The sequence below is a fragment of the Lates calcarifer genome, linkage group LG21, assembly GCF_001640805.2.
Source record: "Lates calcarifer isolate ASB-BC8 linkage group LG21, TLL_Latcal_v3, whole genome shotgun sequence".
In the NCBI taxonomy this organism is placed as follows: Eukaryota; Metazoa; Chordata; class Actinopteri; family Centropomidae; genus Lates; species Lates calcarifer.
This window is the reverse complement of record NC_066853.1, coordinates 23,617,467-23,903,337: the sequence shown is the minus strand read 5'-3', so window position 1 is coordinate 23,903,337 and position 285,871 is coordinate 23,617,467. Positions and strand designations below refer to the sequence as shown.

The following is a 285,871-nucleotide window of genomic DNA, read 5'->3' as shown; positions in this document are numbered from 1 at the left end:
ATTGCCAGCATATCCTTGACATGTCATGGCTGAAACAAAAACACAGTAGCCCAGTTTTTTCAGAAACACTCACAGGGTTCTGTAATAATCAACTTATCACTTTTTCATGATAAGATTTACGCCTACCAGCCTAAAGTTACTTTAAGATGTACATACAAGACATAAATACAGCGCAGGAATGTTGTTTGCTATTATGGTTGATTCCTCAGTTGCAAAGGCTGGACAACCGGAAGAAACACTACATCGAATATTTACTGACTTTTGTCATTATGATACTTACTGAAACATTGTAAACTTTTCTGTATTGCAGATTGAGAAATGTCACAACCAGCCAATCTCTGTGTGATACTTTCAGACCATAATGTCCAGAAACGTCATTACCATCTGGGATCCCTGGAACAGTTGAAGAACTTCATTCACTTGTTCAAGATACGTTTAGGATTTCTGTTTGCATTACAAGGATGTTGATTTTGGTAATGACTTTTTTTTCCCTAACTTCGACAACAGACATCACTGATAAGGATACTATCAAGGTTGTGTATATCCAGGAACCCCCTACAGTAACTTTGACCCTAACAGATGTAGATAGCGCCCTCTCGAGCATGACTGATGGTTCTCTTCACCTTTCTGATGATGTTGGCTCATCTGTGTCCTCTCAGGACACATTGCCTGTTGATACCTGCACACCTAGCCAAAGGGTTGGCCCTTGGACTTTGCAATCCCCCGGTTCTCTTCCAGTACAGAGATTCTGCTTCAGTCGGGCAATGAAAACTTCAGTTGTTCCAGTGCTCTTTTTGGTACCAAAGACCTCATCATTAGCAGAGGTCATTTTTGAGTACAAATAAGTCAAGTAGCAGAGGCTCTGGTCAAAAAACATCCCTGCCTCAAAGAACCAGGATCTTTCAATGGATGTTATGGATGGATCCAGCGACTCAAATATAAAATGAACAACTTCAGAGCTAAACTTCGAGGTATTGGCTACCCAGAAATTGTGGTGAACTCACTCAAGAGGAAACCAGCACATGAGCATTCTCCTGCTAAAAATGTTAAAAAACCTAAAAAGGCTGAAGGAAATTACCTATCTCCTCACCCTCAAGGTGAAACCAAATGTCCGTTTGAGAGTGGACTTCTTACAGGTGAAGTGACGAAAAGGGATAATTCACAGGTGGTTGCTGAGAAAATGGCCAAAACATTCTCTCTTTGTAGGCAAGAAATAAATTAAAACCAGGATATTGACTCATAGTCAACTGACTCTATTATTTTATGATTTCCCTATTTTCAGGCAGCCATTGGTTATACTGTCAGTATTTAATTAAAATCACTTTGAAGTTACTTAAACATGATGCAAATATTTAATCAATCACAGTAAATATTTAGTCCACAAATTTCCGTTATCCTTTACTCAACATCCTTATATATGGATATACAGAAATGCCTTTAGCTTTGGGCTCTTATCCTAGCATCCATGCTTGATAATGTCCTGGATTAACCTCATGTTGAGCAGTTGAGCAATATTTTATTAATTCAGGCCAATTAGGTTCTTATGTGTATTTATGCAACCTATGTAAGCCATTTGAGTAATAGGGTGTGTGTGTCAGTGAGGGTTAAAATAATGTAAATAATGGCTCAATTAATCACCTGAATTCATCAAGAGTGACAGTGTAAAAATCCATCCAACTCATTATCTCTGAGACGCTAATCTATCTTTTCATTTGTTTTACAAGGACACAAAAGAGTTTGAGGCAGGCCTTGACAGGCAAGTAATGAAAATCGCCATCGTTGGTGACCAGTCGTCCCCAAGAGCTGACCACAAGACAGCAAACATCGTGATTGAGGGAACCAAAATCCTGGAGGGAGAGGATATCCCAAGGTGCTGTGCATTGCTGATGGGCATAATATATGCCCTGAATCTGAGCTATCCCAAGGAGCTTAAATGTATTTTTGAAGTATTTCAGAAGCTGTTCCTTGAACTTGATGGACTAAAAACCAGTGCCAAAGTAACAAGTCTCAAGAACAGTATTTTCTGAAGACTCTGCTTGTTTTAGGACACTATCAGATTACAGAAAGGAGAACATGAGACAAAATGTGAGACAGTTTCTCTGTTAATTTGCTTTGGATATGGTATATGTGAACCTCACAGAGGGCACAGGGCAAGATACAGAAAATGCTGTTTTTGTGTTTTGGAAATAAATATTTTGGGTTTACTCAGGTGATTACATATGCAGATTGGGCATAGCAACCTCAGGAAAGTTCCATTGCACTTTACTTGGCTTTTATCTACATAGACACTCATATTTTAAGAATTGCGTTTGTTGCATTTAGATGTGTTCCTAAATCTGTTGTACTACCCTTAAAACTGGCTCGGTCTTTTATATCATGTCAGCATTTAAACCTTAAAGAGGTGTACCAATGAATGAGCAAGCATTGACTGTTTGCTGCAAGAACACTGTAAATTTGGTCTAAAAGGTCTCTACTATATTGTGTAAAAAAGGGCATTGAGAAGTTGACAATTGAAAGTTAATATCTAAATGGCACCCGTTACTGTAGTTTTAGAAGATGTTTACAAATGTTTTACAAAATGATTTTAAAACTGGAGTTAACGTTTTGCAGATTTTACACACTGTGGTTTTGTAGTTATAAAGGCCTATAACTTTGCACTGATAGCATAATTGATTTGTTGCGATGGCATAGCTTACTACTTAATTAACCAAGGCAATATGGCCTGTCCCACAAATTCTATGTTTATTTAGAATTTGTGGGACAATTTAAATTAGTATATTTTTTGTTTGTTTTTTTTTTCAAGATTTAAATATCATATGTTCAGTGGACAACTGCAGTTCAAAATAAAAACCTACTGAGGAAATTAAATGTTTTTTAATGGTTATCAACTTAAAAACTTGAGCTCATAATAATTATAATTAAGTACATAATACTTTAAAAAACCCTTTCCAATAATTTGAAAGAAGTAGTTGGATCAACTAAATTCTAATGAGTAATCAATTTAAAAACTTGTGTTTACTCTAACAATTTTTTAGTAAGTCATACTTAAAAATAACTGTAATTGTAGAAGGAAAGCTCATTCCCCTAACTCAAAGTAGTTTGATGGATGAAGATAATTTTATTAAAAATTGTCATGACAAGATGGATGGAAACTGTTGCCTTAATTTTCTTTGTTGAGCCTAGACATTTATTTTTAGAGTGTGGGATCTGATGTAAAGACAGGTTTAAAGAAAAAAAAAAAAAACAGCATTCCATTCACATTACTCTCACTACCAAAATTTTCCTGGCACCAACAGTTAGTTGCTCAATATTTCTTTGTAAAGACAATCACTGACTTCACTCACCCTGTGTCATGTGGTTATATTTTACCTTTGAATCTAAAACAGGCCCACATTGCTATACCAGCTCCTTCACTTGAGTTTCAAAAATGTCAAGGGATTAAAGTTAACTATCTTTGTTTTAGTCATGCTGCTAGCATGGCAATGTAGTTCTGTGGTTGTGTCAGTCACCTGGTCCACCACTGTAGTCCACACTGCACATACGTTTATGCTTCTGCATAAATACCTGCAAAACTAATGACATTCCCATAAACCTCAGTTGTTCTTTGTATTTAGTGCTAGTTAGCAAGGGTTACTATCACAACACACTAAACAAAGATTTACACAGTAAATATCACCATATTATCATTGTCATTGTGAGCATGCAAGCTCTAAGTGCCACTGTGCCTGAGTACAGCCTCACAGAGCTGCTAGCATTGCTGTAGGTGTTTCCGTAGGTGAAACTGCTTAAGAAGCCTCTAATACACCAGCTAAAAACATCTTTGTGATTCTTTCAGTGCATGCTTTCCTTTTCATAGATTTTTCCACCATTTGCATCACTCCTTGGGATAACTAAAAACTCTTGCTACCTCCTTTGGCCTTTAAAATCATTCACTGCTTGATCCCTTTGTCCATTCTTGTGTCCTGTGGAAATACCCAAACCACCATTTCCACCATGATGCCATTCTACATGTGAGTCTAGTCCCAGTCCTCTCTTCATGAGTCTTCATCAACACGCTGGACCCCCTCAGTCCACACTGTGCTGTCCCTCTCCTGATCTCCAGTTGTGTCTTGAATCAGTTCTACAGCAGCACAGCACAGCAGTGCATGTATGCTCACTTCCATTTGTTAAATTAACATAAGGGTCTTCAAGTATTCAAGTACAGAGGCCGTCCTGGACATCTTTAGCAAGGTATGTCAGTTTTCCCCGGAGTAGGCATCCGTATTGTTTCAGCACTTCATTCAGATTGGTTTCGTTGAAACAGTGCTGTACTGCAGAATCTGACGATGTCACTGTGTCATTCTGTAAGGGCCCAAAAGTAGAAATAAATGAAATATTCACAAGACAAGAGGCTTTGACAGATATGTAGTGTCAGATTCTTCATGATTTCTCAATGTATATACATGAATATGTCAATTAGCCCTTAGTAAGAGCGGCACAGTTTATCCACAATTTATTCATTTTCTAATAATTTTCATGTGCATGTGTATCACCTGTATAAGAAGCCTTCTGACAATGACCAGATGATTTTTGATGTTGAGCTCCAGTCTCCTCAAAAGTTGAGTCTGACATTCCACTGTGGTCTTCTTACTCACCCCTTGCACTCCTTCTTGAAAAACCTGGAGGGCCCCAATTACCTCTGCACACTTGTGCTGTAGCTGGTCAAACACAGAGACAAAATGTCACAATGTTGCATGTATATAAATTTCTCATATTTGATGTGGCAGTACAAGTCTGGGTCAGTTATTCCATTAACTAAGACTATGATTTTGCCAGCGATCTGTATGTGAGTTAAATGCCCACCTCAGCATGCTAATATGCCCACAATGATAATACTAGCATTCTGATATTTAGCAGGTATTACAATCACTGTATTAGTTTAGTATGTTAACACATGAACACCTTTTTCAGCACTCAACACTAAGTACAGCTGAGTATGATGTAAATGTGATTAGTTTTTGATATTTGGTCACAAACTGAAGTAGTGGGAAAAAATCATTTTTTGATGAGTTGATAGTGGTAGATGAAAAGTGAGGAGATAGAAAATTTTTGTAGTTCATCCTCTGAGGGTCAATCTTCCTCATCTCAACTCATCATAGCGCTACAGGAAAAGCCAGGTTTTCTAAAGTCTGCAGGATACATTGTCTGAGCACTATAGATTATAGACTATAGACCAAGTTTTGTGCCAAACTATCAAACAGATGTTGGCATACATATATGTCACAACATAAGTGAAAATGACTTACAGGTGGCGTTAAAGAGGAAACCACAGGATCAACAAAGCCATCACAATGTATCCTGGGACCTGGGATATCAGTTCTAAATTCTAAGGAGATCCACTGAATAGCTGTCGAAATATATCTCTCTGGACTACAAATATCAACCTCACAGTGGTAATTAGAATTTATCCCCTGGGGACCATGAATGTCTGTGCAAAGTTTTATAGCAATCCATGTGACTGACAGACCAACATTACCATCCCTTCAGCCATGTTGCTGGTGTGGCTAAAATATGAACCATACAGGATCAAAATCATGAAAAGTGAATTGTTTGGAGCGTGAGTCACCACGAATTATTGAGATTTTCAAAGCACTGATTTCACAATCTATTTAAGGCACTTTCTGTTTCTCATGTCCTATTGCTATTGCAACACAACACCTCCACACACCACCTGCCAGTTTACGTTCTGCTGTGGTGACATTAATCTAGGATATTTATTTCTGCAGTTCTAGGGAATTCCATTCACTGAGCACTATGCGCTTCCCTCATCAACATAAACTGGGATAAGATCCCATCTCCCATGACCCTGACAACAGCAAAATCATGCTGCCATTCAATATATGATATGACTGAAGAGGTGTTTTTACATACCATTCCCATTCAGAGGTATAAATATCAGTATGTTAACATTGTTACTGGAATCATATTAGCATGCTGATCTTAACATTTAGTTAATGCTGCTATGCCTAATGGTGAGTTTACAAAGAAATTATTTCAACTGCATGTTCAGCTGTCTGCACAGGATGCATAACAGCTCACTTTTCCCACAGTGCAAAACATATTTTACATTCCAAGTCATTTTATGAGTATTGGACTCTACGCACTTCCAAAATTCAGGTGGCCTACTGTGTAGACACACATATGGGGCACAGCGAGCTTCTAACATGCTGCTCACACTACGTCTTCAATGTGGACAGTTTAAGGACAACTTCTGCTGCTGCTCTTAGCATGTGGCTTTGGACTCTTTGTCTTGGACTTTGTGTAAAATCTTAGTCAAGAAACCTCATGCACATGCCGTGGAACAGTCACAACAACACAGTTGTCAGACAGGAGAGGTGACATATTTTGGCACATTGAGTTGGCAAATGAAGAAAGCAGATAGTGTATAACTTCCCTGGAAGTCTGTGGATGTTGTCAAAACTTTTCTTGCCCTGTTTTTCTCACGCTACTCTATGAATTTTATACAATATACTGCATAAAATCTGTATACTTCTGTCAGTCTTTGAACACTGAGAAATCTATATTTCCGACTTTCAAAATTTGATATTTTTCTCCTTCATGTGTGAAAGTGTATTTCTGTAGCAAATAGATTGCTGCTTGTTTCTCTGCACTGATGTGCAGTGTTTTTAATAGTAGAAGAGAGGTGATATGTTTTGCCAATCAGCACAGTATACTGTATTATTACACTATAAAATGAGTTTTTGAACAAGTGCACCCTCTCATTGTACAGTTTTCTGCATTCATACATGTTTTCAGTTTTTGCAATTGACTGATTGTCTTTATGAATGACAAACAAATGGAAGATGGGTGTACATTTTTTGGTGCATGTCAAGTACTACTTACAGCTTTATTTTCCCAGTCTTTTTTGAGTACCCCAATACATGGCAGCTGTACAGGAGATGGCAGCCAGTCTGAACCATTACAATGAGCCTGATAACATGAAATGGTTCATTTTAAAATAATCAAGTTAAATCAAGTTCAAGCACAGTTATGACAGACTTAGCATTCTTTTCATGTGTTTACATCTCAAAACAGTGAGTATTTATCAGGAAAGCTACTGGGACATCATGCATTTAACAGTCATTCCACAATTTTTAAAAATCAATATTAATGCTTAACTCATTTCCTCACCATGTTTTTCTTCAGTGTCTCAAGCTTTGTCTCCATACTTTTTCTGGCGTGATCCTTGCACCAAAAGTCAATAGGTTTGCCCTGCACTTCAGGTAGATGGGAGGAAATCACTCCTATCAGCAGCAGCAGCAGGAGCCCTAGTGGAGCGCACAGCGGAGGTGACTGACGAGTTGCCATCAAACTACTTAATGCAGTAGCAGACAGAATTATACCCTCCTGCATTTGTATCTTTATATCCCCATCTGCTTTTTATTGTAATGGGTTCTGTCTGCTATTAAACGGAGTTGATGGCATGTATCCAGCATGCCTGTCGGTTGACTCTTTATCTTGCCAAAATCCCACCCACAAGTTTTGCCCTGACAAGTTCTACAAACACTTCAAACACGATCCATTCATATTACTATCACTATACCCACTTATACCTTCATTCGTACTGAATTTTATCTGCTGGAACTGAATGAATGAAGTGATGAATGAAGTTTTTCAGGAAAAGAACACGCTGTTCATAGTTTGTCTTTTTCTGAATAATAATGTGTCACTCTCTAGTTCTAATGAAGAGTGTGGAATCACCTAATTGACTCACGCATTATATAAAAGCTATAGTCCTAATAGTGACATCATTTGTAACATTGTGTTTGATATAAAAGTGGCATGTTTACACCCCTGTAAGTATGTATAAACTATAGTGACACCAGATCTCGCCCTTTGTGAATAAGAGTTGTAATACAGGGTTCAGACTTACTGCTAGAAGCCATAATCTGTTCCTGGGTTCATGGTATCCCTCAGCTGAGGTCTTTCAACCTACCTCCTTCTTCCATTCATCTTAATAGAAATTCCTGAATCACAGGTCCCAGTTGTGCTACTCTTTTAAATAGTTACGTGATAAACTAGTTTAATAAACTGGTGTGTCAGGAGTGATGTGTGGTTGCGTGAAACCATGACAGTCACTGGAAGCTTTCAGAGCAAGTAGCTTTAAATTTGATTTAGCCTGAAGTTAATGTTTGACTCTGGATCCTCAGTGCAAATAAGACAACAGAGGCACCGCATAGACCCAGACAACAGTCACCCAATAATGACATGATGATACAGACATGCAGGACTCACAGTCCTGATGGTTACAATAATTTACTATAGTTCACATCTGTTAGTTATCAGTCCATCTATCTGTTGACGTTAAGTGGCAGACACTTACTGTATGTGAATCTGTTGGTTCCTATAGCATTAGGAAAGAAATGGGGTGTGTTGATAATAACAACATGGATGTAACAGTACTTCTGCTACTACTACTGCTGCTCATATGTTCCAGCTCTTGTATAATGTGTACACAACCATGTTGAACAACAAACTGATGACACTGGCTTTTCTGCAAACAAAGTTCATTCCTCACCACAATTTTCTTTTTCTTTTTTTTCTTTTTCTTTTTTTGAGATTAGAGGAGTCATGATGCATGTTTTAATTACTGGTACAACTGAGAAATTATTAAGTTACTACAGTTTCATTTATATAGCCCAAATCTGCAAATTAATGTCAAAGGGATTCATTTTTGTCCACTAGGGGGCAGCTGAACGAGGTGAAAAGACAATACTGACATATTATCACCTTATAAAGTTGTTAAAGTGAATATGTTAGCAAACAGTTGCTTAACTGCAACAACAGTATTCATTTGGAGCTGTGTTTCTGTCCACTTGATGAATGTAAGTCCAATAATCACTCTCATTTTTGCTCTGTTGTGGATACTGTATAAGAATTATACAATTATAAGAATTACAAGAAATTAAAGGAATCTGCCTCAAGCAGTTTTATCAGGCAAATGGAAATGTTAGTGTCTCCAACAGCCTAATGTTTAGGGAATAAACCAGGTTGACATTAAAAGCTCCATAAAGTTGGGGGGAAATGCAGTCAGATGCTCAGTATCCGTGGCTTTGTCACTATGAGTGACCTTTTACTTTACATAGTATCATTTACACAGAAATATGGACTTGGGAGTTATTTGGAAATATCTGCCTCTGCCACCTACCAGTATCAAGTAAATATTATGACAGGCAGCAGTGCATGCAACTACCCCACCACCCTACCATCACTGAAGAGCAATTAAAGTTTCTACAATCATGGGAAAAATTCTACAAATATTCTTTAAAGTTGATTGTTCATAAACTTTGATTCTACAGAGCAATTTTTTTCTCTTTATTACAAAATCAAGAAGAAGCCATGCCAAACTTCAGTAGCATCATGTTGCACAACACTGAAATTATATATTTGCTGTTCTCAGGAATTCCCATGAGAAAGCCAGAGAGGAGTCACACTGTGTAAGAAGAAGCCTGTGCATGTCTTAATTCCTGCTAACTGTTAACTTGATTTGTTTTTTTTGTACCTGATCACAAAATGCGTCACTTAAAACCATGTTTTCCTTTTTTTCCCATAATCTAGCCAGTAAGTACAACTTTTTTCTAACCATTCATAATCTTTGCAAGCCGTCATTACACTAACTTCAGATGTGCCGTTTACATCATAAACAAGGCCGGGACCGCAATAAGCCATCTCCTCACCAGTGGTGAATTACAAAGAGTTGTGACACATAGCTTTGACATTCACATCATGTAGCCCTGAAGGTGGACCACTCCTTAATCCTCCACAAGGGAGGCACAGCCCAACATGAGAGCAGAGCATCAGGACCAGAAGGAGAAAATGTGTGTGTCCAAGTGTATGCGTGTGTGTGTGTGTGTGTGTGTTACACTTTACTGTGTGGCTCGTGCTTATGGCATTAATGAGCTCTTTGTTAGCATCTAGATGTGTGTGTGTGTGTGCACAAGGGTTCTTTGCAGCACATTATCTTGCAGTTGTGTGTCTCTACGGGAAGAGCCATTACCATGGTAACCCCAAGCAATGAGTACCTTGTAAAAAGGCTGGGCTTCTTTCTCTCTCTCTCTCTCTCTCTTTTATCTGCATTCAGGCCATTCTGCTTATTTCACACACAATAGTCAGCTGGGAAACAGAGAGGATGGCACAACATGAGGATTTCTTAATGTCTGTTCAACAGCATGCTTTACATCCTGCAGTCTGCCAATGTCCTTTTGGTCTGTTAGAGAAGACTGAGCCTTGTCATTTTTGCCGCTGTGGGATATCTCTCCCCATTAGAACATCTTTGTGATTTTCTAGCAGAGGGATGTCTTGACAATAAGATGTTGCCCCTGCGGCTCTTTTCTGGGAGAATGGATTGTTGATGCTGCTTCTACACTGAATGAGGCCTCGCTTATTGAAGATTATAGCAGAACATACACAGTCAGGTATTATTGCCAGGGCAGGAATAAACAGAAATGTGACTTTTTTTCATGTCACTTGGACTTTAGACCTGGATGAAACATTTCTAACGGAACATGTAGGTAAAGATATTTATTTTCTTAAACTTGTTAACAGTAGAGGAAATGAGACAGTCAAAGGTATGGCATGTGACAAAATTATTTAATTCTCAGTAATGGCAATGGAGACCTTCTGTCCCCCAGTAAGGCAGGAAGATGAGGGAAAAGACATAGACTGTTTTCTGCCAGTCTCCTGCTGTCCGGCTTGTAACCAGGAATACAACGTTGCCCTGATCCTGCCGTGCTCTCACATCATGTGTGGTCACTGCATAGCAGCTGGAGAGAGGACAAGCTCTGATCAGTCTCTTCTCCGCTCTGTCGGCCTATCTGTCTGCTCTGTGCTGTGCCCCTGCTGTCGACATCCTGTGGAGCTGCCGTGCTGGACGTGGTCATCTGCCACTTCCTGTCTGCCAAAGCATCCCACACTGAGTCCTGTGCATGTCAGCAGGGAGAGAGGCACCAAGAAGGGAGCATCCGAGGATCACCATCAGCATGTGCAGGTGAGAAATACAAACTTAACCAAAGTATCTGCACACTGCATCCAATATTGCAATACTAGATTGTGGATGTTTGTATCACGGTTTTGGTATCAGTTTCATAATTATTACATCCCTGCTACTGGAAATTTTTTTAGTATTTGATACTATGGTAAGGCACTATGTACATGTACATGTAAGTCTTATTGTACAAATGAAAGTGCAGGTACTTTTATCTTCATTTTAATGAAATACATTTTTATGCTATGTGACTAGTGTCCTTTGGTTTTGCGTTTAAAACTAATTGCTTGTATATTTAATTTCATTCCATCACTGTCACTGTATTTATAGGGGGATACATCCTGCAGGGCTGCAGCTAAAGAGAGAGCACAGAGCTGTTTACAGGGTGAGTATGTATGTATCATTAGCTCCAGCCAGTTTCTAGGAATAAACTATGTGATCCTCGCTGTCATCAGGGGAACCCTCAGTTTTGCATACACTCTCCCCATCTGACCCAGGCTCTGATGCAGCCATTTCCCCAATAACACCAGTAGATGGCGTTGTAGACCTGCGAGAGGAGGAGATGGAGCAGTCTGTCTTTGGTGAGGACTCATACTTGATGCTTTTAATTGCCAAACAAAATACATTTAATATAAATTTATGTGTAACCTAAAGAAGATGAATGATATTTTTGGTTACACAAACATTCTCTTACATTCAGTTCTGGTCTATCTTAGGACTGAGTTTTGCTCTGGATCCCTCCAGTGTACCTCCATCCCTCCATCTTTCTAACAGCTCCCTCACTGTCACCTACCAAGGCCGTCCTACCCTATCTCTAGACAACAAGGTCAGACGGTCAACAATGACGTCTGACCCCGGGGTCCTGTTGGCTCTTCCGCAGGTCTGCGCTGATGTTGTCATTACACAGGGACAGTATTACTGGGAGGTGGACGTCTGCAACAGCTACATGTACAGGATCGGTAAGAACTCTCTTCAGTTTGTGTTCATTGGTTTGATGCCAGTGGGCTTATTGCTTCCAGAAACTCTCAACATTAGTCAGCAAGACTCTGCTTGTTTAATCCCACACTCACATGAAGACACACACTAGTAAACACACACATGCACACGTCATCAGACAACTTCATAGTTCACACAGTGCCGCCAAGTGGTTACACCACCAACACACCAGAGATCACTGGTTAAGCAACACTGAAGTAGTGATTTCCATTCTTAGCGTTTTGTTGAATTACTGGAACAATTTGCTCAAATATCTGCAACTTGTCTTCAAACATTAGTATGGCATGACTAGCAAAACAAAGAATTTCCACTTCATGTTTCTGAAAAGAAAACTACACCACTCATGCTCAGGCATTAAAGTCCTCCAAAAAATCTCTGATACCTGCACACTGTCTGGGGTAGTTTCCAATAAATGGAATGATTTCTCATGTGGAAATCTCCACCCAAATTACATTTAGAGATATTAGACATGAACAGATGAACATGAAAAAATGCAAGTGTTGGTGTTAGCTGATTGGTAATTGAATCATACCTCAGGTCTTTACTTATAGACTGAGCTGTATATTAAATAACATTGCTTGAAAACTTTTCAGTACACCATACTAAACTTATTGATATGTTTTAGTGTTGCCTTCTAGCACTTAAGACCATCATGACCTGGATGGCTGAGAACCTACACAGACATACACCATACTATTGAGAATAATACAGCTCATAAAAAAACTCTTTATTATTTTATTCTATGAATCAATTTAAAAAAAACATTTTTTAAGCATATTGATATGTCTCAATGTAGCCTATACATTATTTGTTATATGTTACAAATGAAACTAAAATCTACTATGGTATTCGCAGGCTACTGTTATAGGTCATTGAGAAATTCAATCACTGCTATTTGCTAAGCACAAATTAGTCATGAATCACAGACACTGTTTTGTGGTCTGCTCAGGATATTTGTGTGCAGTGATGTACTCTTTAATTGACAAATTCATATTGCTTGAGCTAGCATTATCATATACAGTACATGCTCTACAATCGTGCCTCTGAATTGTCTGATTTATCCTGTGGCACAAAATGATAATCCTCATCATCAGCTGCCTCAGACATGTCTTCATTTTCAGAGTTAGTGTCAACAAACATTGCTGCTAAACCATTGCACAGTGCCACAGTGCATATGAAACTCTGTCTCTCTCAGGTGTGGTCTCTTTGGATGGTTGTGCTGGTTGGTGGCTGGAGAGGCAGGGCTTGTCTTTTTGTGCAGTGTATGATGGGAGCTGTGAGCCGCTCTGCACTGTCCCGCCCCAGATAAAAAGCCTCGGGGTTTTTCTCAACATTGGAGGGGGTTCTCTGAGCTTCCACAACCCTCTGACCCAGGAGCACCTAGCCACACTGCCTACCTGCTTTGGCACTGCTGGAGTCCTCCCAGCTCTGGGCTTGGGGCAGGGCCGGCTGAGGCTGCGCTGCAGCCTGCCTCCTCCTCCCCACGTCTTCCTTAGCAAGGATTCAACCTACAAAGAGCCTCGCGGGGCTGGAGGTCGGTGGCACAGAGAGATTCGCTTCCAGTCTGTGAGGAAAGTGATACAGAAGTTTGAGGAGCTGGCTGTGTCGGACTCAGACTCGGGCCTGGTGTCCAGTTTTGGATCGTCCTGCTCCACCTTAGCGTCCCTTCCAGATCTAGGGATTCCTGGGATGTTTCCCTCTGGGCACACAGGACAGGAAACAGGAGCTGAATAAGAAGAACTTCTGAAACTCCCTTTTCAATAGGAGCATTAAAAACACACCCACAGCTCCTCTGAGTGGTTTGATCTCTAGTTGTCATTTGAAAGGCTAATTTTTCATCTTGAAGGACTTTTGGTTGCCTCTTTCCACTCTCTGCGTGACCCCGGACCTGCAATTGACTCTCTCCGCAGGACACAGGCCTTTCTCTCAACCAAACAACCCCCGCTGGTTTGGGCTTGGGCCAGAAAGAGCCTTCTGTAATGTGAAGTGTGAGGAAATGGTGGGCTTTTAGCAGCGGGACTCCTTGATTTGTCTCTGTGTGACGGTTGTCAGACAGTAGGGGTCCTGCAGTAGAGGCGTGCACGTTCCTGTATGTGTGTATGTGGCTGCAAGCACTGCCTTGAACGTGTGCATTTGCTCAGTCACTCTTACATTCCGGCGTGTGTGAGCAAGAGGGAACAATGTACAAGCAGCAGGGGGTGAGATGACGAGGTGTGAGTACAGTGACGCCAGCGGTGTTGACACTGAGCAGCAAGGACAGGTGGTAACATACGTTTATCCCGCGGCCTGCCTTCGATAGGACAGTAGGGCTGCCCTTTTCTGACCCTTTGAAAACCACAGGACTCCCAGAGACTTCAAAAGAACAACAGAGAGTGGGAGAACAGAGAGGGAGTAAGAGAAAACAGCACGCATGAATTAAAGACAGCAGGTGATGAACTGGTAAAAAAAAAAGAAAAAAGAAATGAGCTGAGAGCGGGATTCCCAGCAGCTTTCATCACAAGAAGCCCTGAATAGATCAACTGGCTCAGGACCATCTGAGAATAAGTTTTAAGGTAGAACTGAGTTGCAGAAGTCAACACATTAGAGGTGGTGACATTACAGCACAGTGATAAAGAAGCATTATTTGTCTTGGCACATGAAATAATGATGGCACTGTTATCAGTCAACCACGTCATTTTATTGGTGAGATGTTGATTTTAAAGTGGATACTAACTAAGACCTTCTTGTGTCTCTTCATTCGCTTTTAGCTCCACACACCCATGTTTTTGCAAGTTCAGATTCAATTTGCTAAATTCTGGCAAAGAAACTAGTGAGAACATAAACTTCTCCTAATTTTCTCCTCAATCCTCAGGGCTCCAAGCCTCATTTGTTGAACCACTGGTGCCGAGGACTATTTCTACTTGGCACTGTTCACATCCATTCTGCCTGGGACCACTTGACTTATGATTAAATAATGTAGAGCGTATTGAAGAAATCCCTCCTGTCCTCTCCAGTCTTTTCACTGCCTATGTTTGCCTCTTTGGAAGATGCAGTCTTAAAGCATTTCGTCAGACCACCCAAACTGTAAATCTCACTGTAAGGAGGAATAACATCCTTGCAATTAAAACAAGCATCAATCAGAGGTAGCACCACAGACGCGCTGCTGAGGACGACGGGCAGTGGACTTGTGCTTATTTTTCCCATTTCATACATGCACGAAATCAGTTAAGCAGACTCGGTAACAACCGATGAGTCAAAGAGAAGCTTGTCAGACTGTCGCCTCTCGGAACACTCATCAGGATGACTGTGTGTTGATGTTTAACGGTCGGGGTATTTACCGCGCAAGTAAAAAATGCGTGTGCCGTGACCGCTTTTGGCGCAGATTTCTCTGCAGATCCATCGGCGTTTACGAACAAAGTGTGTGGAAGCAATTTGACTCTTGTAAACAGAAATGAGAGCGGCGCGATGCAGATTTCAAAGGGCAGAAAAGGGAGGGGGCGGGCGGTCTGACAGGAAGGATGGATAAGACTTGAAACGCGTTGTGCCATGTGTGCGTATTTGGCAGCGTCTATATCTGGCTTTCTGAGCATGAACTTTACGACAAGATTCAGTGGTTGAATGTTACTAAGTAGAATTACTCAAGTACTGTACTTAAATACAATTTCTAGGCTACTTGGGTATTTCCATTTTATGTTTCTTCATGATATTTATTCATATCACGTGTTCTCCTGTTTAATGTGTTTATTCAACTTTAGCTTGTTTTTGTTCCTTTATTTCAGTCTTTTAAATCCTGTTTATATGCGCTTTTATATTCTCTCATCAGTCTTATCTGGTCTCAGTGTCCTTTATGTCTGATGGAAAGCACTTTGAATTACCTTGTTGTTGAAATGTGCTCTACAAATAAACTTGCCTTGCCTTTAAACTTTTACCCACAAAGGGAGATTTTGTATTTTGTACTCCACTACATTTATTTGACTGCTAGACTGACTAGTTACTTTGGAAATTCATATTTAATTGAATAATTCCTCCACTACTTCTTAGAAAGAAATGTTGCACTCTTTGCTCTTCTACATATTTTTGCTGGGTATAGTTGTAGTAGTAGGAGTTGAGTGATGCATCAGTATTAACAATGCAACAACATACAATACAGTAACACTGAGTACTTTTGATACTTTGAGTACAATTGGCTGATAAAACGTGTGTAATTTTACTTCAGTTTCAAGAAACTACTTCTATACTTTTTTCCTCACTGTGAGTATATATAATATGATGTATTGTTACAGATCAAACCATCCAACCATATATAATTTGGCTAAATGTACCTATTGATCCATAAATACTTACGCTTATAATACCTATTAAGTGGCCCCTTTTATTGTACTGTTGTAAAGGTAGCCTACTTTTAGCAAAGTAGTAAAAATTCTGACCTAAGACTGAAATGATCATTTCTTGTCAGTCAATCACATGTTGCTTCACTTTGTCTCTGAGGCTATTCGCCGGTGGCAGATGATGCCTGAAAGATGGAGGCCTCACCCTATGACCACACAGGTCCTCTCCCCGAGGTGTCAAAATAAACCCAACAGCTCCACGGCCCCCACAACAACCACAGCCAGTACATTTGGAGATAGCTTCTGCTCGCTAAATGCCTGCTGTAATTATTGTCACACACTCTCCAGCATGGCTCCCCATTCGGAAATAGTGATGGTGAGGAGGGAAGAGGTCCGCTTTTCTCTCCAAAAGTTTCGACTGCGTCTGCAAATTGATCCCGTTTGTATGAATAAACATCAACTCTGCAAGACTTCTTCCATTTGCATACTGAGTGAGGAAAGGCCCATTCGCCTTTTTCCGTTGCCGCCAGCGGCACGAAATTAGCTTTACAACTGAGCGGGCCGCCTCTTATTACCATCATTATCAACATCAGCATAACAGTGCCTGGAAACTCCATCATGCGCCTCCTGTTTTGTTGCTCTGTCATGTGCCATGTAGGGGCAACTCGGGCAGCGTTTTTACGGCTTGTTCTGAGGTACATCCTGCGTTTAACTGATATGCAGTGATGCTGTTAGATAAAGAGAACGGCTCCTGTGGTGGAAAACCATCGACGTGCAGTTTAGTTCGCTTCTCATGATCTGATTATTTTTGGCGTTAAAGATAATTTTCCAACATCTCTAATGAGTGACCTCCTTTAGATGTCTGCATATGATAGAATAAGCCACCTGAATGCGCACATGAGTTCGGAATGCAACGGGAAATGCACAATTACAGCTTGCCTGGATCATGGCAAATCTAAACATGAGTCAGAATAAATGGGTCTTTAAGATGCATTTCTAGTAGATTAATATAGAATGGAGGGAAGGTCACAAACACCTACTCTAAACAAAAGTTTTTCTATGAGCCATATGAGCCTTTTCTATGTGCCATAAATCCTTTTCATGGCACCAAGATGTATTGACTGTGATCTACTGTCCTGTACTAACAGAATAATGCAGGTTGTCTGTCTTTTTTGTTCCTTTTTAATTTTTAACTAATCACATGGCAATTTAAGCCAAGGGAAGCAAAGGGTAAAACATGTCAGGCTTGTTAGTGCAGCAAGCTTCCATGTGATGAGGAACAGGTGGTGTGTGTGTGTGTGTGACCGAAAAGGGAGAGAGGCACATCTGCCAGGCTATCATAGCTTACTGGCTGAATATTCACACCTCCCAGCCCGACCGGCAAACAGGATGCGGTCCCCTGTGAGTGAGTGTGTGCGCTGCGTAGTCAGACAGACAGATTTGGGGGGGTGGGGGGTGATACTGTTAAACAGCCCGCATTTATGACCTGCAAACCGGGGCGTCTGACAGACAAGAGCAAATACACAGCGGAGAAGTATGGATGTGTGTATCCATCCAGATGCACCATTATGCCATTAAGGGTGATTTACAGCCAATACCCTCCCCCTACACACATACGTGCACGCACTCACTCTCTCTCTCTCTCACACACACACAGAGTATGCGTGAGAGTAAATTGATAATGTCCTTGATGATGTCACATTTGGATCTGTAAAAATCTGTTGCTGCTTGTTTCTCCCATGCCAGCAGTGTTTCATATCGGGTTATTGCGCTCTCCTCGGAGAGATTCCTGGACTGTGGAGCGATATTATATAAAAAAGGAAAATTGTGTCTGCTTATAATTAAGTCCTGATCGGAATCGTACTCTTGCTCAGAGTCATAAAGCGCCGTCCACGGTTAGCCTAATCGATTTTATTGGGCCGTAATGTTTCGTGGGGCATTAAGATGACTTGTGGCTCCATGGATCTGAGGCCAAGATGCGCTCATATGCATCAAAATGATTTCATCGGTTAAACTCACTGCAAACTCTCTCACAGTCTTCAACTAGTTATATTCAATACTGTATCAATAAAATATGTCCGATAATATGTAAATAATCTGCTTATCGTTACAATGTAGTTTCATCTGTGACTGAAAGATAAGATCTGCATGCCTGTGTGCTGTGTTCCACACGTTGTTCCTTTATGAAATCCTGCGATTAGATGTTGTTTGTTCATCAGCAAAAAATAAACTGCATAACACAACAACTTAAAACAGTTTTTTCAAATCTGTAAGAAACACTCTTGAATTCGGCATGGGCTTCCACATTTAACAACTGTATATTAATATTGTTTCCCCTGGCAGTCCCAGAGTCAGCTTTCCCAAAAATAGCATAACTTGGAGCAGTGTTAGCTGAAAGGACCATTGAATGAGGGTTTGGATGCCGGTTAAAATGATGGCGTAAGATGCAGGAAGGATCTTGTATCACATTTTATTTTTTCAGAAACTGTCTTGTAATGAAATAAGAGTTTGGAGCTCTCCCAGAGAGTCGGTTTCTAAATATGCGCTGGACGCTTGCAATACACAAAACGTTGCGTCATTATCCCAGTGGGGCTATAAGTGTACTGGGTTTTGTTAGCTCCAATAGACAATTTACCATCCAGTCTGCCTAATGAATTACCGTGTGCAGCGCAGAAGAAAAGCGTCGCTTATCACCCTATGATGAAGTGCAAACAGGCCATCATGGTCTCCGATTGCTGGAGGGGGGAGAAGCGCGTGAAGCCCCACACCCGGATGGAAGTGGCTCCCACAGGCCACATAATGTGACACATGCATAAAAACAACACCTTGCTCTCGCACCTCGACGCGCACTTTTGGCACAAAACCGACAAGATTCGGCACATTTCACTTGATGATCTGGTATAAAACGCAGAGTTTAGGGTTATCGGTGGCCTCTCTGTGGACTGAGCAGAGACGTTTAAATGTAAAAATGAAAATGAAGAAGGCTACAGAATTGCTCCTGTCCCCGTGTGGTTCTTAAAGTGGGGTCTGGAGACTTTAATGGGAACACACAGCAAAATGAGGAACATTTTATTGTCACTGTAAATGTACTGTTTTGAGCATGTGACAACCCTTGGTTGGTGTTAAAGGATAACATGTACAGTAAGGGAGACAGCATTATTATCATCATTACAGATTATTACTGTTAAAATCCTCAATCAATCACTCCTTTATTCCAAACATTTCAGCCATATAATAACCCCAACCTTTCCTGAACTCTCTGAAATAAATCACCCATGAGCACCACTACAGTAATGTAAACTTGAACTGCAGAACGTTTGTCCTGGCCCCCAAGGGACCCCTGTGAGGAACTGGACTGTTGCTCAACCCACTCTGTTTTGTTTGATGGGAACATTTCCCAGATCTAAATAGGCCCTAATAAATTTCACTTGTTGTTGATGTTGTGAAGCACCACAATGGCCACAGTGAGCTTTAAAAGATTTGAAGTTAAATAGCATTTGGCACCTGCATCCATGCAAGAGGGTCTACAAACCTAACTAAGTCATAATAGATGGGATTTTAAGTAGACTTGTCTAGGTAGGCTTTTAGACAAGCCAAGAGAAACAGTTTGAGGTCTAAAAGAGGACAGGGGTTTGCAGAAGGCCAGGACAAATTGAAACGGGTTGCTTTGAGGTATTCCAGCTATTTTCATTTGTTTCTGTTAAGTCACTTAGGTCTCAGCTCCAAACACACTTGGAAAAATAGACGGTGCAGCCAGCCACAGCAGCAGACACTCACACATTCCTTACTATACATGATCTGGAGATTCACACTCTCCATAGGATCTCAGATATAGTTCTTCACTGACTGAAGTGTGGCACCCACTGTGCTGAGCAGATTTTATGACTGCTGTAGACTGTGACAAACAATCGATCTAACAAATAAATAAAGGGACATAGAGGGATAGAGGAGCAACAGAGGGACTGATAAACACTACAAGCACAATAATAATAATAATAATAATAATAATAATAAATAGTAGTAGTAGTGGTTAGGTCCCAATGAAACAACTTTCATGGTAAATGCAATATGCCATAACCTATACATACCATGTACACAACCTGTACTATATCAATAATGTTGAATCAATAATAAGAGGGGAATATTTTAGTAGGAAGCCATATTTTTTTAGGACAAATTCACATTAACAACATGAATACTGAAAGTTTGGGGGATTCCCTTCATGCTATAACCATTACTAAGAATATGTGTTTATCTTCAGTTTGTTCCGAGAATTTATTTTGGTATCAACAGTTCGAATCAGACTCAGGTTCGTTTCCATATCTTAAGGGTTAGTAAATTGATAGGGGCGTCGATTTCCCTTTCCATACCCCCCCCCCGCCCCATACCCCCCTCCCCATCCCTCCCATCACCCCCCGCCCCCCCCTCTCGGCCGGTGGCTGCCTCAAGCTGTCAGGGAAGCAGGCTATAAAACAGAAAGGGACGGGACTCTGAGAAGGCTGTTGGTACTGAGGAAAGACATACGGTACAGTTGGCTACGTCCTGTCTTCGGAAAACCTCTGCCTGACTGAAACTCGGATGATTTAAAGCAGGGGACTTTCTAACAAATGACAAAGGACACTTGGATATAAGGAAGAAACTTATTTCTTTTGGTTAGGGTGAATAATAAGTCGCTCTGAGTCGACAGTGGCTCCCTAAAATACTCGCAATCGGAGGATTGAGGGAAATATTTCGAGGAGAGACGGAAAGAGAGGGAGGTTTGGGATGCTGGTTCCCCGCGCGCTCCGCTCCTTGCTGTGCGTCCTGAGCTGCGCGTGGCTGCACACCGGAGCGGCCTCGCGGCTCAAGTCTCCCGCTCTGCCTATCCAGTCAGAGAGAGAGCCGCTGCCCTTCAAAGGTTTGTCAGGTAAGAAACCCAACTCATTTATTTGATAAATATTATAACTTTGTTTCCTAACTTTCAAACGTTTTGTGTCAGACTTTTCACACAGTACAACTGTGTGGGTTAGCTCGTGAAACGAACACAAAACCGTAGTAAATCTCCGTTCAAAATGCGTAATTTTTGAGGGGACCAGTCCCGGGCATGTTGAGTCGGTGTGACTGTAGAGTGACTGCATATTTCTAATGGATAAATAGAAGCCAGACGTCAATTCGGCTAGCATCCAATGCAGCAAGCAGCATCAATTTCCCCAATAATTTTAAGCGTTAAACTAGTTAGCTCTCCTTGTTTTTGACCCAACACACACAAAGGGAGGCAGTAATGAGCACTAGCACTTTGAGAGTCCAGATTTTGTTTAAATGAATGCTTTTTAAAATCTTACAATAATGCCGAATTGCAGCGAGCACACTATTACTATAACCTGTTCCAATATAAGGAAGCGGTAGTCATTTATTTGCTTAAAAAGAAGAAAACCTACAACTGCCTTCATGATGTTTGGGATTTTGTGTTGGATGCGCGTGCGGGGCCAGGTTATGAACTCCGTCTACGAGTTCAACCCCTTGTAAGCTGCACGCGACACTGAAATAGCTCAATGGTCGAGTGGCTAACTTTTTAAAGTAGGCTATGCATACACAGGCTACCATTTAGCCAAAAGTTGAGCTAAATAAACGAACTAACCCCTAACTCCCACTGAAATAGCATTATACCCAATTCTCGTGAATTTCCATGAATCCTTGAAATGTCCCTCAATGCCTGGGGTTGCTCATGTGTAAACTAGCGGCAAACATCTGAGTCATAACCGCAGTGAATGCCATTTGATTCATGTGTGAAAACCCCTTCGTACAAAGCTCATTGCGGTTTTTATAAGGTAACTGCTCTGGAGCTGAAAACTGTGGGAACTCCACGTTAACCACCGCCTCAACGTGTAATTCAATGTTGGAAACTGTAATCAATCGACTTTCCATTACAAGCATTGGCTCCTCCGAAATGATTTATTTCAGCAGAGACAGAAGTGGCAGGCAAAGCGAGCGGCTCACAGTTTGGCTCCCTTTAACCGGACTGGACTGTTTAAAGTGTGTAGTCACTTTAATGAAAGAATAATGTGAACCAGGTTGGTAGCTGTGAGCAAGGCAAGCCATCAGCTCCAGTGTAGTTGGCGAGGGGTAACATCACGTTTGGTGCATTGTGTGTGTGTGTGTGTGCACTGTTCACTCAGACAAGGGCTCTCACCACACACACTACTTACAAGCAATTATCCTAACCAAAAAAACACTATAATATTCCTGTAGTAACTCAGCGTGACTAACGCTCAATTATGATTGTAGTATAGTTATAATAACACTAAAAGCTATTTTTATATCCTTTAACATCAATATACAATGCAATCCCTATATATTACAACAGTGCTGTGTTTTTTATAGTTACGACTCTGCTCTAGTACAGTGGATTTGAAGTGAAACAATGACTATAATTCACTGACTTTGAGTTTTGAGTGTGTTTGCATCAACATTAGGAAAGGAGCCCTTTTTATCTTTGTGTTAACTTTGTGTTTAGTAGTTGTTTCATTTCAGATCTGTCATGCTAAAGTAGATAAAACAACACTGTCCTACTCTATATGGTATCCACTGTGATAGTCCTTTGGATATATGTATAGTGTATTTTAGGCAGAGTTTATTGTAAAATTGATGCTCCTCAAAGAATTGCTTACCTCCTGTTTTCTTACTTTATTAAATGACCTCTGAAAATCTCTTTAACAAGGTCTGGCCTACATTGTGTGTATTTCTGGGAATCTCTGATAATCTTTCAGTGGAAAATTGAATGTCTCCCATGCTTGCTCATGGATCATTTAGATGAGACAGGATGCAAGGTTGAGTCCCAAAACTCATGAGGCATCCAGGGAGTTTCAGTCGCCTCCAACATGTCTGGGCAGTGAACTATGCAGGATTTATTTGTTGAAAATATGAAAAGTGGTACAATGGTCCAGTCTGCATAGTTTGTCATTCTGTAGTCTGACACTTAATAAAAGCAGGGGAGTTGCACTTTTTCTTGCTTTCTAAATATCAGTCAACTCATAACTTAAAATGCCTCAACTGAATTCTTCTTTGCTCCCCGTAATTAATTCTAGCATAATTTAAAAGGACAGACCTCATATGTAATCATGTAATTTCACTTAGTTTCTAATCAAGACCGCCTCTGGTTTGGAAAGAGCCAGAAAATTGTGATGATGACAACCCGATGTTTGACCCTGAAGATAACTACGTATACTCAGCAGTATTTGTGTTACAGGATGCTCATTTGGAGGAAGATTCTATTCCCTGGAGGACACATGGCACCCAGACCTTGGGGAGCCCTTTGGTGTCATGCACTGTGTCCAGTGCCACTGCGAACCTGTAAGTTTTGTTTTAATCTGTCTCTTTACATTTGTTTACACTTTGTGACACATTCCAGGTTACTTTCTTGAATGATTCATCTATTTCTCTTATCTTGTGTAGCAAAAGAGTCGTCGCGGTAAAGTGTTTGGGAAGGTTAACTGTAAGAACATCAAGCAGGACTGTCCAGACCCAAACTGTGATGATCCAATCCTTCTGCCAGGGCACTGCTGTAAAACCTGCCCTAAAGGTATTCATCCACTGACCCGCACTCATCCCCTGCTGCTCTGGGGTTTTTCACATTGAAATGTTTTTTTTTCTAAAACATGAACCAAATGTTAGCTGTCCACTAGGAATGAGAAAAGCACAGCAAACACAGTTTAAATCATTATAAAATCCCTAATGGGAAAAAACATTCTCTCCTCCTTTGCCACAGCGATGGCCTTTTTCCCTGTAGTTTTGTTTATTCTGCGTTTGAATCACACCTCTCTCTTTCCTCTTCTTCTCCCCCCTCTGCCTACATTTTCTCTGTTGCACTCACAGTTCTGTAGTTTTTTCCCCCCTTTTCCCGGGTCAACTAGTTAGTCTTCAGAACAGCTGCTGGATACACTAAACAGGTCAATTGATTTCCTGTTCAGCTGCATCAAACAGACATTTTCTCTAACCAGCCACAACTGAATGTACCACCCATCTACTCAGCCCCATTCACACATTGCCACTTACCTAGTCTACACACTGGTGCCTACACAATTGTAGCTTATTAGAGAATTAGAGCTCCCCTGCACATGCTCACATACTTGCACAGGGTGGGTCTTCATGCTGCACTGTTATTCAGCAGATTGGGTGTTTTTTTATGCCATGTGTGTCTGGTAATGGAATGGAAAATAAAGGTAAAGCGCTGTGGGGACAACACTGTGCTGTGTGTAGATTTGTGTCAAGAATTGGACAGGCCCATGGCTGTGTGTGTTGTGGTCAAGTTTTAAGGAAAAGGTTGAGTGTGTTTGTCTTACCTTTGGCACCAGAGCAGCTGGTATGTTTGTGTAAGTGATGGAAAATGGTGTGTGTGTTTGTGTGTTTATATGTGTGTGTAATGACTGGTGCACCTGAGGATACAGAATTGCGAAGTGGGGAGAAGTGAGAGTGACACTGCCCAGAAGCCCTTCAGCGTGCCCAGTGGAGCAGAGGAGTGAGAGTGAGAGCGGAATGATGAGATTTGAGATGTGTGGGTGGTGTGTGTGTGTGTGTGTGTGCGTGTGTGTGTGTGTTTGTGAATCAGACACAGAGAAAGAAAGCAGACATTCCAGCTGAGCTCCTCAGAAAACAAGGTTGGGGAAATAAAGTTTGGGTGACTAAGATGCAACATGTGGTGTGTGAAAAGCAATGAGGTCCACACATTACATCACGATGTAATGGCAGTTTGTGTAGAACAGGGGGTCATTGTTGGGATCGCACGCCAGTGTCAGTCCCAATTCTCCTTAAGCTCTTTAGCTGCAAAAGACTACCCCAGTTAGCTACCCCTGGTTGAGAAAGAGTTTGTGAAAGAGAAATAAGGGCTTTGCTTTCACCATTGGCTTGAAACTGGTGTCTGACATCCTCTAAATCATTCCTTGTCCCCACATGTCACTCCTCATCCATACTCAAAACATAGTCGATGCTTTGGTCTCATTTGTGCCCCAGATTTTGGAGAGGATTGTAGCAGAACATGTTTTGAAATGTTTGAGTTCACATGGTTTATCTTGCCAGATACTGAAACAGTTTCAAAGGCAGACTTAATTAGAAATGAGAATACCATTAGCGGTTGTAGTGCTCCTTCCAGAAAGTGGAAAACCAATAAAACATTTTCACATTTGTACAAAATCAGATTAAATTTGAATTGATTTAGGTGAGTATTCAAAAGACAACAAAGCAAAAAGCATATAGGCTATATAAAATCTATAGAGCTGTATATATAGTCACATTTCTTTTCTAGTCATTTCAGAGCAACCTATGGGTGTTGAGCAGGTATCTTATCTTCTTTAACTATTTACCTTTCCCTCTGCAGGTGATGATGACAAGAAGCAGACAGACTCTGTACTGGAGAACTTTGAGTATTTCCACGAGAAGGGCAAAGAGAAGGAGGATGACCTCCACAAATCTTACAATGACAGATCTTACCTGAGCTCTGAGGACGTTGGCCCCGGGGAGAGCCGCACTGGTGAGCAGAGACACTTAGAGACAGATAGACAGACCACCAATATACTCCCTGATAGACATCAAGACAGTGTATCAAGGAGTAACATTACACTGACAAAAACCACTGAAATTTTATTGGGCCTAACTAGAACTGCAAGAATAACTATTAAAATATGAATCTGGACTTTGCACATGCTTATTATGGTTAAAGAAAATATTTCAATAATATCTAACCCTGACTTCTCTCTCCTACAGACTTTGTAGCAGTGTTGACAGGGGGGACAGACTCATTGAGCTCCAGTGGTGTTGCCAGAGCTCGCTTCTCTCTGACCAGAACCAGCCTGGCCTTCTCAATCACATACCAGAGGTAAAATACACAGTTAGAGCTGAAAATGTCCAGTCCCTTGAATTTTTTGTACCTTTGGGAAGCAAATTTAAAAGATAGTATAATTTGATGAAAAGTTGCGAAATGGAGTTGAAGAAAAATTTATGCGAGTTATGAATTTTGCATATGAAAATACTGCAGATATTCACCATATACATTAAATCTGTCTGTTTTTCTCCTCTTTGCAGAATGGGCCGTCCCAGTAAAATAGTCTTCCTGGATTCAGATGGAACCACTGCTTTTGAGTACAGGGTCCCCAAGGGACAATCAGATATGGTAAGACGTCACATAAATAGAAAACAATCTCTAATGATCTCTTCCTTCCGTTAGTGTTTTCTTTGTTATGTGTGCATGTGTGTCTGTGGATTTCCTAAGAGAGAGAGAAATTAAGTTCTGGTATGATAAATGGTTTCACTGCATGACTTTTTGCTCAAACTCTGGCTTCTTCTCTCATAACTCACCCTGCAATAATAAATGAAAACACACTCACACACACACAGTGACACTTCCTTTTCTTTTTGCTTCATTGCCTCTTTGTAAACATCATAAACTCTGTCTGATTGCAGTAAACAACACTCACTCACTCCTTCACTCTCTCACTCACTCACCATCTCATTTGAGATTTACAAGACTGAATTTAATAAAAGGCCCATATTATCCTGATAGATCAGTAAGCTGATATGTTGGTGTAACAGTAGTACCCATGCATGCATGTCCACATCCTCCCTGAGGTCTGACTTGATCACTACACATCATTTCCTGCCAAAATACACACATCTCCTCATTCTGTTTCAGACCCCAACTCTCTTCGGTGAGGCAGGAGCCCCCTAAATACAGGTCCCAGAAACTGGCCTATTATTATTTTTAGATAAATGTCAGTGTCAAGCAACAGTGGACCTTAGAGAAAACACTCCAGCACAAAAAAGAAGGGGGTGGGGGGTTTGAGAGAGGTAGCTGGAGCAAAACTTTTGGAAAGAGAGAATTTTTCACACGTTACATCACTGCTTAGCAGGGGGACAGAGAGTATCGCTAATTAAAATGGAGATTACCCCTGAACTCTGAGTTATGAGGTGCCGGCACACTGCCACATTTCTTCCCTCTACTCTCAAGAAGAAGTAGTGGTTTTATGTTGAAGGTTTGCAGCCTGGGGCTAAGTGTACAGTCACACGAGTTGATGTATTTAGCAGATGTGCATGTGTTGTCTGTGTCTGTTTAGATGTGTGTTTGTCTGTTTGCCTAAATGCTATGATTTATGAGCAAGGGAAATAGAAAATTGGTTTTGTGATTTTGGCCCAAGTATGGGGATTGATGTCCAGGTACAATTCTGTCTTCACTTCACAATACTGCAGCTTCACCTGTGTGTGTTTTTGTGTGTGTTTGTAGATCTGCGGAGTATGGAAGAACCTGGCGAAGCCTCTTATGCGACAGCTGCAGTCTGAGCAGATGCGCATCCGCGTGACCACAGCAGCAAGCAGACGGGAAGAAGTGGAGGGGAAGATCATCAAACACAGAGCTCTGTTTGCTGGTGTGTGTGTGCAGGTTATAGCATACTCATGGTTCATCTTTTTTTATAATCCTCTAGACATGTGTATGTCTTTGTCTTTGTGTTGCAGTACACTATAAACTCAGTATTTACAAATCAGTGGATTTGTATACATTCTCAAGTAATCTTAAAAAGCCTTGCATGGATTAATGTTGGCGTAATAATGGCTTTGTTTACAGAGAACAATTTGTGTAGAAGTCCTGTACTGAATGTAGATACTCAATATGGTAATGTGCATGTGTCTTATGTACAGAGACATTTAGTTCAACGTTGACATCTGAGGAAGAGAATTCAGGCATGGGAGGCATTGCCATGTTGACACTGAGTGATACAGAGAACAACCTTCACTTCATCCTCATTCTGCAAGGCCTCATCAAACACAAGGACAAAGGTGAGTGGGGAGAGAGAGAGAAGGGAGGGTGGGTTTGGGGGAGGAAAAGACAGAGTAGGAAGAGACAAAAGCTAAAGTAAAAGTGTTTGGGTATGGCGACACTGGGATGGAGAGAAACTGTGGGTTTGACTGAAAGACACAATGAGAGATCAAAGGGTTGGGATAGAAGATTATCAGTCAAAATTTAGATTTACCACCCCTCTCCACCAGCTGTCAGAGTTCCCCTGAACAAACACAAGGAATTTCCATTTCTCCTGTAAAACTGCAGGCTGAGAAAGAGTGTAGCTCATCAGTTAGTCACCCCTGGAAAAATAAACATTGAGAGTCATCTTTTGGGATCATTTCAGTCCCTCCATTTCTACGAATTACACCTTCAGTCTATAAAGGGGTGATATTATTAACAGACATTAATGAGAAAACTGTCTCCCTCTCTCTCCAGAGCCTGTTTTGGTGCCTATCCGGGTTCAGCTTGTCTACCGCCAACACATCCTGAGAGAGATTAGAGCTAATGTCACCTCTCATGTGAGTAATAACAAAGACTTACCAGGATCTACACTTGGATCAACATGAGCTTTTCAAGACTGATGCCAAAAAAATATTTTCACATTTGAAAATTCTTCAACAGTAAAAATGATCAAAAAATTAAATAAACAGAAATATTCAGTTTGTCCTGCAAGTATTGTGTTTTGGAAAATCTTTGATCAACATGTAAAGTACGTGGGAAGTTTTAGGGAAAAGTATTATCTGGGAGGAGGAGGAGGAGGAGCAGTGACTGGAGGAGGAGCAGTGTTGTGTCGGTTAGGAACATATGACACAGCAACACACTCACACTCGTGGTTGTCCCCCCCACCCCCAACCCCCAACCCCCACCTCCCTCCACTTGGAGACGGATGTGGTTTGGTCACCACATCCTAGCGCTGTTGTCGCCGCCGCTCTGATCACAGCTAACTACCCTGAGACATGACAAGAAAAATGGATGGCAGAGAAGAATGAGGGGAAAACAGGGAGAGAGAAAGTGTGCGAGAGGAGCTTTTGCAGGAGACAGATGTGAGCGAGGGATGAGAGACGCAGAGGAAAGAGGGGAGAGAGGGAGGTAGAGAGGATGGACTGCGTACACACTCCTCACACATGTCAGTGGTTAGTGGTCTGTGGGCTGAGATGGATGGAGGGAGGAAGGAGGGAGGAGGAGTAGTGATGAAAGGCGGGTCTGTTTTTAATTCTGCCAGGAATTGCGTGAAGGGCTGATGCACCTCTTTCAAGCCTAGCGGTGAGAGAGACCGTCCGTGAAAAATATGTGAAAAGTTTGAGCTCAGCAACATGACCTCTGCAAGTGTCCTCGAGCTAGACACTGAAACCAAACTCGCTGACTCATTTTAAGTCTAGTTGAGTAACAGAGGCATATAAACAACATAGCACACATAATTTTTTGCAGAAAATGATGCGACTCTAAATACACACACAGACAAGCAAACACATTTGATTTTTTGAATGTGTGAAATCCTTTTTTTTTTACTGGACCAGTAATCCTTACAGTGTTACTGCTCAGCCTGATTTACACAAGACCCTAGTATATCCATCTGCACCTTACTTTTCTCTCATTATTCTATCCATTCATTTTCCCAAATAAGTCACCCTCTTTCTGTCCAGCCCCCTCTCTGTTCCCACTCTGTTTTGGCTCCTCACTGTGTGGATTTATGGTACATGTATATTTATACTGAACTGAGGCCCTGAGGTCATAAAAGTAACATTTCTTCAACACGCTCGTACATCTGTCCTATTAATCCAACATTTCTCAATAGCCTGACCAATTCCCCCTTCTTGCCAGAGTCCAGTCTGCCTGCTTGAAATTAAACCTTACTCAATATGAAGCGTGTTAAGGCAATGCAAGCCATATTTTTTCCCAGGGTTGAAGCGTACACTTGTGAGTGGGGTGATTTAAAATCTGTGATTTTATGTAACAGAACTGTTTGTGTCCTTAATGGTTTCTGACTTTGTGATGCTGAATTAATCTTACCATGAGGAGATTTGACTGTCCTGGGATCTGTTTTGCTCACGGTGCTCAGTTAATCTTTGTTTAGTATAAATTGATGCGACAAGTTCATTTTAGTTGGAAACAAATCAGTAGTCTGTCTTTCGTCTAAATAAGTTGGGGTTTGGTTGCTCTGGTAACATGTCAGTGTTGCACCAACATCATGTCAACAAGATCTTAATGGTATAATGTGACATTTTCATTTCTGGGACTGAAAAGGCATCTGTTTACACTGGAAGATGGTTTTATATTTACCCACTTGATGACCCACATGTAACATCTAACTATTTCAATCTGTGCAGGATCCAGATTTTGCAGAGGTGCTGACAGACCTGAACAGCCGTGAACTGTTCTGGTTATCTCGTGGTCAGCTGGAGATTGCTGTAGCGACCGAGGATCAGGATCCCCGACAAATCTCTGGTTTCATCACTGGCAGGAAATCTTGTGACAGTAAGTGTCCCTGCTAACAAGCACCTTTACACAGGTGAAATAAAAGCTTATTTTCCTCCATGTTTCTTCTCTGAGCACTATTCCAGCATTCATACTCAGCACTGTAGATGCAACAAACACGTAGGTTCCTAAGAATGTGTTTTGTGTTGCAGTTGGTTTGTGCTCATCCATCTGTGGCTGTTTTTGTCATTCTCCTCTATAAATACTTCTTTTTCTTTCTGTCTCCATCCTTTCAAGTCTTATCGCTGGGGGAAAACCATGTTTATAGACCTTCTGTTTGACTTGGTGGCCCACCAAGACTGTGTATGCATGTTCATGTCTGTGTGTTTGTGTGTGTGTGTGTGTGCGCGCACGTGTTTGTGTGTGTGAGACAGACAGAAAGAGAGACAGAGGTTTTAGGAATGTTGTGGACAGCCCAATTGCCTGAAACCGTAAAAGCATGCACACATGGTCTTTTCATGACATGCATACTTGAACATGAACATCGAACATCAAGGTGTCCAGCACTTTGAAACACTCAAAAGCGTTTTTGTTGTCCAACACATGCAAAGACATGCATACAAACAGACATAAACATGCATAAAGATGCTATTTTGTAAAACTTTTACACACACACTCTTTCACACACTGGTGCTGCCAAGGTCACAGTCTGCTGGACCTGACTCTCCATGCTGGTGTTCCAGTGCTGTGATTAACAGCTTGACGTTATGTGTGAAGAATTCAAACCCAACACACTCCTTTCCCTCTCTCCCTCTCCTCCTTCTCTTGCCCCGTTCTCCCCGTTTTCAGTATCTCCATTCACGTCTATCCAGTCCTCCGCTGTCCACTTTGTGTATCTTTGGCGTCGTTCCCCTTCTCTGGCTTTTTTCTGTCTCCATGTCATTTCATCTCTGTTATTCATTCCCTCCTGTCCTTTCAGCTCAGTCTTTTTAAGCCTACTGCATTCAACATCGGTTACCTCATCCAAAGGCTCAACCTTGGGTGGATTTGTGTGTGTGTGTGCCAGACACTGCTTCAACATGTATTTTTTTGGCTCAAGGTCTCAAAATTACATGAGCCTCCTGATTAGTGGTTCAATTGAATCTGTCCCCTCAATGACTCTTTCTCAATGAAGGGATGACATTATGCGTACATGGCTTCAGTGTGTGTGTGTGTGTGGCTGCAGAATGAGGGAATGCAATTTACCCTGTCTTTCCCCTCCTTCAACCAACCAGCAAATTTTAACATGACAGCAATCGTTGCCTCATCTCGCATGCTGTCAGACTCTACTATAGTTTAAGGGAGGGAAACTCTGAGGGGAAAAGTGATGGCTTTTAGATAAGTGATGTGAGCAGGAATGTGCTCTGAATTAGATTTTTGATGATAATCTGTCTTTGTCTGGTTCAGCTATTCAGAGTGTGATGTCCAGTGGTGATGCATTGACACCAGGGAAGACAGGAGGAGTGGGATCTGCCATCTTCAACCTCCATGACAATGGCACTCTAGACTACCAGGTAAGGTTTTGGAGTTTGTTGTTTTATGAATCTTTATTGACATTTTATAATTACAGTATATTCCATCTCTACGGTTGATTGTGGTAAAACACAAGGCTATCTGTTGCTGTTGACAGTGTTGACATACCACAGTATCACAGTGAATTTCAAACATCCAGCTGAAGTAACAATTAGGAAAGTACATTTTTAAGTGAAAGGGGCTTTAACCATTTGTGCCTCATCTCCTTCCCCCAGGTACAGGTTGCAGGTGTCACCAGTGACGTGGTTGGTCTCACTATTGAGCTGAAGCCAAGGAGGCGTAACAAGCGCTCAGTGCTGTACGACCTGATGCCGGAGTACAGCAAGACAACAGGCAAGGCGGTGGGCAGCTGGAGTCGTCTGGAAGCCCGACACATCCACATGCTGCTGCAGAATGAGCTGTTCATCAACGTGGCCACGGCGCACAGCCAGGAGGGAGAGCTGAGGGGGCAGATAAAGGCTCTGCTCTACAGCGGCCTGGAGGCACCCAGACACGGTAAGGATTGATTGAAGCAGGGTGTGGTAGAAGGACATGGAATTCAAGAAACACATGAAATTGTTTTATAAATTTGTTGTACACCACCAAGTCCTGGATCCACTCTAACTTGTACTACTCTTCCTCCTCAAGAGTTGCCCACCCTTCTGGCTGGTCACTTTGTGTCTCCACCAGTAAGAACTGGTGCTTCTGGCCATGCCTGGGTGTCAGTGGACAAACAGTGTCACCTGCATTATGAGATTGTTGTTGCGGGCCTCAGCAAGGCTGACGACCTCACTGTGAACGCCCACCTCCACGGACTGGCTGAAATTGGAGAGATAGACGACAGCACCACCACACACAAGAGGCTGCTGACCGGCTTCTATGGATCACAGGTAAATCAGTGTAAACATAGACACAAATGAAAGCAGCCACATGCACAAATGTACACAAATACATAAAATGCATCATATGGAAACATCCTCAAATCCTTCTCTCCTCTCCTCTTCTCTCCTCCAGGCTCAGGGAGTATTAAAGGACATCAGTGTTGAATTACTGCAACACCTGGACCAGGGAACAGCCTTCATCCAAGTCAGCACTAAGCTCAACCCCCGAGGAGAAATACGAGGAAGGGTATGTAAAGAAAAGTCAAAAAAACAAGTTTGATTTAGTGTGTTTATCCACTTATATTTACTATGTACTGTTATTACACCGATATATCTTTTTCTTTGCAAGTTTTAGTTATTTATTTGAATGGTTCAGATTTTTTAGAATATACATTACATCATGTGAGGCACTTTCCCTTGTAACACAGAATGGGCAGGGTTAGTGACCTGGGATCTAAGAGTTCAGAGAAGGATAATAGTCTCCTGTGATGGTTCAGAGGTTTTAGAGGCCCTGATCCTAATGTGAACAAATTCTCAGGGGGGAGAATAGTGACATATTTTGTCATGAAAAGTATTTGAAAGTAGGCACAAAATGATGAATATGAGTCGTTTCAATGGAATCTGAAACCAATATCTACAGAATGTTCATGGCAATGAAATTGGGAAACCATGACATAACCATTTTACTACTACAGCTCAGCAGCAGACACAGTGACTGATATACTATTACAAGACAACCATTTTACAACCGTAACACAAAAAACTAAGCAGTGTAGTCAGACTAGCGGGTTAGTGATGAGGTCTTTTTTTTTTCAAAACTATTATAAATTGGTTGATAAATTATAATAGAGGTAACACACTTTTTATCTCCTCTCTTCTTCTCATGCCCTGTTAGCAATATCAGCGGGCAAAGTGATCACTTCATGTGAAAAATAAGAAGAGTGGATAAACAGAACAGGTGATTAGATTAAAGAAAAAAGAAGAGAAGTAGTAGTAGAGTCCTTGGGGCCTCCTTTAACCAGTGTTTATGTGTGTGTGTGTGTGTGTGTGTGATTGCTCACTTAGCGCTCACAAACACACTTTCACTGGCAGGTGCTGTCTGCCTGGAGAGACTTTGTGGAGAAGTACAGTTTTATTGGGGTTCAGAGATGCACACAAACACAGACCACAGTTGCTCACAAACCTATTTGCAGCTCTGCAGGTGTAACGCTTGATGAGTTCTTTGTTCAGCAGGGTCCAGCTGTTTTAATGGCAAACAGGTCTGACACATAAACAGCCATCTGCTTGGGAGCACAGAAATGCTTCATTTCGGAACAGTTAACAAGTCAGCTTGACACCTGCCTGCAGTCAGGTGTGGCCAACAAATCTCTAATGTCCCAACCTCCATGTCTCTTTTTCCCTTTCTCTGCCCCTCTTTCATCTTTCTCCCTTTTATCTCAATTCATTTCACTCACCCCTACATCTATGTCCTTTGTTCTCTCCTTTTATTTGTCTTTAAATTTTCCCCACCTCCATCTATCCCTTTGCTTTTCCAACACATTCCCTCTCTCCAGGTCCATGTGCCAAACAACTGTGAGTCTGGGACCAGAGGGGAGGTGGAGGAGGCTGAGTTTGACGACCTTTTTGTGAAGGACCCAGAGGAGCTGAAGAAAGACCCTCATACCTGCTTCTTTGAGAACCAGCACCACGCTCACGGCTCCCGCTGGACGCCCAGCTACGACAAGTGCTTCTCTTGCAGCTGCCAGGTAAAGACAACAAACACAAGAACAGCGCTGAAATTAGCTGTTTGATGGTTAAATCTGAAAGGATGTTTTTGCACTAAAATAACATGGTAGCACTCACCGGGAAGTGCATGGAAGGACTGAATATTGAATTCACTGTCATTTCTCTGCATTTCTTATGTAGAAGCGAACAGTGATCTGTGATCCAGTCATCTGTCCGGTGTTGACCTGCTCCAGAACCATCCAGCCTGAGGACAAGTGCTGCCCCATCTGTGATGGTGAGATAATCAGAGATTTGAGTTCTACACAAAATATATCAGAGCATGCAGTATCCTGTTTTATAGTGGATATGCTGATTTGAGTCCTTGGTTTCTGTGGACATTTTATCCTTTTGGGTGAAGTCCCAAAGTGCTCTCCACAGAAATCATAAAGTTGAAAACTAATTCTGTTTTATGTCTCCATTTCCTTTTTCCTGTACAGAGAGGAAGGAGCCCAAGGACATGAAAGCTCCAGAGAGAGTGGATGAACATCCTGAAGGTATACACCATCTCTCCTGTCTCTGACTTGGCTCCTCTCTTCGTCTTGTTTTTTTTTTCCTTTTCTTTTATTGTGTCTTTTTATGTGCTTATTTCATTGAATTTGCCCACAGTTAAAAGTTCACTCTGAATCATTCGGGCGTTTTCTTGCTGACTGTCCTCAGTAACCTTTTTTTCCTTGTATTCTTCTCTCTCAGGTTGTTACTTTGAGGGAGACCAAAAGATGCATGCCCCAGGAACCACATGGCATCCCTTTGTACCTCCCTTTGGCTACATCAAATGTGCTGTCTGCACATGCAAGGTAAATATACATCAATAAACCCACTCACATCTGGCTGGATTTACTTTCCAAAAAGCCCTTAATGGATCATTTATGTTGTATTAGACTCCAAAGAAACTAAGACATAAATACATTTCTCATCAGTTCTTTCTTGGGAAATGTTCAGACTTTTCAGCTGTTTGTTTGGAAAAAAGCAATAAGTCAGCTTCATCTTGTGTGCAAAAGAACTGCTGCTAATGCTGCATTTTCTTCATAGGGATCTACAGGGGAGGTGCACTGTGAGAAGGTGACGTGTCCAGTGCTGACCTGCAGTCATCCTGTGAGACGTAATCCGTCTGACTGCTGTAAAGAGTGTCCGGAAGAGGACAGGACACCTGCAGGCCTGGAGCATGGCGACATGATGCAAGCAGATGGCCCGAGGCACTGCAAATTTGGCAAGCACTATTACCAGAACAGTGACAACTGGCATCCCTGGGTACCACTGGTGGGGGAGATGAAGTGCATCAACTGCTGGTGTGATGTAAGTATTGTCATCATGTCAGAGGTTAATATTGTTTCTTTGATGGAATTTGTTAAAATTAATTTCAGTAAAGTTGTTGGTCATCAAAATCACTTGACCACAGCTCAGTAAAAACTGATCAGTTCACTTCAGACGACTATAAATTCTACTATAAAAATCAAGATGACCTAATAAAAGCTCTCTGATAATGACACCAGCACTCTATGTGTGAAAATGTGTTGTACAAGATTTAAAGCTGCTCTGTTTTTCCATGAAAATAGAATGAAATGAGAATGTGCAAGGTGTCAGTTTTACTGACAAAACCACAGGGAACATCAATAATTCATTAATATGAATATGAAAAAACTAAATTAATTTTCTTCTTCACAGTTAGGCAGTTTGTGATTGAACAAAACTATAGACTCAACTTCCTCACATTCTGTCATTGCTGTCATGGTGTAGGAAACTGATCTCACACTACGATATGTGTTCCTGTTGTACCCCAAAGTGCCTCTTTCATCTACATGTGCAGATGAAAGTGCATGTATTTGCACAGCACGCTCCATGCTACTGCATTTGGCCTCTTGTCACCAACCCTCCATCTTCCTGTCTTATTCTCCACAGTTTGGTGTGACTAAGTGTCAGAGGAAGCAATGTCCAATACTGACCTGCTCCAACATCACCCGCAGAGAGGGCTCATGCTGTCCTGAATGTGTTGGTGAGTGATGAACACACACACACACACACACACACACACACACAACAGCAGCAGGGATTGAACTGTCACCTGATAACAAAGACAGTGACCTTCATTTGTTCATATATAATCATTTTAACAAACACTTGGCTAAAACACTGCCTTTAACTGGATAGTTTTCCAGTCAATTCTATTTTAGTTTTCTCTACATCCAGACATGCAACAGTTCCTAATTGAAGCTAACAACTGGCATGATGTTAGTATCAAACCTCAGGATGTAGCAATCAAACATAACACAAACATCTTACTTCTTTAATAGATTTTTCTGTTTCCCGTAGATTCCAAAGAGGAAGACGATCTGCTGATGAAAGTTCCAGACAAAAGACGAACCTTTAGACACTGATCTGTGGGACTTACACACAAAAATCACCCAGACCTATTTTTACCCATAAAGCCCTCTCCTCTCAGATGGACTTAAACCCAGAGCCATACTGGGTCCTCCCACCTGCCCTCCCCCCTCCCTCCTCACCTCACACCCACCCTGTTATCAGCTTCAGGATTGTAATGAGAGAAGAGAAGAGCAGAAACGGAGGAATAATAAAATGAAAATGACTCATTAAGTGAAGGGATGAAGCTATGAAGAGGACCAACCAGACTTTATAAACCTATTGCCTTCTGCTTCCTGCCTTCCATTTTTTGCTGGAATTTCTATCCTTTTTTTTGCTCAGTTTTTCAAAGCAGCTCAACAGGACAAAAGGTGTAGATGTAGATATAAAACACACAGCTGGTCAGTGGGATTCTTTTGCGGTCGGCGTTGAAAGACGTCCAGCTGGATTTTAAATGGTAAACGTTGGTAAGACTGCTCGAGTTGTATTTCACCGACAGGGCTTCTTTTTGAAGTACAGCCATAGCTACTGCAGCTCTCACCACTCTCACTGGACATAGTGAGGAAATTGTTGCTTAATTCTGTATGTATGAATGCATGTGATTGTGTGTATGTGTGTGTGTTTTTTAACCAGTACGGAAACAGCAATAAAGAAACACAATAAACTTGGGTGGGAGAAGGTAGCGTTCAGAAATTGTAAAAAAAAAAAAAGTAACAAAAAAAAAAAAAACCCAAAACACAGAATGAAAACTTCTTTTCTTCAGTCAGTCTACAACTTTGATTTTATTGGGAGAGAAGTTTGGAACCATCTCGGCCAGTTTCACCTCCTCTTGATCTCATCGCTTCCCTGCTTTGATCGTCCCTGTTTCTGTTTCAAATTAAGTAATATTTTTATGAAGTTTCTATCATTGTTGTACATGAATATGAGGCTGGTTTGTATTTTGTATTTATTGAATGGTGTGGAGACAAAATAAAAAAGATGTTTGTTGGTAAGAGAGGGGGATGCCTGTGGGTTTGTTTTGGACGCCATTGCTAACCAGCTTCCCCCTAATAATCCCTCCCTCGTTCCCTTTTTGCAGTTATATCTTCCTTTTTCATCTCCAGTCCTTCGGATTTCAGTTTTTCCACTTTGTTGCTTTCTTGCTCTCTCTTTCCCTCTCTGTTTCTCTTTCCTCAGTTTTTCACATGTGGAGCTGTGATTATAGGGGGATGACAAGCCAGATTGACCCGTCTTAATCCTTTGCTTTTGTTTGCTTCTCCATCCATCTATCCCTGCTTCTTCACACCCTTTATCGATTGTCTTCATCTTCTTCTGCACTCTCCTTTTATCTGTGATTTTCTCCTCTGTCACTTTCTTTCCTCATTATATCCTTTCTCCTCTGATTTCACTTTCTCATTTAATTTCCTGTTGTCCTTTCCCCATTTCTTCTCTTTACACAGTATTTTCCTTTTCTTCCTTTCTTCTCCTTTCTTTCTGTTCCTCTCCTTTTTTGTCTCCCTTCGTTTCCTTTCCTGACCCTCCTTTTTCTTTCTACCCTTTCCTTTCCTTTGCTATTATTTTTCTTTCCTCTCACTCTTTCCTTGCCTGCTTTCCTCCTCAGACAGTCACCACATGTGCTCTGCAATGTTTTGTCCCTTACATACTTCTCACACACACACACACACACACACACACACACACACACACACACACGCAGAGTGCAGACAGACTGAAGAATAAACACATATTCACAGATGTACACATGTACAAACTCCTGAATCAGGAACACACACACTGCCAAAGGGCAAGCAGAATTCTTTCCAATACACACAAAGGCACACACTCACATGCACGCAAAAACACACACATATAGATCAGCTACTGCACTCTACTGGCCTAAACAAGGTATTACACCAGATGGTGCCTACTACAAACCAAGCTGAGTGACGGCGCCTCCATCAGCACCTGCCTACGTCACTCAGGCACACAGCAGAGTGTGTGAGTATAAGTGTGTGTGCCTACACACTGAAGACATGTTGGAAAGTCATCATCACTGCAGCAGGGAGAGGTGTAGGGGGGTTGTCAGAGCCGGATGGTGGAGGTCAAAGGTTAAGTATCTTGAGCTATGATCTGTGGCAGCCTGTGAAGAAGCATGAGGTATGTACCAGCCTGAGCCCTGCACCTGTACATGTGTTTGCCTGCCTGTGTATGTGTGTGTGTGTGTATGTGTGTGTTCAAGACCAGCAACAGTACTAAATACAGATACCTATAAAGGAATGATGGATACCATACAACTAACACCAATTATCCAAACAGCCCAAAACAATTTTCCACTTAACTAATAACTTCACTCTGAACATTTGAGCCATGATTTTTGTTTTTCTTTTCATTGTGGTGTGTAAACAAAATAGTGATTTTTTTAACATACCAGAGATGCCAAAAATATCTCAATATATCCCGAAGGTCTGTTGAAAAGAACAGGCTGCTCCTTCCATGACTTCATCTTCATCTCTCACTGACACCTCTTCAGATATTTGTTTAGTCTGTGATATGAAACATTTGACCAGCACTATGATGAGTTACTCAGCTTATTTATTACTGCAATTAAATTTAAATCAGAGCCACATGTGATGAAGTGGACTTTGGTCTTTTTTCTTCTTTGTGGTTAAAGAAAAACACCACAATGTTTTATTTAACATGGATGTTCTGTTGGTGTGTTTTTCTTTCATTCTCATTTTGTTTTTTACTCTTTGTCCTAAATCTTCTCATTTATTTAAGTATTTATTTATTTATTGCAGCAGGACCCAAGAAAGTATTTCATAATTCACTCACAAACATCACAAAACGTATTTATTCATTCATGTTGCTGCCTACAGATGACTGAATATACATTTGAAATGTTTTATTTCAACAGTCTGTACCTTGAAACATGAGTAACAAAGTGACATGATGTGTAATATTTTACTTGCTTTTCATAATTCTGCTATGTCAGGTAGCTTTGAACTCAGTCCCAACTGAGATCTCAGGACCTGGTGCATATGTATTTTTGCTATAAAACCTTGAGTGTGTATGACTCCTGTACAAGTTGGACAGGTCAATTAAATTTCATCTACCTGGATCACACAAAGCTCTGCCTGAAGCAACAGCCATTTATTTTCTTTAGTTCAGCTTGGCTGGCCACACTTTAAGTCTCTCTGAGCTGATCTGCTGACACACCAAGAAAGGCACAGCACCGACACCTGCTAGCACACACACACGCTTGTTTCTCTGTAATTGTGAGGATTCATTAATATAGTGAACTCCTGAGACCTTGACCCTAACCATGGAGTAGTGCGGACCAGCCAAATGCCCTCACAATGTAGAAATGTCCTTACTACGGTGGTGTGAAACGCACACACAGTTGTAAACAGTGTATGTGTGTAATTTATTTGATGTTAAATGTCATCCCATGTTGCACTGCATTTCTTACATTTCTCATTGTGTAGTAAACTTGAGGTTTTTAGTTCTGAAATATTAAACATTTTACACGCCAAACATCAACATGCTTGCGGTGTCCTTGTGAGCCTGTTAGCATGCTGAGATTAGCATTTGGTTCTAAGCACATCTGGGCCTAAGTACAGCCTCATAGTGATGCTAGGATTATACAGGACATTTTTTTTATTCAGTTTTCAGTAAGTGTTCTGAAAGCTACTGTTCCACTGATTTTGTGCACATTCCCATCATCATGTATTTAAAAGATTTTTGTGTTATAATTCTAGATGCATTTTTTTCCATTTGGCTGTAGCATTATTACTGTGATGTGATTAAAAATTAGACTGATATCTGCAGGAGAATTTAAATTAGGACAGTGAGTAAAATTAATCAAAAGTTGTAAGACTTTCATTCACAGATCATAATATAAGAATACTAATTTTTTATGATTTGGTGATCTGACCTGATCTCACTTAAAGCCTTCACCTCAGACATGTCCTTTAGATCACTGTTAGTAGGCTGTGCTCATACATGAAATCAAGACAATCTACATTTATTGGATCTAATGTAATAGACATTTCTTCATAATGTGACATGATATATTTTCACATGAGAAACTTTGAAGTCTTGAATAGAAGAAAAAACTCTTGATTTGTTTGTCGACATAACATGATTAGACAGGTTCAAAGTTATGGATATTGATGATATCAGATGCAAGGGCTTTGCTAAATGTGTAGTTTAGTGAATTACATTACGGTTCATTAAAAGGAAAACTGGTGTGACTGAAAGCAGAAAAACAGGCAAAGTAAGAATAATGCATGGCCTGTGATGAGAGTACTCCATCAGAGGTGAGAGGAGGTTTGAGAAGAAGCTAACTTGAAGTAAAAACTGAAATAATGAAATGAGATGAAGAGGATGAGGAGAGAGGGTTTGTTGTTTTGTTGTGTTGTATCTTTAGTTATCCTTTACACTGGTGAGAAAAACAGGAGAATAAACGCTGTGAATGTGTGTATGTGTGTATGTGCATGTGTGAGACCGAGAAAGAGCAATAGTGGTTCCTGACAAATACATCTCAGCACCTCCTGTTTGTGTTTTTTCTTTGTTATATACCAAAGCACCTTCAATAACACGTCAGCAAAACCAAACTCAGCATGCTTTATACTGAGGACAAGAGAGAGTGTACTGTAATACATCACACAGGGGCACACACACATACACACACACAGAAACACACCTCCACATTTGTTACCTATTGACAGTAAAGCTATAGTGTGAAAACAGGTGTTACGATCATCAGGTCTCATCTGTCACACACACACACACACACACACACACACACACACACACACACAGTATTTTGCATGATGTGATTACACTTTAGCTGATAGACTATTTTGACCACTGATTGATAATTATTGACATGATTACATACTATACATACATTTAAGTCAGTTCATTATTTAGTGGGGATATATTCATCCTACTGTATTACTGATAAACATATTTTAACCCCATATTTATTCTTCTTTTTTTTTATTTGGATACCCAGTAACTGTTACCAGGGCAACAATTACTGTTCCTTGGGTCCATAGAAAACAATTACTACAATAATTTCATGTTATTATAGAACTAAAAATAAGTGAAGTTCATACATTCATATACACATTACATTCATATGCATATCCATATGTACAATAAAAGTACATATCTTTACACATAAAATAGGTGATAGATAATAAAAAACAAACTACAGGTTTCTAATATTATCAACAGTACTACCACATACACTGCGCTCAAATGTCCGATCTCCACTAGAATTGAAAGGGCTGTGGGTTTTAATCACATTTGGCTGCACTGCATAAGTTTGTAGTGACTGAACCACTGGCAGCACAGTGGGATTGCAGAGGTTACATTTTGAAATTCTTAGTTAGGAACCAAAAAATCTACCATACAAAAACATTTAAACTATTTTGTAAATTATTACTGGAGAGAGAGAGAGAGAGAGAGAGAGAGAGAGAAAGAGAGAGAAGCCTCATCAATATTTTATCACTGCTGCCCTCTGCTGTGAAAAGCTGAACTGACATTTGAAATCACTGGATTAAAATGAGGATTTACAATGTTTAACTGACCATATATACACATGAGCCCTGAATAGCATCATAAAATGGTTCTTTAAGCTTGTTGCAGAAGCAGCATCCTTTATGGCTCCATAAAGAGCCCTTACAGAAAACTTCTCAGATTGTTCAAACAGCTTCACTGCAGCTGAAATTGTTTCCACTGAATCTCCACACAGTTGACATGCTCCACTGGTGCAGTTGCAGAGTAAATGCCTTGCTAAAGGACACTATGGCAGCAACTGTTAAAAGGAAAAAAACAAAATTTTCCTCCCAGTGCACATTGTTTCAGCCTGGTCAGCTGTCTAATTTTCAGGCTCCTCAGGTATACACATACATATACATACAGGTCTGGGTGCGTCTGGGAGCAGATAAAGAAAAAGCTGCACAAACCCACTGTTTATCATCAAAAGGATTTTTGACTGTAATTTCATTGGAAATTCACCTTTTTGTTAAGCTTGTGCCTGGAGCAACGAAACACCCCCAGGGCTTAAGGATGGAAGTAAAGCACTTGATGCATGGCCAAATATTATATTAGAAAAAAATAATAATAAGGTGAAACACTTTACTTTCCTCCATTACAGAGGAGGAAAGTTTGCTTTTGACTTTCTACCTTTGAAAAACCTCTGAGTATGAGTTTACCTGAAGAGGTCACTTCATGCTCACTTCTATTAACTCTACTCAGCGTCAGCAGATTTTCTTTGACATTTGGGATTTTACAAGGTTATGTCTCTTTGCTATATTAATGTCATACTGACATTAAGGTTCTTTTGAATTGACTTTTGAAAAGATGGACTAGCAATGCCAATAAATTGAGGACAAAGCAAATTTATTTGAGTAGCATCTCTCAACAAGGAAATTTGCTGTGCTTACATATGACACAAATAAACACCGAGATATACAATATACTGTGTAAAAGAAACAAAAGTCATAATAAATAAACACATGTAAAAAGGATTTCAAAATAGCAGAATAAAATTGAAAATAGAATGAATAATATAGATAATATATAATAATTAAATGGGTGAATACAACTTAAAGTGAAGGTAATAACAGTCCAAGATGGAGGAACTCATGCTCACCATACAAGAGCCAGTGTTACCAACTTGTGCTTGTCGAGGTTCAATACCAGTATGGATAGCTCTTCCTTTATAATATGTTACCACTGTAACTTCAAAACATTGGTAACCACCACACTATTTAAACTGAGCCTCATGGGAAACTTGTAAGTCTATGATGTGTGTATGATTTGTTTTTATTATCAATTTTATTGCTATTGATATACACTGTATATGATCTATTCATTGTTTAATGTTAGTATGATGACCATACACCTAAACCTTTCAGTGCTTTATAAACCTACAGATTTTAAAATCACTTGTTTGACACACAGAAAGCCAGTGTAAAGATCTGAAAACTAGAGTAATGCAGTCCACTCTGTTTGTTTAGAACCTGAGAAACAGCTTTCTAAATAAACTACAGCTGTCTGGAACACATGATTACAGTGGTCAAACCTACTAAGTGTGAGTATCAAGTCCTGCTGAGATGTGTGTGTTTTAATTCTTAACATCTTCTTAAAAAATGTTTTATATTTACGGGTGAGCACACTAATTTGCTTTCTTGACAAGCATTAGACGAATACCACTCTCATGTCTGTACGGTGCATATGAAGCTACCACCAGCAGCCAGCTGGGCACAAAGACTAAAAGCAAGGAGAAGGAGCTAGTCTGCATCTATAACAAAGGTAACAGAACCTGCCTACCTAGAGTCTTGTCATAAGGCAACCTAAAAGATCATATAGGTCGTTTGTCACTACCTCAACCATGGTAGTGTTCCATCTGCAGGCGTACTGGTTGACATGCGGTTAGTTTGTTTTCAGTATTATTTTTACTGTATTTTACAGTATCACAGCTTGGGGGAAAGAAAACAGTTCTTTCCATCATTTCTTTTCATTTTTGGAATTGCATTTTGGGAAAACAAAGAACACGTTTACCCATATTTTTGAGTGGACAGAGTTTTTCACCCATCTTCATCCTGCAGATTAAAAGGTGAGAGCCGTTTTATTTTGCTTGTTAGCATCTATAGGCAAAATACATCACATCTCCAATAAACTCGAGAGATTTCAACATTAAACAAGCGCAAGATCTCCCTCTGACTTATTAACTAATTCATACAGTTATTATATGCTATTATTTAGCTAATGTTGTTTTAAGTGAATGCAAAGCGCATTATAGTTGAATTAAGTTCTGATTCATTTTTGAGATCAGAGTTTGAACTGACACAAGACACTGCAGGCAGACACACAGCATGCACAACCTCAGGGAGTACTTTGTCAGCTAATGTTAGCCACTTTGGAGAAAGATCTGCAAAGTTGCTACATGGGAAAAATCTTTTCCCTGTGCCTAAAACTGTTGGTGATACTGGAATAGTAAGAGGTATACTGTCACAGTGTCAGTTTTAACGTGACACTGTAGAGTGGAGTTGACCTCTATTAGATTAGATTAGATAGATAGATAGATAGATAGATAGATAGATAGATAGATAGATAGATAGATAGATAGATAGATGACTTTATTCAGCCAGGTGAGATACAATAAGATACAGCAGCAAGAATAAGAATACAATTAAAAAAAAAAAACATATCAAAAATAAGAATGAAATATATACAAGAATTGCTTATTTGTGCCAAGAATATGTCTCTGTGCTATGTTTATGTCTATCTCTATGTTTTTGTCCTTGTCAGTGTATATGTTTATGTTTTTGTCTTTGTACGTTTATGTTCATATCTATGTTGCTGCGCACACTGTCTATGTTTAAGTCAACTTTTAACTGTACTAGCTATTTACTTGGCATTGGGTGCTAATGTTAGCATGTTTATATATTAAAAACAAGTTGCCTCCCTAAAGTGAGAGAGATTCATCTGTCTTGTAATACAATAATTACACTTACCCTAGAAATGTAGAAATTGCACATTCCTAATATGATGAAGGAGGAGGAAGGAAGGAGTAAAAAACCTATATCAACAGAATAAGTAGTTAATAAAAAATAATATGAATTTCAGTGGTCTAGATTGCCTGGGACTACAGCGACAGGGACTGAGCTGGTTTTTTGTTGAGTAGTGCAGTGGATGTGGTGACAAAAGAAAGCACACATCTGTTGTTTTTGCACCTACTAGTTCTATAACATCTACCTGAAGTAGGAACTAGAAGTTCATACTCATGGTGCAAAATATGCATTGGGTCCTTCAGAATCCTGCAGGCCTGCCTCACTACCACTGATTCAGAAGTGCTCAGAAGGGATAGATATTCTTTTTTCCATGTCACCTTCGCTGTGATTTTGAGCATGCTTGAGACTTTTGCGTTTAGCTGAACTGTGAGGGTACAATACCACAATGCCAGGCCATACTTAATAATACTTCCCAGCACAGCACTGTAAAATGTCAACATGACCTCAGAAGTTACTACTACTCTACTACTAAGTGGTTGGTAAATCAAGTCATCTTTTAATTATTGAATAAACAATACCATGTGGATTTGTCTGAATAATTTTAAATGTCAGGTACTCACTCTTTTTGTTCACATGAAATGAACTCCATTAAACTCCGGCAGTGTAATACATGTATCTGTGTGTTTTTTTTGTGTCCATGTGAAAGGATTTTTTTTTTTTTTTTTTTTTTTGTGCAGCTTGTTTTGTCTTCTCTATTTTCCGGTTGCTGCTATAGTCTGGTGTTGACCTGGAGGATAACTGCAGACAGCTAGGTGTTGCCTCCACAGCACATCATTACGTTACCACCCACTTGACCTTCAGAGGGAGGGACATGCAGGAGCTTCAAGCCAGACTGTGCAGACTGCAGACCAACCAGTACAGGTCACTAGCATTGAGATGAGGAAGACCAAGAAAAAAAAAAAAAAAGCCCTGCAATGGCTACCTGAGACATTGTCTGCCCTTCCAGACACAAAGGTCAGACTTCAGGACAAAGAAATGTCGATCTCACCACCCTGCACCACCACCAGCCCTGCCAGATGCAGAGGCCAATTGTCACTGGTAAAAAGATGAGTTGCTGTGATACCTGTGTTAGGCCAAGTTGCTCTCATCACACCACCTTGGCCTTTTTGGCCTCTTTCCTCCTCATCCACAGCGACAGCTTCAGTCTCAGGATCCTCTTTGACTGGCTGTTCAGGAACAATCTGAGGACCAGGATGAAAAACAGGAGGGTCAACAAAAACAGGCCCAGCAAAAACAGCATCCTGTCATCCCAAGCCATCAGCATTTATATGTAAGCATTGTAGCCTTTACATGCAATATCAAATAATGTAAGTAAGTATATTTTATGCTAAAAATGTACCAAATTTACCTCATATTAGATTATCCCTGCTCATTCATTAATATGTAAACAGCTTTTTAGTACAGTAGCTGGTTGAAATGGAGCTGATTTAAAGTACTTTTAAATGTTGGGTAGTCTAATCTCTTGGAACTCATCATAATTTAAAAACGGATCATATATACAAAATATATACTTATATACTACTTTGTTAAAATAGTTGTACTGTATTTAAACCCTAAATCTGCAGAGTAACAGTCAAAAAGCTACTGAGCTATCTACATGCTATCAGCTATCCACACAGAACAGGCCCAGGAGTGTTTACATCTGCACGTGCTAACGTTCTGACATCAGCTCCTAAAAGTTCCACCGTCTCCATGGTGCACAAGAAAAATGTTTTTTTTTTTTCATTATTCCAAAAATGGCACAGTCGCCATTTTTTAAACCAAATCATCAACGAAAAATGTGGAAAATTTGATCCCATTAAACCAATATAACAATGTTTTCAAAACATTACACCGCTTTTAACACATTCCCACGTGTTCCCTCGAAAATCTGTATAATCCTACCATCCAAAATTCATTTTACACCGAGAGGACATCAACTGCGTATTTGTTCCCAACAAAATAGTGTTTTTCACAGTTTGAACAAAATATCTAGATTTAAATTAAAATGAAAAGCATGTTACATTAATTCAATGCAATGTTTGTACTGGAAAAACATTTTTAGGATCTCAGGAAGACAAATTAATAAACAGTCAATGAAAACGCAACACCTTGAAGTTCTGAAAATATTTTACCAAATGGCTTCTGAAAAAACAAAAAACAAAACATGATCTTGCTTTGAAAACTACAGGGAGACAACGTTTTTACACAGTAGGGTAACACCGAATTAATTCTCATACACTGTTCAATTTTTTTAAATTACAGGTGATGCGTTTTCATTGACTGTAAGTGTACATTTATAAATAAATAAAAAAAATGAGTCTTACGGTCCAGCAGGTACTTCTTTTTCATTTTTCCATTGAAGTTAATCCTCTGTGTTTTTCTTCAGTCGCTGTTCAGCTTCCGGCAAACAGCAGAAGATCAACTTGTGTCACATCCAGGTGCAAATGATCATTTAACATTGTTGACCAGCTCTTATATATTCTACCTTACCTGGGTTGACGTCACCTTTCTGTTTCCATGACTTTTACTGACGCACGTCCAGGCGTGTGCGTGAGAGATAATGTGAACGTAATAAATGATAACACGTCCCTGGATTTCTGTTATCCCTCTGTAGACAAGATTAAACTTCTGGCACAACATCTACCTTCCACACCTGGGGCTGATGATTATCCGAAGATGTTCACTGTAAAAAGCCTTTCAGTGGTACTGTCCATGAGTATATTTATTCCAATTTTTTTTCAAGTTATCTATAAATGAAAAGTGTGAATATTTTCGCAACTTACTATTTTCTATCATAAAATTTTGTTGGACTGCTATAGCTGATTGATTTCACAAAACTCAGTTTAACAGGGTGTATTAGAAGTAAAATGACAAGACTCGTCCACTTAGCAATAGAAGAACGGGCCGTTAAGTTTAACTCTCGCCTGTTCCAGCGACATGGAAGACCTTGTTCGCGGTCTGTCGGACACTTGGAGTTTCCCAGAGTTACCAGCAGGAGGCAGTGTGGCGCGCTGCTTCACTCATGGACCATCTTGGTGAGCGGGCTCCACTTCCTCAGTCCGCTGAGCAAGGCCGCGCTGAGAGGAAAAAAAACTTTGCTGCCTGTTTCATGACTTCTCCTGTTTCTTCAGGAATGTAATCTGTTTACAGGTTCTCTTTTTGAAACCTGCTACAGAAATGTATTTGTTGAACAGAAGAGGTCAGAGAATGGAGCCTTGGTGCACGCCAAACGTTTGTTCATTCGGTTGTGTAATTAGCATTTGACACAACGTAGCCAAGAGTTTAGGCCTGTGGCAGAGAGTTCCACCCAGTTTTCCAGTCTGTCTAATAATATGTTGTGGTCAACCATGTCATATGCAGCACTGAGATCCAACAAAACAACCTGAGTTTTACCACTGTCTGCCTTTAAATGGAGTCAAATGTCAAAATCATGACAGAAAATCTTTGTAGTAGTTGTCTTGGGCCAAGAATGTGTTCAGGTGTAGATTTTAAGACAGGGGACAATTAACATTTCGTAATAAATAAGTGGCTACAAGTTAAAATGTCGAGGTCCCCTAAATATGAGACAACAAAACTGAACCATGATCGGTCTTGGTACTGGCTGCAACAGGAAACTTGGCAGGATACATGACTTGACATGAGATCAATAAAGTCCAGTTTTCAGAACTCAGTCTCCAAATGCACATCTATACCAATGCGACCTGGTCCAGCCATTACTTGTAATGCCGTCCTGAATCCAAGGGAAAAGCTAAAGGTTTAGCATCTAACTCAAGGACACTTGTGAAAGACAGCAGACATTTGGAGGGCAAGGGGATCAAACTTCAGGCTTTCCGCTCACAGGTAATTGGTTGCTTGTTTCTTCTCTCAGGTTGTGAGATTTATGCACTCCACGTCCTCTGATGTTTCTGTGGTTACATCAGCCGGCCTGTCAGAGGGACCCATCCAGGTTTTTCTTCCATCTAGACCATCAAAGATGAAAGTACGTTTCAGGCATCCTTATTTTTCTTTTGTGGTAGAAGTTTCTTCAACTGGCATTAAAGGTCATCTCTCGTGAATGTTTGTACAGTTGTTGGGTTTTTCTTTGATCTGAACAGCTCAGTTCTCATTGTGACACCAGCAAAAACCTCAGGCGTAGTTGATCTTAATTGCTAGAGGTTAATGAGAAACATATCCCATTACCTAAATTCAGTCAAATTCCTGCCTGTACATATGTTCATACATGCAAATGTTGCTGCGCATAGAATGTAGAGTATCTCAGTGAATATCTTTGGACAATAGATGAACCTTTCATCTTCCATTCATTTACATGTGCACTGATTGAGTGCTGTGTTATCATTTGTTATTTCATGACATATTATCTTATGTCACATCTTGTACTGTCATGCTACTGTACACTATGCCATGTACCTTATGTTAAGTCACATAATATAATGTATTATGTGATATTGTGTGTTAGGACCTGTTAGGGTATGCTCATGTTGTGTCATATTGTGCCAGTTGGTTGCCCAATTCCCCCCACTTCAAGCAGGCTTTAGCTAGAAACAGTGCTTTTTGACAAGTGCAGAGAAATATATGCAGCCAAGGGACTGGATTTACAGATCGGTAGATCAACTCTCTCCATTTACTGTGTGCAGGAAGCAGAACTGCTCACATAAGTGCGACAGACTGAGGCAAATGGTGTTCACTTCTCTCAAATCCATGTGTTAATCTGCAGGTGGCTCCAGGCCAGGGCTGCAGTGGAAGGTAAATATATTTCTACACACCTTGTGAGGCTGATTTCTGTATATATCATAATAAGTAGCTCCAAATTGGTATAAATGATGTGAAAGTTTAACATTCCCTTTCTAAATTCTCAGTCAACTCCTAACCTGAACTACTGTAATGTTACTGTACAGCTGAAAATTTCACTTCACTTTCACTATCACCACAAATCACTTGGGGAAGACGGATGTTTATGAGTAACAAGAGCGGTTATTGAACATGATGTTGCTACCTCCCAGCATGTTTCTTCTGCCAGCTGGATATGGCATCATTCATCATTTCCTGCAGGGTTTATTGCTGCTTGTAACTTTGCTGCGCCCTCATCAGTGACAGCAGGGCCAGATATGGTAATGTCAGACTATCATTACTCCTACCACCTCTATTACTGACATGGCTATTATCTGCAGCCTGAGCACAGAGGTTGAGAAGGCCAGAGGATGGACAGTTAGGGCCGTCTTTGCCATCATCTCACCAACCCACTGCTGTCATCAGCTGAGACAGAAGGAAGGGAAACTTCATGGCAAGAATGGCAAACAGAAGGAGATTAGAGATGCATCTGCTTTTACACTGTCCTAAATGTTTCCTTATCTGTCTCCCAAAATGTCCTCTGACAAAATTATGTGTTTTTAGCAGTAAAAAGCTATTTCTACTCTGAGAAAAGCCATTGATTTGATCCTGTTTCTGACAAAATCTATACTATGTGCACAAACACATTGAATTATGGTTTCTGACCTTAAGAGTGGTCTGCTTACAAAAATGAACACTGGAAATATCTTCCTATTGTTTTAGTGTAATTTACTAAACAGAGTGTAATTCTTCATTATGGCCCACTAAAGCCACCAAAGCTCTTTAGCCGTTGCTAGCTTACACCTGAATCTGTGACTGAACTGTTAGCAGTCAAATCACAATGAGGGTGATATAGGTGCAGGTTTCGACAAGAATGAAAAATGTATAGAATAAAAATAATGATATCCCTGGCTTTTTACTGTCTATGATGAGTCCAACAGTGTTATTTAAATGCAATGCTAAATCAGTTGAGTATTCCTTTAATTGTGAAATATCAGACTAATTCGTGAACATTCCTTTGCTAGTCTAAAGTTTAAATTAGCTGCTGATATACTTGTATATAGTATCTAATTGATGCTTTAGCTGTATTGAAAAAAAAAAATCTGATGAACTTTTTTGGCTTTGAATGATAAATGCTGTTTTCATCTCTGAAAATAACATTTGCTAACACTCCACACTGCAGCAGATAAGAGTGAGTTTGTTTTGCCTCACCTGTTCTGCATAGAAGAACAGTAAGTTTTTCCAATCATTACATAGCCAACATTAGCGTAGCAACAACTTTTTACTTACAAGTCTAGAAGAAATGTTCCGATTCACTGAAGTAGCTCTGCTCAGAGGGTGTATTTTAACCTCCTGTATTGTAAATGCAGTGATGGCAGAAGCTCTTGGCAAATTACCATCACCACCACCCAGTTCTGGCAGATTTTTTAAAACTGCTAATCTTAGGCTATGTACCATGGTCCACTAACTAGCTTTTGCTGGATTTTTCAACCACATCTCACAGTCTCCATCAGCAGATGGTGTGTGCTCATTTGGTGGAGATTTAAAAAAAAGCTAAGAAAAAGCCAGTAAATGGACCTCAAGTTAACATTTTTTGTCAAACTGCTATTTTTACTTACTGTAGTATTTCAAGTTTGAAGAGTGAACTTTCCAGCTCAAAGCAAAATTATTCCATGGCAACATGTGTGACAGTAGACAACATTTGACATAATTGATTTTTCAGTTAAATGAAAGAAATGGTTTCCCAGAAAAATATGTTCACATTTCTCACAGACGTTTCCTCTGTAGTGACTTTAGGTAAACCAAGTGAACTTGAGTTAGAACCCTAACTACTGTTTTCCTCAAAAACAAAAACAGACAGGGCACCTGTGGACACAGCATTGCAGCTGTGGTGAAAGAGCTCTCCGAGTGCAGAGCTGCTGTTTCCCCATCAATGCTGTGCCCCCTTTTTTTAAGAATTGTATCAAGGCATTATTCTCCGTATTCACTGTTGCAAGCAGCTTCCCCTCATGGCTTTTTTATTTTAGTTCTGATGTGTGCTGCTTTGTTTGATTAATGTAGACATTGTTTTGTTTGTAACACACTCTTGTCTGAACTCCTTTGCAAAAAAGGGGTCTGTGACCTTAGTGAATTAAAGGTTAAATAAGAAATAAAAAAAAGAAACAGACTCCATTCATATCTACAGCTCATTTACTCTGATTCAGCAAAATTCAGAAAACCATAAAAGGCTCTTCACAAACAAATAAACAGATCTCCTACAGTCTAATGAGAGCAATAACACATCCACACTTGAACACACAGTAAGCATCATTAAATGCCTTAAATGCAGCCTGTTGCTGCTGCATTATCCTTACTGTTGTGCTGCGTAACCCTGAGCCATGTTTATCATGTACAGTATGTAAGGTGTTTCAAGTGCAGCATTAGGCCAAAGAGAGCTGTGCAGTGACATTTCCCAAGACACATATTCATTTCCAGCTACTGTAATACCCTATAGCAGACCACTTACAATTCAAGCTGTTCAATTCCAAATATCCAGAAGTGTTGCACTCTATTATTGTGGAGGGGCTCTGTCACTTCCATTGAGCTTATCGAACTGTGCAGACAGAGGAAATTATGCCATATCTCCCTCTGGCAGAGGAGAAAAGTGGGAAAGAGCTTAAATTATTTTCAACTTTTCTATACTTATTATCAATGCAGAATTGCATGGATACAGTTAACAGTTAAAATGCGGAGACGGCAGCGAGCCGATTTTGGTGTTGTGAGAGATGGACGACAGACCAAACAGTTATTTTGGTGTTAGAATGTGGCTAAGTAAATCATAGACATTGGCAGCATGTAGATTGTTTTTAGTTTGATATGCATTCCATTTCTTTCAGTCTTACTGTGAGACCCAGTGCTACTGTCTCTTTCGAAATTGCATCAGAGCTCTAAATGCAAATGAGCCTGGAAACTGTAAATGCATACATGGCAAGCTGAATATAGCCAGGTGAGCCAGAGACAAAGAGATTCTCAAGCAGACTCAGGTGCTGCAGATGAGACATGAGCTGTTGAGAGAAGCACGACAGGGAAGCTTCCTGCCATTTTTCTAACCCTTTAACCTTATATACCCCAGTCTGGGATATTCAGGCTCTAATTTGTGCTTTTTGCAATGCAGCGTTTTCACAGACTTTTAAAGTGCACGGATGAATCTGCTTTGGGGTCGCGGCAGTTAGCTCGCTGATCCATGTGCTAATTGAGTGAGCCTGCAGAGGGGCAATATAGGGGTGTCGCAAATTACTTTATTGACTTTGTTACGCTCTCGGCTTCATGTCTGAAGAATGGTTGTGGAAGGAGAGTGTAGTATCACTATTCAAAAGGTCCAGAAACAATTAGTGCCTCAGCTTCACTTGCTTATTGGTTGGAAATTCAACAGCCTGGTTAATGAAACACAGCCTATGATTACTAGGCTGATTTGGCACATCTGTGTGATGGCCACACTAGAGGAGTACATACTGACTACTCTTGTTCTACGACTAGTAGTTATATGCATTCCATTCCAGTTTACTACGATAACTGTGACAGATGTACCACTTGAAATTCTTCAAGATTTTTCAAACAATGGGTCCCTAATTTGGGACACATGTAGACAAAAGCAGGCTTCTCATTTCAAGCCAGCAACTGCTGACTATGCAGCTGAAATGACAAATGTCACTGGAAGATTTTATTAGCTGTTTTTCGCCAGCTAATCAAGCTTTTGTTAGCTCCAGTTGGTCAAAAATGTCATCTTTGGCTGACTTTCTATTGCCTCCCACTGACTCATTTAAAAGGAGATCATTTAAAAGGGTCTTAAGTATGCACCTGATGCTAAAAGACTAAGGCTAAAGCTACATATCCTATGAAAAAAGTCAGTATTTTCACTTGCTAATGAGTCATTCAGCAGACATGGAGCAGCATTGCTCATGTACTGCAGTTAGCCTTAGTATTATGGTGAATTAGCCCTTCAGTGCAGTATTAATTAAATGTAATTGTGTGAGTGTGTGTTTGTGTGTAGTTAGATTTATTCTTAAATGTTTCTATTTTCAAACTATGCTCCACCTATATAGTATTGGTTGGAATGTGAAGATCGAGTAAAGACCAGGACAGAGCTGCTAATGTTAGCACACAGTTCTGAACCAATATTTTTCTACTGTAACCTGTCAACCTACATAATAACAGATAGTTCATGAAATTCTCCTTGCCTTTGGAAATTACACTAGGTGTGGCTAGTAAGCTAGTTTAACCCTTAACCCTGAACGTACATGTCTATACAACTAATTTGCAACATTTAATATGTTTGAGACTGGATTACATAATCAATGAATATATGTGTGAGAACATGTTAATTTGTGAATTTAACAAATTGTTAAACAAATGTTTTTATGATTACGCTGTGGCCACAACATACATGGGAAAGCAGTTTAGCTGTGTATGAATGTGATTTCATAGTTGGCTAGTTAGCCAAAAATATTTTCCCACAAAAGCTAAAATAATGAGCCCTCCTCTAATGTTTTGTTCTGTAAAGAAACCCACGCTGGCTGACAGTATGAATAATAGTGTAGGTTGTTGTCTGAGGATTTCTACAAACCAGTCTTGTTTGTAATTATGCTAATGTGTTTAAATTAATGTCGTAATTATTCATGCCAAAATGCAATATGAAGGACATTTAACTCTTCACATCATCAACCAGTGCAGAGATGCTCAGACTAAAAAAAAGACTAATCTCATCCTGTTCTAGAAAACCTAATGTATTCTTAATTGCAGTGTAACTAAAAATTGTGAATGCTGTGAAATTTATTGGCAAAATAAAAAGTCAGCCTCCTACATTTTGAGTTTTCTCTCTTTGTGGGAAAAGGAGAAGCAGGCCCAGGCTGCAGTGAATCATTTGAGTGTTATATCCCCTTTAGGCCACCGTCCCATTCTTTTTTTCCCCACTTTCGAAAAGCTTTGCTGAGGTGTTACTTTTGACCAGACTGCCTATAGCAGAGCGTTACATTTTGAAATAGAAAACCACTGTAGTATGCTGATTTTAAAATAGGTACTAATAATCTTTTTGATGTCCCCATTTACTGTAGATATGTCTCAAACCAAAACAATTTAAATAAGGGCTTAAAAATAGAAAAGCAGACTTTATTCAGCAGGAGAGGAAAAGAACAATTCTTCTCATAAACAACCTCCCAGAAAGGTCTATTGATCCAGAATCAGGTACTTTGGGCATTCTAATGTGACAGAATCCCGTTAATAGGCCCAAAGGTTCTTTATAACACCATGCACAAACACTTCAACACTGACCTCCTGTGCTGCTGTAGTGAACTATTTAAGCATGCATGAAATTGCTCCAAACAAAACGCTCGCACAGGGCTGTCTAAATCACAACGTATAAAGGGTTTATAAGTTTTAAATAATTGCTTTTGAATGCTTTATATATCAGTTATAAGCTGTTAAGAAGACCAGTCTTTGGGTTGCCATGTTGTGAAAAAGCAGATGTTTATCCTATAAATGTTGGTACTCAGGAGTGCCCTGGTAGACCAAAGGGCTAAGGCTTGTACTATAAACATCCTCTATTAAATTTTGGCCACAGAACTTTGTTGTATGTCACAGCTCTCCTCTCATTTTCTGTCTATTTCTGTACTGTCTGTCATCTATCAGATGAAGGCAAAAATACCACCAAAAAACAGAAAAAAGCTGAATCAAGTCAGTAATTATTGATATGTTCTTAATAAACTCATTTGGTCCAAGTAAGTGGTAAAACTGAAAAATGAAATAAAAAGTGCAGCACATTCTCAGTGTGAAGAAAGTTCTACAGTCTGAGACTGAGATCAGATCAAAAGGTGTGTTATACTGCCCATCATCATAAATTCAGCATCCTCAGTGTAGAGCATGGTGGTTGGCCACATGTTGTTGTGTGGATACTTTTCTGCACGCTTTGGAGGTCTCATGAGGGAAATGAATAAAATGAATGCAGCAAACTACAGAGAAATCCTGCCACTGGGGGCAATGACCCCAAATTTAAAACCAAAGCCACAGAGGAATGGCTTCCAAAGAGTCTTAATGTCCTGACGTGGCCAGGTCTGAATGTTCATTGATGGTCCCCATGCAGCCTGACAGCTCGAGCACAGAAGAATGGAGAGAAAAGAGCAAAGTCCAGATGTGCCAAGCTGATAGAGACCTAATCACACAGACCCAAAGGCTGTAACTGCTGTCAAAGGTGCATCTACTAAATACTAGAGACTTGGAGCGTGTTAATGCATATGCTAATTTGTATTTTTTTAATTGTAATGAATTTACACCACTTTGTAGAAATCAGTTTTCTATCTGACATTAAAGAGTAACTTTTCTGTTGATTGGTGTCACAAACACCACATTAAATCTACTTTGATTCAGAAAATCAAACATCAAACTTCAGGGGAGGTGAATACCTTTTATAGATACTATAACTGACAGCCTATAATGCATCAGTAATGAATTTAATGAAGTATAAAGGGAGTCATTAGTTTCAACTTATAAACCTTAGATAAAGGGTGTGCCATTTATGTCTCAGTCTGATAAACCATAGTAAAACACTGATCAAATCCATGCAGTGTAAGATCTTAAAGCCTGATTCTTTTTGTCAAATGTGAAAATTGTCGGCGGTGTTATGAGATTGAATAAAAACAGCTGTCATTTCCCTCCAGCTCCAAGCGTCGAACGCGTTAACCTGCTAAACTGAAACTGTCCACATCTACAGAATAAACCACACTCCTTATTCAACTTTTCTGGTCACGACAGAGTGAGAATTGAAGGCTAAAAACGATCGATTATATATTTTATCAATTTTACTCTTTATGGTAACCCCTTATTTAAAAAACCCTCTAGATGTGAGGAAATGTCAGCTGCGCACCTGACGCGCAGATGAAACAGATGCTCTTTCTCGTCGATGTCGGCATCTAAACTGAATTCACAAAAGCCTCCCACAGGTAGCCTCCTCTCTCTCCCATTCCCTGCGTCGCCTGCCTCCCCCATCAGTGCGCACTCCACTCCACTCTACTCCACTCTCCCTCCACCGCATCCCAGTCTGCCCAGTCCGCTCCAGGCGGTAGGATCCCGCTTCAGCTTTGCACATCTGGAGCAGCGACGGGGAACCGGGAGATGAGACGGGATACTAGCGGCGTTTGCAGCGACAGCTCCCGCATTGCAACACAGGATGCTGAGTACCGGCTGTTGAATGTCTGAGGAGCATCTCTCGTCTCTTTTCATTGTTTTATTTGTTTATTTTTTTATCAAGGCCAGCAGTGAATAGACAGATAAACACACTGGTCGTGCACGGTAGTCGCATCCACTGGTGTCATTTTTTAAAAAAAATTTCTCTTAACAGGATCACAGAGAGGGTGTGTGATTTTTTTTTTCCTCTCTTTTTTTTTTTTTTTTTTTTTTTTTTTTTTGGAAAATAAATGCGTCTTGGAAGTTGGGCTGTTGCAACCAATAGGATTCCTATCCAGCCTGGCACCAGTGGCAGCCTGAAACACCAGAATCCGGACTGGACTACTTGTCCGCAAACAGAAATCTTTGCAGCGGCAGCAGCAGTCAAGTTCTTGAGGAGGATAAACTGTTGCCTCGAATCAAACTTTGTCTTTGAACTTGCGGGATTTTGACCTGTCCGACGCGCCGTCCCGGTCCCCCCTCCTCCGCCCTCAGCGCCAGGAGGGTGAGAGATGGAGAACCGTAGGTGACTTACCGCCGCTTCAGGAAGTCTACTAGGGGGGATTTACTGGACGTACTGGGGACACCCAGGGGCCCCCGGCAGGATGGTGAGTAGGCTGCGCGCTGCGCGTCCGCATGCCCGATTAGTGTGTTTGGTGAGATAGCGGCAGCATCAACTGCTTCACGTCGCCTCTCAGTCAACTTACTCACCTCCACCGCGCACCCATCCACGCACGCACGCACGCACGCACATATTCAAAGAGACCCGATTTTAGCGCGGTGGTCACGGCTGTTTTCCTTGTCACAAGACAGATACCATATCTGCACATCTGCTGCGGGCTCTCAAATCACAAGACAGCCTCTTTGAGTGGCTCCGCGCTTCACACTCATTATCTGTGTTTTAATTTGAGAGTGATCATGTGCCTTATTCTTTCAGGAAATGGAAAAACTCCTCTAATTGCAGGAGACTTCCGTCTTCAGTCATGCCTCCACACACACACACACACACACACACACACACACAGAGGCAACACTCTCAAACACACCAAACACACTATGGTAGTACACTGCTGAATTGGCCGGAGGATGACCAGCCTCCTTTGGAGTAAAAGGCAAAGCGCTTATTTACTGCTTATTTAACACATAGTGTTGTATGGCTACATGAGGACCATGACTGTGCCTAGACTGTGCCACTAGGGGGCCCAGATCAACCGTGTTGCATGGCCTCCTAGACTTAACCCTGTGTTGGGTGAGAGAAATATCCCAGTATGGCTCACTTACTACAGGATTCATCCATCTGGATCGTTCAGAGTGTTCCATGAGTAGACTTCAGAAATTACCATTTTGCTTTTTTTAGTTTTCCCTCATTTCGCCTCATCCACTTCTTGAATTCTTGGCTCCCTGTGTTTCCCACAGTGGGTGTCTCAGTGAACTCATGCGGACTTGCACACGTCCCATGTGGTGTGAGAATAGTGGCAGCAAGTGAGTCAGTTGTGTCCCTTGCCTCAACAGGTGTTACAGTTCGGCTGGTTTGTACCTCGGCTAAACTTCCCCTCTGTCATTTCTTGTTTTACATCCATCCATCCTTCCCATTGTTGTGAGCTCAATATCTCAGGAATGTCCTGAGGGAATTTCTACAAATTTGGCACAAACATTCACTTGGGCTCAGGGATGACTATCACTGTCACTGTTACCTCACAAAACATGTTTTTTTTGTCCATAACTCAGGAATTCATACACTAATTATGAAAAAAAAATCACATAAATGGTCAGTTTCACTGTGACGTCATAATACTCAGCAAAAATGCTTTTTACTCATTATTATTCAACGCCATAACTTGAGAATGGAAAGGGGGATCGTGACAGTATTTACAGCAAATTAACTGTTTGGTGAACCCATACAACCACAAGATGGTAATTCTAGTGCTTGTTGTTTTATAGGACCAGGATGGTGTCATGTATGGTTCATCCAATCCCCATAAAACTTTTTCCTAAAAAAACTAAATGATCCATGTATGGATATGATATGTTTTATGTTATGTGCCATTTTAAATTTGAATGAAACATAATTTCTGAACAGAAATGTTTTTGCTAACAAGATACTGCTTTTGTTGCAGCCACAGTAAAGCTACAGTACACTGAAAACTACATCCATATTGAATGTATGTTTTTTTTTCCACAGGTGAAACGTTAAGATGTTTTGTTTATTTATTCTTTTTTATGATGGTGTGAGTAGCTGCTGGTGTTTGTGGTGTGATGACATTACAGACAGGAAACTGACAGTGTAACAGTGTAATTTTTCAAAAGCTAGCAATTCTGGTAAATAACATTTATTCTTTAAGAAATGTTACTGCTACTTACTAGAGTAAGCTGGGTAGATGATAGATTTTTCCTGCCTGCATATTTAATGATTTTAGCAATTTTTGACTAACAAAGGGACAAAGCTTGTCTTTTCTGTAAGAACTTAATATCTGGCCTTTATGTAAATTGGCCCCTAAATATGATTGAAGAGATCAACTCGCTTTCATTCTGTTTTCCTGTTCAGTTTAAAAAAGCTATATCAGAACTGTTTGATGATATTCAGCAATAAAAGCAAGACTTTCCGGTGTACAGGAACTTTTCTAATGCATTAATATGCGGATTTATGTAGGAAGGTGTATAAAGATGGAACCTATAGGAAGGATAATGTCTGTCATCTTGTCTTGTTTATCAGGAAATGAATGAGTTTCATTTGTATATTACGAATGCATTATTTTTCTGCAGTATGCTCCATGGAGGCCCTCTGCACTTCACTTTAAAGCTACTACATTTACTTATCTCCACTCTTGGGCTCTTTAGACACATTCCATTAATGCTGTAGTTGACATTTAAGTGTGAAACAATTATGTGTAGCAACTGAGCGGGCGAAGAGCTGCAGGTTTCCAGGCCAGAGGGGTTTTTCAAGCACGAATCAGTCCTATGTATCCACGAGACTAATAGAGTTGTCTATCACAGAATAAACACAAAGTTTATCATTGGACATGCTGCCCAAGGCATGAGATAGATTTTTCTTTAAAGTTCACCACTCGAGGGACAGTATCAGACTTGTTGAGACAGTAGCAGAGGACAGTTTGAGGCAGGGGTGGAGGCAGGTGGTGGGGTGGGGTGGGGTGGAGCACTGGATTGCCTCAGTATTTAATATTGATCCTTGGATCTTGCCTCCACCTTGCCAGCCTGAGAGAGTGAGCCAGGATGAGTTTCCAGATGGAGTGTTGGAAGATGTGAAGTGAGAAGGAGATCAAATCAGCAGTTTTGGTTTCGAATCTTGCTCAAATGAAACTACTTTTGTGGAAACGCAGTTTTAATGAAGTTAATCCTTTTCAGTCTGTGGGTGGAGCTTTGGAAATTTGAGCTTAATTGAGAGCTCAGTCAGCCAAGGAGGTTTATGTGTGTGCATGTCAGTGCATTCATGAATGCGTGCATTTGTGTGTACGTGTGTGTTGTGAAATGCTACCAACATTCTAGTTCAATTGCTAGATAATTATTTACTTTGATTGTTTGTACACTCACTGGGGCAAACTTAGATAGGTTGTAATGTTGAGCAAATTACAGTTTTTCTGTTGATGGTGCACTGATGGTATAGTAATGAGATACTAAGCAGAGAGATACTAAGAGACAGATTATGGCTCCTGGCATTTTATATACAGGATGTGGTTGAGTACACATATCATGAGATAACAGCATGGATGAAATTCATGTAAAAAAAATGTGTTGGAAATGGTTTTGAACTAATATCGGAAAGATATCTGTGTCTGTATTTCACAAAATGTAGCAGAAGACTTTCTTTTTGTTTCTGTAATTACCAGTGTCTATTCAAGACCACCTAAAAAAACAACAACAACAACAACAAAAAAGCAACCTCTAAGCACTTGTGCAGTGGGAACACAATTATGCCAAATCCAGAGTACATGATATAAGTAACAAATGTGAGGCATTAGTGATGAAAAGGAGTCATGAGTATGACAATTGCTCATTTATCTCTATGTAGTCTGTAAGTGTAGTAGACAACCCACATGCTATACACCACACTAACTTGCAAGTTAGGAAATTATAAAAAATAGTTTAATGATAATAGGATAGCAGACCTGTTATTTGAATGGTATACTTCTCTCAGTTATTCATTTATACATAAAAAAAAAAAACTATGTTGAAATGTGTATTGCTAATAAATAAAATGTGTTGTTGTCAGTGTTTTAAGTTTTTAAGTAATGCACATCTCCACAGTTCTTGAAAATATGTTGAATTTTCATCACAGTCTATCTTTGGTGTGACATCACAGACTTAAAAAAATTTCAATCTACATTTCCTGGAAGTGCCAGAGGGTATAATCCATCCATCCATTCATTATCTATACCATATATCTTGTTCTTAAGGTTTGTGGGGGGCTGGAGCCAATACCAGCTGACACTGGGCAAGAGGTTGTGTACACCCTGGGTATTTAGCCAGTCCATCACGCAGCAGAGGGTATAATATTTTTGATATTCAATGAAGTGAATAGATAACATTTAAAGCAGCATTCCTTTCTTTCCTTTTTTTTCTCTGCCACATCACATATTACTATCATATACGAGGTGCAATCAAATAGTTTCCTAGACTATGCCTATAACAAGCAAAAACTGTACCTGCCACCGTCCCCTTCAAGGTAGTCATCTTGTGCAGTGATACACAACTTCCAGTGCTCCTACCCTGCTTGGAACGCTCCCTGGAAGTCCTGTTCTGAAAGCATGTCAAGCACCATCTGCTACTCACACTCGACCCCACTGCAACAACATAGCAAACCTTTAGCTTGTTCAAAACTGCAATGAAAATGCAATAAAAACTTGTGCATTTTCTATTCAGTATGAGCAGGTGCATTGTTCAGTTCAGAATTCACTTCAGTTCAGTCAGGAACAATTCAGGACATTTGCACCAAACATCAATCCTCAGATGCCTCAGAATGGTGGTGGTGGCTAATGTCGCAGAAAAGGACGAGCATGATCTTTGTTGTGCTCAACTAGTTCACACCAGGAACAGTCTTAGAACTTTTTGATCTCACCTCATAAAGTAATACTGGCAAACATGTTAAGAAATAATTACCTAGGCTTCCAGCAGACACAGAGAAATATTAGCATTCCATTAGAATTGATCATCATGTTTATTTGAAATGTAAGTCCAATATATTATTATTCAATATTAAATATCTTTTTATTTTAACTTTATGGTTTTGGGGTGGTAATTCATCACTACTTATCAGTCAAACACTGTCAGTCTGTCACTAACACTCAATTTAACCCAAGACCACATCAAGATTGAACAAAATTGCAGGTGAAATTGAGACATGACCACTAAATTGTAGACTGTAGACCAGACAGTCCAGGCAGTCTTATCAGCATTACATTGCCAAAACAAATAAGTAAGGTATCTGTTCAGTGTAAGAGATCCAGACAGATCTTAACCACATCCAGACAGAGTGTCCGCAATCTGGCCAGAGAGGAAGGACACCACAAGAAGTCCTTGTAGGTAAATGGAGAAAGGGTGATGTTGTCACAGCGTAAAAAAAGGAAAGTTAAAATGTGATAAATATCTAAATAGCAGACTAGTTTAATTTATCCCTTTATACTTAACCCTCAGCCAAGGTGAGCAGCAGTAATAAACAAAGAACAATCAGAGTAGTTGGCTGCACAAAATGTGATGTCATAAACTGAAGGACAGGATGAGCAGGCTCATATTGATATTGCCATTTATTCTTGTGTTGCTTCTCAATGAGCTTCATATTTTAAAATCATATTGCTGAATTTGGAAAATCAGGTATTTGCTTGTCATTGATATCTTATATGAGGCTAAATGAATTGATCTAGGCAGTGGTCAGATTTAAAGCTTTAAAACTGCTTCAGTCAATATTTTGTATTGACAATGGTCAAATGACTGTGTGTAAGGTGAAAGGAGTCACTCATAGTCATGAACTCACATAGAATTGTGACTCTGCAATTCCCCTTAGCTCTGTGAAGGATTTCTTCTAGCCCATTGTTCTGGTTTTATGGCCCACAATGTTACTGTTTGGTTAGATTTTAAGCCACTGCAGGCAGCTATAGACCCACAGGACTCTACCTGTCCAGGGCTAAACGGCAGTCAAAGTTAGCAACTAGCAAGTGAACATAGTGGAGCATTTAGCAGGTAAAGAGCCAGTAATTTCCCCCAGGAGTTGGCAGAGACCAAAACAGAGTTAACAGGAGAGCGACATAAACGCAACTTCAAATGAATGTTAATGTTGCTGTGTGTCTGCTGGATATGTAAATACATAAAAACAACTTTTTAAGATGCTAATATGAAAATATTGTGTTTATAGATTGTCGTATCAACACCAAGTCAAGCAAAACAATCAGTGAAAGCAGGTTTAAAGATATTGTTTCTCTGTTTGTTTTGGTGTGAAAATTTCCCACACATTTTTACAGGTACATTTTCTCTGTGGTTCAAAAAAATCACAGTAAAAGAGAAAGCAATACAGACCATCAAAACATAACATGTTAGAAATTTTAATCTGCTCAAAAATACAAATTTTGCTGCCTCAAGTGCCTCCAGCATATGCTGATTAAGTCCATCCTTGTTACTGTTGTCGGTATCACACCATTGATACCGGGACAAAGTATGTAAGTATTCCCACCTAATATTGGCATTTTAATTCCAAACACATAGAAATACAGATGCCAGCCCACATCAGTGCTACTGTAGCAAAATCAAACCAGAATGAAGAAAGCAGACAGAAAGACTAAGAGACAGACAGACAAGGACAGAGTTATGGTAACATTCCTTAGTACCAGAATCTGTTTCCCGTCACCTTAGGCATTCTCAGACCCGTGGCTTCTCATCACCAGCACCTCAGACCCATCCATTTTTTAAAAATGACTATTTGATGGCAGGCACAATTGCCCATGGCAGTGGCTCCTTTCTTTTTCCTTTTCCTCCAACTCAGCTCTGAGACAGTGGGTGGAAATAAGAAAGAGAATGAGAGGCAGAGGAAAAGAGAGGAGTGAGACTTGGTAAAAAAAGAAATGGCTGGAGCAGCCACATTTTACAGAGCATGTTTAATTTTTAAACACTACTCACTCCTGAAGCACCTAGATTTCAGCTGAACCTGCTCACTATGAATGTTTTAATTAAGAATATTTAAGTCCATAGCGTGATGTTGGAAGTGATGGTGGCAGGTTGTTTTTGTGTCTACTCCATCAACCCCAGCCTGTAAGTAAGTTAGGGACTTCTCAGGTGCAACAGTCATTACTCAGATGGGGTTTGAGGGGCAAGTGCAAGAATTTATGGGTAAAACAAAGCTGCCAGCATATAAATGACTTTCTTGTAAACACCACTGTAGGTGCTGCAGAGAAATGAAGCTTTTCTGTCTGGAGAGAGAAACCTTTAAGCAGAGCATTTGCAGGTAGATGTGCACACAATATAGATCATACACACACGTCAGTCATACCTGAGCACACTGGGAGTCAGCTTCTCTGCTGAACTGATTCATTCCTGCATATGCATACACACATACTTTCTGATAGATCAGAGAATCTTTATTTCTTGTAATTGAATCGTCTCAGGGCTTTTAATCCCAGCAGAGACCAGTCAGCACATACACCCAAGGTCACTGTCAGATGCACACACACACACACACACACACACACACACACACACACACACACACACACACACACACACAAGCTCAAAATACAATGAATACATGCTACACACAGTCTACACGAGGCACTTTCACATGCTCAGTAGTCACCCAGTACTGCACACCCACTGAAACAGGTGCTGAGAATGACAAGACATATTCTGTTGGTGGAAAGTCAAAGCAGATTGAAGTCTTTGTTCCAGTCTTTGTCTTTGCAAATGATTTAGACCCAGATTTTGCTGACACACATTTTCGACTGTTTAACTGATTAAATGGCTTAAGTAGATTTACTCCAAAAACAAACAGAAATGCTGTGGAGAGAGAGGACATCCTGCTACATACAGTGAAACCACAGGGCTTATATTCCAGTTTTGGATGCCAACGACATTTGAGAAGAGAGGAGGAGAAAGTTTAGTGCAGTTTCTTTAATTCTGCATTTTGCTGATTGGAAATTGTGCCAAAATTTAGGACTGAAGAGCAAACATGGTCAGATTAGAGGTGTGACTGTAGAACAGTGCACAAATGATTTCAGACATTTTGAAAAGCTCATGAAATTATGGTTCAACCAAACTTTTAAAATGTCATATCTGCTGTTACCCTACGTGTTAACTAGAAGTTGAACAGAGGAAGTGCTGTTTTGCACTGAATATGTTTTTTTGTTCATCTGTTTTTTTGTTCATCTATTGTACTGTCAGCTATGGAGCTCTAGGGCATTTCAAGCTTTTTAGATCAAAGGCTGAAATGCCTGGAAGAGACCCCACCAGTAATTTGTCTTAATAGACATATTATCATTTGTACATAGCCCTTACAGTGGCCATTATTTAGCATTTTGCAATACTAACAAGGGAGTTTCTGTGTATTTTTGTTGAATGAATGAAAGCGTGTCATGAAAATTGACAATTACATAAAAATAACAACTTTCCTAGAAGCAAAAATTTAATTCATGTTCATAATACTGTTGAAAAAAGTGAAAATGCACTGAGTCATGTAGACTGTAAGACCAGCCATTTAGCAGTTCATGTTTGCCATGTATTCATGGATGCAAACACATCTGTTGTTCGATTACCTTGATGCTAAAGAAAACTTTAAAATGTGATGATTATCTGACAGTTCTGGAGTTTAAGGAGCATTGTTATTGTATGATTTCTGAGCAGATGTTTATTTGTGATGGACATTCCTTAATAACCTCTGAACTAATTGTCAAGGGTTCTTGTTGATGTACACAACACTAAAATGTTTTTACTGACCAAAGACTGACAAAAATAATGAAGGATAAAGTTGTCCTGATCCCTCAACATTCTCATGGACAGTCCAAATTAACATTAGTATACTGTCAAGTGTTTGATGAGATTTTATGAGACACTGTTTAGCATTATTTCACTCAGCTTGACGATCCAGTCACTCCTGAGCATAATGCAATGCAATACAGTTACCTGTCACCGCCATCCCACTGATGTACAGTCGAGGGCAGTAAAGCATCCAGAAATGTAACAGTGCACCAATACAATGCAGCAAGTTACTAGCTAACAAACACGGATGTAAATAATACACATTCAAATTACTCTGCAAATATTTTATGATGACGTAAATATATTCAAAACCTTTGTTAGACCTCAAAGTTACCACACAAAACATTTTGAGAAGAAAAACTACATGTAAACAAAACAGTGTTTGTCTACACAAAACTTCCGCAGGGCAGCTTTAATGATTGTGACACTTCATTCACAGAACAAAAGACAAAAAGTTTTCAGCCATCTGAGGTTCCATGACTCTGCAGTACAGATGCCACTTGCAAAGAAAAGACACAGGTGAACCCACTTAATGTAATTGGCATTGCACCATGGCAAGACAATCAGATATTGGACAAGCTGATCAAGAAGGCCAGCTCTGTCCTGGGGTGCCCCCTCAACCCGGTGAAAGTGGTGGAAGAGAGGAGGACAGCGAGTTCCACCCCATGCAGGACAGTCTGACAGTACAGAGCAGCTCCTTCAGCAATAGGCTGCTACACCCAAAGTGTGTGAAGGAGAGGTATCGCAGGTCCTTCCTTCCTGCTGCTGTCAGACTCTACAACCAGCACTGCTCCTAGTACACCACATACTCACATGGACCATTTCACTAGGTTCTGGACTTTAATTAATTCATTCTAATCCAAAACAGCTGCTATCAGTCATTCACTGTGTGCAATACCATTTTCAAAATGTGCAATATCTGTATTTAGTTCAATCTGTCTCTATGTATAAAGTCCTGTGTATATTGCTCCTTTGTTCATATCTTTATTACACTGTCCTGTTTATACTGTTCTTATGTTTATATTTTTTAGAATATTATCTTTCTTATACCTTGTCTTTTACTTGTATTTATGCCTTTTTTTTCTATCTTTTCAATCTCTGATGCTCCTGCAACAATGTAAACTGCCCCTGTTGTGGGACTAATACAGGATTATCTATATATAGTACAGGATGATCTTATTGACATAACGACAAATCAAATATCAAATCTAGTTCTCATGGAAAACTCATCACATGTAGGGAATTACAATATACAGTTAATAAATAGGATAGTTCCCTTATTGCAACACAAACAGAAGAATAGAACTATGAACAGTATACATGAGTGCTTCCTGTGATAAATCTGGAGAAATGCCAGCTTCAGGTCAGATTCAAACCCTCTTGAGCCAGCAGCTAATGTTAGTTCAGTCTCCAGCAGTTATAGCCTGTGTGCTGTTGATTATAATTTAATGTAAACATGGCTGAACTGAATGACACACTTGACACAACTATTTCAAGTGAAGGTGTCACACACCCTGTGTCAATGAGGTGCAATAACAAAGCCTGTCTTGTAACAATTGTTGCCAGAAAGAAGTGTGTTTACAGTTAACATGAAGGCCTCAGCCAGCATTCAACATCTTCAACTGGACTCTAATATTCTCTGCCTTAACCGTTGTCTACTATAGAGGATCAGTAGAACATATAATATTACAGTATAATAAATTCCAATGCCAATCATCACATCATGGACAGTGACTATTGGCCTAGAGCTAACAGATAATAACTACGGCCTGACACAAGTCACATCAGCTGCTTATGGCACTTCCATCAAAATGTATTTCTCACTGAGGACATTATTGTAGACAGATAGTGTCTCCTTCATGTTTCTGCTGATGAAGATTCTTCATCATCCAAACTATGTCCAAAACTGTCCAATACAATGCAATGTCTCAGAGCTTTTCTATGAGAAGATACTGCATGGCAGAATGGCCTCATGGAGGTGTGTTTATCATCTCAAACTAACCAGTGCTGCAAAACAGTATACATTGCATTTAAATAGGCTACCTCTCCTCTGGATGTGTCTTTGTACATTTCCTGCAAAGCTTGTGACAGGAGGGTAAAAAGCACCCAGGGGGATTTTTGCAGGATGATTTATTCACTGCAGACCAGCAGATAGAAACACCACTTATTTACATTTTGTTTTAAAAGTGGGCTTGGCAGCTGTGTAGAACTACTGCTAATGACAAATGGAATAAAGTGATAAATAAACAAATCTTCAGACCTAAACAACCACATAGATTGCTTGTCCCTACCCCCATGCCAGCAGCAGGCACGCGGGACCTTCATGGTCATGGTAACATTAATAAACACATGATTAAGCTTGTGAAAGAGTCACCGTTTGTTTAGGTTTAGACACAAAAACAACTTGGTTAGGTTTAGGAAAAGGAAAAATGGTTTGTGTTAAAATAAATACTTCCCTAAGGTGGAGGAAGGCTTATACAGTTGGTGGGAGTTAAGCAAAAAATTGGAGATTACACAGAGGTCTGTGGGCAGCACGGTGGTGCAGTGGTTAGCACTGTCGCCTCACAGCAAGAAGGTTCTGGGTTTGAGCCTGGTGCTTTTCTGTGTGGAGTTTGCATGTTCTCCCTGTGTATGTGTGGGTTCTCTCTGGGTACTCCAGCTTCCTCCCACAGACCAAAGACAAGACATGTTAGGTTAACTGGTGACTCTAAATTGCCTGTAGGTGTGAATGTGAGTGTGAATGGTTGTTTGTCTGTATATGTTGGTCCTGTGATGGACTGGTGATCCATACAGGGTGTACCCCGCCTCTCACCCAATGACAGCAGGGATAGGCTCCTTAATGGATAAGTAGTATAGATAATGGATGAATGGATGGATGGACAGAGGTCTGCACAAGCCCTTGTGTATACCTTCTGATGACCATATTTATGTTGTGCTCACATTGTTGCGGATATGCAAAATATATTATTTATTTATTGATTGATTGATTTATGTTTTTTTTTTTTTTAATTATTTAGGTGGGGGATCATATAAGTAAACATTGTTACTTATAGATAATTACAGATGTGTTTATGTATGTAGGGCTTTGTTCCTCATATGACAGAGTGAAAACTGAAGTCACATAGGGAATGTTATGGTGTGTGCAGTGATGGCTGACCTCAGTCCCACCACTGAAATACAACATCAAACAGAAAATATACACTTCAAGCTGTGCTCTGTACTGTAGATTCACCTAGTGTGTGTGTGTGTGTGTGTGTGTTTGTCCTCAGGCTATTGTGCATGACTGGCAGAACAAGACAGGGCCTAATTGACAATGCATATCATATATTACTGCAGATGGACAACTACTAGCACTGTGTTGTGCTGTCTGTGTGTGTACTTGTATTAACCATGTTGTGAAGACAAAAATGTGTTCACAGTTACTCACCTCCCATTCCAGATAACAAAGGTGTTGCCCACCTGAATTTTAGGGTTCATGTTAGATTATGGTTGAGGTTAAAGGATAGGTTTGGTAGTTTTTTCAAGTCTATTCCTTTGATTGCTGTAGTCATTTCACTTCTTGCTGAGTGTGAAGAGATTCTTTCCCTGTTGATACACAGTAACAAATGGGCAGCAAATCTCACAAGCTGCATTTTGTGTGTAAAGACTGTGACCAAGAACTCTTTCAATACACAGATAGCATTTGAGTGTTATATTTAGATTTAGCCTATTCTTTAAAATCAGTGGAGACTTAAAATATTGTAAGTTTAAGCATAGAGCTGTTTTTTTTTTTTTGCATCAGATCTCATGTGAAGCATCAAAACTTCAAAAAATTTGCGCAGTGTTTGCTGGGCTTCAGGGTTGGGTTACAGTTAGCCATAGTGAGGGTTGGTCTCCAGAGAATGTAGACATGTAGAGGCAGATATGATGATAAAAGGAGGAAACAGAGACACAGATGACATTGTTTTATCTTTAAGCAGTCTGCAATTGATTCTCAAGGTTCTTGGAAAGACAGTGGGACTCATTCATCTATTCATCATACTATCAGAGTTGTTACACAGCCAAACTCTATATTTACCAACTCAGTCTTCGTTGGAGACAAACAGAGATACATATCTGTTTAGAACATCTCTCTGTGCATTTCAAAGAATTTGAATATTTGCAGTGCACATGGACGACTACTGGATTTACACAGTGATAAAGACCACCCCCTTTGTGACTAAATATACATCATTCAGCCTTAACATTAAAGCCAGTTACCAATTTTAATGTTGTGGCTGAATGTTGTATATATACAGCATATACTTATATATACACAGTATATAATGATAATATCTATCTAGATAGAATAATATATAGATTATCTGCCTGATGTGACCTTAGGATCATCTCCACAATAAATTTGGTTCTCTTCCACAACACCTTGATGAATGAGGGTCCCAGTGTGCTTAGATGAATACCAAGTTTTGATGAGATTGAGTCAGTCAGTGTAATCTTAATGGATTATGTGGGCAATTAGGTTTAATGTTCATCCTCATTTAGAGGATTTATTACTACATTTGATGTTCAGCTGAAGACCAAAATTGTTTAAAAGCTGTCCAGGGTTCTTTTTTTTTTTTTTTTTTTTTTGATCTCATTGGACTGTAAATCTGTCTCCAACTGAGCACTTCTATCTACAATCTCCTGTGGGTATGTTGTCCAAAAGGCTCGGGTTTTTAGAACAGACTGACATCTCAGACAGGAGGATAGGTGTTCTGATTCTATCAGAAACATGTTCCTATTTACTGAATTGGATTATGACATTGTTTTAAGAAATTCACCTGCATTGGGAATATTGTATAAGGCTCTCACTATATTGCATACTTTTTGGACTGAGTCAGACACTCTGCCTTTTAATATCACTTCATGAGTCATAGTACAGCAGTATTTTACCAGGTGGAGCTGGGAGTCCTGCAGAGGGAGTTGGACTTGTGATAAGCTATATATAACAGGTCCAAAATATAATATTAAAATATTATAAAAATAGTACTGATTCTGGTCTTAGATTTGAACAGTTTGTATCGCTGAATGAGCCAAGACATCCTAGAGCTAACTGCTGCTCTGCTGCAGTTCTTCAGAACTTCCAGATGGTCAGTGTCTGAATTATTAATTTTCTCCAGTATGGCGAAAGTTCTGTGGTTCCCATGAGTCCTGTCACACAAAAAAGTCTTAAAAATAACTTCATGAAAAGTCATATATAGTACTCTTTTGTTGGATATCTTCTAAATGGACAAATTTGATGATAAAATTAGTACTTACCACCTCTTCCTGAAAATAACACCTTAAATTGAACCATTTTAATAAAGCCCCTTTCACTCAAGAGTATGGTGGCCGTATGGTAACAAAATGGCATCAACTACTGGATTGACTGGTCTGTCAAGTGAAGAGGTTCATTGCCTATATTTAGATATTGTATTTAGTTGTTAGTTTTTAAAACTATAGGTAATAGCGGACATATCCTCTCCCTTCCTCCCTTTCATCCTCTTGGTCTTCCATATATAAGCTGTCAACGTAAAAACGCAAAAGGCATTCGGTTTATCCGTTCTAGGCTACTATAGGAACATGGCAGCCTCTGTGGAAGAGGACCCTATGTAGATAAAAATGGCTCATTCTAAGTGAAGGAAGATGCAATGATTAATAGTTTTAGGTGATTATAAACTATTATACAACAACAAGTAGTTCCAACCAAGCAATCTGATTGGTCAACAAGACATTTAGAATGTGCTCAAATCAGCATGACAGCATGCCTTACTCATCACTAAAAATATTACTCCACCATATACATTTTACTTTGTTGGTAATAGTTGTACAATTGCAGTATTACACTTTCCAGTATATGTCTATAAATGTTAAACACTGATCCTTAAAGAAAAACTGCATATATGCTGTAATTTACAGCTACAGTTAGGATTACCTGCTGCATAGACAAACTGCTGCATAGAGAAAACAGTAAAAGCAACAGGCCTCTACTGCATGAAATCTCCATTATCATGAAATTCCCATGTTTTGATAGTGTTCTGAGTGGCTTGCCAACAAAGGAGTGAGTAGGGACCACTAAAGACCGAGTGATCTGCCCACAACTGCTCAGTTTAAATGATTTCAGTGGATGTAATGTAATCTCATGTAATAACTAAATTTTAATATACAGTGACTTTTAGTTGCACAGTCTCTAATTCCCTTTGCTCTTCCTAAAATAAAACTGATAACACTTTACAACATGGTACAAAAAGCTTTGTGTTGTTACAAAGGAAAAAGTAAGGAATGGTACAGGAATGACTGGATAGCTGAGGAGTTGTTAATAAGTAGTTCCATCACTCTGACGCCAGGGCTACGGACTAGATTATTATGAGCCACTATTATGAGGCACTATCATGGTTTTTCATCACCTCGCGTTCCACCTCAATCAGCTCTTGAATCCACCCCTGAGAAAACCTTTTATTCTTTTATTTCAGCTTCCACACAAACCGAACCCTGGGCACACAAACACACTTACACACACACACACACTGACACAGACATGTGTACAGTGCACACACGAAAATGGACATACAAAATATGTACATGCAGGTACAAGATATGCAAGCTTTTGGCTGCTCTAATCCATAATTGATGATAAGGCTGTTAATGTATAATGTGTACATTCCCTGGGTTAGATCTATGTTCAAGATGCCTGGACTAAGACTATTCTTCATCTGGGTTCACCCTGAAGCCTCAGGCTGCTCAGGATACACATTTCTCAGTCAAACTTCACAGGTTCTAATCTCACTGCACTGCTTCTTGTATCCACAAGTTAACAGCTCCCATGGTATTTGTAGGATTTTGTTTTGTTTTGTTTTGTTTTTTAAAATCCATAAATTATAAATATAAATATATCTTTGTTTATAGAGAAATGGGATGATCCTGGCAAAAATGGTGCTGTCCACGTGTAGCTGTAAGCCAACAGATTCTGGGTGCCTCAGTCAGATCTATGGGGCAGCAGTGTGCATTGCTGCGTTCCATAGGCAGTCAAAACTATTATATATATGCAAAAGTATATATACTTTGTGTGTGTGTGTGTGTGTGTGTGTGTGTGGATCAGTGTTCTGAGACTTGAGAAGAAAATCAACCTGAAACAATAAAAGTGTGGGGGACAAAAATAAGATTTTGACACACCACCACTCCTCCTAATTTGATTTTGCAGGACAACATCAAAGGTTCATAAAGACTGTTATTGCTTCCTGCAATGATTTAATTTGTCCTTGGCCAAAGACACTGGCTTTGGGTGCTGTTTCCATCCATATAGTTAGCAGCAGAGGTATGTATGTATATATATGTGACAGCAATAAAAATGGCATAAACTGACTGTGTGCGCAGCAGATCTCTTGGCTGTTTCAAAAGTTACAGCAGACAGGTTTCTGTGTGAAGAGTCAGTGTCTGAGGGCCAAAGGATGTGTGTGTTTGTCTTTATCTACTGTATCTGGGGTATCTGTGCATATTCAACAAAAGAGGTCAGTGTTGCGGTGTTGCACAAGCAGATTTACTGCTGTATGAATAAGACCGATTGTTAGAATCACAGAGCGGCTCTGCCTCGTACACTGAAATGATCTGTTTGTCTGACATTATTTTCAACAGCTTTGTGAACGTTACACTATCAAAAACCACACATAGCTCCAGGATATTTGTGAGTTCTCAACATGGAGCAAGGAGGGGGAGGAGGAAGCCTCAGAGAACGTATTTGATTTAACTGTGGACATGCATATTAAACCACACAGACAGAAAAATGAAAGTGCTGAGGCTGAAACAAACAACATCACATGCTTTAGCAGAGAGTAGCCTTGCATGAGACAAACACAGAGTACACATACACTTACACAACATGCAAATGCATATACACACTCAGAAAAACCAAGAATAAACAAATTAAGTGGTGGTGGGGGGATTTAAAGTCAGGAAAGGTCATACAAAGACTGAGGATCTAATAATAATCCTTTAAGGAAAATATCACTGGTTTAAGGAAAGAGATCATGTTTCTGTGTGTGCAGGTTTACTCAAGGATAACACACAAGCAAAAGAAATATGAAGAACACCGTCTAGAAAAAAAGATAAAAAAATAAAATAAAATAAAACTTGCTAAAAGCAGTAGCATTCTTAACTGTGAGACATGTGGTCAGAGTTACAAGAAAGCCTTTTTAATTGATTTACCACACATCAGCCACTCGTGAGGAACACAGGAACAACGCCCTGGGGGAAAAATAGTACTCAGAAAAAAGTTTGACCTTTTTGGAGGTTGGTGAACTTACACAATTGGGTAATGTGTAATTTTGTCATTATTTGTTTTCTACTTCCCACAATTAAAAGAGATTATTATGTTTCTTGTTATATTCAAGATACAACTTTCTTTGTTGTGTTGGATCCAGTTTTTTCTTTGCCCAAACTAATTGCCCCTCATAACATTACAAAATCAGACATTTCTTCTGTAACTAGTGAAATAACAACTTTCTCTGGCAGATTTGATCAGCTGCAGCTAGCTAGTTTGGCTTTAGCTCCATGAGGTGGATGTAAATGTCTCAAGCTGACTTTTAAATGTCGCCAGCCGACTTGTTGTAAAATGAGGATCCTGTAAAAGAACAAGCTGACACTAGGCAGAATACTATACACAGCTCAGTCATATACTAGATTTTGACCCAGTCTTCTTGTGTTGATGCATGGGTCCCCCCCATCAACCCAATTTCTAAACACCTGTAGTGCACTGAATGGACAATATGAGGGTAGGGGTGGGAGGGCTTAAACATTGGTTTTCTGAAGTGCAGAAGTGCATGTGTGAAGACCGGTTTGACTGGAAATGCAAATGAGCTGCGTTCTCTCTGCATACAGTACCTACATCATCAGTGACAGTACAATAGTAGTCAGTACAGTACAGTGCAGCTGTTTAATGTGCATGTATGTAACAACACACTTAGTCAATCACGTTTGTTGGTTAAAGGTAGTGTATGGGAGAATTTATAGCACTTAATGTTTATTAACCCCAGCTCTCTCTGTTGCCCGTAACAGTCTGTAAAGATCTCAGGTTGAGTTTTCAAGATGCTCGCTCCCAAGTGCCTTGCCACAACAAAACTCTCTCTTCTGCATCGCTACAGCACCAGCATTGTATTATTGTTAGCTTGGTAATGGAGTACAACATAAACTCCACACAAAAACAAAAATGAAAAAACTCAGTTGGGCCAAACAGGAAATGGAGCAGCATAAGGCAGGGCATTTGATTCAAAGAGCAACCTTCATTCAGCTCTGAAGATCAAAACCGACCAATTACCTGTGTAATGTCTGTGTAACCTGGTTAATTAACTGTGTGTAAATACACTTTATATAAATGTGGGAAAAGTAAAGCTAGCAGTGGTGGAAGAAGTATTTGGAGCCTTTACTTACAGTGGCAAGAGAAAGTATGTCAACCTATTGGAATGACCTGGTGTTCTGCATTAACTGGTCATAAAATGTCATCTGATCTTCATCTAAGTCACAAGTACAGACAAACACAATGTCCTTAAGTAAGTGGTAAAAACCTTATTTGGGAGCAATAACCTCAAACAAGAGCTTGTGGTAACTACAGATCAGACCTGCACACTGCTGCAGCTCAGCCATATTCTTAAGATGTCTGGTGTGAGTGGCTCTCTTGTGGTCATTCTACAACATCTCCCTCAGTTAAGGTCTGGGCTCTGACAAGAGGTGGATCTTCTTTGTTTGGAGTCATTTCTGTCGCAGATTCACTTTGATGTTTGAGGTCATTGTCCTGCTGCATCATCCAGCTTCTACTGAGCTTCAGCTGATGGACAGAGGTCTCAGCTGTTTGATAGAGCACATTTCTGGTTTATAAGATATATATTTATGTAGATATATATTTATTTATATTTAATTTTAATTTATTTTAATTAAACTTAACTAAACCTGACTGAAACACTTCTGGCACCTAGATGAAGATCATTAGGCTCAAAAAACACCAAGGTATGCTGCAGTTTTCAGGCCCAGACCTTTTCTGGAAAATTCCCTCCATGATGTGAGCTACAGAAAAATAACTTGTGTATAGCATATTCATGTGTATACATATGTATATATAATTTTAAATGTATTTGTCTTCTTGAGAGATGATTGAAAAGAATAAATAAATACTGTTTGTTGAAACAAGCAGCTTTTGCAAAAGCTGAAATTTTTAATGAATTAAAATGTTCTAATATTCTTATTATAATCCTATGAATTTATAACCTAATTATAAACCTATGATAAATCTAGTGCCATTAAAATGATTATATACATATGATTTCAGACATTTGTTGTAGATGATTTAAATAACATTATGGTGACAGTTTAGGTAAAAAAATTTTAAAAAAAGAAAAAGAAAGAAAAAAGAAACTATAGGATAAACAGAAAGTAAAAAAAAAAAAAGCCAGCAGAGTAAAAAAAAAAAAAAAAAAAAAAAGACCTGCTGGAGGATGTCAGCTAGATTGTCTACAGAAATCAAAAGAGGATTAGAAATAGTGAACTGTGGTGGGCTTTTCATCCAGCCAGACTGATCCATCCTGTCAACACACACCATGTGAGGAGGAGTCTCTAATCTGGCCCAGAGCAGGACGGTCACAGCTGAGCGGCTCCTGGCGCAAGAGGTGCTGGCCCACCTGACTCTACCAGACACACACACACACACACACACACACACACACACACACACACACAGATGTAGAGGTGAACAGCTTTTAGCACTGTCACTGCTCTGGCCTCTCCCACACATTGACCTCCATTCTCTAATTACCATTCCAGGAATGTGCCAATTCTGTTGTGCAACATGTTTCATCACTTAGTGTTTGAATTAGCTAATAGTTTATTGACTATGGAATGCTGACTGTCCCATATCATATTATGGTAAGTTTCCTTTGAATAAGTGGCTCTGAATAAGAATTTACCATTTGAAAAACTTTGACTGGAGACACACAGATATTAGATCTACAGACACGTGATCTGTTGGTGTCTTTTGTGCGCAGACAAACACACAGATAAACAGCTTATAAAAGACAAATTATCATCAATCTGTGCTCCCAGTGCTTTGTTGTTAGCTGTCTAATTTGCCATTCTGTAGGTGTGTTTACCCCTGGTGGCCCTATCTGTCACACTTGGAGGCCTCCAGCAAACAAGCTGTCAGGCAGTCAAACAAAAGCCATCAGCTTTTGTATTAAGGTTGCTGATTGATTGCATTATCCTTAATATGGATGTGACAAACTGCTTTTGTGCATCAAATAGAAGAGAGAGAGTGAAAACAAAGGAATATGTTCTAGTACTTGATGTCAAGTACTTTTCCATCTTTTCCCATTTGAGTTGTCATAATATGATGATTATTTTTACTATTATTTTACACCATCATACTTTAACAGCTCAAACACTGTAAGGGATTACATCTATGTGAAAAAAGCTCTCACACACTAATGAGGTAAAGACTGAAGGTCAGAGTGTAAGTTCTAACTACTGCTTAATGACTAATTTAGCACTGGTTTCACATTTGGTCTCAAATGAATAAACTGAATTTGTTTGTTTGAACTTCTTCAAAATTTCATCTTGCTGACATAGTCCTGATTTTGTTATTTGTCTCTGACTTCCAGTGTGCACCATGTGATTTAAATCCAATTGTAACATGTTCAGGATGAGGGTCAGTACCTTCAAAGTTGAGGACACAAAAGAGTCAAAACTGTAGTCAGGTGCCAGTCAGATTCTGATGTAAGCCATGGGGGTTGTCATTTTGTATTTAAAATGCTAAAAGAAGTTAATTCGACTGCTTCGAGGCTGTGCTCTCCAAAGTTACTGTGTTTTTTGTACAAAGATAAAATTCCACACAAAAGATTGTAATTTGGGATAAAATTAATTTCTCCAACTTAGTTGTTGGGCTCATATTAGCTTCACATAAACATCTGAATGTACTTTTGTGTGCAACAAGGACTGTGGAGTTTGTCCTGCAAGTACATCAGAAATCCTGTATGGACAGGATGAATGATTACACCAAGCAAAACCTGTCCCAAAGTTGTGAACTTGTCCTTTAATATGACACTGACATACCAATATTTACACTTCAAGAGTGTACATATAATAACCACTAGTTGTTATAATAGTCTCTTCCTCCCATACTGGCCCTCATATAACACCTACACTGTAAGAAAGTGGGGACAAAATCCACAGCCCACATTCTACATTTTACAAAAATACTTCCCAAAATGTTGCTGTAGTTAATATGAAACTTCAGCATTCTGAGTGAATAGAATTGGGTCATTATACTCATCCTGGCTATTGTGAATAGCATCTCAGCAAGGAAACACTGTCTGGTGAAACACAAAGAGTGAATTTTATACTAATAAGTACGGATGCACCGATACGGATACCAGTATCGGGTATCGGGTCCGATAACCTGTTCCTGTACTCGTACTTGTACTCGTAAAAGTGTTCCGATACCACAGCCCGATACCACTTTATGGCAGCGTGACGTTCTCTTGGGCGGTCAGGTGCTAAGTGAGAGGACAGAGGAGCAATGTCGGCGGTGTGGAGGTATTTCAAAGTGGATGATGGTGACTAAAGTAAAGCGGACTGCAAATTATGCTCTGCAAAGCTGTCAAGAAGAGGGACGAAAGCAAGTACTTTCAACACAAGCAATCTGATAAAACATCTAAAAAAACCAACACGACGCTGAGTTCAAAGCGTTTGCTAATAATGACAAACAGCAACAACCAACTTTGCAGCAAACTCTGGAGAAGAGGGAGAAGATGTTAAGACACAACCCGTACGCAGTGAGAATAAGCACAGGCACAGACCCAGTACATTGCTCTTGATGACCAGCCATTGTCAGTTGTTGATAATATGGGATTTAGACGTCTTCTCAGTGTACTGGAGCCGAGGTATGAGATCCCTAGCTGACACCACATCACTGACACAGTGTTGCCAAAGCTACACGACTTTGTGAAGAGGCACATCCGCAGCCTGTTGCAAGACATTTCGGCCCTCAGCTTCACCACTGATATTTGGACGAGCAGCGTTAGCCCGGTGTCCCTCATCAGTTTAACTGCACAACAGATTGAGGATTTTACTCCGCGAAGAGTCGTCCTGCATGGAAAACAGTTTAGGGGTTCGCACACCAGCCAAGCCATCGCAGGTGTGTTTGTTGACATGCTTCAGACATGGGGGATCCCTAAAAGTTCTGTTCATGTTGTGCTACGTGATAATGCGAAAAACATGATCAAAGCCATGAGTGATGCTGGACTCCTGAGCCTGCTGTGTGTCACACACACCCTCCAGCTGGCTGTTAATGAGAGGCTTTTAGCACAGAGGAGTGTGGCTGAAATAGTTGGACATTTTAAACATTCTGCCTTAGCCTACTCCTGCCTTGAAGATATGCTAAAATGTCAATAACAGTTCTTAAACAGTACTTCTATTTGAGTAAAATGTGTGGCAGTGCCATATATAATGGAATGTTCAAATGTCAGTCACAGCAATTTCTTACAGCCAGAGAATCAAACAATATCTGATGAAAATAAAACACGTTTTCAAGTAAATGTATGAAGTGTAATGGCATTAATAAGTACTCGTATTGGTGCTCAGTATCGGCAAGTACTCAGATCCAAGTATCAGTATCGTATTGGTTTGAAAAAAAGTGGTATCGGAGCATCCCTACTAATAAGACTAAATGATACAGCTTTTGATACAGCTAACTCAGACTGCTGAGGCCTAACATTAGTTTCAGTCACACAGCAAGGATAGGAATTCTCTCCCATAACTTTGACAGTTAAAAAACATTGACCAAATCAATGCAGCACAATCAGAGGTATGGTCTTCTTTGTTCCACACATTCATCTTCCTTGTCATAACCTGGAGCCTATATTACCTACAAGGTATCTCAAATGCAGACAATATTGTAGTTGAGGCTACGAGGCTGTGGCACTCAGCCTGAAGATGATGGATTAGCCTTGGGTTGCTTGTGTTTCTCCAAGGTTTTGCTAGTGAAAATTTTTGACAGTGAAGTCAACATCAAATCCAATGTCAGCTGGGATTGGCTCCAGCCCCCCCGCAAGCCTTAAGTAGAAGCGGTATAGATAATGGATGGAACTTTGGGTTGTGACTGAAAATTTTTATTTGCGGATACAAGTGGCTTTTCTTTTGCAAGATGCCTGGGCAGATCTCAGGGGCAGGCTGCGGAATTGAGATATGAGCAGATTTGCTGAACAGACTGGCACCAGCTGAAGTGGTTTGGGCATCTGATCAGGATACCTCCTGGCCATATTTTTGCGGAAGTATTCTGGGCATGGTCAAATAGGGGGTGACACCAGAGCAGACCCAGAATACTCAGGAAACATTATTTACCACAGCTAGCCTGGGAATGCCTCAGGACACCAATAGAAGCTGGGGGATGTGGTTGAGAAGAAGGATTCCCGTAAAAAATAAACAAATTTAGTCTGCTGCCAACATGACCCGGATCCAGACAAGTTGTGGTAAATGGATGGATGTGTTGATCCACGGTGTTTCTGCTCATCATGTATCTCCAGTCATTTTCCACTGTGAGGAAACAGAGCTATCACGAGTTTCAAGAATGTGAATCCTTGCATAACCTTGAAAAGAACACTTCAACAAGATGTGGGGTTAAACTACAAAGGCTGTCACTTTCAAACAAGATTCACACAAAGCAGAGGTGTTCTAATGATTGACCAACTCTGTCCAAAACACACTCTCTCTCACACACACAGTCTGTTTAAATGGAAAATATCTTTGTGGGCTCAAGTGTGTTTTTTTGTAGAATTCCATCTCAGGTTGAACTCCCTGCTGACAGCTATGAATAGGTTTCCTGTATTTGTTTCACATCACTGCAAAAGAAAATCAAACACTTCAGTTTCTCAGTATCAGACTTTCTGAGGATGAACTAAATCAAGCAAATTTTTGACCTCAGGAAAAGATATCCTTTGCCTGGGGCCAACAACAAATAATATTCTGAGAACAGTTAACATGCGATTATCTGAAAGTTTGAGAAGTTCAGCCCATACAGAGAAGTGCAGCCGCAGCCTCTTGCCTACTGTTCAACTGGTGGATGTATCTCAGTGTTGTTTGACTTGTAGTTCAATGCATTATCTTTCAAATGCCATTTGGTTTGATTGGTACATCATGTTATCTCAGAGTGACAGCAACATATTTACTCAGTTATTAATAAAAGTAAAAAGTAAAGTAATACAGTAGGCTACTATTTAGTGTTACAGTGTACCTTGTAACAACCTACGGCTTGTAACTTCAGCAGCTCCCAAAGTGTGGACCACCAGCCGTCTTAAAGGTACCTTGTGTGGTTTTTGTCCACTAGTAGGGCTATGCACTGGTTTTATGAGTGTTTGATGGTTTTGTTTGTATTCTGGTGTCATATGGTGACACAGTAGAAGGTTCTTGCTGTTTATTTCACAAAAAGTAGACTCCCGTTGCGCCAACAAAGGCAAAGAAAAAGAAGGCTGCTAGGTAACTGATATTGATATTGATATTTGAGTGTTTGAAAAATATGATAATGATCAGACCATCTAAAATGATTTTTCATTTACATAAACATACTATGAAGCTAAACAAATGTCTTTCTTCATTAATTGTGATGGCAATATTTACTGAGTGGGGCATTTAAAAGTTGGAAGATAAACTTTTTAGTGCTCTTTGGCTGCCTAACTATGCATTTTCCATTTTAATGTATTGCCTTTCTTTAAAAATAATAGTAGGGGCCTAGAAAAGGCTGGGTCAGCCTAAGTGGGTTTCATTAAAATTAACCAATATTAATATTTAGTGATTTTATGGGAACTTTTTTTATTAAAGCAAAATTGCAGCAATAGTGTTCTATACATTGTCATTATTCAAGATTCAAGATTCAAAAAACTTTATTTATCCAGAGGGAAATTGCTGTGCACCAGTTGCAATACAGAGGTGGAAAAGCAATGCAGTGTGAAGAGAGAGTAAGAATAAAGCTATTATAAGGAATATATAGTAATAAAGCTAATAAAATAAGGCTAACATAAAATAAATAAACAAGTAGCTAAATGCAACAAATGCCACAAAGATTACAGTAATGTAGGTATATACAATATACAACAATACGAACTGTAATTTAGTAGCATAGTTGGAATAAAATAAGTACAAGAACAAGAAGTAAAGTGATAAAGTGAAATGGCATATAAAGTGATAAGTGGCATTATGGCCTCAGGACACAGTGTCTCCACTGTCCCTCTCACGACCAGAGGTAGATGAATTAAACAGTATATATGGGAACAATAAAACAATAATTCACACATTAACCCTTTAAATGATTCGTTCTAATGAAGAAGGCTGTAAGTATCATCAGCATTTAGTGGTGGAGTGTAAGTGAAGGATCAATCCACCTGGACTCCACCAATTTTGTATTAATAGCTATATTGGCTTATGTTACCTATGACCTATATGCCTAAATTGTCAAAACAAGAGATACAATCCCAGAATGAATGTTGTTCATGAATAGCCTTAAACAACCCAGACAAAGTAGTTCCTTCTGATCTGATTGACACATGGACTGGATGGGAGGGTCGATTCCACTTGAAACCACTGAAGTCCCGCCTCACAGTGTGTATCTTGCTGGGGACATGAGGCTATAAAATGAAGGAACTTACTGTAACTGGGACGCACTCTGTAGTTGGAGTTCTCTTTGTGAACTCCCATACAGAAACTAAAGTCAGTCCAATGCTTTAATCACTGCTCACACCGAGAGATATCGCGGTCGGTTTCCTCTCACTTCCAAGCTGAAAACATTTCACCAAGTCGCCGGGTAGAGACAGAGCAGAGCCATGGCAGGGGACGGGTCAGACCAGCGGGCGTTGCAGTATGAACAAACTCTGGTAAGTTTGACTTGTTGCCTGTCTGAACTTTGTCCATTGACCTCCCAGTACGTGTAGTCCTCCTGCATGGAGAGGGAAGCCAGACTCCACTGTCAAAACTGTCAACTTAACGCTGCCTGGTTTGCAGGCTAAACGCACAGATCTGGTACTAGCTAACAGCACACTGTGTGAGCGAATGACGGTCAAAAGTTATAATTTGACCGAAATAAACGCGTGTGGGTGTAATATGCATATGCCGAATGAACCAGTGTGTCTCTGTGATTCGGAAAAATCTACTGTTGTGTTTATTGTCGATAACCAAGTGAAGTATAAGTTGTCAGATTTCAAACGAAGTCCGACCTCCTGTATACTCACGTGAAAGTGGCGAGGTTTGTGGTGTTAAAGCAGCGGTGTATGCCTTTAAGCGACTTAAGTCCATAATTGCCCGTTTTGTATACTTGTGAGGCGACATAAGACGCTAAAGACATGCTTATTAATTGTCCACAGGTTAAATGTCTTTAGCTAGCAGCTTTACGACAGCACAGGTAGTAACAGAGCTTACTGTCCTAACATCTGGATTTGGCTTTCCCGAAGCAGGTAGTCCTCCTCTGTGGCTCGATTTTGTCCGAACGCCAATGTAAATTAAATTAATGCGCTTTAAGAAAGCCGTGCATATGATATTAAAAAATGACATTATATCTCTTTTGAATTTAAATTCGGCATACAAATGATATAATTAAGGATTTATTTATTTACCAAATATTAACTTAACAACCGCCGTCTTGGTTCAGCCCCCATGGTGGGTTGAAGGGAGCAGTGTGAGGGTTTTATAAGATGAAGTGCTGCTTGGTGCTTTATAGATTAGCCGAATTTACAACAGCCTCTTGATGATATGTAAAAGCCCTGGAGTAATGTTTTGGAATATGTGTATTTTGTCAATAAACAAATTTGTCACAGATTACAGATTTTTGAATGGGATTTTGCATAAAATCTGTCCACCCGTAACTCTGATTTGGCAAGTATTCCAAGCTGTCTGCTGTTATAAATAAAATGCCTGTTACATGCAAGAGGGTGATGATATCTTTCCACAAACAGTACAGCAGTCATAAATAAGTGGGCTGTATTGATATTAGCAACCAACATCCAACAACAGTGCTGGGAAAAGCTGCTGTACACTCATGGTGTGCATGCATGATGTGCTGTGAGATGAGATGTAACACAGCTGACAGTTGTGCGAGTGTCCAGTGCTATGCCATCTAACCCCTGTACAGAGATCCTGAGTGTGAACAGCGAATTTGAGGTTAGACTTCATAAGTTACCGCGCCTCATAACCATTATCGAAGGTCATTTCCCTTTTAGCCAAGATAACAAGCAGGTAGTTGCTTGGATTCATGGGTGGTCTGACAAAGCTTAGAGGACTGATCAGCTGGGTAAATAGTTTGATATTAGACCTACTTTATACAGCAGGGGGCTCTCAAACATTTTCATGTCACATGCTCAGATACTGATCAAGGCCCGTGGACACCCACTATCCAATTTTGTCATCCTAAGGACTGATTTAAATGAGTATTGGGCAATGAACCATATAGCTTGGGAGATAAATGTTGAGCAGTGTAGAGGGATAAACAAATGTTGTGTTGCTGTAGTTGGTTGAAGTATTTAAAGTATTTACACTATTCATCATTTAGCTCCTCTTGAAGGAGAGGCTGAGGTCCCTAGATCCCACTTTGAGGGGGACTGATTTGCAGCATGCCCCTCAGAATGATTCTGGGTGGGGTTTGTCCTGAGGATCCCTGTACTATGTGTGTCACTGGTTGAACTTTTCCTTACAAAACTTCTGTCAGGCCTAAAGAATCTGCTATTTGAAGAGAGTAGTTTTATAGGCCGACTGGACCCATTCAGTGACAGCGAGGCTTTAAATTAAGAAGAGCCACAACTGTAACACTTCTTTGGGCCTCTGTTTCCTTTTCTTGAAAAAGTTTCTTTGTAAAGAACCCCCCCCCCCCCCGCTTCTCTGTGTGCTGTTAATCTGTGTGTGTGTTTGTGTGAGAGATTACACAATGTACGACCCGCTGATTCAGCGCTGGACGCTCTGTCACCCTGGCGGGGTCTCGTGCTCGGCCCTCCGGCTCTCTGAGAAGAACATGCAAGCAGCTCTCTCTGCAAAACAATCCATCCACTCCTCCTTCTCTGTTAATCTCAGTTCTCCCTGTTGAGCTTGGATGATTGTTACATGAACAAAATTGTGAGAGCATCTAAATAGAATCAAATAAAAATAGCTACAGTGTGAGAATAACCTCTTTTAACACAAATGAGTTCTCTCTCTGCCCCCCATCTCCTCACCGTGGGTTGTAGTAACATGGTGTCTTTGTGTGATATTGGCAGTCATGGTGGTTGTGTGGGTTTGTTGTGGGCAGTGGATGCTCAAAGAGGCCAGTGTAGTTTGGCTCTGAGAGAGGGTGAAAGGCTGGCTGTACAGAAATGTTGGTAGAGCGAGGGAGAAGGAGCACTTGCAAAATAAAACCAGCCTCAACATATTGTTAGTTAACAACGAGCGATGCATCAATTTAAGTCTGATTGTAGCTGATTTCTTTTAGAAATTAAAGTCATATCTGCTGTTCGTGTAGGATGTGATGGAGACAGTTTTTTTCAACTAATTATGTAAAATTACATAATATATACATATTCAGTGGTAGTCTACACAAATGTTTTTTTTTTTTTTTTTATCATTTTTCGCCAGGATTTTTGTCCATGATCATTGTAATACTGTTTCAGCAGCTTGTTTGAGCTTAAAAGATCAAAGAGTGAACAAATTTCATAATGAGAATCTCCCAGCTTTGAAACAAGTCAATTACAGAGCAAACAGCAGCTATAATCTAAACATATTAGCATTAGTAACAACCAGTGTCAACGACAACCTGTGTATTTCGGCAATAACCACGAGTTAAAAGGAACTGTTAAGATCTTAAAACCCCCTTGCCATTATAAGATTGCTGCAAACTACAGTCCCTTGCAGATCATTTATCTATCAGCCATTAGTTACATGCTGCTGTGTTGATAATAAATAAATTACAAATGTTGAGGAAACTTTTCAAAAAGTTGAAATTCAGTGAAATTTTTTCTGAGCAGCAGAAAAGTGGCAATAACAGGTAGCAGTTTCAGTGATAATTTTACTTGTAGGTGCAGGTACATTTTCACAACATGTCATTAAATAATAAATGGACTGTTTTGTTATCAAAGGTAAAGGTTTATTAGGTGTTGCACAGTGGTGTCAGTTGTGATCCAATCACAAGTGAGAGGTTAAAATTTATGACATATTATGTGCAATGGCAGGAGCAATAAAAGCAATACTGTATGTCAATATTGATCCAGTTTAATTGATAACTGTGTGCACATAATGAAAGTTTATAAAACACAATTAAGAGCATATGTTTGAGTCCTGTGTTGCGTAAACTCTCATATGATGTTTGTTATTGCTTTGTCCCAGTCTGAATCTGCACCAGGAAGTTGCCTTGATTCTGTGGGAAGAGAGACTTGTACCCCAGTCAGCTTTTGTGAATCTCATATTCAAGTTCTTCAAGTGTTGTTGGCTCATTGAAGATTAATTAGCTTGTTTGATGTAGCGGTTAGAGACATACAGTACCTGACTCTGGTTAAACAGTGTTGAAAGTCTTTTGTTTGATCCATAACTCCTTGTCCAGATTTTGTAATAATTAACTGCGTAATCACAATGATCCCAAATATGGGATCTAAATGACATGTGAGGCTCTTAAAGGGGCATGCCAGCCACCATTTTGCAAATTCAGATCAGTTTATTTGTCATAGGAGAGTACCGCTATGAAAACTGGACCAGACTGAAAAAAACAAAAAACAAAAACAACAATAACAACAACAAAAAAACAAAACAAAACCAAAAACCATATTTCTTGTTTAGAGGATAGGTCAACAAAATCTCATAAAATCAAGTAAAATGCCCATCATAGGTCCTAGGTGACATATTCAAATGGATTATTTTATCCAACTTACAGTTCAAAACCTAAAGATATTAAATATCCCTGTCATTAAAGACTAAGAAAACCATCTGAGAAGCTGGAGGCAGTGATTTATTTGGGATTTAAATTTTGGGCTGATCAACTACTCAACTACTTACTTTTCAGTTCTCTATTGGCGTTTGAGCCATATTAGCCCTTAAAAGACGCTGGTGAATTGATCCTTTGAATCTCCAGACTTTATGGAAGTCCAATACTCAGTGCTTTGGCTTGTTATTTGTGTTTTTTGTATGTAAAGCTATAGTCATACAAGCTGGGCTAACCTGATTAGCATGATTTAGCTAAATGCAACAATAACATAGTGACAAAGCTTCTTGGGTGGAGCACACACCCTCAAAAAAAATAAAAAAAATGAAGATGAAGGCTATATTTAGACACTATTAGAGAAGTATTACACATATCCAAACAGAAGAAGTGGCATACCAAACCAATCATATAGTTACACTCCTACACTTCATTCAGGAAATCTAGGCAGCAGGTGAGCAATACTGATAGTTGAGGCCATGATAGCCAGTGTACCTGAAAAACTAGTTTCACAATACACACATGTGGAATTATAGACTCCAACATCAGAACAGGTCTACTGATAAGTCTCTGAGATTGTGCAGCATTTTGCAAAATGTACAATGTACAGTATGTATGGATTTCTGTTGCAGTCCAAGACATTGTTCTGTCACTCCATCCTATCTGTGTTATTACACTTGTGATGTCTCACTAATTCACTTGATTTGTTGTGTTTTATCCTCTTTATCACATCTGTGTTGGACAGTGGCCATTTGAATGTGCTGGGTGATCGTGTGTTTGTGTGTGTAAGGTGGCATAGTCTGTCATGAGGCTTATGATCAACTATCCTAGAGCACGTGAAGGTGTGCCAGCATTGCTTGTGTCCCCCCCCTGTATGTGTGTTGAGTATCAGCAGCTTAGATAAGAATTACATGAGACCAGCAAACACTGAGTCAGAGGATAACCAGTGATTTTAATGTGTTGGTAGTATTCCTCTCTGTCAGTCAGTGGCTATAAGCAGTGTTACAACTGTTTATGACAGGTCTGTTCACTTTAACTTGTAGCTGTACTGGCTATTTCATGTGACAGGAAGCTATGGTCAGGTTTGTCAGCAGGACTTCTGGTTTATAATTGGGAATGTGTTAATACTTAAATAATGACTGTAGATGTTTTGAGCAAAGCAACAGGGAAGTGAAACTGCCTGTAAGAGAAGTTTGGAAATGTAATAATTGGCGAGTGCATGTTTCCCCCTTGTGTTTGTGCTGGTGTGTGTATGTTGTAGCTATCTGTCTTGCTGTGACACAGGGTAATTTGTAACCCTGTGTTATTTGCCTTGCTGCGGTAATTAGGCTTTATGTAGCTGTGGCCGTGTCCGTTTGATGTCTGCTCTCTTGCAGCCACAGTGGAAATTTCTCTTTTCTTAAGCTCTCCACTCCTCTATTTCACTATCACTTCATCACACCTTGTGGGTGAAGTCTTTTTTTTTTAACTTTTGCAAGACAGGTCAACAACTCCTTGACCCCTGTTTTTAGTGTGTGGAGAAAAGGGTATTTGCATAAGATTTGTTCAGAGTGAAGCTGTGAATAGGCTGGCTCTCGCTGTAGATAAGTATCAAAAGCCTCCAACGGTTTTTCTCTCTCTGTTACAAAAGATCAGTGTTTGCTTTTTTCTTTTTTCCTCACCAAAATGAACTATCCACCTCTATTTACTTTCTACACAAACAGCCATGATGGATTTCCTCAGGCTGGACTCGTGGTGTTGAAGGATCAAACACAAACATTTGCACAAAAGCAAAAGAATTAAGCCTCTTAATAAGGAACTGTTTGTAATAACTGTGAATTTGGCAAACACTCCACAAGACGGAGGACATGTTGACTTGTGTCTGTAGGTAAAACCAAAGGTGGAATGTGTTTGTGTGACTATGTTTGTTCTTAAATGCATTGATCACACAGGCTGGGTTGCGTTGATGATTAATGACTTAGAGATGGAGGGAGGGAATGAGAGAATAAGCTCGATGGCTCAATAGGTTAATGCACGAGCGAGTTTCAACTGTTGAGGTGTGTCTCTTAGTAGCTATTAGTACCATGCAATTATTTCTTCTTCCTCTTGTGTCCTTAATAAATATGGATTAGAGAATAGATGGAAAATAGAGATCTAAGGCAAGTTGATGTTGGTTCAGTGATAACTCCCAATAATTCTCATTGTTAGATTTAAGTAGAAAGAACACTCAACACAGTAGAGTTAGTGTTAACCATTTACTAAAGCATTTACTAAAACCAGCTTTCAATTACTATTTTTGAGATAGGTAATCCTAGGGCTGCAGCTTGGGCTTTTCATATTAGTCTGTCAGTATTGATCCACACAATTGAAAAAGATCAATATCAAGGAAAAAAAAAACATGGAAGATAGAAAGGATGGATGGAAAAATGAATTATCCAAAACTTGAGAAATGCTAGTCTGTCAGTACCAATCAATAGAGAATGAGGTTGCTCACATCAGACTGTGTTAATAGTGTTTTTCTTGTTTGTCGTTTTCTCAAGAGAGGAGAGATGAAGCTGAAATATTTGCGTGGCTTAATAATTTCAGACCCAAGAGAACAGGAGGAGAGGCCAGTGAAAAGTGGGCTCCTGGAAAAGCTGGAATGGTTGGCAAATTCACTCTTATTGCGTGGATTTTGATGTGGGACAGAACAAACAGTCATTGTGCGACCCTGGCAGAGCTGTGTTGTGACGGTGCAGTGAGACAAAAGAGCCAGACAGGACAGAAAAGTAATGAGTGACGATAAAGAAATGGTTTGTTCATTAATAATACAGCTGACCACATTTAGGTAAGTCACAATATTGGTAGGATAAGAAGTGGAGGAAAGATCGGATATTTATTATCACAGTAAAACTGTCATTTACTTGTTTTACACCAATTTAACATTTTTGTGTTTTATTTCCCCTGAAAATACAGAGTGTGGTGACTAAATAAGAGTCAGTCCTAGTAAAAACATACATTTCTCACTTATCATTTTAAGCAAGAAGAACTGTTTTTTTTAAATTTGTTTCAGACTTTTTACTTCTAAAAAGGCTGTGTCTTTAGAAAGTTAAGTTCTGAAAGAATACCTATTCTCTCACATGTTTTGAGCCTGGGTGATGAATCTGATATCTATTGATTCCCCCCCCAAACACACACACACAAATTAATATTACGATTAACGTTAAAGGAAAAACAGCAGCTCCACTCAGGTTTGAGACAGCGAACCTATTTGCTGTTTAGCTAATAGCTAATGTTACCTGGCTAACATTAGCTCAATTCACTGGTGACAAAAACACATCACGACGTAACAAGCATTAAGATAAACTTCAGCGTTAGTATAACAGAATTAGCACTTGCTACGTTAAGTAACTGACAGTAACATTAGTTGATTTTACTTGGAGCTCAGCAAATAGAGCTGGATGGTTGTCACGGAGATGGGAGCCCAAAACAGGTGATGGACCCGAATTAACTTAATTATGCAGGGCTGTAATGGGTGAGCCAAGCCCTCATTCATAGTGACAGGCTTAGCATTTTGGAATAACTGGAAAGATGCAGCTCCCCCTTTCAGTATAAATCAATACAGGGCTATATGTGGGCAAGCTACACAGCTTTTTTTAAGTCACTCATGAGGATACTACAGATTATCCACATTCATGATTATCCAGATGATGGAAATTCACTACGATCAACTTATTGTGAGTGTTTTTTATCACATTGGGTGATAAAATTGTACATTGTCTCATTCTTAATTGTAATATTCATATTATTTTACTATAAATGGCATCAACAGAAAGACCAGTTCCAATGCAGCAGACACTCGTCTTGCCTTCTACTTTACTAGCTATGTATTCAAAACTATGTGGGCACACACATTAATTCATGATTCCTCAGTCAAACTCCAAACTGTCAGTCAGTGTTTAGACACAGACACAGCTGAATTTCAGATTCTGCCAGAAAATTGCACCTAGACATTTCTTCGATTTTGAAACAAGGGAAATCACATATGCTCTTAAAAACTGGCCCTTGGAAAGTAAACTGCAGGCAGAATCTCAAAGAGATAGAAAAAAGAAAGTTCCAGTAAAATCTTGTTTTCACAAGCATGTCTCATCCATTAACATAAGCATGTGACTCCAGGGAACAAGTGTTTACTGTTACCACCCACATCAACATTTAAATTCTGTCTTTTTGTTTTGCCATATCACATTTTGAACAATCATTGAAAAGCGACCGGTCTACTACTGTAAAGTATCCTTACCTTTATCATACATATGGACAGAGGCAATAATAAGCTTCTCTTCCATTTTGCAAAGGAAAGGAACAATTGTAGGAACCAAGTCAATAGAAGGTAACAGATGTTGTTCATGTCTGCCCTTGGAGAGACTACCTACTCTATATCACCACTTTGTAAGGCTGAACCCTGCTCAGCTGCTTCTTCTGATCACCGAAATCAGTACCAGTTTCCACAAGTGATGGGAGGACATGTTTTCAAAGTCACTTTTATTGTTTCAGTTCTAACTACTACAGATGCAACAAGCTGTTAGTTGATACTAATATTCTCATTTGAGTGACCTGTAGTATTACTGTTGGATCACAGTGATTAAGCTCAGTGAGCAGCAGGGGGTGATTTGCAGACTCCTTTTGCCACTCTGTTGGGAAGATGTATCAGTATCAGTGTTTATTTACAAAAAAATCAAGGCAATAGTCGTATGAAACACAAAAGGAAGTAGTTAAGTTTAAATTTTTTGTGAAATATTTTAAAGCGTACAATATCAAATCTAAAGAAATTGCTGGTGATTAATAATGGAAGGTGTGACAACCAGTTTCACGAAACAGAATTTATACTTTGTATTTCAAACTCATTGAGCACCAAGATTTCTGAAACCAGACCCACAGCTTTGACTGTGTTGCTGAGGTCTCTCTCTGTCAGCTGTTACTCTGCTCATCTTTGAGCAATTATCTTGAAATAACTGAGTAGCAGATACTTTTGTCAGTTTAGTACACACAGTGTCTCTTTCTGTTGGATCTCAGCTGGTTCGTTCAAACAAATGGAAAGTCCGGACACAGCCCAGTCACCTTGAAGTGACATGTATGCCATGATAAAGCAGCAAAGTTCAAGTTGACACATCAGCGGATGTTCACTCCACTATCAGCTGTTTGCGTGACTGTGGATGTGTGCGTCTCTGAGATTTCCCATGTCCAGAGCTGCTTTTACCTAAAACACCTTTTTGATAAAGGCTGCATTGTTGATGTGTCAACTGTGCATCATGAAAAAGATCCAGACTTAAGAGGGGACAGTTAAATAATCAGTCGCATTTACCTCGGCTGTTAAAAGGATTCCACTGTGAAGACATCTAAATGCCCTTCACCCTGTCTGAATGATGGCTCCGCAGTATGCTGGCGCTGCAAAAAAAGCTGCTGGAGTGTCTCTGGTGTAATTGTTTACAAAGCTGTGTGTGTGTGTGTGTCTTCCTCCGCCTTTAATAAGTAGAAAGCTCAGTAATCGATAACAGTGAGCTGATGAGAGAGGGCCCATGGCAGCAAAGCCAGAGGCTTTCCGATACTTAATTATATTCTATCCTAATGTGTCATAACTTTGTATGATAAAATGATCCTCTGAATTTTTAATTTTTGTGTGACGTTATTTGCACAGCAAAAAGAGGGGTCAATCTCAGTTTAACACTCCATCAAAAGAAAAAAAATAATTTAAACTATATTGGCTGTTTGAGACTTTTTATCCTGAAGAATACAACTATGTTACTTATAATGTGAATTATTGTTATTTTTGTGGCATGGAAGGAATGACCTAATTGACTAATGCTGAAGTGATGAGTCCAGTAATTGATTAGCCGATGGACAGAAAATTGACAACAATTTTGATTATTAGTTGATCATTTTTAAGTCATTTATGAGGCACAGATTACAAATAGTCTGTTGTTCCAGCCTCCTTCAGTTCAGTTTTTTCATTGTGAAGTGAATGTCTCTGGGTTTTGGACTGTTGGTTGGACGGAAGGAGCAATTTGAAGATGTCACTTCAGTTCCTGTTCAGAAATGTAGTTTTGATTTTATTTTTTATATGTGTGTGTGTGTGTGTGTGTGTGTGTGTGTGAGTCTGTTGTGGGTGGCTGCAGGTGTGACCTAGCGGAGTATTGCTCATGCAAATGTTTGTCACAACAGAAAGGGGATGTGGTGTGATGCTGATCCCTTCCTCCTCAGCTTACTTCATCACCAAGTGAACAGTGCAATCCGTTTGTATCATCATGTTGTGGTCTGACAGGATGAGCTCTGGTGTGGCCAGTCCTTATCTGCTGTCACTACTGATCTTCCACATTGTGGCTGTCTGCCTCATTGTCTATGTGTCCATGCTGTGTCATCAGCACATTTTCGACTGTTGAGCGTCAACACTGATTAGTCACCAGCAGCCCTCTGTTCAAACATGAGTGTCAGGAGGTCAACATTATGACACTATCGGACAATATTCGTTTTTTTTGTTCTTGTCTGGGCTGTGGAGAGCTTAATTTGCTCAAAGCATTTCAGTGCTGTCATCATGCAAAATGGCGTAAATACCAAGCTATGCAGATGACACGCCTATGCTGATACAGATCTCCTAAACCCATAGAATCCTATGATAAACAGAGAGTTTTTCACATTTATTACAACAGATCTTCTTTTGAGTGTTGAATGGGTGGAGGCACACTGTCCTTAGCACTTACATTTAAAAGATAATATCGTCAAATCCACAAAATACTATTGTGAGGAGCTTCACTAACAAAATAACAGCATGTGCTTATAAGTTCCACACTGTTTTTTTTTTAAAACCTGGATTTTCTGGTAGCCCCTCCTCTAGCCAAGTGGAACAATAAACACTGTCAACAATACCTCCAACATTAGTTGTACAAGTTGTGGCCTTTTAAATTACACTAAACAAATAAGAAGTCACATAATCATATGAATGAAAACTATGGTGAATAAAAGAAAGTGTATACCTGTATTTTATCAGAGCTCATCTATGCCACTGACAAATATAACTCTGAAAACAAAACCATATCAAAAAGACAGGGATGTTGTCTTTCTCCCTGAGTGTATATATGCTGATATATTAACCAGACAACAGCCTATAATATTATTTTGCCACTCATGTTTATGTCATCTTAGCTTAGTCTCTTAACTCGCTAACATTTGCTAATTAGCACTAAACCCAATGTATAGTTGAGGCTGATGGTAATGTCATTATTTTTGCAGGTATTTGATCATAAACAAGTATATAGCACAAGAAGAGGAGTCAGGGGGATTCATCCTCCTCAGTCTGGACCAAAGTGGAGGACAGATCAACACTACCCTGCTGTAGCAAGCCTAAACATGAGAAGTCTCCCGAGAGCATTTATCTTGCTTATGGTTTTTATGTGGGACCTTTGCACGCAGGGAAGTTTCAGTGACAATAATTTTTTATTTTGCCTTAACATTGTTGCCATTTTCCACGATGGGTCAAGCCAGTCCCAGCTTTATTACGAGTCTTTAGTAAGATAAATCTATTCCCAGGTATGCTTCTAATGAGCCTCTAATGCTAACCCTACATCACAGTTGACTTCAAAATAAAGTATTACAGAGAACAGCTCTTTTATTTGTCTTGAAATTCTCTTTTAAATTCTAGATAACTGTTTCATCATTGTTGTTGTAAAAGAGGTTTAAAAACATCCCCACATTCCACCACCGCTGTGTCTTGTGAAATCACCGTACTGTACACGAATCATCCCCAGCTTTGTCCTCAATCTCTCTCCCTTTCTCCTGCCTGCCTTTTTAATTGCTGTTAGTTTACCGTTGATGGAGTGTAATTAAACAGATGCTTGGCAGCATTTAACCACTGATAGAGTTGATCAGTGCTGTGTTTGGCAGCTGGGGCCCAACGGTCCCCACGCTGACAGATTAGAAGGCAAGATGGAAGGTGCTTTGATGCACCAAACACTGTACATCAGCAGACATTACAGAGCTCTGTCACTACACAGTCTAACACACATGTCCTTGTAAACTGCACACACATTCACTCAGAGCCTTTTTTCTTACATGCGGCTCTTGAGTGCGCACACACAGGCAGGTGAGAGATACACTCATAACACATTTAACACACAGTTCAGACCCCACCTGTGTCTTTTTGCCCAGTCTTAGCTTTGCCTTAATGACTCATGCCACTCGAGGCTCTGATGAAGAGAACTCAACTGGTACTAATGAAGCCTGGCCACTAGCAACCAATCACAGCATGCTGGATTAATTACAAATACCTCTTCTCTATTTCCATCTTTCTTTCTATTTCTGGATTTTTTTGTAAATGTGAGTTTTTCTGCTGTCTTGCTAATGTTATGTCTGCAGTTGGCCCGTGGACTGTCCTCTCTAAACCTGTCACCTCCCCTCTTGCTTTCTCCTCTCCCATCGTCTGACCACACCCACACACTCACTCAGTCTCGCAGATTCGCTGACCAGGCATTATAATCTTGCCTCATGCTATCCAGCCCAGTTCAGACCTGTTTCACCTTCACTATCTACACCTTTGGGACGGAGTGTGACTTGGCTGGACTTGATAAAATGATGCTGATCTTGGCTCCTAAAGGATCACTGTGTGCTGCTAGTCGTAACCAAGCACCATGTTGAGCATGTAAACAATGGACACTAAAAGGTTTTAGGTATTGGCAAGGACCCTATTTCAAAATTACACTCTAATATTATCCCAGCAAACATTTAGGTGAGAAGAGATTGTAGGACTTCCTGTACTTAAGAACTAGAGTAAATACCGCACTGTGCCAAAATGGAAGTAATCTAAATGTGTATCATTTCAAAGCAGTGCCTTTTTTGTTCTTGTACTATTAATATAGTTCTTTTTAATTTTATTTTTATTGTAATAATTGTAAAAATGAATGTATAATCTGCATAGTGCCTGACATTGTGGGTTGGCTGTGGCTCAGGAGGTAGAGCAGTCGCCCACCAATCAGAAGGTCAGTGGTTCAATTCCTCGCTCCTCCAGTCCGCATGCCAAGTCCTTGGGCAAGATACTGAACCCCAAATTGCCTCCGATGTGTGTCATCAGCGTGTGAATGTGTGTGTCTGTGCTAGAAAGCACTGTTTGTATTGAACAAGTACTGTATGAATGTTTGTGTGAATGTGATCTTTGCGCTTTGAGTGGTCAAAAAGACTAGCTATATAAGTACAGTCCATTTACCATCATGTCTAGAAGATGTGTAGATACTTTATAGACTACACAGATTTTCAGATGTTCAGATTCCACAGAACACAGTGTGCAGCAGCCTCTGTTAGCTTTAGATTAAAAGCAACCCAAAATGATATGCAAATATTTGAGAACATAGTGAAAGATATAAATCTTGTGATGCTGGTGTTATATTACAGGATAACAGGATTTTTATCAACCCTTTTTAGAGCAATACATCCACGGATTCCTGTTCAACACTTACTATGTTTGAAGTAACATCAGTAGAACTGATCCGTATACTCAGTTCAAATGCACTCTTCTAAAGTCAAGTGGAAAGAGATCTTACAACAAAAGTGATGTTTTTATTTGATCAGCACTTTATAAGTGCAATCCACTTCAGTGTTTTAGATGAGGGACATCTGATATAAGTTATGTAAAATGTCAGTGTTTTACTCTTCGGCCAAGTGATGTTTGTGTGTTGTGTTTTGTGTGTGTGTGTGTGTGTGTGTGTGTGTGCGTGCGTGTGCATGCCATGAGGATGAGCTGACCAATCCCACTGCTGCTTTCTTCAGTTTCCCTCTTCAAGTCCATGTAGTCTTTCCAGGAACCAGACCTGCGAGCTTTCAGTGGAGCTGTAGTATTGGCCTGTGTGTGTGTGTGTGTGTGTGAGAGAGAGAGAGAGAGAGAGGGAGAGAGAGAGAGAGACACGATACTAATTGTGTGTATGTTGAATGGATGGATTGTGTAATGTGATGTGACAGCAGGCAGAAAAAGGAGAGATTAAGTTCAAGAGTTGGCCTGCTCACTTTAACAGCTCAGCTATTAAAAGACCCCCCCTTTACACACATCAATGAATGCTAAAAACACACACATGTCCTCTGTCTTTAATGCTCACTGAACAAGCACTGTTTTGTGTAAAAGCATATAGTGTTTATTATCTGTGTATCTTGTGTGCAGATGTGGTGAATATGTGTCTCAGAACCATAAAAAGAAATAACAGTGCTAATACATCTTGTGGAATGGATTCAAGAAAGACTTTTCACTTGATTCCTTTTTCTGCCGTACAAGAGGAAAGTTCATTCTAAGTGCTGTGATACTCCTGTTTAATTTAGCATCACATTACAATGGGGCGTAACTCTGCTGTAGTCTTTAACTTGTATCTTCTTGTGGTTTGCGACTCACTCCAGCACTTACACTTACACTGTCTCTGGATGCGGGTGCCACTTCTTTACTTTTTACTTTTTCTAACATCCGATGTAATTTCCTGTCTATTTCCCCTCCTCTCCTGTAGCGTTTGTTTGCTTGTTCCCTTGCTGCTGTTGTTTTCTGTTTCTGCAAACAGATTCCGCAGCATTCTTTCCCCCCTGGGAGAATGACTGTGTGCCTTTGAACGCCCCTTTATGCTCTCGCCACAACATACGATTAGTCTTCCCACACGCGCACACACACACATATACACACACACAAAACATGGCAGGGAACAGACACACTCATTGCACCCAAAAACATACGGACACACATATGCAGAAACAGTGCCACATACAGGCACATTAAACACACACACCACCTACACTTTGTTTGAAGTCTGCCCACTAGGTCCCAGTTGCAGTGCGATTGTGTGACTGGATTGTTAACTGGTTTGTTCTGGAGTTTTTCCATCTCTCACCCATCAATCTTCTTCCCTCTTCTATTCCCTCACCCACTTCTTAATTCCTTTTTTCATTAATAACTTTTCTTTCTGTACAGAGTTTCACTCATGTCAGCTACTTCATTCCACTACTTCTATTTGACTATATTTGACTGACCATTATGTAAAACAGAAGCAAACAGGATAAAATTTTGACATTTTTGATCCTCAAAACAGATACTGCTTGGAATTTTTCTTTAGAAACCGCTTCAACAATTTGGACTGATAGTCAAACTGAATGGCCATTTTGTTTTATTTCATAGTCTAAAACTGTCTTCTCATATAGGCAGGGTTATTTTGCCCTACCAGTTAGTGGTGACTGATGTATCCATCCTCTTAATTTTCAGGCAATATTGAAGCAGTTAGCAGTTCCAGCAGCATCAGATAAATATGCCTAAGTTCACCTACAGCAACCTATGTGGCTAGGTCAGTGTCATCCACAATTGTCACAGGTTTTTGTTACTATTTTTAATGGATGTACTGTACAGGAAGATGATGTCTCATGCTTAATCCTGAAGCTCTAACAGACTCATTTCTTTTTCCATGTGGGGAAATATCATGGTGAGCACAACAACAACAGATCAATCTGAATCTCAGAAAAATATCAGGACATAGACTCTTAAGATCAGAGGCCAGTAAGGGAGTCCCTATTGAGTTTCTTTGGCTGTAGTCAGAGTCCTTTAATATTGCATATCTACTGATTCCAAATCTGACCTGATACTAATATTTACCTAAATTTTGATCAAATATACTGTATATATCAGGACACATTGATTTAACTGCTGTAGACTGTTCAATTTGGTGCAGTTTATTTTTTACAATCTAGTGGATCCAAGCACTGAATGTTCTAGTTCAAAACTATGAAGCTGAGAAGCTGAAATGATTTATAAAAGTTAGAGAGAATGTGACTCCTGAGAAAGATGTGGTGTTGTCAGCTAGAGAAAAGACCTATCTCTCTGCTGTAGCTGTTGGAACTACAACACAAAATGTAATAAATGATCTTTTCCAGCTTTCCAACATATTCACCAGACAGGAGATAAGTTTACAGTTCACCAAACCGTTATGCCTGCTACAGTCCTTAGTATTGGCCCAGGACATCTCCGGAAGCCAGGCTATAAACATTGAAATTGTTCATGAATAATTTTCTATTGATCATGATGATGATGGTTAAAATTTGGCCTGGTGTTGGTGGCTGCAGTAAACCAGTATCAGTATCTTTTTCTTGCAGTATTGAATTGACATGTAACATCCAAACAAAAAACAAATTTTCGGTCTTTCCCCCAGAATGTTATTTTGTCAGGTAGAAAGAGTCTGAAACAGCTGCAGTTTTCTGTTTCACAAGAGCTCTGATCAGCCAGCAGGAACCTGTGTGAAGAGATTATATAGGAGACGAAATATTCACTAAGCTGCTGCGGTAACAAATGAGCATGTTTTGTGATTTCTCACAAGGTCGAATCCTCTTATCCCAAAGCTCAATTTGTTAGAATGTGCAAGCTAGCTATTAGCATTTCTTATGGTAATGTATTCATTTGGATGAACCTACTTGTCTTGCACTGAAATGCATTGATTTTCCTCATAGATCTCTTCTTGGCACTTCAAATGTTTGGATTTGCTTAATCTGATCAAAAAGTCACATCAGAATCAGGTCAGACCAGCATATTGGCTGGGCCTATGTGTGTTCAGGGAGAAAAAAACTGGGGTTAGATGTTTCAAAGTAATAATATCTGACTTGTATTAAAGGTCCAGAATTAGTAAGTTGATATAGTGGGCACAGTAACAGACACTGACAATACCAAGGGTCTGAGACAAGTTACTGCATAGTGTTATGTTCTCATCTGTAACTTGTCTGGTTCAGGCAAATAATGGATGTGGTGTGTGTTTGTGTGATGTCAAGCCCCCTAGATAGATCTGGTTTCGAGGATCAGAATCAAAGAATTCAGGAGGGTGAGAACACATTTGACATTCAAATCTGTGTTGAAACCCAAAATGTGTCTGTATGTTTCCTCATAAGCACATAGCGTCTCATGTCTGCCTTTCCCATCCGCTCCCAGACCACTCTTATCTCACACCCAACTTTATCTGGTGGAGCATAATTCAAGCCCAGGCCTCCAGCCTATTTATTTCATCTGATGGAGAGTGCTTCACACAGCCTAGCCCTGTGGAAGGCATACTTAATGTGTGTAAAACCTTTCGCAGATTATCATCTGATGCGTCTCTAGCAGCTTCTCCCCTCTGACATCTTCTACCAACAAATCCCCCTCTGCCTTAAAGTACTTTTTAGACCAACGAGATCCCAAGATGACAAAAGAAGATCAAATTCTTTGCAAATACAATGGCTGCCATTTTCTCCACTGAGCTATTTTAGAGGAATAGTAAAAAAACAAACAAACAAATTTTTTTTTAATTGATTTTTTTTTTTTTTTTTTTTTTTTTTTTGGAAACCAGAAATTCTAGTGCAACAAACTTTGATATAATTCTGAATTTGTCAATTGAAAATTTGTTTTCCAATTTGGGATTTTTGTCTCTGTTACGTCATTCACCATTGAAGTAAATTAGATCAGAGACCCGGAGCAAGAGATTTTAACATTAAAATGTTTTATCCCTCATGGCAACAGGTTAGGTCAAATTATGGCTTTAGCTTCATCAGTTGTAGCCATAATCAGCCCTGGAGCAACTGTATTAGTCAAAATAGTTTCTGTATATTCCATTTGATTGGCGCCTACAGACAGTGATGCATTGTGGGTTGTTTGTAGTCTTAACATTGCAAGGCTACTTCAAGTCTAATTTTAGTGTTTGTCTTAGAGCACCTCTGCCCTAACACACGTGTAAATAGATGGTAATAAACTAAGATATTTCAAAACAACGAGTTAAGTGAATGATCATTTGGACATTTAGTTAACTCACTGTTTAATTACATGACTGAACCATTTAAATTGTCCTGAGTTAATTTTGTCATGCTTACCCAATTATACAATAGAAGACATTCTCTGATAGAATTAATCAGGAGATTTCAGTCACAATTACAAAAGGCAAAGAAGAATTTAAGTTGGCGTTTTCACAGTGCATGTCTGTTGTATTTACGGATGCTGGTGTGAACAAGAAGTCTGTCTGCTTCCCTCAACACCTGACAGTGAAGTCATTCATCCATCCACCTCTCCTCCCCTGTTCTCCAGGGAAAGAGGGACAGGAGAACAGAAAGAGGAGGGCCATCAGTCAGTCAGGCAGACTGGCACTCCGGGGGTGTGTGAGCACCCACCGGTGTTGCAATGACAACTGCAAGGCAGCAGGCATGTTTCTGTAATGTACTCTCTTCTCAATCTCACATGGGAGAGGTTGCACTGTGGGAGAATGAGGACCATTGTGTTGGTTACACTGCAGTGCCACCTGATGCCACCCTAGGGTGACCTGGCTAAGACATTTAACAAAAGACTGTGATTGTAAAGATGCGAGTGAGAGGCACCAGTGGATGTAGGGACAAAGAGAGAGGAGACTGATGACAAAAAAGTTATTACATCTAACCACTGACATCTATTGACAGAAACCGCTGGTATTTTTTGTCAATATTCCACGCTCTACTTAGAAATACAAACAGGAAATGCAGGGTTTGAGGGAGGGACTAACATACAACAGAGATCCCAGTCAGGCCCCTGGGTGCTCATACTGCCCCACAGTTTTAAAGTGTTAAGATAATCCTTTATTAGTCCCACAATGGGGAAATTTACACGTTGTCTGATCATTGTTTGCCAACTAGTGCCCAACCAGTGTGGTATTTGTTAAGGCAGACACCAATACTGAACAGAAAAATAATTTATTAAAATCATAATTGATAATGGTAATATAATCATACAAAAAAGGAATATATATATTTTTTTTCTGTCAACATGTATGCTGATAAACCAGTATGGAATGTATTTATTTCTGTTCAATCAGTTCATCTGAATCCTCTTAACACAATTAAGTGTTTGACATATTTACTTATTTATTTTAACCTCTGAAATGGCAACAAAGCCATCGTGGGAGACTTAACTCTCCGTGGAATGTCAGACTTCATAAGTGAGTTAAATTATTCTTTAAAATTCAGTTTGAGCTTTATTTTGAAACAGCCTGAATCTTGTGATAATGAAGATGTTATTTTAAGAGAAACAGTGTTCATTGTTGAAACTTACTGAATGAGATCAGATCCTTGGTGTCCTTCATTCTGGTTCATTTGTAAAGCGAGCGATTGTTCTTCTATTGAGACACAGTATTAGGTTAATCTCAGTATTTGTATTTTTGCAAAAACATTGTTCTTGTAATAGTAATAGTCTTGTAACAGTTTAATTATCAAAATATCATTTTTTGTTGCATTAACTTAATTAATTGCATCCAAGAGTAATTTTACCCTTATAGTACTAAAATTTTGTTGAACTAAAAAGTTTTTTGTGATAACATGACAACTTTATTCTTACAATGTTACATTTCTCTCTGAATATTACCACTTTCTGATTCTCAAAATCTGTGATTTTTACAAGACTTCTTCTCTGACTTCGGCCTCTGTCAGGACACTGCCAGTTTTAATGTATTAGTCTGTTCTATACCCAGTTGGAATATTGGTAGCCAGTGTCTGTGTCTACGAAGAGGAGTCATCATGTCCACCCAGCTCTGCTCTGTACTTGTTCCACTCTCTGTCTCTCTCTGTGTTCACACTGTAGCAGAAATATCATCATTTTTATTTTTACTACAGGTGGGTGTTTGTTTTTTTTTTTTTTTTTTTAAATATGTATGGCTCCTACGGCTGTACTCACTCTTCCATAGTCAGTCCTATTCCCTGCATCGTGTGTGTGTGTGTGTGTGTGTGTGTGTGTGCGTATGTGTATTCCTTTCCCAATCTCTGAGGTAGGGCAGATATGAGCGTAGGAGGCATCTCAAATTGCCTCTCCTCCATCTTTGTTCCTCACCCCGTCCACCTCTGTTTTTCTCCCCATCCAGGTGAGACATACGCAGTCCAAATAGCTGATATGAAACTTTCCATTTTGCTGGTGATCCCTCTGTGAGAGTGTGTGATGGAGAGGAGGAATGTTTGTATGAAAAACAGGTCCTCTTTTTTTGAACTGAAAGCGTAGTGCAGGTTGGAACAGTCTGTAGCATTTGTGCATCTGCATAACTCCCCCGGTGTGTTAGACTCTGTTGTTATGCAGAGGCACTTAGCACTTGTGTGTGTGTGTGTGTGTGTGTGTGAGAGAGAGAGAGCTCATCAGGTTGTGTGTGTAATTCTACAGTATACGTGGTGTGTGTGATGTATTAGTTGTAAAATGTCGACCGGGCCGTTGGGACACTTGATTGAGTTTGAGACTGGTGCTGTGTTTTTTTTCTCTCCTTTGCTCAACGATATTCATGTTAAAGTTGGATCAATAGATTTTATTTTTAGCTTTCCTCCTCCCTCCCTCTCTTTTTGCCTCCTCTTGCTTACATCCCTCCATCTATCCCCTCTATTCTTCCCTCCATCTCTCCCATCCACGCTCAGAAGTGTATGCGCTGACTTGTCCTCCCACATCCTGCTTCCAGTGTTGAGAGCTCACACACATTGATCTCTCTCTAATAAGTTGGCCCAAGCCTCAGTAGTTCTGCACCTCCCACCCTCCCCCTCCCCTCTGCCGAGTGAGGTAGAGAGGGAGAAAAACCTGTTGGGGTTTAGCTCCCATATGGTTCCACAGGGCCATGCTATGGTGCACTGCACTAGGCTCTGGAATGTGAGAGCTGTGACTGATACACACCAACACAGAGCCACATCAGATCTACACACGCACGGAATCCTTGCAGCAACCGTCTGATACATTGTCTGGCTTTGCTGTGCTGCAGTTTGAACAACACAAGCTGTGATATGAGGCATAATATCACACACATGCGCACACATAATCCCAACTCCCACAACCTTGTAGCACCTTGCTGATAATGCAATATGTCAGTGCTCAGTGTGACACACACACACACACACACACACTGATATGGATGTGGACATTGGTCACCATATCAGGTTCCGTAATGGAGGTGCATCGGGCGATAGAGATTAGCCAGTGTTAATATCTCACTGTTTGTACCTGTGCATCAATTTTTCTTCAACACACAGACAGAGGTTAATCTTTCTGTCAACAGAGTCGACATGTCGAACCATTACAGTTTTAACTATGAACAGGCACACATACCGTAACACAAACAGCCCAACACCTAAGACAGGATGATATGGGCTTAGAGTGTTTTAATATGTCTAAAATGCAGTCATCAGAGGTCTGTCTATCAGGAAATAGATAATGGGCAGTTTCCAGATGTAAGTGTCTGTAATTGTGTGAGTTTAGAGTAGGGAGTTGTTGAAAAGCCCGAGTGTTTTCCCCATTGAAAGTGATAAACAGAAAAATCATGCATATTATATGCTTCAGTAAACACACTTCAGCTTCATAAATGCCTTAGGAATCCCTTTCCTTGACTTTCATTAGCTGTGTGAAATTGCAGAGAGGCTGATAGTAGGTGTTTTACTATTCACTTATTCATCATTACATTTTTAAAGCTGTTTTCAATTGCAGGTAGCATTAACAAGGTCTTACACCTCTTAATTTGGTCTTCAGTCAGTCAGGGATGCAGTTAATGTAAGCAACATCCTTTCACTGTTATTTTAGTCTAAGTAACTGATAAATCTAACATCAGATGAAAGGTTAAAATACTGATCTGTGTTTTGGGGAACAGATGATATACCTGGCACATGTCTAAATGTTGATTCAACATGAATTACATGAAGCTTTTATTAAAGGCCTGGTCACACCAGAACATGGTACAGTGGAATTAATCTGTGTATTTATGCTGGATGATCAGATTAGTGCTGGTCTCTCCACTGATTTCTAGTCTTCTGTTCACTCCCCCTATTTTCTTCAACATTCTTTCAATAAAAATGAAGCAAAAATGAAGGTCTCCGAGCTAATGAGCCTGTTGATGATTACTTTGTTAGCTTAGCTCTATTGCTAACAGAACAGTAAATTCTGTTTATTCAAAAGACGTATTTGTACCATCAACTCTTGTCTCAAAGCTGTCTGTAAACCGTTGTTCTTTTGTGGAGCAATTTTTACACCAACAGAAGTTCAATAAAAGTGAATGTTGCAGTAAAACTAGCTAATGGGCTACAGTCGCTTCCTGCTTTGTTTTGAACTCTGGCTCTCCCTTGAGCAAATCCACTCTGTGGTTTTGAATACTGATGTGATCAGGCCATTAGGCTTCAAATGATATTTCTAAAATGTCACTTTTTCAGGAACCTATTGTTTTTCTTCTTTTTAGCCACATTATCATGAATATTTTATCTAATGGGGTTTACATGGATTCTAGGAGTTAGGCAATATGGATATAATCCTTTTGTTTGTTTAAAAACAATTTATGGAATCAATAATCAGGTAGGTATATCTGTTTATGGTTGATCCAGTAAATTACATACCTGTTAATCAAGGTACTTTTAATCAGACTGATGGAAAAATCGTGTGAAAATCCAAAATTTCCATAATGTATCACTGCCCAGAATGGCCCTAATAGCTAATGGATTTTATATGCACAGGTGATTTACAGATAATGCTGGACTGGTCATTAAAACAGGATATTGATCAGGCACTTATTAGCTTTTAACATGACATACACAGCAGTATGTAGAAGATGTTGTAATCTGCCTATAGAGAGAAAAGTTTAAGTTATGCAACAAAGACGAGAATGTCTGTGAGAAGGAGAGCTGCTGTCATGTGATACTTCACACCCAGCAGTGTGAGAAACATCAATATAGGCAACATTCCTTTAAGCCAGTATTTTGTAGTGGATCTCCTCAAATGTCTCTTAATCTTTTGTGTGACAGTGAGTAACACATAGATACGTCCAGTGGTAATTGCCGTACTATTTTATGTATTTCCCTGATTACACAGCTACTGTTGATTCTTTTAATCGGTTGAATTGGAAAAAAAACCCCAAAATACTTGATTACTATATTATATTAAATGTATTTTAATTTTTGTTTTAAATGATTCACTGATGTTTTGGTGACCTTTGTGTCAAATAAAACCACAGCTATGTGTGTTTATTCATCTTTATGGATCCTGTATGTACTCAAAAGTAAACTGAGTTCCTTTGGTATTTTTATGAGTGTTGATACGCATCAGAGGTTGTGCTGTGGCTGATATAGTGTCATTATCACTGATAAGCAGAGGCCATAAACTGTAGCGGCTGCTTTGCACCACTGACAGATGTTTCCAGCTACTGAGCCTGCACCACACTGTCGTATCACTGCATCACCGCACTCACAGCTGAATCACCCCAACTGACCAGAAATGGACACCCAGTCTATGTCTCTGCCATACATAATTTTTCCTACATATTTCTTTGGTGCAGTCAATCCCCCAGATCATCAGTCAAACAGCAGTTAAAGACTGAATTTAATATTGACAAATGTGGGTTAAACTGTAATCCATCCGCTGTGCAGGTTATCTACAGGTCATGTCACTCAGATCATAAAAAGATAACATACTGGGAAGGCCGAGAGAAGTGAGTGAAATCAGATGTGTTAGTTTAGATAAGATCAAAACATCTTATCATATCACTGAAGCCACCTGGAAGAGGATAATTGAGGAATTTGTCAGGTGAAATTTAGAGCTGATGTGCTTATACATTAGTTATGAGCCTATGTGCTGTAGCTGTTAAACTTTCAAAACCTAGACTTGACTAAATTTGGATTCTTGTCAGACAACTTTTATGAACATATGCGATGAGCAGGGCTGGAAAGAGAGAGTGAATTTACAAGGAAGTAAACAATGTAATTAAGAGTCTACTGATTCAAGAACAAGGTGGTTCTTCACACACATGCCCTTTGAACTCAATAACACTAAACCAGTTCACTTACTTTGCCAGCTTTCTGTGTTTCTGTGTCAGTCAGTTTGCCCCAACAAGCTTAAATAACATGTCCTTAGCACCTCTCTGCTTGTTGCTTTAGGTATGTTGGGTTGTTGGAGGCAGCTGTTTGTGAACTTCATTGATCTGCTCTTGTACCTGTTAGCACAAGATGACTCCACTAAGCCCGTGTACAAGGTCCCCAATGAACACAACACTACATGTACACACACACACATACACACACACAAACATAGACAAAATGAATAATTTTATTTTTTACTAAGCATATTATGTATGTATATGTGACTGTGTCAGAACAGCTTGTAATCGCTTATCTATATTCAACTCAGTGCAGCTAGAATTCATACTCTCTCTCTCTGTCTGTCTTCCACTCATATTCACACACACACACACACACACACACACACACGCACTTAAGATGCAGATGTAGCAGCAACAATCAGTAGTGCAAGTAGCAGTAGCCTGTGTGAGGGGGCTGGCTAAATCATAGGAGATTGATTAAATCAGTCACCTAGGTGTGTGTGTGTGTATATGTGTGTGTGTGTGTGTGTGTGTGTGTGTGTGTGTGTGTGTGTGTAGACATTTTAACCAATGACACCCACTTGCTTTAAGATAGATGGGCATCATTAACTTTAAATTGATTCTAACGCACACCTTGCATTCCCTCCCTCTCACTCCCTTTCCATATCACTTTTCTGGTTGAAATGTATTCAGAGGTGATCACACTCCCAGTGATAAGTAAGCAGTGCAGTTAAAGACATGAGTGTAGCAGGTGAACATGTAAGATACAGTGGGACTACAATCAAACTCTTGCAGAAGGTTGTGTGGAAGCCAAAAGTTAATCTTCTCAGCTCAGAATGCAGGAAAGAGCAGTTAAGGCTGAATAGATAGAGCTTCATAGTGTCTGATGGCAGAGATAGTAATTTAGGGTGTTGTATGAAAGAAAAACTGAGCTCTACTTGAAAACAGTTAAAATACCTGTGTTGTGTTTGGCAGTCATGAAAGTTTAAAAGCCCTCTAGTTTCATGGCCTTCTCCAGGATGGTCAAATAAAGGTTACAGAGCTAAAAACATGCTGCTATTAGTTTCTCTATTCTAACATTTAAATACCCAAATGAAATAAAGGCTTTTAATAGCATTTTGGATGTTAGACCTGAGATAGTGAGGCCCCATTATACCATATAAATCACACCATGAATCTTTATTAACTATGTGCTACTAGAAGCTTAGTAAGGTAGGGAGTACTTGCGGGGCAGGGTGGTAAATTGCTGTAGCTTGTGAGCTAATGGCTAACACACTAGCCAGCCGCAAACATACAAATGCAAGCCAGCCACTATAGCATCACTGAGCTTCTTACTTTTGTTTCTGCTGCTATATATAGCATCATGATATGTATACTTGATGCATTAATATAGCCCAGCCTCTATGTTGCCACATAGAACACAGTAGTCTTGAGATTGCTTCAAAACACAGTATATCCACCAGAAAATATTTTCTATCTTAAGACTTTTATTGAGAGCAGAGCCCCAGTCTACAGGGGGGTTAGTGTGTGTGTGGTACACCATGGACAAGTATTATTCACTTGGATCAGTGGAGAAGCGGTGGGGGATTTTGATGGGGGATCTCAGTGTGTGTGTCTGCAAATTTGTGTTGATTTGTGTGTGTGTGTGTGTGTGTGTGTATAGGCCCAGTAAAAGCAGCAGGGGTGAAGATACCTGAGGTCCTACAGAGCAGAGGCTGAACAAACAGTCATCTTGCTTTGCCCTAAAAACATGAAATCCTCTGTAGATGAGACCCTTCAGCCTGTGCCCAGAATCACATCAGCTCTCTGCATTTCTGGACAGCAGGTCCAGGCAGACCCCATTGTATATAGTAAACTTTTGTAGAAGGAAAGTTGAAGGTTTCTGTATGACATCATGGGAATTAATTTGAAGATCACTGGAATACTGTCAGGACACTGTAGCCTGATCTAGTGTAGTACACACTTAGGTCAAATAGATTGCCAAATTATTGAGGCTCACAAAAGCTTATTAAAGCTGCACTTGCATTATATTATTTTGGTATTTCTGTATTAGAACAGAATAGGCTTTATTGTCACTGTACAGTTAAGTACAACAAAATTGTGGGTGCTCCATGAAGACAAACAGTGCACTATGGAAGAAATTAAATACAATAAGAAATACAAAATGTACACACTATAATACAAGTGATACAAAAATACAAGAATTACAAAAATTTACACTAAATGTTTACTTTTAAATAAAAATAAAATTTACATACACACAACAGCACACAATTGTGCAAGAGAGTCTAGGACACTTTAAGGTGCAAGGTGGATGGATAGTGTCCTTGGCTCTGTGTGTGCGTGTGTGTGTGAGGTGTGGTGTTGGTCAGTGTTTGTTTACGGTCTGAATGGCCCAGGGGAAGAAGCTGTTGGTGAGTCTGGTGGTGTGGGACTTGATTGACCTGAAGCGCTGTCCGGAGGGCAGCAGGTCAAACAGGTGGTGGGCGGGGTGTGAGGGGTCTCCTGCGATGGCCCTGGTTTTCCTGAGGCAGCAGGATCTGGAAAGGGCAGAGGGCAGCCAATGTTTTTTTTAGTAAAAACGAGTGAAATTTATCGTATTTCCATTTCTGTTTTCATATTTACGGGGTGCTACAATTAGTTGAGCAACAGAAATTAAATCAACAAATATTTTAAAATATTATTAAAAAATAAAAATGTAATAATCTGCTTAATCTTACTTAGAGTTAAATTACAGCACAGTGAATATTTTGGGTGTTGGACTGCTAATGTCAACAAAACACAACAGCTGATGAAGGCGTCTTTGGCTTTAGATTACTGTTATGAGCACATTTCACCGTTTTTAAATGTTTTACAGCGATCTGTGGGCATGACATCACACCAGGGCTAGCCTCTGTTTCACCAGCTTCTCTAGCAGTAAAGGGTCCATATCCATAAAACCCACCAGCACTATCTTATAACAACTTCTACAGCCTCCAGTCTTCTTTGTCTTGCCACTATTACAGACATGTCTGAACTAAGCCAAACCCCTCAACTCTCTCATGGACTCACCTCCTCTGTCGAGATGTGAGGTGTGACCACCTAGGGTTTGTGGGAAATGGTGTTCATTAAATGCCACTAAAGAGAGAAATTCTGAATAAACAATAATTTAAGATGAATGAGCTTTTCTTATTTTGGAACAGAACCCAGATGTTTTGGTTTCACTTTGTTTTTTAGAAGCCAAACAATCAAAGATTTCATTGAAAATACTAGTAGGTTAATAAATCTCTTAGCTGTAGCCCTAGCCCCAGCCATGTAAACTGGGTGAATCATACCTGTCTCGAAGAGTCTTCCTTCCTTTACATGAGATCACCTGCTGATTCCTCATCTCACTTGTTCTCATCAGAAATTTGGGATTGTAGTGGCACAGGAGGGTCTGAAGGATCTTTTCTTTTCACCAAAGGTCCAAGTGAGAGTACTTGTGGTGTGGACACAGGTAGATTACATCCCACGCAGAACTGTCCCCATCTTGCGTTGTTATGACGACAACAGCCTCTCATTGGCTCTCCACTCTAATCACTCTATCGCCCTCACTCACACACACACACACACACACACACCAAACTCACACACTCCAAAAAAAAAAAAAAAAAAGATTGTAAAATGCGGCTACATGGTCAAAGTCTCGACCCCTGTATGTCATTTATCATCAGTGAGGTGAATAGTATTTTCTTGAAGACAAAGCAGATAAATGCTTGGTCTTTTATGTAATTACTGTGTCACTGAATCAGTCATGTTATTGTCCTGTTTTACTCTGACAAAAGACAGCTGCAGCCCTCTGAGCCCTGGCTACACTACTGGTGACCTCAGATTCTGATCTGGGACCAGTTCAGTCATGTATTCCACCTCAGCTGCTGGACTGACTTGAGTCATGTGGTCACAACACCCCCTGAAGGGACAGACCTCTTCCAGAATGATGTGGGAAGAATTGACCAAGGATCGAGTGTCTTTTGGAGACAAATCACTCATTAGTCAGTCTCCTGTCTTCTTGGAAATATTTGCCTCAGACAGTTTGATCATTATCTCAGCATATCTGCAACCAGACAGACCATTTTATGTTTGATTATTTAGCATCAGTAGGTCAATATTTCCATCAGAATGAGGCTTTTATTTTTTAGGGAACTTCAATCATTTACACCTGTGGCTTTTAACATTGCTCAGCATTGCAGAAGACTGGAAAGAGATTAAGCACTATGCAGCTGTGGATTTCTATTAGCTCAGTGTTGTGCACAGTCAATGAGATTTTTTTCATAATGTACTCATTACAGCCTCATAGGGCTGCTAGAATGGGTATAGATGCTTTATTATGTTTAATTATATATTTCTATATAGTATGTTTTTTTTCCACAATGGACATCATTTTGACTTGTTTTGGCTGGAAATATAGGCCTTGTCCATTTGCAAGGAGAATAAACTTAATCCCTAACAATGAATTGTAAATAATCGAAATTAAGTGTATTTCTTGTTTTGGAGAATTTAAGTACTGCCACTCTGCTAAGCTTCAGGCTAGCTAATGCCATTTTCTCTATATAATATGTAGTTAAATCATTTTCATATTACATTGACCATCACCATAGTTTCCTTGTTTTTTTTGGGCATGATTGTGGTCACATGTAGATGTTGGCTATTTACACAAATTGACTATTTACACAAGTTCAATCTAACTATTTCATTGTCAGCGTTGAACAAGTTCTATCAGTCAAACTTTTTTTTCCAGTGGCACAATTCACAGCAGGTTGCAGAATCATGATGCTTGTAACCAGAGAGCTTTCTATTGTTTCCCCTCACTCTTAGGTGTAGAGTGGAAATGCGTCATGCAATAATGTGATAAAGAAGATTATATCTTCATGCACTTGAGTTTTTTTTTACTGTAATATCTTTTAGTCATCTCAAAAAGCACTGACGTAATTGGTCCACTAAGTGGATTTACTAAGGCACCAGAGTGAAGCATTTTCACTGTCACCTGTCCAAGTGCTTTAGCTCAGTGATTATTGAAGAGATTGAGGGCTGAGTGGGGGCATTCCCAAAGTTATTTTCACAAGTCCATGCAACACTCATGCCAGGTCAATATATGTAGATTGGCCGGGTTATGAAATTGGGATTATATTGGCCTTTTTCTGGTTTTAGTGGATGTTATACCACAAAAGCTGCTCTTATTGCCTGCTCAAGTGTAAGATTTGTTTACCACATGCATGCACACACACCTAATAGATCTGCTAGTTTAATAATTTCAGTGTGCTTCTGTTCTCCTCCGCTGTACACTTTGTCTCTCTCTACTTATTTTCCTTTGCTTTTATTTCAACACTGTTTGGCTAAATGCTGTCTTTGTCCCCCTTGTGTGTGTGTGTGTGTGTGTGTGTGTGTGTGTGTGTGTGTGTGTGTGTGAGTACAAGAGTGAGTTAGTAAACTTGATTGAGCTAATCTCATCTCGCGTGATAAAGCTAAGGAAGTTAATCCCTTAAAACGGGGTAAAAGTCATTTCTGTGTATGTGTGTGTGTTTGTATGTGTGTGTGTTGCAAACAGCTTTGAACATCATCTGTCCCTGTGTTTGTGTCACTGTTGGTGCTATTGAGCAGAACTCCCATCCTCATTCAAATTCAATGAACACTTTCTGTATTCAGTATTTTCTGTGAAACCATTTTCTGTTTATCCACAATATTGCTGTAAATCCAGAGTATATCCAAACTATATTTATATCCAGACCATATACAGTGTATGCATATCCCTGAATTATCCCTGAATATCAGTATTAGCCCACAATAATAATCATAATAATAATCTTTATAATCTTCCAGGATTTTTTCTCTCCCAGAATCAGACAAAAATAGTTTTTATTCCAAGTTAGTCTCAGAGTCAGAGTCATTTTTATGACATAGGAAATATTGTTTTTATAAAACAAAACCTCATATCCCAGAGTATTAAAGTTCCCTTTTCAACAGTTTCTCCTCCTCTTTCTCCTTGTTGTCTGCTTTGTCTTTTTAATCATGGTCTTCTTCTTTGGCCTGTACCCCCCCCCACCCTCCCTTTTTTCTGTCCTTTTCTCCTTCTTCACTCCATCTTCTCATCATTACCCTTTTCTTCTACTGCCTCTTCTTGTTTTTTCATCCTCTTTGTCCTCTTCTCCTTCATCTTCCTCTTTTTTCCTGGCTCTTCCTTATCACCATCTATTTCCATCTGTGTTTTTTCTCTTCAATTTCAATGGTTTTCCTGGCCTCCTTTGCTGTGTCCCTACTTTTCTTTTCTTGCTCTTCCTCTTCCTGTCGTTCTTCTTCATTGTCATTGTCTTTTTGTGTCTCACCTTTTTTTCTTAAATCATAGACTACACATACACTATTATATTAAATATCAGGAAATCAATGCGGTAAATGGCAGTGAATCTGCTGAAATCATCTAAACACCACATGAATCACATGATTTCTATCCCAAATATTAGTTGTGTTGGAGAGTGTAAGAGCACAGGAACCCTCAGGTTTAATAAGCAAAGTGAGAGGACTCTTATTAAAATAATTGGTAAGGGGGTGGGGTGGGGGGTTGTTGCTGGTGGGTGGTGGTGTGCAGTGCAGCTGTATGCTGATGGCACACATATACACATACACACACACTAGTTGATTGGATACTGTCTGAGGCAGCCTTTATTCCATTACAGATATTGACACAAAACTGGCCCGCCTGGCACTAAGCTGTGGCCTTCCTCTTCCTCTTCATCCTCTTGTGTGTGTGTTTGTGTGTGTGAGAGAGACACTGCAGTCATTTCTTAGTCTTCAGTATCTTATCTTCTTATTGTATTATTTTCCTCTCACCTGGGCCTGTATCTGACTTTCTCATGTGCTCAGATTTTTTTTTCTTTCCCACACTCTGGAGTTGTGTTTATGTTATGATTCTCATATTTCACCCTCTCTCTCTCTCTCTCTCTGTCTCTCTCTCTGCGTAATGTTTTCTCATGCTTTCTCCACCTCCATCTCTTGGAGGTTCTCATCACTTGTTGAATCATGTCTTGTCTTTTTCTTTCTTTCTCTTATTTTTCCTGCGTAGTCTGTCTTTCTCTGTCACTGACTTTTGTGTTTTTCTTGTTGTGCTATCCTTCTTTCTGTTTTTCTATCTGTCTGCCCCTCTCTCTGTCTTACAGTCTTCTGTCCATCACATTCTCCAGCCAGTTATTGTCACAGCTGTGTTTTCTCAGTTAGATGTCGATGATAAGTTTGCTGAACAGTGTGTCCCCCAGCTCATGTGTGTCTTTTCTGTGTGTATGTGTGCGTGTGTTTGTGTGTGTGTGTGTGTGTGTGGGGGGGGGGGGGGGGGGGGGGGGGCTGGTACAGGGCAGTGCCATGGTGGTGCCTTCCCACGTCCCAACCAAGCACGTGTGAGAGGCAGAAACAGACAGAGAGGCGAACACTGCAAACCATTGTGCATAAATGTCTTTTCTCCCTCCTTTCCTCCCTCAGTCTCACCCTGTTCTCACTGGGACTCCATTGTCTGTTCCCTGACCATAGTTTCACTTCGTCATAGATTCAGTGCCATTATTTGAAAATGTGAAATAAGCATACACCCTACACCTCCCCATTCTACACCCCGGAGTTTATTAAAGATATATAAAAAGTCCAATCCTCCTTGTACTGTGGGCACTAATTAACACTATTTAAAACCCAGCATTTGAAGAATCATATTTTGTGACTACTTTTGTAGTAGTTCACACGGCCAGGTTAAGTTAATTACATGGTTAATTTTGTTCACTATCTTTCTATGAATGGCCTCAATTCCTATGCTAAAAAGACTGATAAAGTAAAAATCCCCACTGGTTTGCACTTGGCAGGCAAACTTAAAATTACAAGGTTTGATCAAAAAGCTCTGAGACTGCCCCATAACCAGCAAAAACTATACCTGGTTTAAATTTGGCTGCAGCCTCCTTTGAAGCAGTCACCTTGTGCAGAGATACACCACTCCCGGTGCTACTGCCGCGTTTGAAATGCTCTCTGGAGGTCCCATTCTGTATGTCAAATATCGTCTGCAATGCGCACTGGATCTCCTCCACTGAATTTCATTTTGGGGAGGAGAAAAAGGACATAGGGAGCCAAATCTGGCGGGTCGGGAGCAACTATTGTGCTGGTGCGGCCAAAAAAACTTGTGTTAAAAAAAAGAAAGGAAAAAAAGTCATGATGGAGCCACCAATTGCCATCGCACCAAAGGTCATTTGCGCTGAATGTCAATGCTAACAGTCTGACACTGGCAGGTGAATTCACGTGCACAATGTCAGAAACAGTCAAGAATGACGCACCCTCTCTCATCTTGGAGACTGCAAGCTCTTCCACTGTGATGGACCTCACAGATTTCGACACAGTGCTGCTTGTGCTCCATGGTGACCAAGTGGTCACAAAAATACATGTAACGCAGGTCCAGATGTTGATCACACAATGATTAGAAATACTGATTCACCACAAGTTATTTCTGCCACCTGCTGCATGCATGTTATTATGCCATGTACCACTCGTTCACAGCAGGAACAGTGAGGACAGCAGGACTCTGAGCTTTTTTATTGCACCTGGTATAAGCGCTTGTGTTATCTACTGATGATTGGGATACATTTTTATATAAACAGTGCAAACTGGGCAGTCAAATGTATTGTTATTTATGCTATATAAGCCTGGTGTCTTTTCTGCTGTCAAGTCTGAGAGCATTTAGAAGAGTTAGTGTCATAATAACTGATGTGGTGATGTGTGTCAGCAGGTAAATGCAAGTCAGGGGGCCACAAAGAACTTTTATGAACATGTGTTAACTGGAATGATAGCAGGAACTAACTGATACATTATGCAGCTTTTAACAGATTACCTTTGAATTGCTTATTTAGCCTAGTGCCTGTTTTTATGAATCCCACAAAGTGGCATAAATGCCAAAATGGTGAAACAGCCGTAGAGCAGGAGGGGATTATTTTTTTCCCCCCGTTTATTTTTACTCTGCAAGTCATAATGTGTGTTTTTGAATGTGTACTATGCTGAGCTCAGTGTGGTTTGAGTCACAGTACACTGCTGTCAACCATGTCACCTGAACAATTCCCCTAATGGGATTCTGTCCACCAGAGCAGCTCCTGCACTGACTTGACACCCTCGCCGTTCACTACAGTGTCCTCATTCTGACTCCCTCCCTGTGTGTGTGTGTATGTGTATACTGTATGGGATGGATGGTAAAGAGAGCTTTATGGCAGCATGTTTAGAAGTGATGGACCACACTTATTGAATAGTGTGCTTTTGTTGTTGTTATGTCAGAAGTCTGACCAGAGATGCCAGTGTGGTGTGGGAGAATTTCTATCAGTCTGAGAACCTTCTTTGAGGGCTTTCTCACCCTGCCTTAAGGAGGTGCTAATCCACTTGAAACCATTTGGGACTTTAAGTGGACAGTTTATTCTAAAACTCCACTGTCTAAATGCCATTTCAGAGGTCTTTTCACTCTGAGAGTCCTTCTGTATTTGAGGTGATTTCTTAAAAATTCTGTGTACATTGGGTTAGGGTTTGCCATGCAGACAATTACCGTTTATTCCTTTATACACAGCTCTTCTCAAACAAACAAACCAGTACACCCTTATCTGTTCTAGAGGGTTTCAAGGGTTCACTTGGTTCCTAGTGACAAAAACCTGACCTGAGACCATGTTCTTCTGCCACCTTAAAATGAATTTCAGCTTTGACCCTAAACTTGCTGATCTCAATAACGCACATCCAGTTGGATTCTGGCATTGATGGAAGGCATAACTTTTGACCGTGATAATTTCTCTGTGAAGCAAAAAGGTGGAAAAGTTCATCTGAACCCCCAGAGTCCTATAACACTACTAATTAGAAGTGACACTGATAGTAGGTTAGAAAATTAATAATAATGTCAGCCTTTCCAACCATGACTGCATAACCATAGATTTTAAAGTTACGCAGTATACTACAATTATTTGGCTGAAGGGAGTTTCAAAAGCAAATCAATATTAGCGCTGGCCTTCAAAACCGCATATGGCTTTAAACCTTAGAAGGAAGGACAAAGAGTGATGGGAGGGAAGGCTCTGGAAAGAGCAGGAGAGCAGTTTGCCAGCAGAGCTGAATGCACCCAAGTAAATATGGGTTTTCTTAATGAGGCAACAGGAGAGTGCACCTGCTGCTCACACTCATTCACTCACACACTCACACACACACACATGCACACACACACACACACACACACACATGCACACACAGTCCACAGGTGAATATCAGAGTGTTGCTGGATCTGTGGCTTTTTCCTGTGGCAGTGGTCAAGACGTGGCACTAATACCAATGTGCAGCTGCCAGCCTGCCATTGGACCAGATTACTGGAGCGAGAGAATGAGGCAGCAAATGGACAGAGAGAGGTAGTGAAAGAGCAAGAGAGAGAAAGAGGGAGATTCATGCTGTCACTGTAGTACAGCATTAGTGTAACGTCTGTGTAACTGATGTGGAGAAGATAGAGATGAGGGGAAGAAGTTACACTGTGTGTGTATGTCTGTGTCTGTGTGTGTGTATGCTTAATTTGTCTTCTGGGAAATTGTAGCTATTTGACCGAATACTCATATCAATGTAACTGAAACTCTGGAAGATAATTAATATGTATATTGCACAACCTAGAGTATCTTTCTTTGAAAAGGAGGTTGTTGTTGGACTGGTGTTTTTCCACTTTAATGTATGCTTTGGTGAGTGAGTGTGTACTGTAATTCACTGCGTGTCTTTGCTCCCCCAGTAACACTAACATTAGACAGGTGTGAAGCCTCCATCATTAATCACTAGCCATTCCTCCACTGTTCACAGCTGCACTCTTTCATTCTTCTCTCTTCCCTTCCTCCATCTTTTTTCTTCCCTCCCTCCTCCTGAATGCACAGTTAGAATCTAAATTCAGCTCACATCATAGGGTGGATTCTGTACATAGTGCCAAACTTCCTAACTCCCCCTCCCACACACACATTAACCCATTCTCTTTTGTCCTTTCTTTTTTCTTTACCTTTCTTTGCAATCTGTCCATCACTGCCACACTGCTTTCTTCAGACACCTCCTGCAGCTTTTCCTGCCTCTTATTCTTCTGTCATTCTGTCATCCGTCCATCCATCCTTCCTTCTTTTCTTCCTTGTGTTTGTCCAGCTCTGGGTCAGTGTGAGAGAGGCCCTAAGGGTTGGCATGGCAGCCTGGCACATGCACACAAGAACTCCTGATTAGCCCCCTGGGGTGCCCCACAGGAGTATTGGGAAATCTTTATTTACTGTACATTCTTCCACATCTCACTCCTTCAGCCTCTCTCCTTTTGAAGATTGTTTTTGGATTCTATTTTACAAATACAGTCCTGCTGTTCGTGGGGGTCTATATTTATCAGACTTCTAGGAATTACACTGAATGCTCTGAAGAGCCAGCTTAGTAGTAAAAGAGTTCATTGCTGAGTGTGACGAAAAAGACATTTATCACATGACCTACTTCTTCACTTACTTGTAAGAATACCCATTAAAGGAGATTTGTGCAGATTTTACACATCAAAGTGTTACTGCTTATATGAAAAAAGTTGTATAAAACCTTCTGTGGCTCCAGAGGGAGCGGTGTCAAATTGAATCAATTGCTGCAAGTGATGTCATTTGAGTCAGCATGGCCTGGGTCTGAAGACTACCATCAGGTAATCAGCATCAGGTTTTGACAAGGAGGAGGAATGCATGTCACAAGAAAAACAACATTCCTCTCTCTCTCTCTCTCTCTCTCTCTCTCTCTCTATATATATATATATATATATATATATATATATATATATATATATATATATATATATATATGATATTACCATTCTTTTAAAATTGAAGCACCCTTGGCCTCAGGGGACTCAAACAACTCTAACAACTGTTGTTTAAATAGCCTGGAGCTCTAACAGCACCTGGATGACTAAGAATCTTAACAGACATCTAAACTGAAGCAACAACAGTTACAGGAAATTTGATAAATAGCTTTTATTCTTCAGTTTGTCAGTAGGAAAAAAGCAAAGGGGGATGGGGGTAGAATTAGAAAGATGCAGTGTTCTCCCTCCACAACTTTAAAAAAGTCTTTACAACATCAAATTCCTTCCCCCGTCCCACACAGTCTCAGTCCTCACCCTTTCTTCCTTCACTCCTCTAACACTGTCCATCTTTTAGATTAATCGCACAATGATTCTTTCAAATTCTGTTCTTCCTTCCTTCCCACACAAGTGTGCTAACACACTTGCACTCACACACATAAAAAACAGTAGGAAAAGGTATGTGTTGAACTCCCCCCACTACCTGTTATTGTATGGATGTTTTGAAAAGGAAGGTTGACGAACCAGAAAGAATACCAACTTATCTGCTTTTTGTCTCCTTTTACTGCACCACTCTGAATCTCTCTGAGTAATCAAAATCAGTGCTCCCCTGCGCTCCCCCATTTGCTTCACACGCATTCACATACCCTCTCAGACATGAACACACATGCACACACACTATCAGGGAGCTCATTAGGTGAAGTGAGTAGTGGCATGCTGGGCGAGAACGGTGAGGCTCCTGGTCATTTGGGGTTGACTGCTTGGATCGCACCCAGCTCTGTATGTGCGTGTGAGTGTGTGTGTGTCTTCAGCTATGTAGTCCCATTCATCCATATTTCAGGGGTTTGTACCCTCTTTTGGGGTCCCCATTATACTGGCCCAGACTTGTATGTAGTTGGCTTTGACTCACATGCAATGCCACACAAGATAGTAAAAAAACACACACACTAAAAAAAGGCTTTTGTGCCTTAAAGTTCTCAGTGGCCCCACATTACCTTTGTAAAAAATTGACTTTGCCAATCTTTGTACTACTGGATTTCTATAGTTGTGTCTTCACTTTACTACACTACTGTTTTGTAGTTTTGTGTGTGTTTGATCAGCAGTCATATGTCCCTACAAGAACGGCAAAGAAAAATAAATGATAGATAAAGATTTTCCATAGATTTCCATGTTTAGAAACACAGTCAAACTGAAATTGAGATTTTCCTTACTCTCTGTGTTAGGAAACTGTATGGAAACTATAAGCTATGATGCAGCTGCAGCCTTGTGCTTATTTTTTTCTCTCTCTCTCTGTCTCTCTCTCCCAGAATTATAATCAGTTTTCAGATTTTGCCAGAGAAGTCTTCTATCCCCAACATCATCATTCATTCATCAGTTCATGACATCAGTTTTGGTGTCACAGCACTTGAAGGATTTTTTTTTACTGTCCTGTGTGTTGAGAAACTTCTGCCACCATGAATTTCTGACAGGTAGTAAGGTTAAAAACAAAGTTGTTGTATTTAATTTCCTGAAAATGTCACATTTCAAATATAGGTTTATTTTACTCACCTATTATCTTTGTCATTTATTGATTGATCTATCAAGAATTCTATTAAAAAAAGACAGTACTAGTGGATTTAGATGAGTTCACTCTGGTTGGTTCAAATAACACACCTAAGCTGACATACCTTGAATGTTAAAATTCATTCTCAGAATCTCAATTTCTGGAAGACTACTGCATCAAAAAAACACAGGTCAAGGACAAAGGTTTGACTTATCTTATCTCCCACGTCTGTCCCACCTGTTATCTTGTCTGCTTTGAGTGTTATTAAACAAGGTCAGCTGACCCCTTGAAGCGTATTTATGGTTTTCATCTCAGTGAAACTGTCACTTGTTAATTACAGGTTTGTCAGTTAGTCTTTGAACTGTGTTGTTACGTTCATGTTAAATGTTTATTGTGGTTTGTCTTGGAAATGTCTCATGGTCTGTCAACAAATGACAGATTTGATAAGATCTTGCCACATAGTCTGACCTGGTTCTTCCCAGTGACCCTTCATATTGATGCTAGAATTATTCGTCACCCGTGCCCTCTCCCTTGCCCCAGCGGCCAGCACAATGAGTCCAGGACAACCCGTTCATCTGGGATCAATTAACCCAGGCAGGCAGGCTCAGCTGAGTGCCCGTTTCTGACTATGCTCAACATAATGATAGGCTTTCAACCAGTAATGCCTTTGTTCTGGATGGGTCTGTTTGTTTTCTTCCTCTGGTCAGATGCGAGTTTCAAGGGGGTGCATCTGAGAAGGTCTATTTCTGCCCTCTTGTTTTCGGGTCTTTTCAGTTTCCATCGCGTTTGAAGTCTCCTTACTTAATTAAAACTTAGGGCTGGCGATCATGAATGTGGCCAAGAATGCCATGCAGAATGGCATCTTGGGTAGAACAGCGGTTGGCATTTGATGTCAGAAACCCCAAATCGCTCCTCAAATGTTTCCCTTGTTGATTTTCCCTCTTTTTCCCACTGTTTGTGTTCATTCCTTCCCTACTCCTATATTGAACTTTTACATGGATCCCACAAGGTATTTTGAGGCTTGTCAGTCAATTAATTCTTTCTACTAATTATGGTTTTATTATTCAGATATGGTTTTGAATTGGAACCACATTTTTGCAAATGGGGACTCATCAAGAAACTTTTCAATTCTTTTGAAAGTGTTCTGATGCTGCTTATCTATTCTTCAGTGCTGCACTTTTGTCTATATCATTGGTCATGAATACATCAACATGTGCATAATGTTGAGCTAGCACTTAAATGTGTGGCTAAACTAAACAAAAAGCTGCATTGATGCATCAATATATCATCACTGCATGACAATCATCTCATGCAAGGGAGAATGTCAGTCTAATGTGTTTAGGCAATTTCTGCAGAATAGTCAAACAACTTTTGTTGTCCTCAATTGTACTCACATTGCCCTTGAAATCAGCTAATGTTAATGTGTAAAATTTGACTAATTAAAAATACAAAACAGTGAACATACACTTTGTGCAGGGAAAGAGAAAAATGTTTGAAAATCAAAATGTTTTTTGTATTTGGCATGAATCAGAGCCAGAATTCAATAAAACCTGGAATTGATGAGCACAGTCTCAGTCAAATTGATAATATCTAAATATCTATAATTTCTAAGGAATGGCTGCTGCCGACTCTTGTATCTGAACTCAGAGCTGCGATGGCATGCATTTCGGACTTGCCTGGCAACCTTCTTATGGCAAATTATGAAATGGTCACTTACCTGACCTTGGCATGAGCACACACTGTTCCAATTTTCTATTTGCAATTCTCACTTCCCAGATTTTCTAATTTCTAATTTTGTCTGCCCAGCTGTGTTGGACTGGTGTACAGTTATTCTCTTCTTACATTTTGCTTCCAAACACATGGTTGCACAACATGTGGTCAGACCACAAAGTGTGTGCATACGTCCTATGAATGGCCACACTAAAAGGCGGGGCAAAAAGCCTGTCATCGTAGAGAGGGAAAGGGTTGGGGGATGAGGGATTGATCTGTATACATTCACTTCCACTTGGTTGTACACATGGAAAGTGACAGAAGTAGTTGTGTAAAGAATGAAAAAAACCTTGAGAGAAAAGTTAAACTCCTACTTCTTAATCTCTGCACACCCACCTAATTGTTGTGTAAAGTGGACATGGTTGTTGGTGCCCCAAAATCTCTTTATAGAAAGGGATTTTAGATGCTTTTTCAACTTTGGTTGAACTATACTGAGGCCTTGAGTAGAGGCATTTACACAGCAATATTGTTCTCAGGCTTGTGCAATTTTTAACTGTATTGTTCCAGACAAGTTTGTAATATTTAAAGTAGATGAGTCATGCCTGCCCGATGCTGAGCCATTTAATAAAGTCAGCACTGGTGCTGATACTAGTGCTAACCCCAGCAGCAGAGACTGCCGGAATTTCATTGACCCTAGTGACACAATTGGCGAGGCTTTACAAATACCAAGCATGTTTAATATGGACAGAACTTGCACAAGACAGGGTAGCAATGGTCCGAAACAGCAGTAGTTCACCTTTTCACAGCATGGTTATGATGAGGCCATTGTCAAATGTGTCCAGACAGTTAGACTTGACTTGAACCCATCATTCCTGTTAAATGTTGCCTGTCATTTATTCAGATAAATGCCCTTGATCCTCTGTTTTGACTGACAACGCTACAACTTAAAATCCTGTACTGCTGTCAGTCAACCTGCTGTGATCATTGACCCCAATAAAACACCAGTGAACTAGTGAGCTTTACTGTTCACACAAACTTGTGCAAGAATGTGTGTGTGTGTGTTTGTGTGTGTATGGCTAAAAATAGCCTGCCGGCCTCCTGTTTGTGTGCATGGCAGACAGTGTTTACAAGGTGCCAAGTGCATCTCTGTCATCACTAACAATTAAGGATAGTGAGTGAGTGTGTGTGTGTGTGTGTGTGTGTGTGTGTGCGTGTGTGTGTGTGCGTGTGTGTGTGTGCGTGTGTGTGTGGGAGTGTGTGTGTATGTTATCTAAACAGTTTCTTCCATCAGGCCATAGGGGCCACATTCCAAGAAATTTAGGCCTGTTTCCAGTGTTTGTTTTATCCTGACATACATGGAAATTTAGTGAATCTGGACATTTGATTATTAAAACAGAAATAGCAATGTACCTGTTGCTTTTCTCTGTAAACACAACCCTATCAGTCCTACAATAAAAAGGGAAGTGCCATTGTTGTGACACGGAGCATGTGTTTTTTTCAAGGTCATGCCAGTATTTTTAGATGAAAATTGATTATAGTTCATGTTTATGCTCACTGTGAACATTATTACTTGACAAATAATCTAATTTCCACCCTATGCCTCTATCCAAAGACAGATAGAAAGGCATCCATCTTCTGTATACAAACTGTACATTTATGTTTATTACAGAGTTTATGCTGCTTTTTGCACTTTATTTTTATCCTTCTGTGCCTTTTTTACATTATATTTTTATCTTTTCTATTCTTCACTGTTCTCACTGCTGCTGTAATGAGGGAATTTCCCACAAGTGGGATAAATAAAGTCTATCTTATCTTATCTTATCTTATCTTATCTTATCTTATCTTATCTTATCTTATCTTATCTTATCTTATCTTAATTTTGTCAGACTATTTTAAGATTTAGTCTCTGTCTTAATCCTGGGATCCAAAGTAGGTGTGAGTCTCATATTTAGTTAACTTTATCCCATGGAAGACTATGAACATTTTATTTTTTTTTGCACAGCTAGCTACAGGCTCCAGCACTGTTGGAGCTAATTTGAAGGTGTGCTACTGAGATGACCCAGTGCATGGAGAGTCATGGACAATTGTTTAAAAAAAATAAAGAATAAATAATAAATATCAATTTTTGTCACATAAATGTTCTCTTTATGGGCAGGTTTGTTAAATGCATTTGCTAACACAATTAAAACTATAGCAACCTTAATTATAATGATGACAATGCCGTCAACACCAACATTACCAAAAACAACATCAGTGTCAAAATATAATGCATAGCTCATATGTCATGGACTTCTTTGAAGTTAGATGGTCTAGTTCTATGCATTTACAGTTAGAATGAGACTACAGTATATTACACTCTCTGTTTCCTCCCTCCCTTGCAGCTCTGCACCACAGGGTTTCGACTTGAAGAGTAATGGATGTAATCTAGGAGATTCAAATAGTGCAAAATATTGTCACAGCTGGATCAGTTTTGCAGAACTGATTAAACAGCAGGTTTTGCATGAATTCAGAATGGCTGACAAACGTTTTGGCACTAATGTTTTTTATACCCAGTCTTTTTTTTTTCTTGAAATCCCAGAAAAAGATTTGTGTCTGTAGATATTCTGATTCAGAACATATTGGCCAAAAAGCTAATGTTGCTTCAAAGAGGGCCACCATCTGTCCAGTTTCTAACTTGTTATCTGATAAGTTTTCAGATCTGACTTTTTCTTTCTGATGCAAACTAGTCTGTACTAAAAAGATCCTTAGGCCGCATGTGTCTATGATAATGGTGATGTTTGATTGTTGTTGTTACTGATATCCAAAATTTGCTGATCAGCAACACTCATACTGCTGAAATCAGTTTTTATGACCTTGGCTGACCTGCTGAGGCTGGTTTAAATACTTCACTGTGTTGTGACGGGTGGCCAAGAGGAAATCATTAGTGCCCCTGTTCCTGTCCACCACCCAGGAGCATTATGGGAGGGGGAGCTGGTGTCTGGGCGGTGTACAAAACTTGGCTCTTCCTGTCTCTTGTACTGCTGACTTGACGTCTTTTTTTAATGTGTGTTTGTGTGTGTTATGTAGTTATGGGGTGAGTGTGTTTGTGTGTGTGGGTTGTTATACCGGGGTCATTGCTAAGGTTGAGGCTCGGCCAGTTTGGAGCCAGTGAGAAGTCATTCGATTCATCACCAAAACTGTGACACTATGTGTGTGTGTGTGTGTCCCCTTCAAAGAAAGAGATAACTTTCGGAGGTTAGTAGGATAAAGGCTCTGAAAGTATTCCTTCGCAGAGACCTGTAGGCTGACCTCAGGCCTGTAGGTGGGGTGAATGCCCTGATGGTGCAGAGGTCTTCCAGGTCATTATCAGTTTGAACAAAAGAAAAACTCTGCCAGTCGGCAGCACTGCATTGTCTTGTTACACTAATCTCTGTATCTCCTTGTTTCTTTTACAAACATGTTTGATTGGTGGAGAGGATGCACAGTTACCAGTGTAGACATTTTAATGTCAAATTAATTAATTGCACTTTTGAAAAAATTTGAAAGTTAACTGGTTCTAGATTTGACATCCCATAGTTTGGACTTCCCCCTCCCCCCTAAAGAACAATTAGTGTCCCCATATTGTTAAGGCTTGTTGGAGGTGTGTACATTGAATTAATGAGCTAACACACTTTCTGTGTCTGTTTCCAGATGTATGGGCGCTACACACAGGAGCTCGGGGTGTACGCCAAAGAGGAGGCAGCTCGACTGAGAGAGAGTGGGCAGAGGCGATCGGTCAGCGACCGAAGTCGGACCTTGGACCTGCTTGAGTACGACAAAGGACGCTGTGCCAAGTGCCGCAGTAAGTTTCATACCACAGGAGTTGATCCTGAGTCAGAGGGTCAAGCAGCCACTGTTGAAAATATCCACTTGAAAAGGAAACTTGTCTATACTATAGCATACCTAATTGTTATGTGGTTATTATTTGGGCAGCATGGTGCTGCAGTGGTTAGCAGTATTACCTCACAGCAATAAAGTTCTCAGTTTAATTCTTCTGGCTGTGGAGTGTGTAGTTTGCATGTCCTCTTTGTGCTGTAGGGGTTTCCTCCAGGTGCACCAGTTTCCTCCCACAGTCCAAAGACATGCAGGTTAGGTTCATTTTCCTGTCCAGGCCTCTCGCCCAGTGTCAGATGGGACTGGCCCAAGCCACCCTGCAACCCTCAAGGATAAGTGATATAGCTAATAGATGGATGGATTATTATCCATCTTCTTCTATGTGGGGCCAGTATATGCTGTCATTTTATATGGATAATAGAACTATACTGTGTTTTGAATAATGATTTGTTATTGACCTGCAGAGACTCAGCGTATTCCTCTGATTTGGTTTAAGAGGAAACGCTCTCCCAGCTTGTGGGGCTGAACCTTGTTGATGTGTTTACATTTTTATTATGATGTTAAAGATAAATGTCACTGATTTGGCCTCAACACCATAATTAATTAACCATTTACCAAAGACCATTTAATAAAACCTCACATTATTTAAATAAGTGCTTTCACACTTACTATTGTAGTTCAAGAAATCAATTGTAAGTATACAAATAGTAGATTTTTGGAGGCTTTTACCTGATATAATGCTGAGAGCCTGTAGGGTTTTAACATAAAAGGGTAGAATTTCTTAGAATATGTGTCAGAGATAAATGTAGAGCTGACACTGATAGAATCAGATTGCCATCCAGAGTCAAAAACTTTCTCATATCACAATGTCCTACACATCCTATCAAGCATTCCTGTCAGACATTTTAGCTTAACAAGAACAACGTTAAGCCTACCAGACAGTATTCTGGGGGGCCTGTTTTGGTACTTTAAAGAATCATGTTTGAAAATCTCTTACAGTACTGTCAGGCTTACATCCTTCTATATGTACCAATTTAGTGCTGGACCATAACATGTAATATGTCAAAACATTGGGAATACAGTTTTACCTCTTATCGTCTTATCTCAAGAAATTAAAGGATTCTGAATTTATTTACATTTCATTACTAATCAAAAAAGGATTCAATTAACTTTCCTTTTGTGTCACAATCACACCATGCAGCATAATAAGAACTAACATACTAAATCAATTTGCTCTTAGGGTTAGGATTACTACTTTATATGTGGGGAAAAATACATCTGGAACAGCTGAAACTTGCCTCAAATTCAAAGAAAATATGGTATTAACAAGCTTGCAAATTCAGGGACTATCAATTTAGAATGCAAAAACATCACACCATCTTTACCACCATCAAATAAAATCAGCAGACAATCAGTTTTTACCCCTCAGCTTTAATGCAGTTTGCTTCTCCTCCAGCAGCTCTCTATCTATTTCTTGACATCTCCTCATATATGATATACTTGACTGAGGCAATTTCAATCCATTGATAATGAGGTGAGCCTTGGAACAGACTGTGCTGTGGTACTAAAAAGGTCAGGAACAGTGTTTTACTGGGCTTTTCATGTGTATTTTAATGTCATTGAATGTAATATTTTACTACAGACTGACCTCCAATTCACTGACTGCACAACTGTTTCAGTTTCTGGAAAGCATCCCTAATGTACCAAAGAACCTAGATAGCTCAAGAATGAGACAGTGATGTTATAAACTGTATTTACTCGCTCACGGCAGCTTTTGGAGGGAGGTTGGTGGCTTCATTAAATTTTTGGAAATTTTGAGATGATCAGAACTTGGATAGAAATGGATAAATTATTACTGACAGTTTCTGAACTGAACAGGATTGAAAGAGAAGAAAACCGAAAAAAAAACAAACAAAAACAAAAAACAGGAAAACAATCTCACTGAACTGAGTGATGACTCAGTTCAGGAAGGTCATGTAATTTTTCATCACAGCTGCAGTGGCAACTGTTAGGATTAGATAGTACATTATAATTGCCACATTAAAAGAAATAGTAACAGTATACGCTCAATAAAGCAGCCTGAGCCATCTTCAGCATCACTGCCCAAAGGGGGAACATCATTTCTACATTACCTTGGTGTTGGAAATGTACTGAAGACACTTTTGCTGGTCTAAAATAGACTTAATGCCTTACTGCTTTTTGCTTTGGGAGCATTGATCATGTTGGACAGTGGGATAGGAAGGAAAATTGAAGAAATGCTGCAGTGCTGAACAACCTTCACCAGAAAAACCCTTTGCATGGATGTGGAAGTGTGGACGACGACATGTCGGTGTAGCCAGTATTTAAGAGCACATTACCCCACCTTTGTCTTTGTACTGTTGGTGGTGAAAATAATAAGTGTATGTGTGTGTGTCTGTGTGTCTGACCTAAGTTACTTTTGGGGTTAGGCAAGTAGTGGTTTTGATCAGGGCTGGGGTAAGTATGTGAGTCTATGTAAATTCCCCAAAAGTGACTAAAGTAAATGTGTGTGTGTGTGTGTGTGTGTGTGTGTGTGTGCATGGCATGTGATGAGATTAGATAAGATTTTGTATAGGACTCATAACAGCATAAAACAGGCTGTAAGCACAAGAAGGAAATGTTCATTACACACACTCTCACTCTGACACACTCTCACTCTGACACACCCACACACAAACACACACCATCATCTTTAGACAGTAACTCTCAGTGATGCAAAAATTCAAACTGTGGTTCAGCTTTATTTGTCCAAAAGTCTGATTTGGTGACCTGCTGGCACTTGTGAAACCTACAGTATAGTGGCTTTGTCCCTCTTCTCGCCCTCTCTCCTTATCTTTTGTCTCTGTGTCCTCTTTATGATGTTTCATTGTGGGTAGTGTAGGAACTATGTTTTGACAAGGAAGAACAATGTGTGAAATGTGTGAAAAGGCTGAAGGTGAAGAGTGCTAAATGCCAAAGCTATACAATACTAAGTCAGTGGAATAGTGACCATATAGATAACTAGAGACAGAAGAAACAGAAAAACAGAAGTAAATCCAAACAAAAAACAAACAAACTCAAACTGCTTAAGTATTGTCATGCATTTGATGAATACAGGTACATAGTGTACATTCAAACTTAGTGCAAGCATTTTTGTATCACTTTAAAGTATCACTTTATAATATAGGAACCAACTAATCAAATTCCTGTGCATGTAATGCAGATGTACAGTAACAAAGAGAAAGAAAACAATTCAAGCGAGGGTGACACCAGTGCAATACAGCAGCCTACAGTACATAGTAACTGTGATGATCTGATATGATCAAAAGCCTTACGAACAGGTTGAATGAATGCTTTTTTACAAAGAAAGAGAACTTTGGATTTTGTCGCCAGTGACTTCCATTGAAAGTATAGAGTATTAGGTCAGTAATGTCCAGCATAAACAGGAGCAAAACCTGTGTCAGTGTTCACATGGGCACCTGGCACCTGGTTTTAAGGGAGAAAATTGTGAACTTGTGCTTTGGGGAGGATCATGACACTTTTGATCAGGCTCCAGCTGATGGGGGAGTGGGGGAGACAAGCAGCGATATAAAGGCAATAATGTCTTATTGGTTGCTATTTGTGGCATTTTGAATGTGGGGTCGCAAGCTGACATTAAAGGCATCTTTAAGGGTTTTAACAAAAAGTGTCATTCAGCATCTTTGAAGCAGAGGACAAAACCAGAATGCATGAGCTGAGGTAGCCTCTTTCACATTTACCCTCTCTGGCTTTTCCCCTGTATTCATTCATGATGAGAAGTGACTATATTAAGTCACTGCTGAAGTGCTGTTGAGCATGTACACAACATTTTTCTCCACTGTAGCTGTAGTTCTGTGTAAGCAGAGTGCCCTCTGCTGTTGACATGTAATCAATGCACGCAGCACTAATAAGCACACAGATACTCTTTTGTCCTAAATGCTGCAGATCTGAGTGTGTGTGTATGTGTGTGTCCTCTGCTCTCATCTCGATGATGAGGTTTGCTCTTGTTTTTTTTGCTGGCAGCTGATGAGTCAGCTATCCATCTTCATCTTCCTCCCCCTTCTCCTCTTCCTCTCATCTTCTTTGTAAGCATCAGGACACCAAAATGCCAGCGATTGAATTGATTTGTCCCTCAGGAGGTAGCTTCAGAGATAAGAGATGTGGTCTGGATTGCATTGTGGCCACACGCACACACACAAACACACTTTTTCCCTCTGCATTCATCTCTCTGCAATGCAAACATAAAAACACTCAGTGAGGTAAGGGCATAAAACATGAGGCGACTGGCTGAAAATATATGTAAATATAAAACTGACACATACACATTCTTCATTGCTGCTGTGGGTTATGACTGCAGCTGCTGTGGGAGACAGGGAGGTACGTTGACTCTCACTTACACACACACGCACACACAAGTACACAGTATCCCCCTGCTTAGATCGGCACTGTCTTGCTTTATTATTGCTGACTCACAATGTTTTGTTATTTATATTTCATGCACACACACACACACACACACACACACACACACACACACTGAGCGAGAAACAAACACACACGCTCCTATTCATTTGCTGGTGTTTAATGATGCTGAATGGTGCAGCCAGCAGCACTATCTACAGCCTATTATCTACACTCTCTGGCCCCGTAGGAGCTTTCATAATTTCAGCTGTGTCTTAACGGAGTGTGTGTGTGTTTACAATATGCTGGTATGACTCTAGACATTGTTCATGGTGAAATGTAATGAACAGAGCAGCTTGAACAACAGGTAGCGTCTCTTTAATTATGGCCAGCAGTGTAGCAGACAGATCATGTTTGAGTCACAAGATGCTCCTGGAAGTTCAGTGTACTGTCAAGCCTGTTAATTTGTATTCAATATCAGCTTTAATCCTTGTCAATTTTTATGAAGCAGCATGAAAAGTATTGTTGTTTTTTTTACTTTAAGGGACTTGGTGCCACTGAAGTGGCTGAGAACAATCTGTTTAATTTTAATATGATTATATTGCACATCCTAAATTATGATAATAAAAGAAACATCTCAAAAGTCTAGCAGCCATTTACCTTCAGTATTGGTACATAAAGGTCTGGCTTAGCAGTACAGCTCATAGTTTCTGTGCATATGAAGGAGTCAGACCTAGGTGAACACCAGAATCAGACCTTTGTTATTTTGTGTGTTATAGATGTGTATGTGTATGTAACGAATTTAGTCCAGCTAGTGAGATAACCATGGCTAACCCTGCAAAATACATTTCATCAACCTTTCTGTAGTTATTGCTACTGATACTACAATTATATATGCTTAATAGGAGCATGAGACTAGCTCCACATTCAGGTAATGTAGAATCCTCTAGATCCATGGTTCCCAACCTTTTATTTCTTGAAGCCCCCGCGTGTTTGTGTCCAAGACAAGCTGGGCCCCCCCAGCCCCAACCCCTGCCTGCACACATGCACCAAAAGAATAAAATGATTAATTACCAGCTTTTATTTACAAAAATAAACAACTCTTGTTGTGAGAGCTAAACATTAAGGTTAAACAGTTTTCAACAGAGTGGGTACACACACACACTCTTCCATAAGGAATAAAGATATATTTTCAGAGATGTATCAGCACCTAGGCCTATATATACAGCTCTGTCATACATCTCCCTCAGACAATTAACTAAAATGGGAAATCTGTTGCATATTGCATTATGTCAACACAGGTTCTGACACAGCAATACACCTGTTTATGTGCAGTCATTACAATAACAACAAACAGCCATAGCAATAAACACATTAGTCCTTACGTTTTCTACTCTGTGTCAGTCTGTTCATTCATAAACTAATGATCATCTTGGGCTTACATACCTATGACCAGGGGTGCGATGTCAGGTGTGATGGTTGTGACAGCCTCTAAAGTCCTGGTGGACATTGAGCCTGTTTTGGGCTTTGTTATTATTGTTAACAGGGCACTGAAGGTTGTCTCAGACAACGATGTAGTGCTGAAAGGGAGAATAACCCTTGTTACTGCATGTTTGGCCAGTCTGGGAGCCACAGTGCATCCTTTGACAATCCCAAACTTTTTGTATCTGTTTTCCTGGAAATATTTTTTGACACAGAATCAGCTTGGAAGTGACAAAGCTCGTCTTCACAGCCGAGGTATTCCACGTCCTTGAGAGTGGAAATGTAAGGGTCCATCACCCACACTTTCTTTGATAAATGCTCTTAATCTCCTCACGGAGCAGGTTCATGTGCTGGGTAAACTCTGTGCGTAAAGATGCACACACAGTGCCATCAGACTGCGTCAGCAGCAGTGGAAAATGCTGTCACTTCCCCTTTTTTGGCATTTTTGCACCTCTGTACTCGAGTTTACGCACAAAAGTGTGTCTTTACACTGCTTGACGTTTGATTCAGGTCCCTGCATCTGCTTGTTTGTCTCATTGTAGAGCATGAATGTGTCTGCCACGTTAACTGCTTTGATCCAAAACACATCAGTCATCTCTTCAAACTGTGATTTTGCAAGAATTCCTTAATTTTTTCTTGCAGTTCAATATAATGCACAAGCACCTGTCCACACGACAACCACCGTACCTCTGTGTGTATGTCAGTAATACGTCAGTAATGTTTGAGTCTGTTTAAGTCTCTTGTTAGAAGGATGAGCTTTACTTTAACAACAGTTGATAGGATGTTATTGAGGTCTTCTGAAAGGTTTTTACTGGCTAATGCTTGGTGATGTAGCATGCAGGGGAAAACTGCGCACCCTGGGGCCTTTTCCTTCAAGCGGCTGTTAAATCCCTTGTTTTTGCCTGCGGCCCTATCAGTGCAACATACGACCAGGTTTTCATAGGGCAGATTGTTGGATGAGAGATAGGAGTCCACAGCCAAAAATATATCCTGGCCTGTTGTTGCTAGATTTGTAGACATAAGAATGCCTTGTTTCAAGCCATCACCATCAATATACTGTACATAATGAGCACGGACTTGTCTGCCACAGTTGTCATTTCATCCAGCTGAATGGAAAAGGGAACATTCTTAAGCTTCTCGTGCACCCTGTTTTTGCTATTGGCAGCCATTTTATCAATTCTGTCTTTGACAGTGTTGTCAGAGAGTGGGACAGTTTTCACTTTATCAACCACCTGTGGTCCACACAGCCTCTCCACAATTCTCAGGCAGGCAGGTTTGATTAGCTGCTCTCCAATATTGTGTCTGCTTTTTAGCCTTGGCAATTAACAGCGAACACTCAAATAATGCCTCCGTGGCTCTGTGTAAATCACTACCTGCTCTTTCAAAAGCCTCTCTGATGTCTGTAGAGCTTCTTGATAGTGCCAGCTGCTGCTTCCTCTCAAAATATTCCAGACTTTCACCGATTTCCTAGTGTTTAGTCTCCTGGTGTCGTTTCAGTTTGCTTGGCTTCATGCTGTTATTAGTCTCACCACAAATTACACATTCTGGCCGAAAGTTTTCCTGTCCTTCCATAAAACCGAAATCGAGGTAATTGTCGAGATATTGGTTTGTTTTCTTTTTTTGATACCGAGGAGTCATCGGCACGTTCGTCGGCATTTGTCAGACATGGTATTTTAATCATATGATGCTGACAGCAAGAAAACGATCAGGGACAAATTACCCAGGTAGCCAATAGCTGACCTGACGAGACTGAACAGAAGTTCAGAGGTCACAGAGGTGTTGGTAATAAGTAGCTTAATAAATTTAAATGTGGACAAAAAATATGTTTTCATTTGGTTTATACAGAATTTTGATTATCCAATTGGGTGTGTTATTGGGATTTTTTAAATTTAATATGCACAAATATAATTTTGTTAACCTCACAACATGAGAGCAGACAAAGTTCTGCGCATCCCCTGTGATCTCTGGTGCCCCCCTGAGGTGTCCTGTAGATGGTGTCTTCTCTTGATGTACAACTACGTCACTGTCGTCCTCATCCACAGTTTACTGATAGTTCAGATATGCTGTTCATACACTCTATTTCTTTCTATTTCTTTCTACTTTCCTAGCACCCTTTAAGATACGAGTACATCCGGTTTTAGGTTTCTCTGTGGTGCCATTGCCCTCTACAATCTACAAACTATGCTAAAAGGTGGCACTACTATAGAGTGTACCACATCAGACACCAGCCATGTAGGTGTATTCAAAAGCTCTTTCACCATCAAAAATGTGTTCCATAGCAATGACAAAAAACCAACAGAAATCCTGCCAACAAACTTTTCAAGAAGCCTAGATGTAAAGATATTAAGAAAAGACATGAGTAGAGTGACAGTTTCCCCACAGTTAAAGTAGCTTATGTAATATTCTTTTTATAAGTTACGCCTCACAGTGTAACATTTGAAACAATTAGCACATATTAGAAGTAAAGGCAGAACCCATGGGTTTAGCCTGTATAATCAAAACACTTAAAGTCATTTCACTTTCTATAAGCTGTGACAACTTGGAAAAGATCCCAGATGCTTTCACTCTATGTAGAAGACAACAGTACACTACATTAACAGTAACGTTCTTTCCACTTGTCCAGCCCAAAAGTCTTTGACAGTTTATACAAAACATGGCGTCAAAGCCCAGAACCTGAACCACAATAAGGTTTCGGAATAATTCTAGTTTAGAATTGATCTACTTTTTCCTTTAAGATTTCAGCTGATGACGTTTAAGGCTGAATTTCTGTCCCTTAAGCTATACCCCACATCTATCATTCCCTCTTGCATCATTAGCCATGGCACCTTTGTCCTTTCCAAGGCTGTGGAAAAGCTGAGTGGATCAAGACCTGTACATTTTGCTCAACATTGTACAATCTTGGTAACTAAGTTCTAAATGACTATTACAAACATAGACATTTTTGGATGACCCACAATACTATTAGGGTGCTTTCATAAGTTGCTTTTCTAGCAGTCTCCTAACTACAGGAATATCAGCAGGTGAAAGACCTGTTGTGTAGCTTCTGAACTCAATTAGAACCTCAAATCCAGAGTGTTGATGTGATTGCCATTTACAGTTCTAACATTTAAGTATATGATGATGATGATGATGATAACTGACTTCACTGAGGGGTTTAAGACAAAATTTGGCATTTTGATGCATTATCATCTTTCCATCAACCAGTTTTTATTCTTTCACTAAGTACTTCAAGTGGCTACATTTCCCCCATGCCACTGTTCTCGTAATTAGGGATTGTTTAACTAATTTAATCCCTTAAGAGGTGTGTTGATGAAATTAGTGTGGTCAGCTTTGTAAACAGAGCTCTAGACATTTATATTCATATTTTGGACTTTCTTCTTATACTGCACATAATTACCTCTTTAAGCCTCCATCTACAATTTCTCTAAAACTGCGTAAGAGGTTTAGAGGGAAAATGTGTCTTTGGTGGAACTGCTGACAAGTCAGAGACATCTGAAGCACAGAAAGTGGCTCCAACTAGAAACTGCTAAAAAACCTGTTTAATCTTAAACAATGTATTGAATCTTATAAGTTTATTTTTTAATTCAAAACCTAATCTGTAAAGTAATTAGTTAGCTATCAATAAGTGTGGTGAACTCAAAAGTGCAATATTTCTCTCTGGCCAGTTTTTGACCTCAAAACTGTCCTGAACTTTGGTTTAAGTGCAACTGTATATCAGGGTTTTGAACAATTAACATGTCAGCTCATAAATAAGAGAGTTTAACAGTCTGCCTCATAAGAGAAACTGGCAACTAGGATCAGCAAAGCCAAATGGGTTTTCATACCCACAGTACCTCCATTTGGCGGCCATAAACTGAAAAACAAGTGGCACATGAATGAACATACGGTGTTTTCACTGACTGTTGCCTGTTCAACCACCCATTGTAGTCCTTGGGGAAAGCCTGTCATTGTGTTTGTTGACCTGCAGGGAGCAGCATTGAGCTTCACTGCAGTACAGTCAATGGATGCCGAGGTACGAGAGCCATGGTAGGAATAAAAGAGGGACCCCAGAGAGAGAGAGTGAAGTCCTGGCAGTCCTCTGTGGTTGTGTGTGTGTGTGTGTGTGTGTGTGTGTGTGTGTGTGTGTTTGTGCTCAGGTGTTTAATCTCTGGATGTCAAGGAGCATCTTCTCAGCCTCTGTCTGCCTGCCAGTTCACGCTGCATCAGTTGGTCACAAATATTTGTATATATTTCCTCTTCATTCACTTACTATTTCTTGCTTTTTCATATTCAGTTTAAATATTGGAGTGGGGTAAACCCCACTATCATTTTCTCATGTAGCCAACAAGATAATTTCTATTTTATCATCAGTGGTGTAACAATTGAATTTTCCATGTGTGTTATTGTGGTCTAAAGGTTGATGCCATAAAGATACTGCCTATAATTTGAGAGTGACTATTGAATCCCTGCACTAGACAGGGTTAAAAGGTAAGGATTACACAAGCAGTGTGATTACATTTCTGTGTGTGTGTGGGGGCGCGCGTGCGTGACAACAGTGTAACAAATTCTGGTAAAGGAACTCAGCCATGAGAACGGACATAAAATATTCAGCTGACATGAGGAACTTGCCCTGTTTCTCTCTCTCTCTCTCTCTCACACACACACACACACACACACACACAGTGCAGCAGTAGAAGGTAACTCACAGTGATGCACCAATTCAAATCCCAGTCAAGCTTTATTTATCCACAGATGTGACTTAGTGATCTGATGGGACTTGCCAAAGGAAATCTACATCAAGCCCCTTTTCCTTCTCTTTTTCTTTTTCTCTGCTTCCATCTCTCAGTGAAACAAAGAGAAATATTCAGATAATGAAAAATCTATTTTTTATCTTTTTTTAATCCCTCCATCTCAATCTGTCTTTCTTTCTTTGTTACTGTTGAAAGGGTAGGGGTTGGGTCACCTCTAGCTTTTGTAACCACACGTGTGTGTGTGTTTTTTGTTTTTTTTTTGGTGTGTGTGTGTGTGTGTGTGTGTGTGTGTGTGGAAACAGTCCAGCTTCAGCCTGCTGTCACTCACTCTCAGTGCTGATGTCACGGGCTCCCAGTATCCCAGAAGGGACACACACAAACACACACACACACACACACACACACACACACACACACAGAGCGTAAGCAGCTGTGTCCACAAGGTGATGAAATATACACAGCTGTCTTTTTCTTTTCCCCTGCCCCCCTCTGTCTCTCTCTGTTTCTATCCCTCAGTCCACCTGCACTGCTATGTCATTTAATTGGTTTCAAGACACACACACACACACACACACACACTCACACACACACTCACACACACACACAGCATTTCGCTTCAACAGGTGTGATGTCAGCAGGAGCTCAGCATGGCGCCGCATGTTGCTATGGTGACCGGCAGGCGCCTAGAGACCAACAGTTGCTCACATGCTCTCATCTTCTTTCTTTTCTTTGCCCCCCCTCCCCTTTTTGTCTCCTTGTCTCCTTTCCTCTCTTCTGTTTCCCCTTTCCTTCCACTCCATCTTTCTCTCCTCCTTCCATCTGTATTCCCCCACTCACCCATCCATTGGTAGTGTAAAAGTCCAGGTCGGGAATGGACACACCAGTCATGGGACCAATTTGTTTTTATGTGCACGCATGTACACGTATAAACATAAACCAACACACTCGTGCACTTTAATACTAATTAACCAATGACACTTCCCATGTTACCTCTTTAGTGACCTGCATGGGGTGCAAGTTTGTGTAGTTTTCCCTGCACCTGTGTGTGCTTGTGTGCTGGTGTGAGTGCTTATGAGTGCACCTGCAGGTGTGTGTGTGTCTGGGTAGTCTTGTGTGTTCAGAAATGTATTTTCCTGGCCTGCTAATGCCTTATGACATGGTGTCACAGCAGTTTAGGAAGGATAAGCAAAACACATTTAGAATTTAAATTTTGAATTACCTCTCTTGGACAGTAAAACCAGCAACACTACTGAACAAATATCCAAATACTTTCCAAGTAAACAAGAATAATAAATAAACCAGTGGGTAAACAACAGAATTTGAGGGAGACTGAAGGAATTGGTTGAAGGGATTAAGGGGAGGATAGAAGGATGGAAGACTTTCTTAACTTTCCAGTCACTATCAGTTGTCAGGTGTAGTATTTCAGTTGAAAAATCACCAATTAAAAGATTCACTCCTGTCCTAGCTGTCTACCTCATCAATAATCATATGGTCACACACACCACAGCACTGTTCTGTTGGATGTACCATTCTCTGTAAACTGAACTAAATACACAGACCAAACTGTGGTGGCTGCCTGCATTTTAAGGGCCAGTTACCCAGAATTCAGCCCTGCTGAGACAAAAGGCAGAGTACTTCAGGAAACATTAAAGCTACAATCAATATTTTTATCCTAACAATGAATCAAATACCTTTGTCTGATGTGAAAAGGTGTTGCTCATAGAGATAAGCCTGCAGAGAATTATCACCCATCTCTATAGAGCTTTTTAGCCTGTTTTACCTCATTGTTTTGATTATGAAACTATCCACTATTATCAATCCCCTTGCCAGCAACAGCAGGCAGCTGCCTGCCCAGCAGAAAAAATAGGCAGAAAAAAGTTGTACTGTACTGTATAACAAGCAGCTTTAAAACTCTTAGTACCTAATTACCACAATTTACATCAAAATTCATACAGTTTTAGACTTTGTGTGACTCATTGTCGTTATGAATCAAATCGTAGAAAAAAAAGACACTCTTTTCTGCAATGTCAAAGTACTCCAATGGTAATTATTTGTACATAATTTGGGAACACTACAAACAGAAACAGCAAATAGCTAAGTCAGCATACTTTTAATGGAAAATATAGACTATAAATAACCAGACTCAAGTTGTGGCCCACAGCTAACTAAATGCCTCCATTACATCCCCCAAGAGACCCAAAATTATGGGAACTGTAGTTCAAAATTGATTATCCTTCAAATTGCTGTAAGACAAAAAATGATCATGTCACGCCTGATCTATAAAATATAAGATAAACCAAGGTAGAAGAAAATATCTACTCTTTACATCTTCTTGTAAAGAATTTTTAAGGCTGAATATCTGGCTGTCCGCTTGTTGGACTTGATAAACAATGTGAACAGAACAGATCATGAATTGATACACTTGATTCACAATGTCTCCCTACCCTCACATAATATGTACTTATGCACCCACATGCATTATAGTTAATGTTCCCACCACACAAATCTCAGAGCTTCTTTCATATTGTCAACCTGCAACCACTTGAAACACAAGTTTCCAAATTATAGCTGTGATCACGGAAACACAATGGAGACTGTGTGATTGGATTATGGTGTATGACACACTTCACCTAAGCATGGACTGCATTTAATAAATCAACAGGTTGTGCAGTGATTTGGCAACATTAACCTGGAACATGATCAAAGAGGAACACATGCTGTTCCATCATTTACATGCACTCACTAAAACACATGCAGGCTTTTTGAATATATATGTGAGGTACGTGAGCCACGTGAGTGTGTGTCCTGCCTGCCTGTGTGTGTGTGTTGGGCACCACACTGACGCATTGTGGAGGTGTTCAGACGTCATTCACATTCAGCTGCCAGCCAAGTCCAGAAAGTAACACAACTGACCCACACACACACACAGTGTTAAATTGTTGCTTGGTTGACTGATGGTGTGTGTGTGCGTGTGTGTGTTTGAGAGCGAGGGAACTTTCACTTCAATATATCAAGTAACCAAGGAGACTTGGGCGACTGATCAATATTTGATTCAGTGCCACTCAAGCAGATTGTGTGTGTGTGTGTGTGTGTGTGTGTGTGTGTGTGTGTGTGTGTGCACCATGATCTTGGACTGCTGTTGTCTATTGCTTTTTCTATAAAGGTTGTGGCATTAGTCCAATTTGTGTGTCAGCAGAGGGAATGGTCACTAGCCACAGTGTTAGCTTACATTGATTTTGTCATCTCAGGGACAGTAAGTTGAGCCAAGATGGCACCCATAACACTGCTTGCTGGGAGCAGTAAGATGGTCACTTCATATTTAATATACATACACCTATTCCATGGTGCCAGATGTCTAAATCAGGGTTCCTGAGGTAATTCCGACGCACAGCCAGAACAGGAACGCTGCTGAACAGGGCGTTAGACAGCAGAAGGCTGGCATTGTATTCAGTGACAATGCTTGTCAACACAGACACCAGACAGAGACAGACAGACTGACTGTCCTTTAAAGATTATTTAGTGATGACTAAATTGACTAAATTCAGTTCCCTGTACCATGATATAGGTTTATGTCAAATACATTCCTGTTACATTCATTCACATTTATATTTTAACATTGTCACTTAAGTCAGATGATTTTACATTTCCACAACGTATAGGACAAGTCTGAACCATTACTCAACAACAGGGAAGCATTTTAAGATGAAAAAGATTAATAGTAATAATAGTGGTATTATTATTATAAGTATTAACAGTAAACAAAAGGGTTCACAGTTTACAGGGACATACTTTTTTGTAAAAAACAAGCAAAAACAAACAAAAAAACAGTTTTAGATATTTCACCTGAGAGATTCTGGTATTTGTCCTTTTTGTCTGAACTCCTCTGACTGGTCTGAAGTGAACAGAGTTCAGCTGGGAAAAGGTGATGTCACATATTTCCCATATGACCCAATCAGATTTTAGGAATAGCTTTTGAGCAACACAAACTTCTTGAAGATTTCACCATGTATTGTTTTTATATTATACATAGACCAGAGGCTTTCCATACCTGACACTGTGAGCCCATCTCAGATAAAACTTGCCATCATGTTATCCCACTCTTTGGATAATGTTATATCAGATCTTAAAATTTTTTTTTTACATTATGGAAAATTGTATTAGCAGAATTCACTATCAGTGAAAACAGTTCCTGTTTGCTGTGCTGGTAACTATTAATGAATTACTTTGATACTGAAGAAAATGTGATGTTCCTGAGACAAATTCAGATTTTCTAAGGAGTCCCTTCCTTTTACTGTTTCTAAACGAGTTTATGGATGATTATAATGATTTCCTCTCTTCTTCTGACTAATTATGACTCAGATTTTTGACACAAATTTAGGCAATCGGGCACTAAGGGTTTTAAAGCAGCCTACCTTAATTGCCTCCATCGTTTGTTGCAGCCACTGCTACTGGTGTTGATTATGATCAACAGTCCCATACTAAAATAACTAACTTTCTGTTGTTTATGATAAAGTAATAATGAGTAATGACTAAAACCTTGTTTTGTTGTGTTTGACTTGAATGTGATGGTACATTTTATGAGCTTAACACTGTACCAAAAACAGCTTAAACTCACAACAGTCATTACATTAAACTGTGATTTTTGGATGTTGATACTTGTAACACAAAAATGAGCTTATTCAGATGGTTTGTTCTGGAGATCAATGTGTGTGTTTTGATACAGTATGTGATTGATTGTAACCAGTAATATAAGACATTAGTAGCTCTCAGCCACTTTCATTTTGTCAAAGCAGCTCTCAGAGGAACAAATGGCTGGAGACCCCTGCCTTAAACACACTTGTCTTTTCTCTTGACAGTGGGCTGAAAGGCGGCAAACCATTGTATCAAACAGTGATACTGTCACTGAGGGACTCACAGGGTTGCCAAAGTCATCAAGTTTCTAAATCTGCTGGGAGCAGTTTTAAAGAGTAATGCTGTACCCAGCTCGAGTTTCTCTCTGCCTGCTGAATGAGTCTGAAAAATGCAAGACAGTGAGGGTAAAGAATGGAGGAGAGCAGAGGGAATTCAGGGTTTGGTCAGGTTGTTAAGAGGAGGAGGTGGAGCATTAGTTCTCTCTGCAGTATGATAAACTGGTGAAGAAAGTTGAAGGAAATAAAATGCAGTTATTTGTTATTCCTATACTAATCCTATGGCAAGTAGTGTTTAGATAATGCAAATCTAATCAAATCTGCAGTTTCTAAGTGAAAACAACATTTTAATCCCCCTGAAACAGTTTGTTCTCATTTGTAATGGTTGATTTGTTATAGTCGTATAGAGATTGTACTTTAGTGTACCCACTTTTATACTTAACACTAAGGCAGTGAGCAGATTTATTTCTCAATTAACTGCATTTTGAGGCAAATTTGTCACAGGAACTCTGATTTTGAACGCAGATATATAAATCGGTAAGCTGTGTACATGTTGTTGAGAGTCTTAACTGCAGCAGTAACCATGCAGGCCAAAGTTTTATTAATGCCGTCATTAATTTTTATGTGTTTGGATTATGATATCAACATGTGGTTTTTATAGTCGGCTCCTCTCACTCTAAAATCAATAGTTATTAAAGGCTGCAAAAAGCCACATCCTACTTTCTTGGTTACTATGCAGCTTCTTTATGTTTGGATTTCAGTCTTGCTTGATCTCTTTCTGCTCTCTGGTCTCAAGTCTTTTGCTTTAATTTCTTACTCCTCCTTCTCCTCCTCCTCCTTTCCTTCCATCCATCTTCCTTATTTTGCATCCTTCCTGCATTCTTTTCACATCTATGTTCCTCCTTCCTCTCGTTCTCTTTTTGTTCTGTTTTTCTGTTGTATCTCCCCTTTGTTTCTCTTTTTCTATCCACTTTCCTTTTTCCTCTCCTTACTCCACCACTCTTCTGACCTCTCTTCTCCTCTTTCCTGTCCATCCTTTCTTACCACTCAACTCTCTTCACTTCTCTCTCTGTCTGCAATCCATCAGCTCCTCCTCCTCCTCCCCCTCTTCTCTACTGGGTACAATCTGAAGTGTGTGTGTGTGTGTGTGTGTGTGTGTGTGTGTGTGTGTGTATCTCTTTCTCTCTCTCCATCCATCTGAGCCCTATGTTCTGAGTTATTACTCTCTAATCATCAGTGAGGCCAGAGGCAATCTACAACACTCACACACAAATATTTTTTCTATACTTTACAGATTTATATCCAGGTGTGGATGAGAGCAGAAAACTTGTGTCTTTTTATCATCTTTATGAAAAATGTGATTCTCATGGGAAAAACAAATGATCCAATTATCCACTGAGATTTTGGTCTTATTCAAGATTCAAGATTATTGTTTGTTATGATGAACAATCAGTTTGCCATAATCTGATTTTTATTTTAGATATTGAATATCATCCAGTTGGTACTGTCACCTGATATGATGGATATGACACTGTTTGACTGATGACTGTTAATGTATAATCTATAATACTCTGGCAGGCTACTGAAAGACCTTAACCTGAAATAACCAGGAGATGCCATATACAGTGATTATGACATGTTTATTGTTTTCATTTTCATTTGGAGAAATGTATTACCTTGTGATCATGTGAACATTGTTTTGTATCCTGAAGATTGAAGTGAATATTTAAAATATTTTGGCATAAAAATGGATAATAGGCCAGACTTTGCCAAGACCTGTGCACTTTGGTTAGTGTTTCCTCTTGAGCTTTTAATATCTGCATAGCACATATACAGTTTACAATAACAACATCACATTTTTAAATTGTTTAAATTTTTGATTTCACAGAAAAGCAAAAGCAACCCTGTCATTTCTAGCTGACAACTGTTGATTTAGCCAGTTAAACTGTCAACTGTTGCTGCTGCAGCTAGCTGGTTAATTAAGCTAATGTTAGCTCCATGAAAACTCCAACTGACTTGTTTTACTTGATGGCAACATACATGATATTACAGCATCCTTACAAGTTAATGAGAGAAGACATGGTATTACAGTACAGTATTATTAGTAAACATGTCATTTAAATGTTATTTGCTCTAAGATAATCTGTGCCTCCTATAGAAAAACATACTTGCACAGGAAACCCAGTGGTGAGACTTACACTTAAATAAATGGTATGTCTTTTACAAGAGGAAAGGATTTGAGGATGAGAAATAACTGATGTTTGTCAAATGTAATGCTGACTAACACGAGTTTGACTGGAGTAGCTGGGGTGTAAATGTAGACAATATAGATGGGACATAGCTGCCAATGTTGGCCTAAAATCCGATGTGCCAGCATCCTTGCTCTCACAGTGTGGATGTTCCAGTCCTGAACAGGTATTTTTCTGACATAACCTGTAACCTCACAAAATACTGTTAGCTAATGACATCCCTGTTGCACAGGGCTCTAATAAGAGCAGTATTTGGTAACATCTGTCATTCTCTATGCTTACTATTAAAATGCTTGTCATTTATTTCCTCTTTTTCCTCCATATTCTTTCTTCAACATCTTACATTCTTTCTCCTTATCTCATACTCTCCCCCTCCTCCTCCTCTTTCTTTCATCACCACTCTGCCAACTCTTATCCCTCTCTGTCTCAGGGTTTGCATTCTCCCATCACTCCTGCTTCCCTTTTCTTTCTTCTCTCTCCTCCACTGCTCGTTCATTTGTCGTGTTGCTGAGTTTGCACAGGACCCACATCAATCACAAACTAATAATGTTATGTAGGAAAATGGATATAGAGAGAGATTTTCCTTTTCTTTTCACGCTGAAGGAAAATAAACTTGTTTAACATGATTGATTGTGTTGAGGGGAAACCCGGGTATCCATAAAATCAATACACACACACACACACACACACACACACACATGCACACAGAGGGACACTTCTTGTGTTTAACTATGTTATGTGGTCTATTTGTCCTCCAGGGTCAGGGTACCCGTATGTTCTGGAATCCCCAGCCCAGGACTTTATCTCTGGTAAACAAGCAAACAAACAAACATCTGTATCACTCCCAGTCTACCCCTACAACTACCAACTCCTCAGTGCTTACACACACCATGCTGCTACAGCTAATGCATCTGCATTACTACACCATCATTAATATTTAATAAGTGGTCATTAAGTGTTGCTCCAACTTTATCAAGCGCTTGAGAAAAGCCCCCACCCAACCCCGCTTTTCAGCATATTAATGCCGCCATCCATTAAAAAATCATATGGTTTGTCTCTGAAGATTCTAACTGTGGGTGTGTGCATGTCTGAGGGCGAAAAAAACTGGAAAAATAAAAGCACAACCCAAAGTCTGATGACCCTGCAGTTTGCAAAGTAGCACCCGCAAACACACATACACACACGCTCGCGCACACACATACACCCACCCACCCACACATACACGCACACACTCACCTTGTGGCTTCATATCAATCAGCAGGCAACATGAAAAATATCTGTGTGTGCATATTATTCCCATTCCGCTGTGTATTTCTGTGCCAAGAAAGACTAACTCGCCCAGCCTGGCCTTATTATAGCTAGCCTCGAGCCCTAATGGAAAGTAATAAAGAGCTCTGAACATCTTAGTTTAGTAGTGTGTTTTGTATGTGTGTGTGTGCGTGTGAGATAGGGGAGATGAATGGTTCTGATTAGGCAGTGCAAGCTGCAGACAAGCATGATGATCAATGTCTCCCCTCTGCTACTTAAGAGTATACGAATGTGCCATGGCCACACTCACTCACACACATATGTATATCGTTTTTTTTAACAACTGTGTGCAGTGTGTGTGTTTTTGTGCTGTGCGTTCACTTGCAACTTTTAATACTTTTTGTTTCTCCCAAGACTGATGGTGCGTTTACTTCATTTTTCTGCTTCCATATGCATACACAGGCTGCCAGTAACCTCGTATGTGTGGCATATACATGTATATACTGTACTATGTGTCTGTGAGGATATTTGTGTGTTGCTGGCATTTTCGATAATAGCAAAGGTATCTGCAATGGAAATGCTGTAAAACTGGTTAGGCAATGGTATAAAAGTGTAAATCAGTGCACTTGTGTGCCTGCAGAGGACTGCAGAACGGAAGTGCTGACTCTGCAACAGCAGAGATGGGTGGTTGGGGGTGGGGGACGAAGGAGAGAAAGTAAGAAAAATGAATGGATGCAGAGCGGAAATGGAGGGATGATTTGAAGTAGAAGCAAAACTTAACATAGGAGGGGGCAGACGGAGAAGAAACTGAAAGAGAGGAGGGAGAGAAATAAAAGTAAGAGATAGATAGAGGGGGAGTTTGATGGCAAAGGTCTGGGGATTGGATGGATAAAATAAATGGCGATAGAATGAGAGAGGCAGATGAGAGAGAAAGAGAGAAGCGGTGCAGAGAGTTAGCAGAAGGTCCCTTGGCTTTTGGTTCACCAGGCTTTCATCCAGGAAATGAAACGACTTACCCCTCCCCTGTGTGATCGGGCTAAACACACACACATGCACACACACAAACAAAAAGACAGAGAAACATGTTTCCCCAATGCATTTAAATCACACCCACACAAACTTACTCATGCACACTTAAGTTGATGGACTATTGTCATCATCAGTGCCACCATCTGCCTCTCTTGGCTGTGTGTGTGTGTCTGTGTGTCCATATCGCCTGTCTGTGTGTCTGCATTGTGTGTTGCCACTGGAGAAATCATGCCGCTGCTTTCTCAAACACATCATCCCAGCCTCAGTGTTGATGCAGATCTACTTTTGATCATCATCATTGTCATCATCACCAGTATTTGACTGTTGCTTTATTGAGGCTCATTAAAACGGAGGCATCCAATCATTAGTCCGACATTTAGTTTCCCTCAGAGCCATTTTAAGTAAACACACTCCTTAGCTCATCTGAGTCAATTTAAATATGCAGTGTCAAAAAAAGTCTCACATATCAAAACTTATGTGCTGCTTTAAAAGCACTTTGTTTACCTACTGGTACAGTTACTGTGCAGAATAGTGAATGTGCTGAGTTTGACATTAGACTAATTTCACATTCATCTACTGCTGGAGGGACAGTTTCCCTGTGTTCACCTTTAAATCTAGGTTGAAGATATGGATGTACAGGTATGATTTGTGACGTCACAGCTAGTTTAGAAGTTTATCATGATCCAATATGCAACTTACACAACTGTTGAAATCTCAAGTTCATGTACACTGAGAATGGATTTTTCATTGAAACAGGAGACATCTTAGATTTAGTTTACCCTTTGAAATGAATCTTTTCCATATTTATAGATTAAGGATTTTCAGTGTGAGATAATTTTTATTGAGGTAATTTAACTTTTATCTGAAAAATCTAAATTAAAAGAAAATATTATTCAAAGCGGAATTTTTTATAAATGTCTTAAGACATGTCTGATGTGGATCTTTAACTTCAATCAATGTCATCAATGTTGAAAACTGGCACAGAATGTCAGCTGTCAGCCGTATTTAGCATAACATACATATAGGTGCAGTATCAGTCCTGCAGTCACAACGGCCACTGCTCTCAATTACAACTTATCTTCACTTCCTGTATCATTATTGATTCATTTTAAACCACTGGTCCTCAGAGAGGAGGTTGCCATGACAGCAAAGTTTTGGGTCACCCTCCCAGAAACCAGGATGTCAGCGTGCGGCTGGCTGGCTCTGCTGGTTCCAAAGCTCTGATTAGACAGAGGGGAGGAGTGACTTAATGGAGAGAGAGAAAAAATAAATCCAGTTGCCCAAGACCCTGATACATTCATTAAAGATAATGTTAGGACCATGATATTGATCTGCGAGGGTGTGTGTGTTCGGTTGAAGATGAGAAGTGCTATTGATCGAAGAGTTTAAAGTTGTAGGAAAGAGTTCAGTGCTTGGTCTCAGAGTTAAAAAATGAGATATAGTAGTGAAACTCCTCCAGACAATTGACCAGGGACAGAAAATGCCTGTTATATGCTGATATATTATAAAGCTCCAAGCCTTCACTCACATGCTGATGCCAGTATTTCTTGCTGGAGCAATACTTGAGTGTGGTATTTAAATAAGAATGGGAATAAATTGAGAAGGTGATAACAAAAGAGAAGGAGGGTTGCCGTGCCAACTCCATATAATGTGTTTGTGTGTGGTTCGGTTCCATTTTGGACCCTGTTCCAAGTTGGTAAAATTCCCAGACTTGTTAAGCTCTTTTATTAACAAAGGGCAGAGTACACACCATTCAAGTCCTCAATTACTGCAGCTAAATAGTTCACATACAGATGGGTGACAGATAAAAGGAAAAACCAACATGACTGTCTAATGCTGTACCAATATTATCCTGAAGCTTTTACACAACCCACTCCATTATTGCAATTTTAGTGATTTGCAACAGTCTTCCACCTACGTTGTCTTTGTGCAGAGCGGAGTGAGGCTGCACTGAACATTCAGATTTGTTGAACTTTGACCAGAGATTGTGTTGACCTTTGTAAGTGCAGCTGATAGATGGAGACTGTGGCTTGTGCTGAGATTAAAGATGGAGGACAAGACTAAAAAGGAACAGTTTTAAATTAAACCAAACTGAAAACATTTGTTTGGGAAGAATATGAGCATTGTAAACTTTCTGTCAGTATGAGGGAACATATCGTAGGAGATGTCACACTAAATAGGAAAATACCAAAGACTTTTTGTTGGGTTGTCAGGAGTCTCAGATGCCAGTCTGCTATTCTTTGCCAGTCTGCTATTCTTTGTCACACTACTAGTCCTGCGCTGAAAACAGGAAATTTATCAGCCACACTGTGTTGCAATTGGACTGAATTTGTGTAGTCTGGACTGGGCCTTAGTTCAGCGGATTAATGTCCCTGTTCACCAAGAGCTCTGACCCAGAACTGTGACCTCATTTGATTCTTTGATTCTTTGAAATAGCACTGCAACATTTATAATCAGCCTGCTTGATGATATTTGATGACATCTCTCTTCTTTACCCTGCACTGCTTTTTTAATTCAGGAAAATATCCCAGTTAAGTGTGTGGGTTTTATTGTTATTACCTTAAGATAAGGCACTCCATGGAAGCGTTTACAGAGGGATGGCAAGGCTGTTTTTTCATAATAACTTTAGTGATTGTGCTGGCCTGTGTGTGTGTGTGTGTGTGTGTGTGTGTGCAGATACACCATTACACCTCATTAAGCAGACATTGTACTGCAGTCATAAGAGGGGTGTCACAGCTGTAGTTACTCGACGAGCGAACAGAGTGATTGAATGCAAGCGAGGAGCTTTGCCTGCTCGCCTGGGACCGCCGTTACAGCACATTTACATAAACATCACCTCCTTTTACATCTCATTAGCATAGAGAAAACATCAACATGAAGGAAAAGGTGGAGGAGGGATGGATAGATAGATTAATGAATGGATGAACAGGGAGGAAGAAAGGGGGAACGAGAAGGAGATGCTACAGTTAGAGCGCACTGAGGGAGTGGAGATGGTCATATTAAGTACCAGAGGAAACATTTACAGATGCTTTGTTGGTTTTATTACTCCATCTACCTTTCTTTTCTGGCTTAAAGGGCCAATTTGTCTTGTTAGTTTTTGCCCTTTTCCTGTTCCACTTAATTCCATTCTCTCCTGTGCTACCTTAACCCACTGTAACCCAGCATCCAGTCAGAGTCCAGTCAGTATTTATGACAACAAAACTGGACAGAAATCCATCCATCCATTTCAGTGAAATTGCAGCAGTGGACTTACTCAGGATAAGGTGAATCCACACTGAGGCTTTTGAGTATGTTTAAACTTTGGTAAACCTAAAAATAGTCATTTGTGCTACTGACACATTGCAGACCATCTTGAAAGTAGTGAACATTGAGACAGTTGAAAGCTAAAAAGTCCAAAAAGAGAAAGAGAAATCATCTAAACCGTATCGCACAAACTATTAACCAACTTATTGTGTATCCTTGCACTGCCAGAATAGAGGTACATTTTCCACTTCCACTTGTGAAGTTGGCAAGGTATTGTTAGATTTTAGCCCCTGTGTGTGTCCACGGTAGCTCATAAACTATTGCTCCAAGTAGTCAGCAAGCTTCCAGTCCCATATTGTGCAAAAAGATGTGGATTAATTTGACCACTTTGTGAGACAGAGCAACTGGATCTGAAGCTGTAAACAAACAACTGCTGCCTGATACACCAGCAATATACAGTGTACTGGAATAATAGTTATATAATAATTGCTACACTGAAATTGGTTAATTTCACTCTAAATTTGCAATGTTGATCAGTTGCACTGATGCTTAAACTACAACTTAACTCCGTTAACCTGATCAAAACACTGTTGCAGACAATGAATTTTCATCTTGTGCAGCTTTTGGCTAATATGGGAGTGAAAATTGCAAAACTGAAAGTAAGAATCCCTTAACAAAAAAAAAAAAACATAGTTGTTGGTGTGTTTTGGCTCCAAACAGCCATGTGGTGCCTGTGGGAATTCCCAGGTCAAGTGAACACACAAAAATTACTTTAATTCTTTTGGATAATGGTAAATGGAAAGCGCTGTAAACCGAGTGTGCATGTCAGTATCATCTTAAGTTTAATCCTTACAGAGTACTCTCTGTGTAGATATGGGGGAAAACAATCTCTGCCTATATTATTAGTCTCTCTCTGCAATGGCAACATTTCATAAGAAATGACTCTACTCACTTTGTAAATTTTACGTTATATAATAAAAACCCTATATTGTAACTAACGTGTACTGTATGGTACAGTCCTTTTATAGAAGTTACAATAGAAAGCTTTTGAAACTAAGCTATTCTGGTTGCACACAGCTGGTGCAACAGCCTGTTAGTAACTTAGCTGATGTAATGTTGAGACAGGAGATGGTTGGTACTATTTCACTGTTTGCCACCCAGTCACAAGACTACTGCTCTTGTCATATTCTGACAGAGAGACTTATAGTACAAAAATCAAAGGAGGTATTAAGATAAGTCATAAGTATTTTTGGAATGAAAGTAAATGAGGGAAAAAATCAAATATCACAGAAGTCACTTATCTCTTTATTGTGCTCTATACGTATAGCATAGACTCTATGCCATAGAGTATGCTCTACTATACATACTGTATCTTTTTTCAAAGTTGCTGTTTAAAAGGCAGAAGAGCTGAATGGTCAGATTTGCTGTATTAATCTGTATTAATTCTAATCTAATTAAGCTGGTGGTCTTAAACACAGCCAGGCATTTCTAGAAGCTATATAATGAATGTGGGGGCACATACGCACAAAATGGGGATAGGCCTCATTGGCATGACTGTGCAAAATTGAGGCATTAATGGTAGGCTCTTTTACCCTTTACACCCATATATAGCTGTCACCTTGCATAACAAATGAGGGGGTGATTTAAATAATTGGGTTTTATGTGGGAGCGGTAGCAGGGAATCTGCATCGGTAGTGATTTTCCTCTAAGGGGTGTGTGTGTGCGTGTTCATTCTGCCTACCTCCTGCCCTCATTTTCAGCATAATCGCAGTAGAGTTAGACCAGTATGTTGGGTTTGGTTTCATTTTTCTGATGCTATCTTTTTACATATTGGTTTGGTCATTTCATTCAACCTAGAGATAATGGATATGGTGCATTTTGACCAATTACATTACAAATGATGCTGCTGACATGCCCTTTTCTTACTGTGACATGCCAAAATGTCTGACAAGTACAAAGATATATCTCTAAGTGCTGTATGAAGGCAAAACGATTTGCTTGAGATTCTTGAAGAACCTTTCATCCAGAGGGCTTCTTTAGTTTTAACTGACTGGTTTGGTGTCCCAGGCATTTAACTTCTTGTGGGGTTGTTAACATCTTGAGAATCATTGAGGTCCAGTGTGAACCAGCTCCTCAGGTCAGACTCCACAGTCCACCTACATCTGAAGGACAAGAGACACTCATTTGAGGATAGCAGTGTGCACATTTTAAGAAGAGAAGAATGATGGTTTGAAAGAAGGTATCTATGTCAAACTGGAAGGACTATCACTAAAAAGAGCAGGTGGTCTACGACATCACTTACCAGGCCCTTTTAGTGTAGTCATGAAATCCCTGTCCACCCATTTACACCATGACTCACATGATCCTGTCGACTCACACGTGACCTCAATGACTCTTAAGGTCTGAACAGCCCCACAAGAGATTAAATGCCTGGGACTCTACCAGTTTGTTAGAACTGAAGAAGCCTTTCAGGTGAGGTACAAAAACTCCCAGAGCCTCAACCAAGTCCAGTGGTAGCACTTAAAAATACCATGACATGGCTGACAGAGAATCTTCACAGATATGCAGGTGTCAGAAGCACTCAAAAATTTGTGCATACAGTGCAATTGTGAAGCTACATTGGACTTTTCAGCAGTAATTGCCAGGTTTGGCTGCCATCACTTAGTACAATAATTACATCTAAGACAAAAGTAAGCATCTGAGAATCTCAGAAGAATAACAAGTTCTCCACCTTGAGTAACTCTGTAGGTCTGTCCCTACACCCTGATTGGACCCAGAGGAGGTAACAATAGTAAACACACAGTTATGAAGGTCACAGCTTGGTTAGATTTGGGCAGAAAAACTACTTGATTAAGTTTGGGTTAAAATAAGTACTCCCTTGAATTTAGAGGATTGTCTTTGTCATGGTTACAATGATAAAGATGCAGTTAAGGTTTTAGAATGGTCGTGGTCAAAAGAAACAATTGGTTTCACACGAAAAACATACAGCAGTCCTGTGTTTTGTCAATCGATCCATCCACACCAACCCCTACTCCTAACACAGACTTTATTGCTTTACTACGTTACCTTACTTTGTCTTGTCCTTCTGTCATAATTACTACTCCTGCCAGAGGAAATACCCCAATGTTATGAGTGCAACACTAGATTTACCCCTTTAAACTTTAACTAGCATTAAGTATCTGATATCAGTAGTTTGAGTCAAAAAAAAAGTCAGAAGCACATATGTACACACACACATGCAGTTTCTTTATGCCAGTCCAAGAAACGAGATGTGCTGTGTATCCAAGGCAACCTAAATTAGTTTTAGCAAGTATGTGGGCATTATGACTCTTGCTGAGGAGAGAGTGAGCAAGCAGGCAACCAAGAATGAGGAGAGCAGAAGGAAAGAGAGAGAGAGGGGTGAGAGCGCAAAGAAAGAGTGGAGGAGAGGAGTGCAGGGCAGCAGATAAGGCATGAGAGGCAGAGGAGGAGAAGAGAGGTAAAGTCAGAGGTTGAATGTGATTAGTAGAAAGCAGAGGAAGAAAAGGGGAGGAGAGAAGCAGCAAGGGATGATGGGATCAGGGAGGGTAGGGATGGAAGGGGAGAGTGGTACAGAGGGTGAGTCAGAAGGCAGTGAGAGTGATTGGGAACTAGCATGCTGCTTATTGCATGCCATGAAGAATAAAGTCAGCAACCAGTCTGCATGTGTGTGTGTGCGCTCTGCAGAAAAAGCTATTAAGCAATACCAGCACAGACAGAGCTAACTAAATTACATCTCCAGAAAGACAAGATTACACTTGCTGCTAGACACACACACACACACACACACACACACACACACACACTCACACTCCATGTTTAGAAGTACAAAGAAATTATGTCTGCACACACACATGCTCTCAGACATATACACACTCACTAACACTCATTTACATTGACTAGTGTTTGAATGACAGAAGGGGTCCAAGAACACAGACGGCCCGTGGGTGAGATGACGCACAAGCACACACACACACACACACACACATGCTCAGATACATAAATCTAAATATACACATGTACAAAACCTGTTTCTCAGAATTGTCACATAACTGTCTGTGGAGTGATGGAAAGCAAAGACAAATCAATGTGTCTGTGTTTGTGAATGTGTTTGTCACAGCTTTTGCCAGCTTGTGCGTGTTAGACAGCTCCTGAAAGTGTTGATTGGGGAATGTGTGCATGTGTGTGCGTGTCGTTGTGTAAGTGTGTATCTGTATTTTTCTTTCCATCCCTGCAGCATTTATCATTCACCTCCTGCCCTCTCTCTCTCGCTTTCAGTCTCTTTCTCTCTTCCTTCATCTGTCAGTCAAACAGGTGTCCGTTTCGCCTCCACTTTGAAATGTATTTATTTTTCTTTCTTCATGATGTTTTTTGGTTCCATTTTAGCCACTTAGCTATTACGCTGTTACGCAAACATAAACATAATCTTCAAGTGTCTGGTAAATCTTTTGTTTGATGCACCAAGCTAACACTTTGAACCACTTTATTAATACTGAAAAGTTTGTTATAATAAAGCTGGCAGCACTTAAGACAGTGATCTGCTGAGGGTTATTTGGTTCCCCTTAAAATGTAAAGGTCTTAGGGCATTTTAGGATGTGTTCATTATTTTTCTCATTCACTATTGCACTTACTTAAATAGAAACAAATATCTGGCACTTGTGTGTGTGACACAGAACTAGATGTTTAAAAAAACAAGATTGTTGCCTTTTTTCTTAATCCAAATTGAAGGTGTAAGAATAGCAAGTGTAGTACAGCAGTAGAGTACAGTACAGATTTTAAAGCACCATGAGGCAAATTTTTGATCTGTGATATTGGCCTAAATAGATAAAATTAACTTGACTTTTAGTTATGTCTGGTCACACAGACTTTTTACATATGAACCAAGAGGACTTAACATTAGATAATACATGGACTAACAGGTAACTCATTCATTACCATAATGTTACAGGATAGTTACTGTTAAGTTTCAGTCACTTTTTAATGAAGACATAAAATACATGATAGAGAACAAGCAAAATACACATTCAGTTGTGATCTGAAAATGTAAACACACAGTGTGTTCACTCATTCATGTTACCGTGGTTACCAAATAATCTTAAATTAAATAGCTCGCTTACATGATCAGAAACGTGATTAAATGGTGTTTTTTTTAAATAAATGCTTAGGGTTTTAACAGGCAAAGAGTACTAACAAGAGTAGAGTTATAATTATATCTCTGAGACACAGAGACTATACTAAGACTCAGACACTCGATTCAGTACACGCCACAGCTGATGTCAATATATTTTATTTGTGGATTTTTATTTGCACAATTGAGTTACATGTTAGAGAGCAAGCAAAGACAGGCCTTGCAGATGAGAATGAATGTCCTCATTTCTGCCATATTACTTGATTAAAAGGAACAGTTCCCTAAAAACAACAAATGAAAGCCAAAAGATTCTTAAGAAGTCTGCAGGGTGGTGGGTATAAACACTTTTTTACCATCTTGGTCCCCCTAAAGAAAATACTTGGCATGTTTTAAATAAAGGAATGGGTACTTAGGGGTTCTCTGGTACACTGAAATACTAAAAAAATTGAAAAGATTTTGAGTCTTACATATTCATTGGGTCAACATACTGGAGATTAAAGGGGAGACAGGAAAACAGAAACAGAAGGGTGTTTGTGTGTCTTGTTATTAGTGTGAGGGGTACCCCACTGTTCCCAAGTACCAATTCCCCGCAAATGAGAAAGGGGAAATGAGGACAGGCCTGGAAGATGACAGGAGAGGAGGAAAAAGGAGGAGAGGAGCAGAGAAAAAGAAAATCTGGTGTGAATGAGAGGCATAGTGTGTGCATGCACATCGTAATGAGTCACTGTCAAACTAATGTTTTGTCCCAGCAATTAGTCATAATTAGTAACTGTGTATACATGTCTTGCACCAAGTGTTCTACAGTATATTAGCTGTGAATCTGAGTTTCCTGTTGCTTGCAGGTGAGTACAGCAGATCTGACTGTGCTTAATGCACTGGTTTTTGTGTGTGTGTTTTGCTTTCTAGTGCCTCCATTTGCTGTGACTTTTGTGCCGTGCATTTAATATAGTTTGAGTGTAGTAGATCAGTATAGTCCATTTTGTCTTTAGCCTCTTGCTCCATTACGTTATCTTAACACAAGGTAATGACACAATCTGCCAGTTTCTGTCATAACATTGTGTTTTGTTGTAACTGCTGCTGGACATAGTTTACACTGGTTTCTGGAGTCATGTTATTTTTCTAGCATTTTGCTTCTACATCACAGCTAGCTGACCTTCCATCCAAGCTGTAATCAAAAATAGGACTGTTTTTTTTGTTTGTTTTTGTACTAAAATGCTATGATGATGACTATTTGTTAACACAATCAAAGTTTTGATGAATGCAATGGAAATGCATTTCCTCAATAAATAAACAAAGGGCTGGTTCACATAAATTGGAAAAACAATATTTTGTCACTTACTTTTATTGTATATAGTAAATAGAAATTTGTTTGTGAGGCCCACAGCATTGGAAATTTGATTTTAAAAAGTAATGAGCACCAGTTGTCTCCAGCAATAGTGATCTAACTGCTCTGAATAATCCAAAAACCTCACTGTCATCAGTTTTCCATGAACCTATGTTCCCCTAATTATACATTTTGATATTGAGAAACCTGGTCAAGTAAAACCAAAAAATACGTAATATCTGCTATAATGTAATAACTAGAGACCATTAAAGGTAAGTGAGAGAATAAGAGGTTTGTTTGTTCATAACTTTGGTGAATTAACTCTTAACAAAATTTCTGAAACCATAGCCTTTCCAAAAAAAAAATATGTGTGCTGCTCCTCCCATACCAGTCTGTCATGATTACATTGTCCATTGAAGTAACATTTTATTTCTTACAGTTCTTATAGTCTCATAGTTTTCATATATGAAGAATAGTTTCATATAGAGCAGTCCTCACAACCATCCAGTGGTTACCCATTTGCAAGCGTTAGTTGACTGTCATAATGTCAACACAGTTAAACTCAATCAGCAGTCTCAGAACTTTGTCTCTATTTTCTCTGTAATTAGTATAAAACATAGTTCTTTCCAGGAACCCTCCAGGAAATTATTAGGAAATTACTGATTCGAATAAACCAAATTATCCAAATTGCCAGCTTCCATTGATCCACATCATCTTAGTTTTCAGGCTGTGTGGGTGAGTTCTGTGTGTGTAGCTGTTTGTCTATCCATCATGTATCAGACACCTCAGATTACATTTGGGTGATTTAATAGATTTCACTTTCATTTTCAAAATCTAACTGAGTTGCCAATATAGGGGCCTACTACTATGACTCATTAAAGCAAAGTAATACAGTATGTAGGACTGAATGGAATTTTGGGCAGACAACACTGACTGTTGCCCAGTTTCAAAAACTGTTGGATGGAAACACAGCTACTGTTTTTGGCTAATGTTGCCAAGACTGACTCATAGAATAAATATTGTTTGTATTTTTCCAAACCTGAGTGCCAATATCTGGGTAATGTAGTTTTAGTGTGTGTGTTTTTGTAGTCTTAACATGTTATGTTGTCATCCTGCCATCCCTGTAGTCTGCACTGTTCGCTGTCAGAAGTTCCTGATCTCGCGGGTCGGGGAGGACTGGATCTTCCTCATCCTGCTGGGACTCCTCATGGCCCTGGTCAGCTGGGTGGTGGACTTCTGCATTGCCATCTGCCTACAAGGTGAGGCATGGAGTGAGGGGGAGGGAGGGAGGGAGAGATGGATTGGGTTTGTAGACCTACATTATAGGTTGAGGCATGGAGAGGGCAGTTATAGTAGGAGGAGGCAAAGACACAATGAATGAATTGTTAGAAACAAGGAAAGTAGAATATATGGGGGAAATATGAATGTGTATAGGCTACACAGAAAACACGGAGCTGACTGGTTGACATGGATGGATAGCAGGCCTGGGGTTGAGGATAAATAAAAAGAAGAAGATAGAAGAAATAGATCCAGATGAAGAGATGGGAATAAAAGAGCAGCGGTTTGGATCGATGATCGAAAAACAGTTTGAACACAAAATAAGTTTCACCCAAAATGCTTTGCAGCTATGGCACTCTAAAAGTCCTATATAGATAAAACTCAATGACATAACATGTAACTTAATCTACAATTTTACACCCTAAAAAACAAGTTTGCATTATAAAATGGAAACCAAGTGAGAGACAATTCAATTGCCAAAACAAATAAATGTTTTTGGATGAGGAGTGAATATATTTAAGAAATAAATCTAGGGAATCATGATTTCAGAGTCTTCCTTTGATTTATTAAAAACCGGTGAGAGAACTATATTAGTGAACTAATAGGCATAGATAAATTTCATACAGCATATTTAATTGTGGAGAAAGACCATTTTTAGTTGTACAGGCAAGAAGAAAGATTTTGAATTCACTTTTTATCAAATAGAGTGTAATTGCAAAGGTAGCAGAGCAAAGCATCTGTCCTCTTTTTGGAATTTGTTAAAAGCTTGGCTGTAGATTCCTTGGTAAGTCAGGGAGGGGAGTGAAATACCTGTCTAATACCAGTATAACGTGGCATATAGTAATTGAGGAATGTAGAAATAAATGCGTGACTGATTCACTCTATTTTTATGTAAAAATAACTCAACGCTTGGTCAAAACTAGAATGATTTGAGAAAGCTGCATTACGACACTGATATGAGTTTTGCAAGTGTATCAGGATCTTGATAGTATAGTCGCTGTTACCTTTTACCTGTTTTACCTGTTACTTAAAAATCCTTTTGGTCAAGGCTGAATTAGATCCTGGCAGAGTGCCCTGCAGAGGGCATCAGATTCTGCCAAAGTGTGAAAATACACTCTTTAAACCACCTGTTAGGTTTGTGAACCTTCAGTTGTGAATTGCGCCACGTGCTTGGACCCAGTTACACTTGCTTTCTAGTTTTATACAAATGTATCAAAGCCTGTTCATAAAAATTTCTGACTTTAGGTGTCAAGAAAATTAGGAGGGGCTCAGCTCTCACAGGTTTATTTAATTAACTGGAGAAAAATGTGAGCCACCCAATATTTTTTAACGCTGTTCACTAAGTTTTATTGAGACATCTGCATAACCTTGCAATTAAATGGAATACTGTTAAATGATCTGGACCCACAGGAGCTTATAAATAGAGAAAGATCATACTGATGATTGAGCCCTTGGGACAACCATTGGAAATTATTGCGGATGATAAGAATGTGGTGACTGAGAAGTTTCTAAAAGGGGAAGAAGGAACAACTCGTAGTAGGCACAAAGAGCAGAAAGAAGTATTGGAGAAGTAAGAGAAACAAGTTAGAGATAAAGGAAGGAATACAGGAAGCAGAGCTAGAGGGATGGAAGACAGAAATAGGGATTTAAGGTGGATCAAAGGATGGCAGGAGGGATGGATGGAAGCCCTCTTACAACATCAGTCATCCACCTGCGAGGTGGATGCAGGAAACTGAGGGAGGAGATGATGTGAACGAGGGATTTATGACTAAGTCAACTCTAAATTCCTGGAAGAAGAAGGTGGACTTAAAACGACTGAAAGAAGTTGTGAGAGCTGATCTGAAACCTTCGGGACTCACTGTAATTCAGTTGGATTTGTCTCTCTCTCTCTCTCTCTCTCTCTCTGTGTGTGTATTGTGCTGCACTCTCAAGGAGAAGCTAACCTAGTGTTGTCAGTTTTAGTTACGGTGTACAGTTTTATTAATTGGATACAGAACATGACTAACTACCTGTCCTGAAGAGACATGCACACAGCTACACACATACACACATTTTTCCAGTCTTTAAAATGGTTTATATAACAACATGCACATTTAGGCCTGCCTGTTTGTGTGTGTCTATTTGTGTGTGTGTGCCTACATAACTGTTTTTTGTCCTTTGTGTGCCTGTGTGTGTGTCCACAGCACAGAAGTGGATGTACGGTGGTCTGGACAGTAATGTGTTCCTGCAGTATCTGGCCTGGGTCACTTACCCTGTAGTCCTCATCACCTTCTCTGCTGGCTTCACACAGATCCTCGCCCCGCAGGCTGTTGGTACGACACATACACACACACAAAAAAACAAAGCATATACACAAACATACATTAGCCAACACAAAAGGGCTAGATAATCTCACATTACATCGTATATATTAGCATAATTGATTGATGGAAAATTAATGGTTGGATTCATCTATATTGAAAGTACTCATTTGTTTCAGCTCTGTATTACAGGAGATATAAATGGATGTAATGCTGAATTTAGATATGATGAAATGCTATCAAACCCCAACCTTATAAACAAATTATGTTATCATATAAACTGCGTAACAGATTACCTTACCATACCGTAGTGTAACACAACTGTCACACACTGTAAATCTCCTCTGCTCCTCTTCAGCTTTTGCCTCTAAAAGCTCAGCTTCTTCCCCAGGGACTTCGGCTTCACTATGAGATGGGGGAAGGAGAGAAGTCCTCCACAATTCAGAATTGTAGTATATATAAAATTCAGGTTATGTTTGTCTGAATTCAGTGCAGCACTCTGCACAGGTGCACACAGACCTGCCCTAAGTCATTTCTACAGCAGGTATAGCAGAGGCTTTACTGTCACTCTCGCTAACAGAAGCTGTATTGATGCGTATGCTTCTGAAAACCTGAGGTTTCTCCTTCTATCAGTGAGACACACCTCCTTTTCCCTTTCACTTTTCAGCTCACTGAATCATTGTTTCAAACAGTTTTGTAGGTTTCAGAAGCTGCTGAAAATAATCTTAAGACATTTTCCACGTCTGATTCATAAAAAAAAGAAGCAGCAATAGATGGGAATGCACATGAATTTACATTTTATTTCGCTGAGTTTGGGAAATTTGGTTCAGATTTTCACTACATTTGAATGGAAACTTGTTTATGTTGCAGTTTTACTGTCAGTCAAATCTGTTCAAACCAGATTAGTTTTTGAGTGTTTATCCCTAAATTATCCCTGAGGATGTTCTGGACTTCAACTTTGTTGCTTATTTAGTCATCAGTATTTAAAGTTTTAGAGAAATACTTATACTATAAAATTTGAAACCAACTTTTCTGGAGCTTTGAAAGACAGATGCTTGGATGAAGTGCGTTTGGTCTCTCTTTAAGTTGACAGTCAGCTGTAAAGCAGCCGCTGTTCCCCCACCTACAGGTTCAGGTATTCCAGAGATGAAGACCATCCTGAGAGGAGTGGTGCTGAAGGAATATCTCACCTTCAAAACGTTTGTGGCCAAAGTCATCGGTCTCACCTGCGCTCTGGGCAGCGGCATGCCTCTGGGCAAGGAGGTAACACATGAACACACACACACACACACAAACAAATAGTCTTGAATGGAAAGACATACTATGCTGGGACATGTAACACACACACACCCACACACAGCACAAGCTGACAACTTTGTCCATCAATGAGTCAGTCAATACCATATGTGACTCATAAGATGGAGTCAAAATACAGGCTGCTCAAATGAGTGTTGGTGACAACCTACCAGGCAAAATTACTCATACATGCTTTCATGTTTTCTGTGTGTGAGCACAATTAAAATATGCAAGTGAACAGAAACTCATCTTACAGGTACATCCCATTATTGCTGATAAAATCCATTTTCCACTTTATTTTCCACTTCACACTTTATTATGTTAGCAATGCCAGGAAAACTCAAGTGCTGACCCACATTCAACAGCTACTGTATGTTGTTTGGTGACACAGTTTCAGTGATTCACAGCATTCAATCTTTGTGATCAAATACAAAACCCAGACTGGCACCAGGCCGCCTGCAGCTTTGAATGCCAGCTTACACAAAATCCAAAATAAACCGTCAATATCAGAGAAGAATACCAGCTGTCTGCAGCTTCAGTTCCAGTCATTATTAGTCATCAAATACCCATGTAGGTCAAAGTGAGGCATAGAGAAGGTTGTAAGACTCGGTGTGGGTCAGGTTTAGCAGCAGCTTTCGAACTTACATGCTACAATACATGAAAGCAAACATCACCCTCCCCAGCTCATTCGCATTCCAGTCCCCTACATCCCTGCTGCACGAATTACAAATGATTCATAAGTGGCACTAGTGCTGGTCCAAAGTATTTTCTACTGGAATGAGTTCGTGAGCAATTTGTTCACAACAAATCTTATGGGTGAATGAACTGAACTGAATCACTTCCTGAAATGATCAGTTCATTTCTCAGTTCAGGGTGAGCTCTGAGCCAGATGTGAGCAAACATAATTTGTGTAACTTATCAACACAGTTATCAGGGTAAGTTATGTAAAAACACTTTTATAAGTTCAGCTTCGTGTAGCCTGCAGCTTCATATTTTGAGGGGATAATGAGGCATATTGTTTTATTTTCATTTGATGCTAGCATGCTATGTTAGTACATGCTGCACCAAACACCCAGGACTGGAAAACTTGAAGTACTCAATACATTTAGAAGTCCAGAGAGAAAATTACATTCAAACATCCCAGAGCTAAATGGCACACAGTGGGCCGATATGCTCAGGTTCAGGTAGAGAGCAATGAGTGTTAAATCTGGAAAAGTGAAAAAAAGGTGAAAGAAAGGAGGTGCAGTGCTAACTTGGGACCTTCTCTAAACCCAAAGGGAGGTAGAAGAGTTATTTTCTGGAAAATGTGGCATCCCCAAATTCACTATGCAGATGTTGTTTATGTCTTGTACTTTAGTATGTGTCTATGTGTGGATAATGTAGTGTAGATTCCTCAGTCTTTTAGCAAAAACATTTTCAGGTAAGTATGGCATCCCCCAAAAGACTGCCTAGCCTGAAGACATACTCTCCGGAAAATATCTTTTCTCCCCACAAACACACACGTACACATACACACGCACAAGCCTCAGGCCCTTTTGGTTATGTACAGCTGCAACAGCATCCACAGTTTGGATTCAGCGCAGGCCTCTCACTTCCTTTAACTTGAACATCACTTTTCTGATGCTCTCACTTTTAATCCTGTTAGTTCCACTTTGAACTCCATCCCCTGAATTTTAATATTCACTGTAGACTTTGTTGTTGCTGATATATTTTAAACAGTTGTGTGCTTCTTAACTTGCAATGTTTGTATTGTTTGCACCTTTAGTGTTTTATGTCTTTCTTTTCCTCCTGTCAGGGTCCATTCGTACACATCGCCAGTTTGTGTGCTGCTCTCCTCAGCAAGTTCATGTCTCTGTTTGGAGGAATTTATGAGGTAAATATTGTCATCTTTATTAATATTGTCGTCCTTCCTCTCACTTTTTCTTTTACTCTTTTTTTAATTTTGACCAACTGCTCACTTGATTTCACAGTGTTTTACTGGCAAAACTTTACATTAAAACACCAATTCACCTTTTTTTTTTTTTTTTTTTTTTTTTTTTACTGATTTTTCATATACACTGTATCTGCCATGCACCAGAAATTGTTAGAAACAACTTTGTTTTCTGTCCCGCTGCCAAAATCATGATGACCAAGTATCTGAGTTGATAAATATGATACACTCATCTGAGTCACCTTCCCTTGTTGCTGTTCTCTCAAAGCAATAAGTTTAATAAGCAGCGGAAAGTGCTTTGCAACCTTTTTTGCCTCTCAGGTATACAGGTTCCCCCATCCTGTTGGTCAAGGTTAGAGAAACTAATATTTTTCTCAACAGTTAATATTCTCCCTAAAAAGGTGCTAGCATGAACATCATTTAACAAAGAAACAAGACACTGGGCTGCCTGTAGTAAATATGCAAATACAGCATTATCTATCACAAAGTATAAAGTATTTTAAGTAGGGTTAGTGCATTAACAATCCAGAGGTTCACATAGCATCTTTTTGTGCTTTATTTGTACTTTAGATTATTTTTATATGACAAACACATTATGGGCCTTTTTTAAACCTCATTGCTGCCCTCCATGACTATATTAAGGAATGCTGCAGCAAAATGGCCCATTCAACACTGTCACTTGCTCACCAAGCTCATATGGCAAAATATGCAATATTGCAGCTCACAATACTTAAGGATGTGAAGATTCTCAGTCATCCATGTCATAGCTATGAAAGAAGGATTGAATAGAGGGAAACAGGACTTGTTGGTTGTAGATGCTTGAAGACAGAAGAACTGAAGAAGCCTCTTGGATGACAGGAGAGACGTCCTCAAGTATCTACATCCAAGTCCAGTTGCCCTTGATTCAACCCTGCTTGGATAGCACAATACATGAGCATTAGTTTTGTAAGGACTCTGAATGTGGCTTGTGCAATAAGTCCATCTTCAGTTTCAGTAGTTGTGTTAGTTCGTTGTATTTGTAGGAGCAAATTGTATGAACATACACAGAGGTTGGTGCTTTTATGCAGAGCTGCTTGAGTGATTTAGATCCTCAAAGATGGATCTCAACAGCAGCCAGTGATATCTTCAGGCAGTGCTCACAGAATTCTCTCTGAGACTGAGAGTAAAGGGGAGGAAATTAAATAAAACAAAAGCCAAGAGAGGTGTTTTTAAAGGCCAAGAGGAGCAGGTTGAGAGCTGACATTGTTTGAGAAGGTGTTTGAGAGAGTGGGAATGAAAGAGAGAGGCTAGGCAAGAAGAAGAAAAAGAGAAAATGAGACTGAAGGTGAGTATAGGAAATGATTTCAGTGACAATGATGCTGCTTGGAACAATGGAATGGTACAGACTCTTTTTTGAGTACAGTATGTGTGTCTGTTTCTGACTGGTCTGTTGATGGCTCTGAGCAGAGAGCAAACACTCACTGTATTTTCTCACCTGAGAGAAAGCTTTTGCCAGTTGGCCTCTGTTTGTCCCTAGATCACTTGTTTAGCTAAGAAAAGTAGAAAAATAGCCGTGCTCAATGATGCAAAGTGCATTTTTTTTTCTCTTTTTCCTTAGGGATCTATTTCTTTCATCCCTTGTAAAGCCAGCAGCCAGTAATAACCCAGTTTATAAATGTTTTATCAGTCTGTTATTTGTCAACAAATTGCATCTTATTTATCTTCAAAACTAACTTTGCAGCAATGAAGATGAGAATGTCAGTAGGGGAAAGGAAGAGAAGTAAAAAAGTGGGATAGAAAAGATGCATATCGATCAGGTGAAAAGGAAAGCAAAATCATTTTCTTCTTCATCATCTCCTCCTCCTTCTTCTTCTCCATCCTTTCCATCGTTTGGGAGAGAAGTCCGAGAACTGGAGGAAGGCAGATAAAATCTTGCCTCTCATCTCTCTTTTTCTGAAGATGTGAGCACCTCTCTTGGGAGATGAAATGGTGGGAAGATGGGACAGTTTGAAGATAGAGTACAGAGGGCAGTGGGACTGACTGAAGGGTATGCGCCAGAGCTGCAAAAATCCCTACACTGCATCCACAATATGACCATGAGCTAAAGAAAAAAAAGTGTTATGTAGGCAGCTGCACTGGCAAAAGCCATCTTTATGCAGAGGTGGTTTGGAGGATCAGCTCAATTGGCCATCCATTGTTCAGAGAGAGAGAGTAGAGTAACAGAAATGGTCTAAAACATGTCTATACACTGATCACTGATTAGCCACAACATTAAAACCACTGACAGGAGAACTGAAGAACATTGATGATCTCATTACAATACAGTCTTCTGCTGGGTCCTCCATCTTCATCTGGATGCTACCATTGACCATCTACCTAAACATTGCCCATTCAACTTGGTCTTCATTGTTTAAGTGGGTGGTACATGTCATTCCCAGCAGAACACTGTATTGTCATGAGATGGTCATTGTTATTCACTCTCAGTGGTTTTAAAGAACTATAACTATATAAACTGTAGAAAACCATACATTACATCCATATGTGATGGTTATAGTAGGTTTTTTGTTCTCTAGATAAATTTCAAAACCAGTGAGTCAGAAAAGATCAGCTTTAACTTTATTGTCCCTGAAGGGGAACTTGCCCTGCGTCCAATCAAAACATATACATACATGAACATAACATACATAAAACATAGTCAAATATATAGTTACAATATATAAAACATATTCAGAAACTTACAGAACAGTGATAGTGTAGCATTAAATCTGTTATTGAAATGTCATTGATATTGCTCTCCTGCTACCTCATGTACTCACCATCAGTTGGTACATGAGCATTTAACAGTTCAATATCATATATTCTAAGAAATTTCTCACCTCTTGGACACAGCTTTTTATCATCACAATGTCTGGGAGGAGAGGCTCAATCTCTCCATTTAGAGAAAAACAGGCATTATTTTACAACCCTCGCTTAATTTATCAGTTTTTAATTTTTTTCAATCTGCCCATTTTTGTTTTTATCTACCTTTTATGCAATATTCATCATCATCCTCATTGTCTCCTAGTAACCCTCTGTTACTCTTTCCCACTCTCCACTCCCTCTAGAGTGTTGTGCTGCATTTTATGGCATATTAATGCTGAGAGTGTGTGTGTGTGTGTGAAGTGTCCCTCTGCAGCAGTAGTTCGTCCTCTTCAGAGTTTGAAGTACAGTATGCTAATGTGGCCTGTGGGCTGTAAAATCCCAGCTTCTCGTTTCAGCATGCTTTTAGATAGCATACTATACTTTAAAAAAACAGGGGCAAGTGCTCTACACACACATGTGGAGTGTGCCATTGTTTGAGAAGGACTCTCACTGGATCACATATAATTGAAAAAAAATGCTATGAATGTCAGTTCATTGAGTGTAAATTTTGGTGCTAAACACTGCTTTGTTAATTAAGTTGAACAAAATGATTGTTAAATCTTACAATGACTTACACAGTTAGTATTAACAGCAATTCATCTGTCCTTAAGCTTAACTTTGTTTCTCACTCCCATGCCACCCGAAGGAGCCTGGTCTTATAGGGATTAAGGTAATTTGATCACATAATTCCCAGCATGCTCTGCAGTCCGTGTCCCATCTTGTCAAACTGATTCACTCTGTAAAAATTCAAACTATAACTATTTATTTTAGTATCCAGTCTCAGAAACATGTTTTAACTCTTTAAAGTAAAGTATTCTCCTTTTGTGTTGCTTGTTGTAACTCTTCATCACTGCTGTGTATGATGTTTACACTGAGTGAAATACTCAAACTCAACAATATTTGGAACCTTTGTTTTTTTATCACTCCCAAATAGTCTTGTGCATCATTTTCTGAACATTTCCCCAACCAGCAGCCTGACATAATTGGTGTCTGGAAACTTGGTGATCAATTTAAAAATACGCCTGTGAGTTTGAGTAATGGGTCTCATGCAAAAAACATGAGTATGAATAGATTTGGTCCTTGGTGGCACATGTAGTACAAATGATTTACGAAACACAAGTTTTAGAATTTCATGAGTAGTCCAGATCTGTCGTACAAGTCACATTCATGGCTTTTCCCAACAAAGTGACAAACCCTTGTTTGACTTCAGTTCGGTTACAAAAAAAAGTAAAAAAAAGTTTTCTTGTCCATCTTTTTGACTTGGGCCACATTTTTAGTGTTCTCTAGTTTGTTATGCTAATGGTATTGAAAATATCACAGCACACACCTACAAACTCAATGCACTCAAAGTATTGTATGCCCAATTTCTAATTGAAGAGAGTTTCCTGGGAACACTTGTACAGAAAAAATTAAGAATAGAATAATATTACAAAACTATAATAGCATGAAGCGTTGAAGTGTTTGAATGCCCAACAGTCCACTTGAGGGCCACAGCTAAAGATAGTTGTGGAAAAACAAATCCTGAGATGTTTTTAACCACAGTTTTATGAGTGTTAGAATAAACTGCTCTAGTGCACCCAAGAAAAAATCCAACATATGTCATATAACTCTGAAGAAATATTCCAACCTTCTGACAGATTTGTAAAATATTTATTTAGGATGAAGATGCTTTGCAGTGTAAGCTGTATTTGCAATATTTTTGACCACCCCTTTTTTTATTACTCTGTCACCATCTCTCTCTGTATGTGTGTGTGTGTGTGTGTTTGTGTGTGTGTGTGAACAGCAGTACTGCATGCTACTCAGAGTTTCACACTGTAAGTTTGTAAGACCAAGATAAGCCACAGAGTTTTAAGTCAAAGCAAAACACACACACACACACAGACACACTAACCTCGCTTTATCACTGCCATGCTGCTTGAAGGAAGCCAGTCTCATTGGAATGAAGGTAAGTAGGATCAGCCATGTAAAAAAAAAAAACACCTCCATTTCCCATGATGCTCTGTGATCCTGCAGTCACGCAGCTCAGTCTTTTCATTTGTTCTTCTGTATGGCTCTTGCTGTGTGTTAGACTGCAACTCCTCATTTGATGAGAATCTCATTATTATTTTCCTACATCAACAGTCTAGTATTGTGTGAACAGTTACAGATGTTATTTCACTGGAGTTAAAACATAGAGCTAATTTATCAACTTTTTTCTTTAAAGACTTGTTGGCTTCTGTTCTTTGGGCTACATACTGTTAATGGTTCGGTGTACCAAAGACTGACTGAAATATAATCCATGTGTGCATGTGTGTTTCAGAATGAGTCGAGGAATATTGAGATGCTGGCAGCAGCCTGTGCTGTAGGAGTGGGCTGCTGTTTTGCTGCCCCCATAGGAGGTGAGTTTAGAAAAGAGAAGCTTAAAGGTGTATGTTTGCACATAAACCAGTTAGAAACATGTTATGGTGGTTCTCAAAAGAAATAAAGAAAATTGTCATCATCATTACTCATAAAGTTAAATATAGTCACAGGGATTCTGTATGCCCAGAAAGTTAGCTTAATTGTGATCTTGTATATTCCTATATAGACTGTCATATGTTTATTCCTTGTGACCCTGCACTACTCATCACTACATTACATGAGTTGTCCAAATTAAGGATTTATTTTTGTACTGTGACTTAGACTTTTGTGTGTATATGTGTGTGTGTGTGTGTGTGTGTGTGTGTGTGCGTGCGTGCGTTCCAGGAGTGTTGTTCAGTATTGAAGTAACATCCACATTCTTTGCGGTGAGGAACTATTGGAGAGGTTTCTTTGCTGCTACCTTCAGTGCCTTCATCTTCAGAGTACTGGCTGTTTGGAACAGAGACGAAGGTAACAAATAATAAACACAAATAATGAAGTTGAGAAAAAGCTCCATGTAACACAAGTAGATTTTTTTGTATTGGAGGTTTGTGCTTTCTGTTGATTGTTTATACAGAACTCAAACAACGATGCACCCGGTGTTAATGTTCTCCAATAACCTTCACAGCTCAGCAGCTGCAGTTGCAAAATCAGCAGCACAGATCATAGGCTGCTTGCAGTGATGTGTTCAACAAATCTTATTGGTGAACATAAAGCAGACGATGTGCGTAGAGCAGATGATGTAGAGCAGATGTGCTCTATTTTAGCCACACATCTGTCTTATCAAGCTCTCATAGAAAATCAGTGCTAAAAGTAGATCTTTTTTTTTTTTTTTTTACAGCAGACGTTTTGATATGGCATAGTAGGAAAAGTGCAGGTGGAGCTACTTTCCTTTGCTTTCCTTTTATTCAAATTAGCATGGCATTGGACCTGAGCTGTCATTAATGTTATTAATTAATTACACCAGTGCTTTTCTTGCTATGACATGTCAAATTGTCTGTGGTGAAAATGGGCTGTTGATCAGCAGCGGATGAAAATGCTTGAGCTGTTGTTGTACATGAAGGCAGTAAAATAAGGATAATTGATGGTGGAGGGTAGCAAGAAGACACCAAAAATGGAAATTTGTTTCTACTGCAGTATAACTGAGTCTCAGTTTGTAGAGGCAGAGGTTCAGACTCACAGCCAATTAAATGGCTCCTTCAGGATTTCCAGTGCTCTTGTTAAACAGTTTTTTCACAACATTTTCTCCACCCCTCTGTTTCCAACACTGTGGTCTGTCTATGTTAGATTAGATGTTCCAGTAATCACCTCAACAATGAGCTGGACTTTTTGTTTACTTCTCATTCGTTACCTTCCATTAGGGACAGAACCTGAACAGCTGTAACACCTGTACAGTGCACTGCATCTGTTTGCAAGAGCTGCATGATTTTGATGATTGTTTTGACAGTATTTTGCTCTCCTTCCTAACTCTTGCTGTATTTCCACTTCCTCCAGAGACCATCACAGCCCTGTTTAAAACCCGTTTCCGGTTAGACTTTCCTTTTGACCTCCAGGAACTTCCTGCTTTTGCTGTTATTGGGTAAGTTTTGACTGGTGGTCCTTTTCTGGTTTCATAAAAACATATGGGCAGGATTTGGGAATATAGTGTTTTTTTCAAAACCAAAAAAGGAAATTAATTAAAAACCATAATTTTTTTAAAGATTTCTAACAATTAACTTACAGCATTATAGTCCTTTATAAATAATTCCCTATTTGAAAGTAATAAAAAAAAAGAAGCTTTTTTCACCATATACAGGTACCACATAAACACAAATCAGCTTTGCCACAAAAGTCGATAGAAACTTCAAATAAATTCAAACATTGTGAGTCATTGTTTTTGCCCATCTGGTTCTTCTGACAGGTATTCCCATTTGCTGTGACTGCAGAATAAATTCTGATATTATTCAGGCTCTCCACTCACTGTAGCTTGTGAAGGTGGTACTTCAGGGTAGCCTGCGTGAGTCACCTAACATGGATAATTCAGGCTGCAACAGTTGCTAGCGCACTGAGGGATGTCTTATTTTATCCTGCCTTAGCCCGAGGGCTCCTCCACGGCTGTGAATGAGACCACGGGCTCCTAGAAGAAAGCTGGTGGAGAGATGGGAGGTGTGCTCTCCCTCCCCCTCTTTCCTTTACTCTCTCCCCCTCAGATGAAAGTACATGCCTGAGTGTAACTGTGCGTAGGCTCCCCATGAGAAGAAAATCCCTCTCTTCTTCTTCTTTATTGTCTTTTGTTCTTCATCTTTTGGCATTTTTTTTTCCTTTTTTGTCCAGAGGTATCCTCTGCTGCATCAGTGACTTACACATACAGTACACTCAATGCTTCCTCCACAGAAGCCAGCAGAGTGCTTGGCCTCAGTTTTACACTGCGCTAGTGTTTACGTGTGCATTGGCACATCTGTGTGTGTGTGTGTGTGTGTGTGTGTGTTTATATGTGTGTTTGGCGATGACAGTGTGCCTCGGTGCATCGGTGTAGTTTCCATCCTCCCCTGCCAATAGCTGTCAGGCGGAGAAAGTCGGTCAGTGTCTCAGTCAACTAGGCCAGAAAGAGTTTGCTCTGCGTTACATGCTGCCAAGGGCATGTCTTTGAAGAGTCACACACTATTCTACTTAGTGTTTACACCTTCAGGCATTAGAAGTGAGAATCACTGGGACAACAGGAGGCTGAAATATGACCTGATTCCTGAACACAAAAACAGGCATACACTCAAACACAGGCAGTACAGTGATTACATACAAATAAGTTGGAATGCGGTGTGTGTGTTAATACATGCAACAACATTTTGCAGTAGTTGGAAGACTATCCAATGAAAGCCTTTATCACATCACTACCTCACTGTGTATTTTCACAGTAGCCAGATTTTATATTGTTTATATTTCAGGTTTTACAAAGACTGGACTGAAAAGTTCTCCTATAAACACACACAGATCATTTAGAGTTTTTAATGTCTCAAAACAGGAATAAAGTTGAGAGCTATTTTAGCAGGGGATAATACATATGTTGTGCTCTTTTGAGTATTTATGGCAGCAGGACAGTGTATGTGAGATCCACTCAGAATAAACTGCAGTGGCTCATGTGGCTCACTGATGTGTTGTTAATAGTTTTTGGACCACAGTGGAGCTCAGTGATAGAGAGGAATAAGATATATCAGGCTGGGGCTGCCCAGAGTACACAGTACCTGTTAGTCAGATCAACTTATTGTTTGTCTTTTTTATGGGATTTGTTGACAACAAGAAAAAAAAAAACGAGTGAGTGTTGTTTGTTGAGTTGACAGCACAGTAGTGGTGAACCTGAATACAAATTCATTATTCAGATATGAACAAGCATCACACTGCTTCCTCTGAGTCAATACTCAGTATCACCATACACACATCATTACAATCAGAGGAATTCACTCTTTACAATGGTGTTAGGATCTCTAGTCATTTTCAAGAACAGATCCCCATGAATGTTCACATTTTATTTTATTTCATGTGGTTCAATTTGAATGTATTATTAGATTCATTTAGATACTCTGCCTCTTCCCTGGCTGGGATTGACTCCAGCCCCAGCAACCCTTAAGGATAAGTGGTATAGATAATGGATGGATGAATTAATTCAGGTACATGGTTAACATATTACATGATTTTGTTAGCAGCCAAACATGTGTATGAGGAGTGTAAATGGCAGTAGGTAACTATTAAGTGAAGAAAATGAAAAAGAACAGATTAGACTATTTCTAACAACTATTCACTGTATGTAAGCCACACCCATCCAGTACAGATAGTGCAGATATTTTTGTGACATAAACTGATATAGATTGTAGCTCTGCATCAGAGCCCACACAGCACAGATGCTTATGTTCATAAAATTGGTTCTTTTTTATTTCTGACATTTATTCATTCTGTTGATTCATTTACTTCACCTGATTTATTTATTAGTGCCGGAACAATAACTCAGTTAATCGAATTGTCCAACAGACATTTAATAAACAACAGATTTGATAAGCTAAGATTGTGGTATAGTGTATATTATCAAGATGAGCAAGCAAAAATGTAAAATATTCTCTGTTTACAAACAATAGAAGACATCATGAGCTCTGGGAAGTTGTTTTTCACTGTTATAAATGACTTGAAAAAAGTGATATTAATCCATACTGATGCTTCGATTTATTTTTAATTGTACCTCATCCACCACTTCCACGCTCCCTGCCCCTCCCTGGCTTTAAAGGGAAGCATAGGTCTGGTTGAGACACCTTTACCTGGCTGTACCCTGAACCCTGGTTGGTTTCAAACAGTACTGTACCCCCAAATCCTAGTCTTGAACTATCCCACAGAGAGAGGACATTTGGACCTTTTAAGGTTACAACTACAAAGAACACAAAAAGGGACACATGCAGTGTTTTCCTCCGCTGCACCACGAGGGCAAAGACTCCCTCATCATCCTGTTCATTATTTATTCAGAGGTATTTGACGGAATTAATAATGCAGCAAGATAAATTTATAAGCATTAGGTTGTCTGCATAGCTGTCTGAGTCTATTCTTTCTCTTCCTCTATCCTCTTTCTTTCCTTGTTACTGCCATAAAGAGGACTCCCACTGAGCTTTTAAATGCTTACTTATGCAAACCTCCTTCCCTGTCTCTGACTCCCCCACACATCCCAATCTGACTGTATGCTCTCTGTAATTCCCTGTTCATTTTTCATTTCTAGCATGTTTCTCCTTTCAGTGTATGTCTTTGTTTTTCTCAGGGTTTCGTTTTTCCTCCTCTGTATCTACAGCACATTCCTCCTACATGCTTTGTTGACTTTCTCTCTTTTCTCTAACACTTCAATCCTCATCTTTACTTCTTTCCATCCTGTGTATGTGTTGTCTCTCAGTGTTTATTTACTCCTGATATTAACATATGTCCTGTACAGTATGTGGATTGTATCCACTGTACATATGGTTCAACTGCATTACATTTGCACCTTTCACTCACATCCACCTACAGTGTTTATTGGAGACTCATTATGTTACATTTATATTGTTTTTATTATGGCCAAATGCACAGGGGACAACCTATGGAGGTGGTTTGAGAGAGAAAAAAATTATAATTGATGTTTTGCTTTGTTATGCTTGAACTAATTTATTCTATCCAGTTTCAATTTGATCACACATTCATGTTTATGCCAAGTAGAGAAAGTGGTCCAGCTCTCTCTGATGTGTGTGTATCTCTCTCTCTCTCTGCAGCATTGCCAGTGGTTTTGGAGGGGCTTTGTTTGTGTATCTGAACCGACTTATTGTCCAGTTCATCAGGAAACAGAAGGCCATTAACAGATTCCTCATGAAAAAGTAGGTGTAACAAGATACACAGAGTGGTACATCAAAGGCTGTATTTAAATACAGTACTAGATACAGAAGATACATTTATAAAATATGATACATTGTTTTAGGTTTAACTAAGTTATAGTTAGTTCAATGCCCAGATTAAAATGCCATTTACACAATTATGTGTCAATGATAAATCAGTAATATAATAACACTTAGACAGAGGTTATTCTGTTCTTTAGCAGTACTTTTAATTTTATTTTTATGTATATTTTGCTGACAGTGCATATGTATTTTTACATTTAAATTCAGGTCCCTTACTTCCAAAGCAGATTGAAGTATTGCTACTTTTACTTCAATAAAACATCTAAATACTTATGCCACCAGTGAGTCTATACTCAGTGGTAGCATACCACTATACCACTATACCACTATATATACAGATGTGATTCCAGCCTGTAACCAGGCCTATCCTGTCTGGGTTCTCCACAATAAGGCACATCGGGGCAGATTCCTCATTGTTTATGAGACTGTGACAGGAAATCATATGAATTGTAATAAAAGCTAAAAGACTGTCTGGTTTCAGCTTCTCAAATGAGAGGATTTACCCAGCTTTTCTTTTGTATGTCATGTTCTTTTGTAAACTGAACATGATTTTAGACCATGTGCTGTTAAACAAAACAACACGTGAAGCTTTTTTCATTACTTTTTAGCATTTTAAAGACTAAACTTTAAAGACATTTTTTTCTAGGCTAAATGAGTAATCAACAGATGACAGGGTAGTGAAAGTCACTGTTAGCTGCTTCATAGAGGTGTTTTAGCAGCCTCTACTAAGATGTGATTATATTTTGTGATTTAAAAAAAATAATCACAATCATATATATATATATATATATATATATATATATATATATATATATATATATATATATATATATATATCACACAGCAGAAAAATTATCTGCATTGTGAGCCAAACAGTACTATAGCTATGTAAGCAGTGTGCAGTGGGAACACCCTAGAGCAACATTTTTCAAAGATGGACTATCAGTGTTCTCTCTTATTTCAAGATAAGCTGCAGTTAAACACAAAGTGACAGAGAATTTTCATTTTGCTTTGACTATTGGAGGGCTTCACTCTTTACTCCAACTGGAGGGCTAATTTTTGACTGATATTTGCTGTGATAACAAGTAACAAGAAAGACTGATTTACCAAAATATAAAGAAAACATGGTAGTGGTTTGTTATATGCTGTGATCTGATGGTGCTAAGACATGGTGACACGCAAGCACAATACAGTGGCAGGGTTACAGTGTGAACACCACTGTTTTTTCCATTGGTCTGACACCTTGTTGCTGTGACTTTAATAATGAAAGCAGTAATGACTGGTGTGTAAACTGGCTTATTTACACACACACTGAAATTTGTTAACATAAATTCTTCAGTTAATCTAATGTATTGATGTTGACTGAATCTGCAGATATTGATATCTTCTTGTCTTTCCTCTCCTTTCCCTCTCTCTCAGACGTCTGCTGTACCCAGCATTGGTTACTTTACTTGTTTCCACACTAACATTTCCCCCTGGCTTTGGGCAGTTCATGGCTGGCAAGGTAGGCTTCTCACACACAATAATCACTCACTCATCCATGCATTATCTATTTATGTTCATACATGTTGTACAGGTCTAGTTGTGGTCATTATGCAGCTGTACAACAGCCTGATTACCATTTATGTCAGTGTGTGATTGATTTTTAATACTCACATCACAGGTTAAATGTGCTAATGATGTTTGTATGTTTCATCTTTGTACACTGGAGACTTGGGCAAGCATACTGTCCTTTTGCTCCAGGGATGACTCATACCTGTGTGTGTGTGTGTGTGTGTGTGTGTGTGTGTGTGTGTGTGTGTGTGTGCGCGTATGTCTGCACTTCTCTCCAATTACACCCTCTTCATCTGTCTAATTATCAGAATTAGAAAAGGAATATTCTATGCCTCCTCAGACCTTATAGGCACATACAATACATACATACACATACACACACACACACACATGCATGCACACTTACACGCACGCACACACACACACACACACACACACACACACTTTCCCTCAATCCTGGCTCCTATTGAGAGGGTGAGTCAGGCTTCTGAAGCTCTAAATCTGCACTGACCCTCTCCTCTTAAAGCTGTATTCCAAAGAGCACGCTCAAAGTTCTGCATCTCAAATCCCTCTGTCTGACTCTCACAGTCCCGTTTTACAATATATTTCGGTCAGTTATCACGATAAAGGTTGAAAAAATCTGTCAAACTGCAGTGCATTGATGAACATTTAATAATAAACATTTAATATTGAATTTTAATAATTGTCGGTAAAAAGTTTATCCAATAACAGTGAGGATGTAAATGACAATGTGTCCTGTATTATTTTAATTATAGGTAATGAGTCTGACTTTACACTGCACTGTCATTGTAACTAATCAGCTTTCTCCTTCTGCTCTGTGTTGACTACAAAGCAATGTTGCATTGATTTAATGATCTGTACACTTTGGTTATATGTATTGAAACATGGATGCATTCTGAGGGCTAAACATTTGATTTAGTGTTTTGCTCTTAAGGAAAGCATTTGTTTTTAAAGGTAAGGATGTTGCAAGTCCTTGCATTTTTGCACATTGAAACTCTTGAAACTAAAATGGCCTAACAGTTGTCAGGGTCAAAGTTACTGTTAGCAAACCAATAAATGGACTCAGTCCAAAGATGTTTTTTTAATGAGTAAAGTAAAAAAAAAAAAAAGCCCACTCCTGTAGTTATATCTTGATAATGTCACTTTCTGTTGCCTGCAGCTCACCCAGAAGGAGTCTCTGGTGACTTTACTGGACAACCGGACATGGGCCAAACAGGGCATCGCTGAGGAATTTGACTACATCGGACACTCCCAAGCCTGGAAACACCCGCAGGTCAACGTCTTTGTCACCCTGGTCCTCTTCATCGTCATGAAGGTAGGTTAGACAGACCGTTAGACAAGATGGTGGAGATTTTGATATATATCTTAGTATACAGAATACAATAATATTATTAATAAATTTTAGTTTAAATTTACATTAAAAAATCCCATTTATTTTAATTTCCATTCATGATATATTATTAAATCCTTCCCTCTTTCAGTGTTGTAGGATGTGTACTGGTACACATCCATACAGTGTGATGCTGGTTTCTATAGCAGCATAAAAGATATAGGAGGATCACAAGTGTGAATTGAACATGAACGTATTATAAATGGGAAGGTTTTGCAGTTTTTATTCAGTCCTGAACCTGGGCTAATGGGAAAGTATTGGCGCTGAGCCCATCTCCTCTTGTCTCTGGTGAAAAACAAAGGGAGATCATGTTTCAAAAAATAGTTGGAAAGTGGACTATCTCCCACTCATTGTGTTACAAAGTTATGCTCCTAAGAGGTCATTTAAAGTTTGAGTCCATTTTGATGCTATATTACTGAGTGAAAGAACTGATGGATTCCATATGCAATTATACAACCAGAGAATATCTTGATACCTAGTTGTTACATTTTATGCTGCCTAGCCAACTGTGAATAACTGGGGCTCAAAATGTCCTAAATGATAATGAAGGTGTTCCATACAAGCAATTTAATCCAGGTTATAGACAATGTGGGTTTATGAGGACATCAAAAACTCACCTCTGTCCTAAGTAAGGCTATGACTGTGTCACAATAGCTGGTTCCAATTTGGATCCAGTCTGTAATGTAGCCGAATTTATTCATTTTTGAACCTAATGGATCTCTCAGCAACCTTTTTTTTTTATCTCTGACAGATTCTATCTGCTGTTTCTGACCTTTATTCCATAATGACTAAAATGACAAATTTCCTCTCTGCAAACTGCCGTTTGTACTTAGCTAAATATAGTCTAACAGGGGAATGAAACTGTAACACCACTCTGTGACCGGAAGAGGGCTCAAGCTCAATAAGACCAACAGGGTGATGACTCTCCTCTAGGAAAAATGATCTCATGTCTCATCAATTTCAAGAGAATCCCCAACTTAAACTTCAATTATGTATAGTTATTTTATCCTTACAGGAGTAGCTCAGAAGAAACAGGGTTTAAAAGACTGCACCTGTTACTTCAATGTCTGGAGGAGACATTTTTAATCAGCATGTCATATCCTCTGTGGATCATCTGCCTTCTCAACCAACAAAGGCTGATTACACAGTTTTAGATGTCTATGACTTTAGTTAATTGCAAATGTTGACAGCCCCAAAGGAATATGAAAGGTTCCTGATGCAGTAAAATGCTTATCAATTCCATGTATGGATCACAGACCATTTATTTTCACTTCAGAGTTGAGGTTGCATGAGGAAAAGATCTACAGATATAAAAGGAACCAAGCGTAGCTCTTGATGACAATGCAAAGCATAAACGTATTGACATTACAGTAACACACTTTGATGTACACTGTCTATTTTTAATCCAAGACATGAAATGTGCTCTTCAGTGGTGTTTTCCACATTTAGTGTAAACCATGTAAGGACAAAGCAGCTGTTTGCGAGCTTTAAGGTTGTTTATGCAGTTAAAAAAAGGCAAGGAGATAAGGTTCAGAGTCAGAAATAATATAAAGATTTCCATCTCAGTGCCAGTCATGTACACAGCTGGACAAGCGGACAGCAGACTCTTTGCTATGGTTTTGATGCAGCAAGATAACAGTCTTAGATTATCCCACAGATTTAATTACACAGCTCATGTCAAGTGTAGAGATAAAAAAGTTGCAAAATGTGAGAAAATAGAAAACACACACAAGTGCTTACCTGAAAGCCCGCATCAAGGCTGCTCAGTCCTCTGAAACTGTGTTTAGAAAGGTATGGAATGTCAAGTATATCTGAGGTCAGTTAAACAGAAAAAACAGCATCCATATAAAGTCTTTGGACCCCAGCTGATTTCATTTTTGCTAAAGTAAGGGCACGAGGGGAAGGTGGATATGCTTTAAAAGCATCAGTACCTGACTTAACTCCCCTGGGTCTCAGTGAGGGGAAAAAACAACCACTGTGATATAAAATACTGGAACCAAGCCACTGCTCTCTTGGCCTCAGAGAAAAAAAAGACATGAACAGTTACTATATATTCATTTTTCTCTTGTGAGGGAAAATGCCAAAGTCTCAACACCCATCCTCCTCCTTCTCTTTTGGTGAGTGAGGTAATGAGAAGAGGCCAAACAGAAGTTTGGGAGCCCAGATGAACTGTGTGCCCCAGCAGCCTGCCTGCTGCTGTAAGGCTTCCTGTTTAAGGGCCACTGGAGGAGAGTGCTGCTTGTGCTGTGATTAGATTGGCTTTTTTATGTAACCTTTATTTATTTGGGCTGCTCCGTTCAGCTGAAATGAAATGTCCTTTCCGAATACAAAAAGCAAAGGTTGTAAATCTCCCCTCACTGCATCGAGAGCTGCTTGGCGTGAGCATGTGGACGTCACACAGCAAGTAAAGTGCATATAGAGAGCCCAAAAGTGCGAGTGGGTGCAGAATAGAAAAATGCTAGGTTATGTGGTTATGTGTGCTTGCGTGTGTGTGTGTGTGTGTGTTTTTGTGAGAGAGAGAGAGAGAGAGAGAGAGAGAGCGAGAGAGAGGGAGTGTGTAGGTGAGCACATGGGCTGTTGGCTACGGGCAGATTTAGAGAAATTATTTTGAAATGTGGTTTGAAATGTGGTTTGTCAACAAAATCTGTTAAAATCTGTTATCTGTTCAGTACTGGTCACTGAAATCAGTTTTTACAGCAAAACTTCACACACAGGAAATGTAGTTTTGTCAACTAAAGTTACACAAAAAATGACGTTGGTTAAGAAAGAATCATATATACATTTACAAACATAATATGAACTCAGTTTTGCAAACTTTAGCTCTGATATAGTAATAAATAACATTTTATTTGAAATCAGTGGATGTTAAAGTGAGGTCATCATTGTTTTTCCTGAGGCCTTTCAGTGATTGAACTTCAGAGACTGCAGAGAGAACATCATTTGTCGCCACCCTGTAGCAGCAAATAACGAATTTTTCGGGGTGTTCGGTAAACAGACATAACATAATGTCATGTTTGCCACAAGTCTGACAATCGCTAATACCCATTCTGTTCTATGCAACTTGGTGGCTACAAGAAAGTAATTATTCCATCATCCAACTAAGATTTGGATTGGAGTACACCACCTTAAAGTCAGAATATTAATGCCAAAATACAGTGAACTGAATTAAATAATGTTGTCATACTTAAACATACTGTGAGGAGGATGGGGTGTAACATATAACATCAAGTAGTTAACTACACTTATTATAAAAAGCAGAGATTCATCCACAGGTAACTTGAGCTGAAGTACTGCCAAGCAACGTTCACAGCAAAGTGTGTTGTTGTTGTGAAAAGAGCATCCACCATTAGCCAGAGGCTCCAGTTTCAAAGTTATATAAGCACAAAAACTGATGGTGTGACAACATGTACTGCCGAAATGGCAGAAACTGACTCACTGTCTCTTTGTCATTGCTTCTGAAAAGTACAGCAGAGAACATCTCTCTCAGCCTTTTGTCTGTCATGAATCTAAAAAGCTGGTTTTGATTACTTTATAAAGCCAGCTTTGTTCTGTTATTCCTGTGTGTGTGTGTGTGTGTCTATGTGAGTGTCAGTGTGTTTTTTCTGTCCTTAAGCGAAATGATCTGATGGCTTTCACCTCTCAGTGTGATGTCCAAGACAGAGAGGGTGTGTGTGCATGTGATTGCATTTATGTATGTATAGGGTTACAAAAGATAGATAAAGCGTTTCCTGTATATGACATACAGGTGAGACACAGTCAGTGTAAGGACAAACACACACACACACACATATATACACACTTGCTGCACAAATCTCATCGAGCTGCTCTCAACATCTATGGGCATGCACTGTCTTATATCCTCTCTCTCTCTCCCTCTCCCTCTCACTTACACACACACACACACACTCTTACACATGCACACCAGAATTTCTAATGACACACACACACACACAGCATTCAAAGTCAGGCTGTAATGGCTCTGTCTAATTACAGCCTTTGGTTTTCCTGGATTCAGCCTGGTGATTTTCAAAGGGGAGATTGCTCTCTCCCTTCCCTTCTTGGTAATGAATGGTTCTTTTATTCGACATGGCAGCCATCTTGTCTTGTTGCTCCTTTTCATGCCGAAACTTGACGAAGGCACTCATTCCAGCTGCTAAACTTTTGAAAGTAAAGGTGCATGGCATGCAAAGTTCTCATCAGCAGGTCAGCAAATGAAGCTGCTATAAATACTTTAATTACATGTGTTTTTGAACCGCACAAAACAAGACACGGAAAAATGTGTTCTAAGAGAAAAGGCTGAAATGTCACTCTTTGTAAAGTTCACAGCACCTGTGCTGAGATTTTTTGTGTATTTGTGGTTTTTAGCACACTTTAAGTCTCTCTCTCTCTCTCTCTCTCTCTCACTCACACACACACAAACCTGCAAACTAATTTGGCATGCTGTGTAGTTAAATGCTATTTTTGTCGTGTGCAATTATGCACATCAGCATCTCTTAGTGAGGAATGTGTTTATTAATACAGGTGCATTTGTGTTTGTGCGTGTGTTCTCCAGCCTGAGTGTTATCTGTCATTGTGCATGTGTAGATATGCGTGTGTGTGTGTGTGTGTGTGTGTGTGTAAGAGTGACAGAGAGCTAGCGGGACTGTAATTGGAGTGGGAATAGAAGAAGGGCCCCTTAGGGTCCCTTGAGGCCCCCAGGCGATAGACTGTCCTCTGAATGTGACATACACACAAGCATAGAGGGCTCCCAGATGACTGACAAATTAAATAGAGTATAAATGTCCTGGATTCTACGTCATAACTGATACCCTTGACCTGAGTATCCTTCACTTCTCCCCTCTACCTCACTTAAGTTTTTTGTTGTGGAGTTTTTAGCCCGTTTCTAAAAATTAAATGTTAAAACACAACCCGGTCTCACGGCAGCTCATTAAATAGTTACGAAATGTAATCTATTGATTCATGCCCACGGACACAAATTTTTCATTTTTTTTGTGCCTCTCAGCATGACTTTCAGACTAATGTATTTCAATTGGAAATAACTTTTGTGTCCTCACTACATTACTACGAAACTGTTTTGTTTTTTCTTTGCTATTTTTTAAATGTCTTTCACATATTTTAATGTATGTTTACATTTGTAGATTCTATTGCTGTTTTCTATCTTATGTTTCTGTGATTTATATCAGTTTTGTTTTGGGCTCAACAATACCCATAATCCTCAGCTGTTTTGCTATGGAGAAGAAGCACATCTGCTTGGATGATTTCATATTTAATATTTCATACCATGCCATCAAACTCTAGAAAATATAAATTTCCATTAGCCATTTCTCCTGTTACAGTCAAGGGCTATCAAATGCCATAGAAACGGGATATTAGGCTCAAGTAGGCTACAATTAGCAGCCCTCTCTTTCTACGAGTATAATTGTTATCACATATTTTATTACTTTTTGTTTTCAATGAATTGGAGGGACGGGGATGGAAATGCATAGGCCTGTCACCAACTGCTCTAAATCACCTCTCATCACAGAAAATAAATGAAATAAAATAAAGTATAGACTGAATGAATGAATGAATGAATGAACAAATAAATACATAATGGAGGTCAAATGCAGTGTAGCATTCAAAAGTTCATTTTTATGAAATAACCTAAATAAAAGTGATGACTGCAGGGATTAAATGAGGGACATGAGTAGTGTCACCCCATCTTTGTGCCATGTTACTAGATTTGCTGCAAATTAGTGTAAAGGCAGGTAGGTTGGGGTTTGGGACGGCCACTGTGTTGTGGGTAGACGTGGTGCGTTCCATATTTTTTGGGGTTGTCAGAGACAGAGTCAGAGACATTAACCATGTTTAGTATGCCCAGTCACCCACTCAGATCTTTTGCTATGACTGTGAGAGCTCAAAAAAAAATTATAACCTAAACTGCTGCTTTTCAGAAAAATATGAGCCATTTTAAGTGTTTGTATAAACTTAGATATGGATCGTCTCATACCATAAGCTAAAGATAAACTGCCTGATTAAGCAGACTGTCAAAGATGAACTGAGGTATAGGGCGCATACTCTACCCAAGCCTCCACACTACACAGTCATACACTCTTACAACCAGTCAAACATAAAGATGCAACTCTTTCCTTTTCACACTCCATTTATTATCTTAGCCTCTTGCTCAGCTCTCAGACTTTGATTGGCCATTCCTTATTTCTGTTCAAAGTCGGTCACCAGCTGCTGGAGAAAATCAAGACTTGTACAGACTTGAGTCATAATATAAAGTGGGTTATGTAATAACAATGGTCCTGACTTGATTATCAGGAAAGAAATCACAGATTATCTGTGCAGATTTGTGCATTGCAACCAACCCTAACCACGGTCACTTAAATCCAGTCCTGAAAATCAGGTTTGTTTTGGCTTTGTATAGTTTCCAGCTTTAGGACCAGAAACCAGCAATTTCTCCACATCCGAATCAGGCCTTATTCCAGCTGCCTTTAACTGGGTTTAAAGTTGATGCAAGGGATTAACAGGAGTCGTGCCATAGATACCAATGTAGGTTTTAATACATTTTAAGATTTAGTGATGGTGGGTTACACATACTTCACTAATTCCAATTAATTATATAACTGGAGTTACATCCAGAAATCTCATGTTTTACCTTGTCTCCTGTACAGGAAACCTCCCATGCAATCACTTTACCCACATTTTTTTGTTCACTGTGATAGAGAGCAGGGGTGTTGCACAGGTCCCCCACCGCAAACCCATCCTCCATGTAATCCCAATAGAGACATAAAACACATGAAATTGTGGAAGTGGAATACTTGCCAGGAATCATGAAAAAAGTGCTGCATATATGTGGTTCCTGGTAGGTAATTTGTCAAGGTGTTACTGAGAATGTAATTGTGGTTTTGGACAGAACTTAAAGAAATAATGGAGATTAATCAAAGTGAATCTTGTTTCATGGAGAAGAAGCTTAAGTATTTTGCTGTGTTTTTTGTTGTAATTTCATTGTTGTAAGTTTTTTTTTCAGACAACAGGTTCTTGAACACTTGACTGTACCATTACAAACTACCACTAAATACAGTAATTGATGCAGGAACAACAGTTCCCCATGAGCAAACACTTGGCAACAGCAGCAAGGTTAAACTCCCTTGGAAGGAAGAAACCTTGAGCAGAACTTGGCTCATGGTGGGTGGACGTCTGCCTCAGCCAGCTGGAATTTTCATTTCTACTTTGAAAAAGTTCAATTTCCTTACAGTGGGTGAGGGAGGAAAAGTCAGCTTAGGTGATGCTGGTGGATGCAGGCACTGCTGACTTCTTCCACCTCTTTGGTTTCCTCAGGCCCAGAAAGTGGCAAGCGCTCTTCCAGGCTGAAGTGTTGGTTGCCCTTGTTGTCTCAGACATCTCAGTCTTTTTAGGTTTGGGATCAGGGAGAGCATCAGAAAGAGACTCCTGCTTGGATGTTTCTTTCTCATCCATATCTGCGGCTTGTCCTCCTTTTTCTCCTCGAGCTTCTGCTTCTCTTCACTCTCAGCCTTAAGCTCCATGGAGAGCTCAAGGTTGTGTGAGAGGTGATCATTAAGCTGAGTTATCAGCTCCTCCAGCTCCTTCTGCAAAATCAGTTCTTTCTCAGCAGCGTCTTTCTGCACAAGTTCAATCTCCTGCACATTCTGTTGAAGGAGGGCATCCTGTTCATCCCTCAAGTTTTGCACCAACAGCTCATTCTGTGACACTGTGTCTTTGTGAGACTTGATTTGGCTATCAAGCTCACGATGAAGACTGTCAGCCTGCTGCCTGGCTGTGAGGACATCAACTTTATACCTTTTGCTGACCTCTTGGTATGAAGTTTTGAATTTTTACAGTTCTTCTTGGAGCATCTTGTTTTTCATTCACTGTCAAACATTTCCTGTCTGACCTTCAGTTCTTTGTGGAGAACATTAAACTCTGCCTGGAGCTCAGCTGTAAGCTTGTCCTGACTGAGACCTGACGTCACACTGCGTTCAGTGTTGTGCACCGGCACATGAGGACGCTGCGTCTGTGTTGTAGTTCACCTGCTGTTCAAGCACAGTAACATGCAGTGATGTAAAGAATGTGTGCGTAGGCTACGGCTTGTATTTGGAGTAGTTTTGCTACACATTTGAGTAGACATACATCTATTCTTTTCCTATCAGGGCACATGCCCCAGTAAAAGGGGTCTGGCGACGCCTATGATAAAGAGCAGTGATCGCAGTGAGCATAGGGTTTAAAGTGGAGATGGCTTTGCTCGATGTGTGTTACCGTAAAGTCACAGATTACCACACCTTTCTTCACCTTCTTTAATGCTGTCTTTGCTATGAAGAGTTTCCGCCAAGATTTGAAAATTGTAAGAGAAAACATTATCAAACACTATGGCAACACATTCCATATGTAACCCCCATATCCCGGACATGCAGTTACATTTTTGAGGAGGTGTAAGTCAGCTACAGCAACGGGGGTTGACTCTGTAGCTATGCTGGAATCCTTTTACACAGAACTACAAATCCAGCTTTAGAAGTAGCTGATTTTGTAAAATCATTCTGACAGTCCATATTAACGGCAGTAAGGCTGGTGGAGCTGGCAGTATCTTAAGGGTGTATCGCGGAGGCAATATTTTTTCTTCGCAAGAAAGTTAGGGGACGCGATTAATATAATAAAGATAGAGGCAGCATTATTGATAAAAGGATGTCTTCCCTCTAGTTGATTCCTAATTGAGCGTCATATCTGCCATCACATCTGATTTAGGTATAGATGGCAAAGCAAAAAGATTCCACCAAAAAGACAAGTTGTCTTGACCTGTATATTACAACAAGCACTGATACTAAATTTGATCATAGTTGCGCATAAAATAAATTACAGCCGTGTTTTATTGTATTGTAGCTTTATTTTAATCATTAAGGTACAATGTCATTGCTGGGTGTCAGAAAAAGATGTTTTGTCTGAGTCCGTTTTGCCCTAAACAGAACTTGGGCCCAAGGCATGCTTAAAGGAGGTATTTGTAAGTTTTGCTATCACTACATAGCCGTTAGTATTAACAGCTGTTTACTTACCAATCTAGAAGAAACCTTGCAGATTCAGCATCTAACTTTATTCCGCTACTTGCCAAGAGCTACACTATATACCCAGACTGCCCTGAAGAAGTAGTGCTACTCAGGGCTGTATAGTAACCTCTTGTATTGTAAACACAACCATGGCTGAAGCTCTTGGCACCACCATCCTCTCCCAGCAAGCAACCACGTTCAGCAGCAGAGAAAACTTACAAATAGCCCCTTTAAATTCAACTAAAATTCTAAAAAGGCAGCAGTTATTATTTTTGCTCAGTAAATGCATTACCAATCATGTCTGCTGATGAAATCTTACTCACATATATTGACTGAATTTAATAATTTTTTTCTTCTAAAATAGTTTAGCCCTGAAGCACCTCTATAACTTATACTGTAAGTCTCATTAAAGCCACCGTCAAAATTCATGTGGGTCATTAAGTAATTTTTAATTGGATTTTAATGCAGGAGGTTTTCATGTTCTCTTCTTCCACTCATTTTTTTAAAGCATGTGTATGGTTAGAAACCAACAACCCAGTCATGTCTTGGCTTGCGCTTCTTGCTTCTTGCTTCCTCTGATGGTTTATCGAAGTCCTCCTTCAGTTGAAGGTCACAGATCCTTATAAATTTTGATGGTTGTGCTCTACCTTAGTGAGATGTACACTTAGTAGATTACATTAGATTAGATTAGATGAAAAATTAATGATTCCTCCAGGGGGAAAGTGAGTCATTGCTGCTGCAAAGAATTGGATATAGCAATAGCTAGGAGGATATGAATAGTAATAGAGCAAATAAAGGGCTTAGAAATATGTCCAGAAATGCTAATGTGTCTCGTCAAAAATGATCAGCTCTCAATTATACTGTCATACTATGTCAGTTTGAAAAGTACTCAAGGAATCAAACATGAACACGATCCACCTGCTTTTTTCCCTTCACAGTAAATGAACTCAAGCTCTAAGGCCTTGTAAACTCTAGGAGGAGTTTCAGCAGGACTAGGTTATAACCTTGTAAAAACACACACCTATTAAGTTATAAATCACATCATGTTGATTGTATAACATAAGAGGGTTTAGATAGAGTGAGATAGATGCAGTGTTTTTTCAGTTATGTTACAGAAAAATGGTCAAGTTGTTGAGTTTTCTCTTTGGACTCAACCCTTGCACATGAAGACATAGTTGGTTATATACTGTTTTTTAGAAACTGTATTATCAGGAGGCTGGAAGGAGCAGAATCAATGCTACAATGACTCACTTTCCATCTACTATAATATATAAAAGTTCATGTAAGTGCACATACACTTACATCACATAAAGTGTGTGGCAGAAAGGTTTTTTGTTGATAACATTGGTATTGTAAATCGTAATGGAAACACACTGTTACAGAAATAATTGGTCAGTGTGGCTTCACCACAAAGGCCACCATGCAGCATTCACAGAGAGACTCCACAGAAATGTAATGTACTGGAATTTGTCTTTTTCACATAAATGATTCACAGTGTGGTTGTACAGTGTATATAGTATCTCAACTTATGCATAATTACGATTCACAATTATTATTCATATAGCCAACATCTAAGAAATGCAAGAGATCAATAAGTGGTTAACGAATGCCATTCAGTTCTTAATGAGCTTATCTCCATGTTTTGGATGTGAATATTACTTTTTACCATTACTGCTTCTACTATTAACCATTCAACCACCCAGCAGTATAGAAAGTTAATTTCCCCTTGACCAGTGTGACCACATATAAATGCTACATACATGTAATTATATAGGTAATAATAGTCCTGTATACTATAATAGCTACAGTATAAAGTATACTGTAATAATTCAACATCCTGACTATATTTTGCAGATAATGTCTGCAAGTTTTTTAAAGCTGGTCTTTTACTTGTAATTAAGTATTACTACAGTGTGTTGAATAATGTCCTGAGTAATTCTTCCAACACTGACCACATTACACGACTTAAAGCAGCATAAAAACTGTCAATCCATATTTCCAGCCAGGGGGGTTGTGTCTTTGGTTGTTAGTGGTTGTTAGTCCATCACCTTGGCAACCTTGAGCCATCTGAAGAGGGACCCATGGGCCACAGTAACACTGCAGCCAGTGATCGCATCAGTGTGGTTGCCATTGCGAGGGCTGAGGCACTTGTCTTATGAGGATGGAGAAGAAACTGCAGCCAGCATCCTGTCTCACTCACCTGTGTTCAAGTGTACATGACTGTGGCCTTGTTATTATGGATAAACAAGCAGCTGGTTCAGATTACACTGCCATCTGCATACAGTTTCCCTTCTCATTTTGCTATATTTTATGTTGAGTTAATTTTTTCTGCTTCAGTTGATGCAATAGTAACTGCCGGAGAGTGATGAATTATGAAAAAACAAGTTTCATTTTTCTTTTTGTTTTTTTCTTCCTGGAATGTGTTGCTAAACATTTCCAAGCAGTTGTTATTTTTTAGAGTGCTTCTTCCCTTATAAGTCTGACTATGTTATGACAGTGAATCTGAACACTGTTTATCATGAGGACAGAGGTTTGCCATCACATTACAGACAATTATATAGTTTGGTAGTTGTGATTTAGGGTTTCCCTAACCAGATAAGAAATAGTAAAAAAAAAAAAAAAAAAACTATAAATAGTCTTTGTAAACATTTTTGTCTCACCAAGACCATTATTATGCACTGTTACGGTCTGCTATCCTGTAGAAGCTTCAGTTAATAAGTCGTTTCAGCTACTGTGGAGTTTATAATATAACTGTAAATTTACAGCTGGATTAGATTGCATTGTTCTCTGCTTAGTGTGGTTTTTTAATGTTATGTCCCACAGCTACACTGGGGGACACTCATACGCAGACACACATTCTCCTCAGAGTTCATGGCCTCTGTAATAAAGTTAAGCCCTCGTTATGAGTTCCCAGATCCTTTTAAACCTTTCTAGCTCTTATTAATGTTGTAGTCTCTGGGAAAAAGAGAAGGAATAAGAGACGACGTGAAAGACCGTTCAGGAGAGGTCTAACGAATTATTCTCATGGCTGTATCATTTTTCCAACAAGACTTTTTTTGTGTATTCAACTGGTTGTGTGTCTGTTACTCCCTGGCACCCAGCTGCATTCAGCTCTGATTCTCGTCATGGTGTGTGTGAACACCTACGCATGTGTGTGTGTGTGTGGTGTATGCGCAGTGTGGGGTGTGAAAACGGCAGCAGTGTAAGGTTACAGAAGGAGATCCATTACATCGCCATGGCAGCCAGGCTTAATTACAGCTAACTATAGACAGAGCAGAGGGAGTGAGAGGAGGAGAGAATGGGAGGTATGGAGGGATGGAGAGAGACGGAGCAATGAGTGTAATTAAAAAGTCTATTTGAAACCATGAGATTATTACATCGATGAGGTTTGTGTAATGGCTTACACAATACTCTAATTCATACTTCTTATTTTATGCTTGCAAACGCCGAATTTGACCAAGTCTCAACTTCTTATCCCTCTGCTGGATAAACAGCGAACTCCAATCTGCAAGTGTATGTGTGGCCAAAATAAATTTGAAGTAAAAAAATGAAAATTCAGGTAATCACCTAAAACTATCTCTGCATTGCAGTCAGCAGTATGTACATGTGACTGTTTAGGTGCTGTATACACCAATCAGCCACAACTTTAAAACCAGATACTGGGCTTAATGGGGGTATCGCAGTTCTGTCCTTCCATATCACATGTATATACACCATTATATACACCATACACACATATCTCTGCATGTGTTAATGTGTGTTCAGACTGAACATAAAGCTAATTTGTGCCTTGTTACTTCTACCAACCTCACCAAAGCATTGTTTTTAAACAGCAAAGTCTACATCTATACAGTCAGCCCTGCCTGATGATCAGGCTTCATTCACCCTGACATTGTGTTCATGTTTACTGATTTGTTGTTGTTTTTGCCCCGCCAGTCAGTAGTGAGGAATCCATCCTGCAGTTAAAACAGAATCTTTGGTACCGATTGCCTGGAGCAGTTAACGTTTTTCTCAGTGATCAAATCAATATGTTGATTAATTTAATTTCCCTGAGGGAGTCATCCCAAAGGGATCAATAAAGTCAAGTCTAAATCTAAGTCTAAGAGTTATGTCTATAAATTGACAATCTGTGCAGCTGCATCCATCCTCACCCATGCATCTGTCATTTTTTTCATGGATGTAGCTTGGTTGTTAGCCCCAGTAAATAAGTTGTTTTCCAACATAAGACCTAGAGTACATTCAGAGTGTGTTCAGATCCCTTCACTTTTTTCACATTTTGTTATGTAATAATTCATTTTTTCCTTCATCAGTCTACACTCAATGCTCCATAGTGACAAATGAAGACAGAATTTTAGATTTTTTTTTCAAATTCATTAAAAAATAAAAAAATAAAAATCACATTGTATTAAAACTCTAATAAAATGTGTGAAATGTATCAACCACAGTTATCCTCCTGTAATATTATGGTACAGACACTTTTTGAACAATATTCCACTGGCTGTGTAGAGCTTAACTTGAATTTTAATGAGACATCTAATGAGTCCAGACAAGTATGTATGGATAATGCTTTTACTCATTGTCACTTAAAAACAGCAGCTTTTTCTTTTTAAACATAAGCATGCCAGTCTTATATCCTGTCTGTTAAACTCTCAGCTTAAAACTTAAGAGCACACAGACATACACACACACCTGACGATAATGCTCACACATTGTCAGTGGTGACATTTCCCTTTTTGTTTGTCTTTCCTAATTAGCAGTCTCTTCCGCTTGCCTGGCACAGTGTTGGCCAATCGGCAGAGCCCGCTCATTACCCAAGGTTCATTTCAGGGTCTTTGTCAAATGAAGAGTGAAAGTGACAGCTCAATCTAACCTCAGCAATAAGCCTCGCATGGCCGCCTCCTCACTGCTGGTGGAGGATTCAACTTGGCTATCATCTAGGGGCACACAGGATGGTACTTTGAAGCTAATTGAAATGCCACCCTGTTCTTTCTTTTTATGTCTTTTCTTTCTCTATCTTCCTCTTTTTCTTTCTTAGTTCTGGATGTCTGCCCTGGCCACCACAATCCCAGTGCCCTGCGGAGCCTTCATGCCAGTATTTGTCATTGGTAAGAAGCAAATGGCCGTGTGTGTGTAAGACCAGTGAGAGTGGATGTGTCTGTGAGAGAGAAGTTAAGTAGAAATGTGTTATTTAGAAACAAGTAGGAAAAGTTCTGTTCAACAGTGTTACAGCTAATTAAATGAAAAGTTGCTTTTATCATCTCTTCTAAATATGAAGAGAATAATTTGACATTTTACAGTAGTGATGTGTGGGTTGACCTATAACACATAGGTCCCTCTGATTGACCCGCTGGTTAGGCGAGTCTAGGTAATCTTACTAGAGTGTGTGTGTGTATGTGTGTGTATGTGCATTTCAGGGGCAGCTTTTGGTCGTCTGGTTGGAGAAAGCATGGCAGCCTGGTTCCCAGATGGCATTCACACAGATGGCACCATCTACCCCATCGTGCCAGGAGGCTATGCTGTCGTGGGTAAGTTAAAGACACAAACATGTTGCCGTGATTCTTCACCTATCAGATTCTGTACTCTGTACTGTAATACTTTCATTTATTCTCTTCTCTTCTTTCTTTTGAAATATATTTTTGTTATTTTGTACCATTCTGTGTAAACTCCAGTTATCCAATCAATCAATCATCAGAGTCACTGAGATCAGAAATTTAGCCCATTCTGATGTTTGAAGTTCCTGACCAGCATCGGCATTTATATATTGCACTGGCTGATTGCACGACTAAGCAGGTGCTCTGCTGTTCCTGATAAAGTGTCTGAGTATGTATGTCTATGTCTAGCTTCTTCAGCCAAATTTAACAAACACCATCATGGCCACCATCATTTTAGTGCACATTAGTGGAACGTGTTTGCATACACATACCCCCAGTTGTAGTGTGAATAGGAGTGTCTGCAGTCCACGTCCATCCGACAGCAAGTGGAAATCATGAACTGAACTTCAGTAGTTAAGCAAGCAATATTAAAAAGTGGACTGTCAATGATTGCATGCACTTAGGCTCCCTCACATAAATATTCACATTGAAAATGTACCATTAATGAAGATCAGATGAAGTTCTGGTTTTATCTTATAAAGACTATAACATCATGTTTTCAGCCTACAACAGAAAAATGCCTAATTTATTCTATGTTTTGCGGAGACCAGCTGTCCCTTCATAACCACATCATTTCCATCCTTCCTGAAGTTGCGTGTCTAATGAGATGCAGTGTTGTGATTCCCTCCACTGTGCTACTTGTTGACAGCCATGTTGATTATGCCAGTGTTGTGAGTTGGTGACGGCTGTTTTTCTGGGCTGCTGATGTTGTTGTTGTGGTGCACTATAGCTGATGACTCAGTCCTTTACAGGCCTGACACTCTGATGAGCCTCTTTCATCTCACAGCCGAGCTCGCTTTAAGGACTAAATGTTAGGATGGGCAGAGGGAGCAGCAGCATTTATCTGAGGAGGAGAGGCAGACATACACGAGCTTAATTAAGTTACGAGAAAGAACAATGAAACCTGCCTTTGTAGACTCTCTCAGCCACCGTCTGCTTCGTCTCTGCTCTCTTCTCTCTTTTCACTTTATTTTAATGCTTTCATTCTTTACTATTTTTTTCCAGCACAGTGTTCATCTCATTCTTTGGATTGGACTCATCCATTTTCTCTGCTGAGCAGTGAAGGCTCACTATGCCCCATGCTGCTCTGTCTGCTTTGATGCAGCTTTTATATTGCTCTTTTCACACTTTATTGGCAAAAAAGGGAATTGGAAATATTGAGGTTCCTTTTTGTATTGAATTAGCTGAATAAGTCGATTTTTGCCATATGTGTGTGGGCTGGGAGTATATAAAGGAGAGAGCGCCAGGTCTGGTCAAGGAAATTGATAACAGGATGATAACTTCTGAGTTATCATCCTGTTACTCTGAATCTCTGAGTAAATTGATCTTCAAAGTTGATCTATGGTTTTGTGTCTTAGATAAATAATACTATATGACCAGTATATTGTCTCTGTCAATTAGGGAATGTTCCATCATTGAACAGAATAGTCCAGTAAAGGTTCATAAATTTGTGAGCCTGTCAGTAACCATTCCAGTGTCTGTGGTATATTTTACAACAACCTCTAAGAAAAAAGTCATAAAGTCACATATCCACCACCATAAGGAATACACTATTATCACACCACATAACCACAACAGTAATTACGTAATTAAGTAGAAATACCCATGTAAAGTACATGTAACTCAAGATTGTACCTCACTACAGGACTTGAGTAAATGTATGTATTTATTTGTTTTCAGAATCAAACAGGTCTGGTGGCAGCTGAGTTTTGAAAGCGAGAATTCACAGCAGCCAGTCGAGATGTTGAGATGTTATTGATCAACAGTTCACTCTATTATGTGCTTTGGAGTAGTAAAAAAATATTAATTTCACTTGAAGTCTTGTTAATATTGAACTGTCTCTCATTTTAATGGATGATGTCCTTGAAACCTACCTCAGGGACCCCACACCCTGTCTTGAAAACCACTGATCTGAACAGCTGCTTTTCTACAGCCCCTCTCTGTTCTTTCGTTCACCCCACTGTCCTCTCCCTCTGCCCAAAGGTGCGGCAGCCTTGTCAGGAGCAGTCACCCACACAGTTTCCACCGCGGTCATTGTGTTCGAGCTGACTGGCCAGATCTCCCACATCCTGCCGGTGATGATAGCGGTGATCCTGGCCAACGCTGTGGCCCAGTCCCTGCAGCCCTCCCTCTATGACTCCATCATCAGGATCAAGAAGCTGCCCTACCTTCCAGAGCTGGGCTGGGGACACCACGAGTATGTACAGTAGATGATACTTTAGAAACATTCAAGTACATTATTATTATCATACCGTATCAACATTACATTTCATAGGACCAGCACATAAGCTTTCTCCAACAGAGTGAATATTTTTTCACTGTTTTACAGTAAATCACTTAAGTACCATTATATTTCTGCATCATCCACATTCAACCTCTGAAAGCACAAATTGTCAGCAGATTCAATAAAACTGGTGATATGAGACATCATTCACTAAGAGCTGCCACCCTCACATTGTCCTACACTGAATGAAACAACTCATCTGCAGCACTCAACCATGCATTTCAAGAGACATTACATGTGTGTTTGTGTCATTTTAAGAAATAGTTTGACTTTTTGAGGAAATACACTCCCTCACTTTCTTGCAGAGTTAGATGAGAAGATTGATATCACTGTAATATCTGTACGATAAAATATAAAGGGTGATGCTGATATATGATCCTTAGAGATGCTAAGTATCTAAATCTTGCTTGTTGTTAGATTATATCATGCACAAAATTGTACATCCATGATATCATAACATTATAACATCATAACATTATTTTTTTACATTTTTTTATTATTTACATGTATACAGGATTTCAAAAATGAACATAAGTTGAGCTAAAGCTTGAGAAGAAGTTCCCTGGTATCAGCTATGGTTCTTTGGGTAAACACACTGACAGCTCAAAGCTGAATAGTCAGTCCAGAAAGCCACACGAGAGCACATTCCCTGAGAAATATTGGTGACTCTCTTCAAGGGACACTACAAGTGCATCCATCCATGTTGGAGCCTAGTCGGTCTTGTTTGACTGTTATTGAAAGTCTTAACTCTGCAGGGCTTTATTTCCTCAGCTGTATATAATGGCTTAGAAATGGTGTACATATAGTATTTCCAGTCTTACTCCAGTGTTTGAATAGTTAAACGTGAGTGAGTCTTAATGGTTCTAAATATTGCTTTTAATTTAGGTGCTTGAACTCCAAACAACACACCCTCTTACCTTCAGGGTACATGTAGAGAGTGGAATTTGCTTTACAAACATGGGTGGAGGTGCCTGGCTCAGTGGTTCACTGTTGCATGGCTTTTAAATGCCATTACCCATTAATAATTTATACCAACCACCAAATACTGAATGAGATTACCAGCTGCTTGGTATCCTCAGAGCTCACCGAAACCACACAGAAGCACTTTTCATTTAATTGTTTGGAAGCAATTGTTGTTATGATTTGGCAAATCATTAGGTGGATATAATAGTTTGGATGCATCATTCACAAATTGGGAGTAATGAGGAAAAATTTTATTTCATCCTCCATCTGTTCATCATCCCCAGAAGAGTTTCATCTCTGTCTGCTACTTGAGTCTTCACTTTCACACTATCCACCTCTCCATTATCTATTCCTCTCTCACTTTATCTCTGTGGCTCTGTTGCAGCCTCATAGCCTCTCCATCACATCCTCACTCTCTCGTCCTGTGTGTGTGTGTGTGTTTGTGGGAGAGAAAGAAAGAAGCTGTGTGTAATATGAGAAGTGTTTTCAATGAGCTGTTGCGTAGTTTGTTATTTTCTTGTTGCTGATTATGTAATGTAGCAACCACAACATGTACTGTGGACACATGCCCAGGATGTGCCACACAAACTCTCTAGGACTTAGATAGATAGAATCTAGTATGATATTAGTAAGTTCATGCACTTAATTTAAAGGACAATTCTGTATTTATTACAACTTTGATTTTATTTTCATAGATTAAGTGATTGATTGTGCCAACATTAAAGTCACCATGTTAACTGGTGAGGTTTAGGAAAGCACTGACATGCTGATGCTGATTGTATAGGTTTTAAACAACCAGGTTAGCCAGTCTTATTTTTGAAGAGAAAACAAAGATTGTAAACATCCATCAGTCTGTAACTGATGCTCTACTGCAAAATTTGTGGGATTTGAGGGGTCTTAATCAACCCCTGAAACCCCCTGAAAGCACCAAAATCATTGTCTCAAAAATCATCATATGATTTTAGAATATTTATGCATATTGCCAATTCTTTTTGTATGTTAAAATGAAAAAAAGTGAGGAGCTACACAGATAATATGACAGAGTCAGCTGTTACACACCAAATGATTTCACCTGTGTGTTCAGATACACACAAGGTCACTTACTGTTAAATCTTAATACCATGTCCTGATGTTTAAATAATGAATGCCAATACTTAAAGACACAGTTTAAGAAAGTGTGCTCTGCCAACAAGTTGGACTGAGCAAATGGAAACACAAGTGAACAGAACATGCTGAAACACTTGCTTTTCCTCAGTAATCTGCATAAACCACCGTGTTTGTATTTACTTTTTACATTCTTTATTTTCCCAGATTGTTCTAAAACACCTGAATAGAGTTGAGGGGATCAAGCCAAGTTGCATTGTTGGTATTGTAGGCAACAAGGAAGAAGCGTGTGGGATGAATAAAAATAAATGAATACATAAATAACTACATTTTAAAAATTTCAATAAAGGTCCGTATCTCTGGTTCTGCTGCAATGATTGTGATGCTTTGGAAGTACCATGTATGGCAAAGAGCCCTCTTATTGTCATAGGGTATTTTGCATACCTTTGCAATGACAATGTAGGTGGTTTATTTCCAAAGAAAGTCATTTAGATCATGTGGCTTTGTTTACAACCTGTAAACAGATTTTGTTTAAGCAATGTCGCTGATTTTCCAGAGTTCGGTATTATCATAACCAATAGAAATGGAAAACAACAAAAATACAATTAAAGTCATAATAAACAATTAGCCTCTAACTTTACTGCAGTTCTATTTCTGCAGGTCTGTTAAATTTAATAAAATATTTATATCTACAAATTCAAGTGAATTGAATTAGAAATTTAATGAAGAAAACATGAGACATCTTCTGTGTGTTAGATGTGTGTGCACAGTCACTGCTATATAAAAGGATCATCAATCATCAACACACAATCAAGTCATTTATATTGAATGATAAAAACAAAGTTTCCCAGGCATAAAGATGATTGAAAAACTGTCAGAAAGCCTGTGTGTGTGTGTGTGTGTGTGTGTGTGTGTGCAAAGTGAAAATAAATCATGACATGATCATTGATCATCAAAAGATATCAAATTATCTCAATATAATGACACACGTCTCTAAATGTTAGAGGTTGCTGAGGCCTAAAGATGATTGAGAAACTGTCAGGAATCCCCTCTGTATATGTGTGTATTGGTGTGTAAATAGTCAGTCCACACACACAGACAGCCACTCAAAAATATAATTGTGTTGAATGATCTATATTTAATAATATACACACACACTATGAACTTGAGTTGCTTTGCAGAAAGTTCCTACTTCCCTCCATCCTTCATTTACTTTTTTTGGTACCTCTTTCTGGTAGGAGGTAGCTGGGGTGGGGGTTGGGGGGGGGCTGGATGAGACACTGTAGGCAGTGCAGAATGTGTTTTTCACTCAAACTGGAAATTATCCATCTCACACCCACACAGCCGTCCACCCACACACGTGCTAACACTCATGTAATGCCTGCTGTGCGATACACACATATGATGGCATGTACATTTGCTTGCACACCCACACGGAGGGGGAGAGAATTGGATTTGTTATCTTTTATTTCTGTGTAGCATTTGGAGATATGAACACACACACACACATATACATATATAACACGCATATTTCCACTACAGACCTGCTGCTACCCACTCCCTCTCTCTAATCATACCCAGTAGCACATATGAAACCTTTTCCACCTCTTCTCTCCCTTTTTTATTCAGACCACTCTCTTGTCTTCCTCCCCTCAGCGTTGGAATGGCATTTTAAAAGTGTGGGAACAATTACATAACATCACTGTGTGTGGGTGTGTGTGTGTGTGTGTGTGTTTGTTTCTCTCTCTGTCACTCTGTGTTCCTTAGTATTTTGTAATGGCCAATTATAGTTTGTTGATTCGTCCACAGTCCACTGTTGTCTCTGCTCGTCTGACAGGGAGCAAAGCCACAGGAGATGATCACATTTTCTCCGGATCATTACAAACATCCTTTTATTGGCTTCTACACCTTCCCCCTGCATCCTCGCACATACTCACACATTTCAGTGCCCCAAGCCTCTCCGCTCTACTCTGAACAATATAGATGATCTATAAGTCTGGATTTATAACTCTACAAGTCTGTTTATCTTGGCTCAAATCTATAAGCCGAGGATGAAAGCAAGATAGCTCAAACTGATCAGATGTCTTGCCCAGCCTTTGCAGGGGAGGAGGTTCAATTAGGAGGAAACCAATCAGATTTCATCAACTGCCTTTGATATCCCAAGGGAAATTAGTCTTGGCAGCAGTTGTGGTCAGTTCAGAGGCATGCATTACATTATTCTCTCAGATCCACTAGCAAATTAAAAGAGGCTGCCAATTCATCAGGAAAAAGGAGCTTTCTTCAAGGGGGATGAGTAAGGATTTGAAAGGATTTATTTATTTATTTATTTGTACTTTCTGTCACAGACTGATAGATATACTTTATCAGTTACTATATCTATTTGATCAGCAGGTGTCTGGTAGCTCTGTCATGGAGGAAAATAGCTCTTGATGTGCTTGGGCCATTGGGTTTGTTTAGATTTTAAACTTTAGAATAAACAGACAAACAGTGCATGAGGTGGTAAGAGAAAGGACCATCACAATGGCTAAAAAGATCCAGAGCAGCAGCTGCAAAAGTTCAATCTTGAGCAGCCTGCAATGTTTGATTGACAGGTGATCTTGGAGATGTGTAATACAGCTACTGTGAGCACTTTGCATCAAAGACTAAACTAAAATATACTATGGGGACCTCACTGATTCCCCCTTTAAAGGATCAGTTCAACCAAATAACAAAGACACATATTTTCTGTCTTACCACTTGTGGTATCTCATGTCATGTTTCAATGCTGTGAGCACCACAAACGATACGTACCTCAACTGAATTGAGACAAATATCTCAAAACTTAGACAAATAAACCCAACACTGTCTGAATGGCTAAATACCCAGCCAAGCATCCTCGGGAATTTCATAGCTTCATGACTTACATTCTGTGCTAATGCAGGAGATCGCATGTCCTTGATTGCAGTGGTCAAACAGCTTCAGAAATGCCCATACTTTTTTGACATCAAAATTGGAGATGTGTCCAAAAGTTTTATTTGACTTTGTGAAACCAGCAGAGAGCCAACAGCTCCACAGAACTACTTATGTCACTTTTAATTTGTAAAAACAAGCTCAACACCTTGAATGACTTTGAGGAGAAAAGTGAATACTGTTATTCCCATTTGTACAATTAGACATGTCCAGCGTCTCTCTATGGCGGCAGCCCCCAACTGCTCCCCAGTCACTGCAGCTGCCTACTGCTTCTAGTGTTTGTGTTCTTTGCTCTCTATTCTTAGTGTTCGTCGTCTTTTTCTTCTTCTGCTTCTTCTTCTTCTTCTTCTTCTTCTGCTTCTGCTTCTTCTTCTTCGCTGGCAGGCTATACCACTATTTATTAATTTGAGTAATTTGGGTAAACTGACACTTTATTGCTAGGTAATATCTGATGTGTTCTTTAGTGGTTTTTTACAACAGCATATAAGGACCTGTAGAGAATCTTTCTCTAGGGCTTTGTTGGAGCCCAGAATTATAATGGTGCTGTACACAGGCCTTTTTTGTAATGGAGATACCAGATCAACTGAAGTGGAGCTGTAGAGGATGGTCATCAGATTAACTTTATATTTCAAGAAAGGTCAGTGTATTGAGTTGTCACCGCAACAAGGAGCGGAGGCTTGGCCAGAGCCTGTGCTCTGGCACGGCTATGGGGCCTTGGCAACGGACACTATCAAGCGACTGCTGTCGTGTTCGCAGGTTTTGGCAAGCTCAAGCAGGAAGAGAGAGCTGAGTGTTTATGACCGGTGTACCAGGGTGTACGATTCTGCTGAGGCAAGATGTGCTCACACAATGTCACCCACTTCCCCCTACCGCACACATGGACGTGCCGTTGCTACCTCTAACATCCTGATGACGTGTTGACACTGTAACGTGTTATTGGACTGACCGGTCAGCTGAAGGAAGGATGTGCTGTCAGTGTCAGCTATGAAGGAGGGATTCATTATAGATCTGTGCAGAGAGGCAAGCTGAAGTTATAGTTTACTGACTTCAGTGGCATGACGTCATCAGAAAACAAATTGCCAAAGCGTTAATCAATGTAAATTTTTGAAAGTCAGCAGTGTGTATATTCTATTGACTCTTCAGGGAAATGTCATTTGACACTTTAATGGATCCATTGTTCTTTTTTTCCTCACATTACTGCTTGCTTCTATTCCTTAACCAGTTGAAAAAATCTTCTCGTTCTCCATCTCCTCACCCATGTATTTTTCTCCTCTCCTGTTTGTCATTATAGGAAGTATAATATTCGTGTGGAAGACATAATGGTGCGGGATGTGCGGTACATCACTCTAAACTGCTGCTATCGAGACCTGCATAACGTCCTGCTGACGGGCCACCTCAAAACCCTGGCACTGGTGGAATCAGCTGGTGAGACAAGCAACCTGAATGATTATGACTGTATTGTATCGTCTAGTATTTTTAATTTATACACATTAATTTCCAGCAGTAATAGACAGCTGCTTTTAGCAAAGATCTCTGATAGACCCCCTGTACACTACCTGCTTAGCAGCAAACAGCAGGTGGACACAGTCAGAGACTAGTTAGTGAATGTAGTGGATGAAGTAACAGTATCAGTGGAGGCCAAAAACAGAGCTTAACAGAGATTAAATATTACATTCATCACATTCACTCACTTGATGTTTGAAGAGGCAATTGCATAAAAATATATTTATAGACAGTCGAAGATACAATTAAAGATATTTTTAGACCTCTTAAACTGGTCATTGTGTCAAATTTTACCTTCAACCCTCAAGTTGATACTTTGATTTATAGTACTGGTACTGGCAATACTAAACCAACAAAAGAGACAGACTTTCCTGTCTTTTTATTAAGCTTATAATTTTAACAGTTAAAATTTCATCAAGAGATATGACAACAGTCAAAACAACTTATTCCTTCATCCACTACTTTGACACTAAATAATACAAAAGCTGTTTTTTTAGTATACCTTACCTACCTGAATATAATGTGTTGTGCTAATCACTGATGTCATATTGATGTCTGTGTTCAGTGTTGCTGATGTTGTTGGACTGAGCGTCCCTTCCAGTCTGTGCCATGAACAAATTCCAGCGACCTTGGTGGCATGCTCATTAAAGTGATTGATTGATTGACAAACTTGCCTGAGCACAGCTTGCTGATGTGGTCGTGCTCGCCACCTCACTGAAGTGCAAATTTGGTATTCCAGCACTGTCTCAATTATGCAATCGTGCAGGAACAATTAGCTGCGGCATTTAACCAAATACATAATCAGCACGTACTGTCACAAAGGCAATTACTTAAAGCAAGCGAGCTGCCACCCACCCGCACACACTCACACACGCACACTACTTAATACACATTCACTGCATTCTGGGCTCTTGTTATGTAACTCAGCTGATCTCTCTGCAGTGCTGCAACATGTGTTTGAAATCTCCTGCACTGCTCAATCCCCCTCCCCACCCCCCGAAGCTGTTTTACTGTCTTCCTCTCATCCTCCTGGTCCTTCTCTTTTTCCTGGCCTTACTCCTTTCTCTTTCTTCTCCTCCATAAAACCGCTGTCCTCTCCACTCTATCATCTTTTGCTTTCTTCTGCTACTTTTGTTCCTCTTTTCTCACTTCTCCCCTCTGTCTGTGTCTCCTTTCCCAGAGTCGATGATCCTGCTGGGATCCATCGAACGTGCCCAGCTCCAGTCACTGCTTTCCCAGCAGCTTGGTCGCCCAAGACGGCTGCAGTACATCAGGGAGCGAGCTGCTGCAGAGAAGAAACGCCTGTCGGTTGTATCAAACCCTGGCAGCGAGGACGACAGCCAACGGGCCAGTCAGGAAGTCCGCTTCCAGGTCAGGGTCACTGCAGGTGGAGAGATGGGGTGTGGTGGGAAACACCTTTGGCTTTTTTATATCTGTTGGATGAGCAAGTGCCTGTCAAGTATACAGTGACCAAGATACTGGACTGAAGCTTGTTAGCCCAGAAAAGTTGGACAAATGCTGATCTACACTCCATTATATGTGTATATATATGTAAGTGTAAGAGTGTAAGTGTGAGACGATACGCTCTTGAAGGTAATACTTGAAAGACAAAAACTCCTGGCTGGATGGTTTAAAAGAAGAGGAAGAACGGTCACACAGAAACACAGTGTTTTGTGTGTGTGACATGTTAATAGCTCAGTGCATTAATGTGTGTTATTAAGCCATCGATAACAGAGATAAGGAGATTGTATGAGGTTCAGTGTGTGTGTTTGTGTGTGTTTAAGGGAGAGAATTGGAAATAGACAGCTGTAGTTTTAGGTAGATGTCTAAATTGGTTCTAGGTCCTGTGTGTACTGCAGGGCTCCAAATGTCGATTTATCTCTTTGTTCTGTCTTCATTTCAATTTCATCTGTTTGCAGTGAGTGGCTGAGTAGAACACCCTCAGGCATAGATGTGGGGATGTGAGGGAGGACTGTGTGTGTGTGTGAGAGAGAGAGATGCTCATTTACCTTATCGCTCTTCTCTTTTCTTAATTTTTCTGACTTCATACCATCTTACCCTCTTTCCACTTTCTTTCATCAACACTTTTAAATGGTTTCCCCAGGCCACATAACCCTTAGCTCATTATTCAGTTTGACTATGGGTTTTTAAAGGTTAATAGGTGATGCTTTTAACATCTGTAAATGTAACCACTTTTATGCTAAAACTTAGGAATATGTAATTTTGCCCTGTTTTTGTGTATATCATTATAGCAGAAATCTAATTGAAATCATACCAATGTAGCTCAACCTCTTCCTTAAAGTAAGTTGTTTTACAGCTTTTCACTAGACTCGCCCACTTCTGTTACATATTTAAAGCAGATTTAAAATCAACAAACAAAAACACTACTATTCTTTTATTTCAGAATTACCTTGCAAAAGACAAAACTTAAAATGTAATAATTACAACATAGGAAAAGTATTAAAGAAACTTCATTCATATTCATATTTCTAATTTCAAGCAAGCATTTGATCTGTGAAACATTTCATAGCTGAAACCAAAATGTTCTCCCACTTCAGAAATGTATTAACATAACCCAACAAAAAATGTTTTTTAGGTCATGGAAATGCCAGCATGGAAAATCAGTTGAAGTCATGAGACTTTACATCAAGGCGAACATGAGAACCCCTCTTTTAGCTCTCAACTCCAGCACTTTCTTTCTTTATGTGCTCTTTCTTTTAGTTTTGCCTCTTTCCCCCTTTTGATTTTCCTCCATCTCATCACTCAGTAGAAGTACATCCATTTGTCTAATGAGTCCGCACTAAAAGAAAGAGGGGTTGACCGCTAAAGCAGGACTGGGGTTTGGGAGTTTTGAGTGCTGTTTCTTATCTTTGTTTGTATGTGTGTCTTTGTGCATGTGTCTGTGTATGCACGTGCGTGCGTGTGTTTGTGTGTGTGTGCGCAGATCTCTACTGAGGAATCATCCTTCAGTCCTACTCGTCCAGTTCCTTTGAAACCTCTCAAACCTGCTCTGAAGAGATCCTCTGTGGTTGAGCGACCCACCGAGATCCCCACCAGTAAGACACACACACACACACACACACACACACAGATACAAGTTTCCAAACAGTAGATAGATGAGACAATCAAGCAGAGAAAGAATGGGAGATTTAATAGATCCAGAAGGAGTGTCTGTAATGGCTTCTCTGTCTCTAAACTCAAATAACACTAAAAGTACCTCTTCGTCTCTCTCTCTCTCTCTCCCTCTCGTCTCTTAGATGATGAAAAAACTATTTTAGGATTCTCTGACTACAACTATCTTAATTGAAGCAAAAAAAACAAAAAAAAAAACACTTCCTCTTTATAGCATTGCGTGCATTTCAATTTCTCATATGTAATATGCTCTTGTGGCATGATATATGAGAAATAATTAATACTATAATAAGCATAAGAATTATTATTTAGGAAGTAATTATATTGAATGAATTTTAATTAGGTATTTCTAGAGCAAGTTGTACAAGGTTTACAGTAATTATGTTAATTTAGAATGTGTGATGTTTATTTTGCTAAATAGTAAAAAATCATTGGAAAAATGAATGTTTGTGATAAGATGACATATAGTTTAAGAGTTAAACATAATGTAGGGGAGAATCATAGTGGAGAGAGAATTCTCACATATTTTGCTGCTTCTATGGTAATGTTTTTCTTCAGGTAAATACTGAATCTTGTTGTGGTCTTGGTGTTTGAGTTTTCCTTTGGTGAAGAGCTTCACTGTTCTGTCTTCAGGCTGCACTGTAGCAGGAAGTTGCTCTGTCTTCCTCTGCTCATTGGTTGAAATGATACAGTTTGATTTCTTTGGCTTAGTTACATTTGTGTCCACTACTCTCAATGCCCAGGCTGTGGTCTCTCCACATGTCTGTTTTTTTTAGCTGTGTCTTTCTCGGTTTGTGGTAGCTTGTAGCACGACAATAATCTGCCACTCATTATTGTCTGTTAAGTTCTCAGTAGGATTGAAGTTCACTTTGTTGTAAATGTCCATGGGTTATTGTGTGTTTTCTTCTCTACCATATAGTAAAATTAGTTCAGTTTTGAATATTGACAGGTATCTGTCAATAACAATCCAGGAGTGAATGCAGCAGGGAGCTATAACACATGTTGCCACATGATAGTTCTACCTTGCTAGAAACCAATCAAAATAGACATGTTTGTCCTCGCATTAAAACATTAAAACACACCTCTCTTAGCCTGTCAGCTCTCACTAGCTGCCATGACACATGATATTCCAGGCAGTAGTAGCAATGATAATGCTAACTGAGACAACGCACAGTTAACACTGCAGGTAGTGAGAAATGAACACACTCTCCCAAAACATCAACCAGCAGCAGAGGTTAGCATAAATGTAATAGTGGTCTATACTGTTTAAATTTCCTGCTTCCTTCAACAGCACAGAACCTCTACTGGCATTAATAGCTAATTCTGCACCCTGGGCTCAGGCGCCCATATTGGAAACATGTGGTCTTTGTAGGTAGGTGGGGTTAGTATGGGTAGGCCTGAACATGTTTTTGTGGCATAGTAAGTCTCGATTTCATGGAAAATCAAGATCTTGGTCTTCTCTTGATTCATTATCAAAGCCCATGTCTGACAGCTGCTGTTGTAATGCTTCTTTAGATGGGACCAGTAACATTAGGCCTGCAAACAGATTATGTAACAGATGGAGACCAGGGATATCTGATGGTTTCACTGTTTTGATTATCTCTCTGTATCTCTTTCAGATGCACATGATAATTCTGGCATTACTTTAAAGAACCTGTTCTGTGCCAGTCCAGACACAGAAGGCCTGGAGGTGAGAGAGCCATGTCCTCGAATACACCCAGTAACAATGCCACTACACACACACACACACACACACACACACACACACACAGTAGCTCACATCCTGTCATTCACACATTCTCTACACCCACACAGTCCTATGCTATCTCTCACATACAGTCCTTCACGCTCTACAGTACAGCACCTCCCACACAAACACACACAGACACACACACAGTATCTCAGTCGGCCTCAATATAAAACCTTTTCACTTTGTCTCAGTCTTGCATCCTGCAAGGCTTTAAAGAAAAACTCACTCCTTCACCACCCTGCTAATGGCTTGTTTCATAGAAATTCAGAAAGTTTTCAATTTATTTTTTCCCCAGCTTTGCAATGAAGTTTGGTCATGTCAGAGTGGCATTGCAAAGAAGTTTATATTTTGCAAAGTCAAAGTGACACTGAGGTTGTTGTTAATATTATGTGCTTGTTCCTGATCATCCGGAAGAAAAACAACAACATGGAGAGCCCCACGTCTCCTGAGCTCAGGAAGCCGTCCAAAAGAGTCAGGATATCCGTCGTGGTAAGAGCCACCGATCGGGGCTACCCAAATGCCTGGAATCCGCCTGGCAACAGGTTCATCAGCCAATCAACTGATTGTCACCATGCCATTCCATTCCAGGGCTAATCCCAAATGCCGATGGCCAGGCTCAGCGAGAGCCCGTCTGTGCCATCGTGCCAAACAGTGTTGAACACCCTCGTCCTTGTCCAAACCTGTAAGCCCGCTGGTGATCTTTCACTGTCTCTAGATGCTTAAGTTGTTGGTTAGCGTTTATACAGACCACTTGATTACAATGCTACCAATGCTTGGTGCCAATGCCAATCGTGATATTAAATGCTTCGGTAACTTATCCATAGATATCCATGCTAGGGCGTCCCCATAGCTGAAAGCCAAAAGGCACATACCACATGGGCCTTAGTGCCCTGAGCAGCTGGTCCCCGGATCGACTCCCGGTCCAGCCAGACCTTTACTACATGTCATTTTCCTACTCTCGCTCCCTGTTTCCTGTTTCTCTCCACTGTCCTGTCAAAATAAAGGCGAAAAAGCCCCCCAAAAATAGTAAGTAAATTTATTCATCTTTTTACACACAAATGTTTCTTTTGACCCTAAACTCTTTATTTCATTGTCCTTTTTCATTATCATTATTATTATTATTATATTAACTTCCAGTGAGCTTCTTGTAGTCCTAACAAATTTAGCTTTTCTCAAACCTGTGAATTCCCTGTAGAAGTCAGTGTTCAAGGGGTGAAATTATATGCAACTACTATCAACTTACAATTAAAATGTGGTTGAGTTATGGGCAAGTGGTCTACGAGGACGAGGCTGTTCAACCAAGCATGCTGTGCTGTCCATCATCAACGGTCACCCGAGGCATCCAATCAGTGACTGCCTCCCAGAGCAGGTCCCACCCTGTTCCTGGAGTGACCCAAAGTCCCATTGCATTTCTTGTAATCGATGAAAGACACTGTGCTATGCCGTGTGTTTAATATGCAAGGGAGGGAGGGGGAGGGAACCACACTGGGGCGAGTCCTTCCGTGCATGCAGAGTTAAATATCAGAATAGGAGCATCATATCTCTTCATTAGGACCAGGCAGGTATCATCACAAACTGGGATGTAGCCCGCTGTCCAATTACCAGCGACCGCATATGCTCCAGCAGCGATGCATGTCAATCAATGAAACAAGTGTCTCATTATGAATTGAGACAAATGATTGCACAATACAAGATCATCCAGTGTTGCATGACAAATGATCACACAACATCAGTTTCTGAAAATCAAACTTTATTAAGCATTACATAATCAAGCATTCAGACAAAATATGTTTATTAGCATCAATAATTGATTTATAATCTAGCCTTTCCTCACATTAATTTTTCAAATAATCATAAAATTGTTTTTCACTCATCACATATAATGTCATTTCATTCACTAGGAGCCACCACCCAGCTTAAAGAGTTTCTCTGGGGTGAGCATGTTATCCACATTTCTTCTAAACATTTGTTTTTATTTCAATCCAGTATTAAGATGGAAGGGCAGATATAGACTCTCAATTTAAAATTTGCTTACTAACACACACAGTGGATCTTTGTCTTGATCATCTTTTATACCAGTTTTTGAAGTCACAGCTGTTACATAAAGCCACACGTTTCTACTGATTCAGTGCCTTAATCACCCACACATTAGAGAAACAACATTAGAGAGAGTGTTCTGATAGCGCCATTTGGTCTAGAATGACAGGAAGGTGTGTTCAAGGTAATATTACCGTGAATGTGACAGCTGAATTGGTTTCGCAATCTGTGTTTATTCACCCCACACAACCAGTGTACACCCCACACACCAACTGTACACTGAAAAACATCTTACCAGAACAAACCTTTTGTCAGTATCTTAACATAAATGTAATATAGGTTTTATTAATTTCAAGTCAAGTCAATTTAAAATTTCTAGTTGTTAACTTGTAAACATGAGTTGTTCTGACATTAGTTCATTCAACTGATTAAATTAAGTTTCTGAAGAAACATCAGCATATTTGCAGACTGCACTGTCTGAGAGTTAATGTTGCTCCTTATTTTGTCATTTGAAAAAGACGCATGAGAACTTCATACATGTTAACATAGTTCATGGTGGTTTATTCTAAAAAAACATGCGTGAAAAAGTTTGAATGTGTTACTTTTTGTGGGTAGCTCATACAGTACTTACTTCCAATGAAAACTAGCTTGCAGCATCACTACGTACAGTTTCTGACTGTATAAAATTGTGACATCTGCGCCCAGCATGTAAGATTTGCTTCGAATTCAGTCTGAACAGTCATTAACAGGCAGCAGATTAGGTGTTTGTTCTAAGGTTCATGGTGGTTTCCAGAGGGAATTCATTTTATAGCAGACAAAGAAAAAAACACAGAATCACACACACACACACAAAAGCAACTGCCCTGTGTAATTGGTGAGCTTCATTGATTTATCTATCAAATCTGTGTTGCTAGTTTAGCATATTAATCACTCACCCTAATGGAAATGTTTACTTGTACCAGACATTACGTTAATATATATATAATACATGACTACACCATTCTTCCCTCAGATTCTCCGTCATTATTGTGTAAGCGTGACTCTATTAGCGCTATTAATGATTTAGACTTGAGGCACTTAAAGGGCTCCATTAGTTTCACATGTCAGTGACAATTATTGAAGTCTGTACACATTTTCAATCATTCAGAAGCACAGAGAAGTGTCAGATCATTCCTCATCTATTGCTGCAGGGCCTGTGTATAAACCCGTGGTATTCGGCTGATAAATTACACTGTGAAGTCTTAATCTTGTTTATAAGTCAAGGAAAACACTTGCAACACCATGTTCTCAAAGCATGCACTGTTCCCATCAGGTTTGTCCAATGGATCTCAAAGGACTTTCAACTGCAAGTCCAGTTTGACTTTTCTAATATCTAGCTCTGCGGTTTTCTGAAATGACCAGTGTCAGCTATGAAATACCACAAAATATGGTCCCAAAATCCAGCACTTTGGTTCCTGCACACAATCCATGCTTCACAGTAACACAGCAGAAGTCAAACTTGCCCAGAGAAAAGTACAGAATTAGTAACAGAGGAGGCGCGCTGGGAGTGTTTTTTCTTTTGGTGGCATAAAATATGAACCCTCCGGCGTGTATTTCACACCATGACACCACAGTGCTCGTGTTGAGTTGTGTGGCAGCAAAAGACCATGGAGACGGTATTACACCGGAGGAACTTTAGTTTGAGGTGAATGAGGAAATACATTTCTTCAGCTGTAGTAATGAAAGAGATTAATCAAAAGAAAATGTACGAGTTTCACATATTTACAACAGAAGTGCTGCTCATTACATGGTCTGTCTGTCTTTGAGGCAATGTCTGTGCAACAGCACAGCACATTTATACTCAGGTAGCTAAAAATCACATTGATTGTCCTGATGGGGTGCTACATTAAAGGTCAGAATTTTAAAAACTTTGAAAAGTCATAAGTGCTACACCACTGTTTCCATTTTAGTGAAATTTGAAAGCAATGAAACCTCATTATTGATTTGCCACAGCATGGTATATTATTCCTGTGAAATTGCATGTTTCATTAAGCATATTAGTTAGTAGGCACAGTAGGGATTCAGGGACATGGGGGGGTTCTTGGCACCCTTGGTAAAATATAGCTCTGTTCACACAAGACTAGTTTTACGTTGGGGTCTCAAGTGATTTGCAACAAATGCAGAGGTGGTTTAAGCTGTTAATCTGGCACAAAGCCACCAATCTGTAATTGCTCTACATATAACCAGACATGTTTCAACACAGGTCCTCTGACAGAATCCCTCTGAATCACATTGACTTAGGGTCGTATATTCTACAGTTTTTTAATTTCTCTTCTGAGTCACAAATTATTGAGGCTGCAGTTAACAATATTGATGTAATCAATTACAGGTTTAGGTGCAAATTTAGGAAGTCCATGTAGCACACTCATTTACAGAAGGTTTAAAGTAAGGAATATAGTACCTTTCAACTGATTCAATACAGACTTCAGGAATACTTTAGTGTTTACTACTGGTCTATGTCATGGAACATTTCAGAAGAGATCATTTATTTGTCTTTGCTCTGTAAATCCGAGGAAAAATTGACTTCATCCAGTGTGAATGCGTCACATGAAAAACTGACACAGTGGATCCTAATATTTTGTTAATTAAATTATATCCCCAAGTGTTATGTGAATAGCATTTTAAAAATTGTGTAATTTATTTATAATTTAAGCCACTAAAACATTGCCTTATTTTCTGCAATAATTTGGGCAATTTGGATAATTTGAAAATGTTATTTCACAATAATATGTTTTTCCTCTAGATTGATACAAATATTAGAAATAGCATTCCACAAATGTATTTATTGACTATTGATTTATTGTATTTATGACTTTCTGTCTCTCTGAATTTGTGTCTTCCCAACATTTGAAACCAAACCTGCACCCCTGGTTGCAACAGAAACCTTTTAGTTCTTGAGATTAATGGAAATCTGTGGCCTAAGTGTGAAATAGTTTTGGCACCCCAGCATGTAAAATATATCTCAGTACCAGTTTAGGCACTACTAACTAATGTCAGCCTTAGTAGAAGGCTATCTTATATACGCTCATTTTTATTTCTGATTTTATGCCCTGCACATACAGTTTTACAGTGTTTAACATTAATTGGTGGACACCCATCAAGCTTCCAGTGGCCCTTCCAGTCTGCCACTTCTGGCTGTAATTTAATAAAGTCCAGTGATTTGTTAAGTGTACCCATGAGGAGCATATTGTATGGTCAGCGCTGAGACAGATGGTATATTACTGGTGCAGTGAATTTTGGATGTGTTAAGTGTGCCTAGAAGCATGTTTGTCATTATTACCTTGCAGTGAGCTAATTAGTAATGAACCTCTGTAGCACTTGGTGTGTGTGTATTTAAAGTACCATTAGCCAGTGAGCCTGTTTTCCCTGTCATCAGGTGTTATTATTAACATTCAGCAGTGCACGTGGCAGAGAGCAGTGCTGATTACAGCATTGCTCTGAGCCCACCGAGGCTCCAAAGGCCTGAGCCGGAATATAGACAAACAAATGTATCCTTTTTTTTTTCCTCCCAAGACTTCTGAGTTACACCCCCCCAGGCGGAAGAGAAATCAAGTTATTACCTCCCCGCCCTCTCCTTCCTTCAGCTCTACTCTCATAGTTTTTCTTTCATTCTTTGTTTCTCGATCCAGTTTAATCTCTGCAGCTCTGCTTCACGCTCTTCGTCCATCTTTAGCACTTTTCTAAAGCCCTCCTCCCCTTTTTCTATCGCTGTCATTTGTCCCCACCAACCCCTCCCCACCCACTCCCCTCCATCCTTCCATCTAAGCTGTGAAATATTGATGCAGAGTAAATGACATCAGTAGTCTGTTTCAGAGAAATAATGCCACCCAGCCTCTCAGTCTCTCCTCACTGTTTTTCTCATTATTTTTCCCCCACTCTTGCATCTTCGTAATGCCTCCATGCTTTATTTATGATGGCTTGTGGGCTCAGTTTTTTTGGCACCTTGCTTCTCTCTCTTTATTTCTTTGAGGTTTTTGTTTGTTTGTTTGTTTCCTCAGATCGTTGGGGATTGTGTGTCTTTCTCTCTTGCACACTTACATGGTAATACGCACATATGATGCAAGAGAGAAAAGACAAGTTGCATTGAAGTGTTGGCAGAGTAACGTGTTCTCTTTGCTTGCTGTCTTAATTGTGTTGTGTGTGTATGTGTGTAATGAGGCCTCTTTCTCAGCTTCTCTACCTAAACTGAATTCTGAGTATCTGTTTGGCTGTTCACACTCCACTGCATCAGTATCACCTTCTGTGAATAGCAACAGAAATCAAAGCCCAGGGACAAAAACAAGAAATTGCTTTTATTTTATACATATGTATATTGTCAGTTGTCCACCTTGAATAGCAATCCAGGAAAATCATAGAGCAGATCTTAGAGACAGTTACAGCTTTGGTAAAGAATGTAAAGAAAGCATCAGTGACAGAGAAGAAGTATTTGATCTAAGCAATTTTACTAAGCTGAGAGAAACAGGATTTCACAATTGGTCTGACATGTTTATCCAACATTATTATGAAAAATAACTGCAGATTTTCACAATTATCAGTGATGCAGGGAGATAATGAGCTAAGTCACTGTGACATCTGGAGCCAAACTGCTGAGGCCAATTACACACATTTCAGTGTTTTTGGCACCCAGCTGCATGGAATTTAGGGACATTTTATTACAGGCTAATGTGCAGCTTAGAGGAAAGTGCAGTTTCTTTTTTTCTATTTCTCAGATAGAGCTGAAATATATTTTAGTGGTATCAGCATAAAATTGGAAGTTGGTGTTTTGGGTTCAAGGAACTGGTTGTACCCTTTGTTTCTAAGTTCAGACTCAGCCTAGTTGTGATATAAGTGCTCACACATCACTAAATTAAAATAGGTTGCACCTCATAAACTAGTTCTTACATAGAGATTAGTTGTTACTACATGTATGTACATACCCAGTAGTTTCCAGATGGAAATGCTGCATAGCTAACTGAACCAATTAACCAATCCTAAATTGACTTGGTGACCCACTGAGATGAAAGAATAAATTAGGTAATATGTTAGCATAATTAGATATTTCTCACAACTCTGCTACTAACTCTGAAACACAAAGTCATACTAAGTTACCAATATCATTTCACTCTTAAAAATGTTATTTATGGAAGCTGCATTACAACTTGTGATGCTTCCTTCACATTATTGATTTTTTCTAATTGATTGATGATTAATTGAATAGCACTACAGGTTCCTAACAACCACTTAAAACTTTCATTAGGTCTTTTGTAGCTAAGACATTCCATAAGTAAGGACGGATTTTTCACATAAACTTAGTAATGAATTTGTGATTAGCTGGTCATGCTAAGATAAACTGAAGCCTGCATGTCATAATCTGTAGTCTCCTTGGTGTCACTATTTACACAAGTATCCACCAGATATAACTGCTGCACAAATGGTTGACAAACCTAACGTCACCTTGCTAGTGTTTGACCTGCTCAAACTGAAGAGACCAGAGAGTTCAAGATGACAGGATGATTTTCTGCAATACTCACATGTAGTTCTAAGACAAGTAATGATGGTTACCAACTAACAGACTAATAGACTAACAGAAGATTAAAACTTGTTGTTGTGATGATCCCTGACTGACTGTGACAGAAGAGATTACAGTATAAGATACTCTTTTTCAAGAACTGTACAGCAAGAAAGTTGAATTCTGAAATAAGGCACTTATTTCAATTATTAAAATAGTCAGGGTCAAGTGTTAGCTCTTTCAGAATAGGTTCAGTGAAAGCAAGATTTAAGTTGTATTACAAAGACACTGACTCCATTAAAATTGTCCTTCAAGTATCTGATCGGAAGAATATTCAGGGAATCGGATGAAGTTTTCATTCCCTGAATAATTTCAGACAACAGAGAAGCGATACACAGTAGAGAGCGTGAACTTATCTGGAAAAGATGAGTGTGACACACTGACTGTAATTTGTTTTGAGGGTGAACTGTTTTGATGCTTGATATCGGATACTTCCAGAGTGAGGAATTCATCACAGGTTTTAGAATGTCAGTGGAAGGATTTGCAATATTAAAAAGCAACATCAAATCAGTCACTTTGGGCTTTTGACAGATGTCACTCAGATAGTCTCAAGGTTTAGCCAGTGATCTTGGGTTTGCTTCCCGAATAGTAACTACAGCACCGTAGCCTTATCATATAGAGCAACTACCCACCATTTTGCAATTTTTCAGAAAGCTGTTGTGACTTGGACAGCATCATTAACACCACTGTAGTATGAGCAAAGCTATTAATTATGTTATTTCGCTATTGTGTTAAACCAATCAGATACACAGATAAGGCAGTAATAGAATGTGAAAGCAATAAGCAAAGTGAGCATTGCCTGCACTTGAGTGATAAGTAATTATTGTTGCAATGTTTCCCTGTTGCACCATGTAGTGTGTGGTACAGGCAGCAGTTAGAGAAACGACAGACATTACGGAAATGAACGTAAGTGTGAGAGATGAACTCAATAGCATCTTTTGTCATTGAAACAAACTGTTATACAGAGAACAGAGAGTAGTGTCTTAATGATAATGATGCTGTTGCTAAAATCAGACATGTTTATACACACTAATACACTCTGCACTGTAGCGCAGAGCATCATCAATATTAATTACTCACAGATGTTGGAGATCGTCTGTGTTATTTACGTGCATTATTATTTATAATGGGAAGTATTGCATGTGGATCGCATGATAATTCATATATATGTATTTTCTCTCACATATTGGCTGATGCTGGTATATTATTGATAAGCCATTAATACTGGCTGACTGATATCAGCTAGGCTCTAGTATGAACATGATCCAAAGAGGCAAGACCCACATTACATGCAGGAGGTTGTAATCTTGCTTGAGGTGAGTTGGTCCAGCAGCAGTACAAGCAGAACTAAAGCTAATAAACTTTTACTGTTTGTTACAATGACCTTATAACAAAATTGTTTAATTTTAACACATTACATGGGTTGGTATGTTCTCCCTGAGCCTGCGTAGGTTCTCTCCAGCTTCCTCCCATGTCCAAAGACATGCAGCTTAGGTTAACTTGTGACTCTAAGTTACCCGTAGGTGTGAATGTGAGTGTGAATAGTTGTTTGTCTGTATGTGTTGGCCCTGTGATGGACTGGCGATCTGTCCAGGGTGTAGCCCGCCTCTTGCCCAATGTCAGGTGGGATAGGCTCCAGCCCCCCCAACAACCCTTAACAGATAAGCGGTATAGATAATGAATGAATGAATGTGGTGGTATCTAGCCATGCAAATAGTTGTGGTTAATGCATTATTTGTATCTCAGAATTCTACTGGCACCCCAATAAAGTGCAGGTGAATGGAAATTTTGTATGTGCTCCTCAAAGCATTGAAAACATTTCAAGTGTCCTCATTGTGAATCACAATTTGTACAGATCTTCATGGTTCCCAGACAATGTATCCTAATGATTTTGGTCATTCTCTACTTTTCCTCCAGTTTCCTCCTTTTGTGGAAATATCTCAGATCTTAGAGGGATTGCAGTGAAATTTGGCACAGACATTCATGTCCCTCAGAGGATAAAACATAAACATTCTGATTCCCTGACCTTTCATCTAGCGCCATCTTCAGGTCAGTTGTGAAGACACTCCTGTGAATGCTTTGCGTGAAGCACTCCTACTTTCTATATTCACTTCCATTGTATTGGAGTGGCAGTTTCCAGACACGTATTCTTCAAAACCTGAGCAAATAAAACTGAAACTTTCTGCTTCACTAAATACCACTAGGTGTAACAGACAGAATATTTTGGGATCTGTATGAACTGGCCCTTTAAACCATGCTGATTTTAAATTTAGATCAGAAGACAAAGATACTAATCCTTCCCTTCAACAAAAATTGGAAGTTTAAAGAAAGCCTTACCACCACCCCTTCCATCTGCTGTAGGCTGAATAAAGAAGGGACTATCCCAGAGATGGATAGTCATCCAAATCTCCACAATCATCAAACTCTCTTCATTATATGCTTTAGTTAACTACATAATCCTACAGTGTGTGTATGATGCAGCTGTCTTTGGTGTTGATTGTCTGTTCTCTGCTGACCCAGTCTTGGATGGTTGCCACTGATAGAGGGATCTGGTCACTGGATGTTAAAATGGATCACTGCAAGAGGAGGGAGGGAGGGAGGGAAAAGAAGAGCAATGGACCTTTCTAATCTTTGTCTGGTCACAGAAACAGCACAGCAAGCAATACAGCTTCATCAGCCCATTGTCAGCACTCTGGATTCTGCTGCCTCTCACATGCCTCTGCCCCCCCCACACACACACATGCACACACACACTTGCACGCTCATTCAAAGCTCATTTGAATATGCCCACACAGTTCCTCTGATTTCACTGTCAGTCACATGCAAAATCACAAAGTTTACTCTCTCTACACAGACACATGCACATGCACACACAAACTCTCTTGCCTCACTCATGTTTCCAGAAGCAGAGATTTGCTCTCTTAATAGAGCAGCTAATCTTTCTGAAAGCACCTATTTTGCATGCACAGTCCCACCTTTCTCCCTCTCTCTCCGTCTCTCAAAAAACCACCTTCTTCTGCAAACACACACAGAGAGAGAGAGAGAGAGAGAGAGAGAGACCAAAATGATTTGATCTCCCCATCTTTCTTTAGTTTTCATTTTACCCCTGGAACAACCATGTGTCTTTGCGACATTCAGAGTGCCCTTGTGTTTTGTGACAAGCAGAATGATCAGTGAGACAGTAGTGATAAAGTGCTGTAGGTGTGTGTGTGTGTGTGTGTGTTTGTGTTTGTGTTTGTGTTTGTGTTTGTGTTTGTTTTGGCTCATCAAGTCCAAGCACCTCTGGCCTCCGCTTGCATAATGCTACAGTAGGGCACCTCTTCTCTACCCCTGCGGCAACAGTTGCTAGGGTTACCAGTAAGTCAGGCACCACAGCGATGAGGATAAATGAGCTCAGGGCTCCCATCAGCCCTTGGGTCAGACACACTCTGCCTTCCTCTCTCTCTCTCTAACACACACGTACACACATATATACACATGTTCTCCTACATTCAATCCTGAAACAGTAAAGACCTGTACTCAAGCACATGGCTAAACACTTTGAAATCGCATTTCACAGTCCATCAAACACACACACACACACACACAGAGCTGCATAGACACCTTGTGGTAATGTTCTCACACAACCAGTTGTACTTTTCCATCACCCAGACCTTTGTAGTGTTCTCCTTGTTTCTCTGTAAAGCTCTGGGTTGCTAGTTTGACTCCATCTTGTCAAACAGTGTCAGCTTGTCAGTTATGAGCCGTGAGCTCCAAGAGCGCCACAGATCCATCATTATAATGATCATCTGTTCTGACATCTCATACATCACATCCCCCGCACTCATTAAATGTACTGTAGTCGCTCCTTTAGTCACTCATTCCATTTCTGTCCATCTGTCTCAATAGGGCAGCACTCTATAACACTTATGATGTGATGCATGGGTGATGATGTGTTTTCAATGTGTCATTTTACCTTCTCTGCACAGATGCAGTGGAGGGGGGACAGGTGAAAAGAGCAAACAAATGTGCATTGAGATGATAAACAACTGGATAACATTGTCATGTATTTGTGTGGCACACTTTAGATTTCTTTATGTTTCTGTGTTAAGTGTGTACTATATCTATGTTTTCTGCGCTGACTGTTCTCCTGTTCTTTCCTTTGTGCAGGATGATGGAGATATGGAGGACGACATGACCATCAGAGAGGTAAGACGGACATACATACATGCACGCACACACACACACACACAATACATCCAGTGAGAGTAAAGCAGCAAAGGGTCACAGTCTCCAGAGATTAGCTATTATCTGTGGAACAATCAGAACAGTCTTTTTTCTGAAATGCATAAAGTAGTGATAGTGTGAAAGGTGCAATGGAATTTTATTTTGTTTGTGCCTTTCAGAATCATATTTAAGTGACTGAGCACCACAAATTGAGTGTGCGAAGAAATGGGTGTTTACCAGCTACAAGCCTTTAAAGTTGAATCACAAAGCTTTTGATGAAGAGTTCATCTGCCATCATTTGCCACGATAGTGTGAATGTTGTTTCCCAACCTCAAGAAGGAGAATCTGGAAGCAAGGCTTTTGTTAAGGGACAAATTCAGCTGCGGATAAATACACATCTGTTTCTTCTGTGAATATTTTTACTTAGTCACCTAGTGCAATAGAGGGGTTCACTGATGTGTTTTTGACATTTTGTCTGGACAATAATGGAGCTCCATGACTCAGAGGATTAAGGGCTACTATAACATCAGGCTTTGGATACACACACAATACTTATTAGAGGGATACATTCATTGTTGCTTTTGGTCTTTTCATGGGATTTGTTGACAGAAGAAAAGAGAGCATGACCAGACTTATCTTAACAGCTATCAAACACATTGCATTCTTGGTATCATTCTTCAAAAACCTGTATTTCTCTAACTCAAACCTCAGCTTGCGTTTGATGACATCACGCTCTAACAGACTCTGCTTTTCAGATTTCTCAATATCCCCAGACGGAAAGATTACCCTCGAGTCTTATATTTTTGGATATGACATCATTCATAATTCATCCATCAACAGCACCTCTCATTTCCTCTCTGTCAGCCGCACATTCCTCACTTTTCCCACCTCCATCCCCTCTTTTCTATCTCCGAATCACTCATCGCTCTCCTCTCATACATCTGCCATGTCATCGCTTCTTGCTACGTCTCCCTTCCTTGTTCGCCGTTCACCTTCTTCACTGTCCATCGTTGTAGGCCTCATATGATTTATAGAGTCATTCAGTGCAGGGTCTGGTCCATTGATTGTCTATCAGAAGGAGGTGATTTGTCTGGAGGTGGTATGGGATTATTTGATGCCTTTGCCCTCTGGTTAGTGACTGACACCAGACATAAAGACATTGTCTGTTAACAGCATCTATTACTGTGTCACCCCAAGTTTTATAGTCAGTCAAAAAAATAATTGATTGGTCAACAAAGTCAGGCAGGAACCCTGGGAATCAACATTTTATCAGAGATGAAAGTGAAATCAGTGTCATCCTACTTGTGTTATAGTTGGATACAACACAGTTTATTCAATCACCTATTTAATCTAATTGATCAATACTACCCTGGCTGTTGAAAGTCCTTAAATGCTACAGAGGCTCTTCTCTTTTTCCCTCTTTTGTTAGCAAATCTTTGGTGATATTTAACTCTCATCACTCATTTCCCTCATCCTCTGTGTGTTTTGCAGATTGCAGAATGGGAGGAGAAGCAGCTTGATGAGCAGGTCAACTTCAACAACTGCAAGATCGACCCCGCCCCGTTCCAGCTGGTGGAGCGCACGTCGCTGCATAAGGTCTGATTGTAAATATAGCTGTTGTTCAGCCTCTGTGTGTGTCTCAAACTGGAGCACAAATGTGCGTCCTTGCGACTAGGTGTGTATCTTAGTATGGTGTTTCAGGTTATCCACGCTGATAAAACACTGATACCCCTGAATTTGATTGTTTCTGTGATTCCTGGTGTACAATAACTGCTTCAATTATGGGAACATGTGCATCAGTGCTTACTCATTGATTTTGGCAAGCCAAGTTAATTTGTATAGCGCTTGTCAAATCAAACAACAAGGCAATTTAAAGTGTTTCACATAAGAAATAAAAAGGCAATAGGACAAGATACAAAAAAACACATAACTTTATGAAAGACACATAAATAGAATTTAAAATAGTAAAATAAAATTGAAAAAATAAAAGTTACATCTCACCTTCAATGCAATGCTAGATATTAGTAAATATTCCCAAATTTAATTTCATTAAAGATAGTGGCACACCGAAAGGTTTTAAGCCTTGTTTTAGAGTTGGAGCAATCCTCAAGTTGAGTTTGTTCCACATTTGTGGTGCATAAAAGCTGAATGCTTCTCCATGTTTGGTTTTGTAAACCCATACCACAACATCTCAAAGGCCTGGACAGAACATAATGTGTCTGTAAAGAGAAAAGCATTAACATATTTTTTCTAAAACATGAAGATGTTGGACAGAAGAGGCCCAACAATAGAGCCATGGGGAACTCCACCTCATTTATGTGTAATTACAGATTGATTGAAAGCAGTTCCCTATCCTACAACAAAGATATATATATATTCCCACAATTATACATTATAAGTCAACAAGATGGTTGTTTTAAGTCATGGTTGTTTTATATATCGGTGAAGCAGCTTCTTTACACACACTGTAAAAGATTTGAGTTTGTTAGGGAGCATCTAGAAACGCAGCACTAACTACTGGAATGAACAAGTTCACCTACATAAGCAGTTACTCCTTTAAACACAGCTCTTCAATAAACCTGATGCCCCTATATTAAAACAAATGAACAGGCTTTTTTAGACCTTTTCTGTGAATTTGGACATACTGCCAGACTGGTTTGAAGGTAAGGGGACACCATGATATTAAGGTTTCAGTGTTAACTCTGCCATGCATTGTACTTGTCCCTTTTGAAAATGAGTGTAATCCATCAATACATAGTGCCCTGTGTGTGGTAGAGTGGGTGGTGGAAGGGTAACCAAAGATATTATGGCTGGGAAATGTATCAATATCATCTTCAGCATTTCAGAAGGCATTTCTCCTCCAAATGGAAACATTTTCTATTTCACTAAACTTGATACTATTGAAGTATCAGTGTAAGGCCAACTTCATTCACAAAGACAAACTTGGAAAGTCAACCTTTGCCAGTACTGTACCAATACTGGTGCTCCTGTGGTGACACTGACAGAGCTTGCAAACAACCTAAGGACACACACACACACTCAAGCCAAGTTTTCCCCACTGTGCAAAGGAGAAAATGAAAGAACAGCATAGAGTAAGGAGCTTTAGTTCTTTAAAGCTTGTCTTGATTTACTTTTCTTACTGCCCTGGAAGAGCCTTTGTCTTCCACATATGTACAAATACATGTTTGTGTTGAAACACTCACTTCCTACCAAGCAAACACTCACGCCGACTTTCTGGCTTACCAGCGGCCATGGCGGTGCCTACGTCCAACCATTCATAATGTTACCTGTTCTACCCCTCCCTCCCCTGTCCTCTGGGCTCTGTGTGAATACTCTTTAAACATTTAAGAGAGGGATCCTGCACCAATCCATCTCGTTCCCCTCCCTTCGCTGCACACTGCCAAAAGCCAATACCACGCACAATCTCCTTCAGCATATTAAACACCACCCTCCACAACTGCCAGTGGTATATATAGGCATGTGTGTGAGTGAAGTGATCTCTGCATCTGAGCCCTGCTCTGTTGCTCGGCCTCTCTGAATCTGCCTGCCATTTTTCCCATGCTGTTTACTCTTGTTGTTGCTGTGTGTTTGTCTGTGGGCCCTTTTGTAAGAGACAAATCTGCTTCTTGGAATATTTACATAACAATATGTTTCTTTGAGTTTTGACCTGAGGCCACTGTCACTTCATTTGAGATTCTCTGGACTCAGAGCAGCCCACACTTCCATCATTTCAATCAGAGAAAAGAACTCATGTAACTGTTTAAAAAACAAGTTTCACAAAAAGAAAACAACTTTTATGGGGTTGGTTCACTCAAATTACAAAAAACATAACCTCTAGAATAGCAGCTCTTCAGCACTGACTTTACAACTCAGTATTTTCATGGTAGTGGAGGAAAGCACTGTCTGGCATTTTGGTCCAAACTAGGTGGAGATCTGGTTATTGAAAAGGCTATAGCATATAATTTCCATAACTCTCATACTCATCAAAATATTCAGTGACGCTATATGGAAATGCATCATTTGTTCAGTTTCTCTCTTTAATTTGTCTCCCATCTGTATTTTTTCCAACGTCAACTAGTTATGAAGGTAGTGTGAAGATGATGTGCCCAGGTATCTGTCTCTGAGATTTCTGTCTTCACTCACATACAGTTGAGGGTAATGGAAATGCCCAAAACATAAAAAACTGCATTAAAAATTCAACAGCAACTCACATAAAGCATTTACAGCTTGGCTCTGTCCAAAGGTAAGAAAATCCTCATGTAAAGCTCACTATTTAACATCTTACATGTGCAGAAACTTTCTTCATGTGGCCAAGAAAGTTTGATACCTCACATAAAACCACAATTTGTAGTTTTTACACTGTATGGATCGAGCTTTAGAGTTGTTGGCTTTAAAAGTGGTATTGGCAACAAAACAAATAGGAATGTTTCCCAAAATGTCAAAATATTCCTTTATTCATTGCTATGAGCACAAAAAATTCACATCCACTGTATTACCTTAATCTAGGCGAGAAACAAAAAGTGATAAAATATGTTTTTGGTAATTTGAGTGAATCAGTCCAACAGAGTCTGTTTTAGATTTCAATGTGTATTGGTCAGATTATATAGTGGAGATTATTTTTAGTTTCTGGCACTGGCAGTAAAAATATGAGTTCAGTGAAAAATGTAATGCTGAAGTTGAATTCTGCTGGTCTGGCTCTTGTTTCTTTAGAGTCTGTATTGTCTCAAATTACAGTGCTGATGATCAGTTGACTCTAAAATACTATTAACAGCACCTTTAATCAGTGAATGGCAGTTGAAATAGATGCAAATGGGTTTAACTGGAGGTTAGCTGACACTGTCCCCAGAGAAGCTACAATATCCTCCTGTGAGGTAACTCTTTACTCTTTGACAGATTACATTACAGCTGGCCCTTGCCTAAAAACACTTAACAATCTTTTCCTTGGCACAGCTTCCGTTTGCTTAGCACTGTGGGATCAATTTCAAATGTCCCAAATGCCTACTGTGGCTAAGCATAAAGTCCCATTAAACACTAAAAGGGTCTAGAACAAAAAGTCCACTTGGCATCAGTCCGACAACCTTTCTGATCCACCACTGAAGTTTTTGACCTCTTCCTCTTTTTGCTTTTAGCTGCACACAGCCACACTTGTCCACTGTAACTCTAGTGGTGAAGATAAGATTAAATGAAACTTTAATGATTCCTGTGGGGAAACTGAGTAATGGCATCAGCAAATGCAGCACTAATAGGGCAGTAAATATAAATAGAGAAACAGGGTCAGAGGAACATACAAAACCTACATTTTCAACGATATGAAAGTTCTAACAAAGTAGAAATGCAACAATGAGGACACATATGACACTAATAACATACGACAACCTTAGTATTTATGGAACATTTCAGCATTATTGTTTTTGTTTTTGCACAGAAATGAGTCATAGTGTTTTTTAGAGACAAAGAAACTTTCTCTATCATGAATCACATAAATACAGATACAACAAGGTTATACCATATAAAACAGGCTGACAAGCAGCAGTCATCAGTATGGGTGGACATGAAAGGGTATATAACAGGTATTTTTGGAGGTGTCAGCTCGTAACTAAACTCATGTAAATGTTGTGAAATTGGCTTCAACACTATTATTAAAAAGTTGTCTTTATATTTTTTACCTCTTTTATACAAGACTGTGCTTTAACATCTTTAACCTGAGTTTGACCCAGTTCATGAGACAGGTTGTCACAGGTTAATGTGTGGTCATGGCCCTCAGCGGCTCCAGTCTGCAGCTGGAGTCTTTACATCAGTACTAAACCTTAAAGATCCCCTTCAGACATGTTTTCTGCTGTGAACGGTCATTTGTGTCTGGTATGGTTTTTCCACACAAATAGTTAAATTACCTTGTTAAAAATTCTTGAGATTACATCTAATCCTCCTTCCTGAAATATACAAAATCTATGAATATGCAAAAAATGTTTTTTTTAGAAGGTTTAATACCTGGAAACAAGATGCCTGTGTTTGGGTTGCTATTTTGTCAATCCTCTACTTCTATATGTCACCTTGATTATTTTCCCACACACTATTAAAACCCACCTAACTGATAAGCTATGTCTATAGCACCTTAGACCAGACAGGTGTAGGCTGTTATCAGTCTCTGATTGGCTGTTAAACCTGTTGTTTGTTCTTTGTGAAGTCATTTCTCGTCCTGTCTACAGCTAGAACACTGAACATCTGTGTCACATTTCCCAAAGTGATCGTTTCCCATTTAGCTGAATATTTGACTAGTTGAATGCATCCATTGTGAATGAAGTTGTCATTGTTGGATAATTGAAGTCAGTGGTGCATTTCCCTAATGGAGCCTCATTTTCTTTTTAAAATAGCAACCCAGAACTTTATTGTTTCCAGTTTGTACTGTTTCTATTATTTCCAACCACCTCTGCTCTTCTCTACAGACCCACACCATCTTCTCCCTGCTGGGCCTCGACCATGCCTACGTCACCAGCATCGGACGTCTCATCGGGGTGGTTTCTCTCAAAGAAGTAAGAGTCTCCTTAGGGTGTTTTCACATAATTATAGAACATCTTTAAACACTTCTCTAATATAAATAGGTGGTATCATTCCTCTTGTACCCAAACTTGATTCCAAATCCATTTTTTCTGTGAATTTGTTCCTCATGTGAAAAGTAATTTACATGGGCAGCATATTCACCACTTTTTTAACTGTATAATCAGGATCAGTATCATCAGGAGTGCTGCCACTGTTATGTACACACACACACAAAGACATTTCAATCAACACTGATTCTTCTTCCCTCTGCCTGTTATGCACTCTGACAGACAAAAGGCTGCTTAATATTGCTGTGTCTTTCTGTCTTCTCTGTGTCTGTTGTCTGCTCCCCTCCTGCTCTTTCCATCTGTACTGCCTCACAAACAACTGAAAACCCCTCGCTCTTTGTGAATTGGCCAGGAAGTGGCAAGAGGATTGTTGCTAAGTGCAGTGCTGCTTGCCTGTCCCTGACATTTAGGCTTTTTTGTTCTGCTGTTCCACCAGCAGACAAAAAAGCCAGCCAAGGCAGATAAAGCCCAGCCTCTCCCAGTCTGCTCGTCTGTCACGCAGACACGTTGTTGTATCATAGCCTCTCTGGTCCATATGGAAGAGAGGACGATTTTTGTCTGTGTGTGTGATTATAGTGCATTATTTCCACCCTACAGCATTCAGGCTCTATTCTTTTCAGTGCTGCCACAGCATCTGTACCCAAATCCTTCACCCTAACAGCCCAATGACAAACTTGGCCTGGCCAAACAGTTCAGTACAGTAATGCTCTCTCACACAAAGAGCAATGAGCAATTTTTAATTAATTAATTGATTAATTATTTTAGTGGCCATATAAAGCCAAATCAGTCTAATTATTAAAAAAGCAACAGTTTTTTTCAATAAATTAAAATGTATGCATGTTTTGCCCTCTTGCTAAATGAACACTATATGTTGTGAATGAAGGTGTGCAATAGTTAGCAAACAAGCAGGGAAGTCTAAGCTGTTATTTTAATGTCATGGATAAATGGATGAAATATTTAGCCAAAAGTAGTGAATAAACAATTCAAATAGTGAGTAAGTATAAAGTAATGGTTGAAATAGATGTATTGATAACATATGAGGATATATCTTAATTATGTTGCTGGTATATACAGTTGAACATTGTAGGTGGTGCTGTCAAAATCAAATCAAAGGAATCAAATCTAACTTTCTGTGCTCCCAAATATATATTAGGTATAGTCTCAGCCATGTTAATTTCCTCTGATAAAATGTCAGTTTTCATGAATATTTGCAAAGGGCAGACCACAGTATGTGCTGTGGCAGAGGCAGATCTGACCCTATGTGTGGTCATTTTTTATCCACTTATATTTCTGCCATGTGTAGGTGGCAAAGGGAGCTGCAGAGATTAATAAATGTGCAGTCATTTCCGCCTCTCCTTTCTCATCTGCTTTTACTCTGTAAAGTGTTTCAGCAAACAGTAGCAAAAGTCAAAGTCACTCTGACCTCACTTTCCAGTGCACACTGCCCTCTGACCATGATATTTTCCCCATTACATTTTGGAAAAGAGATTCCAGTTCAAAATAGAAAATGGCTTGTGTGCCTGTGAATCAGACTGTAAACTACTGACATGATTGTACACTGTAGAGCAAGGCCAGTGCAGTGTCAGGGTTAGCAGTTCCATTTCCACTTGGGCCACCCATGCTAAAACTGTATGCAGCAGAGGGTATAATAAGGCACTGTGGATAAACCCTTTTACAAAATAGAACATTTTATGTCTAACACTGAGATAAACACACAGAAAAACAATCATTTTTCTTGTTGAATTTTCTAAATGCAAAATAGTGGAGACATACCTCTGGAGAGTGGATTTTGTTGCCAATACAAGGCCATTGCAAATCCTTGTCTAGTGGTAGGAGACGAAATTGGCAATTACCCATTGGTGTTTTGTAAAAACTGATTTTACATATACTACATAACAATAAGAGGATTTTAGTCACAGTGAAAATACTTTATGTGTTAGATTGGTTTCCCTCATGCCTAACAAATGTTAACAAATATTTGTTGCAGATTTGTAAAAAACTAAATATTGAAGGCATTGTCTCAATCCTTTAGCAATTTCTGGTGAAAGACTAAAGCAGAAATTATACTTTCCACATCCACAAGGGTCCATGCTGACATACGTGTGAACACATTGATGTGTGTGTACGTCCAATGTAGTATAAACATAGTTGCCACCATTTTTGGACTGTAACTTGCAGTTTATGAAGCATAAAAAATGCACAAAGCTTTACTGGGGTATTACCTACATAAGTGCCTGGACATTAGCTCTTTGTGGGTTCTTTTTTAACTGGCTTGTCTTTCTTCATCCAGCTTCGCAAGGCCATCGAAGGCTCTGTGACAGTGAAGGGTGTGAAGGTGCGTCCTCCTCTGGCCAGCTTCCGGGACAGCGGCACCAGCAGCAGTGAGAACGAGGCCACCGAGCTCCACAAGCTGTGGGACCGCCACAAGAGCATGTCGCTGCCCCGTGAACACACCCCCTCTGAATCCGACGAGAAATCCCAGTGAGGGAAAGTAGAGAAGAAGAGCAGGTGGAGGAGGAGGTAGAGGAGGAGTGAGGCATTGAGGTCTTTAATCCCCCAAAGCCACAAACATGCAAAAATCCTCAGGGCTTAGGATCAATATTTAATTCTGGAAAGAGTTCTACTGCTACGCCAGCCTCCTTTCGACTCCTCATCTACTCCTCTTCCTCCCCCTCCACCATCACTCCGCTTCCTGGACCACCCAGTACTTTCTCCTGGAGCCTTGCACTGACCAAGCCAGACACTCCGCAGGACGGTGGAACACAACTCAACCTGTGCCCTGCTCTCCATTTTCCCTCGGGAACCCATGGCAGAGTGAATGTGGATCAGGGAGGGGGGAAAAGACACATGTTGGCTGAATCCAACAAGGGACTGGGAATGGGCTGAAATCTTTAAAAAGGGATTTTTTTAGCAGACTTTGTTTAGCCTGTGTATCTTTAGAGTCGAGATCAAAGTTTGGACCTGCAAGAGTTTTCTCTTGATTGAGTCTTCCACTTGAGCAGAGAAATTCAGCAATGATGACAAGGAAGAATAATGTATGTGTGTACTCTTAAGTGTGAGTGTATGAAATGAGAAGATGTGAGTGTGCATGACAAAGGAGGTAGCAAACGGCTATTTCTTATACAATTTTTTATTGCCTTTAGAACACATTTCAGTCTCTGTTTTTCAGCTTGAATAATTTAATTTCTGACTGATCAGGTGGTCTGGGTTTAACTGGATTTTGCCATGGCACCGTTTCTTTGGAAATCACTAAAGTTTGACCCACTGTCAAGCATTGGACCCAAATAAGGACAGATGCCTTAGTTCTCTGTATTTTCATGGTTCAGTTACTCCTCTTCTCCTTGCTCTTCAGTGTAAGTCTTAATGATCAGGTTGAGAGTACAGTCTATGCAAGCAGACATGCATGTTGGCGGTGGCAGAAGCACCTGTAGCTCTTTTCATAACGCACACACTCCTTTCATACTGTAGCTACAGCCTTGAATCACAAAGACACATAGAGACACACACAAACATTCCGTGGCGACGCACTCTGAGTGGAGGTTTTCTGCTTATCTAAATATAGCTCTTAATAACCGTTCCAGAGAAGGTTGGGGCGGATGGAGAGGGCAGGAAGCGAGGGAGGGAGGAAGAGCAGGGAGCAAATGGAAGGCTGAAAGAATGAAGACATCATTGCCTAACCAGCTGCTCTGGGCCCTCTCATCAATCTGCCTTTGATCACCCATGTTAGATAACCTGCATTGCTATCAGAGACACAGGAGCCCCACCACCAGCTGTATGATGTAATGGTCCAGGGCTGAGGCAGCACTGGTCTCGACATGTACAGCACTAGATGCCAGTATGTGTGCAGAATCAGCATGATCAATGTTGACCAGTAGTATGAGTGAACTGAAGCATGATCCAGTGAGATTAACTGGTGCAAAAATGCTAAAGGAAATCTATAACTGACCAATAGCAAGTATTCAGTTTTATAAGTCACCCCTTTGAACAATGGAAGCGCAGCTCCTTACTACAGAAAATTAGCACTCCAGCTACCAGCCCAACATGGACGACCGTTCAAACCAGGAACTCTAGCCTTTAATGTGGCAGCATGGTTTCTGGTTCAGCAAGCAGCCTGACATGACAGATAACGTATAAGTACTGTGTATTTAAAAATTCATGTCTCTATGTCTATAACGCTTGAGGGTTGTCATCGACGTAGGCTCTGCTCATCGACAGAAAAACATTGATTTGTTTTCCCCATCCCTCCATCTCTTCCACTTCCATGTTTTACTTATCTTAGCTACTGACCCCAAATACTATATGTCCTTGCACTCTTTTTTTGTTGTATTTTTTATTTACTTTTTCATTTTTTATTTTTTAGTGGACTAGGCAGGATACCCACTACTTCCATAGACTTTACACTACTGATCAGATGCCTTAAAAACTCACTCATACCCAGCTTTGCTGTCTTTTTCTGCATACGATGCATTGCATGGATTTTACTTTTGGTGGTGTCTTGTCTTGCTACATGCCACTGAAAGTAAAATACACACAGTAAAATAGCATGGCTTTGCATGAGAGAGTGCACGTGGGTTTGTTTTATGTGATCAAACTGTACCAAAAACAAAAGCTTGACAGAAATGAAAACTGGAGTGAGTGCTGTTCTCTTATGTCTGCCTGTATGTTATATGTGTCTTTACACTATCTTATTTTATACTTACAGCATCAGATTATTCCACTTTGATTGACATCTTCCATTCATCCAATGAGCTTTATATATTGCCTGATTTGAAATGGGGTTGGGTCTTTTCGTTAGCAAAGTGCTACTTACAGATTAATATATTTAACATCATTCCTGTAATATAAAATCATAATTTAATGTCTTAACCAATCTTAAATTGTTGACTGTTCTCTTTTTGAGAGAGATTTTGGGGATTGTTGTATGATGTTTGTTATATTTTTTTCACATGATGATTCACATGATTTTTTATGTTGATTTTCATGCTGTCCATTTCTACTAAGACATTTATTTGTAAAGTGCAGATGACACTAACAGGATGAAGGCTCACAATGGCCGCCTGATAGGAAAGCAAAAGAAATGTAATTGTGAGGCTGAATGTTTAAGGGTCCAGCATGTGGTCTGTTAGCAACATATTCATTCCACAAGTGCCTGCATGAATTCCTCCTCTTTATCAACAGGAATAAGCAATCCGCACCAAAGTGTTTGGATCTGGTTTTCAAGTCATATGCATGTAGACAAGGCACTTTTCTCACACACCTGTGCAAATGTGGAAGCAGGGTGGTTGATGTGTCAGTGTGGTGTGCAATTATCACCATGGCAACCTGTTGTCGTCGTCACACACGCTCTTACCTCCCACCCCACCACACACACACACACACACACGGGGACTGACCGAGATCCACTCGTCTGATTTGGTTCCGTTCATTTGTTTGTGCTTTTTATCGATTTTCATTACTCTGCCTTCTGCCAGAGCCTTCCCCTCCACGGACTCTTCAGCTCTTTTCATTTCATTTGCTACCAGACAGATATAGACCGAGGTAGATGCATATTTATTAGTCTGTATTAATCAAAAGTAGAAGTTTTGTTTTTCATTCTTTTTATGGATGATCTACTTGTTGGTAATCAATTTGTGCAATAACGGTTGTTCATCTCACTTTGTAACCCAGTTTTAATTGATGACATGTATGCAAGATAACCTTATTTTTGTAAAGAAACCTGAAAAGTGTAAAAAGATGTATGTATATGAGGAGATCTGATGCTCACACAGGAGCTTGAGTGTGATAAAGTGATGTTTGGTTTAAGAGGAAGGTTTCCCAGAAGCCTCAGTAAAAGCTGTTAGAAACTGACTAGAGTCAGCATTGAAATATTTAAGACTCTGTTTGCACCTTTAGGCGTTCAATTCAAGTAGAAAAATGGCTTTGACTCTTCAGTTTGGCTTTGGGAAACCGTCTAGTCTTAACAGGCTCTCTGGTGAATCCTGCTGCATGGACTGTAGCTGGCGCTCTTATACAAGAATCCTTTAAGCACTGATGCTGGGTCAGTTTTATCATGCTCCCCTCTATCCTCTTCAGTCTGAGGGGCTTTGATAAGACCCGATCTTCACATCAGCTTTTGAGGGTTATCTTTTATCCACTCCTTAGGGCTCTTAGGGACTGTACATTGTACATACTAGAGGCCCCCTCTATGGCAAACCCTGAAGGCCAAACCAGACGGAGCTGAACAAAATCCAGAGCTATTTTTCACACAGAAAAATGAAACATTGTTTTGTATATCAGGGATGAATAAATGAGATTTTAACAAACAAGTATTATGTGGAAGATTATTCTCTCCTAGGATTTGTGTTATTCTGCAGCTGTGTGTCCGTTTCTTGTCTCTCCTGAAAGGCAACAGCTGGAAAGCACCTGGAGTGCTGTTTTTGTTTTCTGCTGATACTCCCAATGGGGACACTCACATAGTAATGCCACAATAATTTTCAGATAAGTTCATTTTGTCCTAAATCTTTTTATAGCACCAAATGTCAAAGACTTTATACATGTGCTCCTAACCCTGCATTTCAATCAGATGAGAAGTTCTCCATAATACTGCAATATTCATATTTATACAGTAAAATTTTATGTTCTCCAATCCATCTCGGTGAATAAAAATGAAAGCATTTAATGTGAAGTATATTTCGTGCTAATGAAAATACATTTCTTGTCAAAGCTTTTTCACTCTTTACCCAATGAAAATACATTTATTAATATATGAACCATAAAGAAATGCACCCTGTCCTCATTCATGTTTAAAGTGTTTTGAGTGTCAATGGGCCATAGGCTCTGTTTCTACTTATCAGTTTATCAAGCCAAAGCACAGACTTTTTAATCTGTTCGTCATTTTATCAGGGAAAAATGTTGCCCTTCTGAATCCAATGTAATATTGTCACAGAGAATACTTCTGGTCTAAAGGTTAGCTCCACTTGTAAAAAGAGTGAGTGGGGAGGGGCAGGGGAACTGGCTCTGCTCTGGAAATAATGCATGGTGCAATATGGGGTCATCAACATGTAATTCCTGAATGTCTGATACAGCTTTTTAAATGATGTAATCCAAAAATCCAAAGATATTGAAGTTGTTCAAATGGAGCGCCTCAGTTCCAGTGATATAGCACTAAACTTAACTAAAGTGGCGTTCCTGCTTGGAGTGTTTGCTACTGCACTTTTTCATGGGCTCGGTTTTGTGACCTGTGACTAATGCCTGTGACTGTTTCTTTGACTGTTTTTTCCTGTCCCCTTCTTCTGGTGCTTCCTCAGTCTCAGTATGCACACTCACACACACACACACACACACACACACACACACACACACACACACCTTCGTTCTGTTGTTTTTCTGTCTGTGAATGAGAGGAGAGCATTTGGACTGTTGTGGTTCATATCTCACCTATAATCTGTCATCCACTCTAATCTAACTGCAAGTTAATAGCAGTTGTGATGTGATTCCCAACCAGGTTATTAATCTGTGTGTGTGTGTGTGTGTGTGTGTGTGTGTGTGTCAGTTCTACAGCACAGAGAGAGAGTCTAAGAAAGAATGACAACAAGAAGACAAAACTCTGTGACAGTTGTCTGTGCAGTATCACCTCTTATTAAACATGACTGTAGTCATCAGACAGTATTGTGATGAATGAGGTTATATACACTTAAGTGGCATTGAGCCCTGTTGAGCAAAGTGCCATCATTCTGTGAATATTAAATAAAGGTGTTACTAGAAAAAAGGTCTTCCTGACTCCCCATCACCGCTACAGTGTGGGAAGAGCTTGTCGCACTTGGAGACTGATTGATGTAATCGCCAGTAAGAGGTGCAGACAGGCCTCTGGAGACAACTGCGCTCTGCTCTCGTGTGTGTGTGTGTGTGTGTGTGTGTGTGTGTGTGTGTGTGTGTGTGTGTGTGTGTGTGTCTGTCTGTCGTTCTGTTAATCTTCCTCTGGACCATCTCCAAATATGGATAGAAGAATGGCAAAAATCCTCCAAAGCTCAATATGAGCTTTGTTTACAGCCTGGTAGTGTGCAGTTCTACAGTGGGATGTAACTGGTTAGGCCTGTTAGCTACATGCTATTATTATGAGCTAACATTAAAATTATTACTCACATGATAATGTTTATGTTAAAAATGTAGGACTCATCAGGGGAATTAATGTTCAGTGTCAGTTAGGAGTCAGGACAGTTGGGTTACGACTCATCTAACATTAGCAAAGCAATTTTTGCATAAAACAACAACTTTCATTTCTCTCCTGTTGGTCATAAAAAATATTTTTCTTGGTTACTTTTTTACTAAGTTAATTGCTGATGACTGGTAATAATTTTTTGTACCCATTTGGATTCTATTCTAGTGATTGTTGCATCCCTAGATCTCAGAATAAAGTTGGTTAGTGAACTATTATTCAGTATAAAGATCAAATCAGAATAAAAACCAAAAAAAATGAAATTAAAAATAAAACCTAGGTTGTCAAAAACACACACAAAAAAACAAAAAAACACTGAAATTAAAAAATTTTGGTTTAGAATACTGTCAAAAAATAATTCACCAATGTTGGATCTGTTATTGCCTGTCTATGTTAAAAGCTGCACTAATTAGTGTTTTTTTTTATGTTAACAATGGAACAAATGTCAGAAAATTATCAGTGAACTCTTTATCTCTTGGTTTTCAAACCTGCAACCCAGCTCTCATCAACCCAGCATCAAACAACTGACAGACACAGTTAGCCACTAGCTGGTGAACATACCAGAGCATTTAGCAGCTAAAGAGCCAGATATTTCAGTCAGAAGTTGGTGGAAACCAAAACAAAGCTACAAGGAGAGAGAACATTGGACTTGCATTCATCAGGTAGCCAGAAACTTCCAGTAACAATAACGCTAATGTTGCTTCAGCATCTGTTGGATGTGTATTAGCCAGAGTAACATATGTAAGGTGGTAATGTGTCAATGTTGTGTTTACCACTTATTCTGTTGCCTCCAGGTGGCCACAAACAATCAGTTTTAATCAATGTAATTTATTTACTTCATTCAATTTATAATCAATTTAATCAATTACTGCAGCTTTAAGTTACTGTGTTATTGTGTAAGGATACAGCAAACGTTAGATGTAAATAGGTGCCTTCTTGGAAAATGTTTTTCCTCGGTCCATGTCATTTATATTGCGCTTAATTTATGCCAGGTGCCATCGTGCTGTCATTGTTTAAAGCCTCACATCAATCCAATTATCTTGATTACTGTCAGTGGATCTGGACAGGTGTTGTTTGTTGTTGTCAGAGTGGATGCTGCTAATATCCACACATTTATGTATAAGGAGAAACACAGTGTGAACTCTAATCTACTGACTTACTTTTTACTTACTTAGATTTTATGTTAAAGAGGAAAATGTTTTCAGGTCAAACACATCCACTTTGATTGTTGGACTGTGTTGAGTGGCTTGGTATCTAACAGCAGGACTCCTCCACTCTGTGGCTCCTGTGTGCTCTCTGATCAGAGTTGGAGTGAGAAAAAGACTAAAGAATCATCCATTACAATTAACAAAGATAATGATGCATTTATTGTAAAAACATATACTTATTGCATGTCTAAGAAAAATCTTCATACAAGTTAATTTGACACAGCAGACAAAGTTAGTGGCCTGCTGTCACTGCACATTATGAATTTACAGGACAAACATGAAAAACTTAGATTAATTGCACTGGTCAAATATAAAGAGTGACTCTGTGAGTTACCCACTTTCAGAGGGTTTATATATGCAATATGTCATAGCAAAAAAATGAATCTACACTGTGTGTGGGATTTGAAAATGTCTGACTTTGGCACCTCACAATGGTAGTAGCAAAACCCAACAAAACCTTTCAACTTTCCACTAACTAAACTTACAGTTTTAATTTTTGTTTTTTCAACGTTTACATCTCATCTCTATGCAGCACAATACACCATGACGTCATTAACATAACAATCTGCCATGTAGACTCCAAATGATGTTATCAAACTGTTGATAAAAGGAAAACAACAAACTGGTGCTGGACAAGAGGTCAAGGAGTCACCCTCATGGATATAAATCATAAACCATTAATATTAATGTTAACTGTCATAGCCATGTGGCCAGCAGGTGTTGAGATATTTTACATTGGATCAAAGTATTGGCCGAACAGATGGAGAGACTTGGAGGACAAAAATAACATTCATTCACAGACTTAATTCATTTAAACTAAAATGCCATTATCAACTTTAAAGGCGTGGGTACCTCACTGACAAGGCAATAATAAAGTAATAATATTAAATCAATGGTAGCTGAGGTACCATGAGAAGCGCTATGAGGTTGTAAGTCAGAGATGAGCTTCACTGCGGTAGGTTGGAACACCCAGGTGCTCCAGCCCACTGAGTGCTGTGGTCCGGCGGACGCTCACCACCAGGGAACCATCAGGGTTAAGGGTCCCACTGACCGACAGGGGGTCCATATCCTCCGGGAACAGGGATTTATGGGTGAATGTGTCACTGACGCTTCCATCATCCAATACCTTAAAGATATATACTGAAAGTTAGAGAGGGTGGAGCTGTGGAAGGAGGCACTGATCAGGGACGAAAAGATGATGAAAAGAAAGGTCATTGAGCAAGGAGGAGGGAAGGAGAAAGCGAGAAGAGCTACAGGGCCAAGAAAGGCGTAAGGGTGATAAAAGAGGGTGAGAACCAGTGAAAGAGAGAGAGGTAAAGAGGTCAGCGCTGCTCAGCTGGTGGAAAGGAAGGAAAAAAACAAGGGAAGGGGAAGAGAGGAAGAAGGAAATGAACACTGACTAGTTCTCTCTGAAGACGTTTTTTTGCTGTTACCGGCCTTTAAGGCGAACTGAACGATGGTGGACTTTTGCCAATTTATCTGCTGACCCCTGTTAAAATGATCTTCCTCCACCACAGCCGAAGCTCTCCCTCCCTGCTCTCCCACTCTCTCACCTTTTAAACATGATGAACGTCAAACAAGCTGCAGCTTCACTACAGATCAATTCACAGAACATGTCTGACTCTGCCATGGATGGGTATGTTGCAGTTTGTCAGTAATATGTTTAATGGATGATTGATTTAATGATTCAATAGTCCACTTGTTATTTATGAGAAAATCCATGTTTCATTCATATCTGCAGTCATATCTAACAGTCTTAGTCCTTTCATCATTGGGTAATCTCACATTTTTTTCTTAAGAACCCTTTTTGGGTTTGGTCTCCAGGCAGAGGGATGCTACAATAATAATAATTGTAATTTTTATTTTTTTTTAATGTATTTTTTCTGATTGCTCTATTAATATTGTTTGTAGTATCTTGGAAATAGTATAATTGATGAAGTTTAAGTATGTCCTGCCTGTGCCTGCGTGGGTTCTCTCCAGGTACTCTGGCTGCCTCCCACAGTCCAAAGACAAGCAGGTTAATTGGTGACTCTAAATTGCCTGTAGCTGTGAATGTGAGTGTGAATGGTTGTTTGTCTGTATATGTTGCCCATGCGATGGACTGGTGATCTGTACAGGGTGTACCCTGCCTCTCACCCAATGACAGCAGGGATAGGCTCTAGCTCCCTCTCAACCCTTATGGATAAGTGGTATAGATAATGGATGGATGGATGGACGGATGAAGTATAGGTATAATAATAGCATTAAGCTTCCACTCTGATTAACATCTGGAATTCATCTGAAATGAAAAGAGTCGCATCTAAAGATGGTGAGTTAAAGCTGCAGATCAGTCCAAGCTTCTGAATGCAACTGAGTGACCTCAAAACTGAGTCAGTCAAACAGCAGACATGAGTAAATTCATCCTAACATCTGATTCATTCCCAGTCATATATGAATGTGCTAATTGTGGTGTGACTGTGTATGTGTGTATGTGTGTATGTGTGCATGTATGCGTGAATACACACTTGAATCATGTTCACATATGCTCTGCTAGTTCCTTCACACTCTAATAAGAACAAAAGAACACCTCTGCTAATTTTTTCTCACACACCTTTTGGGCGTGAATGACGACATGATGTTTGTAGGCCATCACTACTATGTCATGTGGCTCAAACTGGCTGACGTCCGCAGACATATAGTAGCTGTCTCCTAGACAATGTACCCTGCCGCCTGCGCTGCTCTGACGGCCTGTCACAGCGCCACCCACAGGAGCTGCAGAGGAAAAACACATTGCAGGACATGGAAGTTTGAGAAAACATCTAGAGCAGTGTCAGAATGTTTAGATGGTTGGTTGAACATCAAAGCTCATACATACAGCAGTATGATAATAAGAATACAATCAGTGCAATTGTGGGAATATTATTTCACTGCAGAAACTACACACATAGCTAATTAATGTAATTTATGTATTTCATAATGTCTTATTTATTCATCTAATATTGAACCGTCTGGGGCTCCATATAATCAAGCTGAACACCACTGCTCAGTTTTTTGCAGTGTTTTGTATTTCATGCTCAGACTACAACACAAAGGTCATTAAAAGCAACAGACTGTTTGGACTGTAAATTTGTTTCAAAAATGCAAATATTTCACTAAAGAAGAGAATCGGATGATCAAACACTTTTGGGTGTTCTTTTTTATTTTATTTGACATTTTGTCAAAATTTTGAGAGCCATCATCACTTCTCATGTCATTTTATACCGAGCTGATGTACTTAGATATTTCAAATGGGTCAGTGAAATCAAATTTTAAGCCTGAATATTGATTATACCTTAATCTGCCTGTAGTGTCACACCAATGATAAACCTTTTTTTATTATGGTCGTTACTGCCTTGTGCTGTAGCAGAAATGTTTTAACACTTCATATTAGGTCTATAGAAGCTTCTGTTTTTTATATCAGCGCACCACCTTTTCTTTTTTCTCCTCCTGCTATTAGTTTTTTATGTGGCCCAGTAGACGATGTCTGGAGTCATCCAGGCTCCTTTTCTCACAGTACACAGAAGCTCTTATGGCTCTGGTTCATTACTCTCTCTCAGCCTCGGGTCGTTTTCTTCTCTGTGGTGCTTTTCTTTCAATCAACCCACCACTGTAATGTGAGATACTAATGCCTCTTTCCTGCTGATGGAGAAAATGAATGAGATAGACTCTGCGCTGTACCTGCTGCCAAGGTGCCCATGAGCAAAGCACTGATACCTCAACTGCCCCAAAACTGTTAATGTGAAACATGATAAGCTGACTTTTTCACATTATAATAACAAAAGATAAATGACATTCATCAGTCTTGATTTGTGACCCTGTCATTAGTCATTTGTCCCTGATAACTGACTGTTTGCTAAACCCCGCCCCCACACAGTGACTGTCCATAGCCATATCTTAGCACTACTGCTTTGCACTACTGCTTAGCATAAAGCTAGCTTTTTACCTTTCTTTTAGCACAACATTAATGTGTATGTAGCTATCAAGTGCATTTTTCAACAAGCTGGGAACGGCTTTGAAAGCAACTGGAAACATTATGAAGTGAGCTGGAGCTGGCCTAATAGTAGCTTACATGTAATTAGCTGCATGGGTAGCTAATCAAATCTGCCAGTAGTTGTGATTTCAGCAAAATGGATGGTCATTAGCTAGACATCCAATTGTGTCTACATCTATCTGAAATGTAGGACACGTTGGTCTAAAAATTAATTATGAGCAGTAAATTTGTGCCTGTTATCATTGAAAACTGCCTGTGGCACAGCAGCAGTAACTAATGGAGATGGGGCTTAGTGAACAGTCAGTCCCTTACCAGTGTGTCCATAGGTGGATCTGGTCTGTCTGCTGAAAGGGACCAAACAGGTGGGTCCCCCAGGGCCCTCTTCTCCAAACAGACTGGAATGATCAGCAGAGTCAAGAAACGGCTCAAACAGATGGTCCAGACAATCGGACGATCCACCCAGTGAGCCCTCTGACCGGTAGGAGCTGGAGGTGCTGTAACGTGATGATGAGCGATAGGATGAGGAGGATCTGCGGCTGGAGGATGTCAGAGATGCCATAGCGGAGGATATGTAGTATCCTTTTACACCTGAACACACAGTTTGAAAACACACTCCTACTCTCTATGTAAGCAACCCTCAGAAAATAAGACCTTTTCTCAAATGTTAAGCCTCCAAAGAATAAAAACTGACAAAACAGACTCAAAGAAGTTGGTTACCCAAAGCTATTAACCTCTCACTCACTGTCCAGGGGTCTTTGTAGAAGGGGTTTATATAAAGTCCTGATGCATTGTGGGTCAGTAGAGCACAGCATGGGCTCTATATTGTGTTCTTACTTTAGCCATAAATGGCAGTTTGTCCAACCACTGGAGCCAAGAATGTAACGGACAAACTGATAAGGACTGAAGACCCCCCTCTTATTCACACACACACACACACACACACACACAGCAGAGATAAGGCTGAAGGGGGCCTCTTTGAGATGCTACTGGCATGTGGTCAGAAATAGCAAAGTGGTATAGTGGTCAGGTCGTCCGTTAGACTGCACACAATGTGAACACTTTATCAATAATGCAAGAGAAAATCGGCCATTTAAGTTCTGCTTACCTGCTAATGGAATAACAGATACACTCTACAGTTAAAAACTGAAATGTAGAGAGCTTCCAGGGAGAGCAGATTCGAGGCCAAAATCACAAAAATGAAACACTGTTTTACTCCGCAAAAAACATAAATGCTGCCCCAGCTGACCTTTACATTCCTGCTTTAAAAGCTTTAATTGTAGTGTCCTCCAAACCCTACCGCATGTCATTGATGACATTCAAGACTGTCATATTAATGCTTTTATGGTATGTGTGCGTGTATGTGTTTTTCATTCAAGGATGTGAAAAATGACGTTCAGCAGCATGACATTTTGCCCTTCAGATTAATGAAGCTTCAGTCACACACTTCATGTGTGAGCTATAAAGCTGAAACAATCCAGTTAATACAAGCAGCATACATCAACATTTGCTCTCAGGTGAAAGACTTGTACCTGTCCTTGTATAATATATTATGCATCAATAAATCTTTTACAGCATATTTTAAAGGGCTTTTCAAAACATAGTTAAAAATATTCTCAATATATGGTATGACTTGAAAAAAGTCCATGATAATAGAAAATATATACAGTCTTAAAATGTAGAGACTCAGCTGTCTCCTTCAACTCTTCACAGTCAGCAGCAGAGGAGTTCATTCAGCTCCCCTGCCAGAGGTCCAGTAGCTCCACTGGGAGTCGTTTTATTCTCTGGGCAGCACATTGTAGTCTCTAGAGCCTCAGACTCTCTTCTGACCTCTAACAGATGGTTTTATCTTTAGTAGGTGCACCGTGGCTGAATTCAGAAGAGGGGGAACTATGACCTGATGGTGATGAGGCAAAAGCAGCTCGGAGCAGCCAAAGAGAGTAGAATAATGTCAACAGAACTTTATTTAGTATTTTTGTCTCTGTCATGTATATATGTATGCCATAGTAATTGAAACCAGATGCAATCAGTATAACTCCTTATTTATTTAGATAGATTATATTAGTGTTAATATTGAATGTATTTAGAATGTATAACTGCTATGGTGGCAACCATTTGCAGTCATTTTGCCCTAATTGTGGAAAAAGTGTCAGAACCATGTGAGACCAGCCCCATCCATCCAGTTCAGAGGGGGAGAAGCCACCCTCTTCCAAGAAGAGCCTACTGCAGCTGGCACAGTTTGAGGAGATGTGGTTGGATATGGGGAATAAAACCACATTTTCCCCAGATCATCCAATTATTCCTGAGGCCTGACATGGTCATGAGGTCTGACGAGGCGAAGAGGATCGTCCTGATTGAACTGATAGTCCTGTGGGAAGATGGATGTGAAGAGATCTAAGAGAGGAAGGCCACCAAGTACCAAGAGCTGGTCCAACAATGCAGGGACAAACGGTGGCAGACCTGGCTATTTTCAGTTGAGGTCGACTGCAGGGGTTTCCCAGCACAGTGTGTCTGGAAGGTGCTCACAGCTCTGGGAATAACAGGGAGGGAGAGGAAGCTGCTTGTAAGCTGGGGGGAGGAGGCAGAGAGAGCCCCTGGTTGGCTCTGGAACAGGCAAGAGGAATTGAGCTGAAAGCCAGAAGAAGATGGGCAGTGACTGGCCATCACCACTAACTAGCCACCTGAAGAACGCTGTGGTTCAGGATTAGAAAGTTGGATGGTACCTGACGTCCTCCTGACATCCAACTGACACCAAGCTTTCCTGGTCGAAAACGTCACTCAAGAGAAAGTGACTGAAGGTGTTAGGATCGAGATGCATTCGATAGTATTTTGGATTCGAGCAGTCACAGACACCAGAAATAAAAACAACACGAGGATTTAGTCTTGACCCAAATACTGCTAGTTATGTTCAGTTCACAGCCTGTGCAGCAGCCATTCAAACCCAAGCCTTAAAATCAGATTTTTCACTCTGTGGTAGAGATCTGATCTTTTCATGGTTGCCTGGACTAGGAAAATCACATGTGGTTCCACCCTGTTTCCACAGACGACAAGATGAGATTGGCCCCACAAAGAAAAATTAAGTCTTTTTGTGTGTGTCATTTTTTTTCCCTTGGTCCTGATGCCAATACTGACTGTATTTTTCTGTAGTAATAAAAAATTCTTAAAACTACAAGGATGCAGAAAAGGACAGAATTATCCACATTATTTTTTCAACGCTGTAGGCTGACATTATGTGACATAAAATCATTAAACACAACATTTTGTGCTCAGTACTGAGAAGCCTTTTATTGCAACATTAAATCTGAGACATAAATGTGCTGATTCCTGTCACGTCTGAATTATCTTTCTGTGTAAGAAAGATGTTTTCTGTGTTTTTAGAAATGTAATGGATACATGACATTATATTATGATAGATGCAGTGTCTCTAGTCTCAGAGAGAGCCTGGCTGCCAGGTAGCTCATAAGACAAAAGATAATCAGAAGAAAAGACAAGTTGAAGGTGGAGAGAAAATATAAAAAGGATTGAGAGAATTAGAGGGTACTGTAAATGAGAGCAACTGAATTCCCCTTTTCTTGTAATTCTGAGTCAAGATCACAAAATAAAGCAGCAACAAGAAGAGTTTGATTCTGTGAAGATGGCTGGTTCACAGAGGATTCAGAATTTGTTGCCAACTTATGTGCTGGCCTTACCTTTTAGTATGGTTTGTATGTTCACTGGTACACTCTATCATTCATGACCCATGATCGAGGTGGCCTGATGGAGCATTTAGATAGTGTTCTTTAAAAGTCTTTTGTCTGCAAAGTCATGTATGGGTCATGACAATACTTCACCTACTAACAAGGCTCATGGACAAGGGAGGCATTCTTGAAGGTGACAATTCCACCTTGATTCCACAGCCACATCCTGGTAACTCCTGATGTCACGGTCATATGCTGCAGGTCATTCTGATCGAAACCTTCCTGTAGATCTCATGCTCATTTCTTTCTTCTATGAACACGAGGCTCTGTTGGATGGTGGTGTTTTAGCCCCTGAGAAACACACACACACACACACACACATACATATATGTATACATAATGGCTTAGATGCATGATCAAAGTACCAACCAACACTACCAACCAGAATATTGGTTGGTAGTTCAAAAATAAAGTCAAATATGCTTTATCACATTTTTTCTGAAAGTAATTTGAGAAGATCAATAACAGGCTCATGTCTTTGTGTTACATATGAAGCTAAAGGCAGGAAGTGATTAGCCTAGCTTAGCATAAGGACTGGCGGCTGGAGAAAACAACGAATGTTGCACTGTTATCAATCTTTTCATCCATCTTTTGTCAAGAAAGACTACTTCCCAAAACATCCACCCATCCATCCATTGTCTATACCGCTTATCCATTAAGGGTCACGGGGGGTTGGAGCCTCCCAGCTACCTCCCAAAAAATCTAGTTTTTTATTGCCTAAGCTTAACCCCACCTTATCTACTGAGGCGGCAGAAGAGATGAAAAGGTTATATGAGTCATTTGGTACAGTTACATGTCTCAAAACACAACACAACAGAATCTTTTTTTTTTTCCAATTGGTGTGTCAGATAGAGCCTTGCATGTTCACATTTTTAGAAACCTCATGAAGCATCTTATTTACATTTCAACACACCAGACTTATGTATATATGCGGTCTACTTGTCTAAAAACCCAGATGATCATACATAGAATGAAATCCATCAGGTCCTCTGCTCTGATATCCCCCTCCCTTCTCCCTCCCAGTCCACCAAATGGATTAGCGAGCTCCCCAGGGACCCATGATGTCATGGAAAAATGAAATACTTACTGCTGCAGAATTACCAAGACCAGCTCGACTCTTTGGTTTCTCTCTGACTGCTGGCCTCTGCCCTGATAATAACTTAATAATGACGATGTCGTCATGTCAGAGGGCTAATTGCAGCAGGCTTTATGGTGTGTATGCCACAGTGAATGTCCAGTAGTAAATGGTTGTTGAAAGAGGTGAATGTGATAGTTCATTATCTAATCAGAGCCATAAAATACTGTGGCTCTGTATGGAACCTAGTGAGATTAATAGAGATTTCTACACCTCTGCTCTCATCTGTCTTTACCTACGGCTCATATAACATAAAAAATAACCACATCACATTTTTTTTTGCAAAGAACAATAACAATGTTTTATTAATTTTATCAATATTTTTATTAACTCCAAATCATATCAGATGCAGCAAACAAAGATTCATTTTTCAAATCCAAGGTGGCAATATTCAAATAATTACATTCAGCCAAAAGAGGAAGAAAAGTATCAGAAAGGAAAAAAGAGGAAAAACAAGAAAGACAGGATTGAGATTTCAGAGGGACGAGAGAAGGTCGAGTGTGTGTTTGACTGATGCTAATGGTGATACACAGCCCACTCAGGATGTGGATGGGACAGTACATTCATTTTGGGTCATCTGTTTTCCTCATACCCTGTTTGTTCATAGTGTCTTTGTCTCTGTTGGGTGAACTGTATGGCTTTGCTCTCTGAACTCTCACATGCTTTCTGTACTGTAAGTCTCTTTCAGTTTTGTGAAAGAGAAAGTGTGTGCGTGTGCCCGGTGTCACTGTGTGCACCCAAACCCCCCGAGGATTGTGGGATGTTGTAATTATGACTGTGGAGGCTAATGTGGGTTAAACACAGACCATCTCTCTCTGTGAGGATTATGTTCTCTATATGCAGTTCCTACAGCAGTTTTCACACTCTCAGTCTCAGTTTTGTTTGCAGGTTTTGTCCTAATATTCACCGCTGGGGATCTGGTGGTGTGGTGAGAGTGGTCCCTGGGCCCTTCAGCTTTGTTCTAAAATGGAAAGTAGGGTATAGGGTGACAGGGGCACCACCACCAACTGAATATTCATGCGCCCTCCTGCCTCGACACTGTCCGACAGATGTTTTGATGTCTTTTTATAGCACTGGGTTCTTCCGCCACTATCACACAGTGACACACACACATACACACAGAATCTGGAGCACTTCTCTCTGATAAGTATCCAATGTCAGCGCTTGCCCGAAGCAACAAACTAAAACACACTGCCCAGAGACACACACACTCACACAGAAAAGGAACATGTTTCCCTCTAAAGACATCTGTCTGGCTCAAGGACAGCGGGGTGGCGCTTCTGTTACTGGGCTACAAAATATTATATATATATATATATATCACTTCCAAACAGAGGGGTGAGCAAGCAACACTTCCCTCCATCGCCCATCGCTTTCCACAAACTGCGAGGAGTTTTCTGGGACAGCTAACCTCAAAAGATGTCACTTACAAAAAGCTTGTGGCAGAAAGGAGGGGGGCTGAGAGAACTGGAAGGGAGGGTGTAGATGGAGTGAAGGGGAAAAAGACAGGAGGAAAAAATAAAGACAGACAGGAGAGAGATACGCATCTCCTGTTCATCAGGCGGTTTTATAATCACGGGCTAATTGCCTGTCGGCAAAGGTAGCACTCAGATGTCCTCTTAGTTACGTAATGAGCCCCCTGTGGGGATAGGTGGAGGGAAAGAAAGAGAGGAAGGGGGGTGAGAGTGAGAGGGGGGAGGAAAGGACAGAGACAAAGAGGGGTGGGAGGAGAGGAGAGGATGGCAAGGAGGACGAGGAGGCAGGAAATGACAGGACAGAGACAGACGGATGGAGAGGAGAGGCATTCATCAGGCTGTCTGTGTGTGTGTCAGCAGGAAATCTTCTGTTCCTATTCTAATGAGGACAAAATGTTCTCACAGGGATACACAGATTCACCACAGAGCCACTTCTACAAAGGGATTAGTAATAGATTTAGGATGGGGTTAAGGTAAAGGTTAGACTGAATGAATGAATAGATTATGGTCCTCACAAGTATAATCAGAAAAACACACTCATGGGTGTGTGAGAGAGAACTCACACAGAGAGAACTGGGTGAATGAAAAATGCATCACACCAAGGTGCCCGTCTTCTCTCTCTCTCTCTCTCTCATACACACATACACACAGTCACAGTCTCACACACACTTCCCGGGGAGAGGATGGGGACACTCAGAGAGATGGACTGAGCAAATGCACAGTGGTGGACAGAGTGAGCTGATAAACAGAGGGGGAGGAATGAACAATACTGCGCTCGCGTCACCGCGCCCGGACAAAAGCGCAACCTCGCCTTGCCAGCATCGCCCAGCTTTTAATGTCAACCAAAAGGACAATGACGCAAACAGGCCCACTGTAACCTCCAGCTACAGCGGGTGACTACACACAGGAGATGCAACAGGATATTTAGTGGCCCTGTCCAAATGAAGGTAGTAGTGTTTCACTCTGCTCCTGCTCATTTTAAAAAGAGAGAAGGGAAAGGAAGCCAAGCCATGGCCTGAGTGACAGAATGGAGGATGTGATGATGATGATGATGATGGTACAACTCGAAGGTGATGAATGAAAGGCACAGCTTCAATGGTTCCCCCTGAGTTGTCACTGTCTTTTCAGTTCTCCTGTCAGCTGATTTAGCTATGTCATCGCTTACTTGTCTCCAAATTCTCCAACTCTGTAGGTACTGTACGCTATTTCTTATCTTCAGTACCATTAAGAGTCCAACCTCCAACGAGAGTTCAGCTACACCAGACACTGTTTTAAAGGGAATCGCTGCGTTGGAGGGGTTCTGGAATGGATATACAGTGCAAGCTTGAGGAGCTTGCTGACATCATACAATACAGCCACACACACATTATCACAAACACACACTCACACAAAATGTCAAACATACAGACTCGCACATTGAGGCTTTTCTAAACAGTCAAACGACATAAAAGAAGGATGAGGGGACTGAATCTGTGCTTTAATTATTTGTAGAAAATAACTACACACACCAGGCTTTCTCACTCGCAAACACACAAAAAAGTCCACACACACGGAGGATCAAGTGAAGTTATGCGTGCGGGCAGGATGCATTTATGCTCTGGTCCAATGGGATTTCCTGAGTTGTATGAATGACAGTCCCTCTGGGAGAACCTCAACAGAGCTCCTCACATCACCATGGAGATGGAAGTTTCTGCATGTGTCACATAAACATGCCCTTTTGCAAACGTCATAGAAAAAAGGGAAAGTATAGAATAAAAGGCAAAGCTTTTCAGGAGTCAGTATGAGAGGAAAGAAAGAGCATTTTTACAAAAGAAACACAAAAGTTCTTCATGAGGATCATGACAAATGGCAATAACAAACCGTATCACAGTATCCTCTTTTGAAATAAAAAATAAAATAAAAACTTTTTGTTCACATTTGTTTTGTTATTTTTTTCCCAGTAGACTATATCACACAGTGATAACGAAGAAAAGGAGAAATCTACAGCCACGTTAGCTTCGTGCAAAAAACCACATACACTGCCACGCCGCATAGGCAAAGAGATAAAAGCAAGACAACGCATACAAAAATATAGAAAATCTCCAATGCAACTCATCTCTTCACAGAAAAATGTTTTCTGTCTTTTCAACCCGCGCTGCTTCCTGCCAAACACCTAGCGTGGAAGGGTCACTTCAGGAACATTCTGTTTGTGTTTGTTGTCATCGCTGCTGCTGTGTAATTTTTTTAAGACAACCAAAGTTCTTGTGTCTTCCATGCAGGAATCCACAGAGCCCCAAAAGTATCCAGTAGCTATAGTTGATCATTATGACAGATGTCCATCATAATGATGTTTGGAATAATGTGAACAACAACATGTTTGAGTGATAGAAAACTAGTACAATAAAAGCATATCATTTCTATCATATCATTTGTGACAAATCTTTTTTTAAACTTTGTTATTTTAAAATACATACTATGTCCTGTCACTTTGTAGACATTCCAGCATTTGCTCATAATTGGTAGTGACAGGGTTAAATAGTTTGGCATACTCAGCAAGCCATGCCCAAAAGGATGCTATTTTGTCTCTTGCAAAGGAGGGGGAGGGAGGAGGAAGGTAAGGGCAGATCCCAGGATGCAGTGTCAACCTGCCCTCCCATGAGAGATGCCGGGGGTAGATGGGCGGGGGGTTATACAGAACAGCTGAGATTACAAACCGTGCTCAAGACCTGGTCAGCCCATCTATTTCAGCACTTGCAAAACACATGCAAAGATAAGTCAGAGTTTTGGACTCAGTCATTCTGTCTGCCTGGTGGTGGCATCCACTTTTGGAGTCACTTTCACAGGTAGGGACGGAGCGGAAACCAAAAACTGTGAGCGTCATACCCACGAGTAAGTAGCTGGACTGCTGTCACAAGTCCATTACTCCCGTTCTCACTCTGATAAAAAAAGATTGTTTGGACGCCTTCAAAGAAAATAGAGTCGATACATCGAAGGGGGACAAAGCAGTTACCAGGTGGAGAGGAGCTGAAATGTTGCAAGTAAGGCAAAGACGGATGATTTACATTTTAGTCAGAGGAAAAAAAAAAAAAACACATGCGCAGAGGTCCAAACTTTTCAGACGGCATGAAGGAGCAGAAGTTGATTCAAAAAAGAAAAACCTCCAAAGAGCTTGGAGGAATTAAACACTGAGGTGAGAAGAGAGGAGTCATTGGTTGTTTGGCTCTCCTGCCCTCTCCTCCTCCTCCTCCTCCTCTTCATCCTCCTCATCCAGCGACACCACTCCAGAGGAGGCCACATCAGAGACCCTCCTGCGTGGGTCATAGTCAGGTGGGTACTCCACCCCGTTTCCCTCCGCCTCCGCCTGGCACACGGTGCTCTCGTAGTCCTTGCAGGGGGTGTCGTCATCCTCGCCTGGTGACAGGTATGTCTCAGAGTAAGACATGGAGTAACAAGGAGAGTCCTGACCCCCGCAGGGCCTGATGCCCCGCCCTACCCCACCCAGGCTGTGGAAGACACAGTCTCCCCCACCAGGCCCACTCTGACCTGCCCTCTGAAGACGGGCCAACAGCTCCTCCCCTCCCTGCAGCGCCGACAGGATCTTTGCAGCGAGCTCTGCAGCGTGGTTGTGGGAGTGGGTGCCGCGGTGGCCGCTCAGGTCACGCAGCAGAGGGTGGTGCTCATCCAGGCTGCACAGGCTGGAGCACAGGGTATCTGGGGAGCCTGCCGTCGGGGAGGGCTCTCCGCTGCCACCTCCTTCCCCACTGCCACCTCCACCCTCACAACAGGGCCCTCGCAGACCAAGATGTTGGCAAAGCTGGCTGTGGATGAGGTCCTTCAAGTAGGGAGGATATGATGGCACATCTAGAGGGAATGATACAGACTGTGAACATAAAGTCCTGAAGGAAGAGGAACAATGATAAGAGAAGAAATATGAGATGAAACTGTAATGTTTACTGTAGGGACTGAGCAATAGAGTTTAGTGGGAATGGTATATTTTATTGTACATATTGCCAGTATTTTTTTTTTTTTTATTTAAAGATATATTTAAAGGTACCCTGTGGAGATTTTATGACCAGTGTTGCTATAGAGTGATGTTTTGATGAGCAAGTCTTAGTTTATGCCTGCCAACAGTTTCATGCTCCTCCACTGGCAGCACATGGCAGAGGAAAAGAAGCCTAGTACTGAGAAAACATGGATATAAACAATGTAGCAATGTAATTTATGAGGACTGAATGTCATTCAAGGTATTCACAGTCTTGCTGAAACACAAGGCAGAGTCCTGCACGAGCCCAATGCTGACCTGACCCGTAGTCAATTAGACATATAGGCACAAAGATAACCAGTTTTGCGATAATCGGCAATGCTATTAGTTAGCTGCATTCTGCATGTTTAGTTCATTTTAATGCATGCTCATACCCGCATAATGCAATGTGCTAAACAAATATTTTTTATTTGTTACTCATAACTTTTGCAGGTTATCCATCGGTGAGGTGTGGGTATCTGACCCAATGCAGGACTCTGCCAAAGGGTGACTTTAAGAGGATTAATTTTGCTCTGTTGCTACAAAGGGAAGCCAAACTCATTGATTAAAAAAGTTTCCACTGCTAAAAGAAATGAAAATGAAATACTATTATTTAATAATGAACATTAATTAAGGAAGAAAAATTATTCTGTTGAAGTATTAGTTACCACAAAAGTTACAATACACTGTGTGTACTGTAGTCTTCAGCTTAATGTGTTTTAATTAATTAATTAACCAGCAGTGCAAAATGATAAGGAAAAAAGAAAACAATTGATGAAAATAAAATAAAAAATATGATATATATACAATAGGAATTAAAGCTGAAATAAAATATTTTTGTGACATACAATGAGTAGGAAAAAGAAAAAACATATATATTAGAATCTGAATTTAAAAAATGTTTGCGATAGTGCTAGGAAAACAGCTGAAAAATCCAAACGTGACATGACAAAGAACTGAATTCTCATCTATGATTGAAAATAAAAAATGCTCTGTCCACTACATTATACATTATATGTCTTCATTATGTACTACAGCAGTGAAATCTGTGTGACAGTGAGGTGAGGAAGTAGGCCTTACAGTGGTATTGACTCAGATCAGGTTTCATGCAGAGCTGATTATCTTCACATACAGGCTGGTGTATGTGAAACTCCATTCACTAAATGGCCCCGGTAGAGGGTAAGAAGCCATAGATGGATATATGAACATACAGCAACAACACTGTGCTGAATGTTAATGGCTGCAGTACAGGTTATTGGTGGTTCAGTGTAATCAAAATGAAAGCTATGGTATACACACATGCATACACACACATGGTCAAATACACTGTGTATTTATAACCCCCTCACACACCATCCTCACACAGACACTGTCTCTGCAGCAAAGGAAATGATATTAAACTTGCAGGAGGGATATCAAATTGCGCTGAGGAACAAAAAAAATGTCGGGAGAGGATGAAAACTAGGGCACTGGGACAATGAGAGATACAGAGAGAAAGATGGATGAGGAAGGCAAAAGGGTATTAAGAAAGAAGGGGACAATATTAAGGAAATAAATGTGATTTAGCTTTACCATGGCTATTGTGTTGTAGAGGTACACTCTGTGTGCGTGTGTGTGTGTGTGTGTGTGTACCTGTGCTCTGCGTGGTGGGCTCATTGGCAGGCAGAAAGTCTTCGTCATATGAGTCATCATTGGACTCATCGCCATCCACAGAGGACCAGGCTCTCAGCTTAGCCTCGGCGATGGCAAACTGCTCTGCCACACCTTCGAACACACACATATATATACACACATGAGCTGCACATGTACACAAGCAAATGCATGGTTGGCATGGTAACAAGCGACCCATTGTGTCTCCATGTCATGCAGCTCTTTTTGTTTGGCACAGTGTGGTATTAGAGTGGTCAGAGACAGCATTCCCATTATAGCCAGTATTCTTCCGCAGTCATTTGGCTGGTGCACTTAAGATGGCTGTCACTGAGTGCTTGATAGTGTTGTTATGCAGGTTGCATTCCTGTCAGTGAAGAGGAGACACTAAATTGGAAGAAGCACAGAGGAGATCCTATGAAAGCACAAATAATATCTGTATGTAACTGGAAATACCAGGAGAAAAATACTTGTTACTGAATGCTTTTCAGCTCATGGCCATGAACAAAAAGAGAGCATCACAAATAATAATAATAAAAAAAAACACTAAACAGGGTGGGATTAACTGTAGCCTAATGGCTCACATGGTAAATTCAGCATAATCTACATTTCCACAGTGATAATTCCATCAGTACAAAAGATCAATATCACTCTCACTACCCCACTACTGTCAGATTATACTTTTAACAGAAATACTAGTTTCATTCATTTGTCTTTCCATTTCCATTTTCTCACATGATTTTAATCCATTGTCTTTTTTTCACATCAAGTAAAGGCTGGATAAAATTACATTAAATTTGGCTCATCATCAATCAAGAGAAAAAGCAAGGTGAATGAACACACATTGCTGTCCTCTCTGTGACCCCTATGATTGTGTAAAGAAACAGGAAAATTTAGGAATAAATGACTCTAAAGACTCTAAAATAAGCCTGTTCTCTTGGCAGCTGAGGTATATAAAGACTCCAGCCAGTGTTGGAGAATTTTCAGTACTTAAGGTTTATTTACAAGGCTTATCTGCCTGTCTGTGTATGTATGTAAAACCACTTTAGCTGCTTTTTGTTGCTGAATTACATTTATACTGCAGCATAATCCCATAAACAATAGCATAATCTTGTATTACTAAAACCTGGATTTTCATATCACACTCTGAGATAAAGTGAGCTGATTTTTATCAGTTGTTGTGGTAGTGTAGTGGTTATTTGCCCAGATTGGTAACTATCATTAATTAATCACCATATTTCATAAGTGACTAAATGACCATTCACATTAATGTGAAACACTTGCAGCTGCCAGAGAGGACATCAGTGTCTGTGTGTTTGGCTGAGGTGACTCAGTATGTGCCAGAACCAGTAAGCCACAAGGTCCAAGTGACCAATCACCTCCAATTATCATCAGCAGCTGACCAATCAGAGCTCCACTCTCTTCTTCTCTTTATCTCCCTGCTTGCCCTCTTCCTCTCAATCCATCTGTTTTGTATTCCTCCCTATTCATCCAGACTCTCCTTCATGTCATGCCTTTTTTCCAGTCGTCTCTCTCAATAAAACGCTCTATCGACTCACCTCAATCTCCTCATTCCTACCATTCCCTTTTCTTTCACTGTGCAATCTTTCAGCCTTGTCCCTCACTTCTCATTTTGATTTCTATCTCTGACTCTCCTAAGTCTCCCCCTCTCTCTGACTCTGTCTCTGGTTATTGCTCAGTATTCATGTGTTGTCTCCCACAGTGAGAGATCAATGGTCTCATTCATCTTCCACTGTAGCTGGGCCCTGAACTCTCCTCACAAACACCGGTACATCTTCCGGCAAATGCATTTGTGTGTGCTGCTCTTGTGTTCTCCTTTGAAAGCCTTTTTTAATTCCTTTAACTCAAGAAGAAAGAGATTTTTCACCCGCATACATACTTTTTTATGTCACTGACCCACATACCACACAAAATTGCCTACAATAGGGATAAAGAGATGGTGCACACCTACAGACACATAAATCCAAATTCTTGTTCTTCTGTATGTATGACCCTAAAATCAATCCCAGCCACAAGTAGGAGGTGACCTAGTTTAATGCCGACCATAAGAAACTTCTTTTTTTTAATATCATCTGATGGCAAAATTCGAACAACAAAATATTTAGTTTTTCAAATCTTTACGACATAATACAAAATTTTTACACCTGTCAGATCTTTGATATTAATGTTTTTTCTCAGAAATATTAAATTGGTTAGGAGGTAAAGGTAACTCATCCACATGAATACAGAACATTATCTTGTCTTAAATGCAAAATGCTTATTTCAAACCTGCATTAACTGTTTTTGGCCACTTGGTGGAAACAAGCTGTGGACAACTGACACATCACCTTCTAAGTTGATATGACAAAGTTATATCAACTTATCCAGCAGGCATGCACAAACATTAGCATTCATCTAGCATTGCTTTTCTTGCTATCTGATGAATGCAAGTTCAATATTTACTCTAATTTTAACTCTATTTTTGAGAGAGACTGTAGAGTTGAGTGAAAATTGTCTACAGGTTTGTCATGTCACTATGAGTGACTTCTTTCACATTACACATGACATCAACTGTTAATAAAAATATATATTATTGATAACAGCTGCTCTACAAAAAACTGATGTAGTTTAACATTATGTCTTCACCAGTGCAACACTGCTGCATCATTAGCTGTCACTTGTATCAAAGACATGTTTGCCAACACAAAATTTTGATAATCTGGCAGGCCTGTTTGCTGATGACTGGTCAGGCCATCTATACCTCTGCTACACTGTCACTTTCCTGTGCACCAGAGGCTGGAATACAGCCACTCACACACTGAGATAAGTCTCTCTGTGTGTCAGTCAAGGCTGGCAGCCAGTGTTACGCATTACACTGCAGCCTTAACTACAAAGAATATGTGTGTATGTGTCTGTGTGCTGGCAGAAGTCAGTCTATCAATAGACAACCCACCAGGATGCCCTCTACACTCACACACACATACACACACACCAGCGTGTTCTACCTTAACTGGGTTTTTATACACATCAAAGAATCACTTCACACATTCTTACATGCTCACTTAATGTACTAACGCGCTTGCTGACATTCACGCAGTGTGTCCAGTCACCCTCAGTAACACCATCACTGCGCTACAAGGAGACAGTTGACAAAAATAAAAGGAGTCAGCACAACTGGCAGTTCCCTGATGAGGCGGGTGCATGGTGATGATGTAAGCTGACGAGACAAGGAGAACTGTAATATATAGTAATAAGTCTCCAACCAGCCCCACTGTTGGGCAACTTACTACACACTAATTAAATGCAGCAAAAGTGTGTACAGAGCATCAGAAGTTCTTGCTAAGGATTAGACCCTGTTTTTGTGCCATTTACAACAAGGCAATGTATGATGTAAATGGCCAGGTTCTGTTCTTAAAAGACTATCTATAGTGCTGAAAATCTATTTAAAGATAATACTTGATTAAAAAATAATCATTTGTGATACTTTGAACTTTGTCATTTCAATAATTTGGCTTGTTTGAATCATGATTACAGTCACACATAGCTAAAGAATACTTATATGGATCTTAGAGAAGAAAGTAGATGTCATGTAAATGGTAAGATAAAAGAGAGGACAGAAGAAAGAAAGGAGAATAGAGGAGGCACAGAGGAAAATCGCTCAGTCACGGTGGCACTAGCCAGGAGCAAAACCTTACTGTGCAAATTAACCTTGAGAGTCTGCATTGCAGGGAGCGAGCAAGAGAATGGAGGGAGAGCAGGCAGGAAGGACAGGGTGAAAAAGACTGAATAAAAGAGGAGATAAAGAGACAGAGGGCAGAGAGGAATATTAAAAGAGGGGACGATGTGAAAAGGAGAGAGGAGGAAATAAATAGAGAGGGCAGGGGCGAATGAAAGAAAAGTAAAAGATGAAGAGAGTGAGTAAAAGATAGAGGAGACAGATGAGCTGTGGGTGAGCAGTGCTTTGAGAGAAACAGTCTATACTGTGTGTGTGTGGAGGAAAAGAGTTAAGGGTGACAAAAATGTGGCTGCAGGGCTGCAGAACCAGATGTTCCAGCTACACCTGGTGTTAACGTGATCTGTATCTGGATATCTTATCTGGATAATGTCATTTGATTAACTTCACATTTACACCTGATACTAATACACATCCTTGTCAGCCAGGTCCAATAAAACTGCTGTATGGCTTTCGCTTTTACCGAGGAGGGTTCATCCAAAGCTTTTTGACATACAGCCTGAAACGTAAACAAGGGGTTAGGAGACCTTCCAACTTGTTGGGTAAACAGTCCACTTATATCACATGTCAAAATCAGTTTACTCATCATGAGGCATATTAGCTGTGAACAGTTGAATGATGTTTTCTGTGGTTCAGGGGAAGGTTTGTCTATAACAGACGTGGAGGGTTTAATGGAGATAATATCAGTTTGCATTATAGGAATTGTAGAAACCAGCTTTTGGAGTTTGCAGTTTTGGAGCTAGTAGTTAATAGAATGATATCTCAGCCTGATTTTGACCACTCTGTTGTTGTTGTTTTTTAATGTGTCTTGTGAGCCCCTAAACTTTATGGGAGGGTGATATTACAGTAAATTACTGAAATGCACCTTTAACAAAGTGGTCACACTGTACAGATTGCATTTCCACCAGACCACCTTCAGATGTTCCTGGCAGATCCAACAACATTCTACAGGCAAAGCGTTCTGTGAGCATTTACAACTTGCATTAATGCTGTTTTCCTCAACCAGATTAGTTGTCAAAAATGTATGTTAAAATCAGGTTTAGGGATGAGAATCAAAGTCTCAGCTTTCCAAAGTGTTAATATGACTTTACAGTCTACCACTCTATATTATGGAAAAAACTAGTTTTGTTTGAAGCAAATTTCTGTGCATTCATGTCTATGAAATGCATGCTGGGAACATTTTTATTAATGATCTCAGTATTTTCAGCAGAGTGTAATTAATGAGCAAATAAATATTAATCTGATCCTTTTTAAATATGTTTACCTTTTTGTTATGAAGTGGATTTTTTTTAAATTAGCATCCCATCTGTGATCTTTCATCATTAATTCACACATTTTCAGGAGCCCTCTTGCTCTAGGTGTGAGTCATCTCTTCTGTGTATCTGTTGTCAACTGCCTGTGAAAACTCTTTCAGTGTGAGTGTAGCAAAGCAGGGTGCTTTAATATTTAAGTTATAAACAAATCGCACAGACAAACAACAGAAGTCTTACCAGCAGCGAAGCGTGCCTCCTGTTCTCCCTCAGAAAGATCAGAATAGGAGTTGAAGTCTGATTCAAGGGCTGCTGGAGTGTCCATAGGCTTACACCAGCCTTTCCATTCTATTAGGTGGGCCACTCTGCCCTGCGCCATTGCTGTAGGCTTTGTCACATGGTCCTTCACTACCTGGGAAATACCTGCAAGGCAAACGTTAAGGGTTATGCTACAGTATAATCTTGTAATGATTACACATTTTCAGTATGTACAGATGCATCTACAGTGTGTAGAAATGTATATGTTTGTATGTAAGGTGTATTCAGAAACTTGTTTACATGTTAAACATTGCACTTACCATGGAGGGAGGATCGCGCTAATGCAGCAATCTCTTGAATGGTAAGAGCTCTTCTTGATTTTGGTAACATTTCAATGGTGTCATCAACATTCACCTGCAATGACAAGAGAAGTGAATGTGAGTGAGGGATAAAATGACATGGCAGCTCATTCAGTGTGAATGTGAGCCAGCTTCTGAATACATCCTGCAATGACTCACTGGAAAATCCAGTGTGTTCTTTTGATGGAGGAAGATCTCCTGTATTCAAAGTACTTCAACTACTTCATTGTACTTCAAGGCCTTGGAAATTGAAGGCTTTTCTCTTTACAAACTAATCAATGTTTTAAGAAGTCACAAGCTGTATGCAAACAACACATACACATGCATTTATAACATCTGTTCAGCTAACATCTCTTATTTAATGTAGAAGAGTAGAAGCAATATTCTAAAACAACAATTACAACAACCATGTGAAACTGGAGGCTAATTGTACTCACATGTTAGCTTTCAGTGGTTTGTTAACTTAGCCTGCTGGCTAATTAGCAAACTAATAGTTTGTTCAGGTAACTGAGCTGACTCTTCTCAAACTTCAATACAGAGTATTCTTATGTAACTATGGCTGCAAACATGGGTGCATGAAAAGAAAAAAAAAGTATGTCTTTGGTTCTAGATTGGTTGCTGTATATTTGCACATTATTTACATGCAGCCAATACCCAGGTGGACCTATGGAGCAGCACCAGATGTGGCTGTTAGGACGTTTATGTAAATACAAATGTTTTGTGTATAATAATTATATTAGAAAACTTATTGAAAGAAAAGTGATAAAGGACTGTGCCCAGAGGGCTAGATAGGTAAATTCCTCACAATGACTTAACAGAACCAGACAGTAGGCCCCCTACTCCAGGTCTGTCCTCCATCAAATCCGTCTGTGCTGTAAAGTCAAACCACAGAGAGAGTATCAGGTGTTGACAAGTTCCTTTGTCCGCTGACTCTTTTTATAGCCCTACCTGTACTCACGTGGGAAACAGGCACGTCAACAGTAAAGGCCACATGCTGAGCTGACGTTGCCGTGTTGTTACTCAATATGGGTGGACACACATGGCTGACTGAGCACTCTGATGACTTAGGCAGACAAGTCTATCTCAACAGGTACAGATTGAGTCCAGTAGCATGATGACTGATCTCAGTTCTCTGATGCTCTAATTTCACCTGCTCTCATTTAGAGGAACAGCACTGAGCTACTTGACTTGCTAGAATAACTGACCATTTAGTAAACGTAATGCTTATTTGAATTTAGATAGTACAGCCCACATTTGATTGCAGTGAATAAGAAAACACCAGATACTGTGATGAAGTTAGCTCATCCCAGAGGCATCACCCTGACCTTGTCCTGCCAAATTAATTTAATAACAACAAAATACCAACCAAATAAATAACAAACAACAACAAAATTATCTGTCAGTAAGCCCTGCAAGAGCGAGGGGGGATCCCGAGCTTGCGATGGTATCAGCGGCTGCCGCGAGGCGTGATAATCCTCTTGTGCCGCAGAGCAGCTCACAGATCAGAGGGAGGATAATCTGGAGGAGCCGTGACATATACCCTCAAGGAGTGTTAGAATGATATATTGTTTTGGCCTTTAATTAAAAATCAGATGTCTAGAAGGTAACATTGTCCACCCACACTTGAGTATGTTTTATTTGTCATCAAATGGTTGCCCAGAGAAATCACTCCAGTATGGTGTAGGAGGATTTTATATACCTTCAGGGCTATCCAACTGAAAAACACCTGTCTTACCCTGCTTAATGCTGTTAAACGTGGTTTCATTGCAAGTATTTCCTGCAGAGTATCCCATGATGATATAAATGGTATTTCATAGACATTTCTACCCAGACAAGAACAAACAGAACAGAACAAATTTCTGGAGTTTGGAGGCACAAAATGGTCCAATTTAAGTATATATCAGCATGACCCTGTGCTTAGGCATCACCGTATCACACAGTTTCAGTTAGCAGCACCGCTGGCTGCCGACTCTGCTCCTTCATTCACCCTCCCTCCCCGCTCTCCTCCCCCACTGCCCTACTGAACAGCAGAGCGAGCACAGAGAACGACATGAGCAGTACTCAGAACAGACAGTTACACCACTGTGCCACATCTTTTCCATCACACACTCCAACAACATGCACGCAGCATACCCATAAACATATGCACATTTAAATACATTAATAATCCCAAATATGACCTTAAGATCAAGCTGAATCCGAACATTACAACTCTTATATCTAAAGCTTAATATCTCAAAACAGCTTGTCAGGAAAGACTTGTGTCTATGGTAAAGATATTTGGCCCCAGTTATACACACATAATGTCAAGAGGTGGTAAATCGTCATGGTCTGGTGAACACAGACAGTTGTTGGGATGCTGCTTATGTTCACTTTTTGCTCTTAAATCATTGGTTAACTGTTGTCTCTGTAAGTGAGTGCTGTGGACCAGCATGGCCTGGAGACAGCACAGAGTAAAAAAATGCAACAGATTCTTCAACACAACGCGCTTGTTAGGAGTCAAGAGGAGGCAGGGTTCAGGGTGACGGTGGGTGACAGCACAGGTGTCTCCCTATCTGCGTCACCTGGAGGCCAGCACACACACACACACACACAAAGAAGCACAAGAATTTTAGTTTAGTTTTGGGTGTGTGTGTTTCAGGATTGAGGCTCTATACAAAAATAATGCTTTTGATTTTTTTAAGTAAAATGATCATGTAGCAAATCCTTTTTGTTACTTTTTCACCTCAACACCAGTTTCCTCAGTTTTAATGGGCTAAGTAAGGTTACATCACAGCAGAAATCTAACTTAGGCCATTGTGCTGGCAGAATGAGTCAAATACCCTTTTCTCTCTTATCAAACGTCAGCGACAAAACACAACAGCGAAGACACATTTTGCCAGTTGGTTGGATTGCTCTTTTAGTTCTCTGTCAAACACACACACGCAGGCATACATGGAATTCATTATACAAAACTGTATGAGAGGACGAGCAATGAATGGTGTCTGTGGAACAGACTGGCATGATAACTGCTTCCTGTGGTGGAAAATAACCTGAACATCCTTCTCCTTTGACGTTCTGCCCGACTGTGCATACCTCTCTCTCTCTCTCTTTCTCTTTCTCCCTTTTCTTGCTCTATCTCTCAACTTTTCCACAATGGGAACATTTCTATGGCAACTAGTCGCTATGGAACAATTCCTCACGGTATGCCTGTGCGCCTGATTCACTGATGATGTCACACACTCAGAACACCAACCGACGGCCACAACAGCCAAATTAATGACTCCTGCCTTCCAGCTTTTACTTACTGTAGACGCTGCAGCACACCTGACACAGGCGTCAGAGATGAGGCATTTGCATCATCATAGCCAAATTTAATCTCACATGTTGCATTATAATGACAGGTATGAGGGGAAAAATGCAAGCTATTTTCATATTTTAATTTTTAAGTTTTATGACTAACAAGCTTGAATATTTTACACCCTCTTACATACATATACTCAAGTATAATACTTAAAGAGGTGTTTATATAGATCTAGATCTACTATAATACTTTGTTAAATGACAAAAGTCTGAGTAATTTCCTAATACATAATCTGACCAGCTGTGGCTAATGTGTGTCTTTTGGATTGTACTTGAGGTGTAAAGCATTAGAGAGCCCATTCTCTATAAAAGAGCTGTGATAAGATCAGAAGTCCAGCCAACCTGTCTCTCATCGTGGCCTGTATTCAATAACAGGCCCGCCGCCCATGAAGACCGAGAGGCTGCATTTCATAATGGATCACTTAGGCACTGCTAATCATCGCCTGGCTGGCTCACTGCAACACATCAGTTTCACACCCAGATGGTGTGCACTGATGGATAAAAGAGGCAAGGTGGATTCATCATCATCAATACCATCATCATTGTCATCATCATCATTTCTATGAGCATCCTGCAAACTTAAGGTCTACAGTCTTAGTTTAAAACGCGCAGGCAGTATCATGCTAGAAGGTCAGAAACTCTGATGTAACTACTGGAAAGGAAAATGCTTCGACAGGCTTTTGAATTCAGATAAACATTTGAGTAGCTACTATGCAAAAGTAGCATCTCACAGCTGAGTTGATCCAGCCAAGCATGCATGGACTAACAGTGCAGCTGGTCTTACTAACTGCACCTCTTAAGAACGTTTGTGTTAAATTTTGTCCAAAGGTGAGAAGCATTACCCTCTGTGTCACTGAGATTTCATTTAAAATCCCAAATTAAAAATTAATTGCTAATTAGGCTGAATGACTTGCAAATAATTAGAAACCAACTGGTTCACACTAATGAAAACTAAAATTGAGAAAGAACTCAGAGTTGAAACACACACATTAAAGACTTGGATAGTTTGATTAATAAGGTAATTATTAAACCAGGAAGGGTTGAGAAAATAATTTTCTGCTTCATGTGGTGAATTACATTTCAGACTGTTATCTTTGCTTAGGAATATCTGGTAGGTGCCCAGCTAGGTTATAGTACGCTAGGTTGCTTGTAGCCTGGCTCAAATCATGGGAAGTGATGTAGGCATAACATCCCACAATCCATGGAACAATAAAAATGAATGTCAATAGAGTACTTGGTTCCTCACAGTTAGCCTTCTGAAATTAGTTTGCCTTTCACAATAGGTAAAACAATAGTAAAACAATGGGTAAAACAATAGTTTAATTCTCCGAAATGCCGCATCAGTTTTCAAATAACAATTTTACGACTCCGTGAGGTGATGTAGAATAAGCTATCAAACGTTTTTGCCCAGCGTCTTGGCAAAATGTCCATTTTGTATGAGAGTGCTGCTCTCTTAAATGGTCCCTGCACGCTTCCTCTAAATCTAATGCGTCATTTGCTTAATTTGAATCATCACTATCCACTGTAAAACATATAACATATCAACTGTCCTATGTTTTAACTAAAGTGGGCTAAGTCTCTCGAAGAGTTGAGAATGCACGAGGTTTTAGTTAAGCTATATTAGCTAGGCTATATTACAAAACCAGACCAATGAGAGAGAGAGAGAGTGAGAGAGAGAGAGAGAGAGAGAGAGAGAGAGAGAGAGAGAGAGAGAAGGGCACCTCGCTGAAGTCCAGTGCGCCCAAAGGTGCTGTCAGAATCAGTCTGCGCGCCAAGCAGGTCCGCGTGCTCCCCAAAAGCGCGAGGTCAGACAGGGAGCTTGCCGCGCTCCAGTCCACGCGCAACGAACCGTCAACCGCCACTGTCAGGAGGAAGAGAGCCACGTGAAGACAATAGCAAATGAACAATCGTAAAACTCATAGTAGCTCCGCACCACATTCTCACTCCAAAATAAATGAAAAAAAACGGTCTAATTTTAATATTATGACAACAACGCTTCCACTTTAATGTGACCAAACGTTATTGTTCATAATACGTATAGTTTTATTAATGGAGCAAGAATCACCAACTATGAGTTTTAAAGATTTGGCTAATCCTTGGTGCTTGTTGTCTTACGGTCATAGTTGCAATCACCATGCCAACCCATGCCTCCATGGGGATCCCAGGGCAGCCACTGAGGTGCGATGACCATATAAGGGAATGTAATGTTGCCGTATCTCACTGCAGTTTTCCCCAAAGAAAACCACAAACACACAGGCTACATAAAATTTCAGAATGCCCCCAGATAAACATACCAGCCACTTTCTACGTTTCTTTTAAAAGGACATAGGCTGCATCTACAAACAGTGGGGGATTGAAAGCAATTGTAAAGCATAGATTCAAAGTAATCATCTGAATAAAGAACTCAAAAATATTTCAAAGGATGTTGTTTTAATAGTTCTTTACAGCACCATCAGGATGTAGTTAGGCTTTCATTTAAGGTGCTGTAGAACTTTAAAAGCATTTTAGGCTTGTACCATGCACTTTCACTGAGTGTCTAGTTCTGGAGTACCCTTCCCTTTTTTTGTTATGCATGGTACAAGTCTAAGTGTTGGGCTCAGCCTTCACATAGGCCTTTATTGCAGCGTACTCTGTAGAGACTACTTGTAGTGAGATAACATAAGGGGCGGGTGTGGAGGCCTAATTCCATGCACTTTAAAGCCATGCCATGTCATGCAGGTAAGGCTCTGGCAGTAGCCAAAGCCTGTTTGATATTTTATGAGGTTGGTTTTGCTTTGTCAGAGGGTAAGCAGCTGTATAAAACATAAAAAGCACAGAATAAGGCACATGCCTGAGATGGCACTGTGCAGTTTTACTCCCCTGCTGTGTTAATACACATTTCTCTGACATGAACAGGCCACGTCATCAACACACCAAACACAGGCGAGCTGCGGAACCAGCAGCGGCGCGTGGAGCGAAAATGTCACTCAGCAACCTCCCGGCTGCAAACGTCACCTTAATGGCTTACAGATATAGAATCATTCTATATGAGTTTAACCTTTCTAACAGCTGTCCTCGTCATGACATAACAGTCTCGAGGACCGTGATGGACCAGAGGCGCTTATAAACCTGCGGACGGGGGCCTGGCACAGTTACACCTGCAGCGCAGCGTCCAGCAGAACATTTCAGCACCTGGACAGCTCCCATCCGTCACATACTGAATATTCATCGGGCCTCTACGCGCGTGCGCGCACACATACACACACACACACACACACACACACACACACACATACACACTTGCAATCCTGCGCGTGCTCGCCACCCTTCAAATCAGATTTGCAAAACCAGATTAAGAGGTGGGCCTCCAAATGTCAGTGCCTGGCTCCTCTTCCAGCCCTCCACTGCGGGGACGCGTTTCTAGTTACTGGCGCTGAAAAGAACAACTCGGTCGATTAGTCGCCAGCACCCATCTCAAATACTAAGCCCAATATCAAGACCGATCACTCACCCCGGGGTCAAAGACCTGCCGTTTAGCGCACCGAGCTCAAATTGCCCACCAGCAGAATTCAATATGTGCCATTTAACTGGGTGTGATGAAATCAGATGCCCGGGGTGCATTGTGTCGTTGAATCTGGGGCATCTTGGTCAATGAAAGTATTGTTTAGAGGAGTGAGAGATGCGCACGTGTTGTGTATAGCGTTGGATTGATGAGCAGAATGTGACAGTCATTTGAGCCCGGGGTATAGGCTGTGCGGCCCCGCTGTTTTCTAAAAACCCACAGCGATTATTATGGTGACACGTCAGCAACTAATTGCCAGAAAAAGCTCATATTTCGCATGGATCGCCACAGATTCCTTTCAACCGATGAGTGTGTATTAAACGGGTTTATTGCCATTTACTGCGACACACAGATTCTAAATGACATTGCGCACGTGAAATATTTTGCATTCCTGTCTGCATTGCACAAATCCGGTAGATCAATGTAGTACATGGTTTTACAGCAATGACCCTGAGTCAGACCAAAGATGCGGTTTAAGTGACATTGCTGTTGGCTGCAGATCAAATAAAATTGGAAATAAACATGTCATGGAGCAGACTGATGGGACTCATCTGAGGTACATTCTGGGAGAAACGCGAGACACATACAACCATAATGGGTTTGACGGCAGTGTTAGCCTCTTTACAGCAACTTGTGGCGGCTCTCCTGCAGTCAGCCTCCATCTGTGGCTAATTTGTTAATTTGTTCGACGTCTTTTTATCTTAATTAATCTTCTTCCCCTGACTGTGATCTTGCTGAAACGGAGCTGCGGCTCCAATAGTGTCTCCTCTTCCCTCAAAGCAAACGAGAATTGCAGTCAATTTATTTTTATTTATTTATTTTACTGTGGCCTCTCTCTCTTTATTTTTCTTTCTCTCTCTCTCTCTCTCTCTCTCTCTCTCACACACACACACACACACACACACCTTCTCTTTGTGTAGTTGCCGTTGTCGTGGAAACTGCAGATGGAGAGACCTCCGCCGCGCATCTCTCTCGTGTCTTTCGGGCTTTCTGAAAGACTTATGAGCGAATCAACACAATTAGGTCAAGACCAGCGGCAGAGAGATGTCACACAAATACAGGCTAAATATGAGAGTCAAACAGGTGGCTGCCGGGCGACCTACTGTATATGACACACCTGATATCAGGAGTGTAGCTGTATGTGGGGGTTTATGGGACTAGGGCACGTCCTTACGCACTCCGAGACAAGGAGACGGGGACAAGGCGCCATAATCATCAAGTGACTGAGGCGACAGATTACACAACCAATTAAAGGCGGAGAGTGGATCAGTGCGCAGGGATGTGACGGATAAGTCACAGGTTGGAAGGTCGCATGTAACGTTTACATCACTTGAGAAAAATGAGCGACCACATCTATTCGTGTGAGATGGATGGATGGATGAATAGATGGATGGATGGATGTGGGGCAGGTTTGATTTATGGAGGCTTACAGGGGGAACCCGGTCAGGCAAATAACATAGGGGGAATATCTGGGGGAGACACGCGTCTCGCGACGGGGCCCACGGCGACGTTTTAGTCGTCAGCGGAGAGGATGGAAGACACGTACAACAAAGGTGTAAACAACCGTGAGAGCAAGTAGATGCGGTGGCAACAGGAAGCTTGTTTCTTGGCAACAAGCAACTATTGCTGCATGTGTGTGCCTTGAAGATTTGATGGAGTCCGTTTAAATCTGGACCTCTGTGGATGCAATGCAAACTAATCTGTGCATTTGACCTGAAAACTAAGAGGACATTCTTAGAAATAACGAGTTAAGTGCCTTACGATTTTTTTTTTTATTTTTTGCACGATCGCATGCCTGACGAGAGGAGCAAAAAGGTGTCCTACCTTGCAACTAAACTGGGTCAGCGCGGTCAGAACCATCGTGTCCGGATGAGTCTCCTTGTCACAGATATGGGCTAAAAGCCGTTTAACCGCGCATCCCTCAACGGTGTCAAGAGCGCCTCTGCCTTCTCTGTCTGTGGCTGGCGTGCTCACTAAAAAGCTGATGGCAACTCTCGTAGCATCGCGATGTTTAGGCTGCAGATACCAGCCCCTCAGCTTGTTCCCACCACCCCATTGAAACGCACCCCTACACACATAAACACCATTTAACCTCCGGTGGACTGACACTGTTTAAATCCCAGTTATCTACAACGTTTATTACATGTGAGCTCCTTATTCATATGCATATGACTCAGCAGCGCTATCATGTGTCTCACATCTCGGGCACAGCATGCTGTGCACTACAAGCACCCAAATTCTCCCATAGCCTCTGCACCCGCGAAAGGCTGCAGCACAAACAAATGCGAAAAAAAAAAATCAGGCTTCCTCCAGCGTGCTTTTTATGAGAGCAAATTTAAACAACTCTTACCAACTGGCGCTTTGGAGCTGATACAGCCCATTTTCGCAGCTGCATGTAGAGCCTTTAAGGAGAGCAAATCTCTCAAATTTTCTTTCCCTAATTTCCTTTTGTAGCTAAGAGACGCCCAGCGTACCTCACTGATCGAAAGCCTCTGTCACTCTCCTCATCTACGGAGGCTCCGCTGGGTTCCGGTACGAAGCGAAGCGATGCGAAGCGGCAGCGCGCCTCTGTGCTCAGACCGCCGGAGTGACGCCGAGGGCAAGGGGGAGTCCGGCCATCACTTCTGCTCCGTGTTTTCTGTGTTTTTGACTTGCTTCAAATCCATATATGTATAAAATAAAAAAGTTTGCGGTTAAGTTTTTACTTTTAGTGTGTTCAGTCTTGGATGAGTCTCAGCTCTACGTCACCGGTTGAAGGGTCGCGTCCTGCGGTTCAGCACCACAGCGGAAGGACAGCTCTGTAGCAGGCGGCGGCGGCGGCAGCATGAGTTTCTGTCCCGGCCTGGCAGCTGCAGGCGCTGGGGTCACTGCCGATCAAGTCCACGCCACATCACACGTCAGCGCGGATCCGGTCTCTGTGCGCTGCTCTTGCTGTCTCTCGGTCAGATAGTGAACCATTAGAGGGTGACACATTGATACAAAAATCCCACGCTTAACCGCTTATATACAGCCCACACCAGATTCCGCCTCCTTGAACTGTTTTTCTCCGCTAGGTAGAAGCGGAATGAGACGTGATTGGCTGGTGTCACCTTACATGCCAGCCGACATGGGGAGAAGGGCGGAGTTAGCGGTGCGAGCATAAGAGGAGCAAGTTGTCAACTAAAGGATTGCGTTTCTCCTCATCTATATATCAGCTGACATAATGATAAACGAGGAGCATGCTGCATATTTCAACAGGTCTAAAAGGGAAAACGCAGAGTTAATAACTGCCTGGAGCAGGTTATAGCGCTGGGAAATAATAATAACAGAGCAACACTTTCGCAGAAGGTGAAGCATTAATTCATTTTTTTTTCCTGTCGAGAACAATCCAACAGTCCTGAAGAGAAAAGGTCGTGTTGGACCTATAAATGCCCACTGGCTTTATACATGGTGTTGTGCAGTGATGCAGTAATGAGACCATCCAATTATGGCAGAAAAAGCACATGTGAGGAAAGTGACATTTTTCACACGCAGTCAGACACGTAACAGGACATCAGAAACCCATTTCATACTCCCACACTGTATAGTGGCCTCGCTGCGGGCTCATTATGACCTCGACGTCCATGGCCCTAAATATGGGCAATGTTACCAAAAATAAACTCAGGCAGTCACAGCTCATGCATGTTCAATCATAAACCCATTATAGCACAACGTATTCAAAGAGGGCGTGAATACAAAAATGAGAGAAAGGTCTATTGTGAGGCCTATTATGGACCATTTGTAATCGACCCACTCATGTCTCCAGGCTGCTTGACGCTGAAGCATCTTCATTCTCCCTCCGTCTCTTCTGACGCCCACCAGGACTCTAAACATAGACCCGCGGAGCTGCTGACCCACGCGGCCGCTCCTCCACTGCGCCTATTATCTGTTAGCGGAGAACAGATTCATCCGGGGGTCCTCCGAGAGGCACTTTCAAAAAAGGAGCGACGGACAGGATGCCTCTGAATGGGCGCTCAGTGCGTGCTTGGTTGCATTTTAACACACCATGAACCACATTGCCCACATTTAGCCGCGCACAGTGCTCGTGATGTCTCATTGAATTCGACTCTCGGCGCAGTGCGGGGCACACAGTGCGACACAACTTAATGAAGGAAAAGATTAACCACATGTGCTTCATGAACAGCGTTCCTTCTGTGCGTTTCTAGAGGACAAATACAAGTGTGCTGCACTGACCTTTACCTTTAATCAGGCATAATTTTCCTCCAAACTGTCCCCAGTCATGTAATGTCTGCATGGTGGAAGTTTGGTGGTTAACGGTGATGGGTTAGATGCAACTTGCATTCCAGCTCCTGTTCAGTGTATTCATAAAAACAGAGGAGACAGACCGAGATGTTTCCTCTTGTTAGATCACTGTTATCGATGCACTGATACAGTCTGGAGATAAATGGGCGTCAATGGTCCTGAAAGATTCCAAAGGAGAATTTGGATCGATGCCACATAATGTGTGCGTAAATACGCGCGATACAGATAAAGAATGACAGAGGTAGAGTGAGAGTGAAAATCCAGGAGCGCCACAGATGTGTCCTCCCCAACTGTGAATGAGATCATGAGATCATTTAATGATCAAAAACAAACAGAGTAAAAATTCTGAGCGAATGAGAAACATCAAGTCCCAATAACCTGAAGATAAACAGAGTGAGTGCGTGCAGTCTGTGTCACTCAAACACGTGGGAAGACAAACATCAGTCACACTTTTATTTCTGCCCAGGTGGTTTTCTCATGTTCTGTCATGTTACTCTTTAGAGCGCACAAGACTGTAATCGCCTGTTCTCCGTCCTCTCCTGCAGCGCGCACTCGACTCTCACACTCGACACACACAAAGTTGCGGCAAAGCTATAAGTCGTTAAACCCGACCGGTCCTCTCAGTGCCACATGTCACGTTATCAAGTGCTCTAGCGCCACCGGAAGGACTGCTGTACTACAGGCAGCTGTGGGAGCCAGAGGAGTGCGGAGAGCCTGTTGCGCAGTACAGTTATGTGACTGCAGAGCTGAGACCGCGTGGCTGTGCAGGGAGAACATGCGGAGATGCCATTATTACACCTTCAGAGCATTAATGAAAACCTCCATGTTTCCTGCTCTTATGAGTGCACACTATACCCATACCGCATTGAAATATCAAAGCATGTAAGAAAGAACCAGTACATGAAATTCATTACTGCTTTTTATTTAAAATATGGTGGTGTTTTGTATATGAATGGTTATACTGAGTACTATGAGAACAACGGTGAGATCAGTCCACTCTTGTTTCCAGATATGTCAGTAAAGTGTGCAAAGGTTATAGTCCTACACATAATAACAAATAATAATCCATCAATCCATTAGTTATAACCTTTTTTTTTTGGGGGGGGGGGGGGGGGGGGGGGGCAATCACAGTCGCAATATGTCAGTCTATCATATAGAGAGCAAATCATGAATAGTAATGATTGAACACACGGTCTACAATAAGAAAATATACAATGAGGTAGAGATTGATTTCTAATATATTTATACTAGAAAAAATGACAGTCATAAGTAACTGTTTTGCATAATAATCCAAAATTTTAGCAATGATTATCCATGTTTGAACATGGTGGTAAGAAAGAATGATGAAAATAAGTGCATACAGATGATACCCAAATAGTAGTTTGACCTTAAAAAAAAAATAGAGAAAAAAAAATCCTTTACAGTTGTTTCTGGAGTTTGTATGGTCCTTATCTGTCTGCTCTGATCAAACTCCATCTGCTAATAAAGATAGTGAGATGTGGTTGAAAGCTTTTTTTTGGCAGTAAAGAGTCATTTTTGCACTGATAGAGACCAGCAGCTGTGTTCGGCTTAATTTTAGTGGGTTACAATGGATTTATAAGCAACTTTTTTTTTTTTTTTTTACAGTGGAGATAACTCAATTAAAAAAACAGTAAGCAGTTGAGTCAACCATACAGACTAGGAGCAGAGATTGAACACTTTATGGAATCAACAAAGCAGCACATGCAAGAGAAAACAGTCCAAAATTCTGCCTCAAGATGAAACAGACTGTTCATATCCTGTCATGGTGTCAGTCATTCCAGACTCACCTGCAGTTGCCCTCAGTATGGTCCACCCCTTTACAGATTGACTATTGAGGTATCAGGGCCATAGTTTATGTCCATTCAGGCTTGGTTACCTGTTTCAACTTCTAACCCATTACCAACTTTTGTCTGAGTCATCAAACAAGGAAACTTTACTTTTACTTCATCAGGCTTGTCTGAGAGTCGTGCTTTTGGGTCCAAACCTTGTTTAACTCAGGGAGAGAAGTTTAACTCAGCAGAGCAGAAATCCTATAGCCTATCAGCTGAATAACAAGCCCTCAACTCACCAGTCTGTGCAGAGAATCAGCCCAAATGCTGGTGGTGCCTGTCAAGCAATATATGTTGGCGAAAAAGTTTTTTTCAACAGAAGACTCAACCTGACCAATGTTGCTGTCCTCCGCCTGAGAAAGCCCAGCACAACATGCCAGGGGTGATTGATAAGTTGGTGACCTAAGGTGGAAGGAGAGAAGTTAAACAGCTCTGGTTACCTGCACATGCAGTTCAACTCTTCAAGTGATTGTGCAGAAAGTTTGAAGTTAATAACTTTTGTGGCATTTCTGTTTGTTAGTCCCGAATGAGAAAATGGACAACATCGGCCCTTATGCAGTCATCCAACAAAATGTAGATTTGAACTCGTCCAGCACCAACCCTGTTCAACCAATTGGGAACCCTCAGACCACTATCTCTTCCCCAAGATGAAGAAGGAGCTCAGTGGTCACCATTTAGGCTTTGATGATGACATCAGCGCTACTATGGATCACAAGTTTATCAATTACCCCTCGTTGAACATGTGTGAGGCCGATGATGAAATGGTAGTCTTCTGCCTGCAGACCAAACAGACTTTAATGTCTGTCTGCAGAGTTTCAGGCTCTTGGTGCTGAGGCTGTGGATAAAAAGGAGATCTTGATTAAGGCACTGCAGGTTCAGCTACATGGTTTCTTGGAAACTCATCATGGCAACCTGCCTAACTGAGCAGAGGAACAGTGGAGAACAACAGAGTGACAGATGCTTTGACCCAGGCTGAGAACCAACCGGAGAGTTGTCTTCAATCCTGTCTTCTCAGGGCTTCAATCAAGAGCCAGTGGGCCCTCGTGAGGGACAGAAGCAGGAGAGCTATGACGGACATAAGTATTCATCTGGAGCTGGAGAGTGTGGGAAAGTCAGAGAAGCCATTACAGCTGAAAAGATTCCAACCAGCAGAGGGAAGGAGCATTCCAACAAGCATTCTACATGTCCTCTTATTAGGGACCTATTTTAAATATCTGTTTCAATGCAAAGTTTTTTTTTGTTTTTTTGTTTTTTTAATTTTTATTTATTTAATTGGGGGGGAGGTCTCAGAGAATAGCAAACTAGGTCTTTTTCTGTTGTATTTTGTTGGTAACACCTTGTAATGCAGCCTGTGATTTATAGTGTAATTTCACTCAATGAATCAGGTAGGAAGGCAATGGGGAACAGGGGAATGACAGTGGGGAATTTTAGAGGAAATGGTTAGTAAATTATCTTCCAAGCATTTTTTTTATATACTGGGTACCTACAGGGTGTAGTACTGGGAAACAGAAGTTCAGGAATAATGGTAATATCAACCTATTAACAACATCATATTCAGCATATAAACATGAGAATTATATCAGTCTTCGTATCCAACTCTCAGCAAAAAAATAAATAAGTATCTCCCAAAATGTCAATCTAATCCTTTCCTTCCTTCTTTTTCTAAAGAGAAAGTGTTAAATTAAGCTTGAAATTTCATTCTTAAGTTCTGAATTTAAAAAAAAAATAACACAAGGTCCAGCTTACTCGCTTTTTTTTTTTTTTTTTTTTTTAACAGCTTTTGAACAGACTGCATGAGTTGATCTTTGTCATGGAAATGGTTTAATTGTTCTGGAATTCTGATCACATAAAGACAGGTGAACATATATCCATAACAAAATTTAGGCCATATGACAACAGCTAAATGTGGTTCAAATGTGATTTAAGGTGAGCTGGTTTATACCTTGTGATTTTTTTCATTTTATGTGAAGTCTAAATTTACTTCAGCTTCAGGATGCTTGGGAAGTTGTGTGTATAAATCTATAGCTTAACATATCCTCATGATATTTTTGATGAGTACTGTAATAGTAAAATTGGTTATTTTGATGAATCCTGTTATCATACATAGAAGATATATCCAAACTTAGTAATAAGATCATCTGATGTAAGAGAGAAGAGTCACTGTCCCTGATCACCACCTCCTTTTTACCCATAAATATAACTTCAATACCAGACAAAAGAGATAACACTTCCTCCTGCATCTCCTCTCAAGCTGTTGGGACTCACTCCACCATATGATCTATAAATGAGTCAGACTGAATCTGTGTAAAAGATGAGAGCAGGCCCATCATCTGAAACAAAAATGATGGCCTCTGGCCAGTCTAAATGAGTACAAGGAGAGTCAAAATCAGGCTTAATAAACTCCAACCCCAACAGATGTCCAAAATAATTACTACAATCTGTCATCCAAAGATAAAAATAGGTAATCTTTAAGTATTTTGCATTATTAATGGATTGCTCTAGTAATGTCATCAAACCCAGTCGCCTCAAACCTCACTTAGCACTGCGGATATTGGGTGAGAGGATCAAAGGAATGAAGTCATTTTTACACTCAACAGAATGCAGATTTAAAAATTCTATTTTTATAAATTGATATCTCATTAGCTAAGGCAATATCAGCATCCTGTGTTGTTTTAGCAAATATACAAAGCCATTTAATCATACAAATATGGTCTGACATATACATGTATATGTAATGGATGCTGGCAAACTCTATTAAAGCACAGCCTGAGGAAATCACTGTATGTAGGCACCCTGAGGTGAATAGATGTGATACATTGATTGATAATTTAGCTCTAAATTATGTGCTTGTTTTTTAAATCTGTACACAAGCAGAAATGTAAAAACAACAATTTGTGGGTTTCCAGGGGAGTGAAAATGCTCAGAATATTTAATGACAACTTCCATCACCATGACAAGACCAGTGCTAGCTCCATACATAGCAATCAGATATGAGCATGGTGTAAACCACCAACTCTCAGCAACAAAACTAATTTGCACACTTCCCAAAATACAGAACTATTCCTTTAAATGTGCTAGGGGATGAGAGCTCCATGACAGCTCTATTTATTTCATTTTTCAACATGAAACCTGAAGCAGAAAATGGAAATTGGCCAATTTGGAAACATAAAATCTCTCAGATAAATTGAAGGGTCAGTTCCTTTATGGTTTCTTCTACGTCTTATGCCAAAGAAACCATCAAATACCCATTTGATTGGTTGAAAAATACATTGTTACAAAGCTGAAAGCAATACATGACATATACATTGTTTTATATTCAAATTAATAAAGCAACAAACCAACTCTCTAGTCAAGGACAGCTTTATTGTTATAACACAGGGATTCAATAAGCTGTTAAAGTTTAAATAAGGCAAATGTACATTCAGTAGTTATTATCTGTATAATGTTTGTGCCCATCTTCCTTCATCAGTTAGAGAATGGACACTAACATTAATGATTCTATCCAACCTCTGAACCCCTGCCCACTCCTCTGTGACCCTGACCTCTGATCTCTTTAATGTCGCATGTGGAATGAGATCAATAGGATTCACTAAGGAAAGGGATCCTACATCAGCAGTGTAATTGCCAAGAGTGCGCTGAGGAGGCTCATGAGTAGAGTCACTGAGCCATGAGTTCCCCCATTCCCGTTCTTATCACCGGTGAAGGTGGTGTGAACTACAGGTGGCTGAGTTTGCCCCTGGCAGTGCCTCATGTCAGCCCCCACACAGGCAGCATAGGCCATGGCGTGGGCAATGTAGTTCTGCTCTTGGACACCCTGGAAGAGGTGGGCCATGGGTCCACGAGCAAGCACTGCCACATCCTCTCCACTGTGGGTGGTCGACTCTGTGGGCACTGCAGACAGCTGGACGTAGTCTTTAGTTTCTGAAAGACACAGAAGCAGAAGATACATTATATTCGTTTTGCATTTGTCCAGCTACAAAAATAACAAGTGCATTAACATTACATTCCAACTCTTCTAACAGTTTAATGGACTTTAAAGCTGCTATAATGAATATTTTTTAATATCTATAATGCATCAAAACACAGCTAAAATAAGTGAGCATGAACCTATTCATTAGATGGACACAAACAAAACACTAAATTTATGTTAATAGTGAGCAAATAATCAACTTTTGGCATTACAACATTTGCCTTCAAGTGATAATATGTCTTTGTTGTAATTACATCTTGTTGCACTGCCCCCAAGTGGCCAAGAACAATAGATTAATGCAGCCTTAAAGCAACATTATGTAACCATTTTACCTTAAAATAACAGCCTATTCATGCTATAGTTAGCAGGTACGATCTCTTGCTAACTGAGTGACTGAGTCAGTGTGTGAAACTGCCAGAATGAGGTCCAGTAAGTTCTAGAGTAATACTGAACTGTTAATCAGTTAAAAAAAAACCTTAAAGCCATTAAAAGACAGTGTTCATCTCCAATATCCAATGAGGAAACTTTGAAAATATCAAGAATTCTAAATGAGGTTTTACATGTTTGTTAGGGCCATAGACAGTCTATGGTTACAACGACAGCGCTCCCAGTCCCGGATGAAGGATCATGAAAAATCTACATCGTTCGGCCATGTTTCAGTTCAGGGAGTGGGACCACACAGTCGGAGCTCTGATCAAATGATTGATAGGCTTTATTTTCTTTACATGAAAACAGACCCTACATAATTAATTACCACTTATGGCTGCAGAGGGCGCTGTTGTTCAGTTACGATGCTGACAAGATGAAATTAAATTTTTGTCATCCATGTACTGTAGTGATAATATGTCCATATTGTAAGGAAAAAGATGAACTATTTGATTACAGGATATTTACAGTGTTCAGTACTGACTGTCACATCCCCTGTCTGCTGCAGTCATGTTTTCTGTTTCCCCCCACCTTTTGTGACATGTCCTGTTTCATTGCGAAACCCAAACCCTGTCTATCGTTCCAGACCGTTTGCTTCCTGTCCTGCCCTCCTGCCTGATTACCTACCTTCCCTCCCTTCTGTGCCAGTTCGTCTTGAGTCTTCGTACCAGACTTCCAGCATTGTCTTTCTAGTGAATGTGCTATTACTGGATTCTGACTTCACCTTATGTTTTGACCTGCCCTTTTGCCTGCCATCTTTTTTTGGCTTGGATTTTGTGATCACCTTTTGTGCCATTAAACACCTGGCTTGAATCCTGCATACTGAGTTTGTGAATCGTGCATTTGGGTCAAACCTGTTGAGCTCTGACACTAACACCATACCCTCCTTTTAATGGATTCTATTGAATTAGTTCTTACATGTATCTGATTACCACTTATATTACCTTAACTGAACTGTTGTTTTCTTTTGTGGTTTACAAAAATATATATGAAAATTAAATCACAAAAAATGTCAGAGAAAGACAGAGTTGGAGTAATTACATCATAAGGAAAGGTCATGTTGTGTTATGGATCTGAATACAGTAGGGTAAAATCTAAAGGTCATTTCAGTTTTGTGGAAATAGTTCCCTCACTGTGTGTTTCCGGTTTCTCTGTCCTTGAATGCACTCAAGCTAAAGAAAATGTAAAAAGACTGAATTACTGACTGTTTAATGAGTGTTTTAACTGGTCAGAGAATTTTATTGACTGAGTCAGGATTTTTTTTGAGGAAAATGAAGAAATAATGTGTGCATCTTACTGGTGTTGACATTGCGGAGATCAGGGCGTTTGCCATTGGTGATTTTGTGTCCGGGTCCATTGCCGTACATCAGCGTGGTGTAAGGCAGCATGTCTGTACCCCACAGTGGTGATTTACCTGAAGGATACGGAAAGACCATCAGACATTATCTTTGAGTACCCTTTTTCATTTTTTTCCCTGTTGTTTCCCTGTGCCTCAATTTGCTAAACATATGCACACACACACACACACACACACACACACACACACACACACACACACACACAGGGTGTGAGAGAGAGAGATGAGAGGTCCTTGGATCCCCAGGAGGTTCAGAGCTTGTTGAGTATCTCAGTGTTTCTCTCCAGATGAGCCATTAGCCTGGTGAGTCTCCCCGCTGATGAAGAGCTCAGAGTTTCACAAGCACATTAATCACTGCTGCACTACTGGGAGGAGGAGGAGGGTAAAATGAGGACAGGACAGGAAAGAGAGAGCAGAAGGGTGGGAACAGCAGGATGTAACACAAATCTGAAGGCTGATACTGATATATCGGTGGGTTGGGTCTTTCAATGTTCATAACAAGAATTTTGTTACCTGGGTATACAGCACCTCTGAAACAGTATTTAGATTTGAGAGAATCTTCAGTGACAATCAAAGAAAAAAAACATAGGTGGACTAGCAGCTATGGAATAGCGACTACCACGCGTATCTAAAAGTTGATTTATCTTCCTCCAGCTGTATGTAGCCTCACAGATAGTTACAGTACTGTGATGTTTACAGCTTTGAAAAGTAATTTTCATTAACTCCAACTCCATTTTTGTTAACATTTCTGGTCATCATTTTTTCTGTAGGTTACTGGCAGTGTTACCCCAGCATTTCCTACTTCTTCTAAAAAGCATTCAATTGGCAAAACACAAGGTGGTTTTACTGTGAAGTGTGACAGGAAACTCCATTAATTTGCTGCTGAAGATATTGTTCATCAGTCTTAATCAACTGCATCTTCAAAGGAAGACGTGATAATCTTCTGCATTTAAATGACAGCAGATCAGTTTACAACATTTCAAGGTGCAATGAAACAAAACAGTGCAGCCACAGTGAGCTGCAGGCAACAGGCTGCAAACCACAAGCTCTACACAACATCAGCAATTCCTGTTAAAGTTCACTGGAAAACTACTAGCACCAAGTGCAACATGAAATTATGGTGGGATTGATTAACTGATTTCTTTATAAAAAACCACAAAAAATTGTTTGGCTGCACTGTAAACAGATACACCACGACTATACACAATACAATACAATAATTTTTGTGTCTATTTATATAGCTCCACAAGGAGTGCTGCCCCCAAAAATCTGTGACCTGCTGTAGTAAACCACACTGACCCTGTCACCCAGAAATAAAGTTTCTATACAACTGTTCTATGCAACAGCAAATACATTTTGTAGGAAACATAAACATGACCGGATTAGCTCTACGGTAATGGGGATATGTCATTAACTTATGTATCTGGTCGGTTGCAAATTTATTGATACTGATCAGTAAAATGTTCACAGACAAAATATCCAATCTTGCAGTAGAATATCCATTTATAGTGGCTTCAGCCTTATTCATTCATTCGGTTATGGTTAGGCACTCACAGCACTTGGTTAAGTTTAGGTAAAGATCGAGGGCTGATTTAACACAGAGTAAGTTGTTAATTTACATGTAACAAAAACCAGTCTCTTTTAACATTAACCAAAGTGCTTTTATTAGCCAAGCCTCACCATGAACACGACTCATCGTGTTCATGGTGAGGCTCAATCATAGCAGCAACCTGTCTTTCTGGGAACAGTGAACAGTTTTCAGATAGATAAATTTACAAATTACACAGCTAAATAAAATTTGAGTGGACAGGCCCACCTGTTAGATTCAATAAGTATTTAGATAAAGAGATTTGTTAGCTACTGAATGAAACCTCAACTGTTCTGTGGTCCATTATACAGTATAGACAAATATATAAAAGTTGAACAACACTGGCTGACTGATATCTGACATCTAGTCTAATACAGTCTAATAAACTAAAAAAAAAAAATCAAAACCACCAAAAATCATTGGCATATTACTCTCTGTTCCTCTGTGAATGTGGTAGGTTCATCTCAGGTTTTAAGCCTCCAGGTAAAGGAGCAGGAGAACAGTGATGGAAAGGAGACAGAGTTGAAAGAATATAGGTAAGGAGTAAGTAAAGTCGATAAAGAGGCACTCCAAAGGGAGATTAACAGGTGAGAAAGACTGATAGAGTGAAGAGGAGAGAATAATGTAAGTGAGAGAAGGCCGTCAGTGTCAATAGTCAGAGACAGGTAGGAGGGACAGAGATGGGAAGAAAGCGAGGGACTGAAATAGAAAGGCGAGGGACAGAAAGGCTGCTGGCTATATGTGTTTACGCGGGCTGTAATTGCAGGGGAGAGAAAGCAGAGGAAATGTCAAGCTGCTGGTGGCAGAGGCAAACTGAAGCTAAGAAGAAGCTGGCAGTGCACTGAGAGGCATCACACACATACACACACACACACAACAGGCACAAAATGCCACATTGGGTGGCTATTGTCATGGGATATAAACACACCTGGAGGGGGGAATAGATGGATGGAGCAAAGGATAGAGGGAAGAATGGAGGAATAAGTGAATGATTTTTCCTCTCTCAAAGGAGTTACAGTTTTGCTTCGCCTGGAAAAAGGGTTGACTGGATTTATACTGACTTGATATTGCATTGTAAAGCCTCTGGATCACAAAGATTTTACGACAAAATTTGGAGGAAAGAACTGTATGTAGGAGGTGAGTTCATAATTACCCAGAATGCTTTGCCCTCGAAATGGGAAGCCATTGAGGGAAACAGGGTGGGAGTGGTCTGCCGTCACTATAGTGAGAGTTTCATGCTCTTTGGTGAGTTCAAGGCCCTTGGCAATGGCGTAGTCAAAAGCAACCGTCTCGTGGAGGGCCATGTATGCCCGACCATCATGGTGAGCCTGGTCGATACGGCCACCTGACCACAAAGGGAGGAAAGGGTTACAGATGATGACTGGTGACTGGTTGGTACTTTAAGTGACAGAGAGGATAATGTCCCATAAAATATGAAAAGTGCTTGGCTTTGTGACAGTTAAATTAAATCAGACATGACCAATTACTTTTCTAATTCCTCCTTATTTATTTAGGCAGACTGAGTAAGTCAAAGATTAGTAAAACATTTGTAAAGAAAATAACGTAGACACTCAAAAAACCCCACTGTAGTGGGGCTATAGACCTTGGACCTGAGACTTGAGTCAGGCTTAATTCTCAAAGTTGAGAGTTGGAGTTGGCACCTGACTTGGCCTTCCTTCTGATTGTATGACTGCCTAAAGACTTGACCTGAGCTTTGAACCATTCAAGTCAAAGATTTTGGCCTGGAAAAGCAACATGCAGGCCTTTCATAGGCACACATCATGAATGATTAATTAGTCCTAACTTTATCTTTATTTTAGTTATGTAAGAATACCATTGAGAAACCTAAAAGACGTGCAGCTGTCTAACAATTTACATCTGAAGACTTGTGGTTTGACTTTGACTTGTCTTTATGGATTTGGAACTTGACAGAAAACTTGCCTACAAGACCTGAGACTTAATTTGGAACTCATCTGGACTGACCTGAAATGCGATCCAGACTTGTCACAAACGACTTGAGACTTCACTCTGGCTTGTCAACTGTGACTAAAGACATATTTTGGACTGAGTGTCTCAGATGTCTCAGATGACCTGGCACTGTACTCTGACTTGTCTACTGTGACTTCAGACTTGATTTGGACTCACCCAGATACTGTCTCACATAATTTGTCTTGAATGACTTTAGACTTGATGAAGATTTGTCTTTGATGATTTGAGACACTCAAACTTGTATCAGCTGACTAGATACTAGATTGAGTCTTGTGTTGAATTGCCGGAGACTTGATTCTGACCCGTATCAAATGAGTTTTGACTTGACTTGGACTTCCTCTGTGGACTGCTCTAAATCAAGTATTCATTCTACAAGACATTCAGGAAACATCCCAGAAAGTGTAATACATCTCTGAGGAGAAGAGTGAGTTTCTATTTGAATAAGATATCACGTCTGTACAGTATCAGAAACACTCTTGCCAAGTTTAACTGATGCATACATACAATATGCAGTACATGTAAGGTGAGGTCATTTCCAAAGCTGAGCCTTTGGGATCTGTTAAAAATGTAGTGCATTTCCTTTCACATTGTTAGAGGTGAGAAAACAACTTATTTCATAAAGAGGTGACTCTGAAAAATATCTCCTGGAATAAAACATAAATTGGGAAAGGACTTGTACATTCTTCAGCTGAGAATCAAAGTTGAATTTTAGATCATCTCTCTTGCTGAGAGGTCACAGAATTTTTTTTTTTTTTTTTTCTTAGCAAATTCTTCCAGCACCTGTCCTCTTCACCTCACCATACAGGAAAGCAAAGTGCATTGTGGTCTCAGTGAGCTGTCAGTGACTGGGTGCACCATATGCCTGCTTCTATTTATACATTTGCCTGTTATTTTAAAGTCATTGTGAAGACACTCGGTTGCACTATGGAGTCCCCTGGCAGCTGCCTCAGATTAAAGGAGAGATGAATGAGGAGGCCGGGGAGGCAGCCGTGTGGAGCAAACACACGTCAGCCAACCACTAACACACACTGCGGCAAACTCATTGAGCTGCATGCAGAATCGATGTCAAGTCAGCAGATCCACTGCAGGTACATGCTGCTCTCTTATCTGATGTGTTCTGGAGGTTGTTGCTGTAGAGCAGATATCATGAAGATCGCCTCAAGTGAACCCAGTGTCAATGACGAACATGTTATTTCATGATACGCATCTTAATGCTTTAACAAACAATCACAATTGCTGTACTGTTGTCATTTAATTGCCACTTTGGCCACCTTTGGGAATAATGGGTCAGTGATTCCATTGATCCACCTGGACCACCCATGTGTTTTCTTCCTATTTTCAGCAGAGCCTTGGTGTACCAGGGGATTTTATTACCCTACCTTTAATTGACAGAGTAATTGATGGGAGTGTGTGGAAGATGGTTGAAGCTCTTGTCCTCACCCTCCACTAGCAGGAAGAAACCTTTAGGATTTTTCTGGAGGATGCGGATGGCCTTTTCTGTGGTCTCAACAATGGAAGGGTCCATGCTCGGGTCCCTGTCCGCCTCAAAGCGCAGATCACCAGGTTCAAACAGAGCTGAGGGGTGAGAGGCAAACTAAATAAAAAGATGCAACAGCCAAAGCTTTGTATAAAAATACAGTATATCTATTTTATCAGCCCACAGTGGACGTGCAGCAGAAAGGAAAGTCCCATCCTCCTACTACTATCACTATTTTCAGCACACAGGAAGTGATAAACCACAGTGGAGGGATAAAATCCAGTCTCTCAGTCCAGAAACAGCATGATGACTGGATCTCTACATCTCCTCCGCACCATCATACGCTTACATCATAATGACACACAACTGTAATTTTCACATCTATAAAACATAGCGCATTGCATTGTGGGATGTTTGCAGAAACTTTTTCATCCCACTGTGGAATTTTCTGTGAATTGTTTTTTCACCTTGAAAATATTATGGAGGTCAGGAACAACACTTTGAGGGAAAACATGAGTAGCCCATTCAAGACTGACATCTGAAGATGATGTGACTAAGCTGCTGAATGAACCAAAGACACTACAAGACTATTTATGTCGTGTTTGTTGAGGGTCTGATGGAAAAAGAAGGAAATGAGGGCAAACAGAGATTCAAAAATAAATAAATAAATAAAATAACTCACCCATGAGGTAGTCTGTGGTTTCAGGGTCAACGGCATCAAAATCGGTTTTATTCCACACGTAGCGAGCTACCTGTGTGACACACAGGACGTACACACTATCACACTGAGTGGGAGGAAGATAGGAAAGGTCTTTGTGTCTGTTTGTCACTAGATGGTTTTTCTTTGCCGCATGAGTCACTGGCTGGTGTGCGCTGCCTACAAATGCTAACAATGTTCTCATTTGACTGTGTTTTTGTTTGCAATCTGCAGATTAATGTGCAACATTTTAAAAATCCATGTAGTGTCACTGCCTAACTAATACACTGATGTCAATACTGCAGAAAAAATACTGAGAATTTTACACTCTTGGGTGTTCCAGGTGATTTCTTACAGATATTCCACTTATGGCTAAACAAAATAAATAAAATGTGGTCATTATTTAAGGATGTCAAACCAGAAAGTCATTCTGGCTCCATTGTGCATGTAAACAAGTGTGTCATTCCTGACTGCCACTTCTCCTTGTTAGCGAGTAACAAGAATGTATCTGCATGGAAAAGTGTTTTATATATTAATAACAGATTAAAGAAAGCATCTGTATGTAAGTGAGAAAAAAATATATATTTACCATCTTTGAACTTCTTTCAAATTTCTGGCTTTTCGATTCAGGTTTTTTAGGTGTATAAACACAGATGGATTGATGCACACTTAATGGATCTCTCTAGAAACTGTGCCCATGGTAACTCCACATAATCTCCAGACATTGCTGTGAAAAGTATCCATTGGAACTATTGTCTTTGGTGCAGCAGAAGCAGAGCTTTTGCTCTGGATGTAGTTACTCTCTCAGGGGGAGACCTCAGCCCTGATAAAGAAAAAATGTTCTGCACTTGTTTTTAAGAGTTTTGATTTCACACCTTGCTGCCTTCCATTACCTAAAATTTTGCTTCTTTTTTTTTTTTTTTTTTTTGTCTGGACTCCTCCCTGAAGCTGATCCTTAAAAAAAAAAGGCTGTGTTCTTGGTCAAAGTGTTACCTTTCCAATTTTCAACCTCTGCCACTCATTGATGAGATTGCGTCCATCTTTTCTTTTGCCCCTAGAGGAGTAATCCCTGGGGTACTCTGGGTCCTTGGTGCCCCTGGGGGTCATGTACTTTCTGCCACCACCAATGATCACCTGGGGACACACACATACACAAATACATGTATCTACTTTCAGTGTAAAATATTAAAACACATTTCACTAACTACGCTAACATCAGAATGATATGACAGTGGATAATCTTACATCTATGTCTGTGTTATTGAGGAGCTGAGAGGAGATGTCTGTGCAGCCGTCCCTCTTGGCAGCATCAGGCATGTCGGCGTCGCTGTACCACTTCCTGCTCGCACTGTGGGCGTAGCTGGTTGCTGGAGTAGCATGCTGCACCCGTGTGGTTGTTACAATCCCAACAGACTTTCCTACAAGATCAATTTGTTTTATCCTTAATGTACAGTAGATGTATATAGGCCCGTATGTACAGAACATGAACTCTGCTATATGACTGTAAAATGTATACATTTTTTATAAATATTAAGAAATTATGTCTTGCCAGCAACTTTCTCAACCTCCTGTGGTACTGTATATTATAATTATGTTGTAATATGGGGTAGTAAACATAGTTATTGTCCTTTTAACCACCTTTATACCAAGGATTCCTCTTTTACTTAAACTTAGATGACTGAGCTGGAATCACAGACTTCAGTTGTGAAATAAATTCTGAACATGAAAGTGAAATTAAAACTCATCTCATCAACTTTCTATAGGACAAACATCTGTGGTTTTGAACAATGTTTCAACATGAAAATAATGAATAATGGCCCCACTAATGTGATATGAGTGCAACTTAGAGCTGTCAGGATTAGCTGATTAGTCAGTTGACCAGCAAAGTTTTCTGTAACATGTCAAGCAAAAACGGCAAATACCATTGGTTCAATTTACTATATTCATTTATTCTCCTTTAGTCCTCTATGATACTATCTGAATATCTTTGCAATTTGGACTGTTCTTTGGAGAGAAAAAGCTGTCATCATGAAAGTGACACCTTGTGTCAGTCTGTGCTGTGCTGGGGTCAGGGTCATGGCACGCTGTGTGTGTTATAAGATACTTGCGACCATTGATAACAGTGGAACATGATAAGAGTCAAGGTTGGTTCCCTGCAGCAGATTATCCTGCAGTATAACATGCGGCTGCAGGCTGCTGTTGCTCCCAGCTCCCTGGTGGCTCCTATAATACTGCTCTGACGGGGCACTGCGACTCACAGCAGACTGCTCAGCTGTAAAATCAGGTTTTGCTGAAGCTGTATAAGACCTGAGGGATTTTCTATTGTCAGGACCCAGAACTAAAGTGTGATACAGCAGGGCCTGCTCCTCAACAAAGAGTCACAAAATCCCATTTGTTGCTTCAATCACAGCACCATTTGAAGACACCCTGCATTGCACCCTGGTTTTAGAAAAAAAAAAACACTTTCAGTAAGCACAACATCAGACCTTTTTGAATCAATTTAAAAAAAGTTTTAAAAAAATATTCAGAATGAATTGCTCTCCATCAGATTTAAACAATGATTAGCACGGCTTTAACACCACTGAACAATTCGTGTTTTTAACACTACTCACTTTAACAGACTCCTCAATTGAATAAACAAAGGTTAACACTATGAGCAGCTTCTTATTGTGACCTAAAGGTCACCATTTCAAATTCCCAAAACATACAGAAAAATGTATGAGGAGGGAATGGGATGCTCTCCCTTTGCTTGCTCTGTCAACTCTTGTAGAATTCCAAACAGGTTACAATATTAACTTCAGTTTTTTGTTTGTTTGTGTACATTGGCCTGTGTTAGTCTTACCAGCATCTTTGGCCCACTTCAGAATGGACGTGACCTCGTTGCCCTTCTGAGTCTTGCAGACTCCGTTGCGAGCCGCTGCGCTCACGCCGATGGTGTTCAGGTTGGTTTTCACTCCACATAGATACGCTGTGGCTGTGGCTGCACTGTCTGGGATCTGGAAGTCCACACTGTAGGTCTGCACAACAAACACACACACAAGGATGAGACTGAATAAAATATACTGTTGGACAAAATATGTTTAAACATTAATGTTCTCTGTGAGGGAAACTGCTCTTGTGCCAGAAAATAATAATAATAACAGAGGAAAAAAGAATATAATAAGAAATTAGCAAGTGGCATTAAGTGTGTAATCTATATGAACTGCAAATTAATCTTTTAGATAACTGCATACATGTTTTAATACCAATTCTATTTCTATTTAACAGCTGACTCATTGTACACACAGTGTTTTCAGTGTCATCTTGGCTTTTATCTCTTTAAAACATTTGACAAAGTCTTATTGAAATGCTACAATATATTTGAAATGTATTATTACTCTGCAATAATAATGGAATATATGTTAGATGTGCAGAATAATAGAGTATTAAAAAATAAAATAGCATATTTTTACTTATTTGGCTTGAAAGATCCATCATATCTGTAGTTTTAGCTTTAGCTAATGCTAGCCATGGCTATATCACCAGCTAACTTTCACTTGAAATAAGTCACTTAATTTAGCTTTCCAACATTAGCTGATTGTGTAGTGCAGTAATGTGACAAACTGTACGTTAAGTTTTCAAGAAGATTATACATATCTGTGATAGAATGGTGATAGAATGTATTTACAGATGCCCCTATTTGTTTTTACAGTCAGATTTAAGCCTCTATTTTGCCCAAATACACTGAGTGTTGGCTCTGTAGGCCAGTATGTGTATTGAAATCATATTGGTTGTGATGAAATACAAATTCACAGAGGTGTATACTGTAAATACTTGCACAAATCCAAGTCCCTACATGTATACCCACACATGTACTTATACATCTGTGTATCAAGTTGAGAGAGAAATGCAGCAGCACAGGGCTGATTCTGCTCATATTCTATGGATAGCAGGTGTCATATATTGTACAGAGTGTAAGGCCTCATGAGATGTGATTTTACACATATAGAATTGACCTGATTTGACTGTATGAAAAATTTGTGACAGCACCCCTGGGTGTTCATATGTTATGGTTTGCACAGTAAACATGCAGTGCGTTACTCATTTACATACTTGTGTACAGGTACCTGACGCACGTGTGTGTGTGTGTCTGTGCGTGTGTGTGTGCGTGCGTACTTTAGCCAATCCCACGTTGGGGAAGGTGTCCATGGTCATCACTGTCTCCTCTCCTGTCTGGTTCTGCAGCTGTCCCTTGAGGATCCAAGCCGCTGTGTAGGTTGTGATTCCCATGCCTGATGCACGCACACAAATACACATGCACATGCACTTTTATTCATTCCATCATTTTGATCGTCAAACAATAATTTCCTCTGTTATAACTGAAATAATTCTCTGTCTCTCTCTCTGATGTGTTCAGGAGTTTATTTCTTGTGAAAATGAGGCAGGAAACAGTGGGCCCAGGTGGCAAAATTACTTCAAAAGTGGGTCAGGCAGTAATTCCTGATTCTGCTTGTCATACCTACTCTGTTAGGTGAGACGTCTATAGAGTTATTAGTGTGAGGAAATGACTGTGTTGTGTAACTTACCATCTCCAAGGAAGAGCAGGATGTTCTTGGCAACATTGGTGTTGAGTTTTCTGTCCAAAGTCGACTGCAATGTCTTCCGTGCCTGTGACCTCCAGAACTCTGGGTTCTCTTCCTCAACTAGAGGCAAACACACACATCAGACTGGTGTTAGTCCAAAAATATTGACGTTATTGGTAGTACTGCGATACGTTGTGGTATTGGTGCACTGTTTTTGAAAAGTCAGATCAAACCTTCCTTTGGGGAAAGATTTGTAGGTGTAGAAAAAAAATGATGAGCAACTACAGCACAAAATCTGCAGATTCAGAATCACACATCTCACTATAGATGTAACTTCATGCTTTGAACAAACTTTAAACATATGTGACAAATATAAAGAGTCAAAAAGCAGTTCCGTGCATCCTGCAGGCATCAGACGTCAGCATGAGCGGAATTAAAAACCCAGCTGACTGTTCTTTGCTCAGGGACTTGAATGTGTGTATTAGCATGTTTGTTTGTAACAGCAGCTGTCATACCTCTATCACATGCTCTTTTATCTACTACAGCTTGTCTCTGCGGGTTGTAACAGGTAGTTTTTTTTTGTTTGTTTGTTTGTTTTTTTTAAATACAGTAGTCCACTAACAAGCTGTAAGTGCTGATAGCAGCTAGTTACACAACTCTACAAGTACTGAGTATGCTGATTTGAAAAGTCTGGAAGCCCCTTACAAAACAAGTGGGTAGGAAAGTGTACAAAAAGACTACATAAAAGATTGCAAAGGATGAAAGGTGAAGATAGAAGCTGAGGAGAGAAGAGAGAGAAGGAGAGACTGAAATGAGGGCAAAAACAGAGCACAAAGTGAGAGGGAAGGCAAGTCCTGAATTGGAGATGATTAAATTTTAAAACAGCACAGAAAAATAGAAAAGAAGTTTGACTCTAAAAAGGTGAGCAACATACATCACGCTCAGCGTTTTCAGGCCAAAAGAGCTGGTTTGGGTGAAAGCAAGGGTTTGGTAGACATACAGAAAGAAGAAAACTGAAGATGTGCAGATGAAACAGTTATTTAAATACTAATGTTGGATGAAGCTGAAATAGCTGTTGAAATGGAAACAGCTGAAAGAAAGTTGAGGTGTGAGTACAGAGACCTGAGAGAGTTGGATGGAATGTCAGTTGAAGAGAAATAAATGAATGATATGTAAGCTGATGTGTGACCACTGACAGAGGCTGAATGGTTAAATGAAAAGTAAAAGATAGAAGCAGTTGAAATGTCAGTTTGAGTGTCAAATCTGAAAGCGGTTGCCAGTGGAAGACTAATCGGTGTCAGTGTCAGTTAACAGGTAACTAGTGAAAGCAGCTGCAGTGTCAGTGAGTATAGGTTACTGAGACATGAAGGCAGAGCATAAACCTTTACCTTTTAGATTACACAGAAACAGGTTTTTAGTTGAAAGTGTTAATGATTTTTAAGTGGCTGAAGACTATTTGAAAAGGTTCTAAGATGGACAGATTCTAGATGAGAAGAACATTTTTAGTTTCCCTAAAGTTTCTTGAAGAAAATAGAAATAACCTTAAATAATAGCAACCTAATAAAGACACACTGACTATCATAACCTTTTTTACCTTTGGCACTGGATGATCCGAACACCACCAGCAGAGAGAGAGCCAAGATGGCCACTCTTGTCGACTCCATGACCAAGTTCAGGCTGGAGACGAGCTCCTCTAAAGCTTCCCAACAAACACCTCCTCAACTGAAATAAAGCTTGCCTCCAATCACTCCAGCTATCAGTCATCTTTAATAACATGTCATAAATGCATAATGACCCCCAGCCCTTTATGACCTGGTACTGCAAAGACTGTCTTGTGATTGAGTTGGAGCTCAAGATAGGTTGAAAATCATATACAAATGCAAATGTAGCTATATTACTAGAACAGTAAATGGAGCTGAGATTAGTACATTTGATCCAGTAAACAGTATTTGACAAAGTTTAAATCTGTTAATAAGTAATTGAAGGAATTAATTATTAACAGTAGTTAAAGCTTTAATGATAGCATTTCATGATAGTGTTTATGTGGGGCATTATTTATGACATGTACCAAACAGCTATGGACAGAGTGAGAAAGACAGAGTCCACTGGGACTAAACTGAATGACACAAACAGGCAGCCATTCTATTTTTCAATGAATACATTAGCAAGAGAAGAATGTTTGTATTGACAATCATGTTCTGTTTGATTGCTTGTCCAAAATTTCCCCATCACTGACACTGGGAGAAAAATAGGTAACATGGCAACCGATGCAAAAACGCGTTTCACGTCTTATTCAACAGATAACATGCGTCACACAATTAATGGGACATTTATCAGAGCTAATTTTATCACCTAATGTTCCCAATGAGTGCAGTTTAGCCTTGCAAATGTGAACAGGCCATTGATGACAGG

General features: G+C 40.0%; 7 protein-coding genes across 13 annotated transcripts; 3 read left to right on the top strand and 4 right to left on the bottom strand.

The window, feature by feature from the left end:
- Positions 1 to 3,095: 3,095 nt before the first annotated feature.
- Positions 3,096 to 8,228, bottom strand: LOC108888164 (uncharacterized). Of its 2 annotated transcripts, XM_051065411.1 has the most exons (5): positions 7,913 to 8,228; positions 7,171 to 7,307; positions 6,883 to 6,969; positions 4,533 to 4,697; positions 3,096 to 4,341 (listed from the first exon to the last, which is right to left on the bottom strand). In XM_051065411.1, exons 1-5 carry the CDS (start codon positions 7,923 to 7,925, stop codon positions 4,195 to 4,197), a joined length of 549 nt encoding a protein of 182 aa, XP_050921368.1. In that variant the 5' UTR covers positions 7,926 to 8,228; the 3' UTR covers positions 3,096 to 4,194. The 2 variants fall into 2 exon arrangements, with proteins under 2 accessions (XP_050921368.1, XP_018539519.1); XM_018684003.2 differs by lacking the exon at positions 7,913 to 8,228 and having other exon boundaries at positions 7,171 to 7,585.
- Positions 8,229 to 9,677: 1,449 nt separating this feature from the next.
- Positions 9,678 to 15,921, top strand: LOC108888156 (uncharacterized). Its single transcript, XM_018683994.2, has 5 exons — positions 9,678 to 11,026; positions 11,354 to 11,408; positions 11,521 to 11,604; positions 11,740 to 11,982; positions 13,215 to 15,921. The coding sequence occupies exons 1-5, from the start codon at positions 10,643 to 10,645 to the stop codon at positions 13,751 to 13,753; spliced, it is 1,305 nt and encodes a 434-aa protein (XP_018539510.1). The 5' UTR covers positions 9,678 to 10,642; the 3' UTR covers positions 13,754 to 15,921.
- A 4,863-nt stretch (positions 15,922 to 20,784) lies between these two features.
- On the top strand, positions 20,785 to 38,087 carry chrd (chordin). The gene is made up of 21 exons (XM_018684060.2): positions 20,785 to 21,232; positions 23,552 to 23,655; positions 23,758 to 23,884; positions 25,676 to 25,828; positions 26,062 to 26,173; positions 26,380 to 26,467; positions 27,575 to 27,716; positions 27,988 to 28,125; positions 28,565 to 28,647; positions 30,457 to 30,604; positions 31,991 to 32,097; positions 32,332 to 32,611; positions 32,744 to 32,985; positions 33,110 to 33,223; positions 34,530 to 34,721; positions 34,882 to 34,975; positions 35,178 to 35,234; positions 35,431 to 35,534; positions 35,770 to 36,033; positions 36,637 to 36,730; positions 37,048 to 38,087. Exons 1-21 carry the CDS (start codon positions 21,091 to 21,093, stop codon positions 37,110 to 37,112), a joined length of 2,850 nt encoding a protein of 949 aa, XP_018539576.1. The 5' UTR covers positions 20,785 to 21,090; the 3' UTR covers positions 37,113 to 38,087.
- A 44,528-nt stretch (positions 38,088 to 82,615) lies between these two features.
- On the top strand, positions 82,616 to 229,682 carry clcn2c (chloride channel 2c). 2 transcript variants are annotated; one of them, XM_018684061.2, is made up of 25 exons: positions 82,616 to 83,539; positions 126,149 to 126,299; positions 157,233 to 157,364; positions 159,567 to 159,695; positions 160,813 to 160,946; positions 162,775 to 162,852; positions 168,089 to 168,167; positions 168,514 to 168,639; positions 169,663 to 169,747; positions 173,418 to 173,519; positions 175,020 to 175,104; positions 176,335 to 176,490; positions 190,642 to 190,711; positions 191,021 to 191,131; positions 193,241 to 193,454; positions 199,849 to 199,982; positions 201,241 to 201,431; positions 203,005 to 203,116; positions 204,812 to 204,882; positions 205,357 to 205,431; positions 206,844 to 206,876; positions 216,716 to 216,754; positions 218,264 to 218,368; positions 223,216 to 223,302; positions 225,668 to 229,682. In XM_018684061.2, the coding sequence occupies exons 1-25, from the start codon at positions 83,489 to 83,491 to the stop codon at positions 225,860 to 225,862; spliced, it is 2,745 nt and encodes a 914-aa protein (XP_018539577.1). In that variant the 5' UTR covers positions 82,616 to 83,488; the 3' UTR covers positions 225,863 to 229,682. The 2 variants fall into 2 exon arrangements, with proteins under 2 accessions (XP_018539577.1, XP_018539578.1); XM_018684062.2 differs by lacking the exons at positions 205,357 to 205,431; positions 206,844 to 206,876 and having other exon boundaries at positions 82,618 to 83,539.
- Positions 229,683 to 233,713: 4,031 nt separating this feature from the next.
- Positions 233,714 to 237,347, bottom strand: LOC108888160 (heat shock protein beta-7-like). Its single transcript, XM_018683999.1, has 3 exons — positions 237,101 to 237,347; positions 235,370 to 235,530; positions 233,714 to 233,905 (listed from the first exon to the last, which is right to left on the bottom strand). The coding sequence occupies exons 1-3, from the start codon at positions 237,345 to 237,347 to the stop codon at positions 233,714 to 233,716; spliced, it is 600 nt and encodes a 199-aa protein (XP_018539515.1).
- Positions 237,348 to 241,957: 4,610 nt separating this feature from the next.
- fam131ab (family with sequence similarity 131 member Ab) lies at positions 241,958 to 264,347 on the bottom strand. Of its 5 annotated transcripts, XM_018684063.2 has the most exons (6): positions 263,968 to 264,347; positions 259,443 to 259,582; positions 254,341 to 254,434; positions 254,003 to 254,185; positions 248,765 to 248,896; positions 241,958 to 246,972 (listed from the first exon to the last, which is right to left on the bottom strand). In XM_018684063.2, coding segments are annotated over exons 1-6 (1,206 nt in total). In that variant the 5' UTR covers positions 263,969 to 264,347; the 3' UTR covers positions 241,958 to 246,316. The 5 variants fall into 5 exon arrangements, with proteins under 5 accessions (XP_018539579.1, XP_018539580.1, XP_018539581.1 ...); XM_018684064.2 differs by lacking the exon at positions 259,443 to 259,582 and having other exon boundaries at positions 263,613 to 264,347; XM_018684065.2 differs by lacking the exon at positions 259,443 to 259,582 and having other exon boundaries at positions 263,737 to 264,347.
- A 5,957-nt stretch (positions 264,348 to 270,304) lies between these two features.
- On the bottom strand, positions 270,305 to 285,211 carry alp3 (alkaline phosphatase 3). The gene is made up of 11 exons (XM_018684069.2): positions 285,054 to 285,211; positions 283,463 to 283,579; positions 283,053 to 283,168; positions 281,740 to 281,914; positions 280,143 to 280,315; positions 279,891 to 280,031; positions 278,883 to 278,952; positions 278,164 to 278,298; positions 275,888 to 276,079; positions 273,087 to 273,203; positions 270,305 to 271,314 (listed from the first exon to the last, which is right to left on the bottom strand). Exons 1-11 carry the CDS (start codon positions 285,121 to 285,123, stop codon positions 270,998 to 271,000), a joined length of 1,623 nt encoding a protein of 540 aa, XP_018539585.1. The 5' UTR covers positions 285,124 to 285,211; the 3' UTR covers positions 270,305 to 270,997.
- Positions 285,212 to 285,871: the final 660 nt, after the last annotated feature.

Coding starts and splice junctions, on each gene's coding strand:
- LOC108888164 (XM_018684003.2), bottom strand. CDS start 7,392: ATGCAGGAGGGTATAATTCTGTCTGCTACTGCATTAAGTAGTTTGATG. Junction 6,970..7,170: donor AGACACTGAAGAAAAACATG/GTGAGGAAATGA, acceptor TCATGTTATCAG/GCTCATTGTAATGGTTCAGA. Junction 4,698..6,882: donor AAGACTGGGAAAATAAAGCT/GTAAGTAGTACT, acceptor GTGTTTGACCAG/CTACAGCACAAGTGTGCAGA.
- LOC108888156 (XM_018683994.2), top strand. CDS start 10,643: ATGGCAATGGAGACCTTCTGTCCCCCAGTAAGGCAGGAAGATGAGGGA. Junction 11,409..11,520: donor AGCACAGAGCTGTTTACAGG/GTGAGTATGTAT, acceptor CATCTGACCCAG/GCTCTGATGCAGCCATTTCC. Junction 11,605..11,739: donor GATGGAGCAGTCTGTCTTTG/GTGAGGACTCAT, acceptor GGTCTATCTTAG/GACTGAGTTTTGCTCTGGAT.
- chrd (XM_018684060.2), top strand. CDS start 21,091: ATGCTGGTTCCCCGCGCGCTCCGCTCCTTGCTGTGCGTCCTGAGCTGC. Junction 21,233..23,551: donor GCCCTTCAAAGGTTTGTCAG/GTAAGAAACCCA, acceptor TTTGTGTTACAG/GATGCTCATTTGGAGGAAGA. Junction 26,174..26,379: donor TTCTCAATCACATACCAGAG/GTAAAATACACA, acceptor TCCTCTTTGCAG/AATGGGCCGTCCCAGTAAAA.
- clcn2c (XM_018684061.2), top strand. CDS start 83,489: ATGGCAGGGGACGGGTCAGACCAGCGGGCGTTGCAGTATGAACAAACT. Junction 191,132..193,240: donor AGGAGGCTATGCTGTCGTGG/GTAAGTTAAAGA, acceptor CTCTGCCCAAAG/GTGCGGCAGCCTTGTCAGGA. Junction 218,369..223,215: donor AGCGCACGTCGCTGCATAAG/GTCTGATTGTAA, acceptor TCTTCTCTACAG/ACCCACACCATCTTCTCCCT.
- LOC108888160 (XM_018683999.1), bottom strand. CDS start 237,347: ATGGCATCTCTGACATCCTCCAGCCGCAGATCCTCCTCATCCTATCGC. Junction 235,531..237,100: donor ATCCACCTATGGACACACTG/GTAAGGGACTGA, acceptor TTTCCTCTGCAG/CTCCTGTGGGTGGCGCTGTG. Junction 233,906..235,369: donor TCGTCATTCACGCCCAAAAG/GTGTGTGAGAAA, acceptor TATATCTTTAAG/GTATTGGATGATGGAAGCGT.
- fam131ab (XM_018684063.2), bottom strand. Junction 254,435..259,442: donor GCGCACTGGACTTCAGCGAG/GTGCCCTTCTCT, acceptor TTGTCATTGCAG/GTGAATGTTGATGACACCAT. Junction 248,897..254,002: donor GGAGGCACGCTTCGCTGCTG/GTAAGACTTCTG, acceptor GTGTGTTCGAAG/GTGTGGCAGAGCAGTTTGCC.
- alp3 (XM_018684069.2), bottom strand. CDS start 285,123: ATGGAGTCGACAAGAGTGGCCATCTTGGCTCTCTCTCTGCTGGTGGTG. Junction 280,316..281,739: donor GAAGTGGGCCAAAGATGCTG/GTAAGACTAACA, acceptor TTGATCTTGTAG/GAAAGTCTGTTGGGATTGTA. Junction 278,299..278,882: donor AACCACAGACTACCTCATGG/GTGAGTTATTTT, acceptor CTCACCCCTCAG/CTCTGTTTGAACCTGGTGAT.